Below are 258,014 nucleotides of genomic sequence, written 5' to 3'. Positions count from 1 at the left end.
ACCTATTGTAACCAAAGCTTTCGGTCACATCCTCTGCCTCTTTTAATACGTTGAGTGTATTCACGAAATGATGGTCAGGCGAACACATTAAACTCACTCATTACCGGTGTTCAGTGGGCACCCTATGAGCTTTATTTTGTTAAAATTTCTGTACCTTGGCTCAGAAAAATACCTGATTACTGATGCCAAGAATCTTTTGTAATAGAAATATATGCTCTTTTGAGGAAGGCAGATGTTTTTAAAACAACTTTTTTTGTAATAAGAGTTCTAATTCATAAATTAAAGATATTTTGAATTGTTTTTGTTTTTGTTTTTGAAACAGAGTCTTGCTCTGTCACCCAGGCTGGAGTGCAGTGGTGCGATCTCTGCTCACTGTACCTCCGCCTCCCAGGTTCAACTGATTCTCCTGCCTCAGTCTCTCGAGTAGCTGTGACCACAGGCATGTGCCACCACACCCAGCTAACTTTTGTATTTTTAGTAGAGACGGGGTTTCACCATGTTAACCAGGCTGGTCTTGAATTCCTGACCTCAAGTGATCCGTCCGCCTCAGCCTCCCAAAGTGCTGGGGTTACAGGCGTGAGCCACCGTGCCAGGCCACTGAACACGGAATTTTTTTTAATGGTAGAGAAGGGTATACATTTTGGTAAATTTCATTCCTGTTTTTTGTCTGTGCACAAGTGGGTTTTTTCCCTAGCTGCAGTCATACTGTAACTTGAAGACAGGATTTTTTTTAAGTGAGAATTTCCATATAAAACAATTTGCCATCCTACTTAAAAATATAGCTTTATTGTTGTAATGAATTTTGCCTTATGAAAATAAGCTTTCACATCTCACATATTATTTATTTATTTCAATCCTTCAGTTTTTATTTGAGGGCTTAGATGGGAAGAGATTTCTCCATGTCAAAAATAAAAGTAACCGCAATATTATTATCCAGGTTAACAGGAGAAATTCTATTTGGTCAATCCTAAGGGCCTCATCATGGGGCTGAGTATCCGAATTTCCACTTCTACTTTCATTCCTTCCTTTCTTCATTCAGTTTACAAGTCTTGAATGACTGTAATGTCGAAGGCACCATATTAGAAGTTTTAAGGCACACAAAGTATGAGCTGATCTTGAACCCCAAGGAGCTTAGACTCTATTGGTGGAGATAAGAAAGACACAGAGACGGCCAGGTGTGGTGGCTTATGCCTGTAATCCCAGCACTTTGGGAGGCTGAGGCGGACGGATCACTTGAGGCCAGGAGTTCGAGACCAGCCTGGCCAACCTGGCGAAACTCCGACTCTACTAAAAATACGAAAATTAGCCAGGTGTGATGGTGGACACTTGTAGTCTCAGCTACTTGGGAGACTGAGGCATGAGAATCGCTTGAACCCGGGAGCTGCAGGTTGCAGTGAGCCCAGATCGTGCCACTGCACTCCAGCCTGGGTGACAGAGTGAGACTCCGTCTCATAACATACACACACACACACACACACACACACACAAATACACTCTCACACACACATACACGCATGTACACACACACTCTACAAAGGAAACTGCCCTGAGTTCAAAATGACAGAGGAGTTCCAGGGAGGAGCTCCAGAAAGGCATTGTGATCTGTGATGTGCCACTGGAGGATGAAGAGGATTTTAGAGAAGAGAGATGGAGTGAGAAAGGCATTCCAGGCCAAAGGCACACAGGAGCAAAGTGGGGAAAATGGGGACGGCTAGGACCTCATCTGAAACTGGAACAGGACTGCCTGCAGCAACTCAATTTATAAAGCAAAAACTCACTTTATAAAGCAATTGTTTTCAATAGGGGGAAAAAGCGTCAGAGGCTTGAGAGATTCAGACACGCAATATCAATGCTGTTTTTCCTACACTGCTTTCAAATATTAGAGTTTTATGGTTATGAGTAATTTGTTTTAAAACCTAAACATCACTGATCAAATTGATTTTTATTACTCCTAGCATTTTCACACCACCACCCTCCTTTGGTGTCTTACACATTACTGTCATCCCTATCTGGTATTCTAGCTAATCAGCTCTATTGGGCAACTAATTTTTAAATTAAGTTATGATCAATTGATTAAGTTATAATCAGTACCCCTCATGACATTATAAATCATGTTTTTAATTGATCACATTATATGCCATTTGCTGTAAATTTTCCCTGTAAGAGAAATGCCTGATATAGACAAGTTTTAAATTTAGTTTCCAGAACAAAAAGGGTCTTGTACTATAGAATCATCTCTGTGTTGATAACAGACCAAGCCCTGCTGGGTTCATGAATCCCCCAGATTTGTTGTTCAGCAACAGGACAGTGTGTTCTGAGGATCTTTAACTCTAAAATAAATATAGACATACGATAATCCTTTCCTGGTTCCACACCCTCATGTGCGTCTACTGGCTTCTCCACTTGAAGATCCAGCAGTCACTTTAAATTCAATACATTCACTCCACCTACCTATCCCCAGTTTATTTAATGTTTTACTCATCCTTGTAAATATTACAAAACTGCATTAGTTGTTTAGAACCTCTATTTGAAGGTTGTGTGGCCAAATGGACAGAGCACAGTTCTGAGTTAGAGAACCTGGTTGAAGATTCCTCTGACCCTCTGAGCTTTAGTGCTTTAATTTGACCACAAGCAAGTTATTCTCACTGAGTCTCAATTTCCTCTCATGTAAAATGGGGCTAATAGCAAAGCTTACTTCACAGGCTTGCATTTGAGAATCCAATAGATGTTTGTGAGAGCACATAGAAGCCTTAAAGTGGTAAAAAGCCACTTGCATTGGTAATAATGGTAATATATATGATCCTTCAGAATGTGAGATTCATGATGAGCAAAAGAACTTATGTCAAGATGGCCGGGCGCAGTGGCTCACGCCTGTAATCCCAGCACTTTGGGAGGCCAAGGTGGGTGGATCACAAAGTCAGGAGATCGAGACCATCCTGGCTAACACGGTGAAACCCCATCTCTACTAAAAATACAAAAAATTAGCCAGGCGTGGTGGCGGGCGCCTGTAGTCCCAGCTACTCGAGAGGCTGAGGCAGGAGAATGGCGTGAACCCAGGAGGCAGTGCTTGCAGTGAGCCGAGATGGCGCCTCTGCACTCCAGCCTGGTGACAGAGCGAGACTCCGTCTCAAAAAAAAAAGAACTCATGTGCTGCTAAGCTACCCAAGGAGACATTCATACCCAGGGAGAATTTGTCATAGTCCAGCGTCCAGCCTCATTCTCGTTCATTCTTTTCAGTGCTCTTTGCTTGATTATTCTTAAGGCAGTGAAAACGTTATATTTGACCGAAACTGATTGGGTCACGCCCCTACTTAAAACTTACCAATAGCTTGCATTGCTCCAGAGTCCAAAATCTTCACAGAGTCCAAAGGTTCTGCCACCTTATTTTACCCTAACCATTTCCCCCAGCCACATCTCCTGCAACTCTCCCTCTCACTAGCTTGCTGATCTTTTGCTTTCCCAGTTACCAAATTCCCAAATTAATATCTTTCCTCAAGCCATCCCCTTTCCCGGCCATTCCTTCTGCCCTCTCTTCAAACTCAGCTGAAATGTCACTTCCTCACAGACACTTTCCCTAGCTAGCCAAGGTCCCCATATTTCCTCTCCTGGAGCACTGCAATTCCCCTTCACAAAACTCATCAGACTCTAAATAGTCATTTGTATCATTTTTCTTCCCCACTAGATTTCCTGTCTTCTGTGTGTCACTCAGATGATGCCACCTGAATAGGCGGGGCCATCTACAAAATAAAGCTGACTTTCTAGGCTACCTGAATTACACCACCACCAATTCTTCCCCTATGAAATTAGCTGGAAGTTGAGTATTTCCCAGGGTCCCCTCCCCAGAAGTCCTAGAGAATCTCCATGGTAGCTTACTTTCCTCCACAAATCAGTTCTGCTTTCACACCAGCTGGTGCCTGCTTGGAGAACGAAAACTCAGGAGCACTCTTCAAGGACAGGTTGACTGGCTCTACCAGGCTAGATGTCCTTGACCATAAGCCTGGGAGGATTACAGAGGCCTTCAGCTATATAGCCAGGAGGGTGAGGCAGGAGGGGATAATGAGATCAGCCACACCCTCCACCTAGGATCAGCTCCTGAGCCCCTGCTGTTGAGCCTTAGGTTCCCATCCAGAAGACCCCTTCCTGGTGGTGAGCCACACCCATCTTGCCCTCATCTGCCTGTCTGACCTCAGTCTGGACCATCCCAGGTCATCAAACTTCTTTTTTTTTTGGAAACGGAGTCTCTCTCTGTCGCCCAGGAAGCTCCGCCTGCCAGATTCACGCCATTCTCCTGCCTCAGCCTCCCGAGTAGCTGGGACTACAGGCGCCTGCCACCACACCCAGCTGATTTTTTTGTATTTGTAGTAGATACAGGGCTTCACCTTGTTAGCTAGGATGATCTCGATTTCCTGACCTGGTAATCCACCCGCCTCGGCCTCCCAAAGTGCTGGGATTACAGACGTGATCCACGGCTCCCAGCCCAAACTTCTTTTAATAACTAAATAAAGTATATCAAAGAGTAGTAGTCATGATTGATCCCCCAATCCCTTTTTTTTTTTTAGGACACTTCTGCCCCTTGAATATGATGGAGGAAGAGTAATGGAAGAGTTCTGCCCAGCTTCTGTACCCAAAACCTGGGGTAGAGGTTAATGCTTAATTCTGCTACCAACAACCCCCTGAGCTTGTCTGGCCAAACGTGATCTCATTCTTTCTTTAGATGTGTTAAACCTACCAATTATGCTATAACCAAACTTTGTTAGTTCTTCAGGCTGCACATAATCTGATTCCCTCTCCTTCTTTCCATCTCCATCCCACCCTCCAGCTGGCCAGGCCACCATCACCTCACCTGGTCTGTGCCTCACATTGCTGCATTTTGGTCCCATATGATTCATACACCACACAACAGCCAGAATGATCTTTTAAAAAAGCAAAGATTGTCAGATAAGTCACCTGCTTAAACTCTTCCATGTCTTCTTATTCTCCTTAAAATAAGATCCAGAAGGTACAGTGTGACCCCCAAAGCTCTGCATGATCTGGCCCCTGCTTTCCTTTTCCTTATTCTCTCCCTGCCACAGCCATTCATTCATTCAATGTTTATCTGCTAAGCCTCTGTGCCAGGTGCTGAGGATACAGTGCTAAACAAAACTGGTGGGATGTCTGCCCTTGTGGAACTCACATTTTAGTAGGGGGAGACAATCAATGAACAAGAAAATGGATAAATAGACAAGATATGCTCAGATGGAGATAACTTCTCTAAAGAGGAAAGAAGCCAGCAAGAGATGAGAGAGAGAATACTTGGGGTGGCAAGATGCTGCTTTAGATTGGATGGTCGAGAAAGGTCTCCCTGGGGTGATGATATTGATCTGAGGCTAAGTGACAAGAAAAAATAGTCTTTTGAAAATGGGGGAAAGGAAAAAGTAAATTCAAAGGCCCTGAGGCAGGAAGTGGGGGTTGATTTGAAGGAGGAAAAGGGCAGCAGTGTGAGTGGAATGAGGTTGGTGTCGGAGGAATGAGAGGAGGGAGAAGCAGAGAAGAAGGGAAGGGCCAGATGCCACCAGCTTTGTAAATGATGGTTAGGAATTTGGGGTTTCCTCTGAGTTCTTCTGGTTCCTTGGGCACACCTGTTTTCTCCCGGTCCAAATCCTTCTCATGTGCCTCTCCTTAAGATGTTCTCCCCTGCTTTGTTCTCCTAGCTAACTACTCCTCTTTCTTCAGGGCTCTGGCTGACACGTCCCTTTGTCCTGGAAGATGTCCTTGATAAATGCTCCCATAGTCTGCTTGCATTTCATTTATTCATTGCACAAAGATTTAATGAGTACCTGTCATGTGCCAGGCATTGTTCCAGGCTCTGCAGATAGAATTAAACAGATGTTTATCAAATTAGAAAGGTATGTTTAGGATGATATTATGAGAAATGTGCTTTATGTGAGATACCCTATCCTACCCTGTGGAATTCTTTCTTGGAGAATTCCTTTGGAGAATATCTCAAAGAGATAGCTGTCCTCTGGAGCAGCAGAGGCACAGGTACAATAAGCAGCTATGGGGCTTCGGGCTAAAAGAGATGCATCTTATGAGATGCAGTGAGCCTAGAAAGCAGCAACTTCAAATTGGTCCTCATGCTAATGACAGAGGCTAATGCAGGACCTTGAGGCTTATCACAGGGTCAGCACTGTGCATTCTGAAGTTTATTTAGCGACAGAAGTCAGTTCCCTTAACAGCCCCAGGGAAGACACATGGTTATTAGTGAAGAGTGGTTGTCCCCAAGCCCCTTGGCGACTCAAGTAACAAGTGTCTGGGGGCTGCTACTGTTTCCCAGAGGGTAATTCTGCAACCCAGGGTGTTTCTGGAGTGACTTCTTTCAGAATGTGCTCCTAGGAGTTTAAAGACAAAGACAGTCTTTCATGTATTCATTCAACAAACATTTTGGTTGAGTGTTCATGAGTGTGGCACTCAGCTGGGTTGCTCGAGTGCAGCAGTAAATAACAGACATGATTCCTGCACTCGTAGAGTTTGCATTCCACCAAGGGAGGCAGATGCCTCACAATTAATTATGAAGCTCCAACTCAGCAAGGACAGAATGTTCTGAAGCCATGTCTCCAGGAGACCAGATTAGTCTAGGGAAGGATGGTAAGCAATGATTTTTGACTTTGTTTTGAAAGATGTCTGGAAATTCTAAGAAGGAGATAATGCTGGGTGACAAGAAGCTTCCTTTGCAGAGGGAACATCTGTACTAATTCTCCAGTGGAAGCCGGGCGCAGTGGCTCACGCTTGTAATCCCAGCACTTTGGGAGGCCGAGGCGGGCGGATCACGAGGTCAGGAGATCGAGACCACGGTGAAACCCCATCTCTACTAAAAAAAAAAAAATACAAAAAATTAGCCGGGCGTGGTGGCGGGCGCCTGTAGTCCCAGCTACTCGGAGAGGCTGAGGCAGGAGAATGGCGTGAACCCGGGAGGCGGAGCTTGCAGTGAGCCGAGATTGCGCCACTGCACTCCAGCCTGGGCGACAGAGCGAGACTCCGTCTCAAAAAAAAAAAAAAATAATAATAATAATAATTCTCCAATGGGGAGAGAAATGAGCATGGTTCCCTAAACACTTCTGAGAGAAGGTCAGGGGACCAAAGTGCCTTGTGCAAAGGGGAGCATAGTATGAGATGAAGACATGCCCAAGGTTTCATTTTGGGGTTTTTTTCCCCTAAGGGTAATGGAAGCCACTAGGGATGTTAAGGTAGGGTTGTGAAATGTCCTATCTGTGTTTTAAAAGATCATTCAGACTTCAGTATGTAGAAGGGCTGGGGAGGGAGGCAAGGTGGATGGGGAGAGACTCATTGGGAGATTCCTGCAGTAACCCAGGTGAGAAATGATGGAGACCTGGACCAGGGCAGCAGCATTCGAGATGTTCTCAGTGGAGGATTCTGGAAAAATAGAAGGTGAAATCAACAGGCTGTGGCGATTAATTGCATAGACAGAGTGAGGGAGAAGATGATATCATGAGTTCTAAGGTTCCTGGCTCCATGCTCTGGGTGATGCTTTTCTCTCAAATACGAAGCACTAAAATAGGAGGTTTGGGGAGTGGGGAGTCAGATTATGGGTTGAGTTTAAAATATGTGGTTGATTTTGAGAAGCCCATATCTATTCCTTTTTAAGAGAAAGTCTCTTTCTCTCTGTCACCCAGGCTGGAGGGCAGTGGCGAGATCATGGCTCACTGCAACCTCAAACTTCTGAGCTCAAGGAACCCTCCCATCTCAGCCTCCTGAGTAGCTGAGACAACAAGTGCACACCATCACACTTGGCTAATTTTTTTTTTCTGTAGAGACAGGATCTCACTATGTTGGCCAGACTGGTCTGAAACTCCTGACCTCAAGTGAACCTCCCGCCTCAGCCTCCCGAAGTGCTGGGATTACAGACATGAGCCACAGCACCTGGACTTGCAACTGTTCTTGATTGTGATGGTGGTATATACACAAAGGTACATGTTTGTCAGTACCAGAAGAATTATACACTATTTTTAGTGGATTTTACCTGTATGCAAATTATTGCTTAAGTAAAAGAAAAAGAAAAATTTTAAAAACCCGTGTGGGCCAAGTAAAACATGCCTATGGGCCAGGTCAGCACACAGACATCTAGCTCTATGGCCTCTGGAATAATTGAGAGAATAGGGCTTTTGAAAAGATGGGAGGTGTGGGATCCAAATCACAAGTGGAGAGATTTGCCTCTGATGGAGGAGGGATAAGATCTCTATGGTAATAGAGGAGAGGCAGTAAGTGGGTGAAAGAAGGCAGGAAAGTTTGTGGCAGGAACTTGAGAGATTTCTAATCCGATAACTTCTATTTTACCAGTGAAGCAGAAGACCAGGTCATCTGTTGACTATGGGATGGGAAATGGAAAGTCAAATATTTGAGACTGATGAAATTTTGGTATAGCCACAGAGGAGAATATGAGAATGAATTGGCCAGGAAAAGCTAGACAGTATTTCTAGCCCTGCCAAGATTGGTGATTATGTTTATTTTGTAGGATAGAGTTTGGCTACATGTAAGAGAAAATAAAAACAAACTAAAAGTGGCTTAAATTAGATCAGTTTATTTCTCTTTCACAGAAAGGAATTCTGGAGTTAAGGCTGCCATATGATTACATTAAATCTACTACTTTTTTGTTTCAGCATCTTGGCTCATGGCTTCCATCCTCAAGGTTAGGTCACGGCTCAAGATGGTAACAGGAGCTGCATCAGAAGGCAAAGTGGGGCCCTTCTGCTGAGTTGACTCTATCTTTCTTTTTTCTTTTCTTTTTTTTCTTATTTTTGGAGATGGAGTTTTGCTCTTGTCGCCTGGGCTGGAGTGCAATGGCACGATCTTGGCTAACTGCAACCTCTGCCTCCCGGGTTCAAGCCGTTCTCCTGCCTCAGCCTCCCAAGTAGCTGGGATTACAGGTTCCCGCCACCACACTCAGCTAATTTTTGTGTTTTTAGTAGAGTCAGGGTTTCACCATGTTGGCCAGGCTGGTCTTGAACTCCTGGCCTCAGGTGATCCGCCCACCTCAGCTGGAATTATAGGTGTGAGCCACCACACCCAGCTGAGTTGACTCTATCTTTAACCTTTCCAGCAGCAGCGCTTAACGTTCTTCCTCACTTGCTAGAACTTAGTCACATGACCACATCTGCAGACAAGGGCAGCTGGGAAATGCAGTCTTTTATTCCTGGTAGCAGTGTGTCCAACTAGACCTGAGTCCTATTATTAAAGATATAATATTCAAGTACAGAGCTGGTAATCTCTGCTACAGTGATCTGCCCTGTCCTGTGCTTTTTGGTCTTTAGTGGGGCTCATCTCAAGGTATGACCATGGAGAAACCTGGGAGCTGATTTCCCTAGGGGCTGGGGTTTTCTCAGATGAATGGTATAAAAATGCCAAAGGGCAGGAGTCTAGAACTGTCATGGGAGAGTAAGTGAAATTATGGATCATGGATTCTGAACTGGATCTGGAAAAAGGGAGGACAGGAGGATGCTGGTAGATGGAGAGAAAGAAGCACATCCTGATGCAGTGGAAGAAAAATATCTGTGGAAGAATTTGGGTGAGCAAGCTTGTGCAATTGGAGATCGTGAAGAGGAAGAAGTTAGGCTGTGAGGAGATGAGACAATGACTCCCTGAAGCTCAACTGAAGATCAGGGAGTGACATGAATCCACCAAACTTCTTTGCTGTTTCTCTCTCCCCTCCACTTATTTTCAATTCTATGAGTCTGCATCTGTAGGATTTCAAACTTAGCATGTTTTGGACACACGTGGTGCCCCATCTCACATCCCCTTGGCCCACCTTTTCCTCCACTTATTTCTGTAGCAGCTAAGGTGATTTAACAGCACACCTTCCTGAAGTGTGACCTGATAGCCCTGTGTCTCAACTCCATTAGGACTCTCTGACCTGCTGGGCACTCACATATGTGCAAATCTAGAAGGGGAAGGAAGTTAATACCCCATGGGGCAGTCCTTGACCACGGGGGACCAGGATCTGATAAGTAAATGCTCCCTCTGGCAGCCCTCAGAGTGGATAATTCTGAGGTACATTCTACGTGACTCCTAGCTAGACTGAGCCTTGGGTGCCCATAGCAGTGACCACCTTGGTAACACATTTTTTTTTCTATTGTGCTAACACAGAATGTAAAATTGACCATTTTCACAAGTTTACAGTGTACATGTCAATAGCATCTGGTACTTTCACAGCGTTATACAACTATCACCACTATCTAGTTCAGAACATTTCCATCATCCCAAAAAGAAACCCTATACCCATTCAGCTGTCACTCCCCATTCCTCCCTCTCCCAGCCACTGGGAACCACTAATCTGTTTTCTATATCTATGAATCTGCCTAATCTGGATATTATATATAAACAGAAACATTCAATATGTATCATTTTGTGTCTGGATTCTTTCACTTAGCATAATGTTTTTGAGGTTCATCCATGTTGTATCAATAATCATTCTTTTTTTTTTTTTTTGAGACAGACTCTTGCTCTGTTGCCCAGGCTGGAGTGCAGTGGCCCGATCTCAGCTCACTGCAACCTCTGCCTCCCAGGTTCAAGCAATTTTCCTGCCTCAGCTTCCTGAGCAGCTAGGATTACAGGTGCATACCACCACACCCAGTTAATTTTTGTATTTTTAGTAGAGACAGGGTTTTACCATGTTGGCCAGGCTGGTCTTGAAATCCTGACCTCAGATGATCTGCCTGCCTCAGCCTCCCAAAGTGCTGGTATTACAGGCGTGAGCCACCATGCCTGGCCTACTCCATTCCTTTTTATGGCTGAATAGTATTCCATTGTGGATATAACACATTCGGTTGTTTATCTATTCATCCACTGGTAGACAGTTGGGTTGTTTCCACTTTTGGCTACTGTGACTAGTGCTGCCATGAGTCATAACACATTTTTTATGTTGGCTTTTCCTCCTTCCCAGTCAGTGTGGGAAACAGAATGGTGTGGGAGAATCTGGACGCCATAAGGCCACTGCAGTAGTCCAGGTGGAGGTCTGGAGATCTGGACTAAGGCAGCAGATAGAAGGGGCTAGATTCGAGAGACAGGTAGAGATAGAGCTAGACAGTGTCAGTTTTTATTCAGCCATGAAAAGGAATGGAGTACTAATACACACTACAACATGGGTGAACCTGGAAACATTACACTATGAAATAAATCCACATACAAAAGGGCGTATATTGTATGTTTCTATTTGGTGACAGTGTGAGGGAGGCAAAAGCCTGATGGACAGGGGAGGAAAATAGGGATAACACTGGAATCTTAGCTTAAAGACAGTGTTTTAAATTGTTGCCATTTTAAAAGCCAAAACATTTCCTAATGTTGACAGCTGGTATATTAAGAATTACTATGCTAGTAAAGCCCACATAACCACCTGTGAAGACAGGTGTCTCCAAGTTCCAGAGGCAAAGTCACCCTTAGAGTTTGCAGGGTCTCTGGAAAAAATATTTTTCCGGGGCTCCTGTCTAAATAAAAATTCAAGCCACCCAAAGTCAGCATGTCAGCACCATTCTGGTGCTCAATCTTGCAAGATCCCTCAAGAAGAAATAGCATGTTGCCGAGTGGGAGTTATCTGCTTCCCAGGCTGCCCCTCCTGGAACCTGGTCCCGACCACGGGGCCCAGGGACAACCCCATCAACGTGAGTCCTAGAGTTTCTCAGGGAATCTGATCAACCCCACATGAGGGAACAGGGAAGGGGTGTTGAGAGAGTGCCCTGGAGAGGTGAAAAAGGGATTGAGGCCCATGTGGGACCAAGTCCAGGCTGGACAGCACTGCCAGTCCTCCTGGAGAGGGGTTTAGAAAACTTTGAGGAAGGCACTCCAAAGTGCAGGCCCTCTGAGGTGTGCGCCTTACTTGCCCCGGTCTGAGGATGGTAGTTCCCAGGTGATCTGGGATTAATGTCAACTTCAGAAAGCAGAGTGAGAGGTGGACAGCAACATTTGTTTTGAGTGTGCCCTGCATGCCAAGCACCATGCAAGACACTTGCTTCATGTGACCCTCACAAGCACTTTCTGAGGTAGGTAATATTATCAAACTCATTTTTCAGATAAGAAAACAGTGTCCCAGGGAGATTATGTGACTTCTCTCAGGTCACCCCATGGTGGATCCAGGCTCTAAAAATCCAGCCAGGCATGGTGGCTCACACCTGTAATCCCAGCACTTCAGGAGGCCGAGGCAGGGGGATCACTTGACCCCAGGAATTCAAGACCAGCCTGGGCAACAAAGTAAGATCCCATCTCTACAGAAAATCAAAATATTAGCTGGGCATGGTTGCATATGCCTGTAGTCCCAGCTACTTGGCAGTCTGAGGTAGGAGGATTGCTTGAGCCTGGGAGGTAGAAGTTGCAGTGAGCTGAGATCACACCACTCCACTCCAGCCCGGGTGACAGAGTGAGACCCTCTCTCTAAAAAATAAATAAATAAATAAAAATAAAATAGATTTTCTTTCTATACCCTAGGTGACTGCCATGAAGTGTCTTGCCTTTTCCACTCCTATTAAAAAGGCTTGTATTATTTCTCTGGAAGGAGTGCATCACTCTGACCTCTCTGGTCACTGGACATTCTCTGGCTGAGTGTACTGCACACACAGTCTCCATGTCTAGGCTTTGGCCATGGCCCAAAGCCCTCTCTGATCTCTTGCAAGACAGAAAGCTAGGAAGTGTCCTTCCCTGGTTTACATCTCATGGTTCTGTGGCTTCCAAATTCCTGACATAGGCCCTAGGACTCCACCTGTGCCTGTTGTTTCAGGAAGGTTCAGCTCACATACGTAATGAGCCCGAGCAACTCCCTGAACAAGTTTTAAACCAAAGGAAGAGTAATCAGGATGGGTGATGGAAAGTTTATTCAGAATCTGACAGGACACCAGGTTGAGATTATTCTGCGTCAGTCTGTAGTATTGTTAATGATTATTCTGGCTTGCATTCTCATTGGCTGGAATAGACTTTGGGGAAAAATCATTAAAGTGGGGTGTGGTTGATGAAACCCTGCATCTAGGCAAGGGGCCAGACTGGGATTTAAGGATGGCTACATGGCTAAGCCATTGTTTCAACACTTTCACCAAAAGTTCTGAATGAGAGATGGTTTCAGCTCCTGATAGGTGTTGGCTTGGGGTCAGAGAAGAGCTTCACTGCTTTTACACCTTGGTTTCCTTCTCTTGAGCCTCCATCTTTCCCCCGACCCACCGTTTATGACCCCATAAATAACTACAAATGAATCAGTGAAATAAAGCTCCTGTGAAGGCAGAAAGTCAGGATGCTCATCAGAGGGAGGGGAATGGGAAGCCCCATTTCCTTGTAAACACAACATCCTGAGAGAAAACATCTGGACAGTGTTTAAGAATGAGACGAGGTATCCCAGATTATCCTGTGGTTTCGGCAACACTTCAAGGCTGAGGTAGGTGAGGTGCTGAGTGTAACCATTAAGCAAGTTTCCAAGGTTCAAAATAGCAGCTATTTCCACTCAACCATAAGCCAGAATTCATTCAGTTCCCCTGAAAATGACATGTTCCTGTGGTTTCAAGAAGGGGTAAAGAAGATGCCTCCCATGCCAGGCATGGTGGCATGTGCCTGTAGTCCCAGCTACTCAGGAGGCTGGGTGGGAGGATCCCTTGAGGCCAGGAATTGGAGGCTGCAGTGAGCGATGACTGTGCCACTGCACTCCAGCCTGGGCAACACAGTGAGACCCTGTCTCAAAAAAAAAAAAAAAAGATGCCTCCCAGCAGGGTCTAATATCAGGACAGATGTCATTTCTTCCATGTGGGTGGTTATCCCAAGATCTAAAAGTTAGTGCTCACTCTTAACTTTTGACCTATAGCAAAAGAGATTATGAATATGAAATGAAATGCTAAAGGGAGTCTGGTTTGTAAATCAGTTGGTAGAACAGTAGCAAAGTTTCTAGATGACAGAATGACTTCCAGATTAATTTAATCTCCAGCAGTTAGTCCCCAGACTTCTCTCAAGTCACCCCATGGTGGATTCAGGCTCTAAAATGTGTCTTTATCCAGGCGTGGTGGCTCACACCTGTAATCCCAGTACTTTGGGAGGCTGAGGCAGGAGGATCACTTGACCCCAGGAGTTCAAGACCAGCCTGGGCAACGAAGTGAGATCCCGTCTCTACAGAAAATCAACCCAGTTAGTTTTCAAGTCGAGCTGTGGACCGGGCACCTGCGGCTGATGCCTGTACTATGCCAGCTCCAGGAAATAGCACATATTTCTTCCATAGTTTCACGTTTGGTTGGTTGTTCTGGACAAAAGGACAGATGTCATTTCTTCCATGTGGCTTTGTGTTTAACTGCTGTGACAGAATCCAATGCCTTGATTATTTGATTTCAGTGTGGCATGAAATCATGGGCCTGTAAAAGAAGTAGAGGCAGCAAAGGGTTATGTAAGGCTTCGTTCTCAAAGACAACAGAAATTGGTCTCAGGTTGCTGGGTTGGCAATGTGGAGAAGGGAGTTTTGCCATTTCAGGGGCAGAGTCAACGCTGCCGGTACCACCAGTCTGACCAGCAGCACATTCTCAGAGGTACTTCCTTCAAGTGCCATCTTGACTCATCCAGTTAGGTGGTGGTGGTGGCCGGGTGTGGTGGCTCACCCCTGTAATCCCAGCACTTTGGGAGGCCGAGGCGGGTGGATCACCTGAGGTCAGGAGTTTGAGACCAGCCTGGCCAACATGGTGAAACCCCATCTCTACTAAAAATACAAAAATTAGCTAGGTGTGGTGTCGGGCGCCTATAATCCCAGCTACTCAGGAGGCTGAGGCAGGAGAATCACTTGAACTCAGGAGGTGGAGGTTGCAGTGAGCTGAGATGGCGCCATTGCATTCCAGCCTGCGCGACGAGTGAAACTCCAGCGGAAAAAAAAAAAAAAAAGATGTGGTGGTGGTGTTTCTTGCCAGGAAGATTAGTTTAGTGTGTCCGGATTTGGTCCAAGCCTCCAAGCTGTCTTGACACTAATTACTACAGGATTCTCAACCCTGAGTTTGAATCCTGTCTTGCTTTGTCTGTGTCCAGGAGCAAGTTATATCCCTCCTCTAAGCCTCAGTTTCCTCATCTTCAAAGAGGACATGATCATAGGACTTACACAAAAAATAGCAACAAGTGTTTTTAACTTAACTGTAGGCTAACACATAGCAGGATGCAGAAACCCTGAGCTGCTATGTGTTCTAGCTGAATCCATATAGTTAAATTAACACTGGTGTGAGTCTAGGTGGTCAGCTGAAACCAACAGTGGCCACAGGGATGTCTTACCAAAACTGAAAAAATCTAGGCTAGAAAGTAGGATGCTGGTTAAAGTCATAATGGAGTGGATCTTAGTAGTTAAAATGCTATTTCTATACCATATATCGTTCTACTAAAACGATAAAAACTCACTGTCTATGTGGCTACTTACCCCTATCACTACCCCCAAGATGTCTCAGTGGGAGATGAAGGAAGCAGCAGGGCTGAGAATGGCGTTCCAGAAAGCAGTTGTGTATAATCACAGCTCTGTTCTAAAGGTGCTGGCTGATTCTCTGAGTTTGTGACTAAGGGCACAGGTTTGCATGACTAAAGCTTGTGATTTTTTTTGGATGTCACTGTATTATTGTGCTCTGGTGCTACCCTATCCTTCCCTATCCTTCCCCAGGAAGCCAGTGGTACAGGATTTGTTACATCGAAAGGGCGTGAGAAATGCCTGGCCTTAAGAAGTTAAACACCCATAAGGAGAGACTCTTGTTCACTTAAAGTGTTTATAGAGTGCTGAGTACTAGGAATACAAAGATGAATAAGATACTATTCCTGCTAATAAGGAACTTCAGTCTGAAGTGAGAAGACAGACTGAAACACAGATTAAACAAAATATGATAAATGCAGCATGGATTATATTTATAACGTGCTATGGCAATACAAAAGAAGGGCAACCTATCCCAGCCTGAAAGTGGGGAGGGTTCAAATCAGAAAATGCTTTCCAAAGGGAAACTTTGCTTTTTATTTTTATTTTTGAGACAGGGTCTCACTCTGTTGCCCAGGCTGGAGTGCGGTGGTGCCATCACAGCTCACTGTAGCCTTGACCTCCCGGGTTCAAGGGATCCTCCCAAGTAGCTGGGACTACAGGCAGGCACCACAGTGCTTGGCTAAATTTTTTATTCTTTGTAGAGACAGGGATCTCCCTATGTTGCCCAGGCTGGTCTCAAACTCCTGAGCTCAAGGGAACCTCCCTCCTTGTGCTCCCAAAGTGCTAGAATTATAGGCACAAGCCACAGTTTCCAGGCCTCAAAGCTAAGGTTTGAAAATCAAATAAGAATTGTGTGAACAAGGTTGGGATGGCTTGGAAGTGGGATAGGAGAAACAATATTAAGAGTCCAGACAGGAAGAACATTGTGAGTAAAGGAATGGAGGCATGAAACAGCATCATGTACTTTGGGAACTGGGTATAGTACCAGCAACTAGGATGCCAAGTAAGGGGAGGTGGCATGAGGAGGCGTTTCGGGGATAGGCTTGTGAGATGAGGATTATTCACAATGAGTTAGAGGTGGAGGGCATGCTTAATCTGGTAATCACTTATAGGAAATGTGGGTAATTTCTCTCAGGAGAACAAGCCTTGTTACTCATAAGGCGCCCTACTGGGCAGTGCTCAAGAGAATAGGCACTATTGCACTCCTAATTTAGGTCTGGCACACGTCCACATTCTCTAGATGACCTCCCTCCCCTCTTTTCCCCCCAAAAGTAATGAAATAATGGCTGATGGCATGATGTAAGCAGCATCATAGTGGAAGGTGTAACCTGGGCTTTGGAGTTAGATCTAGGTTTGAATTCTGGTACACTCTACTACATAGCTGAGAACAGTCATTTCATTACAGTGTTGTTATTATTAGAGACAGGGTCTCACTCTGTCACCCAAGCTGGAGAGCAGTGGCATGATCTTGGCTCAACCTGCCAGGCTCAAGTAATCCTCCCACCTCAGTACCCGAGTAGCTGGGACTACAGGCATGCGCCACCATCCCTGGCTAATCTTTGTATATATAGATAGATGGATAATTTTTTTTTTTTTTTTTTTTGGTAGAGACGGAGTTTCACCATATTGGCCAGGCTGATCTCCAACTCCTGAGCTCAAGTGATCTGCCAGCCTTGGCCTCCCAAAGTGCTGGGATTAAGGCGTGTGCCACTGCGCCTGGCCTCATCACAGTGTTCTGCTTTCATCGGCTCCTGAAAGCTGGGGTGTGCTGTAGTAAACTTAGAAACAGGAAATACAGAACAGCCATTTTCTCCTGCTGATCATATTCCCTGCCAGTTTTCTACTACCTGGCCCACTGATCACCTTGCCAGATGCCTTCCCAGCTGTAATAAGCTCTGTTTCCCAGGATTCAGTCATAGCCATAACCAATGCTTTCCCTAGAAATGGCTCTTACAAAGTCTCAGGAAAGCTGAAGTTAGACAACCATCTTTTTTTTTTTTTTTTTCAAGAGACGGGGTCTCACTCTGTCATCCAGGCAGGAGTGCAGTAGCACAATCACAGCTCACTACCGCCTCAGCCTCCAGAGTATCCAAGACTACAAGCACACACCACCGTGCCCACTTATTTTTTTGTAGAGATGGGGATCTGACTTTGTTGCCTGGGCTGGTCTTAAATTCCTGGCTTTAAGTGATCCTTCTGCCTTGGCCTCCCGAAGTGCTGGAATTACAGGCGTGAGCCACCATGCCCAGCCTAGACCACAACCCTTATTCAGCTAGTCTCCCCTCGGGGGGGCCATCAAACAGAGCCAACATTGTCCTCTCCATACACTTAGGTTTGTGTTTGCTACTTGGTTTTTATATTAATCACCTTTCACATCTATTTATATGCAAAGTTAATAGAAATAAAGGATGCAGTTTGTCATCAATGATGGTTCATAATAATCATTTTGGCACTTGTAGAATGAAAACTAACTAAGGTTTCTAGGACTAAGAAGAAATACTAAAGTAATAGACTTAGGTACCACCAAAGCCACTACATTTTTTGAGGTGTATATTTCACAAGGTATGCATGATTTGGATGACAAATTAAGGCTCAAATTTTAAGGATGAATAGCTATTTCATTGATCTCACATGACCCACTAGGCAACAGAGTTCCATTTAAAAGGGATAATTGAGTTTAATGGGATGCTAACTATAAGGGGCTGAGTAGGGTTAAGGGAAACCAAGTCAAGATATCCAGTCAGCAGTGTCCAGTAGAAATTTCTGTAACGATGAAATGTTCTACATCTACATTGTCTAATACAGTAGCCAAAGCCACACGTAGTTATTAAGCACTTAAAATGTCAATGTGACTAAGCCACTGAATTTATTAATTCGTTTAAATAGTCACATGTTGCCAATAGCGACCACATTGGACAGTACAGTTCGGGTCTAGCAAAGAGCCATCACAACTCCTAGGCCTGAAGAGGTGAAGTAAAGGAACAATTACTGAAACCTGGGATGATGCAGGATTAGAACTGTCTTACAGGAAAGGATTACATGGCAGGAGCCATAGCCTTTGACAGAAGAATGCTGCCACTGCCAACTTGCAAACCAACAGGGGAAGAATTGGGAATACCAATTCACTCTTCTTGCCCCCATTCCCCTCTGGTGCCTCTGACTGGTGGAACTCAACCAAACAGTAAAGAGAGCTCCTTGATGCAGTCCATAAAGGTCAGCCTCTTGGAGCACAGAACAGAGAAAGGTGGAGAGTATATCTGGAACAAAACATTATTATACCCCGTGCAAAATGAATTGAGGCATCAAACGTTTGCTTTATTGACACTTATAAATCTAAATAAATATGGAACCAATAGCAAAACATTTAAAAAGTATGTTGTTAAAGGAAGTTCTACAAGTGTTTCCTGTTGTTAAAACTATCTGAGTTTTCTGTTGCAATAAACAGGACAATGTTTTAATCAAACTGTGACTGTGTTCATTTCAGGTTTCCTACATGAAGAATTAGGTCAATACTATGCTCCTTCAACTATATTCAACCAAGGATCTGCTTGAAACTTTTTCTAAGGTATCATCTCAAGTATATTCAACTACGGAACTGCGTGTAACTTTTTCTAAGGTACCATCTCAAATCACAAGGCCTGGGATTGGGAAGTTGTTTTACTTTACTAAAGACCACTGTAACTCAATAAATGAACTTATATTAGAAAATTAGAGGAAGACCACTACTACTCTCGGACTGCATGGCCACTGTCTTCAGCTGTTTTCTGTAGTGATTGTTTCCAGGTATTTTACCTATTTTACCAACCCTTTTCACTTTTTGCACTGAATAGTGCTAAGGGAAAAAAAGGATGGGGAAAGGAGTGGCAGTATCTATAGCTAGAGGGTCGTCCTATTTTGGAAAACTTTATTGTCTACTTTAGTGGGTCCTGAATATTAGTCCAGTCCTTACTGCTCAGCACTTAAGGAAGAAAGGTCTAATGTGACCGTATGGGGGTTGAAGTAGGTACCAAAGGAAAAGCAGTTCCCACCACCTCCAAGAAGCAGGAGCTGCTGCTCTTCAGGAAGGAGGATACTAGTGTGTTTGTGTAACATTAATGGCCATGGCACATATGTTGTGTCAATCAGATACTCAGAGCTCAATCCTGTAGTCAAATTGATCACAGTCACTCCAGGAAATGAGGAGGAATGAATCCAGATCCCTCCAACCAGTAACAGCTTTCCATTGAGCACATGAGCTGTGTGGGAGTACCTTGGGGTAATGGGAGGCTGGATGTCTACTGACTCCCAGAGGAATCCACAAGAGATTGGTCTCAGAAAGAGCACAGAGTCCAATGGCTCCTCAGAAGCCCCGAGACCTCCAGCAATAAGGGCTCCCCCTTGCCAAGTGCAGGCACTGTGAGAATGCCGGGCTTCAGGTACTTCTCCCTCCACTGGGATCCTGACCCAAGCCATTGTCCCTACATGTAGGAAATGCCAGTCACTTAGTACAGGTTCCACCACGCTTCGACCCCCATACACAAACAAATATTCCTGATTCTGACAGGACACTTCTGTTGTTGAATGCCGCCAACAAGACAAAGTGGAATCATCCTCTCGGCCAGCCTTTGTTATTGTCACTTTCAGGTCCTCAGTGTTACTATCCTCACTCTTACAAAAATGAAGCTGGAGAACCCCCAAGGCTGGACTTACTGGGGACAGTCTCCCTCCCAGAACCAGAACCCGACTCTCTGAGAGTCTTGTCATGGTGTGATAAAGGCGTCCATCCCACTGAACTCCAGTCCCACAACTGCCTATTTGGCTGCCTTTCCATTCAGAGTCACAATCTCTTGACAGCAAGTGAAACTGGCTCACTCGGCAGTGCCGCCCCTCCTGCTCTCCAAATCCTCCTGCACTGAGAATAACGTCCGGGCTCAGGAGGACAGAGGCGTGGCCATATCTCTTCAGGTTTGGGACCTGGCCCTCGCTACTGACTACACTGGCAGGGAACACCCCTGAAGGCGAAGCAGGATTTACGCGAGGAAATGCCTCTGAGGATGGAAACACTAGGGTGTGGGAGAGGGTGTCTCCCCTAGAAGCTGCCAGAATGAAATAATGGGCGCACTTCAGATGCCACTCCTCAAATTCGTCAAAGGGTTCAATATTTTCCACCCGCCGGCGCTCTTCTGCGGGGAGAAAGCAGTGATAGAATTCATTCATGTCCACGGCACCGCAGGCAGTCCAGCCAGCTTGAAGGAAGCGGCGCCGCTGCGCCTCCACGTCAGGAAAGCGCTCCAGGCCATGCAGGGGGGAGTTTAGCTGCCGAAAATGTTGCAGCATGAACTGGCCAAAGGCGTCTTGAGGCCTCATCTGCTCATAGACCACGAAAAGGGCATTAGGAAAACGCTGGGCTGCCCAGGCGATGAGGGCCGCGGCACTCTCTGGCTCGAGGTAGGTCAGCACCGCCTCTGCCAGGAGCAGAGTGGGTGAGGCTGCGTCGAGCCCCGCGGCGCCCAGGGCCTCCTCCACTCGCTGGAGCTGCCGCAAGTCCAGGCCCAGGATGCAGTAGTCTGCGCTCTCGAAGCACAGCGCGGACGCGGGCTCCCCCCTCTGGAAAGGCCCGGTTAACGCGCACAGCTCTGGCGTCTCTGCAATCCTTTCTGCTTTGCGCCGCGCCACGTCCGGAAAATCCACCTCCCAGACTGCAGCCCGGGCCAGGCGGCCCGCGGTTTTCAAGCGAAAATAGAGCGAGTCGAAGCCGGCGCCGAGAGACAAGATCTGCGCGCGACGCGCGGCCAGGGGCGCGCCAGTCTGCTCCAAGAACGCGCGCACGCAGTGCCTCACGGCGCGTGCGCGGACGTAGTACCCTCGGTGAATGAGCGGAGCGCGGCGCGCCGCGCCCGGAACTAGCAACGCGGCAAAGGGGTCCTGCACGTACCCGCGCGCGGCCAGGGAACGCTTGCTGAGGGCGCTGCTGTCGTTGGTGCTCTGTACCGCGCCTGCCCGACGCTCGCGGCTCCGGGGGCCCATGGCCAGAAGAGACTCAGGAATAGCAGTCTGTCACGGTTGTGAGCCGCCCCTTGGTTAGCACAGTACACACCTCACGGACCTCGGTAGGGGGAAAAGCCACCCATGCTCCTGGACTTCCCTTTCCGCCGGCGCTTGTGCGTCACTTCCTGGAAGAGCGCATCTCGCCAACCAGAATTGAGGAGGGTGTAGCCAGTGCTAAGTTCGCTTGCGGCTGACCTTTGTTTTGAATGTCCTGAGTTCCGTTTGCCCAGAATAGGGTCCGCTACCTCTGTGACGTGAGTGTTAGGGAAGGCGGGTTGTCACGTTTCTATAAGCCTTCCAGTCAAAAGTGAAAGCTTGCCTAAGTCCTCGTAGTTGAGAAATCTCTAAGAGGTGAGTCTGTGGGGACTGACGACCTGGCTTCCTTGGACCGCCAAGGAAGGGTCTGGTAGGAGCAAAGAAGGGTTGGCACCACGGACCTTCAGTGGGCAAGGATTAGTTAGCTTCCTTGGATGCTGATAGTTGCTGATTTATTTAATGCTCTCACAGTTGCAAAAGAGAACCCCATTTAAAATTTGAAAACAAGTCACTAAGGCCAGAGTGCAAACTGAAGAAACCGATCTTTACAAATAATTTATAGACACCTAACAAGAAAACGTTACCCCACAGATATTAGACTGTTGATTCCCTTGTATTCCCAGCCCTATGTTAGACTGACGGTGAATAAACCACTCAGCCTCTCTTTCTCATCGCACCCCCTTCTACTTGGAGAATTCTGTGGATTTTAAAGTAGTGCTGAATATGTCCCCAGAAAGGGAAGTCACTGAAGAGAGGTGATTGTTCCCTGTGATATGTTCTGAGCTTTGTTTTTAAGGAGTAAATCCAGGTTAGACTTCAGAATAATCATAAAGTTTCTAAATTGGGTGTCTGGGAGTCATCCATGGGAAACCACTTCCAGAGACATTTAGGAAATTTATCATTTGTTCACTGGGATTTGGTGACTGGCTGAAGTAGAAAAGGAAATCAGATAAGTTTATCGTTAATTACAGGTGGTACTGCATAATAGTTAAGAGTGTGAGTTTTGGAGTCCAGCAGATTTGGATACTGGAGTCAAGAAAAAGTTTCATATTTTCCAATGTTTTCTTGTGGAATAAAATGAAATAAGAAAGAAAAGGTTTGGATCAGGATAAAGATTTGGTAATTGAAGGCCGGGCGCGGTGGCTCACGCCTGTAATCCCAGCACTTTGGGAGGCCGAGGCGGGCGGATCATGAGGTCAGGAGTTGGAGACCATCCTGGCTAACACAGTGAAACCCCATCTCTACTAAAAATACAAAAAATTAGCCGGGCGTGGTGGTGTGCACCTGTAGTCCCAGCCCAGTCAGGAGGCTAAGGCAGGAGAATGGCCTGAACCCGGGAGGCGGAGCTTGCAGTGAGCCAAGATCGTGCCACTGCACTCCAGCCTGGGTGACAGAGCGAGACTCCGTCTCAAAAAAAAAAAAAAAAGATTTGGTAATTGAAAAGTGACATTTAGATTTGGTGTTTAAAAGCTCATTAATGGCCTTAGGGAGAGCAGTTTCTGTGGAGCAATGAGGGCAGAATCCATGTTTCAGTGAATAGGAGGTAAGTTAAAGAAAGTATCCAGTCTAAATTATTATACTTTGGAGGAGCTTAACTCAGAAGGAAAAAAGGGTCAGGGCAGTGGCTAAAGAAGAACGTGGGATAAAAGAGTCTTTTGTTTTCAGGTGGAAGCAAATACTGCACATGCGTGTTGGTCCTGTGAGGGAAACCAGCCAGTGGAGAGGGAGAGGTTGAAGGAACAGAAAAACGAGAAGATAACTCACTGATAGAGTAACTTGGAATAGACAGAAATGGGATCCTGGGCATGTATTAGTTGTGGGGATAGGAGAATGAATCCTTTATCTGTGACTCCTGATGGGGTAAAAAAAAAGATTATGGATAATCATAAGCTCAGGTGTGAGGTAGGGCAGAGAGAAAAAGAAGGAATTTACATCTGATGGCTTCTGTTTTCTCTGTAAAGTTGGTGGCAGAGTTGTCAGTTTAGTGTAAGGCATTCAGATCTGATGGAACATTTGAGGAGTTTGAGAATTGCTTCTGAAGGGATTAGAAGAAGGGCTCACCTATGCTTGCTGGGTCATTGGATCCTCACCTCTAAAATGAGATTAAGTACTGCTTTGTGAGGTATCTCAGGGTTGATTGAGGGGCAAATAGAAAAAAAAAAAAAGTTGAAGGTCTTTGAAAAATACATAGCACCATAGAAACAAATTTATTTAATGACAAGTTCCTAAAATGTAGATGTTATGTCAAAAATACGACTTGTTTTGCAAAGACCAGATCAAGAAAAGTAATTCAAGAAGAAAGAGAATGGAGCAAAATTTGTGATTTGGATGCCTTATGTTAGGCTGGGGGAGGGGGGCCGGCGTTTAAATCTCAATTTATTCTTATATAAAATGGGGATAATAATACCTCAGGGGTTGTTGTGAGCATTTAAACAAAATAACTAAGACACCACAGTGCCTGGCTCATGGTAAGTGCATAATAAACAGTAACAAATATTTTTTTATTCTGAGTTCCCTTTTGGGGGAGTAGGTGGGAGCATGAAAAAAGTTCTCTGGGAGACAGGATACTTGCTTCTGGCCCTGCTCTAATATTGATGAAGTATTACTAATGTGGATCTTATCCCAGTGTTTGTTGCCTTCCGTCCCAGACCAAAACCAGTCCAGAAAGGTTAAATTTGACATGGCATGCTATTGTTGGTAGCAGTGTTTTAGGCAAGGAACAACAATTTTTTTTAATGTGTAAAGATTATGATTGCTTAGTTGCTTTTTAATTTCCATAGGTTAACATTGTAGCCAGTGGGTCAGTAAATTTTCTCACAGCTAGTTAAAGGTCAGTCTGGAGGATGGTTTGAGTGGGGCACAAATTAAGGTCAGGATCCTGGAGTAAAATTGAAAATCTGGCCGGACGCAGTGGCTCGCTCCTGTAATCCCAGCTCAGGCTGGTGGATCATTTGAGCCCAGGAGTTTGAGACCAGCCCGGGCAACATGGTGAGACCCCGTCTCTACAAAAAAATTTTTGTATAAAATTAGATGGGCATTGTGGTGCATGCCTGTGGTCTCTGCTACTTAGGAGGCTGAAGTGGGAGGATCACTTGAGTGTGGAAGCTTGAGACTGCAGCAAGCTGTGATCGTGACACTGCACTCCAGCCTGGGCAACAAAGTAAGATCCTGTCCCAAAAGAAAAAAAAAAGGGTATGTTTTTCCATTTTAATTAAATCAGTTATGTTTTTCGGTAGAGATATTAAATGCCATTGATTAAATAGTCCATCTTTTTCATTTTTTACTATTTATTAAGCACTTACTATGGCATTACTTTGAAATGCCACGTTTATCTCATACTAAGTAGGCCTTTCTATGGATTTCTATGGCTGTTTAGTCCTGTACGAACTACTTTCTTTATTGTACATTTTAATATCTTGGTAACTTATTTAACCCCTCTCAGTATCAATTTATTGATTTTCAATACAGTAATATTTCACAAAGTTATTTCAAGGATTAAAGATAATATTATTAAAAGTGCTTGTCACATACCTGGTAGGTTCTGAATACATGGAAACTGTTACTCTTAAACGTCATCCTCATTAATATGTGAGAACCCAGAGAGTCAAGGTGGCTACTTTGAAAATCACTAAATTTCACTTGGAATTTTATCTTCACTTAGAAACCACTTTCAGAAGGGAAGGGAAATTTTGATTGATTTATCACCTACAGTGTGCTAGGCACTGTGCTAAGAGCTAGAGTGGTGGAATAATTCAAAGAACCTGTCCTCAAGGAGCTTACAGTCTGGTGAGAGAGAAAGACAAGTATATCAGTGATTGAGATATCAGTGTGATTAAATGCTGAGTTAAAGGCAGTGACTGGCTCATGTGGGAACATAGATGAGGAGAATTTAAAATACTTTATTAATCATCACTGCTACTTTGCATTTTTAATCCCATTTTTGTAAATAAAGAAACTGAAGCCATGAAGGTAAATGACTAAGGCCACACAGCTTCTAACCTATAGAGCTGGTAAGAGGACAAACCTAGGTCCATCTGACGCCAGCACCTCTGTTCTTCTTTTATGTATTTTAAACAATTCAAAATTTAAAATTTTACTTTTGGCTGGGCATGGTGGCTCATGCCTGTAATCCTAGGACTTTGGGAGGCTGAGGCGGGTGGATCACTTGAGGTCAGGAGTTCGAGACCAGCCTGGCCAACATGGTGAAACCCTGTCTCTATTAAAAATACAAAAATTGGCCAGGTGTGGTGGCGTGTGCCTGTAATCCCAGCTACTTGGGAAGCTAAGGCAGGAGAATCGCTTGAACCCGGGAGATAGAGGCTGCAGTGAGCTGAGACCATGCCAGTGTACTCCAGCCTGGGTGACAGAGGGAGACTCTGTCTCAAAAAAATTATATATATATATATATATATTTTTTTTTTAATCCGATGTGGGCCTTATAAAATTTTGAATTTTTGAAGTGGTTGTATAGAAGGTGCCAATAGTTAAGGAATATACTCTGCTAAATGTCAGGTTTTAGTACACCTCTTATAAGCTTGAGGTCTTTTCCTGTTTCCAGTTTATGTTGTTTACTAATCATTTTCCCACCTTAGACACACTTAAGTTAGTTTTAAAGAAAAAATTAACAAAATCCTGTTTCTTTGCTTTTAACATCTGAAAAATTAACATTTGTTAAAATAGGTGAAGCTGAACCCAGATCTACACATACAGCTAATCTTACCAAAATGTGTGGAAGTAAAGCAATCCGAAGGAAATTCAGTACCATACAATTTACTGACTGAAATACATCATATTGCTCATACCAAGAATAAGAGTGGAGAAGAACCATTTTTTTTTCCTGCTAAAATGATAGAGGCAGAAGAGCAACAGCCTTGCAAGACAGACTTCTATTCTGAATTGCCAAAAGTGGTGAGAATTCAACTACAGAAATCTTGAGTGGTTGCTAATTGTAATGATTTTTATGTTGCTTCTTTTCATCAAAGTAAATTTTGGCTGGGCTCAGTGGCCCATGCCTGAAATTCCGGCACGTTGGGAGGCCAAGGCGGGTGGATTCACCTGAGGTCAGGAGTTTGAGACCAGACTGGCCAACATGGCAAAACCCCATCTCTACTAAAAATACAAAAATTTGCTGGGCTTGGTGGCATGCCTGTAGTCCCAGCTGCTCAGGAGGCTGAGGCAAGAGAATCGCTTGAACCCGGGAGTCAGAGGTTGCAGTGAGCTGAGATCGCACCAATGTACTCCAGCCTGGGTGACAGGGGGAGACTCCATCTCAAAAAAAGAAAAAGTAAATTTTGTAGGCAAAATTTGTAAATTTTGTTATGTAGCTAAATCTGGTAAGCAGTTTACCTATTGCAAACTACCAACAGAAGTACCTGGTAAGATGCTATGAATCTATTGGATATTTGATAAGTTTTACTGGTTGTATCTCTTAGGAACTTCATGCCCACTTGAATGGATCCATTAGTTCTCATACCATGAAGAAATTAATAGCCCAGAAGCCAGATCTTAAAATCCACGATCAGATGACTATGATTGACAAGGGAAAGAAAAGAACTTTAGAAGAGTAAGTATGAGGAGGTTGTGGACATACTCCTTTTTTTCTCTATCAGTATTTTGAGATTGTAAGTAGTATGTAAGAATTCAGATTTTAGTAAACAGAAATAGGGTTGGCATCTGGCGTGGAGCATATATCTTAACATACAACATTTTTTTCCGGCTGTTAGACTGTTGACAGTATTTCTAGTGATTTCTGTTGTTTGTGAAGTTATATTGGGATATTCTTTCTTTTTTCTTTTTTCTTCCTTTTTTTTTTTTTTTTTTTTGAGACAGGATCTCACTTTGTTGCTTAGACTGGAGTGCAGTGGCGTGACCACAGATCACTGCCGCCTCGACCTCTGGGGCTCAAGCAGTCCTATCTTAGCATCCCAAGTAGCTGGGACCACAGGTGCACGCCACCATGATGGGCTAATGTTTTTTGAATTTTTTTAGAGATGGGGGTCTCCCTATGTTGCCCAGGCTGGTCTCAAACTCCTGGGCTCAAGCTATCCACTCGCCTTGGCTTCTTAAAGTTCTGGGATTACAGGCATGAGCCATTATACCCAGCCTGGGATAGTCTTTAGATTTGAAAATATAGGCATATTGAATTTCCCCATGTCAGGGGTGGGTTGGAGAAGGGGTACTATTATTTCCCACTTAAAAATATCAGTAATGTTTTATTTTCAATCATTTGATTATCTTTCTAGATCAATGTAATTTTTGAAACATCTATTCTGTAGTTCTTTGTAAATATAAATATATATTTACTATTAGCCTAAAATTTAATTCATTCAGTTAGTGAGTTTCTTTGATGACTAGAATATGTTAAAACTTTTCATTCACGTTGCAGATGTTTCCAGATGTTTCAAACTATTCATCAGCTTACTAGTAGCCCTGAAGATATACTAATGGTAAGACATGAAGGAATTTTTAGAATGGTTTAAAAATTATGAAGTAATTTCCTTCCATTATTGCACATGGCCTTTCATTTTTGCTCTCATTAAGAGTGATGAAAAATATTTTCTCTATTACGGCAATTCTTTTCAAAATCGATGTAAGTCATTTGCTTAAGAGCTAGTACAGAAAAACTGTGTTTCTTGTAAAAGATATGAGGAAAGAACCATGAAGAGCATCTTCTATAGGATAGAGGACGATATGGAAGAGAAAATTTGGTCCTGTTTTTCATATATAACATACATATATGAAATATTAGGGCTGGGCGTGCTGGTTCACGCCTGTAATCCCAGCACTCTGGGAGGCCGAGATGGGCGGATCACAAGGTCAGGAGATTGAGACCATCCTGGCTAACACCGTGAAACCCCGTCTCTACTAAAAATACAAAAAAAAAATTAGCCGGGTGTGGTGGCGGGCGCCTGTAGTCCCAGCTACTCGGGAGGCTGAGGTAGGAGAATGACGTGAACCCGGGAGGCGGAACTTGCAGTGAGCCGAGATCATGCCACTGCACTCCAGCCTGGGCAACAGAGCGAGACTCCGTCTCAAAAAAAAAAAAAAAAGAAATATTAGACCACAGATGGGGATATCCTTAATAAGGCATTGTCTGTATTACATAGGAGACTTACTGTATGGGTGGACATTATAGAGAAGGAAGAAGTTCAAGAAGAGCTTAGAGATTAAGTGATTAATCCCTAGGGAAATTGTGCTTTCCCTCTGAGGGCACAAAGGATACCACTGTGTTCTCTTATCTGAAGCTCCATGATACTAGAGTCTGACGTGGAAGATTGTCTTCTGTATCATTGATCTGACTAGAATGGCATTTTAAAATGTTCTCTTTCTAAATGGAGAGAAGCAAAATTGTGTCAGTGATCTTAACTAGTAGAAAAAAAATGCAAAGAAAGTACAACCTGTGTTTCTGGAGAGGTAACTTTTGACTGATCGAGCAAAAATTTTCCTCTTTGGTAAAGACTGATCTTCATGATAAGTGGTAAGTAAATTAAGCACCTTTTAGAGGAGAGGTAACTCTAATAGCTTTGTTCAACAAAAGTTGACTGAGTGCCCACAATGTTCCAGGCACTGTGCTAAAGTCTTAGAGAGATTGACACAGTTTCTGCCCCTGAGGAATTTATAATTAGGTTGGAGAGACAGACCCATAAGCAGATACCGCAACATAGTGTGGTAAGCTCTGCATTAGAGACACACATAAGGATTTATAGGGAACCAAAAGGGCATTCTCTAAGCAGCGTCTCAAAAGATACCATTGAACATTGCTAAGAATGTCCACCACAGGGGCCCTGGTCTCACTTTGTTGATGAGTGTTATAGAGCAAAATGATTAAATTTAAACTGACAGTTTAATACTCTGTGGGTATAATAATGACATGCTTGTTGCTACATTCATTTCAAAATCAAAGTTGAAAAGCTTTATTAAAAGAGGTGAGAAATAAAATTCTGTGCATTTGACCTGGTGCTACTAGGTGGTTCAGAGGGTGACTGTGGGGTGCCCCATATGATAAATGAAACGTCTATGAGAGTAAACTAAGAGATTGTAAATGTAGAACTGAGTGTGAGGGAGATCACTTAAAACGCTAGTCAAGGTGACCTGGGTATAATCTCAAAGAGAGGATTGGAGTGTGGCTAAAAAAATGATACTCGTTATTACATGTACCAGACATTATTCTTAAGACTACTTTCAGAAGTAGGTATTTTTATTGTTCCCTTTTTGTAGATGAAAAAATAGGCTTAAAGAGGTTAAGTGTAACTTGCTTAAGATCACACACACAGAGTAAGTGGCAGTACTATCTGGTTGCAGAGCTCATGCTCTTTCCCATTCAAGCTTATGTAGTCTTAGAGCGGTTTGAGTAAGTAGGAACTTAACTAATTGTGATGTACTTTGTCTGGAAAAAGAATTTGAATAGATATTCTCAGTCCAGCGCATAGGAGAGGAAAGCCCAAAGAGGTGTCCTCAGTACCTACCGCGCTACCTGCCGCACATCACAAAGGGCTAAATCTGGCAAACACAGATGTAGACCCCAGGGAAATGTTCTTGGAGTGGGGTTAGGGATGGTTCTGTAGGCTTCACTGTGGCCTAGATAAATCTGTCTCCCTTTGCTCTTGCTCCATACTTGTTAGTTTTTTTTGGTTTTACAGGTACCTAGCCACTCAGAAAGAGGGAGCCTTGGATAGTAGTCACTGAAAAGGACTACTATTTCAAACCCTCACTTCTACCCTATTCCTCATTGTCAAACATCTTTCTGCATTAGTCTCATGTGAGCTGGGGTAGCTGAGTGAGGGTCTTTTCTGTTCTGGGGCAGTGACAAGATCCAGATTCCTCAACCTATTAATACAAAGGCGAGGCCACAATTTCATGGTGTCAGTGACAGCAAGAGGGAGTTCCTGGAGTAGCAGTGCCATGGGGCCAATGCCATTCATGATGGCATGGAGGCTGCAGTATCATGCCCCTTGGAGGAGGCAGCAGTGGTATCTTGCTTGGTCCTGGAGTTTCATGTGATTTAGAATGCAGATGTATTATCTTTGGCTGTGTATTCTCAGAATCTGGGTCTTTAGACCTCTTGATGAAACTGAGCTACCCATTCCACTTATAATAAGTTCATTTTTGTCTTTAGTGGAAAAAGAAAAAAGAAGAGGCCTACAACTTGGATTGCTATGAATTCACCAAGGTAGTGCCATACTGTTAGGCACTGTATGTACAGCCAGCCCCTCTTGCTTTGCCAGGACACTGCACTCGCATGCTTGTGTGTGTGTAGTCAAAGCAGATTAAGATTAGGATACCAACTGTAAGGACTAATTACGGCAGTTTGTCACAGCTTCGCCAACCTAGCCTTTTTTTCTTGTAGATTTTTTAGGATTGAAGGCAGAAAGGTAAAACATTCTTCAGGAAATCCTTCAGAAACTTTTGGATTATTGAGATTTGCACTAAATTGGATACAGTTTTACTCACATTTATCACCTACTTTCTTTGCCCTAAGTACTTCTCAAGAAAATTTAACCCTGCCAGAATTTATTGAAAAATGTAACTTATTCCTAAATAACTTGAATAAAAACCTTAAGCCATGACTTCAAATAGCACATCAGTAATATCTAATCATTGTAGCTGTTTATTTCTGTATGTGCATTTCCTAGCAGTCTACACATGTAGATGGTTCCAGCTGGTTTTAGTTTTGCGCCATTTCTCTATTTCATCAATCTGCTCTTATAAATAGTAGGAAATAAATATTTAAAAAGGGGAAAAGAAACAAAGGGTGTAGCTGATGTGCAGATTGGGATTGAATGTGGGAATGAGGGGTGATGGGAGCGATTGGAAATATTGCGGCCCTGGATAGTCTCCATCAGGGATGTGACAAAGTGGATAATCTCTACCACATGAGAAACTTCCAACTTTACTTGCAAATCAAATTTAATGAATAAAATAAAGCTGTAGCACTTGGCACATTCATTGGGACCCTTACACAAACATTATCAATATTGTGTACATTGTCTTTATTATCAGGTCACAAAAGATGTCATAAAAGAATTTGCAGATGACGGTGTCAAGTACCTGGAACTAAGGAGCACACCCAGAAGAGAAAATGCTACTGGTAGAATTTATACTTCTCAGCAAATGTACTGTCCTTTTCCTATGTGCTTTGATCGCTCACATGTTTGTGAGTGGGAATATAAAGCACTTTTATACTGTTGTGTTGTTCTGTATTTCACTGAACCTTTAGTCAACAGTCCAAGTCCTCTCTCTGATGTACATTAATGATGTTCATTTTGTTTGTTTTAGAGACAGGGTCTTGCTGTCTTGCCCAGGCTGGAGTGCAGTGGTGCAAACATAGCTCACTGTAACCACAAATTCCTGGGCCCAACAATCACCTCAGCCTCCAAAAGTGCTGGGATTACAGGTGTGAGCCACAGTGCCCATCCTGATGTACGTTATTAATGAGTGAGTTATTCTTAAGTAAAAAGTAGTAAAATTCCAGTCAGGCATTATCTGTTTAAGGAAGGAAGCAAAGGCCTGCAACAGTTTCTTTTGTTCTTCCTTTTTTAGTTGTTTTCACTCTGAGAAAAGGATACCTGCTCCTTATGTTTGCATTGTCACAAGCAGAGGCTGATTCTTGCTCCCTGCATCACGGGCACTTGTGAGACAATGCTGTTGAGTGGATGCAGAATCATGTTTTATGGTAGTTACTAAAATGTAGGTTATTCAGTCGCTTCTCAGGGAATAGTTTCTTAGGCCAGGAGCAAGCTGTGATGTGGTAAAACCTCTCTGGATAGAGATGAGATCTGGCTATGGTCTGCAGGAATTATCCTGAGATCCTCCTTCTATAAGGGCAGCATCAGGAGACATTGGGGCCCTCTTAGCACCTTGTTTATGACCCAAAGAGACCTAGGTCATCTTGTTTCCTAATATGTGTAGCTCAGTAATCATTTGGGGGTAAAATTTTTGAAACTATTATTGTAAAGTATAAGTGTTTACATAAGATAAGGAGAAGGCTCTCATCTTGCATTTTTGAACTATAGAATCAGTTCCACGTTGTACTGATGAGAGTAGTGAAAGGGAAGGAGAGAAGAGCTGACTCATAGGGCTCTTTCAATGGAGTTTCAAAAGAAGGATATTAACCTAAATATGCAACAGTAGAAGAATGGTTAAATAAAGGCTAATGGAATATTAGGCAACCATTAAAAATACTGGTGAAGACACTTTAATGACATGGGGAAATACTCAGAATCATGTTAAATGACTGAACTGGGTACGTATATACCTAGTAGTATCTTCTCTATTTAAAAATGTGTATATGGGCAGAGTGCAGTGGCTCATGCCTGTAATTCCAGCGCTTTGGGAGGCTGAGGCAGGAGGATCACTTGACACCAGAAGTTCGAGACCAGCCTCGGCAACATCGTGAGACCCCCCCCCCACCTCTATGGGCTCCAAGGGCTGCAGTGAACCATGATCATGCCACTGCCCTCCAGCCTGAGCAACAGAGAGAGACCTTAAGAAAGGTCTCTTGAAATAATACATAAAAATAAATGTGTGTATATGTACTTAGAAAACAGTAGTTATCTCTGGGTGGTGGGGTTATTTTTATTTATTTATTTTTTTTGAGATGGAGTCTTGCTCTGTCACCCAGACTGGAGTGCAGTGGTGGGATCTTGGCTCAGTGCAACCTCTGCCTCCAAGGTTCAAGTGATTCTCCTGCCTCAGCCTCCCAAGTAGCAGGGATTATAGGCACATGCCACCACACCTGGCTCATTTTCATATTTTTAGTAGAGACAGGATTTCACCATGTTGGCCAGGGTGGTCTTGAACTCCTGACCTCAGGTGATCGGCCTGCCTGGGCCTCCCAAACTGATGGGATTACAGGCATGAGCCACCACACCCTATTTTTATTTTTATTTATAACTTTATGTATTTTACCAGAGACTTTCCACCAAACATAAGCATTTTATAATCTGGGTAAAAGGGTATTTTATTTTACCCAATGTAGCCTAAAGAAAAAGAAAAAAAGGTATTTTACAGGAGGTTGCTCTGGAGAGTGCTCTTGCAGATCCCCCCAGAGAGCAGAGCACTCAGACTTGGAAGAACATGCCTGGTTCCCTGGATGAGAAACACTAAGCCCGAGCAGGATTGAGGGGAAAGGAATCCAAGTTAGGACTTTTTTTCTGGACTAGGAGAGAAAACATCCCTTTAAAAAACAAACAAACAAACAAAAAAAACAGGACGGGTGTAGTGGCTCATACCTGTAATCCCAGCACTTTGGGAGGCCAAGGCGGGCATATCACTTTCAGCCCAGGAGTTTGAGACCAGCTTGGGCAACATAGCAAAACCCCGTCTCTACTAAAAATCCAAAAACTAGCTGGGCATGGTGGTACATTCCTGTAGTCTCAGCTACTCAGGAGGCTGAGGTGGCAGGATGGCTTGAGCTTGAGAGACAAAGGTTGCAGTGAGGCAAGATCATGCCACTGCACTCCAGCCTGGGTGACAGCCAGACCCTGTCTCAAAAAAAACAAAAAAAAAGTCTTTATTTTTTTTTATTTCGTTTCTCTAACACTTCATTTTCCCCCAATTTTATTAAAACATAATTTGTATTTACTGAAACGTACCCATAAGGGCCATGTTTTCACTCATCTTTAACCATGCCCTTGTCATAGCATAAAGTGAAAATGTAATTGTTCATATAGAATTGCTGAAGGTGAGGGATGAAATAGTTGATGATCTCTTTACATGTATTTTCTATGTGTCCTTTCCAGGAATGACTAAAAAGACTTATGTGGAATCTATACTTGAAGGTATAAAACAGTCCAAACAAGAAAACTTAGACATTGATGTTAGGTAAGAAGATTGTACCTTAGTAGTTAACATTTACGAAACCAGAATGTGAATTTTTACTGTTTTGATCATGGGTGTAATGGATTTTTTAAAATTAATCATTCATTGATTTATACAATAGAAAAATAAAATCAAGAACCCTGTTGTTTAAAGTGAGAACACAATTCTGAATTTATTCATCAGGCAATAAAATTCTGAGTATTTTTACATGAGTAAAGTATGGTGTTCCTTTGCCATTAAGCTAAAATGAACTTCTTACTGTGGCCTACAAGGTCCCACATGATCTGGCTGCCTGTTACTTCAGCAGCTCATCTAGACCACTCCTCCTCCCTTACACGTGGGCCTGCTGTCTGTTCCTAAAATAAGCAAAAAAGACTGTCCCCCTTTAGCACCTTTGTTTAGTATTCCCCAGAACACATTTCTACCAGATTCCTGCCCAGCTGGCTGGCTTCTTCTCATTATTCAGATCTCAATTTGGCTGTTACTTCCTCAGAGGGGCCTTCCTTTACCACTCTGTCTAAAGTGCCCCACTAATCCTCTAGTCACCCATCTCTTTCCTGTATGGCATTATTTGTAACAAGATAAGGAATTATCTTGCGTTAGTTTATATATATGCCCACCCACTAGAGTGTAAGTGTAGTGAAGCCAAGGACCTTGTTTTTTGATTCACCACTACATCTTTAGTACTTACCACAAAGTAGGTACATAGTATGGGCTCAGTAAAGCCCTAAATGAAGAAAGAAAAACAGCTAGCTGTATAGTTTCAGGCTATAAGACTCTAAAAATTAAGCTTAACTAATAACCCCAATAAAAAACCAAGCAGAAGACAATAGAATGCAGAGAAGAAGACATACGAAGAGCTGGTAGACGTATAGAAATACAGAGAAAACTACTTAACTCATTAATCATATATTACAATACTGTTTCAGTAGGCTAAAAAAAGATAATAGCCAGTGTTTGTAAGTTACACACTGCTGGTAAGCATATGTAATTAATAAAACCTCTTTAAATCCTGCACTGGTACACAGGTAAGCGGGGAAAAACCTCTCTAAAGAGCAATATATGTCAAGATTTATAAAAAAGTTTTTCCCTCTGACCCAGTAATTCTGTGCTAGAAATGCATCCTAGGAAATAGATTGATTTATGCATAAGATTCCTAATTTTAATGTTTTATAACAAAAATTAGAAAATAGCCTAAAATATCCAGCATTCAGAGGATAATTACATTATGTTATGTTCATATGATTTATACTATTTTCTAACATTATTTTAATGGCATGGGAAGTTGCTAAGTGAAAAAAAAGATATAGCATTTTATATATAGTTGATCTAAATTTCGTAAATAAATAAATGCTGAAGGAATTTATTTTGTCAATAAATAGTAAACTGATAATTGCTTTAAAAAGTTATAGGGGTTCTCTGGGTATTCAAGAAATATTAACAGGCCAAGTACAGTGGCTCATGCCTGTAATCCCAGAACTTTGGGAGGCCAACGCGGGCAGATCATCTGAGGTCAGGAGTTCGAGACCACCCTGGCCAACATGATGAAACTCCGTCTCTACTAAAAATACAAAAATTAGCCAGGTGTGGTGGCAGGCACCTGTAATCTCAGCTACTCGGGAGGCTGAGGCAGAATTGCTTGAACCCGGGAGGCGGAGGTTGCAGTGAGCTGAGATCGTGCCATTTCACTCCAGCCTGGGTGACAAGAACGAAATTCTGTCTCAAAAAATATATATGTATATTAACAGAGATTCTCTGGGTATTCAAGTCTTATAGAATTCCAGCTAATATTTGAAGAATGAACTTTTATCAGATATTTGATACATTTTAGAAAGAGAATATTTCTAATTTTGTAACCCCTAATGAAATAATGGATCTCAGCCTCCTAAGAACACACCACCACCAGTTTACTCTTGCGAAAAAATGGAACCTGATCTGCCTCTAGACTAGATAGGAAATATAAGAAATAGGACAACATGTTAAAGGCCGGGCATGGTGGCTCACGCCTGTAATCCTGGCACTTTGGGAGGCCGAGGCGGGCGGATCATGAGGTCAGGAGATCGAGACCATCTTGGCTAACACGGTGAAACCCCGTCTCTACTAAAAATACAAAAATTTAGCCAGGCGTGGTGGCACACGCCTATAACCCCAGCTACTCAGGAGACTGAGGCAGGAGAATCGCTTGGACCCGGGAGGCAGAGATTGTAGTGAGCCCGAGATTGTGCCACTGCACTCCAGCCTGGGCGACAGAGTGAGATTCCGCCTCAAAAAAAAAAGAAATAGGACAACATGTTAACAACACAGGGATACAATCAACAAAATCCAGACCATGGAAAACTTTGTAGGACAAACAACTTGGTTTCTTCAACAAATAAGTTACAAGAAAAGCAGGGTGGGAGGTGGGAGGAGAAGAAAGAGTGGTTGTAGATTAAGAGAGGCTTAGAAGACACATTGACTTACACAAAGTGTGGACCTTGTTTGGATCCTGAATCAAACAAACTGAAAAAACAAATACAGGAACAAAAAAACCTCGAAAGACAACTGTAAATCTGAACAGTAACTGGATGCTTGATGCTGTTTAGGAATTCATGTCTTAGTAATTCCATGTCTTTGCCATATGGCAAAGTAAAATGTCATGTTGTCTAGATTCAGTCAGGCTATACTTTTCCTAGTGAGATGTATTACACGTAGTCTGCCATCTCTGTCTGGCCATACTCAGAATTGTCTTTTTCATCTGTGTCATATTAATTTTCAACTCTTTCTTATGTTAAAGGTATTTGATAGCAGTTGATAGAAGAGGTGGCCCTTTAGTAGCCAAGGAGACTGTAAAACTTGCTGAGGAGTTCTTCCTTTCTACTGAGGGTACAGTTCTTGGCCTTGACCTCAGTGGAGACCCTACTGTAAGTTATTTTTCCTACATACATTTTAATTCTGAAAGGTAGAATCAGTTAGTGGGATAAGGACTAGCTTCGGGCATCTTGCATTGCATTCTCCAGAGTGTCTAGCAGACACTCCATTCTGTGGATGAAGGCCTGTTCTGCCCTGGATGACCAGAATGCCTAGAGCAGCTCTCATCTAAGGTTCTGTGAAACAATTAAGTTTTAAGTACCCTAAAAAAAAAAAGAGTTGCCTGACTATATGACTATTTTCTCCATTCTTCTAAAGATGGTGCGCAACTAGTCCCAGACTATATACACTATAATGTAATTCATTACATACAATGGATGGATGTCTTAGGGTATTAGGGCTTAACTGTCTCATAGATAGTTGAGAAATGTTGACTTGAGCTTCTTGAATGTCAGATTCAAGCAGAAATCTTGATATTTGGGGCTGGATAATTTGTTTTGGGGCTACCCCATGCATTGTAGGATGTTTAGCAGCATCCTTGGCCTCTGCCCACTAGATGCCAGTAGCACTCTCCCAGATACGACAACCAAAAATGTCTCCAGACATTGCCAAGTGTCCCCTGGGGGACAGAATTGCTCCTGGTTGAAAACCACTGAATAAGAGAGTCCCATGAAATTGATTCTTATGGCTTTGTCCAAACCTGGAGTATTCTGCCCTTCTTTTTATCCACCTGTTTAACAGAAGTGTTTTGAGTAACCATGAGAGTTCCTGAGTCAAGTGAATGAGTTCTCCTTAGCTCTGGATATCTAGGTGTCCTTCCAGGCATAAAATTTGGTGACTACCATATCCAGCTTAGCTGATTGACCTCAGTTTACTGATACTAGGCAATATTCTCGAGGGCAGGGACTGTGTCTTTGCCAGCTTTGTATTCAGCAAAGTGTCTAGCACATTGTAGGTGCTTTATAAACAAGATGTGCAAATGAATTAATCTACTGTTATTTTTTTCTGCCATTATATTGTTTATTGGAATGGAGTACTCAGTTCCGCAGTTTTCCCAGAATTCTCATGCATCCTCATTTTAACTTTTATCTTTAAGGTAGGACAAGCAAAAGACTTCTTGGAGCCTCTTTTAGAAGCTAAGAAAGCAGGTCTGAAGTTAGCATTGCATCTTTCAGAGGTAAATAATATTGTCTTAGGCTAGAAGGGACAGATTGTAATAGAAAATAATAGGGTCATTTGTAAGTGACTAGGAATAAACCGGGATTGGAAAAACATTTTTTAAAAAGGGAAAGTAGAAATATTTTTAAATCTAAATTTAAAAATACATGACTTGCTTTAGTCTTTAATGTTACTGTTTTTATCCTTTTGTGGTTCCTGGGAGTGGCTGTTGACTCAAATGCCAGCTGGGTCATTAAAAGCAGTTTAATGACGTCTTGCTAGAGAAAATGCATGAATTTCCAACATCAGTCTTGTCATTGGCAAGCTGACTCTAAGAAAAGCACCAATTTATCTCACCTGTCCTCACAGTAGAAGGGACCTGATTGTATCACATCCACTGGCAGTAAAGGAAGCAACTCGTCATTTTACAAAGCCCAGCAAAGAGGTCCAGTGCCCCCATCAGCCCCAAGCTCACTGGTAGCATGAACATAGTGACAGATAATTGCTGGGAAGTAGTCACTTTCTTAAGCACATCCTTGTGAGGCAAACCCCTTGTGAGGGACTTTGCTGCAATTTTCCCCATTTTATAAATGGATTTATTTTTTACCTCAGTACTTCTATCTATTTAATTATTTCTTAAATGCAGAAAATAATACTTAGTCTACTTACCTCACAGAGTTATTGTATTAAAGGGGTAATGTATAAAGGTTGAGTAACATCATGATTTAAAGATTAGGGAAAAAAATCAAAACCCCTTGCCAGTACTTGTATCTTTCATGTCTATAAGCAGAAGGTCAGTAATCTAGTGACAGGACTTAAAATCCAGAATCCATGTTTCCACACTCTTAACTCAAAAGACCTTTCATCCACAGGACATCCTATGGCTGACCTAACTGATGTGTGATAGAAACCATTGGTCATTATAAGGGAATAGCATGTGTGACAGTGACCAGTTATCTCTGGCCTTGTGTGCAACATCAGAACTTGTTCTTTACCTTAGTTTCTGTTGCTTTTATTATCCAGTCCATTGGATATGAAACATTTCATTTAAAAATGTTCTGAGCATTTGTGTTTTGGGCTATCTAGGAGATAAAGAGCACAGCCAGACATTTTCATGGTGATTGTGGTATGTACATAGCCAGCCTTGTCAGAATCAAACATGATGAGCACACTATGTGAGGAAAGTAACTGGGCCCTGGAGTCAGACTGAGTTATGTTTCACCCTTATCTCTACCATTCACTAGCTCTATGACCTTGGACAACTTTTTTTTAAAAATGCTTTATATTTTTAACTATAAGAGTTATATATACCTGAAAAAAATCCAAGTGTCAAGAAGGAAAATAATTAAAAATTAAAAACCCAATTTCTATTTGTTTTGCTCCCCAGAGTTAATACTATTAACAGTTTTGCGTTTGTATTTTTTCAGAACTTTTTATAATATATATGAACACATGTCTATAACAGAACACACATACATATAGAGTTGTGAAGTTTTATTTTTTGAAAATTACTTAATTTTTCTCAGCTTTAATTTCTTCATCTTAATACTTTTTAAGATTCTTGTGAGGCCCTAAATAATTTGTGTGAAAAGGCACAAAGTAGGTTCTTAATAAGTGTTTATTATTATTATCATTGAAATGAATCTAGAAGAATATTGAGGAAAGAATGAGAAGATAAAAGGCAAAGAGAGCTAGGAAGGCAGAAGTAGTTCAGTTTTCCTTAGAGGGGCAGGGTACCTAGCTATAGAAAAAAAATACTCTAAGAACCACTGAAAGAGGCCATTGATCCCCTTTCCTCCCCTTTCTTTAGATTCCAAACCAAAAAAAAGAAACACAAATACTCCTGGATCTGCTTCCTGACAGAATCGGGCATGGAACATTTCTCAACTCCGGTGAGGGAGGATCCCTGGATCTGGTGGACTTTGTGAGGCAACATCGGATACCACTGGGTAAGGCTTGGAGTTTCAGGTCTTCCAGATGACTCTCTATCCCTCCCCCAATCCCCAGGTTGCCTGGGGATTATAGAGAAGTACTGTTCTAAAAGTACGAATGTCATCTAGCTATTAAAAGATGGAGTGTGTGCTTTCTGAGCCTTATTTAAAACAGAAAGCTTTAGCTTCCATTAGAATATAAGCTCTATGAGAGCAGGGCCCCTGCTTGTCTTATTCGTTGCTACATTCTCCAATGCTTGGAACTCAGTAAGAATTTTTTAAAGGAATAAAGGGTCATCTAGAATTTTGAAATGACTTTAACAAAATTGACATGTGTTATGAAAATACGTAACATTATTTAAAAATTAAACATGGAAAATCCCAAGTATATTTTCACATGTCTGTTGGTCATTACACACTTGATTGTCTATGTGTTTATGAAGTGCCTACTTTGTTGTCATTGCTGTTGATAGAGCAGTACACAAAACAGGCAAGATTTCTTTCCCAAGAAACTCATCTAGCAGAGAGAAGACAGTAAACAAATATACAAGAAAGTATCAGTGTTCTGTGAAGAAAATTAAACAGGCTGATATAGTAGTGATTGTATAACCACTTTCGATTGGATGGTTAGGAAAGGCCTTTCTAAAGAAGGAAAAAGTGGTTGGCTGCAAACCATTTTACAGAATGATCAATTTGCTATATTTACCAATTTATAAAAATGCTTATGTGAGTATGTTTTAACTGTAGAGTTTTCAGCAATTCATAATGGGCGAGATTTGCTAAGGAAAATTTTAAATATCCACAAAAGTGGAGAGAATGGGAACCACTGGCATAGTGATCTTACTTGGTATGGTGGCCTAGCTCTGCTCCCAACAGAGGGGGCAGTTTGGGTTTGTCATCCATTAAACTGAGTGAGCCTGTGTTGAGGCTGCCTTACTCAAGTGAGCAGATGCCATCAATCAAGTCAGTAAGGTATTTTACTCTGGCTGGGGAGCCTGGTAATATTTCCAGGAAGGAATTTGTTAATAGTAGGAGTCATTCTTTTTTTTTTTTTTTTGGGAGACGGAGTCGCTCTGTCACCCAGGCTGGAGTGCAGTGGCGCGATCTCGGCTCACTGCAAGCTTCGCCTCCCGGGTTCACGCCATTCTCCTGCCCCAGCCTCCTGAGTAGCTGGGACTACAGGCGCCCGCCACCACACCCAGCTAATTTTTTTTTTTGTATTTTTTTAGTAGAGATGGGGTTTCACTGTGTTAGCCAGGATGGTCTCGAGCTCCTGAACTCATTATCCACCTGCCTTGGCCTCCCAAATTGCTGGGATTACAGGTGTGAGCCACCACTCCCACGCCCGGCCAATAGTAGGAGTCATTCTTAAGATGGACTTAACTTACCTAGAAGCAGAAGGAGGTGAATGGATGATTGTCTGGGTGAAAGTGTTTAGGGGTTCTTAGAAGCCATGGCAAAGTCTCTGCCCATTCTTAGCTCTTTATAATGCTCTCACACATGGTGCTACAGTTTTCTTACCTTTGTTTTGGCTTCCACCGTTAGACCAGGAGGGATTGCAGTAGCTTTTCAAAAAACACTTCTGCTCCTATCATTGATAATTCTCTGCTTTTTTCATCATGACATTCCTCTTTCCTCTCTATTTTGGTCAAAGAAGGAGAAGTGCATGGCTGTAAAAGGGATATTAATTCCTTGCCTGGTACCTCTGTTGCCATAAGTTGCAGCACATACTTCCTGTACAACTACACTAATTGAACTACAAATTTTCACACATAAGAAAAGGTCAACTTTGTAAACTAATAAACTACTTTAAATTAGCAAAATTTGGAAATATTTCTCGTATCTACTTGGTGAACATTGAATGAGTTCACTTATTTGCTTTTAATAAGATATTTTTTTTCCCCTTTTCATCTAGAACTCTGTTTGACCTCAAACGTCAAAAGTCAGACAGTTGCATCTTATGACCAGCACCATTTCGGATTCTGGTACAGCATTGCCCATCCTTCTGTGATCTGTGTAAGGTGTTCCGTATGAAGCATTTTGCTCCTTTTTGCTCCCTGAGTTGCATTAAGTCAGACGTTCACTATCTGGCTGACTGCCTTGCATGCCTGAGGATAATGCCCAGGTAGAGGAGTTAGAAGGGACTGGGGCATGGCTGGGTATGGTGGCGCACACCTGTAATCCCAGCTACTCGGGAGACTAAGGCAGGAGAATCACTTGAACCCAGGAGGAGGAGGTTGCAGCGAGCAGAGATCATGCCATTGCGCTCCAGCTTGGGCAACAAGAGTGAAACTCCATCTCAGAAAGAAAAAAAAAAAAGGGACTGGGACATGAGAGGCTACAGAGGGCCAGGGTGACTCTGGTTTGGCTCTCTAGTAAAAGGTACTTCAGAGGACTTAAAAACAAAAACAAACAAAAAAACTGATGCTCTGCACCCATCCCATGAGATTCTGTTTTATTTGATCTGGGGTGAGTCCTGGGCATAGATAGGCTTTAAAAGCTCCTTAGGTAATTTTAGTATACGGCCAGAGTTGAAACACTGCTCTGGCATCTTTTCTTAAAGTATAAATAAATCTGTTTAGTTACAGCTATGCATAGAGAAATTTGTAGGCCCTTGTTTAGACTCTTGAAAGAAGTATAGTAAATAGGAAAATAGAGTCTAAAGAAAAAGATGGTTGTTTTTGAAAAATCCTTCCTTTTTCATTTTGAAACATTCTTGTTTACATTGACAGACTGATGATAAGGGTGTTTTTGCAACACACCTTTCTCAAGAGTACTATCTGGCAGCTGAAACATTTAATTTGACCCAGTCTCAGGTGTGGGATCTGTCTTATGAATCCATCAACTACATCTTTGCTTCTGACAGCACCAGATCTGAACTGAGGAAGAAATGGAATCAACTGAAGCCCAGAGTGTTACATTTTTAAGCTATAATGAGGTGAACTACTTCTGAGTATGTGTTGCAGTCAAGGTCCTGCTATATCCCACTTAGTAAAACAGTCCACCACTCCTTTGAAGCATAGCAGCCAAGTTCCTTGGGCTCTATCACCAGCACCTTACACGTGGCAGGTACTCAGTAAATACGTGTCTTCAACTGACTCACAAGCTCTCAGGTGCTTATTGGGTGGGACTTGACTGTTGTTGCTAATTAAATCCCTATTCCACCAGTGATTATTGTGACTCAGCAGTCCTTCCCTATTAGTGATCATAAAATTTCAGGGAAATCAAAGTTTCTCATCAGGAAATGTTTTGGAATTACTAGTATAAAGTTAGGAAAGTGGGGAAATTAGGTTACTGCCGAGACCTTTAAGCCTTCTAAACAGCTTTATATTTTATTGTACATACTTTAATCAGACTCCCTTCACTTGCTTTAAGTTTTTAAAAGTATTCCCCAGCTGGATGTGGTGGCTCATGCCTATAATCCCAGCACTTTGGGAGGCCAAAGTGGGCAGATTGCTTGATCCTAGGAGTTCAATAGCAGCCTAGGCAACATGGAGAAACCCTGTCTCTACAAAAACAAAAAAGCAAAAAACCAGAAATTAGCCAGGCATGGTGGTACATGCCTGTTGTCCTAGCCACCAGGGAGGCTGAGGTGGGAGGAGACCTGAGTCCAGGGATGTTCGAGGCTGCAGTGAGCTGTGATGCTACAGCACTCCAGCCTGGGCAACAGAGTGAGACCCTGTTTCAAAAAAAAAAAAAAAGTATTCTCCAAGATCCCAAGACCATTGACACCAGAGCACATTGTATACCAGAGATTTATGTGAATGCCTAGGGAAGACCCTAGTGATAGATAAAGCTAGGTGCTGAGATCTGGTTTTGCCTCTTTATGATTGTCCCATCAGTACTAGAAAGAGATTGAAGTCATTGCTCCAATTTTGGAAGAGGAGAGAATAACTGGCTGAGAGGTGAAAAAGACAGAAATAGTTGCAGGTTTCTTTTTTTTTTTTTTTTTTTTTCAACAAAGGCTTTCACTCTGTTCCCCAGGCTGGAGTGCAGTGACGTGATCACAGATCACTGCAGCTTTCGGTTTTAAACAGCTTCTATTACATTTTCTTTGTGGAAGCTGTATTTCCACCTTAGTACTCACTTTCTGCTCGGTCTAAAAGATACCTCTAGTAGTGGCAACACTGTGTTAAGTAGAGTTCATTGGGTCTCTTGTAACCCTACCCCTACATAATGGACCACTGGTGCAGGCTTACATAAACACACATACTGTGGCCACTTCAGCTGAAGACAAGGGACAAACTAAGATAGTTCTGAAAGGTAAAAAAACAAACAACAAAAACAAAATTATTAGATACCAAGTTATGCTTGAATTGCTTTGCTCTTTAGAATGTGTATTTTTCCCTGGCATCAGAAGAAGTTAAGGCTGATGACACCCCTAATTTAAATGACTAAGGGTTTCTGATAGGTTTTCTGTCTTTCTGTGATATCGTATTTATTTGGTCTTTGACCCTGTTTCCTGGCATACTGCTCCTAAAATCCTTAGTGTCTCCAGAGTGATGGCTTTTTGTATCTAATGAGGACTGCTGGCTGGCAGCCCCTAGGGGCTGGTCACTGGAAAGACAAAAGCATGATTAGAGTTGGGACTTTCAGTCCTCCCCCAAACTCTTGGGAGAAGGGCTGAAGGTTAAGTTGATCACCAGTGACCAGTGGTAATCATACCTTCATAATGAAGCCTCCATAAAACTCCAAAAGAACAGATTTCGGAGCACTTCCAGGTAGCTGAACATGTGGAGGTGCTGTACCTGAAGAGGGTGCTGTACCTGAAGAGGGTATAGGAGCTCCCTGTCCCTTCCCACATGCCTTGCTCTATCCATTTTTTCATCTCTATCCTTTGTACTGTCCTTTATAATAAACCAGTGAACCTAAGTGTTTCCCTGAGTTCTGTGAGCTTTACTAGCAAATTAAACTCAAGGAGGGGTCATGGGAACCCTGATTTATAGGGTTGGTCAGAAGCACAGGTAAAACCACCTGGGGTTTGAACTTGGCATTGGAAGTGGGCAGCAGTCTTGTGGGACTGGGCCCTCAATCTGTGGGATCAAATGCCATCTCTAGGGGATAGCATGGGAAATTGGAGGACGCCTAGCTGGTATCTGCTGCAAAATTAATTGCTTGCTTGGTGGTGGGGAAAAAACTCCACACATTTGGTCAGAGAAGTTTTCTGTCTTTATTGTGGTGTGAGAGCAGAGGAAAAAAGTTTGTTTTTTCCACTCAGACTTTGTTTTAAGGAACAGGGGAGAGGGAAGTTCTGTGGTTTTTGAAGTTCTTAGATGCGTGTGTGTAGCTTTGTGTGGCATTATATATAGCATTATATTATTTTCTACCCTTATCTACTCATACAGAAATTGCATAGTAAAAACATCAAAGTTTATTCATAAAATGTGGATCTATTGCACTCACTAAAAATGTTGTAGAACAGATTTTAATGACTGAAAGTGTTCACGATAATATATTCAGTGAAAATATGGTTATAAAGTTTTATAGCCCTATTTTTGTTTAGTGTTTATACAAAAGCTATTGAAGTGTATGATTTTAATTTATTAGCCTTATCATGAAATTCTTTTCACACTATAAAAGTCATGCTAGTCTTAAGTGAGGGTAGGGATGGCATAAGTTTTTTTTTGTTTGAGGTTCTAGAATTTATGTGGATTGGCTGATAGAGCATTTATGAAACACGACAGCTAACGTCAGATTTAATGGTGAAATATTGAATTAAAAAAAAAAAAAACATGTGGGCCAGGCATCATGGCTCACACCTGTAATCCTAGCACTTTGGGAGGCTAAGGCAAGAGGATCCTGGAGTTCGAGACCAGTCTGGGCAACACAGGGAAACCCCATATGCAAAAAAAAATTTCTTTTTAAATTAGACATGGTGGCCCATGCCTGTAGTCCCAGCTATTCAGGAGACTGAAGTGGAAGGATCACTTGAGCCTGGGAGTTCGAGGCTGCAGTGATCTGAGATCGCACCACTGCACTCCAGTCTGGGCAACAGAGTGAGTCCGTCTCAACAAAACAAAACAGACTGGAGAACATAGGGAGACCCCATCGCTACAAAAAAAAACATCCTAGCCAGGCGTGGTGGCACATGCCAGTGTTCCCAGCTACTCAGCAAGCTGAGGTAGGAGGATGGCTTGGGCCCAGGAAGTCAAGGCTGTAGTGAGCCATGATCAGACCACTGCACTCCAGTCTGGGTGACAGAGTGAGACCCTGTTTCCAAAAAAAAAGTGTATATACACACACATTCACATACATAGAGAATGAAAAGCACATGGGCAAAATATAAATAGTTGGTGAATCCAGGTATACAGGAGTTCCTTGTACTCTTGGAACTTTTTCTGTAAGTTTGAAATTATATCAAGATTAAAAGTTAAAAAAAACTCTGTATACAGCATTTGTAGTTCAGAATAGACCCTCTGAAACCTTATTTCCTGGATTCCTTCAGTGATCTAGCATTTTGGAAAATACGCCTGCCCCCTACTATTAATACCAGGTAACCCTGTACATGCATACCATTTGCATCTTCAAAGCCCCATCCCAGACTTACCTGGTCACCATAGCTGCTATTTCCGCTCTCTCTGTTGCTAAGACCATATATAGCTTGTGTCTTATCTGTACATCAAATGAACCCAGAGGTGAAGTGTTATGGGGCTGACCTGGAATGCAGCTTCATTTTGCCTACACTAGTTCCACATCAAGACCACTAAGTTCATTAGAATTTGGCCCAGTCTCTGTAAATGTTGCTTCTGCATTCATTTATTTATTTATTTATTTTAAATTTATTTATTTATGTATTTATTTTGAGACGGAGTCTCGCTTTTTCACCCAGGCTAGAGTGCAGTGGCTCAATCTCGGCTCACTGCAAGCTCTGCCTCCCGGGTTCACGCCATTCTCCTGCCTCAGCCTCTCCGAGTAGCTGGGACTACAGGCGCCCACCACCACGCCCGGCTAATTTTTTGTATTTTTAGTAGAGACGGGGTTTCACCGTGGTCTTGATCTCCTGACCTCGTGATCCGCCCGCCTCGGCCTCCCAAAGTGCTGGGATTACAAGCGTGAGCCACTGCGCCCAGCCTGCTTCTGCATTTATGTTAAACACTCTCAAATGCCAGCTTTGGGCATCCAGAGATATGTGAGGCCTAAGAAATATTCAGGTGCTCGGTGAATCACAGCATGAGTTATTGGAATATAGACCTCACTGTGTAGAATGATGTGTCTTTGGTTTCTGTACTATATTTAAGAAAGATGTCAATGAAATATTTGTATATTAAATTATACTTACATAATTTGAGGAGCTCACTAATTATGGAAGTCTTTAAAATTACTTCCCTGATTTATCTATTGGGATATACAAGTTGAACTGAGTCATCTGGGAATCAATTTTTTTTTTTAATGTTCTTACTTTTATTTTGACCACAGTGAAGTTCTGCTCTCCAGAGCCTTTTTGAGCTGTGAGGTACATTGGACTTCTATTTCTAGTCTTTAACCTGACTTCTAGTTGTTCCAAAGTTTTGTTTCTAAAAGAGTACCATGTTGGGTGTGATAGGAAAGAAATAATTTTAGCTCTTAAAAAATACACACACACACACCTGGTACTTTAAGCACCATGGTTTCAGAGAATTCTACATAACATTTTATATGTCAAAATTTTGAGACATGCATGTCATTTCATAGCTATTTGAGTGTATAGGAGTAAAGTCTTCGTTTTGGATTTTGAATTGAATAATAGGGAAAGAACTGATCTATCTTTACAGTCTTACCTCATCTTCCCTTTCTTACCTGGTCACCGTAAAAATAGTGCTATACAGGCCAGGCGTGGTGGCTCACGCCTGTAATCCCAGCACTTTGGGAGGCCAAGGCAGGTGGATCACGAGGTCAGGAGATCGAGACCATCCTGGCCAACACGGTGAAACCCCGTCTCTACTAAAAATACAAAAAAGTAGCCAGGTGTGGTGGCGGGTGCCTGTAGTCCCAGCTACTCGGGAGGCTGAGGCAGGAGAATGGTGTGAACCCGGGAGGCGGAGCTTGCAGTGAGCTGAGATCGTGCCACTGCACTCCAGCCTGGGCGACAGAGCGAGACTCCATCTCAAAAAAAAAAAAAAGTAGTGTAAAATAGTGCTATACGACATTGACAAGACCCAGAGTCTACACTCAGATTACAATAAATGAGAAATGGCAAAAACATGTTACATTCTATGCATTGGCCATAGAGAACAAACTTAATAAAAGGAAAAATGATAGTATGGGGAAAAAGAAAAGTAATGGCCCTAAGGAAACAACTGATGTGAACAGGATTATCCAGCTTCTGCTAATACACATTTTTTGCTTCCTTTGCTGCACATGCCACCCCATCTCTCTCACAAAGGCTTTACTGATGTTAAAAAGTTGGAGGTGCAGAGATGCTGTTGCTCCCCCAACAGTGGGCTTGGTTTCTTTCTCAGAATGTTTGAAGATATTTTTTGCTGCTTCCATCCTGAGGAGTGGCAGGTTGGGCAGCATGTACTGCACGTTCTTTTCATCTGGAGTTTGGAGGGTTCGTTCTGGGTCTTTTTTTTTTTTTTTTTTTGAGACAGAGTCTTGCTCTGTTGCCCAGGCTAGAGTGCCATGGCATGATCTCGGCTCACTGCAGACTCCGCCTCCTGGGTTCAAGCGATTCACCTGCCTCAGCCTCCCGAGTAGAAGATTACAGGTGCCTGCCACTGCACCTGGCTAATTTTTGTATTTTTTAGTAGAGATGAGGTTTCACCATCTTGGCCAGGCTGGTCTTGAACTCCTGACGTCATGATCCACCCGCCTCGGCCTCCCAAAGTGCTGGGATTACAGGCATAAGCCACTGCACCCAGCTGGTTCTGGGTCTTGTAAAGTAAGACTCAGCTGAGTTGGTCACTGTGGCTCATGCCTGTAATCCCAGCACTTCGGGGGTCTGAGGCAGGAGGATCACTTGAAGCCAGGAGTTCAAGACCAGCCTGGACAACATAGAGACCCCTCATCAATACAAAACTTTAAAAAATTAGCTGAGTGTGGTGGCTCATGCCTGTAGTCCCATCTATTGGGGAGGCTGGGAATCACTTGAGCCCAGGAATTTGAAGCTGCAGTGACCTATGATGGCACCACTGCACTCCAGCCTGGGCAACAGAGTGAGATCCTGTCTCTAAAAAATAAAATAAATAAAAACTTAAAAAATAAGACACTGCATGCCCAGTTATCTTGGGTCCTAATTTATTGTGGATATGGATACAGGTACAATGGAAGGATTTGCATTCTAATTTCCCTTTTACCACAATCTGACTTATTCCTCTTTCTAGAATATAAAGATTCAGATAAGCATACTTCTAGTAAACCCACACAAGGAGCTAAAAAAAAGAAAGATTGGTCTTTTCCTACCCTCCACAACTTGATCGTCATTTGTGTATATATATATATATATACACAGACACACACACATAAACACTTGAAAAAACACCAGGCACTTTATAGACATAATTTTTATTAATATGGTATCCCTGAGAGACAGATTAGGTGTAAACATTATTTTGCTTTACAGAAAGGGAAATGGAAGCAGGTTAACTTACAAGACATCTGGAACCAGAATATCTGTTGATAGCCCAACCAATGCTTTTCCCACGAGACTGTACATAGATATACTAAAGACAATTTTTTTTTTTGACATTACAGCACACTTCCTAAATCATCTCAGATCCTGAGGCACTGCTTCAGACTGGTGTTTCTTGTAGCTTCCTGTCTGCTTAGGCAACATAAGTACCATCTTCCCTTAATTCCTAATAAATATTAGATTTTTTTTGTACTAAGATTCAACAGCAGAATCCTAATTAATCTCTAACACAGCAAGCTATGAATTATAGAATACTGTGTCTTCCTACTGCTCTCCCTGATCTTATTCCAGCCACAGAATTATAATTGAATGTGAAACGGCTACTTATCCCAGTCCTTGGCCATCTGGCCATGTTTATCTTTCTTCTCACCTGCTCATCAAAATATCTTCATCAGATACTACGATTTCTGACCTTTGTCTCCCATAGGAGCTAGTCCCCTAAAACTGCTTATTCTTTCAGTGCCAGTCAGCTGTTTCCTTATCAATAGTTATAGCATAGTACCTGATTTACTACAGATGATGGTTCTACCACCTCATGGTCTGCTCCTAACACCCATGTTTCAGCTAAGGTGATTCTCTGCCTGCTGCACAGCCCATATCATACTATTCCTCAAGTTCTCATGCTACTCCAAGCTTTATCTGGCCTTCCTTACAGTCTATCCTTTGCCCTTTGTTCCATCTACACAAAACACCTTGCTCCCCCATTTTCCCATTCCTCAACCCACACAGCACTCAATTTTGCAACTAGTTATGGAAAGTTCTTCCTATCCTCATAATTTAACCAGTAACCTTCCCTCCTTTGAACACTTCCTGCTTCATGAAGCCTTCCTGAATAAAGAGAAGAAAATACCTCCCAGATTTTTGTTACAGCAAACTAATGCATTGGACCACAACATTTATGCACAGTGTTGCTACCTAGCTTTCTAGATTTCTCTAGAACTGCCGCAACTATGCACGTGCACTGGTTTGTCCATGTCAGTGTCATCTGCTTTAGATTGTAAGGACAAGGAGAGGACCTGTTGACCTTGTGCTATACAGGGCTCATCATACTGTGAGCATATGGGCAGTTAATACTATCGTATTATAAAGATGAGTAATTATATTTGCATTTAAAGAACTGCTTTTAATTGTATTCAGCTGAATGTGTATGTCTAGATTGGCAGCACCACTGGCCAAAGATAATCCATCTTCCCTGCCATTAGGATAAAGGGCCTGTTCACACACAGTAGTCCATTTTCCCAATAAGTGGGAATGTGGCAGTGGCTTCTGCTTATTGCAGGTAAGTGCCCGTGGAGGGCATAACACTATACTAGGTGTGTGGAATATGGACGAGTCCCTATTGGCAGCTTTAACTGCTCTACCTGTCACCACATGCAGCTGCCTTGCTCTGTGGAACTTCTGGACCACAAGGGACAGATGAAATTCAGATGAGACTGGACAGAAAGAAAACCAACCTAAATCCTGTAAGTGTATTATTCTATTCCAACCCTTCTAGGACTCAGAAGAAACTAAGAAATCCAGGGTTCACACTTCAGTATAAGGTTTTCATTGTTTCTGCATAAGAACACCTGTTCTTGACAAGATGATTCATAGGGCAGAACCAAGATGGACATTAAACTCTCCTTCTTTAAGGTAAATGAAGAGGGTGCCTGACAAACATGTCATTTTGAGCACAGGTTTAAGTGAACAGGAAGAGTCATTCATTTTAGCATTAACATTACTGTATAAAGAAGAGCTGGGCCGGGTGCAGTGGCTCATGCCTGAAATCCCAGCACTTTGGGAGACCTAGGCACGTGGATCACGAGGTCAGTTCAAAACCAGCCTGGCCAACATGGTGAAACCCCATCTCTACTAAAAATACAAAAATTAGCTGGGTGTGGTGGCAGGCGGCTATGATCCCAGCTACTCAGGAGGCTGAGGCAGGAGAATTGTTTGAACCCACAAGGCAGAGGTTGCAGTGAGCTGAGATCATGCCACTGCACTCCAGCCTGGGCAACAGAGTGAGACTCCATCTCGAAAAAACCGGCGCAGTGGCTCATGCCTGTAATCCCAGCACTTTGGGAGGCTGAGGCAGGCAGATCACCTGAGGTTGGGAGTTTGAGACCAGCCTGCCCAACATGGAGAAACCCCGTCTCTACTAAAAATACAAAATTAGCCAGGCATGGTGGTGCATGCTTATAATTCCAGCCACTTGGGAGGCTGAGGCAGGAGAATCACTTGAACCCAGGAGGCGGAGGTTGCAGTGAGCTGAGATCGCACCATTGCACTCCAGCCTGGGCAACAAGAGCGAAACTCCGTCTCCAAAAAAAAAAAAAAAAAAAAGAGCTAGACCCACCTAATAGTCAGTCTCATAACTTCTTCTTGAAATGTAATGGGTTTTTCCTGTCAAAATGCAGCTGAATGACAGAATGAGTAAAGAAGGATGCTTATCAAATTCATAGGATCTATTACCATGTCCTCTCTGCTTATATTAAGGGAACACCATAGGCACTGAGAGGGAAAAGATGTTATCCATCAATTCAGATGCAGGCAAGGAGAGGGACTGAAATCTTCCATTCTTTAGACTGCCTTGGGGATTTGACTCTAGATCAGGAAAAACAAGGAACAAACAGTGGCATAAATCCTAAAGTGAATTTCCTAAGCTAACTGGACACAGAATAGGAGATGGATCTCACTATTAGAAGACTTTCTAAACAATACATTTATTGAGCCTCTTTCCTTTATATATCCTCAGGGGCTTACTTAGGAGCTGACTGTGACAGAAGCTTTTCCCGTGCATGGATTTCTCGGTGCTTATTAAGGGCAGAGCTTTTACTGAAGCACTTGCCACAGTCATGACACCCATAGGGTTTCTCTCCTGTGTGGGTTCTATGATGTGCACGTAAGTCAGAACTCTTACTGAAACTCTTTCCACAGTCAGGACACACATGGGGTCTCTCTCCTGTGTGTATCCTCCGATGTGCACTAAAATGAGAACTGTTATTGAAGCTTTTTCCACACTCTTCACATTGATAGGGCTTTTCTCCTGTGTGGGTTCTCTGGTGAATGATAAGGCTTGAGCTCTGATTGAAGCATTTCCCACACTCACCACATTGATAAGGTTTCTCTCCTGTGTGGATTCTCCTATGGGTGATGAAATTTGAACTGTCACGGAAACTTTTTCCACAGTCAAGACATTTATAAGGTTTCTCTCCAGTGTGGATTCTCCGGTGTCTAATGAGTCTTGCACTCCGACTGAAGCTTTTCCCACAATCAGCACATTTATATGGATTTTCCACCTGGTGGGATACCTGATGCGTGAGAAGGGAATTTGGACCAAAGCTTTTGCTGTATTTGAGATATTTACAGGGTCTGTCTCCCAAGCAAGGTCTCTGTTGACTTAAGAATTCACTTAAGCTCTTCTCTGGGAGTGTCAGTTTTCCTCTTTTCTCCCCTGAGGTCTTTGCCCACTGTCTTCCTGATCTACAGTCACTCTCATTGCCTTTACCCTGATGAGGATACCGGGGAATTTTCCTTTCAGATCTTGCAAGTAATGTCCTATGCAGTTGTACTTCCTCAGAAATATCCCGTTTTGAATTATCTTCATTCTCAAATCCAGCTTCAAAACCTGATGTAAAATAGAATTTTAGAAGTTATCTATTTTCTTAATCATATGTGCCACAGGAATGTAAAACTTGGGAAAAACAAGCATAACACCACATGATTAAAGATAAAATTTAGGGAGCCCTAGATCCCAAATAACTACCATTATCTTAGTAAAATCCCAATGTTTTACTTCTCTACTTGTTAACCTATCATGTGCTTCTCATCTATATAGGGTCTGAATAATATATACTTTTAACTCCTCTTGGTCACCTAGGATCTTTGGAAAATCCTCTCAGTACAGCATGGAAAACCACCAGGTTTTAGATAAAATAATTTCCATGTTTCTACAGGAAAGACACTTTCTAATACGTATTTTTGCCACATCTCAGGTCTCTCATAGTATTCTTATTCATGTTCTTCACCAGTAACTAAAAGGTTTAGAAGGACATGCTCAGGAAAACATTTTTTGGAAACTTTTATATCCAGAGGAGCTTCATGAGTCCCCTTCCCCTCACATTCCAATATACATTGGAAGTAAAAACGGGATAGAAAAATATGTAGTATCTTTCAAAGAACCAAAAGGCCTTAAGAACCAAATGCCTGGCTTTTTTGGGCCTAGGCTATGCAAATTTGCATTTATTCAGATATTTCAGGTAAAACTCTGAATCCCATATTCCCTAGACTAAATCTAGGAGTAAAAGCATGTTGAGTATCAGCCCATGTTTTTACCTCCTGAGACAGTATTTCCACCCAGAAGCCTAGTCTTATGAGATATTTCATGAAATATTCACTAGATTAAATAAATCTTAGAAACTTAAATATGTGAATATGTATTGTGAGCCTCCAAGAGGGGTATTTACCATCTTCCCAAACCTAGAAGTTATTTTTTAGTAGAATATATTAATACCCCATGGAATTGATATTCCAGGGAACACCATTAAAGAATGCTGATCTTAAAGACTTATGAAAATGAAAACTATTATTTATTAAATGGCTACTATGTGCCAGGCACTGTGCACAGTACCTCATTTACATCAACCCTATGAGGTAGGTCTTAATATATAAGCAAACTTGGGAGTTAAGTAACTTTTTTTTTCCACTCGTTGCCCAGGCTGGAGTGCAATGGCACTATCTCAGCTCACTGCAATCTCTGCCTCCCAGGTTCAAGCGATTCTCCTGCCCCAGCCTTCCGAGTAGCTGGGATTACAGGCGCACGCTACCACACCTGGCTAATTTTTTGTATTTTTAGTAGAGATGGGGTTTCGCCGTGTTGGTCAGGCTGCTCTCCAACTCCTGACCTCAGGTGATCCACCCGCCTCGGCCTCCCAAAATGCTGGGATTACAGGCATGTGCCACCATGCCCAGCCTTAAGTAACTTTCTCTAAGTCACTTAACTAATAAACAACAGAGCCCAGATTCACATACGTACACATATATGACTCTGAAATCAGAACTGTTCTCACAAGGAGGGAAGCCCTTGTGAAGTATTTTTTTCTTATCTAGCAAAGATTCAAAGGGTCAGTTCTCTCAGGAACCTCAGATTTGTAAAAGTGAACAACAGTTATCAGGTTTTCATAAATGTGAATAAAGCAGACATATAGCTGGTATAGGAGCTGAAACTAGAAGAAAGCATTATATAAAAGAGAATGAACTTTTAAAATCAACTTCATCCTACTGTGGGTACATGACATGCTATTTGAGAAATGTGAGCTTTCAGATTCCCTGCTTAGTAAACTGGTTGGAAACCTAGTGGTTCATGAATAAATCACAGCAGATTTACAATGTGCAGCTATCTCAGATTGATGCTCTAGTGTGGGGAGGCAAGTCACATAAATAATTTATATCCCCTTAGTGACCTGCTTTACTAGACAAGAAATATGGGTGGTCACAAGAATCCATGAAAGCTGGGTGTAGAGGCCAGTTCTCAATCGGATGATATTTTTCCTAAGTCCCATTGTCTTCCCTTTGTTATTTATACCATAATAGTGAAAGAATCTTACCACGGGGGCTTTGGAATAACACTGGAGCACGGGTTATGACAGCCCCTGGGGGTATCTCAGTATCCTCTTCATCATCATCAGAATCTTCCTCTGTGGCCTCGTCTGCCTCTTCGGCTTGCTTCTGAGCTTCAGCCTCACTGGTCCCCTGGATGGGGCAAGAAGCAGTCTCTTCCTGGCCATCATTGGGTGGGGCAGCAACCCGGACACTCACCAAAGCATCCATCTCTTCAAAGAAGGGACAGGTCTCTGGTGCCTGGCCATTCTTAACTTTCCGATAGCTGGTTTGCAGGCTTTTAAACTTGGTCCGACACTGCTCTGGGGTCCTAAGAAAGCCATATTCCCATAACCTCTCAGCCACTGCTCCATACAGCTGGCTGTTGCGGTGACAGTTCCGGAGGGCTTCATAAAACTGGGTCTCACTAAGAATTGCAAGGTAAGTCTTGGTCTCTTCATAGCCCCAGTGTACACCTGCCACCAGAAGAGAAATTTCAGCACCACTTAATCCAGAGCTTTACAGCCTGAATTCCTCAGTCCTATCATCTGCATCATGAGAATTCACCTAAGCTCAGGCTCCTAGATGAAAAAGTAAAAATACTTCATGTTTCCAAAATCCACAAACTCAGTATAGAATGTTTTGCTTCTTTATATCCTTTAGCAATTTCACAGAGACCTTTATTTACAAATTCTGTGTAGCCATATAAAAAAGAAGCTGGCCAGGCACAGTGGCTTATGCCTGTAATCCCTGTGGATCACTTGGGGCCAGGAGTTTGAGACCAGCCTGGACAACATGGTGAAAGCCTGTTTCTACTAAAAACACAGAAAAATTAGCCAGGCGTGGTGGTGTGCACCTATAGTCCCAGCTACTTGGGAGGCTGAGGCATGAGAATCGAGAATCGCTTGAACTGGGGAGGTGGAGGTTGCAGTGAGATGAGATCACACCACTGCACTCCAGCCTGGACAACAAAGCGACTGTCTCAAAAAAAAAAAAGTGAAAGAACAAAGATAATGAAAATAACATTTAGCACATGTGCCATGTTTAATTAACCTACATATATTTGTGTCTGCAACAAAAAAGAGAATGAAGAAAACAAGAAGAAAAAGAGAAATGAAAAAGCAGAAGACACAAAGACCAGAAAGCTAGAACAGAACTAAAATAAGATCATGCATGTCACAAAAAATAGAAGGAAAAGACCACTGCTCACAAAGGAACTGCAACTTTAGCGATGTAGTCCTCCTGTTTTGCCCCATTTTACACTTGAGGAAATGGAAGCTTAGAATGGTTAGATAACTGCTCAAGGTCGCCCAGTTGAGTGGTCATCAGGATTAGAATCTAAGCCTCCTGGGTCATACTTTGGTGCTCTTTCCATAACAGCACAGTTGTACCAATTACATTAATGGTAGTAAATGATACTTTAAAAAGGATTCCATAGGCAAGGATTTTTTTTTTTTTTTTTTGAGACGGAGTCTCACTGTCGCCCAGGTTGGAGTGCAGTGGCGTGATCTCGGCTCACTGCAGGCTCCGCCCCCCGGGGTTCACACCATTCTCCTGCCTCAGCCTCCCGAGTAGCTGGGACTACAGGCGCCCGCCACCTCGCCCGGCTAATTTTTTGTATTTTTAGTAGAGATGGGGTTTCACCGTGTTAGCCAGGATGGTCTCGATCTCCTGACCTTGTGATCCACCCGTCTCGGCCTCCCAAAGTGCTGGGATTACAGGCATGAGCCACCGCGCCCGGCCAAGAATATTTAAATAGAGTGTTAAACAAGCTTTCTCACTGTAGGACTTCTCAATCCTGTTAAAATGCCAATGTATACTATGAATCTCAGAGGACACTTAGATGTTTCCCAGCTCAGTGTGGTGGCTCACACCTGTAGTCCTAACTACTCGGAAGGCTGAGGTGGGAGGACTGCTTGAACTCAGTGAGACCAGCCTGGGCAACACAGCAAGACCCTGTCTCTGTTTCAAATATATTTTAACATTTTTAAAGAAAAAAATCTTTCCCCAACTTTAGACAATTCTTCACTGTACTATTCTAAGTAAAAACGAATATAATAAACTGACTGAGCTTTGGGGAAGTAAAAGATAAAATATATAAAACATCAAGTTCATATGACATACTCAATAAACACTGGTTCTACTTAAAGATAATATTGTGCCACATTTTTCTCATGAGCCTGCAATGATTTTAAAATCAGGGAAAAAAATAGTTTAGTAAAGAAATGGAAGGAATGATACTCCTCAGGACTGTGAATTTTCTGAGTGTATTTCTTTTAAAAATCTAAATGTATTCCCAATTATCTCACTGATTTTCCCATAAAAGAGAATGAAATACACACAAAAAATTGAGAAGCACTTCTTTGTTCCCTAAGTGGCAAAGCTGGCATGTGACATTAAGCCTTCTGACCCCACATCCAGTCTCTTCGTTCCCCAAGTCTAATTCCAAAACTCCATGAAGAAAAGCTTCTTACCACCTGGGCTTCTGAACAGAACAGGTGCAGTTGAGTTGGGGTCCTGGGGGGTCGCCTCTAGATCCATGTCATCACTGTCAGACTCCTGAGCCACAGCCTCTTCTGCTCCCTCCTCATGCTGCCAGCCCCTCTGCCCTGGCTCCTCAGTCTCAGCATCGCTACCTACCAGGCCAGAGTGAGAGGCTGCTGCTTCCAGGCCATTATTGGGCAAGGCAATGACCTGAGCACTCATCAGGGCTTGCATCTCTTCAAAGAAGGGGCAGGTCTCAGGCGGGTGGCCGCTCTTGACTTTCCGATAGCTCTTCTGGAGACCTTTGAACTTGGTCCGACACTGTTCCAGGGTCCGGAGGAAGCCATATTCCCTGAGCCGCTCAGCCACAGCCCCATACACTTGGCTGTTCCTATGACAGTTTCTGAGAGCTTCAAAAAACTCAGTCTGGCTGAGAATTGCGAGGAGCGTTCTGGTCTCTTCATAGCCCCAGTGCACACCTGCCACCTTCTCATCTTCAAAGCTCCAGTGATCCTGTTCCACCCAGCTTCTTCTGTCTTTCTTGGATGGTAACAGATCAGCATGCACTCGTCTGTCTCCTGTGTGGCTGCCACTTGGAAGTTCTTTCTCCTTGGAGCCCAGCAGATCTGGGATCCATGGCTCTCCTTGCTCCAACCTGGAGACCACACCGGATTTAGGAAATGGAAATCCTGCTTGCAGGGAAACAGACAAAAGTTGTCATAGTTTGGACTGATTATCACAAAAATCTTGAAATTCAGTCCTGCCTTTTTCATCCAAGAGGATTATAAACAAGGTGTCTAGGGAAATGTTTTCAGAAAGTTCAGTGGGCTGAAAAAGGTGGGGAAAATACAGGAAACTTCAAAAGATGAGAAATGTTTTATTTTCCAGAGCAGGTGACAAGAGAGGAAAGGATTCTGTTGTGTGTTCAGAGCAGATAATTCTATTCCAAGCTCTCCTATTTGTAGGCAGGTCCTAGTACTGCTGGGAATAATTGTTCTTCACTTGGGGCTACAGAATTAAACTCGGCGTGATTTCAAGGGGGAAGCGAGAGAAGATTGTCTTTACCTTATCCGTTTCCTTCACAGTCAGTCACCAAGTTCTAAAGGTGTTTACCTTAGTAGTCCTTCCTCTCTATTGCTACTGCCACTATCCAAGTCCAGACTACTTACCTTCTCACACGCAGATAACTGCAGCAGTCACTGTTCTACCTAACCGCAGGCTCTTGCTTGCTTCCTCAGTGTACATGCTACCCTGGTGAACCTTAACCTTAGTGCCTACCATACCCATTCCTGTCAGACTCTTCCCTCCAGAACACAGCACACTATTGTTCACCACTCTGTGCCTTTACTTTTAATTCCCTCCTATCCAATTTCAGCCCATCCTTCAAGAGGCTGTATTTGCCAGTGCCCTCAAGAAGCCTTACCGACAGCCCTCCCTCATCTCCCACTCTGACAAACCCATACGGTACTCACACAATTGGGCAAGTCATTGTCTGGCACTGTTTCAGTACAGTTCAGTTCGGCACATACTTAAGAGTTAGCTATAGTGTTCTCAATCATGTTTTTAAGTTCTTTGAGGATAGGCACATTTTCTTATTGCAGAGTACCCTGCAAGGTGTTGAGCACCTTGACAGGTGTTCAAAAACTGATGAACTCTGCAAGTCTGTATGTGAGATTCAGGGATTTCATCTGGGTGACAAAACAGACCATTACCAAACTGGATGAGAAGGCTATTGTCTTGGATGATAAGATCAGAATTCAAAACAACCTCAACAAATTTTAAGTGAAATGGTAACAGAAAAAAGTATACAACATGGAGATCAATAGACTACAAAGAAGAAAAACAAGTTCTACAAAAATCAAGTACAAGAATAATCAACTAGGTATAAAGGCACTGGGGAAAGCTATCAGAGTCCTGGAAGTTACCAGGTGAACAAAAAAACGTAACAGGTTGGGCTATACTGATACAAGACATTGCAAGACTGAAGTAAAATTCTTACTTAGCTTCTAACAGACTTTCAGGAAAATAATAAACATAATTTAGTTCCCCACAATTAACATGATATTTGGAGAACTTAAAGGTTCCAATAGAGAGCAACAAAAACTTAGGTTTAAAGAATGGATCTTCTGGGGAAAAGCTTAAGGTAACAAATACAGTTTAATTTGAAGATGGAAAACAACCAAAAGGAAGATGTGCCTTCAAGTATAGAAAAGAATTTTTATCTAGAAAATAATGACCTACTATCATCATTACTAAGAGGAAATAAAATAATTCCAAGTTCTGATAAAAACTAGGGAGCCATTCCCTTGTGGACTTATCAAGAGGTAATATAAGAATACCAGAGGGCTAAACTACATGTCAATAACCACATATTCTGCAATTTCCACTTACTCCTGAAATCCCTTTCCCACTCACTATTCCCAACCCTACTTCCCAACTTGGAATGGCAGTCTATCTTCCCATATGAATCTACTCCTCACCGCTCCTTTGAAAAGGTTTGAGCTTCTCCTTTGGGTTCATCTGCTCCTGTGGTCTCAGGTCTGGGCTTCTTGCCCTCTCTTTCTTGGGTACACCCCTGGGCTGGGGTTCCACTGACTCCTGCCGAACACTTAATAACTCTTGTGATGATTTCGGGGGTGTCATCTTCTCCAAGCGCACTTTCTGCCCCTTCACAGAGACTGTGACCTAGAAACAACCCCCGTTAATTGTCACTGCAAGATCATAATGAGGGGCATTCCCAGAGGAGATTATTTAATACCCCAAAAGAGATCATCTTTCAGAGCCATGGCCAGGGTTGTAGGGGTGAGGGAGGTTAACGTGAACAAGGGTCTTATTCTATTGCCATTAGCTTAAAGCAGTTGAAACTCCAGAAGGAAATGATCAAAATAGTAAACCCACCTTCACGCTGAAAAAAAAAAAAAAAATCCCCTTTCTTCCCTATTAAGAAACTATAAAACTAGGAAAAACTCATTATGACAGGGTAGGTGAAGGTACACCCAGGAAGCATCTCCAGATAAGCACTATCTGAAAAAGTTACCTATACCAGACCAGAAGTATAAGCCTCACCAAGGGAGACTGTGTCCCTCTTTAAGCCTGTCTATAACTTAATTTAGCCCTCCACCCAATATCACACTTTGGAATTTGAATTCCCCCTCCCTTCTCACCGAAGATCCAGGTCTTCCGGGCTCTCTTTCTAAATCTTCCACGAGAGTCACTGCCTCCTCTCCATTTTCTGGACATTGTTCCTGTACCCAATTCTGGATCTCCCCAGGTAAGACGGTCAGGAACTGCTCTAGCACCAACAGTTCTACAATCTGCTCCTTGGTGCGCACCTCCGGCCTTAGCCACCGACAGCAAAGTTCCCAGAGTTGGCTGAAAGCCTCCCGCGGCCCAGCCACCTCCTGGTAATGGAATCTCCTGAAACGCTGTCGGAAGGTCTCAGAGTTAGTGCCATTCTCTCTCAGAGCGGATTTGGCCATCATTAACAGCTGAAAGCAGCTTCCCTTCGCTTAAGAGTCTGGGTTCCAGGGCTTACATCTATCTTCCCATGTCCTTGGAGAATCCCCTGCAGATGACTCTAAGAGGAGTTTCTTCCTAGGGCAGAGAAAGATGGCACTATCAGAAGGAATACATTCATATGTCTAAAGTCTTGCCAGAGCTGGCCTGCCGTCCCATGTGCTCCGAGTGGCCTTCTGAGGTAGCACAATCTTCAGTAAATAGACTTTGCAAAAGCTGCTTTTCTGGTTGACTTCCAGGGCAGCCCCAGGAAGCAGCAGGGAATAAAAGTACTGTCAGGCCGGGCGCGGTGGTTCACGCCTGTAGTCCCAGCACTTTGAGAGGCTGAGGCGGGCGGATCACGAGGTCAGGAGATCGAGACCATCCTGGCTAACACGGTGAAACCTCGTCTCTACTAAAAATACAAAAAATTAGCCGGGCGTGGTGGCGGGCGCCTGTAGTCCCAGCTACTTGGGAGGCTGAGGCAGGAGAATGGCGTGAACCCGGGAGGCGGAGCTTGCAGTGAGCCGAGATCGCGCCACTGCACTCCAGCCTGGGCGACAGAGCGAGACTCCGTCTCAAAAAAAAAAAAAGAAAAAAAAAAGTACTGTCTGCCCCTCTCCCACCTCCTCCAAATCCGATCCCATTTAACTTCCCTGGCCAATATTGCACAGTGAGTCCGAACCATATAGGAGAGTTCGAGCTCGAGAGGATCTAAAGACAAGTCACCATCCTGCTTGAAGGCAACAAAAAGCCTCTGTCCAGCTGGTCGCGGCTGATCTCCCCCAGTATCTCCGCAGTCCTTCCCGAAGCCTTCTGCGTCCGCCCCGCCCCCTCGGGCTGCACAACTCCCAAAGCCCACCCCAGGCAAAAATCACGTCCAGAATCTCGGGTCTTTGTTTTCCCAGCGTAGTAGTAGCCGCTCAGCAAGGATTAGGGAGCTACCTGTCGGAAAACCTCGCGCAAGGAGAGAAGCTGGTTTTGGCTCCAAAGCGAGGACCGAGTGGGCTTGGGGAGAGTCACATTGCGCTGGAGAGACGGAGTCCGAGGGGCAGTAGTAACGGGCTTCCTGAGGACGGGCTCGGGTGTCGGCCAGAGGCTCCAGGTGCTGCCGGTTCGCGGACGCAGAGCTCTCAGCTCAAGGAGCGGCGGCTGCGGGATTCTGGCCTCTTTTGTCTCCGCTCCCTCCAGCCCGGTAACCTGGAGCCGTCGTGCAGTCCCTCCAGAGGCCTCTGACCCGGCTAAGGCGCCCTGAGGGCGCCCTCCAGTCCACCCCTGGGAGCGTCTCCCTCTCGAGCTGCCCCTCAACCCCCTCGCATTCTTGCCTCCGGGCCAGCCTCACCCACTCGGAGTCCGGGTCCTACCCCGACCCCGGCCCCCACCCCGGCTCTCCAGCCTCCCAAGTAGAGCTCCCAAACCGGAAGTCCGAGCGGGCGGCTCGGGGCACCGAGGGCGCATGCGCGAGGGCAGCGACCGCGACTCAGTCTCCGCGGAGCCCGGGCGGGAGTAGCGGGTGGACCCGGTGGAGCCGCCGAACTTCCGGGACTGCCCCGCGACCCCTTCCCAGCTTCCCGTCCGCTCCGCCGCAGCGATTGCCTCGGTGGGGTGATTCAGCACAAACCGCCCGACCCAGGGGCCGGTGCGCGTGTGGAAGGGGAAGCACTCCCCGCGTGGTCGCCTGGAGGTGCGCTGGAGGAGGGGGTGACATAACCAGGGACTCGAGGTCCGCCGTGGGAATGATTCACGAACTGCTCTTGGCTCTGAGCGGGTACCCTGGGTCCATTTTCACCTGGAACAAGCGGAGTGGCCTGCAGGTACTGTCCGACGCAGAGCGCGGGAACCAGGGAGCGCAGGAGCGGCGACCTGAGCCAGCGCCTAGGGGAGTAGGCTGAGGGACCTAGCGGGCGGGGCTTCCAGGGCTGAGGACGTGTCCCTGGGCAGGTGACTGGAGGGCAGCCCCTTAGGGTCAAGGCTGATGCGACACCTAGAGAGGCCGGGCCTAGGCTAGAAAACGGAGGGCAGACCTCAAAGAGCCCCACCTGTGGCGGGGCGAGGAAAGGGCCTGAGGTCCAGGTGTCTGACAGTTGCTGGGGAATGATATAGAAGTGTGGGAGGCACTTTCTCCTATTTATTTTCACACGTGCATTGTTTGAGTTTTGAAGTACTGGGCCAAATACACAGCTCCCAAACACATGGTAAGCGCTCAGTAAAGTTTGTTGAATGAAATAAATGAAATAGAGAGCGTGTAGTGTTTCCCTCATTACTCCTTTACCAGAAAATTTCTGCACTAGGTAAAGCACTTGGTAGGGGGCCTTTGTGTAACCAGGAATGTATGATGTTCCGTATGCATTATCTTATTTAATCCTCACAACCACCTATATCCATTTTACAGATTAAGCTAGGTTTAGAATAGTTAAATAACTATCAGGGTCACATAGCTAGTAATTAACAGCTTAGTTTTGAAGCCGGGTCTGTCTGGCTTCAGTATTTGAACTACTCTTACCTGCTTCTGCTTCCAGTAATGTTTTCTAATGCTCTCAATAATTTAGTCCACTTAGGTATTGTTTCTACCAGTTAACAAATGAGCAAACCGAAGCTCAGAAAACTTTATGCTAGCCAGTCCTGGTAGTGGCAAGATTGAAATCTAGGTCCGCCTGATCACCAAGACATGCCTATTCTTAGGAGAATTGGCAATATAGACTGTGGAAGAGCAGAAAAAATACATTCGTAGTCTATAAAACCTATAAATCAAACAGTTTCCTTTCGTTATTATTTATGAAATGTGTATTTGGAGTTCAGGAGTTTAGGTGAATTTTTGAAAAAAATAGGTGAAGATTTGTGTGGTGGAGTTTGAATTGCTATCTTTCACCTGTAGGTCTTTGAAGACTAATTCGATGTTTCACTTTTCTCCATAGAACTTAGTACAATGCCAGGCATATAGGACAGTATTCAGGAAGTATGTGGGTGCCTGATGGTCCAAAATAAAAAGAGATAACACAGTACAGGAAAGATAGCTAGGGAGTGGGTGGGGGAGACAGCCACAAGTAATTCATCTTTTCCCTTCCTTTCTTTCTTGTGAAAAATTCTCAATCAGGTATTTCTACCTTTTCATCCTTAAGGTCTCAGCTTTAAAGTCACTTTGTCAGAAAAACTTTCTCTGAGCACATCTTTAAGCATCCTCCCCTGATGCCATTATTCTCCATCAGCTCGTTTGTTTCCCTTATAGGATTTGTCACAATTCATAATGTATTGTTGTTACCTGCCTTTAGCCTTTCTCCCGCATAGATTGTCCCGGGAGCGAAGACCAGTGGTCTTCTTCATTCATCTACCCAGAGCACCTAGCACAGTTTCTGCCACATAGCAGGTGTTTAGGTATTGATGGAAGAAAAAGAAGACAAAGACAGCAAATATTACATACTTTCTGCAGAGCAGTGTCTTTTACATTTGAATAAAGGGAAAAGTTGTCATGAGTGCCAAGTGTTAATGAAAATTATTTTATTATATTGAATATGTATATACATAAGCTAGGTATAAACTCAAGCATAGTGCTCTTAAACAACTATAAAATCAAATATTTTTATAAATTTAAAGTAAACAAAATACCAAATCAATAAGTTCAAATGACCATTATTCTAATGCAGGATTTCTCAGCCTATTCCTATAACTGTGTTATATAGAATGGTATCGGTAACTTCAAGATGTTATTTGCTGTTTCAGAATAATTAGATATTGAACTTTTCGAAAACTCTGCCAACAAGAAACGCTCAAATGCCAATTTTAATAGTAGTATCACTTGATAACTGGTAGAGCTGTCTTGTTAATAATATAAAATTTCTTATGTGTATTGAGCACTGGCTATGGGCTTAACTTATTTAATCCTCACAATTATTTTCTTCAGTTTATAGGTATGAAAACAGGCACAGACAAGTAAAGTAACTTGCCTAAGCTTTCAAGCAAGTAAGAGGCAACTCAGGGACTCAAACCCAGGCAGTCAGGCTCCAGAGACCAGGTTCTTTTTTTTTCTTTTTTTTTTTTTTTTTTTGAGATGGTGTCTCACTCTGTCGCCCAGGCTGGAGTGCAGTGGCGCAATCTCGGCTCACTGCAAGCTCCACCTCCCGGGTTCACGCCATTCTCCTGCCTCAGCCTCCCGAGTAGCTGGGACTACAGGCACCTGCCACCACACCCGGCTAATTTTTTTGTATTTTTTTTTTTAGTAAAGATGGGGTTTCACCATGTTAGCCAGGATGGTCTCGATCTCCTGACCTCGTGATCTGCCCACCTCAGCCTCCCAAAGTGCTGGAATTACAGGCGTGAGCCACCTCACCCGACAAGAGACCAGGTTCTTAAGCACCGTGTTGTGCAACCTCTTAAGTTACTAACTTGAAGATGTGATTAGCATTGTGTCATTAAAATCTACATTAATTGGATTCCTAATCAATTTTCTGTGGACTCGGTAACAAAAATTCTTCTTCGCCTATTTGTTACCACATTTACTGTCATATAAAGATAGCATCCACATATAATCCATATTATATATGCATCCATATAATATGCTAAGTTCCTTTGGAGCAGTAATTGTATCTGATTTTGTTCACTCTTTTATCTCAAAGTATTAGCACAGTACCTGGGATATAGTAATGGAAATGTAAAATGGTACAGCCATTGTGGAAAATGGTATGGCAGTTCTTCAAAAAATTAATAAAGGCCAGGCACAGCGGCTCACACTTGTGATCTCAGCACTTTGGGAGGGTGAGGCTGGAGGACCAGTTAATGCCAGGAGTTCGAGGCTAGCCTGTGCAACAGAGCAAGACTCCATCTCTACAAAAAAAATTTTTTTAATTAGCCGGGCATGGTGACACATGCCTATAGTCCTAGCTACTCTGGAGGCTGAGGTGGGAGAATTGGTTGAACCTAGGGATTCAAGGTTACAGTGAACTATGAACCCACCGCTGTATTCCAGTCTGGGTGACAGAGTGAAACCTTGTCTCTAAAAAAAAAAATTAAATATAAAATTCCCATATAATCTAACAGTTCCACTTCACGGTATATCCCAAAAGAAGTGAAAGCAGGGACCCAACAGATATTTGTACACCCGTGTTCACCAAGCATTATTCACAATAGCTGAGAGGTGGAAGCAAGTGTCAGTGCAGGGACGAATAGGTAATTGAGATGTGGTATATACATACAAGGGAATATTGTTCAGCCTTAAAAAGGAAGGAAATTCTGGCACATGCTGCAACATGGATGAGCTGAAATAAGCCAGTCACAAAAGGACAAATAATGATTCCACTTTTTTTGAGACAGAGTCTTGCTCTGTTGCCCAGGCTGGAGTGCGGTGGCACAATCTCGGCTCGCTGCAACCTCCGCCTCCTGGGTTTAAGCAATTCTCATGCCTCAGCCTCCCAAGTAGCTGGCATTGCAGGCGCCCACCACCACGCCTGGCTAATTTTCATATTTTTAGTAGAGACAGGGTTTCATCATGTTGGCCAGGCTGGTCTTGAACTCCTGACCTCAGGTGACCCACCCGCCTCGGCCTCCCGAAATGCTGGGATTACAGGCGTGAGCGATTGTACCCGACCTGAGTGATTCCACTTATATGAGGTAGCTAGAGTAGTCAAAGTCAGAGGCAGTAGAGTGGTGTCTGGCAGGGGCTGGATACAGAGTTTCATTTGGGGCAAACAAAAAAGTTCTGGAGATGGATGGTGGTGCTGGTTGCACAACAGTGTGAATGTTCTTCATACCACTGAACTGTATACTTAAAAGAGCTAAAATGGTAGATTTTGTTATATGTATTTTACCACAGTATTTTTAAAAAGTTGGTTGAAGGAATGTATTTTTCCACTACTTTTTTCTGCCTGAACTGCTGTGAAACCTTTATATATAGCATATTAGGCTATCATTTGGCTTTCATTTAAATTAAAAATACAAATGTAAATATGGACACTAAATATATATGGCCAATTATAAGGTGCACTTACAGATAATAGCTATGCTTAATTTTAGATTTTTACTGGAATGAAAACAATGAAAAATTTTATAGGGAATTTGTAAATCCTAAGAATATGTCTGAGAAACCCACGGACTCTGCAGACCCCCGTTTGAGCAATATTGCTAAAGAGACTTTGTTTCAAACAGGTCAAAACCCCCATATCCTTATAGACCATCCCTAGGAGATTGCTTAAGAAGCAGGTAATAGGGGCTGCTCCTGGGGTGGTTGACTCATTTTTAATGTACACCATTTTGTATTGTTTAAATTATTTAGCGTGTGTTACCTATTTTAAGAAGCAAATAATTGGGTCAGGGATAGGGAACCCCTTGGAAGTGCTTTGGAAATACATTATTATCCAGAACTTAACACCTTTAAGTGGACATCTTGAGAAAGAAAACGATAAATGTGTAGTATGAAGCGTTTGAAACGCCTGAAAGTTGGGGCAGTGACTGGAGGTGTTTTCTGCAGTGTTCCTCTTCCTGCAGGTATCGCAGGACTTCCCTTTCCTCCACCCCAGTGAGACCAGTGTCCTGAATCGACTCTGCCGGCTCGGCACAGACTATATTCGCTTCACTGAGTTCATTGAACAGTACACGGGCCATGTGCAACAACAGGTGGGTCCTGCTCTCTGTGGGGGTACACCTCTAGAGGGCAGGAGCTATGTCAAGCTTTCAGTGAATTTATCGGTAATTCATGTGAAATAAGTTATGGATTTCTCATCACTAGAAATATTCAAGTGAAGGCAATGCCTCTAATTGATTTGTTTATATAACTTTTTTTTTTTTGAGTTAAAGTTGCATTTATTCACATGCAATGTAAAAATCTTTTTTTTTTTTTTATTATACTTTAGGTTTTAGGGTACATGTGCACAACGTGCAGGTTTGTTACATATGTATCCATGTGCCGTGTTGATTTCCTGCACCCATTAACTCATCATTTAGCATTAGGTATATCTCCTAATGCTGTCCCTCCCCCCTCCCCCAACCCCACAACAGTCCCCGGAGTGTGATGTTCCCCTTCCTGTGTCCATGAGTTCTCGTTGTTCAATTCCCACCTATGAGTGAGAACATGCGGTGTTTGGTTTTTTGTCCTTGCGATAGTTTACTGAGAATGATGTTTTCCAGTTTCATCCATGTCCCTACAAAGGACATGAACTCATCATTTTTTATGGCTGCATAGTATTCCATGGTGTATATGTGCCACATTTTCTTAATCCAGTCTATCGTTGTTGGACATTTGGGTTGGTTCCAACTCTTTGCTATTGTGAATAGTGCTGCAATAAACATACGTGTGCATGTGTCTTTATAGCAGCATGATTTATAGTCCTTTGGGTATATACCCAGTAATGGGATGGGTCAAATGGTATTTCTAGTTCTAGATCCCTGAGGAATCGCCACACTGACTTCCACAATGGTTGAACTAGTTTCCAGTCCCACCAACAGTGTAAAAGTGTTTCTATTTCTCCACATCCTCTCCAGCACCTGTTGTTTCCTGATTTTTTAATGATAGCCATTCGAACTGGTATGAGATGGTATCTCACTGTGGTTTTGATTTGCATTTCTCTGATGGCCAGTGATGATGAGCATTTCTTCATGTGTTTTTTGGCTGCATAAATGTCTTCTTTTGAGAAGTGTCTGTTCATGTCCTTTGCCCACTTTTTGATGGGGTTGTTTGTTTTTTTCTTGTAAATTTGTTTGAGTTCATTGTAGATTCTGGATATTAGCCCTTTGTCAGATGAGTAGGTTGCAAAAATTTTCTCCCATTCTGTAGGTTGCCTGTTCACTCTGATGGTAGTTTCTTTTGCTGTGCAGAAGCTCTTTAGTTTAATTAGATCCCATTTGTCAATTTTGGCTTTTGTTGCCATTGCTTTTGGTGTTTTAGACATGAAGTCCTTGCCCACGCCTATGTCCTGAATGGTATTGCCTAGGTTTTCTTGTAGGATTTTAATGGTTTTAGGTCTAACATTTAAGTCTTTAATCCATCTTGAATTAATTTTTGTATAAGGTGTAAGGAAGGGATCCGGTTTCAGCTTTCTACATATGGCTAGCCAGTTTTCCCAGCACCATTTATTAAATAGGGAATCCTTTCCCCATTTCTTGTTTTTGTCAGGTTTGTCAAAGATCAGATAGTTGTAGATGTGAGGCATCATTTCTGAGGGCTCTGTTCTATTCCATTGATCTATGTCTCTGTTGTGGTACCAGTACCATGCTGTTTTGGTTACTGTAGACTTGTAGTATAGTTTGAAGTCAGGTAGCGTGATGCCTCCAGCTTTGTTCTTTTGGCTTAGGATTGACTTGGCGATGCGGGCTCTTTTTTGGTTCCATATGAACTTTAAAGTAGTTTTTTCCAGTTCTGTGAAGAAAGTCATTGGTAGCTTGATGGGGATGGCATTGAATCTATAAATGACCTTGGGCAGTATGGCCATTTTCACGATATTGATTCTTCCAACCCATGAGCATGGAATGTTCTTCCATTTGTTTGTATCCTCTTTTATTTCATTGAGCAGTGGTTTGTAGTTCTCCTTGAAGAGGTCCTTCACATCCCTTGTAAGTTGGATTCCTAGGTATTTGATTCTCTTTGAAGCAATTGTGAATGGGAGTTCACTCATGCTTTGGCTCTCTGTTTGTCTGTGATTGGTGTACAAGAATGCTTGTGATTTTTGTACATTGATTTTGTATCCTGAGACTTTGCTGAAGTTGCTAATCAGCTGAAGGAGATTTTGGGCTGAGACAATGGGGTTTTCTAGATATACAATCATGTCATCTGCAAACAGGGACAATTTGACTTCCTCTTTTCCTAATTGAATACCCTTTATTTCCTTCTCCTGCCTGATTGCTCTGGCCAGAACTTCCAGCACTATGTTGAATAAGAGTGGTGAGAGAGGGCATCCCTGTCTTGTGCCAGTTTTCAGAGGGAATGCTTCCAGTTTTTGCCCATTCAGTACGATATTGGCTGTGGGTTTGTCGTAGATAGCTCTTATTATTTTCAGATACGTCCCATCAATACCGAATTTATTGAAAGTTTTTAGCATGAAGGGTTGTTGAATTTTGTCAAAGGCCTTTTCTGCATCTATTGAGATAATCATGTGGTTTTTGTCTTTGGTTCTGTTTATATGCTGGATTACATTTATTGATTTGCGTATGTTGAACCAGCCTTCCATCCCAGGGATGAAGCCCACTTGATTATGTTGGATAAGCTTTTTGATGTGCCGCTGGATTCGGTTTGCCAGTATTTTATTGAGGGTTTTTGCATCAATGTTCATCAAGGATATTGGTCTGAAATTCTCTTTTTTGGTTATGTCTCTGCCAGGCTTTGGTATCAGGATGATGCTGGCTTCATAAAATGTGTTAGGGAGGATTCCTTCTTTTTCTATCAATTGGAATAGTTTCAGAAGGAATGGTACCAGTTCCTCCTTGTACCTCTGGTAGAATTCGGCTGTGAATCCATCAGGTCCTGGACTCTTTTTGGTTGGTAAGCTATTGATTATTGCCACAATTTCAGAACCTGTTATTGGTCTATTCAGAGATTCAATTTCTTCCTGGTTTAGTCTTGGGAGGGTGTGTTTGTCAAGGAATTTATCCATTTCTTCTAGATTTTCTAGTTTATTTGCATAGAGGTGTTTGTAGTATTCTCTGATGGTAGATTGTATTTCTGTGGGATCGGTGGTGATATCCCCTTTTTCATTTTTTATTGCATCTATTTGATTCTTCTCTCCTTTCTTCTTTATTAGTCTTGCTAGCGGTCTATCAATTTTGTTGATCTTTTCAAAAAACCAGCTCCTGGATTCATTAATTTTTTGAAGGGTTTTTTGTGTCTCTATTTCCTTCAGTTCTGCTCTGATTTTAGTTATTTCTAGCCTTCTGCTAGCTTTTGAATGTGTTTGCTCTTGCTTTTCTAGTTCTTTTAATTGTGATGTTAGGGTGTCAATTTTGGATCTTTCCTGCTTTCTCTTGTGGGCATTTAGTGCTATAAATTTCCCTCTACACACTGCTTTGAATGTGTCCCAGAGATTCTGGTATGTTGTGTCTTTGTTCTCGTGGGTTTCAAAGAACATCTTTATTTCTGCCTTCATTTCATTATGTACCCAATAGTCATTCAGGAGCAGGTTGTTCAGTTTCCATGTAGTTGAGCGGTTTTGAGTGAGTTTCTTAATCCTGAGTTCTAGTTTGATTGCACTGTGGTCTGAGAGACAGTTTGTTATAATCTCTGTTCTTTTACATTTGCTGAGGAGAGCTTTACTTCCAACTATGTGGTCAATTTTGGAATAGGTGTGGTGTGGTGCTGAAAAAAATGTATATTCTGTTGATTTGGGGTGGAGAGTTCTGTAGATGTCTATTAGGTCCACTTTGTGTAGAGCTGAGTTCAATTCCTGGATATCCTTGTTAACTTTCTGTCTCGTTGATCTGTCTAATGTTGACAGTGGGGTGTTAAAATCTCCCATTATTATTGTGTGGGAGTTTAAGTCCCTTTGTAGGTCACTCAGGACTTGCTTTGTGAATCTGGGTGCTCCTGTGTTGGGTGCATATATATTTAGGATAGTTAGCTCTTCTTGTTGAATTGATCCCTTTACCATTATGTAATGGCCTTCTTTGTCTCTTTTGATCTTTGTTGGTTTAAAGTCTATTTTATCAGAGACTAGGATTGCAACCCCTGCCTTTTTTTGTTTTCCATTTGCTTGATAGATCTTCCTCCATCCCTTTATTTTGAGTCTATGTGTGTCTCTGCACGTGAGATGGGTTTCCTGAATACAGCACACTGATGGGTCCTGACTCCTTATCCAGTTTGCCAGTCTGTGTCTTTTAATTGGAGCATTTAGCCCATTTACATTTAACGTTAATATTGTTATGTGTGAATGTGATCCTGTCATTATAATGTTAGTTGGTTATTTTGCTCGTTAGTTGATGCAGTTTCTTCCTAGCCTCGATGGTCTTTACAATTTGGCATGTTTTTGCAGTGGCTGGTCCCGGTTGTTCCTTTCCATGTTTAGTGCTTCCTTCAGGAGCTCTTTTAGGGCAGGCCTGGTGGTGACAAAATTACTCAGCGTTTGCTTGTCTGTAAAGTATTTTATTTCTCCTTCACTTATGAAGCTTAGTTTGGCTGGATATGAAATTCTGGGTTGAAAATTCTTTTCTTTAAGAATGTTGAATATCGGCCCCCACTCTCTTCTGGCTTGTAGAGTTTCTGCTGAGAGATCAGCTGTTAGTCTGATGGGCTTCCCTTTGTGGGTAACCCGACCTTTCTCTCTGGCTGCCCTTAACATTTTTTCCTTCATTTCAACTTTGGTGAATCTGACAATTATGTGTCTTGGAGTTGCTCTTCTCGAGGAGTATCTTTGTGGCGTTCTCTGTATTTCCTGAATCTGAATGTTGGCCTGCCTTGCTAGATTGGGGAAGTTTTCCTGGATAATATCTTGCAGAGTGTTTTCCAATTTGGTTCCATTCTCCCCGTCATTTTCAGGTACACCAATCAGACGTAGGTTTGGTCTTTTCACATAGTTCCAAATTTCTTGGAGGCTTTGTTCATTTCTTTTTATTCTTTTTTCTCTAAACTTCCCTTCTCGCTTCATTTCATTCATTTCATCTTCCATCACTGATACCCTTTCTTCCAGTTGATCGCATCTGCTACTGAGGCTTCTGCAATCTGCACGTAGTTCTCAAAACTTGACTTTCAGCTCCATCAGCTCCCTTAAGCCCTTCTCTCCATTGGTTATTCTAGTTATCCATTCTTCTAATTTTTTTTCAAAGTTTTTAACTTCTTTGCTATTGTTTTGAATTTCCTCCCGTAGCTCAGAGTAGTTTGATTGTCTGAAGCCTTCTTCTCTCAACTTGTCAAAGTCGTCCTCCATCCAGCTTTGTTCCGTTGCTGGTGAGGAACTGCATTCCTTTGGAGGAGGAGAGGTGCTCTGCTTTTTAGAGTTTCCAGTTTTTCTGCTCTGTTTTTTCCCCATCTTTGTGGTTTTATCTACTTTTGGTCTTTGATGATGATGATGTACAGATGGGTTTTTGGTGTGGATGTCCTTTCTGTTTGTTAGTTTTCCTTTTACCAGACAGGACCCTCAGCTGCAGGTCTGTTGGAGTTTACTAGAGGTCCACTCCAGACCCTGTTTGGCTGGGTGTCAGCAGCGGTGGCTGCAGAACAGCAGATTTTCGTGAGACCACAAATTCAGCTGTCTGATAGTTCCTCTGGAAGTTTTGTCTCAGAGGAGTACCCGGCCGAGTGAGGTGTCAGTCTGTCCCTACTGGGGTGGTGCCTCCCAGTTAGGCTGCTCAGGGGTGAGGGACCCACTTTAGGAGGCAGTCTGTTCCTTCTCAGATCTCCAGCTGCATGCTGGGAGAACCACTACTCTCTTCAAAGCTGTCAGTCAGACAGGGACATTTAAGTCTGCAGAGGTTCCTGCTGACTTTTTGTTTGTCTGTGCCCTGCCCCCAGAGGTGGAGCCTACAGAGGCAGGCAGGCCTCCTTGAGGTGTAGTGGGCTCCGCCCAGTTTGAGCTTCCTGGCTGCTTTGTTTACCTAAGCAAGCCTGGGCAATGGCTGGCGCCCCTCCCCCAGCCTCGCTGCCGCCTTGCAGCTTGATCTCAGACTGCTGTGCTAGCAATCAGCGAGACTCCGTGGGCATAGGACCCTCCGAGCCAGGTGTGGGACACAATCTCCTAGTGTGCCGTTTTCCAGGCCCGTTGGAAAAGCGCAGTATTAGGGTGGGACTGACCCGATATTCCAGGTGCCGTCTGTTACCCGTTTCTTTGACTAGGAAAGGGAACTCCCTGACCCCTTGCGCTTCCCGAGTGAGGCAATGCCTCGCCCTGCTTCGGCTCGCGCACAGTGCGCTTCACCGACTGTCCTGCACCCACTGTTTGGCACTCCCTAGTGAGATGAAACCGGTACCTCAAACAGAAATGCAGAAATCACCCATCTTCTGTGTCGCTCAGGCTGGGAGCTGTAGACCGGAGCTATTCCTATTCGGCCATCTTCTGTTTATATAACTTTTAAAAGAAACAAGCCTGATAATGTCTTTCTCAAGTTTCAGGGCCTGAGCTGAGAAGTTAGCTTCTGTTTGTTTGATTTCAGGATCACCATCCATCTCAGCAGGGCCAAGGTGGGTTACATGGAATCTACCTGAGGGCCTTCTGCACAGGGCTGGATTCTGTTTTGCAGCCTTATCGCCAAGCACTGCTTGATTTGGAACAAGAGGTAAGAAGGAGGAGTTATAGGAAACACCTCTGGGACAGTAGATTAGGGCATGTTCTTGAATCTGAAATGCCCTTTGATAAGATCAGGTAGTTAAGAGTGAACAGTTGCCTGCATGGCTGGAAGGTACAGTGTTCTCTCAGTGGTTGCCCGACCTGTGATCAGAGTGGCTTACAGATCATGGCAAAGACTCTTTAGTGAGTTTCTAAGAGCCCTGGGTTTGTTTCTTTATGGCCTGAATATCAGGATTAATAACCTGATTAAATTATCAGTTCTTGATAGCCTAAAATTAACACTTAAGCACATCATGAGATTCTTTCTCATTTTCATAGATCAAATAGATTTGAGATATTTTGTGTGGAGCTCTAATCACAAAGTTTTTATTGCAGTTCCTGGGTGATCCCCATCTCTCCATATCACATGTCAACTACTCCCTAGACCAGGTATGCTGCTCAAATAACCAAATGCCTTGCACTCTGTTGATAGTGTTAGAATAATCTAATTTATGATACCGTTTTTGAGAACTTTTTTTCTTCTGGATTCAGAGCCTAACGTTTTATATTTTGTGCCTTTTGTATGCTTTACTAGATCAAAACTGTTTAAAGATTTCCAAATATAGTTAAAACTTAATGTCTGATATTAACGCTAATGTTACTGCTCTATATGGACATCAGTATTAACAAGTATGCCAGCCTCAGAAATAGAAACTGCTTCCCGACTGGGCATGGTGGTACACACCTCTAATCCCAGCACTTTGGGAGGCCGAGGCAGTTGGATCACTTGAGGTCAGGGGTTGGAGACCAGCCTGGCCAAAATGGTGAAACCCCGTCTCTACTAAACATACAAAAATTAGTTGATTGTGGTGGCATGCACCTGTAGTCCCAGCTACTCGGGAGGCTAATGCATGAGAATCTCCTGAATCCAGGGGTGGAGGTTGCAGTGAGCTGGGATCCCACCACTATACTCCAGCCTGGGTGACAGAGTGAGACCCTGTCTCAAAAAAAAAAAAAGAAAGAAAAAAGAAAAAAAAGAAACTGCCTCTCTTTGCCATCCTCTTCCTATCTGCAGCGGACCTCCACATCAAATTGCCTTAGGATGCTGGATCTTGACTGTTCTGTGGTATTGCCATTTTATCTTAAGTTGAACTATTTGGAAACAAAAGCATTTCCCGAGCTGATTTTGTTTCCCTTACATTTGATTACATACCCTTCTAATTATTCTCTGCTTTGCAGTTCCAGCTTCTTTTTCCCTCTGTGATGGTTGTAGTAGAACAAATTAAAAGTCAAAAGGTGAGAACTTTCCTTATTCCTTTTGCCTTGCTAAGCACTGAGGGAATATTGCTAATTAATTTTGCTTTACATTCTTTTTCGAAGACCCTAGTTTTTAGTAGTTTTTATTTATTCATTCATTCGTTTAACAATATCTGCTTGGTTGTCATGTTAAGTGTCAGGAATGCAAAAGTATGACTGTCTTTAAACACCTCCTGGTCCAGAAGGTAGAGGAAATGTTAATAGATGTGCCCAAGAATGTTGTTGGGGTAAGAAAAAAAGTGCTGCGGATGTTTGCAGGTGAGAGGAACCTGCAGTAAGGGTTTAGAACTGTTGGGTGTGAAGCAGAAAGTTAATTCTTAGGAAGAAGGTAATAGGTTTATGGTTAGTGTGCTGGCAGTTTTCTGAGAATTTTGAGATCAGTGAGTGAAAGCCAGATGTTTAATGAATATGCCTATTCTTATCACAGGTTTTTATCAGGTGTATTGAGAAGTTAGGAGAATGTCTTTCTGGGCAGAGTTAATAATTCTGAGGAATAAATGCTTTGAGATTTCATATTAGAAGAATCTGCTGTCCTATTGAATTAGTCCACAATTGGACCAAGTTGACAAATGGCTTAAACATCTTTAGCTCAAGTCTTCATTTTTTTAAGCTCTTTGTTTGTGCCTTAGCTTATTAGGGGTGTTCATTTTCATTAATATAACTAGTAAACCAGTTAATCTGCCACATTGCTGCATCATTTTTAACTGTGTAAGTGTAGAAACAAGTGCTCTGCTATGTTCATGCTGTGCCAGCAAAGCCAGTGGTGGGTGTTCATTGGCCCTTCAAAGCTGATTGTCCTCATCAAATAACATCCAGCTTTTACTGTCACTTGCTGTGTACTAGGCACTGTGCTAAGTGCTTTAAATACATTATCACACACGATCCACTGAAGGGCTAAGTTGGTTAAGGGGTGTGCCCAGCGTCACACGGATAGTAGTAAATGGGTTTATATCCCAGCTCTATCTGGCTCCAAAGGGTGTGCTCTTAACCACTAGATTAAACTATCTCCCAAAATAAAAGGAGACCACCTAGGCAAATAGAGTTAACAAGGACAGCATAAGGGAGCCAGGCCTAGCTGCATGTCTCAGTTGGCCTTCAACTTCCGCTGGCTATAGGAAGGAGAGTGGAAAATAGGGGGATTGCAGATGGCTGAATCTTCCTTCCTGCCAGGATGGTGGTAGAGAAACTAGTGTACCAAGGCTCTTCAGAGTTTTTAAAAATCAGGCGGTCAAGATTCTAGGTTTGGGTTGAGAATGGAGATTGATTGCAAACAGACACAAAGGCGCTTTTTGGAGTAGTGGAAATGTTATAAAACTGGATTGTGGTAATGGTTGCCCAGTGATTGAAATTTACTAAAAATTGTTTATTAGTATGCTTAAAATGGGTGAATTTCATTGTAAATTATACCTCAAAGTGGTAAAAATAAAAGTCTGGGGACCGGGCGTGGTGGCTCACGCCTGTAATCCCAGCACTTTGGGAGGCCGAGGCGGACGGACCACGAGGTCACGAGATCGAGACCATCCTGGCTAATATGATGAAACTCCGTCTCTACTAAAAATACAAAAAACATTACCCAGGCATGGTGGTGGGCGCCTGTAGTCGCACTACTCGGGAGGCTGAGGCAGGAGAATGGTGTGAACCCGAGAGGCAGAGCTTGCAGTGAGCCAAGATTGCACCACTGCACTCCAGCCTGGGCAACAGAGCAAGACTCGGTCTCAAAAAAAAGAAAAAAAAAGTCTGAAGAACATAGAGGCAGAGGATTTTTGAAAAAGTATATACCTTAGAAGTAGACTGAATTGGGCCTTAACCTGAAATAAAAAGCTTTCCTTGGCTTTGGTGTTCCAACTCTAAATGATTCTGGTTGCTTTAAGTGCAGTGGTTCTCACACTTTACTGTGCATTAGAATCACCTGGAGGGCTTGTGGAAACACTGAGTGCTGGGCTCTAACCAAGAGTTTGCATGTCTAAGGAGTCTCCAGGTTGTGCTGCTGATGGGAGAGAGGTCCCTCTTTGAGAACCACTATGTGTAAATCTTAGGAGAAAGTTGATCCCCAGTCTCTCCTAGATTGCACCCTCTTGGTTGAATATGGAATAAGAATGTGTCTTGCATGGACTCTTAGAATGGAATCCAGTTTGACAAGGCCATATTTTCCACAGATTCATGGTTGTCAAATCCTGGAAACAGTCTACAAACACAGCTGTGGGGGGTTGCCTCCTGTTCGAAGTGCACTGGAAAAGTAAGTCATGGCTTAACTGGGAATTGGTGGTGGAGGTGGGTGGTCAAATTATTTGACTTCTCACATGTTTTATTTTCAGGTCATTTCAGGTTTCCCTCTTGGGAAGGTTATGACCAGGATAGAAAAAGCTCCATAAGCAGAGGAGCCCATGTAACTTTTATTATGGCTCAGGCCTTGCAAAAAGGGCTATAGAGTGTTGAGTGTCAAAGCCAGGATTTAGGTGCCTGGATGACCTTGAGGCAATCTTTTTAAATGTTTAGATCCTGTTATCCTTGCAGGAATTCCATTACCTGTGCCAGATGTTGCTTGCTATGTCTCAACACGTGTATTTGAGTAGCTGGTATTTTCAAATTGAAGGTCCTTAAAAATGTTTATGCTTTATAATCCCATAATGCCACTCTTAGGATTTTTATCCTAACAAAACTATTTAATAGAAGAAAATAACTATATGCACAAACGTGTTCATTGCAATGTTGTCTACTATATCAGGAAATTAGAAAATTACCCACAGTAGAAGAAAATTTAAATGATGATATATTCACTTGATAGACTATAAAGCCACTAAAAGTGTAGGTACTATGACATATAAAATATTTTATATAAATATGTACTGACAAAAGATACAAAATTGTATTTATCTTGTGATTACAACTATATGAAAACATATGTAGAGTACAATCAAAGACTGCCTGTTTGATCTTTCCATTTATCCATTTTCCTTATTTAAAAAAATTGTGACATTCATTGAAAAATTGTGATAGATGGTCCCTGAGGCCACTCACAACTCTGTTTTGTTCTTTTTTTCTTATTTTAATTTTTTGTAGAGAGAAGGCTTTGCTATGTTGCCCAGGCTGGTCTCGAACTCCTAGGCTCAACCGATCCTCCCATCTTGGCCTCCCAAAGTGTTGGGATTACAGGTGTAATCCCAACAGTGGTACAGTAGTGGCCACTGTACCCGGCCACTCACAACTCTTAATCTCCACTCTAACCGCTGCATGAGTAAACCCTCCAGAACATTCCTTAGGGACTTAATTCTCTATTATACTTTTGTGTATAGAATATAAAATCTTAAATAGATGATACTATATATACATGTTTGTTCTGTGTTTGCAGGGACCAAACTTTACAGACCACATACTCAGAAATGCATAAATGTAAATAGCTTCACATTTGATCTTTTAAAAGAGAGAGTCCATTCAGTTAGCATACTACAAATAACACAGTCAAGTTCTTGTAATGTCTTTTTCTCCCAACCTTTTATTTTGAAAAATTTTAAACCTACAAAAAAGCTGAAAGAAACGTATAATAAAACACTTGTAGGCCAGGCTCGGTGGCTCACGCTTGTAATCCCAGCACTTTGGAAGGCTGAGGCAGAGGGATCGCTTGAGCCCAGGAGTTTGAGACCAGCCTGGGCAGCATAGCGAGACCCTGTCTGTACCAAAAATAAAAAAATTAGCCAGGTGTGGTGCCTGCCTGTAGTCCCAGGTAAGGAAGCTGAGGCAGAAGGATTGCTTTAGCCCAGGAGGTTGATGCTGCAGTGAGCTGAGATCTCGCCACTATAATCCAGCCTGGATGACAGAACGAGACCCTGTCTCAAAACAAAAAACAAAAAACAAAAACCAAACGCTAGTATATCCTTTAGTTGCACCATTTGTTAACATTTGCCACATTCGATTTCTCTTTTTCTCCTTCTATACGTATATGTGAAATGCACAAACTTTTTTTTGCAGAATCATTTGAAAGTAGTCACAGATATCCTAACACTTAACCCCTAAATACTTCAGCTTGTATCACTTTAGAAAAAAGGCATTCTTGGCTGGGCATGGTGGCACACACCTGTATTCCTAGCACTTTGAGAGGCCAAGGTGGGTGGATAGCTTGAGCCTAGGAGACCAGCCCAGGCAACATCGTGAGACCCCGTCTCTACAAATACAAAAAAAGTAGGCATGCTGTGTGCACCTGTGGGCCCAGCTACTTAGGAGGCTGAGGTGGGAGGGTGGCTTGAGTCCAGGAGTTCAAAACTGCAGTGAGCTATGATCGTGCTACTGCACTCCAGCCTGGGCAACAGAGTGAGACCCTGTCTCAAAAAAAAAAAAAAAAAAGAAAAACGAAAAAGAAAAGAAAAGGGGATTCTCTTATAGAATGTCAATTCCATATTACACCCAAGAAAGTTAACATTAATTCAGTAATACTATATCCAGATTTTTCTAGTTGTCCCCCAGCATTCCTTCATAGCTGTTCTTTTTTTGCAATCCAGGATCTGATCAGTGTTCACATACTACATTTTGTTCTCATGTCTTTTTAGTCTCCTTTAATTTAGAACCGTCCCCCTTGCCTTTTGTTCTTGGTATTTTGGATGACGCTGACATTTTAAGAGTCCTGACCAGCTGTCCTGTATAATGTTCCACAATTTGGATTTATTGTTTCCCTATGATTAGATTCGGATTAAACATTTTTGGCAAGAATACTATGTAGGTGATATTATTTCCCATTACATCATATTAGAAGGCACAGAAAGTAAGTTTATCCTATCACGGATGTTATGAAGTTGGATCGCTTGGCTTAGGTGTTTTCATCACATGCTGCTCCATTATAGAGGTACATTTTCCCCTTTTTAATTAATATGCTATCTGGTAGGTGATCCTTTGAGACCATCTGAATATGCTATTCCCCAACAACCATTCTGCATTTTGTTTTAGTTTCTGAATTTTGCTAGATAATAGTTTTTCATGTATACCTGGCACTCACGTATTGAATATTCTCTCCCTATGTGATTCCAACAGAAATAAAACAAATTTAATACTGTGTTAGCCAAAAAGAGACTCCATTAAGTCGATTTTTTAAATTTTTTATTATTTTTATTTTTTATTGCTATAAAACAGTTGTACATATTTAGGACCCATCAGTTTTGAAAATTACATAAAAGAAGAGAAGAAAATATCTTCCCTAAAATAATATATACTGAACATTTTAGATTTCATTGTGTAGGCTGCAAATATGGAAATTCAGTGAGTTAGTTCACCCACATTTAAATTAAAATAGCACAATTATTTTTAACTTAATTGGTTATTTCCCTTATGACTCATCAAATTCTCAGGCCTCTGTTTATCCTGTAACAGTTTAAAGCATGACTTCTGAGCCTCTTACTTTCTACTCTGCCCAGAATCCTGGCCGTTTGTCATGGGGTCATGTATAAACAGCTCTCAGCCTGGATGCTCCATGGACTCCTCTTGGACCAGCATGAAGAATTCTTTATCAAACAGGGTCCATCTTCTGGTAATGTCAGTGCCCAGCCAGAAGAGGACGAGGAGGATCTGGGCATTGGGGGACTGACAGGAAAACAACTGAGAGAACTCCAGGACTTGGTGAGAGCCCGAAAAGCAGCCTAGCACCCTCCTGCCAGGAGTCAGAAAAGCATGCACACAAATGATCTTCTGGTGATCCCCTCTTAGCTCATAGCTGAGCACCTTCCATCAATTCTTTGGATGTAAACATTCGGCTTTATCTTAACTAGTGTGAGACTATAAAATAGAAAATGTGTTTGTGAGATTCTTTTTGTTTCCTCTTTCCCAATATATGCATTTGAGAGATTATAAGTCTTACTTATATAGCTACTCTAATGGAGCAGCTAGCTACATTTTAGATTTAAATACAGTTTGAAGATTTTTTTTTGTTGTTTTTTTTTTTAAGATGGATTCTCACCCATCGCCCAGGCTGGAGTGCGATGACGCAATCTTGGCTCACTGCAGCCACTGCCTCCCAGGTTCAAGCAATTCTCCTGCCTCAGCCTCCCAAGTACCTGGAACCAGGCATGTGCCACCACGCCTGGCTAATTTTCATATTTTTTATTTTCATATTTTTAGTAGAGACAGGGTTTCCTCATGTTGGCCAGCCTGGTCTCAAACGCCTGACCTCAGGTGATCCACCCGCCTCAGCCTCCCAAAGTGTTGGGATTACAGGCATGAGCCACCGCGCCCGGCCAGTTTGGTGTTTTGATTAGACTCCTCAAAGTTCTGCATTGTCCATATTCATCCATTAATCCATCCATCCATCCATTCATTCATTTATCCTGTGGCAATATTTCATTGAATGCCAGTTATGTGCCAGGCATTGTTCTAGGTGCTACAAATAAAAAGTAGTAGTGTCTGTCCCTAAGGAGCTCATAGTTTAGGGGAAGAGATGTAGAAAAGTAAACAGTTACATTACAGTGTACTAACGGCTCTGAAAAGACTAAATATGGGTATTCTTGGAACATGGTCATGGGATAGGGTCTTGGAGTGACTAGAGAAGGCTTTTCAGTGGAAGTGTGTCTAAATTGCAAAGAGTTTGGGAGGAGCTATCAAGAGATATCCAGGCAGAAGGAATGATATGTGTAAAGGTACAGGGGCCATTAAGGACTTGGTTCATTGGGGGAAACAGTAGTAATTCAGTTGAAATAGTCAAGTAAAGGCTGAAGTAAAACGTTATAAGAGATGGTGTGAGGGAGAGGTGGTACTTGAAACTGTTAAGTTGGTACTTGATGAAACTTGAGTTAAGCAGAGGCAGGATCACAAAGGTGCATGTAAACAGTGGAAATGAATTTGTACTTGAACCTGAAAAGAGTTGGGGGCTATTGAATTTTAAGCAAGTGGGTACCACAGTCAGACTTCATGATAAATCACTCTGGATGCTGTGTGGGAAATCATTTTTAAAAAATCAAGATTAGAGGCAGGTCGACCAGTTAAGAGAGTGTTGGGGAGACTTAGGTGAAAATAATAGTCCCCTAAACCAAAGATACTAACATTGAATATGAAAAAAGAGCAAAGAGGTGTGAGAGATGTTTAAAGGGTGGAATCAATAGGCTTAGTGAGTGCTTGGAAATGAGTCAAAAGGGAAGAATCATTGATGATACCCAGGTTTCTGCCTTCAGCAGCTGGGCAAGTAGTGACGATAGGGGTGTATACTGCTTGGTATGCGGGGAAGAAGATGGGTCTAATGGGGGGCATGTTGAGTTTGAGGAACTTGTGGGAAATGTTCAGTGGGTTGAGCCTGGGGCTCATGAGAGCACTCCAGCTTTCTCTAAATCTACATAGGGAATCATCAGCATGGGGCTTGGAGGTTTTTAATCTGGGGCTCTTGGGTGGCTTCAGGAGGTTCATGAAATGTTATATGTCTGTACATTTGTCTGGAAGGTCCATAGCTTTTATGATTGCAGAGAGATCTGTGACCTAAAAATTAAAACTATCTGTTATGCTGATCAGTCACAGAAGACGATGTGATTGTATAAGAAGTGTAGGATGAGAGGAAAAGACAGTCTGGGACAGTGCCCTGAGGAGCACTAACAGAGAAGACATAGAGAGAAGACCTGGAAAACAAAAAAGACCACCTCTTTCATTGTATAAGTAAGGAATCTGATCGACTGTGCAAGTTTTTACTCAGTAGTAAAGGCAGAGTGAGGGCCCAAATCTCAGTATTTAAAAAGCCACTCTTATTTCCACCTGCCACTGTGCTGCCTGAAGATGAAATACGTCTCTCCAAAACGGGTGGTTTGAGAATTGTGCAATACAAGATTTGAAGTCCTTGCGTCTTTACTTTCAATCATGGGTTGGGAGAGTTACTAGGTATTTTCTTGTTTTCCTTTTCTTGCTTCACACTGCATCTCGATGTGTACTCTTTCCTTGACTAGCGCCTGATTGAGGAAGAGAACATGCTGGCACCATCTCTGAAGCAGTTTTCCCTACGAGTGGAGATTTTGCCATCCTACATTCCAGTGAGGGTTGCTGAAAAAATCCTATTTGTTGGAGAATCTGTCCAGATGTTTGAGAATCAAAATGTGAACCTGACTAGAAAAGGTAGAAATCTCCTTGTCCAATGTACCACACCCTCAAAAGCTCTTCTTCCTTAATACTATGCAGCCCCACAGCATGCCTGGTCAGAGCGAGTGGTCGATAATATTCCTATCCTGAGAATGTAGCAGAATCGTGACGTTTGTCTGAGAAGCAGGTGAAGTTGCTGCCCCACCGAGATTAGCCCTCCCCAGAAAACCCTAACTGTCCTGGGTATTCTCCGTCCTCCTTTGATGGTGCCTTCCTATTTTGCAGGATCTATTTTGAAAAACCAGGAAGACACTTTTGCTGCAGAGCTGCACCGTCTCAAGCAGCAGCCACTCTTCAGCTTGGTGGACTTTGAACAGGTGGTGGATCGCATTCGCAGCACTGTGGCTGAGGTTTGTGTTTCATCATATATATATATATATATTTTTTTTTAGGAAAAAAATTGGACTAGTTTCCTAGAAATTGAGTTACTTGGTCGGGCACAGTGGCTCACGCCTGCAGTCTCAACACTTTAGGAGGCCAAGGCAAGTGGATCACCTGAGGTCAGGAGTTCAAGACCAGCCCAGCCAACATGGTGAAACCCCGTCTCTACTAAAAATACAAAAAATTAGCCGGGCGTGGTGGCGGGCGCCTGTAGTCCCAGCTACTTACGAGGCTGAGGCAGGAGAATCGCTTGAACCCGGGACGGGGAGGTTGCAGTTAGCCGAGATCACACCATTGCACTCCAGCCTGGGCGACAGAGGAAGACTCTGTCTCAAAAAAAAAAAAAAAAAGACATTGAGTTACTTGACTTTTGTTTTTTTCTTGATGTGGGAAGAACCGAGCTTGGAAAGAGCTGTTGCAGAGAGTTGAAGGCAGGAAGTAGAAAAGAAAAGCCTCTGTTTTCATTAACAGAGGCAGAACTGCCTTCCCGTTTTCCTGTCTAACTAAAAGACAGGTGGTTTTTAGTTGGTTGGTTAGTTAGTTGAATAAAGGGGAAGTCTTGGTTTAAATTCTGAAAATCAGCATTTTGGATCTGTCTCTATCGTTTGCAATAACTCCTAGGAATCAACTAATTCTGACTAAATTTCGTGTCTTTCTTGTAGTTTAGTATGGCTTATAACTTGTACTTTCATTTCTATACACAATCATCTTATGAGGAAATCAGAACAAATATTATTTTCTCATTCTTATAAATGAAGCAAACATTCAGCAAGCTGACTTGTCTGGCTTGTCTGGTGTGGCACAGTGAGTAGCCATAGTGAGGTCAGTGCCAGGCCTCCGACTCCTGGTGCGCAGTCTTCTTCATTTTGAATTGTGCTGGTGCCACAGACTTAAATTGTGACCAGTAATTTTTCAAAGGAGCATATATGTTCTGTGGCTTGTATTAACATTTGTCTCATGGATATATGATAACACGAAATGAGACATTTAGTCTGCTGTGTTGTTAACTATATTCATGGCTTTCAACATTGGCTAAGCATAGAATCGCATGAGAAAATTTTATTTTTTATTTTTTATTTTTTTATGGAGTCTCGCTCTGTCACCCAGGTTGGAGTGCAATGGCGTGATCTCGGCTCACTGCAACCTCTGCCTCCTGGGTTCAAGCGATTCTCCCGCCTCAGCCTCCCAAGTAGCTGGAATTACAGGCACACATCACCATGCCCAGCTAATTTTTGTATTTTTAGTAGAGATGGGGTTTCACCATGTTAGCCAGGCTGGTCTCAAACTCGTGAGCTCAAGTGATCCTCCCACCTCAGCCTCCCAAAGTCCTGGGATTACAGATGTGAGCCACTGCGCCCGGCCTGCATGAGGAAATTTTAAAACCTGCACTTGCACCAAGTCCTTACTTCCAGAGCTTCCGATTCGTAGGTCAGGAGAGGGTAGGTACCTTTATTTTATTTTATTTTTGAGACAGGGTCTTGCTTTGTCGCCCAGGCTGAAGTGCAGTGGAGCAATTGTGGCTCACTACAACCTCCGCCTCCCGGGTTGAAGCAATTCTCCTGCCTCAGCCTCCTGAGTAGCTGGGACTGCAGGCCTGCACCAGCATGCCTGGCGTACTTTTTTGTATTTTAATAGAGATGGGGGTTTCACCATGTTGGCCAGGCTGGTCTTGAACGTTTGGGCTCAAGTGATCCTCCTGCCTTGGCCTCTCAAAGTGCTAAGATTACAGGTGTGAGCCACCACGCCCGGCAGGTACTTCTATTTAAACAAGCCAGTCCACCCACCAAAGACAGACCTCTACAGGGGTTTTTGAAACAGACAGGACTAAAAAGCAGTGCAGTTCGCTCAGTGTCTGGAACTGCTAAGAGCATCAAATCTCCATTGGTTAGAAGTACAGTAATCTATTATAAATATGGTTTCCCTTTCTAGTCACTGTCTCAAAAACTCCTGGTCATCAGAGGTAGAGCTGTGATATAGACACAGAATGTTCGATCTTAAAATGGCTGTGAAGTATCATTTGATTTGATTCTTTCTGGGCAAGTAAATATCTAAATGACCCATGTTCCTGTCCTTTCAAAATTTTAAGACATTGCCTCACCCCCGTCTGTAGGCCAAGGCAGTTTCTAGTCTAGAGGGGTTGGTATCAGTTCCTTCATTTTTGAAAATTGAATCTAGTTCTGTTGCTTTATCATTTTTATTATAAATCTTTGGAAAGCATAATTAATGGAAGAAAGTAAAATTGTACTCAGTGAATTATAAACAATAGGAAAAATTGTTTTTTCTTGTGAAAGTTTGCTAGAAATTAGATTTCCAATTTGTAAAAACGATAAGCAAACTGAAGCACAGACTCTTTGAAGTTTCTTAGAATTGTAGCTAATAGACTTTGGAAGGCGTTATTGTAGCAATAACAGCCTACAGCAATGAAAAGCTGTGCCCTGAAGGAAAAGGGGGGAGTGTTTTGTAAATATGTGTTGTATTTATCCCTTTTGGGATTCTTTCTCTCCTTTAAAAAATTTTTTCTTTAAAATGTGTATACTATGCGAATCTATTTCTGTAAAGTTCAAAAACAGGCAAAGTGAATCTGGCGCTAGAGGTCAGTACTGTATTTGCCTTTGAGTCAATGGGAGGGGCATGAGTGGGGCTTCTAGGGTGCTGGCAACACTCAGTTCGTTCCATTTCTTGATCTGGGTGCTGGTAATACAGGTGTTCAATTTGTAAAAATCTTCAAGCTGTGAACTTATGACTTGTACTTTTCTGTATGTATTTTAGTACTTCAACAAAAGGTTTTAAAAATTCTGAGGTACTTAATAGTTTTTATTTTAATTATGTCTTTAGTTTTTACTGCTTACATAGAGAAATGGTGGTATTACTTTTTGTAGGTTAATCTTATAACTTGTAACGTGTTGAACTCTTTTTAGTTGTAATAGTCTGATTCTATCAGTTGTTCTAAATAGATGATCATACCATCTGCAAATGAGAGAACTTTCCTTTTATTTTTATTTTTATTTTTTGAGATGGGGTCTTGCTGTGTTGCCCAGGCTGGTCTTGAACTCCTCGGCTCAGGTGATCCTTCTGTGAGCCACCATCCCCAGTCCAGAGTTTTTTATCATAAGTAGATGTTGAATTTTATCAACTGCTCTTTCTGTATCAATTAAGGTTCAGTTTCTTGCTCTGGGTTATTTTTCTCCTTTAGTCTATTTATATGATAAATTTCTGGTTAGATTTTGAGATACTGATTATTCCTGAGATAAACACTACTTGATTGGATGTTTTACATCTGTATTCACTAGTTGTATTAGTCTGTTCTCATGCTGCTAATAAAGACATACCCAAGACTGGGTAATTTATAAAGGAAAGTGGTTTAATGAACTCACAGTTCCACATGGCTGGGGAAGCCTCACAGTCATAGCTGAAGGCGAATGAGGAGCACAGTCAGGTCTTACATGGCAGCAGGCAAGAGAGCTTCTGTAGGGGGACTCCCCTTTATAAAATACTATCAAAATATATAAAATATATAATTTATTATAAAGTAAATCACCCCTTTATAAGAGTGATTTGTTCCCTCTCAGAAGAACAGCATGAGAAAGACCACCCCCATGATTCAATCACCTCCCACCGGGTTCCTCCCACAACACGTGGGAGTTATGGAAGCTACAATTCAAGATGAGGTTTGGGTGGGGACACAGCCAAATCATGTCACTATGAAATAAGACTATACCCTTCTTTTCCTGCATTTTGCTTATGTGGTTTTGGAATAAAGATTCTACAATCCTCATAAAATGGGCTAGTTAGGTTTTGTTCTTTTTCTATTTTTTAGAACAGTTTATATAAGACAGGAATTCTTACTGAAAGTTTGAATTTACCTGAAACGTAATCTAAGCTAGATATTTTTAGGAGGGAAAACTTAACTAGTTCAGTGTATTTAAAACCTATTGACATAAAACAGGTATTTCTTGTATTAATTTTGGTATTTTCTAGGACTTTACCTCTTTCATCTAGATTTAATTTTAAAAATCTGTAGTCATTTATGTTTTATTTATTTAGAATTTCTTTTTATTGTTTAGTCTTATTAGTCTTTTTAAAGAACAAGCTTTTGTTTAATCTTTTTTTTTTTTTTTTTTTTTTTTTTGAGACAGAGTCTCACTGTGGCCCAGGGTGGAGTGTATTGATGCAATCTTAGCTCACTGCAGCCTCCACCTCCCAGGTTCAAGGGATTCTCCCACCTCAGCTCCTGAGTAGCTGGGATTACAGGTGTGCACCACAACGCCCAGCTAATTTTTGTATTTTTAGTACAGATGGGGTTTCACCATGTTGGCCAGGCTGGTCTCGAACTCCTGACCTCAAGTGATCCACCTGCCTCGGCTTCTCAAAGTGCTGGGATTATAGGCGTGAGCCACTGGGCCTAGCTTTTTAATGTAAAAAAAATTTGTAGACAGCGTCTCGCTCTGTCACCCAAGCTGGAGAGCAGTGGTGCAATGATGAGTCACTGCAGCGTGATCTCCAGGCTCAGTCGATTTTCCCATCTCAGCCTCCCAAGTAGCTGGGACTAGAGGTGCATGCCACCGTGCCCAGCTAAATCTTTTTTTTTTTTTTTTTTTTGAGACACAGTCTTACTCTTCTTACTCTGTCGCCCAGGCTAGAGTGCAGTGGTGTAATCCTAGTTCACTGCAGCCTCCAATTCCTGGTCTCAAGCAATCTTCCCTTCTGCCTCAGCCTCCCGGTACAGGGATTATAGGCATGAGCCTCAGCACCTGGCCTTTCATTTTCTTTTTACTTTTTTTTCCCGGAGACAGGGTCTTTTTCTATCTCCTAGGCTGGAGTGCAGTGATGTCATCATAGCTCACCGTAATCTTGAACTCTTAGGGTAAAGCAATCCTCCTGCCTCAGCCTCCTGAGTAGCTAGTACTACAGGTGCAAATCACCATGCCTTGCTAATTTTTAAACTCTTTTGTAGAGACAGTCTCAGTATGTTGCCCAGGCTGGTCTAGAACTCTTGGCTTCAAGCAGTCATCCCATCTCAGCCTCCCAAAGTGCTGGGATTACAGATGTGAGCCACCACACCTCAGCACTGCAGTTTTGACCTGCTTCATTTCTGACCTGGGCCAATTCACCCATCCTTAGGCAACCTGGTTGTCCCCTACTCCCAGGTGGTCACCATATTGATGCCGAATTTATTGTGGACACCTGATTGGTGTAGCACACTACAGCCCAGAATTCCTAGACTCAAGTGAAACTTCTACCCCAGCCTCCCAAGTAACTGGGCCTGTAGGCGTGTGCCACTGCGCCCACCAGGCTTTTTCTTTTTTTAATTTTATTTTTTAAACATATATTTTAGGGTCAGGTGCAGTGGCTAATGCCTGTAATTCCAGCACTTTGGGAGGCCAGGGCAGGTGGATCACTTGATGTCAGAAGTTTGAGACCAGCCTGGCCAACATGGCGAAACCCTGTCTCTACTAAAATAAACTACAAAAATTAGCCAGGTGCAGTGGTGTGTGCCTATAGTCCCAGCTACTCGGGAGGCTGAAGCAGGAGAATTGCTTGAACCTCGGAGGCAGAGGTTGCAGCAAGCTGAGATGGCACCACTGCATTCCAGCCTGGGCAATAGAGTAAGACTCTGTCTCAAAATAAATAGAGAGAGATACACACACACACACACACACACACACACACACACATATATATTTGTCTTTTTGTTTGAATTCTCTGTTTCATTGATATCTGCGTTTTTCTTTATTAGTTTCTTCCTTCATTTTTTTTTTTTTTACTCTTTCCCAGGTTGAAAGCTTGACTCCTCTATTTTTAACCTGTGTTTTCTGAGAAATAGATATAAAACTTTACATATTGTTTTGACTGTGTCTCACAAGTTTTTGGCATGTAGTGTTTTCATTATAGTCTATATAATTCTAATGAATTTTATGATTTTTTAACCAAGGAATTTATTTTAATTTTATTGCATTATAGTTGGAGAACATAGTCTGAATTATATTGTTTCTTTGGAATCTATTGCGGGTTTCTTTATGGACTAATACAGGGTCTGTTTTTGTTTGTTTGTTTGTTTGTTTTGTTTTGTTTTGTTTTTTTTGAGACAGAGTTTTGCTCTGTCACCCAGGCTGGAGTGCAGTGGCGTGATCTCGGCTCACTGCAACCTCTGCCTCCCGGGTTCAAGTGATTCTCCTGCCTCAGCCTCCTGAGTAGGTGGGGTTACAGGCATGTGCCACTATGCCCGGCTAATTTTTGTATTTTTAGTAGAGATGGGGTTTCACCATTTTGCACTGGCTGATCCCGAACTCCTGAGCTCAGGTGATCCGCCCACCTCGGCCTTCCAAAGTGCTGGGATTACAGGCGTGAGCCACCACACCTGGCCTAATATATTCTTTACTTAGATTCTATTTTGTTAGTTACTAAGATCACTATCCAGCTTCCTTTCAAATCATATTTACCTGATACACTCTTACATCCTTTATTTGCAACCTTTCTGTGTGCTTTCATCCTACTCTTCCTACCCTGCCAGTCCCCCAAGCAGCCACTGATCTGATCTACTCCCTATTACTCTAGGTTAGTTTGTACTTTCTAGAGTTGATAAAAATGAAATCATACAGTATGCACTCTTTTGGAGGAGGAGACCAGGCTTCTTTTACTCAGCATAATTATTTTGAGATGAACCCATGTTGCATTTATCAATGGTTTATTCCTTTATATTGCTTACTAGTATTCTATTGTTTATACCAGTGTGTTTATCCGTTCATCCTTGATAGATATTTGGGTGGCTTCCCAATGTCTTTTTTTTTTAAGACGGAGTCTCGCTCTGTCGCCAGGTTGGAGTGCAGTAGCGCAATCTCTGCTCACTGCAACCTCCGTCTCCCGGGTTCAAGCAATTCCCCTGCCTCAGCCTCCGGAGCAGCTGGGATTACAGGCACCCGCCACCACGCCCAGCCAATTTTTTGTATTTTTAGTAGGGATGGGGTTTCACCATGTTGGCCAGGATGGTTTCGATCTTTTTTTTTTTTTAATTTTATTATTATTATACTTCAAGTTTTAGGGTGCATGTGCACAACGTGCAGGTTTGTTACATATGTATACATGTGCCATGTTGGTGTGCTGCACCCATTAACTCGTCATTTAGCATTAGGTATATCTCCTAATGCTGTCCCTCCCCACTCCCCCCACCCCACAACAGTCCCCAGTGTGTGATGTTCCCCTTCCTGTGTCCATGTGTTCTCATTGTTCAGTTCCCACCTATGAGTGAGAACATGCGGTGTTTGGTTTTTTGTCCTTGCGATAGTTTGCTGAGAATTATGGTTTCCAGTTTCATCCATGTCCTACAAAGGACATGAACTCATCATTTTTTATGGCTGCATAGTATTCCATGGTGTATATGTGCCACATTTACGATTAAGAAAATGTGGTTTCAATCTCTTGACCTCGTGCTTTGCCCACCTTGGCCTCCCAAAGTGCTGGGATTCCCCACTGTCTTTTTCATTTGCATGCCTGTAATGACTAATGAGGTTGAATATTTTTTCATGTGCCTCTTTGCCTATTTTGTATTGGGTTTTTGTTTTCTTGTTGTTGAATTTTGAGCATCCTTTATGTATTCTGAATTTAAGTTCTTTAACAGATATGTGACTTACAAATATTTTCTCACAATTTTTTTTTTTTTTTGAGACAGAGTCTCGCCCTGTTGCCCAGGCTGGAGTGCAGTGGTGCAATCTCGGCTCACTGCAAGCTCTGCCTCCTGAGTTCAAGAGATTCTTCTGCCTCTGCCTCCCAAGTAGCTGGGACTACAGGCGCCTGCCACCATGCTCGGCTAATTTTTGTACTTTTAGTAGAGATGGGGTTTCACCGTGTTAGCCAGGATGGTCTCAAACTCCTAACCTCGTGATCCACCCACCTCAGCCTCCTTAAGTGCTGGAATTTACAGGCATGAGCCACTGCGCCTGGCCTATTTTCTCACAATTTATGACTTGTCCCAGAAGTTTTTAATTTTGATGAAATCCAGTTTACCTTTTTTTTTTCTTTTATGGATCATGTTTTTGGTGTTATGTCTAAGAACTCTGCCTAACTCAAGGATACTAAGATTTTCTCTTCTGATTTCTTCCAGAAATTTTATAGTTTTCAGTTTTATACCCAGGTCTATGATTGATATGCTTGGACCTGTGTCCCCGCCAAAATTTCTTGAGTTGTAATCCCCAGGTGTTAGAGGTAGGGTGAGGTGGGGCATGGTGGGAGATGATTGGTTCATGGGGCAGTTTCTCATTAATGGTTTAGCACCATTCCCCTTGGTACTGTCCTCACGATAGTAAGTTCTCGTGAGATCTGGTTGTTTAAATGTGTGCAGCACCTCCCCTTTGCTCTCTCTTGCTCCTACTCCTGTGATGTGAGACGCCTTTGCCTTCTGCCATGATTGTAAGTTTCCTGAGGCCTCCCTAGAAGCCAAGCTGGAGCCACCATGCTTCCTGTACAGCCTGCAGAACTGTGAGCAACTCAACCTCTTTTCTTCATAATTACCCAGTCTAAGGTTTTCTTTACAGCAGTGCGAGAACGGAATAATACATTGATCCTTTCGAGTAAATTTTTCTATGTGGGGCAAGGTATAGTCTTCTTTTAATACATTGCTGGATTTGTATGGAACCATTCTTTGCAGGAGTTCTCACTGTAATGAAATTTGTCCCTGTTTTGTTGGTTGTTTTCATAGCATCTCTGGAAGTTGATGGTAGAAGAATCCGATTTACTGGGTCAGCTGAAGGTAATGGCTTAGCTGTTGTAATTCTTACGGTGATGCTGGTAGGCAGTGACTTGCATTCTCTGACGTTTCCTGAGAGCACTGGTTGCCTACACCCAGACTTCCAGAGTCAACTCATTTGTTCGTATCCAAGTGAGCAAACTATACCTAATGCCACAAATCTACTATAATACAAAGATTTGGGAGTGTACTTTTTTCTGGCATATATATATAATTATGTTGCTATTGAATAAATAATGCCAAATACACACCAGTCATCCTGCTATGTGGAACTAAGTATGCCTCTTTGAAATGCCAAATGCCTATATCTTTTGTAGCTTGGGCTCAAATTGATGAAATTAGAAATTACTGTATACGTGTAATTCCTCAGGACAGTGAGGAGCTCCTGCCTTGCTTTACTGAATTGTAAATTGAAATTCTTTCCTCAGATCGTTAAAGACTTTTACCTTCTGGGACGTGGAGAACTGTTTCAGGCCTTCATTGACACAGCTCAACACATGTTAAAAACACCGCCCACTGCAGTAACTGAGCATGGTAATTGTCAGTGGCCCTGAGAATGATCAACTGATTGACATTGTAGGGTATTTCTTGGCTGCTGCTGACCCTTTTAAGGCCTGCTCCACATAAGAGCAGCCTGATGAGTTACAGAGCAGTGGCTTCCAGAGATGGAAGGCCCTTGCAGGTAGGCTTCATGCTGGGGTCATTGGGAACAGTGTCTTGGCCTATGACCCTTCCTGAAAGAGTTGGTTCAGGCCTTCAAACCAGGTATTTTTTCTCATTGGATTATAGCCATATATACTTTATGGGCCATATTGGGACTTAGTGCTGCTTGTAGTTTTGTAGTAGAATTCTTTAGGTGTGCATGATGGAAACTCACCCGAACTAGCCTAGTTAGGAAAGGGAAATGGATTTGCTATTGTATCTAAAACCCCACTGGGACAACTTGGATTCATTCTCTCTCTCTCTCTCTCTCTCTCATTCACTCATTCACCATATCTTGTCTGTGTCTCTTGTGAACGCTTTGATGACCTTCTGGAAACATGATCACCAGCAGCTCCCAGGAATATGCCTCACGGTGTCCTCTACGGAAGGAACTGAACCCAGTCCCTCTTGTTGCAAGTTAGAGAATTCTAGGGAATTATCTAGGTTTTGATTGGCCCAGCCCACATCACATCCCTATCCCTGTATCAGTCAAAGAGGTCAGACACTAGGCTATGCCTAGTTCAGTGAAGAGTCTACCCCTTGACCAACTGATGTCCATTCCCATTCATACTGCATGAGTAGAGTTGGGTAAGGATCCAAAAAAAGAAACTGTGAGAAAGAAAATAACATACACACAGGCTGATCATTTTTCTAACTCAGTAAAACCATAGATGTCCACTGTACTTGTATAAATATAAGTACTTGTGGTTGCAAATATCAGAAAATCCAATTCAAACTCAAGCAAAGCAAAAGGAAAGAAATAATGTATTGATTCTCATAACTGAAAAGCTCAGACGTATGATGGTTTTCAGCTAAGTTTGATCCAGTGACGGGTGTGGCACCTTTAGGACTTGGTCTCTTTCTGTCTTTTACCTCTTTCTTTTCAGACAGGCCTGCTCTGTATGGTAGCAAGATAGTCTCTAGCCAAGTTTACATCCTACTAAGCCCCTGTTTATCTTGAAAAAAGAGCTGGACTCCTTTAGAGTCTGAATAGAGCCTCTGGATTGGCCTGGCTTGGTCATGTTAATATCCCTAAACAATATAGCATAACAAAGTAGGGTATTACATTCCATTTGATCATGCCTACATCACCCAGCTACCCCAGAATCGGGTGTTGTCTAGCACTGACCCACTGGAAATATGTGAACTGTACTGAATAGGGATGATTCTCCAAGGAAAATCAGGAGGCAGTTTGTCAGCAAGAAGAGAAGGATGGATGGATGTTAGACAAATGCAACAGATGTCCACTGTGTCCTGCTGTTAGCATTGGGCATGTTGGGGGAGAAGCGGAAAGCTGGAGGAGTCTGGGTTTGTTTTGTAGCCAAGCATCCTTGTCAGCCTGCATGTTCTTTCTTGCAGATGTGAATGTGGCCTTTCAACAGTCAGCACACAAGGTATTGCTAGATGATGACAACCTTCTCCCTCTGTTGCACTTGACAATTGAGTATCACGGAAAGGAGCACAAAGGTTTGCCATTCCTCCCTGCCACCTTAGAGTTCCTACTGGTCATCATCCATTTTCCCATCTCTGCTTCCATCCCCCGCCATAGAAACCATATAATTTTGGATCTTAGAAATCAGCTAGTACAATACTGTAATTCTATAGAGAAGAAAAGGAAAGTCCAGAAGTCCAGAGAGGCTAAGTGAGATGACCAGGCCATGTTTTGGGGGAGTTGGGTTTTTTTTTTTTTTTTTTGTCATGCTGCTGGAATGGTCCCTGTTTATTTGTTTCCAGCCCCCAGATTTTAAGGCTGAGGAAAGAATCTCTAGAAGACCTCCCAAGAGAACCTCACATAGAAGTTTCCTTGTCCCCTTCTTTTTGTCCCCTGAAAGCTTCTGACATCGCAGACTCCAGTGAGCTCTGTTTCTTTTCTTTTGGAGACAGAGTCTCGCTCTGTTGCCCAGGCTGGAGTGCAGTGGCACAATCTTGGCGCACTACAACCTCCGCCTTCCAGGTTCAAACAATTCTCATGCCTCAGCCCCCGTGAGTAGCTGGGACTACAAGTGCGTGCCAACACGCCCAGCTAATTTATGTATTTTTAGTAGAGACGGGGTTTCACTGTATTGCCCAGGCTGGTCTTGAACTCCTGTGAGCTCTAGTTTCATTAATGATATTCACTTGTTGAGTCTCTGGTTCTAGATTAACCAAGTTGTTATCTTCTCTTTTTTTCTTTTCTTTTCTTTATCACAGCAGATGCTACTCAGGCAAGAGAAGGGCCTTCTCGGGAAACTTCTCCCCGGGAAGCCCCTGCATCTGGCTGGGCAGCCCTAGGTCTTTCCTACAAAGTACAGTGGCCACTACATATTCTCTTCACCCCAGCCGTCCTGGAAAAGTGAGTATTTCTGAGTTTCTTACAGGTAAATATGACCCACCTTACTTGTAAGGGAAGAAACTAGCAGGAACAGAATTAGTGGGAGAGCAAGGTGTGGTGGCACACGCCTGTAATCCCAGCTAGTCCAGAGCCTGAGGCAGGAGGATCCCTTAAGCCCAGGATTTCAAATCCATCCTGGGCAACATAGTGAGACCCTCATCTCGTATAAAAAAAAGAAAAAAAAAATTAATGAGGGCAAGAGAGCCACCCAACTAGTTTTTAACAATCTGTAAATCAAAAGTTTTAAACACTTATGCCTTCAGGGGCTAGACTGATCACATTAATAAGTGAAGCCACAGATATGAGACACGGAGTTGGAATCAATGGGAGAGCATATCTACTTCAAACCATCGTTTTTTTAAATTGCCAAATAATAAACAGTTTGTAGGCTGCCAGTTGGTGAGCTCTGGAAAATAAGGTCTCAGGCACCATGTCGAGACAATGGCCCTTGATTCCATCACACCTGACAAGGTCTCTCCCTCACTTTTGTAATATTTTTTGTTGATTTACTTGGGAAAGTCCTCCAGCCTGCATATTTGCTATGGATGTTAGCCACTGGGGAGAAGACTGCCTCCTTACCCCCAGGGAGAGACAACAGGGGCAGCCAAGCTTAGGGGTGGAATAAAAGAGCTGACCAAGCTGGAGTCTCCTTCTGTCAGGTCAGCTTTGTTCTTTATCATGAGAGCTTGCCAAGTGCTGTTGCTTGGCTTGGTCAGGACCTAATGTCCCCAAACCAGAGATCTACAGAAAAGAGGTAAGAGAAGCAAATGTGGCTGCTGGTGGCTTTTGAAATCTATCCTCACGCCATATCTAGGAACTTCCCAAACCCAATTACTGGTCAGAGAACTGGCCCCTGGCCTGGATGGAGGATTGAAGCTGTCATACTCTGTGAAGCCAGAGGAATGAAGAAAAGGGAAACAAAAAGGCCATCTCTTCTTCCAGCCACCACTCTTAATCCTTCCTGTTCTTCTTCCTAGCCCTCTCTACTTTTCTGAGGTAGAGAAGCTTAGGGTAGAATAGACTGGGCATAAACTAGAAAAGATGAGACTGGTTCAGGGAGAAGATTCTATGGCAAATTCAGAGCCCACGGCCCAGCTAAGCAAGTGGCATGGACCCTGTACAAAGAGCTTCCAAAGATCCTTAGCTCCCAGAATCCTATAGGCCCACAGTCCACTTACCTCCTAACTTGATATGCTCTCAACACCCTTGAAGAAATCAAGTTTAGAAGTATTTTTGCATTTTCATTATAAAAATTTCTAAATATAAACAAAAGTATAGACCATAACAAAATCCTGTGTCCTCATTATTCACCTTCAGTAACCATCAACATTATACTACTTTTATCTGTCCCTCCCCCACTTCTTTGCTAGAGCTGTATAAAGCAAATCACAGTCATTTCATTCTGCCAATAAACAATTGAAAAAGGCATATTTCAACAGAACTACAATGCCATTATCACATCCAGTAAAATTAACAGTAGTCCCTTATAATCCCTTATAATATCCAGTCTACACTGAGATTTCTCCAGTTCTCTAAAAGTTATCTTTATGTTTGGGTTTGTTCAAATCAGTTTCCAAACAGGTCTATCATTTCATTATGTTTGTTCCTTTAGAAGTAGATAATTTTAAAAACCAAACAGAATGGGACTGTCTTCTGCAAGCCTGCCTACAGACAGGTAAATCCTGTTCTACCAAGAATCAGCTGTTCTTCCCATGTGTCTTTTCAGTATGGAGTCTCAGCATTAAGCAGTTAGCACCTGAACTTGCAAGGAGGCAGGAGCAGGAGTCTATCTCAGAGGGAAGCTATTTTACTTTCTTTCAGCTCTCAGGGACAGAGAATCAGATTCATCATAATCCTTGATTCATAACACACTATTTTTTTTGAGACAGGGTCTTGCTCTGTTGCCCAGGCAGCACACTGCAGCCTTGACCCCTGGGTTCAAGCAATCTTCTGCCTCAACCTCCCAAGTAACTGGGACTATAGGTGGGCACCACCACACCTGGCTGATTTTTTTAATTTTTAGTAGAGATGGCATCTCACTATGTTGCTCAGGCTGGTCTTGAACCCCTGGGCTTAAGTAATTCTCCTGCCTTGGCCTCCCAAAGTGCCGGGATTACAGGCATGAGCCAACACACTTGGCCTGCTTTAAGAATTATAAAAACGGCTATATGTAATCTTTTGTGATTTACCTTTTTCATTCAAAAACCGTATTTTTGAATATGAGAAGCAACACGAGTCAACCATTCAAAAAGGCATATTTCAACAGAACTATAATGCCATTATCACAGCCAGTAAAATTAACAGTAGTCCCTTATAATCTAGTATCCAGTCCACATTGAAATTTCCCAAGTTATCTAAAAAATGCAGAGATGGGGTCTCATCTTGTTGTATAGCTGGAGTTCATTCATTTGACTGCTATATAATATTCCATTGTATAAATAAATTATAATTTATTTGTCTACATCTCTAGTCACTCTTTCCTGACTGCCTGTTTGTGAGAGGAGTGGGTGGCACAAAATCCTAGAGTCTGTCATGTGGGGGAAGTGCAGGGGATGAAATTTTTGTCTTGAATACCCTGTTGTTTCTGTCCTAGGTACAATGTTGTTTTCAAGTACTTACTGAGCGTGCGCCGGGTGCAAGCTGAGCTGCAGCACTGCTGGGCCCTACAAATGCAGCGCAAGCACCTCAAGTCCAACCAGACAGATGCGATCAAGTGGCGCCTAAGAAATCACATGGCATTTTTGGTGGATAATCTTCAGTACTATCTCCAGGTCTGTGCTGAGAGATGAGTAGAAGGAAGGGGTACGGAAAAACGTCTAGGAGGTTGGCAGGGAGTATTGAATAGGGACTACAAGTCTGTATTTGATAAAATGGTAGGGTTTGGAAAATTCAAGAGTTATATCACCAACCGTGTTTCTTAAAATAAAGCATTTTATTTTATTTTATTATTTTTTAGAGACAGGTTCTGTCTCTGTTTCCCAGGCTGGAATGCAGTGGTGCAGTCATAGCTCACTGAAGCCTCAAACTCCTGGACTCAAGTGATCCCCCTGCCTAAGCCTCTCAAGTAGCTGTGACTACAGATACATGCCACCACGCCCAGCTGTTTTTTTTAATTTTTTGTAGAGATGGAGTCTCACTTTGTTGCCCAGGCTGGTCTCAAACTCCTGGCTTCAGCCAGGTGTGGTGGCTCACATCTGTAATCTCAGCACTTTGGGAGGCTGAGGTGGCGGATCACTTGAGGTCAGGAGTTCGAGACCAGCCTGGCCAGCATGGTGAAACACCATCTCTACTAAAAATACAAAAAAATTAGCCGAGCATGGTGGCGCCTGCCTGTGGTCCCAGCTACCTGGGAGGCTGAGGCAGGAGAATCGCTTGAACCTGGGAGGTAGAGGTTGCAGTGAGCCAAGATCATGCCATTGCACTCCAGCCTGGGCAACAGAGTGAGACTCTGTCTCAAAAAAAAAAAAAACCCAAAAACTCCAGGATTCAAGTGATCCTTCTACCTTTGCCTCCCAAAGTGCTGGGATTATAGGCATGAACCGCCACCACACCAGCCTCTTAAAGGCATTTTAAAGGATCCTCATCAGCAATCTATTATTTATTGTTGACTTGCCCCTTATTTTTATTGTTTGCTCTAACTTCTGGAATCCCATAGGTGACCAAGTCAGTCAGTAGAGGGAATGTGGCATGAGTGGATTAGGATGGGGCAGGGGAAGCCGGGCGCAGTGGCTCACGCCTGTAATCCCAGCACTTTGGGAGGCTGAGCCAAACAGATTGCCTGAGGTCAGGAGTTTGAGACCAACCTGGCCAACATGGTGAAACCCCCTCTCTACTAAAAATACAAAAATTAGCCACGCGTGGTAGTGGGCACCTGTAATCCTAGCTAGTCAGGAGGCTGAGGCAGGAGAACTGCTTGAACCCTGGGATGTGGAGGTTGCAGTGAGCCAGGATTGCACCACTGTACTCCAGCCTGGGCGGCAGAGCAAGACTCCATCTCAAAAAAAAAAGAAAAAGAGAAAAGGATGGGGCAGAGGAGAGTGGTCAGCCAGGATATTGGAGGGAGGGGGTTCAGAATTATGCAAATAACTTCTTACAAGGCTGGGCAATATAAGGGTGTCTTTGGTCAGCCTTAATGTGACTTGGTTAGAAGGAAGATGAGTGGGGGCAAAGCATTTTCATTTCAATCTGTCAGGCATCTTAATGTCTTCGAGTGCTTAGAATATGCAAGGTGCTAAAATTTTTGTGTAATGTCTATCAGGTAGATGTGTTGGAGTCTCAGTTCTCCCAGCTGCTTCATCAAATCAATTCTACCCGAGACTTTGAAAGCATCCGATTGGCTCATGACCACTTCCTGAGCAATTTGCTGGCGCAATCCTTTATCCTACTGAAACCTGTAAGTAAGGCTCATTGGTTTCCTCACACTGCTTCTAGCACTGACCATTCCCTTAGGCACTTTGAGTTGACAGGATACGAAACCATCATTAAGCAATTATTCAAGTCCATTTTAAAACATTCTTTAAGAATGTATAAAGCGGCGGGGCATGGTGGCTCATGCCTGTAATCCGAGCACTTTGGGAGGCCGAGGTGGGTGGATCACAAGGTCAGGAGTTCAAGACCAGCCTGGTCAACATGGTGAAACCCTGTCTCTACTAAAAATACAGAAAAAAAAAAAGAAAAATAGCCAGGTGTGGTGGCTCATAGGCTGAGGCAGGAGAATTGCTTGGACCCGGGAGGCAGAGGTTTCAGTGAGCCAAGATCATTCCATTGCACTCCAGCCTGGGCAACAGAGCAAGATTCTGTCTTGGGGGAGCGGATAAAAAAAAAAAGAATGTGTAAAGCAAAACTAAAAAGGCATGTTAAATGGGACCTATGATGTCTTTGAATTTCTGAAATACAAGGTGTGGTGAGCAGCTACAGATGAAAGAATTATGTGCTTAAACCCTCAGGAGTTAAAGAAACTCAAAATCCTTGCTGACAATACAGAAAAACCAATGAAAAGCATATAGAGTTCACCTTCTTAGAAATCTTTTGGACCAGGATGGATCAGTCATTTGAAAGTTCTTTTCATAGACAACTAGAGTAGTGTTTCTCTCTCGATGTATGTGTGTGTTTCTGTAAGTACATATATGTCTCCTTCGTGGCAGTTATTCTTAACTTTGGCTGCACATTGGAATCATCGGAACTCTTTAAAAAAATCTAGGTGACAGAGCACTTAAATTAGAATCCCTGTAATAGTGGGACTCAGATACTAATTTTTTTTAAAGCTCACAAGCTAGTTCCAATTCCAGGATAAAGAACAGGAAGATTGAAATGATCTCTGGTAGTTTCTAATGGAACAGTTATGCCTCCTCTCTGACATGAGCTGGTGGTTATTCCTCAGTGTGCTACAGCACAGCTGTTACAGACTTTTTAAAAATGTTCTGGTGTTTAGGGCTATTTCTGCTGTACCAGGAAGAGTAAGATATATATTAATAGATGCCACTCCAGAGGGCTGGTTGAAAACAACCAAGAACTACTGTGATGGGTAGATGCTGTCCTTATGTGGCATAGATGTATCCATAGGGAAAAGCAGAATATCAGAGCAGGTCATCATCATTAAATATTTATTGAGTGCTTACTGTATGCAAGGCACTGGGGATACAAAGAGGTATAATTCATGGCTCTGCCCTTAAGGAGCTCACAATCTAGTTGGAAAAACAAGACATATATATATATACACATACAAAAATCAGTAACAACACAGAGGCCTGAACAATTGCCAAGTGGACAACAGTACAGATAATAAAGAAGCAAGAAACAAGGGTTCACTAAAGGCTACAGTGGGGAAGGGAGTGCTTCACTGAGAGAGTGGGACTTGAACTGGTATTAAAAACAAGAGCATCCCGGGCAAAGGGAACAACACTCACAGCTCAGAGGCAGGAACACACTCTGCGGGTCTAAGAAATGAAGAGTTAAATGTGGCTAGATTGGAAGTTTGGTACAGGGTTAAGAGAGTAATACTCGCTTAGCCAGGAAAGGATGCATTTGTTTTACACATTTTGTATGTCTGAGGGGCTGGCAGGCCTTGCAAGTGGCAGTGTCTATCCTCTCAGATTTGGGAGGTCAGCTATTAATTAGATCAGCTATTAATTAGACTGTTCTCCCAAAACTTTAATTTCATGGACGTACCTTCCTCCTTTTCCTAATGCTAACTCTGTTTCTCGGGTAGGTGTTTCACTGCCTGAATGAAATCCTAGATCTCTGTCACAGTTTTTGTTCACTGGTCAGTCAGAACCTAGGCCCACTGGATGAGCGTGGAGCCACCCAGCTGAGCATTCTCGTGAAGGTACGTCTGCCTGGAAGTATGCCAAAAGGACAGAGGTGGTTTTGCCAATGGAGAATTCATGATCTTTCCTCTGAGTCAGTAAAGCATTTCCTCAATACACACATACAGAAATAAGATACAAAGATAAAAATGTTGGTATCAGTTGATTTTGAAGCAGGTAATTACTGTGCCATCTCACAGTGCTCAAAAATAGTTCAGTCCTGAATAGTTTATTCAGCCCATCAAATAAGCATTGGCTTTGTTGTAACTTCCTCACATCCTACCCCTCCTTACTTCCTTGAACTAACCCCCATCTCACTGAGATAATTATCTGCTTGTAATCAAAATGGGTTCTCCCCAACCCCAGTACTTGACAAAATACATTAACTGGAAACCAGCTACTAAATTCCTACTGATGAAAGAGTACTTAGGAAGTCATGCATGTATGGATTTGGTACAAGTCATTTTAGGAACTAATAGAAATAGGAATGTGGGAAGGCCAGGTGGTTCTGTAGAATTTTGAACAAGGCTTTTCCAAGAAACTCCTCCCTCCGCCCCCATCCTCCATATGGAGAGCTGGTGAGCTGAAGTGGAATGACAGCTGAGTCCTTCTCTCTGCAGGGCTTTAGCCGCCAATCTTCACTCCTGTTCAAGATTCTCTCCAGTGTTCGGAATCATCAGATCAACTCAGATTTGGCTCAACTACTGTTACGACTAGATTATAACAAATACTATACCCAGGCTGGTGGAACTCTGGGCAGGTAGGAGCAACCCTTGGGTAACTCGGTAGACTTTTTTAGGTGGCTTTTTAATGAGCTGTAGAATTCTAGAGCTGGAAGAAGACTTTAGCCATCATATAGTCCAAATACCCTCATTTTATAAGTAAGGCTTAGAGATAGAGGTGTGACCATCTTTAATAATTTTAATGAAGGTTATTTTCTAGTAGAAGTCATCATCATCATAAAATACTAAAAAACCTGACAGTGAGATAGGTGTTAAGTCCTTTGCTAGGTTATGTATTGCTATGCTGGGAGGCAGTGTGCCTTCCATTTCCAATTCTGATATGAACTAGCTGTGCAGCCGTGGGCACCCCGCCTTGCTGGTCCCTAGCGTCCGCATCCATGAAAAGAGGAGACCACCCCTTCTAACTCTAAACTTTAAAAAAAACTGATACTGAGATTCAGTAGTAACTGGCTTCCCAGAGGTCTGTCATTCCCATTCAGAAAATCACTTTATTTTCCTTTCTATCTCTAAAATGTCTGCAAGCAGATTTTTTTCTAAGCTATCAGAGCAGAAGAGTCAAAAGAAACTCTTCAGTTTTAAGATGACATTATTTAGATCACAGGTTGTCCTGATTCATATTTCTTTGAAGGTAGTCTTGGGAAAGCATGATACTTAATAAGGCTCTTTTTCTCTTTTGTAGTTTCGGGATGTGAAAAGTTCTGGCTTATAAACTGAAATAACAGCCACGTTCCCAAAGTTGTAACAGAAGAGTCAAAACATCCCATTCTAGCCACACACAAATAGATATCTGCGGATTAGTGATAGGACTCTACCTTTTCTCCTAGAAGCAGTTACTGAACATCCAGGAGTACAACTCCTTCCCATCATTCCCATGTGGAAGGGTCTGTCCCATCAAGGAGAACATGTGGCATCTCTGATCCTTTACATTGAGAACATTTGTTGGATGTGTTCATTTATTCAGTAGTCATTTATTGAGCACCTACTGCGTGCCTTGGTACTGTTCAAGCTGTGGGAGATACAGCAGTAAACAAACAATATAGAGCAGAAAGTTAAATATTTTATGGTTCTTATGTGAAAAAGGAATTATGTTTATAAATAGGCTAACTGCTGGATGTTACCACCAAGTAAGAAAGCAACAGGTAGACAGGCTTTCTCCCTATACCAAGTAATTTATACCCACACAGATTGGGCAATTCTAGCTAATGAAAATATACTTAAAGTATTTCTTAGGCCGGGCATGGTGGCTCACGCCTGTAATCCCAGCACTTTGGGAGGCCTAGGCGGGCAGATCACCTGAAGTCAGGGGTTTGAGACCAGCCCGACCAACATGATGAAACCCCGACTCTACTAAAAATACAAAAATTAGCCCGGTGTGGTGGCATGTGCCTGTAATCCCAGCTACGCAGGAGGCTGAAACAGGAGAACTGCTTGAACCTGGGAAGCAGACGTTGCGGTGAGATGAGATCATGCCATTGCATTCCAGCCTGGGCAACAAGAGCGAAATTCCGTCTCAAAAAAAAAAAAAAAAAAAAGTATTATTCTCCAAGAAAAAGGTCCTTAAGAAAAAATTGAGATCAAGTTGTTAGATTTTTAAATACTGAAGACAGCAGACCCAATTACCCATCTTACACAAACCATAGGGGTTGAAGTTATCTTAATACGGCCCAGCCATCACTGGTAATCAATATTCATATCAGTGTGAGTAAAAATAAATATTAATTGAACAACACCCTCCAAACTGAAAAAGAATGCAGTGTTCTGGCATCAGTTTATAGTCACCGAATCTGGTCTTTATCACTACATCTTCTACACACTGGGAAGCTCTGGAAACGTTATTCCCTGCTATTACCAACTAAAGATCACCCTTTCCACTGCTGTCTCTAGAGCAGGAGCTGGCAAACTATGGCCTGCTGTCTGTTTTTGTAAATACAGTTTTACTGAAACCCAGTCATGCCCATTTGTTTACTCATTGTCTATGGTTGCTTTCATGCCCTCACAGCAAAGGTGAGTAGTTGTGATGGATCAAATGGCCTATAACGCCTGAAATATTTACTCTTTGGCCCTTTACAGAAAAAAAAACTTAACCCCTGCTTTAGAGAATGAGAAGCTGTGAACAGGGATCAGTGATGCCAGAGGAAGGGAAGGAACTGCTTCCAGCCATTGTGACAATAATAATAATATTGGGTCTTTGACTAGAATGTGTAACATTTCCGGGTGTTCTCACTTGTGCTTCTCATGTTTATCATCTTATGGAAGGTCATTCCATTAAGCTTATGGTCACTGTCCCTTCATGGCAGTTGGTCCTTTCGTTCTCCCTTTAGCTCTACGAGTGGGGGAATACCCACAGGTCAGCTGTGATCTCAGCTCTAGAGAGAGAGAGCATCAGGTCTTTTTTAACTGACAGGAAACAGCTGTGCCCAATTCCACTCAACTTTTGGCACAACTGTTAATCTGGGCCTTCACCTACTTTAAATTGAGTTTCTGCAAATATAGCATTTTAGACACCCTGGAATAACCTTTTGGGAATGATGCCACTTAACTTTTCAATTTCCTTGGCTAGCTGTCCTCCGAAAGTGAATAAGCCTGTTGAAAGACTCGAGAAAGTGCTATGTTTGTCTTGTCATTTGTTCTGAGATTAAGCTCAAAGAAACAGATGAAGAAATCCCAGTTACTACAACCAAAGAGATTCAACATTTATTTTATCATAAAAGTTCAGCAAATAAAACTATATACAAGATCCATGCAAGGAATCCAGTTACACACAAGACACATTTAAAACCTGGTTAAAACACAATCTCCACAGTAGCAGGGAATAAAACCAGTAAGACCAAGTATCTTTAGTGAGAAACATAATCGTGTTTATATTTTGGATGCTGCTTGAATCCAATTCTCTCCCCAACAATGAGGCACTGGATCACCCACTCTTGTGACACCACAGGCAGCTGCAATGCTTCAGCACACTTCAGCACTGAGGCTGGGCACGAGGGGTCCGTCACCACCACATCAAATACCCCTAAAGCAATATCTGCAAGGAGGAAGGGAAAGTGAAGAAGGAAAGGACACTCAATGTAGCCCTCCATTACAAAGAGAGATTTGATTCTAACCAATACATCCCACTCTGCACAAACCAAAGCCCTATTATGTCAAACACACTGCTACTGATCATGACCAAAAGCAGAGTTATAATCACTATGTGCTGACCTTGTAGAAATATTTAACAAAAATACGTCCAGTGCTTCACTTATGTTGACTCACCTCTTGAAGGTGGCACTTTTCTTCTCTAAGAAACATGGATACGGTCAACCTATTAGGCCTGAACCTTGGCCCACAAGGCCTAAAACCTACAGGTCTAAGGAGATCCCTGGAACAAAGACACACGCTCTTTCAGGTACCTTTGTTATGGGCACTTGAATGGTGCTGCTTCACAGAGGCTGCCCCACCAGTCATGAGGATCTCAGACCAGAGCTCCAGGAAGTTCTGCTGTTGGTCTGATACCAAGAGTACCTTCAGATTCTGGAAAGGATTTTCACGGGGTTGCCTATGAAGGAGACAGGAAAGGACCTTAGCATGACAAGTAATATCCAACAAACTGCCTTTCTGCAAAGGGACTCATGTACATCTGAATGCTTTCAAAAATAAGTGCCCCATCAGGCATAGTGTCTCAAGCCTGTAATCCCAGCACTTTGGAAGGCTGTGATGCTTGGATCTCTTGGGCCTGGGAGTTCAAGACCAGCCTGGGCAATATGGTGAGACCCCATCTCTACAAAAAAATAACAAATTAGCTTGGTATGGTGGCGAGTGCCTGTAGTCCCAGCAGCTTGGGAGGCTGAGGTAGGAGGATCACTTTGGCTTGGGAGGTTGAGGCTGCAGTAAGTTGTCATTGTGCCACTGTACTCCAGCCTAGGTGACAGAGCAAGACTTCATCTCAAAAAACTAAGCCCTATATTAGGGTCCCCCTTCTCTTCCTTCTTTCTATGAATGACCTGTATTCCTTGCAATCCTGGCTTTCAGATTTCCATGTTTGTTCTGGGGCTGAGAATAATCCAAATCATGCTCCTGAGCCTATGTATTTTTAATGCTTGCTTAAAACTTACTTAGTTCTCTAACTTTATGGGTTGAGAATATTGACCCTATATACAAATCTTCACACATTTGCAAAAGGTTCCTAGCCAATGTAACCTATGGAAATAAACTAGATAAACTCCTGAAGTCATTTCAAACCCACTCAAATTTATCCTACAGACATTCCAATTTCTAGAAAGCTTTACTCTCTCACCTAGATTCTCTTCCCTCCAAAGCTTGCTGTCTTCCTGTCTATACAATTCTGGATGGGCTTCAAATACTTACCAGTCCAGAATTCTTTGCTCCTCAAGGCTGTACCCAGCTGGCAACAGATAATTACGGTAGTTCTGGAGCTGGTTGGCATGGCAACTATCATGGACCCAGACATGAGACACACAAGGAATCCCACTGGCAAGGCACAGGAAGTACTTCCGGGTTCGACAATGCTGATCCGCAATTAGAAGACACTGGTAAGCTGTGTTACACTGGAAGAAAAGAAGCAGAGCCAATGGGTTTGGTGACTTCTGTGGAAAGCTCCTAAGCAGCAGCCATAATGAGCCATAAAGAGCAGATCTGAAGACTCCCAACTACCACCCAAAATGTGATTTAGTCTATCCTTCTGCCCAAGGCCACTCTTCTCACTGGAAGGCCCAAATGATTTCCATAGATGTTCTCTCTGCCTCACCTGCGGCGTACTGAGGACCTAAATCCTCAATGGACAACCAAGACCTATGAACTCAACCTTTCAGGCTAAAAATCAGCAACCCTAATAGGGGTTTCTACTACTAAACATAAATATCAATCTTCTTTTGTCCCAGCAACAGAATCATAGCCATTAACTAACCCAAGGTCCTACCTTCTCTTCCCTATACACAATAAAAATTCTATTTCATACAAAAACATTTTGGCAGTTTCTCAGTTCCTGAAATCTCTGGCTACTTTATCCAGGTTCCCCAACCCCTCCCAGGCCTCTTCTCACACAGCAAGTTGGCTCTTATCATTGCCACTATATTAGGTTACACAAAGAAACTTCTCACCTGGGCTTCATTGAAATCTTCAAGGATATAGCCAGCTCCTGCTCGAAGCTGGGATTCTGTATACTGCTTGTTGAAAGGAGGAATTTCTAAAAATTCTGTATTAAAAAAAAAAAAACCCAAGATAATTACTGAGTGGTTTTCTTATTTGCTACCTTATGCCTCCTTCTTACTGCCCCTTTTTCCACTCCCCAGCTATCCACAGCAGTGTGTCCCCAAAGACAGGCCAAGGGCTTCCCCACGGGTCAGAAAGAGATCTGTCTCAAGGTCTTTAAAATGCTGCCAAAAGAAGGGACAAGAGTAGGAGGGAATGGGAAGATGAGGACTGGAGGTAGGTCCTAGACCTAAAAACATCTAAGGTTCCTGCACTGGACTGTTGATAGGGATGGGAACACAATCATTTCCCACAGTGACATATTCCAACTTGAATAACCCTTACCATCAGGAAGTTCCCTTTGTGTCTATCCTAAATCTCTCCTGTTGAACACTAAACCCCATTTCCTCTAGTTCTACCTTCTGTGGAGATGAATAGCTGATGAACACTTTATAATTTATATATGAAGGGTTTATAATAAACTCTTCATATTCCCACTGCATCAGCCTTTTTATTTACCCCCTTGTACACTAAAACTTTAATAAACCAGAATGCTCAATGAAATATGGTTTTAAAATTTTAACTGATTAAAGTGAAGGTTAGAAAATCCTGTTTCAACCTTTTTATTGAAAACTATCTACCTTTGATGATCTTGAAGTACCTCAGGACACTGAACACCAATGACTGCTCTATAGTCTTGAGGGTGAAGTAGAAGATATGAGAGATGAGGCTGAAGCTGTAATGACCCTAGGCAATTAGAAATTGCTTCTTTTGACCAAATATCTAATTTGAGCTTGTTTTCTTGTCATCTGCTCCTCTCATATATAAATAACACATTAAAAAAAAAAAAGAAAAGAAAAGCAAGACATTAGAGATTTTAGTTAATTAGGAGTTTTGGGAAATTAAGTTCTAATTAACTGAAATTTTTATCACAAATTTTAAAACCCAACCCAATCCAATGCATAAGGTTCAATGCCAGTACCACTCCCCTTCCCCTTCACACCCAGTAGTAAAACTTAGAGCGGATCCCTTGTGACGGCTCCCTCGTCAGTGCCCTCACTGCCTGCTGGAGTAGCTCAGGCAGTGCTGAGGCCCCAGGTCAGGGGTCTCCATCTCCACTTAGTTTTGACTAGCCAGCCTGTTCACTTTTATTGCTCTTTTCTTGATTCAGCATTCTCCACATTCTTCTCAAATTGAAATCCCAAAACAGAAACTCTAAATGGTTACAAGAAACTCAGAATACAGCAGGGCTATTTCTCAGCTTTGTCACAGCACCCTTTTGCTATCTCAATATAGCATGTCACAATCTTCAGCACCAAGATTCTACTGCTGAGTCACTGCCGACACCCCTTACAATCCTGTATTTTTCTTAAGATTTCTACTTTATGTCTGCTTAATCCAGGACTGGTCTATTTAGATTTTAATCCCTAATTATATTTCCTTAATTTGTCTAATGAAGTATTACCCTATCTAGGCAGTGTGTTTCTCTAATTTTTCTCAAATAGTCTGGGTTCCAATTTCTTCATTTTTGAGGTATGAGTGCCCTGCCCAGCCAGATGCTAAAATGAATAGATTGTTAATCCTGCCAACTAAATCAAGTATGAAGGTACTAAATAAACCCAACTCCAGGGTCAATCCCTGTGTCTGAAGGATCTCTGATGGTGTGCCACCCAACAAGATTAGGTACCAAACTTATTAATAAATATATCTCATAAGATGGATTTAAATATTTTACGGAGCTCCTGTTATAAGCTGGTGTCTAAGAATTCCCATTTATCTGTAACATCTACCAAACTGTTTCTTAAAAACTATAATTCTGCAGAGGATTGTTTTAGTATTAGATGTCTTCCGCCTTCTTGAGATTGAGAAACCCCCAAGCATTCTCATACACTGAAAACATCAAGGATTCTGGTACTGTTGGGCTGTGTCCAAGGATGAAGGCACCAACATAAAGACACATTCACCGTAACCACACTTTCTATCAGAAACCTGGAGATCCCTTCAAAAACACTGTCCAAATGCCTCATTTTATTTTTATCAGTAAAGCTTATTACATCTCACACAGGCACACGGATTTTAATGAAACTGGACAGCCTGCATCTCATACCAGTCAGCTTTCTTGACTATGCTGAACCAAGCAACAAACAAAACATTTATAGAGCTGCCTTGTGAAGTCCTGGTTTTGAGTCCAGCAATATTGTAAAAGGGGGAAAAAAAAACCCATGACCACGACCACTCTTTTAATGCCATGACACACCTCTATGCAGAATCCTCAAAAGACTCCCAATTTTCCTGTCCAGGAAACTCTTCAAATACCTTATTCCCACTGTGCCTATCTGATTGTTTGACAAGCTAAGTGTTGCAAACACTTAACCTTGAAATCCCACCACACCACATCTACTCACTCCCACAGCCCAACTCTCCCAAACCAAAGCCTGTCCCTGATCATCCCTTCCATGTCCTTGTACATGTCTACACATGGCTGCAGTCAGTGAGATATAGTTTTGGTTAATTAGGAAAGAGTCATCCACACACCTGAAATGCCAACCCTCACAGATGTCCAGTGGTGCAAATTATGACAACCATGTTGCCTAATTCAATTCCCTCTTGCAAGACAACATTAGTCAGAACTCTAACTTGTATAACATCATTCCATCTGGACCTTTAGCCTTTACAGACACATTTAGATACTGCTGTCAGTCACTTATTTATAGTGTATACATTTATATCTGCTCATTCCCTCTCCTAGATCACACATTTTTCAGACTGCTCCCCACTGCAGCCTTCATTCAAAAACTAACAGACAACACAGAAATAAATGCAATGTACAGATTTAATTTAAGGTTAAAGAGAGGTACAAGAGTTGAAAAGACCTAGAAGCTGTTTCTTTGCAATCACCCTGAGGAACCAGGCACCCCACAGTCCCAGTCTTAGACCTCAGGAGAATGAACCTTACCCTCCACGTGGGTTTGCTCTAGCAGATGCCCACAGAACACAAATGGGGAAGATGGCAGGGCATTCAGACCTGATTGACTTGGATGGTTGCAGTAGGCTAAAATGACAGAGCTCTAGTCCCAGGTTTGTCATTATTGTGGACAAAAAAAAAAAAAAACAATTATTTAACCTTTAACCTCTCTAAACTTGTTGCCTCATCCATAAAACAGATAAGATCTATCTCCCATCTGCCTCACAGGATTGTTTTCAGGAACCACTCACTGAGAGGAATTTTATGAAAACAGTCTAGAAACTGTTAAAAAGCAGGAGTAATTTCTATGACCAAGATCCCAGTTGCTATTTGCCTTGCCTCCTCTACATACAACAGGGGGACCACCAGCTCATAAGTGACTGGAAAAGAAAGAAATGCCTATGTGTCAGAGCTCCCGGGGCTTCCTAAGGCCTTACCCTCCTCTTCCTCACTGCTTCCTGCTGGACCATCTGGCAGTTTGGAGCGGCTGGCCAACTTGTCACTGGATGTGGCCATGGTAAGCAGGAATGCATAGCCCAGAAACAAGGTCTTGTTGAGAGGCAAAGGCCCTCTCTGCTCTTCCAGGGCAGAGGGTTCACCGGTATTGTCTCCACTCTCACAGGGGCTCACAAACTCTCCTGCCCCCACTGCACCTGGGAAGGACAGGGGCACAGTTACTAGAGGGATACACACCATTGCCTCAGCAAAAGCCTTAATACCAAAAGGCCCCAGCACCAAGCATGACCTGATGGGCAGGCACTGTCCTGATGAACTTATCTGAGCCAGAAACCAAAGACCATTCCAATGGCCAACCATTCTAAATGGCCAACAGCCTAGGATAAAATTTACAACAAAGAGAAATTTACATATTTAAATTTTACACAGTCATGATAATGTATACAGTGTTTTCATAAATGAAAATTAACCAAGTATTGTTTTCATATAGCCACACCAAATACTTCTGAGGTCATCTGAAGAAAGAGGTGGTTCTAATACAAAGAAATAGTAGGTGAGAGTGAAAACTGTTTGGAAATCTTCAGCCCACTTTCTGTGTCCCGTGCTCTGATTTCCCCCAGGGTATGAGATATTTTGAAGCAGTCTTTAGAAAAAAAAAAACAAAAAAAAAACCCAACACTTTTTTATTATCAAGAAATGCCCCTTGTAGATAGATCCTCCCACCCCATCACTGACCTTCACCAGAATGGTGCAGAGAATACTTGGTAATAAAGTGTTTTTACACATAGATGGTGCCACATCAAAATAGCCTGCCTCAACTGAATTAGTTTTCAACACCTGGGTAAGTAAGTGAACCAGCCAGCCAGAACACCCATGCCAAGAGTGCCCCAACAAGTCCTTGAGAAAAAAAAACAGATACCTGACCTGGAGAAGCTGAATCGTAGGTTCATTAGGAGGCTAAGATGACAGACAGGTCATGCATGCCTCTCTAAAATAAAACCAGGAGCAAGAAAACAGTCTCAGAGGCAATATGATGTTATATGAACAAGGCTGGAATTAGAAGTGAAGACCACCAAAGTTTGAATCCTGGCTTACTTTGTCATCTTGGGAAACTTAGCCAACTTTTCTGTGCCTCAAAGTCTTCAACTGGAAAACTCATTCTAGCACCTATACTTCTTAGGGATTATATGTGAGGTGTTATGTGTGAAGTACTGAGCGCTATGCCTCATACAGTGAATATTCAATAAAGATTAACTATTGTTTTTAAATACCCTGAAACACAGCAGCGGTTGGGTAGATAAGGAGATGACACAATTCAAATACATAGGAAACAAAAGGAGCTCTGGTGCCAGGACAATGTAACAATCAATGGAGTTTCATCAGTTTGCTAGCCTGAGAAAGTTCCAAAAGGGAATAGACTGATTTTACCTCTGTAATCTCCTGAACCCATAGCAGCTGGGCCTGGGTCACAGTAGGGACTCAATGAACAACAGATGGAATGAACTCCTTTCTTAATTATTGAATGCTAGGGACTGGAAAGGGGTTGTTTCGGGGATAATGGGGAGAGGGAAGAGCACATTGAAATATGATCTTTTTTTTTTTTTTTGATGGAGTCTCACTCTGTCACCCAGGATGGAGTGCCGTGGCGTGATCTCTGCTCACTGCAACCTCCGCCTCCCAGGTTCAAGTGATTCTACTGCCTCAGCCTCCCGAGAAGCTGGGACTACAGGTATGTGCCACCACTCATAGCTAATTTTTTTGCATTTTTAGTAGAGATGGGGTTTTGCCAGGTTGGCCAGGCTGGTCTTGAACTCCTGACCTCAAGTGATGCCTCAACCTCGACCTCCCAAAGTGCTGGGACTACAGGCGTGAGCCACCACGCCCAGCCATGTTTCAACAGGAAGTCTGAGAAAGCTAGAGGGCCCAAGCACAAAAGAGAGGGGAGCAGAATTTCCAGGAAGAAGATGGTGCAGGCAAAGAGAAATTACACCTATTTTGAATCTGCTTACATTTCAATACTTCTCCTTTCCCTCCTAGAACCCACACAGTAGTCAAAGAATGGTGTGATCAAGTCCTGGCCTTTTTTTTTTTTTTTTTTTTTTTTTCTGGAGACCAAGTTTCACTCTTGTTGCCCAGGCTGGAGTGCAATGGTGCAATTTCAGCTCACTGCAACCTCCATCTTCCTGGGTTCAAGCGATTCTCCCACTTCAGCCTCCCCAGTAGCTGGGATTACAGGCACCTGCCATCACACTCGCCTAATTCTGGCCTTGCTATCTACCCGCACTAGAGTCTGTAGGGGATGGGGGAGGAGGGATACAGTGAGCTGTCCCTGAATATCACCTGTGGGCTTGGGCAGGACCCCGACTTTATAACAGGACAGAAGGGCCACTGCCACATATTAAGCTCCATTTTTCCAGCAGCTGACCCTGCATTCTGCCATGTTCTGAAGGAAGAATGAGGCAAAAAGCACTTACCAGGTTTGACGGTGGCAGACTTGCGACCTCGCTTGGCAGGGGACCGTTCCTCTTCAGAAGTGATAAGTTTTCTTTTGCCTGAGAGAACTCCCATGGAGGCACGAGGACTTTCTGTGATCTTTCGGGTAGGGGTTGTGCTGCTGCTACTGGAGGCAGTAGGGGTGGCTGGGGAGCTGACGTTACTGCGCCGTTTCCGCTTCCCTTCCACCAAATTGTCTACGGCAGGATAAGCCAAACAGGTTGGTCAAATTCTACGGTATGAGGCCCTGAACTCCAAGAAGCTGGGCAGACCCTGATTCAGCTACCACAGTGTTCCTTCCCCCACTTTCCATGAGGCCAAGAAGCTTCTTTTTAAGGTCATATTTTTTTATCTAGTCTGCCATGACTGAAATGTGTTTAGTTCCCTATAGAACTGAGGAGGCCAGAAAAACCCTAAGGACTTTCTGTTTGTTACTAAGAAGGAAACAGGTAAGGCAGTAGCTCTACAAAATGACAGCTCATCACCATCTGAAAAGCCACACATGAGAATAATAAAAGTTAGGGAAACGTTACTGACAGGTCCAGAATCTCCTCCGCCCACTGTAAGCAGAACAAGAGCCCAAAAGCAGCTGTTCAGGAAGCAAGTCTTACCTAAGCTGATATCTGCTGCCTTTGTGAGAGGTGTTACTGCCTCATAGGGGCCAAGCCCATACTGCTCTCTCAGTCTGTTTCCTTGCTCCAAGGACAGGATGACAGCCATTCGCTTATACCACTTTCTTTGGCCTTCTTTTTCAATGCTGTAGTACAGTTCCCCAGACTCCTTCCTATGTCCTTTCACCACTCCTGGGGGGCAGAAAGCATAAAAGAAGCTTGCTGTTGTCTTAGGCTCCTTAGCACCCTCTCACAAGGGCTCTGCAAAGCAGGCCTGAGTTAGGGAATTTAGAGATCCAACAGTGGACTGAAGTTAGGACTTAACAAAATTCCAGTTGTCAATCCCAAACAGTAACACTTAGGATATATGTAGCTACTACACTGGGATTAGGACAAGGAAAGTTTCTTGACAGAAGGCAGCCTTTAGTTATAAAGTAAAGCTTCCCAAAGACAGCCATTATGGATTGCTGGTGGTTCAAATGATTTCCATGAAGTGAAATGGCATGTGGTTTCCTAACAATTCCATTATAACTTCTAAACCTTTCCTCCCTGGTTCCCTGGGAGGCTGAGTAGTAAGTCTTGAGTTAAGCTGCAGGTGAAAAATGACATCATTCTAAGAGAGACAGCATGTGTGTGTTTTCTGTGTGTGTAACAAAATTAGAGAGCAAAGAAAGGAAAAAACAGATCCTGCCTCTCCTACCTAATCTTCCTATTATCTACTTTCCTGCTCTGATTCAAAACCTGATAAGGCCTTTATGTTAGAAGGAACAAAATGTGGGATGTAAAAGGAAACTAAGCTAGAATTCAGGAGACCCGAGCCTAGGACTAATTCTGCTGCCACCAAGCTGTGTGATCTTGGGCAGGACCCATTACTAAGCCTGTGAAAAAGAACACTTCTTCCTCTCAATGAATAAACAATTTACAACACACACACATACTATAGCTATAGATATACACACACACACACACACACACACCCCCACACACACATATACAATACAAAAACAAGGCATTACTATGAATATTTTTTCATTCCTATAAACAGAAGGGGCCAATTTCTTCTCACCCATTAGCCTACGCTTGAATGAAGAGCTAAAAGAAACTCAGAGCCTACCCCACCCAAGGAAAATAATACAGAGAAAGCAAGCCTTGGTTCTCTATCGATTCTGTGGAATCACTCCCTTTTCCCTTACTTGTTCATCTCCTAGCTTAAGTATCTATCCCCAAACTAAGTCACAAAGACCCCCTCAAAAACACAAAGAAGCCCAAGGCCAACAATATACTTCACACTAATGAAGAGCTACTAGAACTAGAAGTAGTCTAGTGTTGACATGAGCAAACAGCCTCAAGAAATGGGACACAGAATCCCCACACCTTGATGCCACAGTTCACTCTTGTTACAGAACTCTGTCTTTAAAAGGCCAAATATGAACCCCTAAGAGTAGCTTTACACCTGAAAGAAGAACGAATGCATTTGATACATACAAACTATGAGTCACAATAAAAGACCCCAATCCATGTGCTACTCCCAACTGATCCCATATATAGCTAACAATGTTATCCAGAACTAGAAGGTGAAGTGGCCCATTTAATAATGAACAAAGGGCAAACAACAATTACTCAGAGGATTCCAAATACAAGAGAAGCCTGGATGGACTCCAATAGAAAGCCATTTTTCCAGCCGGGAGCAGTGGCTCACTACTGTAATCCCAGCACTTTGGGAGGCTGAGGTGGGTGGATTGCTTGAGGTCAGGAATTCAACACCAGCCTGACCAAGATGGTAAAACCCTGTCTCTACTAAAAATACAAAGATTAACCAGGTGTTGTGGCAGGGACCTGTAATCCCAGCTACTTGGGAGGCTGAGGCAGGAGAATCACTTGAACCCCAGAGGCGGAGGTTGCAGTGAGCCGAGATCGTGCCACTGCACTCCAGCCTGGGCAACAGAGCAAGGCTCTGTTTAAAAAAAAAAAAAAAAATCCATTTTTTGGCTGGGCATGGTGGCTCACATCTGTAATCCCAGCACTTTGGGAGGCTGAGACAGGCAGATAAGTTGAGGTTGGGAGTTCGAGACCAGCCTGGCCAAAGTGGCGAAACCCCATCTCTACGAAAAACACACAAAAAAATTAGCCAGGTGTGGTGGTACATGCCTGTAATCCCAGCTACTCGGGAGGCTGAGGCACAAGAATCACTTGAACCCGGGAGGCAGAGGTTGCAGTGAGCTGAGATCACGCCACTGCACTCCAGCCTAGGAGGCAGAGTGAAACTGTGTCTCAAAAAAAAAAAAAAAAAAAAGAAAGCCATTTTTCCCCATTATATCCCAATCTATGTTCAAAAAGTCCTCAGAAAGATGTTTTTAAATGACAAACTCAACACAAATAGGTATCTTCAAATTATTTCCATAGAAAGAAGACAATATATTCAAAGAACTAGCACATGAAATAACAACAAGCATAACCACAAGCATAAACCTCTCACTATCACCAATATTACCTACTTCAAAAATAAAAAGGCACTGTTCTTCAAACCAGAGAATAAGTGGTAGATGTGCAGTCATACAGACACAGCACTAAAAACTTCTCCCTAAGCAAAAATATCTCAATATCACCTACTGGGTTCCAATCAAAGCAAGTAGTTAAGCTGTAAAAAAGAAGAGAGTATGGAAAGGGAAAAACACTAACTTTAAAGTGGAGAAGGCCGCCAGGCCTTCTCTTGCAGTGGCTCACGCCTGCAAACCCAGCATTTTGGGAGGCCAACGCAGGTAGATCACCTGAGCTCAGGAGTTTGAGACCAGCCTGGCCAATATGGCGAAACGCCATCTCCACTAAAAATGCAAAAATTAGCCAGGTGTGGTGGGGCACACCTGTAATCCTAGCTACTCGGGAGACTGAGGCAGGAGAATCACTTGTACCCGGAAGCTAGCGGTTGCAGTGAGCCTAGATTGTGCCACTGCACTCTAGCCTGGGAAACAGAGTGAGTGAGACTGTCTCAAAAAAAAGTGAAGAAATCTGGCAAATATAACCTTAACCAGTGATGAAGATTAACATCCTGCATCAATGAGGTCATGTGGATACATCGCAAACCTTCCCAGGTCCTTATATGGTAACATGAGAAGGGCATTTCACCTCTGTGGCATATTTTTTTTAAGAGACAGGGTCTCACTGTTTCCCAGGCTGGAGTGCAGTGTCATTATCATAGCTCACTGCGGACTCAAACTCCTGAGCTTAAGCAATCTGCCTGCCTCTCCTCCTGAGTAGCTACAACAACAAGCATGTGCCCCCATGCCCAGCTAATTTATGTTCCTTCTTATTTTTTATTTTTTTTTTTTTGAGAGACAGGGTCTCACTATGTTTCAGGCTGGTCTCAAACTCCTGACCTCAAGTGATCCCCCTACTTTGGCCTCCCAAAGTGCTAGAATTACAGGCATGAGCTACCACACCCAGCCATCTATGTGGCATTATTTTTAAAATATCCCATAACTCTAGTCTAATGAGAAAATATTAGACAAATCCAAATTGAGGGACATTCTACAAAATACCTGACCAGGACTCCCCAAAACTGTCAAGGTCATGAAAAACAAAAGACTGAGAAATTGCCACAAATCAGAGCAGAACGAAGGGTATGTGATGACTAAATGCAATGTTGGATGCTGGAAGAGAAAAAGGACATGATGGAAAAGCTAGTGAAATCCAAATAAAGTCTAAAGTTTTGTGAATAGTAATACACCAAGGTTGGATTTTTAATTTTGACAAACGTCCCATGCTAACACCAGATGTCAACAATAGGGAAAGCTGGATGAGGGGTATACAGGAACTCTCTGTACTAGCAGTACTCTGTACTTCACAAATTTTCTGTAAATCATCTAAAATATTCCAAAATAAGTTTATTCAAAAACAAATGAACAAACAGAAAAGTCAGTGGCAAGAGTAACCAATTTTGTAGGAATGAAATTTCTGACTTTAGGGACACCGGAAAAGGACCAAGTAATGTCTTGGTAATTACTAACATAACAGAGTATTATTGCCCCAAGGCACAAAAAAATCTCTACAAACTCTGCTTCTTTCATTACCTGCACTGAAATACTCATCCTCCGAGAGGGCCGTCACTTCAGTGTCCAGCGGGATGGGGTCACATAACAGAATGTCTTTGCCCAACACATCACATTCGTACCCATCATCAAAGAGCAATTTATACTTCCCAGCTCCGACATCTCGTGTGATTTTCCCAGAGTAAAAGTAGCCATTGGATGACCACTTGGCTACAACACGGAGCCCTACAAAGCTATTTCCTGGAGAGGAGGCATCTAAGCCATCAGAAGGGCCAGCAGCAGCCTGGAAAGGAATTTCTGGAGAGTCGCTACGACGCAAAGCACCAGCACCCACATCTGTTCGTCTGGTGGAGTCTGGCACTCGGGGCACGACACGGCTGAAGGATTTATCATCTGGTGACAAGTTAGGTGAAATGTCCTCTATGCCCAAGGGGCCAGGCACAGATGTTTCTCTAAAGAGAGATAAGGGATAGGAGAAGCCGGTGAGAACAAGAACACAGAAGTATGTATCTACCAATTTTTCCACTCCTTTGTCCATGGGTCTCCTCAGCCCATTCTTTGAAAACCCCATCACAGGCATGAGCCTGGTCTCTCTGTGGCCTCACTCTGATCCCTGCCCACTCCCCAGTCAGTATGGGCCCCTCTTCTCCCTCCTGACACCCCACAAACTCTCTACTCCCCTCTCTTCCATTCCCTTGTTTTCTGAACAAGTAATAGACTAAGCATATCTTACACTACCCAGGTACCTGGTTCCAGTGGTCCGAGAAGGTGGGCGGCCCCTTCGCCCGCGCCCACGAGGCGTGACTGGAGCCTTCCCTCCCTGTCTGATGCCAAGGCCTGCATCACCATCCTCCTCACATACTGGCGTCCCTGTCTGACTGACCCCTTTTCTAGGACTAGAGAATGAAGACAAGTTAGTCTGATAGCACCTGCTACTGAATCTTTTCTTCACAAAGTCTCCCCTTGGCCCTCAGACTACATGACAGGCCTACATGTGCTGAGCCTTTGGGGAGCAGGAAGCTGGTTCACACACCCACCACCAAAATCTCATCCAGGGAGTGGGGAGTGTAGGATAATAAGTAAAGGACATTCTCCTTCATGTAAGTCTATTCCCTCTGACAAAGCTTCCTACCGCTGCTGCAAAAACAGCACACCCCATTTCTGCTATGCCTTCTCCTCTACTTTACGGTCTGGACACCTGCAAAGAATAACAAAAAGCTAGGGGATGCATTAAGTTGGGGCTACTATCCCAAACTTCCTGTACTCCCAACTAAATCACATAAAGGCTGTGGTAGAAGCATGTGCCCACCAGATGATAAATTCCCGAAAGTCCCTTCCCCTGTTACCCACATTTTCTCAGGGGCTGCTTTGCCATTGAAATCTACCTGCCACAGGGCTCCACCCTACTTCCCATGCAAACCCAAAACAGGAAGAGGCCAAATAGTGAGGAGGGGAAGTTTATTTATCTTTAATGGAGGATGGGGGATTTCCCATTACTCCCCTTTTCCTGTGATATTAAAATGTCAGCAACCCTGCCCCTGCTGTGGCTCTCTCTCTCTGGAGACCCTGTCTGCACCTCAGTTTTCCTGGGCCTCCTCGGGAGCTGGGTAAGGCAAAATCTGCGGGTTCTGTCCCGCTGGTTTTCCCTTTAAGTGGTCCGGCTCCTTTCCCTGAGCTTCCACTGCTGTGCATAGCTGAGAGGCTTGTCCCACTTGATGTGCGGTGTAAGCTGGATGCCTTGGAGGAGAAGGAGCTGATATCCCCCAGGTCACCTGAGGAGCCCCCAGTCTGTGAAGGGGAAACTTCAGTTTCACACTCCTGACACTCTACAATTGGCTCTTCAGTCTCCTGCAAGGAAAAAATAGATACAGAAGATAAAAGATGCCATAATAACACAATGCTAATATGATGGTTGGAAAATCCTACAGATGGCACAAAATTATAATTCAAAAAGGTGAGAATCAGGAGACTTTCTGGAATAATGGGAATGTTCTGTATCTGTTTTGAGTAGTGGTTACATAAAATTTTCAAAAGCCACTGAACTGAACATTTAGGATCTGTTCTTTTTTTTTTTTTCTCCCCCTGGTGATTCTGAGAAGAATTGTTCATTCTAATGGGACTATATTGTATCTCAATAAAATATAAAATAAAGATGGTACTATATTGGTAAGAAAGAGTTTATCTTTTTATTGGATAAGTTCACAACCTCTGGCTACCAGCAAAGATTCTAACCCAGAAGACAGCAGTAAATTCTTATCTGAGAGAAGACAGGGAAGGAGGTAGGCAGGTGAGAGGAGAAAATGAGTGGTCAGGAGCCCTTCTAGGTACTTCATTAACAGTGAAAAGCATTACATGTTTTGACATTAGTTATTTTACATTACCTTTCAATAACTGATCAAGGCAATAGAAAAGTATATGCAAAAATAGGCTAAAAGGGGTCAGGTGTGGTGGCTCACGCCTGTAATCCCAGCACTTTGGGAGACCAAGGCAGAAGGATTGCTTGAGTCCAGGAGTTTGAGACCACCCCAGGCAACATAGTGAGAACAGGTCTCCATATGAAAATAAAACTATTAGCCAGGTGTGGGAGTGCACACCTGTAGTCCCAGCTACTTGGGAGGCTGAGGTGGGAGGATCACCTGAGCTTGGAAGTCAAGGCTGCAGTGAGCCGGGATCATGCCACTGCACTCCAGCCTAGGCAATAGCGTGAGACCCTGTCAAAAAAAAAAAAAAAAAAAAAAAAGGCTAAAATAGTATTACCATCTGGAAAAATGAAGGACAAAAAAGTTATAAGTATCTATAGACTACAAGAAAGTCAAACTGGCTTTATCTCGGAAGCCTACTTTGATAAATTGGTAGTAGTTGCCTGGTGCTCAGTTTTAAGAAGCCTTCCGGAGGCTAAATCCCAGACTTAGTGGGGAAAGATTCTAAGACCAGTCAGCAACGTTCACTATGGGCACAGCATAGAGAAATTATAGCATGAGTATAACACATCTGCCTTCCTAGTCTAGAATGTTCACACAATATTATATTAATTGCCAGAGAGGATATGGAGATATATAAGACAGATCCTTCCCTCATAGAGTTTAGAATTCCTTTTGGGAGGCCAGGCATGGTGGCTCACGCCTGTAATCCCAGCACTTTGGGAGGCAGAGGCAGGTGGATCACTTGAGGTCAGGAGTTCAAGACCAGTCTGGCCATCATGGTGAAACCCCATCTCTACTAAAACAATACAAAAAAAATAGCCGGGCATGGTGGCCAGGTACTCAAAAAGCTGAGGCAAGAGAATCACTTGTGAACCTGGGAGATGGAGCTTGCAGTGAGCTAAGATTGTGCCACTGCACTCCAGCCTGGACAACAGAGTAAGACTCCACCTCAAAAAAAAAAAAAAAAAAAAAAAAAAAAGAGAATACCCATGTGGAGACAGTATATAATGACACACATACATATACATTTAGATAATACTATAAAATGATTAAATAATTATCTCTGATCCCTCCCTTCTTGAAAATCTCTCCTCCTTTAAAATCCATAAAAGTAATTTCCACTTTCTTTCAGTCTACCTTTTTGGCTACTTCTATTTATGCTTCTTTGGGTTCCTCTTTCTCTGTGTGTTCCTTTAAAATCGGTATTTCCCAGGACTCTGTTTTTATTCCTTTTCTCACTCTCACATGCTTTCCCTGGTCAGTCTCACCACACTCATCCTTACCTATCTACCAAGAATACAATGATGACTCAGCTTATACAAATTTCTACTAGTCTTTCCCTTGGATTTACCACAAACACTTGAAATTCAACAGATCCAAAACAATCTGTGATCTTCCCTCCATTTCTCTGCCTTCAATGAATGAATCCTAGATATCCCCAGTGCATCTCACATCTCCTACAGCTCTTTCTAGCAGAGACTGGTTTCTTTCAGCCGAACCTCCATTCAAGAATTTTGAGATGAGATACCTCCTTGCTCCCCATTGCCATTTACAGACCATTTCTATTTCCCTACCTCCTCTCCTTCAAAACCACTATTTGCCATTTTCTTAAAACTATCTTCACCCCTTCCCTAGTTGTTATCCACTAACATTCTCCAAATCACCCTCTCTCATGCATGAAGACCTAAGCTTCACAGCCTCTCTACCTTCCCCATTCCTACTTCTCTCATCATTCTCGGTGGCCTATTTTAACCTGATACACTTCTGTTTCCACATCTGCAAAATGAGAATAATAGCTGGATCTATCACAGAATAGTTGTAAGAATTAAATAATTCACTGAAGTGCTTAGAATAATGCCTGGCACATAGTATGTGCTCAATAAACGCCAGTCACTCTCATTATTTAAGTATGGTGGTACTTCCCAAACTATCTTCCATAGGGAAAAAACAGGTATTACTTTAAAAAATGCTAATGGTCAAATAAGTTTGGGAAGTGCTGGGTTAAACAGAATAAAATAGGTATCCTTACTAGAGGACTTCTTAGAACTTTTAATATGGTAATATGTGAATTTTCATGTTAGTGGGGATAGGGATTAATGGCATGCTATGGTTTGAACGTCTGCCCCTCCAAAACACATGTTGAAATTTATTTATTTATTTATTTATTTATTTATTTATTTATTTATTTATTTTTTATGAGACGGAGTCTTGCTCTGTTGCCCAGGCTGGAGTGCAGTGGCGCGATCTCGGCTCACTGAAAGCTCCGCCTCCCGGGTTCACACCATTCTCCTGTCTCAGCCTCTTCGGGTAGCTGGGACTACAGGCGCCCACCACCACGCCCGGCTGATTTTTTTGTATTTTTAGTAGAGACGGGGTTTCACTGTGGTCTCGATCTCCTGACCTCGTGATCCACCCGCCTCAGCCTCCCAAAGTGCTGGGATTACAAGCGTGAGCCACCGCGCCCGGCACATGTTGAAATTTAATACCCAATGTAACAGTATCAAGAAGTAAAACCTTTAAGAGGTGACTGAGTCATAAGGGCTCTGCCCTCATGAATGGATTAGTCTATTCATGGATTAACGGAATTACAAGCTAACGGATTAATGAGTTATCACAGGATTAGGTTAGTTATCACAAGAGTGGGTCTGTTATAAAAACTAATTTGGTTATCTTTTGTATGGCCCCTGGCAATGTGATACCCTGTGTTGCCTCGGGACTCTTCAGAGTCCCCTCCAGCAAGAAGGCCCTCACCAGATGTAGCCTCTTGACCTTGGACTTCCCAGCCTCCTAGACTAAGAAATAAATTTCTTTTATTTATAAATTATCCAGTCTTAGGTGTTTAAATATAGCAACAGAAAACAGACTAAGACAGCGTTTCTTGTTTCTCAAACTTATTTATGACCATGGAACCTTTCCCCTCCATCAAACTGTCTAAGAGGCCTGCTGTTTCCAGAGATATACTTTAGAAAGCACCATATAAAATACTAAATGGGCCTAGCAGCACAGTAGCTCATGCCTGTAATCCCATTGCCTTGGGAGGCCAAGGCAGGAAGATTGCTTGAGAACAGAGTTCAAGACCAGTCTGGGCAACACAGTGAAACCCCATCTCTACAAAAGATACAAAAATTAGCAGTTGTGGTGGTGTGTGCCTATGGTCCCAGCTACTCAGGATGCCGAGGTGGGAGGCTCCCTTGAGCCATGAGGTCAAGGCAGCAGTGAGCCGTGATCGTACCACTGCACTCCAGCCTGGGCAAAAGAGCGAGACCCTGTCTCCAAACATAAAAATAAAAAATATATTTTAAGAAATGAAGTAATGTGTTTAACACTTAATGTAGCGTACTAGGCACAGAGTTTAATATGGACTATGACAGTTACAAAAATTTTCATGAAGGCAAACTGCTTTTCATAATTTCTCCAAAATAGTAGTAACATGAAAAAAGTTCCACAAACAAAAATCTTTTTAAAACATTTTTAATTGGGAGGCTGAGGCAGGCAGATCACGAGGTCAGGAGGTCGAGACCATCCTGGCTAACACGGTGAAACCCTGTCTCTACTGAAAATACAAAAAATTAGCCAGGCACGGTGGCGGGCGCCTGTAGTCCCAGCTACTCGGGAGGCTGAGGCAGGAGAATGGTGTGAACCCAGGAGGCAGAGCTTGCAGTGAGCCGAGGTAGTGCCACTGCACTCTGGCCTGGGCCAAAGAGCGAGACTCTGTCTCAAAAAAAAAAAAACATTTTTAAAATGAAGATAAAGCAGTATTTTAAAAGAATTATTTCTGGTATTTGGTATACACAAAGAATAAAAAACAGGCCGGGCGCGGTGGCTCACGCCTGTAATCTCAGCACTTTGGGAGGCCAAGGCAGATCACTTGAGATCAGGAGTTCGAGACCAGCCTGGCCAACATGGTGAAATCCCATCTCTACTACAAATACAAAAATTAGCTGGGCATGGTGGCACACACCTATAATCCTAGCTACTTAGGAGGCTGAGGCAGGAGAATCACTTGAACCCAGGAGACAGAGGTTCCAGAAAGCCAAGATCGGGCCACTGCACTCCAACCTGGGCAACAGAGTGAGACTCTGTGTCAAAAAGGAATAAAAAACAATTTCTCAATGAGTGCCTGTAAAACCAATGAAATCTGAATAATCTCTGGATAGTAAAACAAACAACAATTCCTCAAACATCAAATGTTATCTGACATGAGGTCCACAATAGCCCACTGAACAACAGCAATAATATGTTCTATTTAATAAAACTATATACTAGAGTTTAACTCTCCCTGAGTACAACCTCCTACATGGCCAGCAGATAGAATTAAAGGAAAGTATCTGGGTAAAGGAAGAAAATAGTTGTGCCTTGCCAGGTGCGGTGGCTCATGCCTCCGATCCCAGCACTTTGGGAGGCCGAGGCGGATACAGCACAAGGTCAGGAGTTCAAGACCAGCCTGGCCAAGACGGTGAAACCCCATCTCTACTAAAAATACAAAAAAAAAAAAAAATTAGCCAGGCGCAGTGGCGGGTGCCTGTAATCCCAGCGACTTGGGAGGCTAAGCCAGGAAAATCGCTTGAACCCGGGAGGCGGAGGTTGCAGTGAGCTGAGATCGCGCCACTGCATTCTAGCCTGAGCAACAGAGCAAGACTCCATCTCAAAAAAAAAAAAAAAGAAAAAAAAAAAGAAAATAGCTGTGCCTCTTACCAACCAATAAAATGGTTCCCAGATCTTAACATATACCAACAAAGGTCCCAGATCTTTAATTCTAGAAAATCTGTCTAATCTCTCTCATTATTAGATGTAAACAAAGTCAGCATATTATGCCATTCAAGATAACAAATAGTCACTAAATGCCAATACTGAGTTGACATTTGTAATGAGTCTATAATGAATCCCACTAAAAAATAAACATGCATTTCTTACCAACAGGTCTATGACCACACACAGATAGTGACAAAGAAAGAACAGAATGAGTAGACATGAAAATACGTGAGAAAACACAGGTAGTTTGAAACAGAGTGTTCTAAACTTCATTTGAGTTTCTAAGGATTTAAAATAATACATACAATCTTTATACATGACAGAGATTTATCAATCTGTTCTTTACAGAAAAGGAAAGCATGATGTGACTCATTAAATAACTAACCAATAGTCAAACAGCAAACCTACGGTTGGTGAAAGCTTTAGAAAGCAGGAAGTCTAATTTCTAACCCTGTTCTTCTATCTCTGGTAATAAAAAGATGAAGAAAAACAAAGTGTTGCACAGGAAAGGGGGATGGGGTAGAGAGTCAAGAGAATTTTTCTATAGAAAGAAATGTGGGGTCAAGGACAATGGCTCATGCCTGTAATCCCAGCACTTTGGGAGGCCAAAGCAGAAGGATCACTTAAGCCTAGGAGTTCAAGATCAGCCTGGGCAACACAATGGGACCTTGTCCCTCCAAAAAGTAAACAAAATTAGCCAGGCTTGGTGGTTCATGCCTGTAGAACCAACTACAAGGGAGGCTGAGGCAGGAGGATCACTTGAGCCTAGGAGGCAGAGGCTGCAGTGAAACAAAATCACGCCACTGCATTCCAGCCTAGGTAACAAAGTAAGACCCTGTCTCAAAAAAAAAAAAGAAATTTGCCACACAGACTCAGAGTATGTATTACCTCAGTTACTTTTCTTTCTACTTCTGTTCCATCCACATAATACACATCTGTAATGACACGAGTGACAAGTGTGCGTACTTCCCGGATTGTTCTCATGTGACGATGTAAGACATGGCCATGTGGAGGCTGAGGCATATCAAACTCTTCCTCTCCCTGTGACAGAAGATATAGAACATAAGCACAGGTCTCACTACAAGCTGTCAAAATCACAAATCTTACCCTTCATGATGAGAACTGTTTTTATCCACCTATAGATAAGACCAGGGATGGATCAGTTGTATAGCCAGAGGCTAAGAGAAGTTTGTATGAGCATGACCTAATAAAATGACCTATTCTTGTCTAAATCAAAATCATTACATCTAGTACTTATATTTATGGATATTTAGGTGAACCTTTGACCCCTAAAAGTTCATTATTTTTAAACCGTATTTCTTCTAATTCTGATGCTATCTTGCAAATTAGTAAACAAGTTTACATTTGCAATAGCTCTTTAGATAAAAGGAAGGCACTCTTTAGTCCTTTATATAAAACCAGAATGATGTATCTGTTAATCTCAGTTTATCTGTTTTTCCTGTACTAAAGTGAAAACCACAGTTTATTACCTAAAACAATATACACTGATCTCTCCTAGAATTAAATATAAAGTATTTCATCTATTCCAAAGAACAGATTATGACTAAAGAGTTGAGCTAGTGTCCAGAAATGGAAAAATTAGCAAATTAACATTATATCTAGTTCTACTACAAGAATAATGTAGGGCTAAATAAGACCCTACTTTTTATGATAACTATTAAATAATATTGCTTAGGGGGATTGAGCTTCTTTCATTCAAAAAACATTAAGCAAATATTTATCGAATAACTTAAGGATGCCAGGTACTATACTAGACAAATAACTGCTGGAAAATTCAGGACAGGTAAAATTCATTCAACACTTCTGAAAAAATTCAAATGCACTATTTCTTATTTACAAAAATACAACAAACTAATAACAACTACTGCTATTCAAAAGAATAACTGAGTTAACTAATATAGCATCCAGCTTCATTATTTCTTGTTCATAATTTTCTATTTACAGACAGCCCGAGTTCATACTTTAGTCAGATCTGGATAATTTTTAAAAGATAACTTCTTAGCAAATTAGATCTTAAAGCCCTATTTACCACCTCTAATCATTAGTTAGTTTGAGACTTTCGGCCTTTATTACCTAGGACCTGCCTGTGGCTAATAAAAGTACTAGAATTTCAGTCCTGTATTTCTGAAAAAATAACATGTTTTCTAATAACAACTATATCACATTTTTTCACATCTTTATCCTCCCTCCTACACCCCACTGGTTCCGTAATTCTAAAGAGAAAATGCACACTTTTGTCTCTCACCTTTATTTCCCCTATGGTAGGCTGATTTTACTTTCAGCATTCAGTATCAAAGTTGCCAAGTCTTTAAAAAGAATTACATATACAAATGCAATAATGGTAATTCTGCATTTTTTTCCTGACATGTGGTAGTAATTTACCAAAAGCTTTCAGTAATTTATCCGAATAATCCCACTCCAATTCCAACTTGGAAAATGGCAGAGGTGAAATATTTACTAAAATGGAGATATGTAAATTATGTGAATAGTTATAAATAATATCAAAGGCATGAAATGCTACTCATCCAATTATTTAAAATACTTCTACATACTTCTACACAGACACAACTCTGTCTAATGAATGGTTAAAGCACAGGTCTGTCCTACCTCAATCATCAGGGTACCCATGCATGAGAACTATGACAGCCTGAACTTCCTGCCTGCACACACAATCAGACTATTCCCCACTAAAGAGAAAGTCAGTCTAAAAGGTTTCAGTGCTTTACATATTCCTGAAATGCAGCCAAGAAGCTTCCCTGTATTCTTCCAATTACTACAGCCATATGAATGATCACTTCAAGACAGACACTTAAGCGTGTCTGAGAGAATAAGGAGAAAAGGTAAAGAGGGCAGATAAAAAGAAAACTATGCTTACTCTCTTCAAATACTCTTCTGAAAAGAGGTGTCTGTAAAATAAATAAATTGATGATCTTACCACCATTAAGGGAAGGAAACAAAATGAAAATAAAACCACACTTTCCCTTCCACCTGGTTCCATGTCCTTTCTGACATATAAATGAAAATTTCAGGAGTGTCAAAGTAGGCTGCCTATGCTTTTCCACTAGCACTAGCCTATGTCCTATCTACACTGAAGGGGATTTTTAAAAAGCACTGACACCTGGAAAACTTACATACAGCCTTTCTCATTTGCTAACCTCTCTTCAAAAGATGGCACACCAATTTCAATTTCTGTTATTCTATACACCATCTATATACTTTTAGTATGGTAAAATCTGCATAACATAAAATATACCATTGTCTTGAACACAATGCTCATATCCCATATGTGCCATAGGTGTTCAATAAATAAGAACTGTATTTTATTTTTACAAAACAAACAACTTGGACAATCAGAATGAGAGGTACATCAATAATGAAGATTTCCTAAGCAGATCCCAAATGAAGATAATCTACCACAGCAACTGAAAAAGGCAATTTGACCACTACAATATCTCCTTTATCTGAGGGAGATATGGGCCAAGACCCCCAGTGGATGCCTGAAACTGCAGATAATATCAAACCCTATACACTATGTTTCTTCCTATACATACAGACCAATAATGTTTATAAATCAGGCACAGAAAGAGATTAATAACTAATAATAAGATAAACTATAACAATTCACAATTTCATGGATAGATTTGTTCTTAACATAGATTTTAGTAACTTCAGCATATGATTTTTTTTCTTTCCTTATTAAGACCTTTTACCTTTTCACTTAGAGGAAGCACTTTATGACTTACTTCTCTGGCATATTCAGATTGTCGGCATCACTACTCTCAAACTTTGGGGTGAGAGTAAAACAAGGGTTACTTGAATGCAAGCACTGCAATAACATGATAGTTGATCTGATAACCAAGACGGCTACTAAGTCATTAACAGACAGGGAGCATATATAGCATATGGATATGCTAGAAAAAGGGAGGATTCATATCCTAGCCAGGACTAAGAGGGACAGCACTTGATTTTATCACATTACTCAGAACAGCACACAATTTAAACCTTAGTATTTCTACAATTTTCCATTTAATATTTTTGGACTACAGCTGACTATGGGCAACTAAAACCACCAAGAAAAAGAAACCACTGGTAGGCAGAGACTACTGTTTACTAGTAACTTCCAAATTTTCTCTGCCATGCATCCCACTCTGCCACTCAATGAAATGTTGTGAACTCCTATTTATTTGTTAACACATACATTTCTACCACTTCTTTTTATCTACTCAATTTTTTTTTTAAGAGACAAGGTCTCACTATGTTGCCAAGTCTTGTCTCAAACTCCTGGGCTCAAGTAATCCTCCCACCTGGGCCTCCAAAAGTGCTGGGATTTCAGGCATGTGCCACCAGGCACAGCCACCTACTTAATTTTTACTAGTACCGACACTTCCCTACTCTATTCCCTGGAACCTGATACTCCTCCAGCCTCACTTTCATCAGCTCCAGTCCTTTTCCTCACATTAGCTTCTAGTCTAGCCTCTCTTCTGCAGTTCCTGGTCACCTGGGGACTTTTCCCCATCTCTCTCTCTATTCCTGCTACCGTTCTTTCTGTTTCATATACTGAAATACACTATTCTTCGTGCTGCTTCTTTCCCCCTTAGCTTCTACTCTCTGAATTCCTGAGAACCATGATGAAATAGACTTAAGGGAGAGAAAATTAGATCTGATGGTTAGAAGGGAAGATAAAAAATTATGGAGAAGGAAAAGAGTGAATGTAGAAGAGTATTACAGGACCCAGGCTGAATCTCTGGCTTTCTTCTCCAGTAAAGACCTACCTAAAAAACTGTAGCAATACTACATTTTCCCTAAAAGACTATCTAATGGCTATACCTACCCACAATTTCACTACCATATCTGTATCTTAGAAAAGTTGTTTTTGTCTTTTAACCACTGTTCTGTACAAAACTGTCAAGAATTGTCATTAGGTAGACATGCCACAATTTAAATTCTCTGAGAATCCTGAAAGTAAAAAACAAGGCCTCTGATGCACCCTTGTATGTTCTCTCACCTGGCTATGGAGCGACTCTGTATCATCCCCAGGGGCACTGACTGGTTTCTCACCACTCCCCCTCTCAGTCTGAACTGTGGCATCTTGCTTTCCAAAGTTCTGGTCCACTGTACTGGTCCCCTGCTCACACACATTCTTTATAGTCTGGGTTGCTGCTGAAACAGTTTCTGGGACCCTCAAGGAACACTCCATGGTTTGGATTCCTATGTTATTTTGGCTGGGCCTTTCAATCAAGGCCTTACTAGGATTTTCCTGATTAGTATTCCGTCCTTCTTTCTGGTCTTCTAGCACATCTGTCACCATTGCCTCTCCTTGAGGACTGGATGGCCCTTGTATGACCATCTTCTGGGAAGCAGGAGAAACAGGGTCCTTGACAGGACTAACGGGCTTCATAGGCTGTTGACTCTGCCTGATTGTATGGTCACCCGCCAATCTTTCTTTCTCCTCTTCTCCTTGAGAACTTGGAAAGTGGAGCAAGTTCCCCCTGAAAATGCAACATATAAAGAAGCCATGTCAATTAGGCAAGTGTATGTGTGAACATGTGTGTGTATGCATGCATGTGTGTGTGTAGTGGCAAGGGAGGAGCCATATTTTGACAATTTGAGAAATGTAAGGAAGGGAGAAAGTCAGGTAGCCAAGCATTATCACCTTGGGAGGCCTCTCATTATAATTTCACTCCTGTAAAAAAAATAATGGTAGATAGAACAATTCCACCATGATGATAAAAGAGTCATAAAATTTCTTCCCATCACTAGCTATGAACTCTGAAACTTGATGCAGGAAAATTAAGTAAACAAAAAGATGTAAACCCATTACTGAAGTCATAGACAATGAAGGGCAACTTAGGGATCTATTTTGAAAAAAGATCAATTAAGTCAAGATGTCTCATCTGGCCTTATGAATGGTTCTAACATTCCTTAACTGATTCCTAGCATTCTAGATACTGCTTATCCCCACCTGAACAATATTTTTAGGAAAGAAAATCTGACTTATAAAGGATAAAGCTGTAGGTAGATTCTAGTTTTGTCAGCTATACTGATATATCTACAACTAAACATTTCAGAATGAATTGGTTTCTCAAAGACAGTTCTCAAGATATAGCCCTTTTCATAAGTCATCCCATTTGGGTATCAGTGATTTGTTCCTTTATTCCACAAGCATTTGCTGAATGTCTCCTACAAACCACATACCACGATTTCCGAAGTGACTAGGAGCTTTCTTAAATATCCCTAACAATTCTCCAGAATAAAAACGTCCAGGCTAACTCCAAGTCAACAGAAATTTCACAATCATGTCTTATCAGTCTTTATATTTAAAACACCTAACTCACAGCTTAATATAAAACAGATGCTTAATACATGTACTTTGAACAGAAGACTGAATGTTCTCTGAATCAATTAATTGCAAAATCTACCCAGATTAAATCAACATAGTGCAGTTTTAGGCTCCATTACATGTATAATAGCCAGAATAAAGATAAAAGGAATCCATTCTGAACTGACCATGCTAAGACCACATCTGGAATATCTGTTTCAGTTCTGGGCATGACAGTTTACAAGGCATAAACTGCAGATAAACCCAGAAGGTAACATGAAGGACGATAAGGGGCCTAGAAACTATGTCATATGTTGATTTAAGTATGTGGCCAGAAAAAGATAGAGTTAGGGCTGTCTCCTATTTGACAGAAGCTCTTATCCTTAGGATCTCAGCTTTCCTAGGTAGGTAGAGTAAAGGAAGCAGGAAGTGCTCTTCAGGGATTGCTCTGCTCTAGATCTTAAAGGAAAAGGAAAAAAGAAGTTTCTGAGGTTTCTATATTGTTTAGCTCAGCCTACCAGAACAGGAGCTCAAAGAGGGATGTGGAATAGAGATCTAGCCAAGAAGAGCTTAGTATACATTTGGTTGTTACAGTTTGTGTCCTATCTCTCAGGAACCTCAACTGAATGAGAATATATGGTCCAATGAAGAAGTAGTAAGAATAAGACCACCAGGAGACACCTACCATGAGTAGCACTTACCTCTTACGAGGTTTATAAATGTTCATATATGTAAAATATTGAGCATAGCAGATGCTCAATCAATATTAGATGCATAAGACAATGCAATTAAAGAGACTCAGTTCACCTTTAATATCAACTAAATATTCATATTTAAATCTTTAAGATATATAACATACCAATGGCTGAGCAAGAAGGAAAGGATTCAAAAGCCAGAAGAGCCAGGACTCGATTTTAGGAATTCAATTATTGTTGTTTCCTATCCTAAACAAGCTTATAAATTTTATCTCATGCTACAGACTAAATGTCTATGTCCCCTTCAACCCCAAGACTCATATATTAAATCCTAACCCCCAAGGTGATGGTATTAAGAGGCAGAGCTCTCATGAATAGGATTAGTGCCCTTATAAAAGAGACCTCAGAGAGCTCTCTTGCCCCCAACTGCCATGTGAGAACAGCTGTCTACAAACCAGGAAGCAGGCCCTCACCAGACACCAAATCTACCAGTGCTTTGATCTAGAACTTCTCAGCCTCCAGAAATGAGAGAAATAAATTCCTTTGTTTATAAGCTATCTAGCCTATGGCAGTTTGTTGTAGCAGCCCAAAGAGACTAAGACACCTCAGAAGCTGTTTATTCAGGTTAGAATACCTGAATGGAATTTTACTTCTACAGCAATCCAATAAATTATAAGAAGTGCCATACCTCTCTCCCTCTCCATTTGTTCCAGTTATGCAATTCTACTTTGGTCATTATATGCCAGACTTAGAAACTGATGCTAAGAAAGTAAATTTTAGGCTGGGCACAGTGGCTCACGCCAGTAATCCCAGCACTTTGGGAAGCCAAGACGGGTGGATCACCTGAGGTGAGGAGTTCGAGACCTGCCTGGCCAACATGGCAAAACCCCGTCTCTACTGAAAATACAAAAAAATTAGCCGTGTGTGGTGGCATACACCTGTAGTCCCAGCTACTTGGGAGGCTGAGGCAAGAGAATCCCTTGAATCCGGGAGGTGGAGGTTGCAGTGAGCCAAGATCGCCCTACTGCACTTCCAGCCTGGGTGACAGACCAAGACTCCATCTCAAAAAAAAAAAAAAAAAAAATTCAAATTGAAATAGGGAAGAATACATCTCCATATTTAACAAATATCTAACTATTCTATTCTGAGTGTAGCTCTGTTTATGAGGCATCTGGAATCAAATCCAGCTAGATTCCTAGGTTTTTGCTCCACCAAGGTTAAACAATATAACCAACATCTTGGCACCTCTATTTTAAAACGCTTTAATAAAAAAGCAAGGCAATACAATGACATCAATAAATTTAGTAATAGCTGGGTCATTACTACACCACTTTTAAAATCACATGATTTCAGGATCATGATTCCCAAGAATATCAACAAGCTCACACTTATTCAGAATGCCCATTTAAAGCACTGACTTATTTATTTTAAATATTTCTTTCAATAATGAACATAGAAATTTAGAAATTATGCTACCTATTACTTTTTTTTTTTTTTTTTTTTTTTAATGGATAAGACATAACTCTCACTCTCTCGCCCAGGCTGTAGTGCAGTTGCACCATCTTGGCTCACTGCAACCTCCACCTCCAGGGTTCAAGTGATTCTCATGCCTTAGCCTCCGGAGTAGCTGAGACTACAAGCATGGACCACCCTGCCTGGCTAATTTTTGTATTTTTAGTAGAGACAGGGTTTTACCATGTTGGCCAGGCTGGTCACTAACTCCTGGCCTCAAGTGGTCACCCCTCCTCAGCCTCCCAAAGTGCTGGGATTACAGGTGTGAGCCACCCCATCCAGCCTTTTTTTTTTTTTTTAGACAGAGTCTGGCTTTGTTGCCCAGGCTGGAGTGCAGTGGCACAATCTCGGCTCACTATAACCTCCACCTCCTAGGCTCAAGCCATTCTCCCACCTCAGCATCCCAAGTAGCTGGGACTACAGGGATGCACCACCACACCTGGCTAATTTTGTACTTTTTGTAGAGATGAAGTTTCACCATGATGCCCAGGCTGGTCTCCAACTCCGGAGCTCAGGCCATCCACCCACCTTGGTCTACCAAAGTGCCACCGCGCCTGGCTAAATCATGCTACTTATATCACTATTAGTGATTACCTACTGACAAAACATTATCACATTGTCTAATTACAAAATCACTGAATTTTAGAGGTGAAAGATACTCACTTCATAATGAAAATACAGGTCCTTTTCCACTGCCATTACTTATTTCTCTACACTAAATATAAGTATCATATATTCCATACAAGATACTTTTTTAAATTTTTTTTTAAAGACACGGTCTCCCTCTGTTCCCCAGGCTAAAGTGCAGTGGCGAGACCACAGCTCCCTGCAGCCTCGAGCTCCCAGGTTCAACCGATCATCCCACTTCAGTCTTCCAAGTAGCTGGGACCACAAGTGCATGCCACCACATCCGGCTTTTTTTTTTTTTTTCTTGGTAGAAACAGGGTCTCACTATGTCACCCAGGCTCATCTCAAACTCCTGGCCTCAAGTAATCCTCATGCTTTGGCCTCCAAGTGCTGGGATTACAGGCGTGAGCCACCGTGGCCGGCTGCCTCCTTAATTATTTAAATAGAGATAAAGGCCTGTAACTCAAAACTTTTTTCTTGCCTCAGAACTGTTCTAAGAGATTATGGAGTAAAGAAATTATGGGGCTAAGCACAGTTGCTCATATCTGTAATTCTAGCAAGTTGGGAAGACGAGGCAGGAGGATCACTTGAGCCCAGGAGTTTGAGACCAGCCTGGGCAACATAGTGAGACCCTGTCTCTACAAAAAGTTAGAAAAAAAAAAAAAATTAGCCAGACGCAGCAGCACATGCCTGTAGTCCTAGCCACTCAGGGTGTTGAGGCAGGAGGGTTGCTTGAGCCTAGGAATTTGGGGCTACCGTAAGCTACTACTGCACCACTGCACCTCAGCCTGGGTGACAGAGTGAGACCCTGTCTCTAAAAAGAAAAAGAAATTACAGAAAAATTAATTCCATTAAGTTGAAAAACTTTAAATTTGGGATGTTAAACATTTCATATTTTGCTCTGTGGGAAACTAAGGAGAAATAAAAAGTCTGTTAAAAGTAAACATGATTTCCAAAATAAGAAAAACGAATCTGAGAAATGAGGAATTACGTAAATTATTTTCATAGGCAAGGCATGGTGGCTCACACTTGTATTCCTAACACTTCTGGATGCCTAGGTGGGAGGACTGCTTGATCCCAGGAGTTTGAAACCAGACTGCGCAACATAGTGAGAAGCCATCTCTACAAAGAACAGAAAAATTAGCCTGTATGGTGGCACATGCTTGTGGTTCTAGCTATTTGGGAGGCTGAAGACCAGGAGGTAAAGGCTTCAGTGAGCCATGTTCACGCCACTTCACCCCAGCCTGGGTGACAGAGTGAGACCCTATCTCAAAATAAATTAATAAATACATTTATGAAGTCAGTCATTTCAAATTGATACAACTGGTAGATAAAGACAAAAATGTGTATCTGTAAAATATTTAACAAAATTTCTCATGACAGCTCATGAATCCATCCAGAATACATTATAGTCCCTCAAGGTATAAAAAAAAAGGTAAGCTCAAGCTCACAAAATAGTAGCAGTACATCTTAGTCTGTTTTCTGCTGCTATAACAGAATTCCCACCAGACTGGGAAATTTATAAAGAAAAGAGATTTACAGGATTTGGCTCATGGTTCTGAATGCTGAAATGTCCAAGGACATGGCACTAGCATCTAGACGGCCAGCTGGTGAGAGCCTTCTAGCTGCATTGTAACACGGTGGAAGGCATCACATGGTGAGCGTGCATTCAAGAAGGTGGAAAGGGGGCCAAACTACCCCTTCAGCCTTTTATAATCAACCCATGCTCACTGTAACAGCCTTAATGCATACATATGGGCAGTGCCCCCATGACCTAATTACCTCTTTTTTGTGTATGTGTGGCCAACTTCTGTAGCTTTATACCAATACCACTAATTACCTCTCAACACTGTTGCACTGGGGGTTAAGTTTCCAACACATGCCACATTCAAACCATAGCACAGTACATATTAGGATTTGGGCACCAAACATTTTGTGAACCAATGGAGCCCAAAAGATTCTATAAAAATAATGCTTACCTGATGGGTACAGTGGGGGGATCCTCACTTCGAGCCTCATTCTCTTGCCTGGCTTCACAGATACAGCTAAACACAGACATGGTCTTCTGGGGACTAAGACAATATATTAAAGCAATATATTGTTAACTTTGAAAAGAAAAGTACTTTTGGAGATTATCCTTTTATGCGCAGAGGAAATAAAATGCTTTCTCTGCATATCAAACTCCAAACCACCTTACACCAAAATGCAAATTCTCCATACTTGTTTTGAATTAGCATAATTTAAAATTCTCAAGGTTCACTGGAAATAAAGTGGACAGAGGACTGTATTAAATACCATAAAGATGCAATCAGCAAAATCCAGAATGTAGAAAACCATACAACAATCTGTACCTTCAACAAATAATTTGCAAGCAAGAGGCAAAAAAAAAAAAAAAAAAAAAAGACTGGAGGGGTACTCTGTATTTTAAGACTTAAAGAGACATAACCAAATGCAATACGTGGACCTTATTTAGATCTTGAGTCAAACTGTAAAGCACCACTTATGAGACAATCAGAGAAATCTGAACATTGAATATTTTATGATATTAAGGAACCATTGTCAATTTTTTAAAGTATGATAATAGTAATATGGTTAAGTTTAAAAAAAGAATCCTTATCTTTTGGAGACAGCACTGAAGTATTTCAGATAAAATTATATAATGCTGAAATTATCTTCAAAATCATTCAGTAGGGAGGGGGGTGCTGGAAATATAAATGAATCAAGACTGGCCATAAGAAATTTTTGGAACTGGGTGATGAATACATGGCAGTCCATTATACTACTCTCTCTATTTTCGTATATGCTTGAAACCTTCTATAGTAAAATGATTAAGAAATAAGGTGACAGCAAGTAATTAGAACACAGTACAGTTACAAACAACACTTAAAAGCTTCACGTAGGCTGGACACGGTGGCTTATACCTGTAATCCTACCACTTTGGGAGGCTGAGCCAGGCGGATCACTTGAGCTTCAGGAGTTAGAGACTAGCCTGGGCAACATGACGAAACCCCATCTCTACTAAAAATACAAAAATTAGCCCCTGGTGGCAGGTGCCTGTAGTCCCAGCTCCTTCTGGGGTTGAGGCAGGAGGATCACTTGAGCCTGGGAGGTCAAGGCTGCAGTGAACTGTGATCGCACCACTGCACTGCAGCCTGGTTGACAAAGTGAGACCCTGTCTCAAACAAACAAACAAACAAACAAACAAAAAATCTCCACCTAAATGCAGATGAACCAAGGACCACTTCCAGTATTGTGACAGAGCTTACTTTAGATGATTTGTTAGAGTGAACCCAACAGCAAACAAGTCAAATTTTTTTTAATTTAGATTCTTACATAGAAAATTTTCTTCACAACAGTATCAAAAATTTCATCTCATTCTATGATCCACCATTCCAACTCTCTGCTCAAAGTTTTTCCTTATTTTCTCCTCTCTACTTTCTACCCTGAGTTCTAGAAGCTTCAACAACATACTCTGTTCCCTTTGAATATGCACATGTACAGACTAATAACAACTTATTCCTGCCCAAAAATTCTGTTAAAGCCAAATGGACCAGATACACACTCCACGTTCTTCAACTTCTAAGACTACCTATCATTAAGGGATCTTCAAATGAAAAAGGACTCTAACGTACTTATCTTTCAGATTAAATACACAATAGCCCAGAGAGGAACTAATCTCTCTAAGACATAGTTAAGAACAGATCAAAAGACTTTGAAAAAGGTCAGAAACTCACAAGTGAGGTCACATTTAGTCCACAGGCCTCTTTTGTTTGATATTTTTAAAAATCCAGATTTCTTGGCCGGGTGCGGTGGCTCACGCTTGTAATCCCGGCACTTTGGGAGGCCGAGGCGGGCGGATCATGAGGTCAAGAGATCGAGACCACGGTGAAACCCCGTCTCTACTAAAAATACAAAAAAAAATTAGCCGGGCGTGGTGGCGGGCGCCTGTAGTCCCAGCTACTGGGAGAGGCTGAGGCAGGAGAATGGCGTGAACCCGGGAGGCGGAGCTTGCAGTGAGCCGAGATTGCGCCACTGCACTCCAGCCTGGGTGACAGAGCGAGACTCCGTCTCAAAAAAAAAAAAAAAAAATCCAGATTTCTTTTTAAAAACAAAGATGTGGCAACAATAAGTTTGCAGTCTCGCATGACAACTACTGGCTGGAGTTGAGTGGGGCACACCCTTTCACATGGACCATACATTCAGTTTGCCATTGTCCTCAACACTCTGTCTTGTACCTAGCCACTTTAGTTATTTACAGTACCCGCCTAGCCTCTAATTTAAGAATTCTTGGTGGGGCATGGTGGCCCACATCTGTAATCCTAGCACTTTGGGAAGTAAAGGCAGGCGGATCACTTGAGCCCAAGAGTTCAACGCCAGCCTGGGCAACATAGTAAGATCCTCATCTCTACAAAAAATACAAAAATTAGTCAGATGAGGTGGTACATGCCTGTAGCCCCAGCTACTCAGGTGGCTGAGGCAGGAAGATCACTGGAGGTCAGGATGTTGAGGTCGCAGTGAGCCATGATCACACCACTGCACTCCAGCCTGGGCAACACAGCAAGATTCTGCTCAAAAAATAAAAAAGAAAATAAAAAAAGAATTCTTGCCTATATTTCACCAACTGCTATTAGTGTTTTCATGCTGGATGACTCATGCTTGAAACAATTGTACTCTCACAGCCACCAGATGGCAAAGCTTACCAACCAAAACCTCAGTATGGGGTCATACTCGTCCTCAAAGCATTACAACATTCATGACAAAGCAAAAATAACAGCTCAACATAGTAGTTAATTTGGCAGGCAGAAGAGAAAATGACCTGAGGCTGCAGCTGAGTATGCCATTGCAGAAGGAACAAGGTCTGTAGCTATCTCTTGTTAATCCTTCTTTGTCTCATCAATTGGATCAACAATCCTGAGATTGTGGAGACTCTTGTATCAGCAACAGAAAAAAGGGGGGAGAGGAACTCTCACATGAACAAAAGAAAAGACATTTCAATTATCTTAGTTCTAGGTGTAGAAAAAAGCTTCACTGCACTTAAAAAAGTATTAATTAAGAAGTCTATGATCCATTCAGAACATTGCTAAATCCTTTATGAAAGAGTCTCATTTTAACTTTTTTCCTTTGTTGATAAACCATCTACCCTCATTACCAGTAGCTTCGTATTAAACTCTAAATAGCATCCAGCTTTGGTTACCTGGCAACAGACTCAGCAACAGCAGTAGATCCATTTTTTCTTTCATCAGTTGCAGGCTCTGAATAAAAACAAAACCAAGGAGAGAAAGGAAAGAGAAACAGAATTTAGTTAGTATTACACCTAAAACCTTCACTCTGCTCTACTAGTATTTGCAACAGGTAACAAAAAGAAATAAAAATAAGTAAAATTAATAAGTATAAACATACAAACATTTCTTGTAATTTTATTTATTTATTTATTTATTTATTTATTTATTTATTTATTTATTTTGAGAGAGTCTCACTCTATCGCCCAAGCTGGAGTGCAGCGCCGTGATCTCAGCTCACTGCAACCTCCGCCTCTCGGGTTCAAGCAATTCTGGTGCCTCAGCCTCCGAGTAGCTGGGACTACAGGCATGCGCCACCACATCCAGCTAATTTTTTGTATTTTTTGGCAAAGACAGGGTGTTGCCATGTTTCCCAAGCTGGTCTCAAACTCCTGAAATCAAGTGATCTGCCAGATTTCTTGTTTTTTGTTTGTTTATTTTGAGACGGAGTCTTGCTCTATCACCCAGGCTGCAGTGCAGGCCAGATTTTTTTAATTTTTTTTTTTTTTTTTTGAGACAGAGTCTCACTCTGTCGCCCAGGCTGGAGTGCAGTGGCGCAATCTCGGCTCACTGCAAGCTCTGCCTCCCAGGTTCACGCCATTCTGCCTCAGCCTCCCTAGCAGCTGAAACTACAGGCGCCCGCCACCACGCCCAGCTAATTTTTTTGTATTTTTAGTAGAGACGGGGTTTCACCGTGTTAGCCAGGATGGTCTCAATCTCCTGACCTCATGATCCGCCTGCCTCGGTCTCCCAAAGTGCTGGGATTACAGGCAAGAGCCACTGCGCCTGGCTGGCTATTTCTTGTAATTTTAATGTACAAGTTTTTCTCACTTCCACCAATCAATTTTCTTTCAAACTTCCTATAAAAGACTAATAAGATTGGCAAGAAATACAATACAATGAATAATTCTTTTTTTTTTTTTTTTTTTTGGGAGACAGAGTCTTACTCCATTGCCCAGGCTAGAGTGCAGTGGCATAATCTCGACTTGCTGCAACCTGTTTCTCCTGGGTTCAAGCGATTCTCATGCCTCACCCTCCCGAGTAGCTGGGATTACAGGTGTGCACCACCACACCCAGCTAATTTTTGTATTTTTAGTAGAGATGGGGTTTCACCACATTGGCCAGGCTGGTCTCAAACTTCCAATCTCAGGTGATTCACCCGCCTCAGGTTCCCAACGTGCTGGGATTACACATACGAGCTACGACACCTAGCCCTTAGCAGTAATATTGTTTTTTGTTTTTTGTTTTTTTTTGAGACAGAGTCTCACTCTGTCGCTCAGGCTGGAGTGCAGTGGCATGATCTCAGCTCACTGCAACCTCTGCCTCTCAGGTTCAAGAGATTCTGCTGCCTTAGCCTCCCGAGTAGCTGGGATTACAGGTGCCTGCCACCATGCCTGGCTAATTTTTATATTTTTAGTAGAGATGGGGTTTCACCATCTTGGCCAGGCTGGTCTCGAACTCCTGACCTCAGGTGATCCACCCGCCTCAGCCTCCCAAAGTGCTGGGATTACAGGCATGAGCCACCACACCCAGCCAGCAGTAACATTCTTAAATGAAAATTAAACTTCTGAATCCCAATTCATCTCTGCCCATATAAAAAGTTTAAAAAGTATGTAATAATACAAAATTAAAAACCAAAAAATTTTTTTAATTTATATCATATTAAAAACAAATTAGAGGCCGGGCGCGGTGGCTCAAGCCTGTAATCCCAGCACTTTGGGAGGCCGAGGCGGGCGGATCACGAGGTCAGGTGATCGAGACCATCCTGGGTAACATGGTGAAACCCCGTCTCTACTAAAAATACAAAAAATTAGCCGGGCGTGTTGGCGGGCGCCTGTAGTCCCAGCTACTCGGGAGGCTGAGGCAGGAGAATGGCGTGAACCCGGGAGGCGGAGCTTGCAGTGAGCCGAGATCGTGCCACTGCACTCTAGTCTGGGGGACAGAGAAAGACTCAAAAAAAAAAAAAAAAAAAAAAAAAAAAAAAAAAAAAACAAATTAGAAATGAAAGAACTTAATAAAATACGTAGAAAATATTTTAGGTTGATGAACTAATTTTAAATAGTTTTCAGAGCACCCACAAATAGAAGGTACCCAAGTTCTTCCCAACGTGCTTTAGGACAGACACCAAAAATAAAGGGTGGCCAGGCATGGTGGCTCACGCATGTAATCCCAATACTTTGAGAGGCCAAGGCAGGAGGATCGCTTGAGCCCAGGAGTTCAACACCAGCCTGGCTAACATGGCGAAACCCCATCTCTATAATAAATACAAAAATTAACCAGGCATGGGTGGTGGCGTGCCTGTAGTCCCAGCTACTCAGGGGGCTAAGATGGGAGGATCGCTTGAGCCTGGGAGATGGAGGCTGCAGTGAGCCGAGATCACCTCACTGCACTCCAGCCTGGGTGACAGAGAGAAGCCTTGTCTCAAAAAAAAAAAAGAAAACAAAAAGGACATATTCAAGAACATGCAGCAACAAATTAAAGGTCATACTGAAAAAAATCCCATATTCTCACAACAATGTCACTAATTTCAAGGGATTAAAATTTGTTCATTTACAATTTATACCAGCCTTAGAGAAAACAACCCTTAAATGTTTTTTAGTTATTTCTAAAATATTCATCACCCAACATAATCTAAACAGTCCATCAGGGAGGCAGCTGAAATTCAGTTAGAGCCCTGGCTCTGAAATAGAAACCTGGCTCACACCCTGGCTGTTGCACTTAATAGTCCAACCTAGGAGTAAACTACTTTGTCATTTTGAGTCTCAGTTTCCTCCTCTGTAAGATAAAAACACAACAAGCCTCAAAAGTTTGTTGTGAGAATGAAATGATGTAAGTAACACTGAATACAGTCCTTGATACTATGCTTCTGGTATTAGGAAAGGTAGTAAAATTTACTGATATAATCATCCTTAACACTTAGCTAGTTGTAATTTCAGATCCAAAGGTAAAGTAAGATTTGAGGCTATCATATACTCTCTCTCGACAAACGCTTTTTAAAATTTTTATTTTTTTGAGATGAGATCTCACTATGTTGCCCAGGCTGGTCTTGTACTCCTGGGTTTAAGCACACCTCCCACCTCAGCCTCTGGCATTGCTGGGATTATAGGAGTGCACCAACCACCATGCCTGGCAATAAGCCCTTATTTATTGCAGAGAAGATGACAGTAAGGATGGAACCATGTAATACTTTAACTCGGCCTACTGAGTTGCTAAGATTCAAATCAGTTAAATACCACAGCATTAAAGATTTGGAACCAGACTTCCTGGATTTGTGTCCAGGCTACTCCATTTACTAGCTATGTCTAGGGAAGGTGCTCAACCTTCCTGTGCCTCGGTTTCCTCATCTGTAAAAGGAGGATAATAATAGGATCTAGTTCATAGGCTTGTTATGAGACTTAATGAGCTATACATGTGAAGTGCCTGGCATACAGTAAGAGCTAAAAATGTATTAGCTAAAATTACTTTTCTCTGGTCTCAGGGAAGAAGAAGTCCTGCTTATCTAACCTATTCTGTGTAGTCTTCAATAGCTTCCCCTCCCAACTCCTTCAGGGCCTTAATTCATCAACCGTTTCCCCCAATTCCCTCGTCTTTAACCTATGCCTCCCTCTTTTGGATCCTTCCTTAACCTTATGCTGGAGGTTGCAAATTTTTTTGTGTGAAAAATCAGACCTTGGTGATGACCTTGAGCAGTAGGATATAAATAACTCCCACAAGCTTAGCGTTCCAATAGTGGAACACTAGGCATAAATGGGTTAAAATCTATAAACTTGCTCAGGCCTCTCCCAGCCTAAAAATAACAAATCCTCTCTTAACCCTGCATTTCCCTCTAACTCACCATATTTTCTCTTCTTCTCTCACATAAACTTCTCAAAAGTAGAGAGTACATTTGCAGCCTCATTTCCTCTTCCTCATCCTTCCTCAATTACTTTCAGTATAGCTCCCACCCCAACTGCTGCACTGAAATGGCTCTTGCTAGAGTCACCAAATGGATCCTAATTGCCAAAGTCAAAGTATATTTCCAGACACATCTTACTAAACTTGCTCCAGTGCCTGACAATTATCTTCTTGTAACTCTCCTCCCCATAGGCTTCCATGGCTTCATATACCCTCCTAGTTCTCCTTCTCTCTGAACGTTCCTTTATAATCTCCTTTATGAGATTTCTTCCTCTTCTAATCCCCCTTACACAGCTTTTACAAATTACCTGGAATGAAAAAATTACAAGCTTCAGAGTTAGGTCTGACTCAAATTCCACCTCTACCTAGCACCAATTATTGTGACCTTAGACATGTAACTTAAAAACCTCTCTTACTCTGTTTCCTCATCAATAAAATGAAAATGCAGATACCTACTTGGGAGTACTATTATGGAAATGAGATGATACAGTATATGTGAAGAGTCATTCTCTCTTTTTTTCCTCTCCCTTACTTCCATATTCACCTGGCACCATGAGTCTGCCTATTCACCCCTCAAATTCATCCCTCATCTCCAGCTCCACTACCAATGACCTCACTTTCTGGTTAAAGACTGGGTAGAATTTACCAGGCAGGAGAACAGAATATGGGAAATGCAAGGAAAAGGAACCATCATGCACAAAGGCACAAGGTTTTGAGACTCAGCTGATGCTTTTTTTAAAGGCAAATCTGATCATATTACTCCCTTGCCTAAAATTCTTCGGCTTCTCAGCATGATGTAAAAAGCCTTTCAGCATCTGGTCCCTACTTTGCATCCCTCCCTTGTATCCTCTCTTTATTCTAGCCCTACCAAACAACTTCTAATTCATGTGAGAAAGAATCAACATTAATCTGCAATGTGAATCCACAGTCCTAAAGTTTTCTACCCTATTCTGAAGTCTTTCTGAATAGGGAAACCAATTACATAGGAACAGACTTAATAGAAACAAGCTATAACATGGAGATTATAAAACAGAGTATCTTTAGTAACATGACAGGCTGGCCAAAAGCAAAGAATTAAATCTATGAGTGTAAGACTTTACAAATACATTTATAAATATAGAAGTATCAATTATTATAACTAGATTATAATCAATACTCCCCAGATGATCTGCAGCTACTAATTACCCAAGATTAACATAAAACTTACTTTCCAGGTTGAACTGCAAAGACTCTTCACTCGCCTCAGTCTCAGGACTAACCAGTTTCATTCTTAGACATAATTTATCATCCATGTCTGGGGCAGCCCCAGAATCCCCTTTTTCACTCCCAAGTATGGGATCATGGGTCTCCACCATGCTTTCAGACATGACGTCACTGGTTGCTATGGTGCTTTCTGGATAGTTGCTGATACCTGAAAGAAGTGAGGCAAGGAGGAAGAAAAAAAGAACACTAAAATACAAACACAAAAAACAGCAATTCAAGGTCATCAATTTGCCTGTCTGGCTCCACAGCTCTGCAGGACTGAAGGAGGTTCCTAGGATAGATCCCTGTCATAAGTATCAACAACTACGAACTAGTATTGACACCTGGTCTTAAGAGGAGCAACAGGATTCAGTTCCACTTCTGCATCTGGACAAAGGATGCTGCATGAGCCCTCAGCCAACCCACATCTGCCAGCATCAGGCATAGGTAGCAGGAGACTCCAGACGGCATGATTGTTACCTCCCAGCACTGACTAGAGAAAACAAATAGGTTAATGTTGAAGACTACTGGCTGCTTCAGGGAAGGAGGATCTAAGTTTTCTTGCCCTGTCAAGCAGCAGACTGATTAATTAGCCAAGGTATTGAATAAATAGTACTTCTACCCTACTTCCTGTTCCAAGCAGATTCTACTGCCTTGCAAGTAATAAGATAAAATTCTTTTAAGTATTCTCTTTCTTTCTTACTTCCCTCCACCCTTTCTTTCCTTCCCCTCTTTACCCCTCATCTCCTAGTAGTAAAATCACAGAACCAGACTTCATAACCCTATTCTCCCTAAAACAAAAATCAACCTTACTAGCCAGACCCAACTCCTCAGATCTAAAATATCACTTGTGTAGATAATGATATCTCAGAAATTCTGCCTTAAATATCATTACTTTTTATTCACTCACCAATAGGAGTACTGTGTCTCTTGGGCTCCAATTTTAGGTGCCCAATAAGAGGTGGGGTTGCACCAGTCAATGGTGGGATGGTATCACCTTCTTTAGGCAAAGTGAAATGAAATGGGGTTTCTGAAAAAAAGAAAAAAGAAAAGAAAAAAGAAAAAATGATTTAAAAAAAAACAGAAGTATAAAATAAGCAAAAATAATGAAAACTGCAAGAAATATTTCAATTACTCTTTTCCTTTGCTCCCAAATTCTGTCTCATTCCCACCACCCTCACCAGGCCTCCTGACCAACTCCCTTCTATTGTCTCTGCTCTCTTCACAGCCAACAACTATAGTACTGCCACAAAGTAGACAACTAGAGGACAGGCAAATAGAGAAAGCCCAAAGTCTGCAAGACCTGAGGAACCTGGAGTCAAATGGAACACAAACATTTGATCTCCAAGACAGTAGATCAGGGGATATTTAGCAATACAAATTTGGACAGTTTCAAATCAGAACAACATAATTTTGTGCAATGCTAACCTAAGGAGTTTGTTTATAAGCCTTAATAGTCTGTAGGATTCTCCAAAGCAAAGTCTGAAGTTAATGCTTATAATGTACAATCTAATCAAAGAGATGACAGAGGATCTCACGGGTTAAAGGACTTCAAGATACTGACTGGTTCTGGCGTAGAAATCCAAGGGTTTCATGGTTCAGCAGTACTGACCAGCATTCACTCTAGGCCTAAATGTAATGTTCATACCTAAATCTCTGCACAACAGCAAATCCCTCATATATAAGCATCACCAGTGTACATATTTTAGTTATTAAATAATTATAAATAGAAAATATTTGTCAAGACATAAAGCTACTTTCTACCTAGGTCTCAGTTCCAAATTTTTGCTAATCAGAACTAGAAAACTGTCAAAAAATCACATTTTCTAAGTATCTAATTTATCTCTTTTAATACAATGATACATTTGGGAGAAAATAAGAATTGCGCCAGACTTCCCTCTTAAAACTAATATATGAAAATTTCTTCTTACTTTCCTCGGATGGCTCAAAATAACTATAATTTCTTTCATCTTTTTCCACTCCTATCTTTAATAGCAAGCACCGTGATCATTTTTTCCTTTAAAACAAAACAAAACAAAAATCTTTTTTTTTTTTTTTGAGACGGAGTCTGGCTCTGTTGCCCAGGCTAGACTGCAGTGGCGCGATCTCGGCTCACTGCCAGCTCCGCCTCCCGGGTTCATGCCATTCTCCTGCCTCAGCCTCCCAAGTAGCTGGGACTACAGGCGCCCTCCACCACGCCCGGCTAATTTTTTGTATTTTTAGTAGAGACGGGGTTTCAAAAGAAAATGAATTAGTAATCTGAGGAGATTGGCCGGGTGCGGTGGCTCACGCCTGTAATCCCAGCACTTTGGGAGGCCGAGGCGGGCGGATCATCTGAGGTCGGGAGTTCGAGAACAGCCTGACCAACATGGAGAAACACCGTCTCTACTAAAAATACAAAAAATTAGCCGGGCATGGTGGCACATGCCTATAATCCCATCTACTAGGGAGGCTGAGGCAGGAGAATCGCTTGAACCTGGGAGGTGGAGGTTGCGGTGAGCTGAGATCGTGCCATTGCACTCCAGCCTGGGCAACAAGAGTGAAACTCCTTCTCAATAAAAAAAAAAAAAAAAAAAAAAGTAATCTGAGGAGATAAAAAGAGAAAAAGAAATGGTCTTTAGAAATAAAGGATTAAAGTACATATGCTCAGCAAAGAAACTGTAAAGAGGGGCCAGGCACCATGGCTCATGCCTCTAATCCCAACACTTTGGGAGGCCAAGGCAGATGGATCACTTGAGGTCAGAAGTTCGAGACCAGCCTGGCCAAAATAATGAAACCCCGTCTCCACTAAAAACACAAAAATTAGCTGGGTGTAGTGGCAGGTGCCTGTAATCCCAGCTACTCAGGAGGCTGAGGCAGGAGAATCGCTTGAACCTGGGAGGCAGAGGTTGCAGTAAGCCAAGATGGTGCCACTGCACTACAGCCTGGATGACAGAGTGAGACCCTGCCTCAAAAAAACAAAACAAAACAAAACAAAAACAAACCTGTAAACAGTATGGATGAAGAATCTCAACATTACATCTAACTGACAAAGACATCCACCATAGTTACAGAAAAGAGAAATGGGTCAGGTAGATAAGCATTCATTCTGTGGTAGCCCCTTATAAAGCAAGTTGTTCTAATAAAGAACTTAGAAGAGATATAGAAACTTAAAAAACACCTTGCAAAGCCTCATACATTCCAGACTTCTGAAAATGTGCACGAAATCTTTAAGCAGACCTTTCTATGTGACATATTATGCAAATACAATATGCAAGCATTAATCGCTGAAAATATATCCCTGTAACAAGGTTTCCTTTGCACAGTATTACATAAAACTTATGAAAAGTAATTTTAGCACCATTTATCTAACTGCATTACTATAACCTAATGGAAAATTAAGACTTTTACAGGCCCTAGGGACAGCACTGCCACTACTCTCCTCAGGTCTCCAATGCCTCATTCCTGGATTATTACCATAGCCTATCAATCATTTCCTCTGCCTAAAGTCTCCCACTCTCCCTAACCCCCATTCTTTCTGCACGCTTTCTGCAGCCTTCCTAGAAAACATGGCTTTGTTAGCTCCTGGTCAAAAAACTTCAAGGTTTTCACTAGAAGACAAATTCCTAACTCTATAGCCAGCATTCAACTAACCAGTAGCAGCCTGTATCTCCAGTTTTTCTTTAATTATTCAAGTTCATAAAGCTTCTATTCAATGTCCTCCAAACGTTTCCCATTTCTATGCTTTTGTTCCCTCATCTGGAAAACACCATGCATCTACTCAAATTATTGCCAAATCCTTAAAAATACATTTGCTGGCATATTTTATCCTTTTAAACTTATGGAATTTTCCACATATTCCATTATTTCTCTAACATTTAGCACTCCTACATTCTTTAAATTATCAAATCCCTTCTTGTTTTTCCAGATAATCATGGGCTATCATGTTGTAGGTCAGCATACCAAACAATGACGAAGGATATGAATGAGGAAACAAAAGGAAACTCAATACTAATTTTGAAACCACCTGAGTGGGAGTATGTCCTTTAAGGACTTTAGAGAATAACTCCAAAGCAATATTTAAAACTCTAAATGTTAAGAAGGTCTCTCCTAACTTTCTGTTATAGTTTTAAACCCATTTTTCTTCTTTGTTCTTAAAAGAACTGGTTACTCCTAAGAATTTATTAAAAGCCATCTAGTTAAAAACGTAAGAATTTATATATCAGGTGATATCATGCATGAACAGTCTACCCCAAAAGCCTGCCTCTGACATTAATAGCCAATGAAGATGGCATTCTATCAAGTAAGCAAATAAAGGTTATAGCTACAGCCTAAAACACATCTAGCTCCCCTGATCATTATTAACTATTACAGACTATTACTTATGGATTTAAAGACTTACTGAACTCCTTACAGTTTTTCACATCATCAACCCACCAAATATTTGCTCTGTGTTGAACAAGATTGGGCTTCCAAGTACCATCTTGCTTTTTTACAGGTTTAACAGGAGCTCTCCATAGACAGATACTTGAAGAGGTCTCCAAACTGTTAACAGGGATAAGTTATCTATAAATGGAGACATCTAAAGTAATTCTCTCTCTCCCTCTCTGTACTCACTCTCTCTTTTCCTTCCAACTCCCTCTCTCTCCACACCCTCCCCACTCACAATCTCTACTTTGTATTGTTTCAATGTTTTTCAAAATTAAGCATGCATTATTTATTTATTTATTTATTTATTTATTTATTTATTTATTTGAGATAGGGTCTCGCTCTGTCGCGCAGGCTAAAGTGCAGTGGTGCAATCTCAGCTTACTGCAACCTCCGCCTCCCGGGTTGAAGTGATTCTCAAGCCTCAGCCTCCTCAGTAACTGGAATTACGCGTGCACGCCACCATGCCTGGCCAAGCATGTATCTTTTTTTAAAATCAATAAATCTATTAACAACAAAAAAGTGCTCTTCTAACTTTAGTAGATGAACAAATGCAAAACTCACCCAATTCGTACCTTTCATTCTGTCTTTTCAGACTGAAGAACCATTACTTTTTAGATTACTATCATTTAAATTTGGCCAGGCCCAGTGGCTCATACCTGTAATCCCAGCACTTTGGGAGGCCAAGGCAGGTGGATTACTTGAGGCCAGGAGTTCGAGACCAGCCTGGCCAACATGGCAAAACCCTGTCTCTACTAAAAATACAAAAATTAGCCAGGCATGGTGGCATGTGCCTGTAATTCCAGCTACTCAGGAGGCTGAGGCACAAGAATCACTTGAATCTGGGAGGCGGGGGTTACAGTGAGCCGAGATCATGTTACTGCACTCCAGCCTGGGCGACAGAGCAAGACTCTGTTCCAAAAAAATAAAAATAAAGTGAGTCTCTCAACATTTAGCAACTAAACAACTATATTTTTAAGTACAAAATAATATTTTTCTGTTCTTTTTGCAATGCTCTTCTGAATAATTTATTTTATATAATTCTCTAAGTTAAAAACTATTATTCTCAGCTGAGCACGGTGGCTCATACCTGTAATCCTGGCACTCTGGGAGGCCAAGGTGGATGGATTGCCTGAATCCAAGAGTTCGAGATCAGCCTGGGCAACATGGCAAAACCCTGTCTCTACAAAAAATTAGCCAAGCATGCTGGTACACGCCTGTAGTCCCAGCTTCTCGGTGGGGGGCTGAAGTGGGAGGATCACCTGAGCCCGGGAGGTCAAGGCTGCAGTGAGCATTGATGGTGCCACTGCACTCCAGCCTGGGTGACAGAGTAAGACCCTGGCTCAAAAACAAACAAAAAAAAGACAAAAAGCTATTATTCTCCCTCCATGTTCTAATTTGTAGTTAAAATTATTTTTATTTAACTTCTCCTCATAAATACTATTTTCCAACCACTGTCTTCATTGCTTTTTGTTGTTTGCCCAAAAACTAAAATCATGAAATAAACATAAAATCACTAGCATTTTCAATAATCTGGATATTAATATTAATAAAATAATAAGTTTTACTATGGCAAAAAAAGCTGACTCTGCCAATTAACAATGTAAACAAGAATTCATGAAGAATACTATTAAAATAATAGAGTATCTCAATGTTTTAGAAGCTTCTTTTGCATTTAATTTAAAAGTACTCCAAAATAACTATATTAAAACAATCAATGAGACCTGATATTTTGTTGGCACAGGTCATTAGCAGTATTTAAACATAATACAATTAGAAAAATACTCTACTACAGAATTTTAGGTTATTCACACTGTTCTTCACTACAGCTCTTCAGAATCAAATAAACTGTATTAAGCAGTTTTACAGGAAGAAAAAGCACAGCTGGGATCAGGAGACCTAGGTTCTAGTCCCACCTCTATCATTAACTAGCCAAAAGACGTTAAGAAGAAGAGACTAAATCCAATAACCCCTCACTTCCTTTTTAGCTCTAACATTTCTTATTCTTAAGATAAAAAAAAGTGCTAAATATAAAAGCTAATAAATAGGGACTTTTTTTTTTTTTTTTTTGAGGCAGAGTCTCGCTCTGTCACCGAGGCTGGAGTGCAGTGATACAATCTCAGCTTCTCGTGCCTCAGCCTCCAGAGTAGCTGGGACTACAGGCACCCGTCATCATTCCAGGCTTATTTTTGTATTTTTAATAGAGATGAGGTTTCATCATGTTGGCAAGGCTGGTCTCGAACTCCTGATCTCAGGTGACCCGCCCGCCTTGGCTTCTCAAAGTACTGGGATTACAGGCGTGAGCCACCACACCCGGCCAAGAGGGACAATTTAAAAACTAAAAAAAAAGTACTATTAATAATCACACCTAGACAATGGGTATAAAATGGGACAGTTCTAGGCTGGGCGCAGCGGCTCACGCCTGTAATCCCAGCACTTTGGAGGCCGAGGTGGGCAGATCACGAGGTCAGGAGATCGAAACCATCCTGGCCAACATGGTGAAACCCCGTCTCTACTAAAAATACAAAAATTAGCTGGGCGTGGTGGCATGCACCTGTAGTCCCAGCTACTCGGGAGGCTGAGGCAGGAGAATCGCCTGAACCCAGGAGGCAGAGGTTGCAGTGAGCCGAGATTGCACCACTGCACTCCAGCCCAGCAACAGAGCAAGACTCCGTTTCAAAAAAAAAGGGACTGTTCTACGCAAACCAAAAACTATGGTCACTCATACTATCATATATAAACTTGCCAAATACTGTTTTTTCATTTCATCCTAGAAAGTTGTTTTCTTAAGTTTGTGTCTTGTTCTTACTTTGTTTTTGGAGCTTCATTTTACATTATAATAACTCTTTTTTTTTGAGACAGAATTTCGCTCGTTGCCCAGGCTGTAGTGCAAAGGCACAATCTCAGCTCATCGCAACCTCCACCTCCCGGGTTCAAGTGATTCTCCTGTCTCAGCCTCCCAAGTAGCTGGGATTATAGGCGCCTGCCAGCACTCCTGGCTAATTTAGTGTTTTTGGTAAAGACAGGGTTTCTCCATGTTGGTCAGGCTAGTCTCAAACTTCCGACCTCAGGCGATCTGCCGACCTCGGCCTCCAAAAGTGCTGGGATTACAGGCGGGAGACACCACGCCTGGCCTACATTATACTAACTCTAAGGATTCAGAAAGATTGAATTATTTTCAGCTAATGTCATACTCTACAAATTATTTTATTTTTGGGAAACAGAGTCTCACTCTGTCGCCCAGGCTGCAGTGCAGTGGCGTGATCTCGGCTCACTGCAACCTCTGCCTCTCAGGTTCAAGCAATTCTCGTGCCTCAGCCTCCCAAGTAGCTGGAACTACCAGTACACACGACACCACATCTGGCTAATTTTTTGTATTTTAGTAGAGATGGGTTTCACCATGTTAGCCAGGCTGGTCTCAAATTCCTGAGCTCAGGCAATCTGCCCACCTTGGCCTCCCAAAGTGTTAGGATTACAGGCGTGGGCCACTGCACCCAGCCTGTACAAATACTTTAGAAAGTAATCTATGTTTTCATGCTGACTTTCGTAAAATAAAGAACAAGAAATAATACATTTTCCAGTTTCAGGTTTAAGAGATATGTATTTCTTGAACCAAGTTTAGAAACTTTACTTAATGCCCATAAAAAGGAAATAACTAATTAATAGGATACTCATCAACAGTTCTGAATGTGATTTTACCACACAGAGTTAATCAAAAAAGATCCTTCTACTTCAAGGCAACTGTCAAAATCTATACACACAGAGCAAGGATACAATCTAAGTTGGAAAAAAACAGATTGGTACAATTTCTAAATATTTTTTACCAACTAGTCCTGAGTTATAAAGCTGATAAATCTCAAATATCTTTAATTGCACAAATAATTATAGCTATTAAAAAAATGCAATCCAGGCTGGGCGTGGTGACTCATCCCTGTAATCCCAGCACTTTGGAAGGCCAAGGCAGGTGGATCACTTGAGTCAGGAGTTCGAGACTAGCCTGGCTAACATGGTGAAACCCCATCTCTACTAAAAATACACAAAAATTAGCCAGATAGTGGCATGAGCCTATAGTCCCAGCTACTTGGGAGGCTGAGGCACGAGAAATCACCTGAACCCGGGAGGTGGAGGTTGCAGGGAGCTGAGACCGCACCACTGTACTCTAGCCTGGGCAACAGAGCGGGACTCTGTCTCAAAAAAAAAAAAAAAAAAAGGCAATCCAAAAAATTTAACTTCCCAATTATTATTGGTTTTTCATAAACATAAACCAAAGATAGTGTTCACTCCTGACATAAGCATGCAGTTCTCATCAACTTTCCATTCCAAATTATAATTTAGGTGAGACAGAATAATCTACAATCACACTCACCACTAGAACTTTCACAGAAGCTTTGTGAGGCATGGGCAGAGGGCTTCCCCAGCTTCTGGGCCTCTGCATCTGAGCTTAGCTGCTTTGCATTAGCCATTTTTGAGTCTTCCGTTAATGAATTATTTGTTTTCTCCTGAGTTTGGGGCTGCTGCAACTCCTGGTCAAGTCTTAAAGGATCATCTGCTCTCATTAAAGGTAAGGAAGGCTGTGAAGAGTCTTCCTCTACAGGTTCTGTTTCTGCAGTCCCTGATTTCAGATCTCCTTCATATTCTACACTCTTTTCTTCCTTGGTGTCTAATCTATTCTCAGCACATGGTTCTATTTCTGGAGCAACATCCTCCCATGACTGGGAATCTGAGCACTTCTCCACTCCCTCTAAAGGTTCACAAGAAACATCAACTCTGGGAGATGGCTCTTTCACATCTACAATGACAACACTGGAGTCCTCTGAAGTAGCTTCTTCCCAAGCTTCTTGATCCTTATGTTCCAATTCTTGGTCAAGTATTGCCAACTTTTGAGGGGAATCAATACTAATCACACTGGTTTCAACTTCCATAGCTTCTGAGCATTCTTTTTTTGGGATTTCCTTTTGAAGACACAACCCTTGGGACTGAGTTTCAGTCAGAGAAAGGTGCAATGGGACACTCTCCATATTTTCTTCTTTGAGTTCCTCTCCTTGACTTTCACAAGGTGTCTCAGGGATTTCTTCCACCTCAGACCCTGAAGACCCCTCCTCTGGATGGTGTTCTTTAATTTCCATAGCCTCCTCCTGATCTAACACACTAGAAAGTGCCTCAGATCGAGTAGCTGGTGAAGGAACTGCCTGACTCCCCGAATCACAAGTGAGATCAATACAAACATCTTCTGCTACCGTTTCTTCTCTGCCCTTGCAAACAGTGGCTAAAATACTAATGTCATCCCTGGTGTCTGTATCATCTCCCTTTGTTTTGTCATCATTCTGACTCAGTTGTACTTCACCATCCTGTGCTGGATTCATCAGGATACTATCATTTTCGGCAGGAACAAATTTAGAATTGAGAACTGGAGACATGGGTTCTGTATCCTCAATCTGTGTATTTTCTCCATCTTCATCAATTCTGTGAGAACTCAAGCTCTCCATCTTTGGGGACTGACTATATTCACTTGTAGAAAGCATCAACTTGCAAGAATCCCCTGTCAAAGATAGCCCAAGATCCTCAGGGGAATTCTTTGGTTCAATCTCTGAAGTTTTAGAACACTCAACTGTCAAAGATGAACTATGCAAATCTCCATCTTTCTTCCCATCATTTGATTGTTCTTCCAGACTTGGGGAAGGAATAAAAATGTCCTAAGGAAGAATAAAAAGAGACAAATCGTAATTTATACATGATCATATACCTTTTATATCAAATCCTTGGATTCATATAAAATTTCTAAAATCAAATTTCTAAATTTTTAAATTCATATAAAATTTCTAAATCAAATTTAAGAATTAAAGAACTCTGGTATAGCCAGGAGCAGTGGCACATGCTCCAGCCCATTTCAGTTCTCACAAAGTGGGGATACGTACTCATTTTACTTCACAATTTCAAAATGTGCTAGCATTCAACCCAGTGAAACCCTGTCTCTACTAAAAATACAAAAAATCAGCCAGGCATGGTGGCGGGCACCTGTAATCCCAGCTACTTGGGAGGCTGAGGCAGGAGAATCACTTGAATCCGGGAGGCGGAGGTTGCAGTAAGCCGAGATGGCACCACTGCACTCCAGCCTGGGTGACAGAGTGAGACTCCATCTCAAAAAAAAAAAAAGCTAGCATTCATAAAGCAGGTATTAAAATCCAGTGGCCAGGTGCAGTAGCTCATGCCTATTATCCCAGCATTTTGGGAGGCTGAGGCAGGTATATCACCTGAGGTCAGGAGTTCGAGACCAGCCTGGCCAACAGGACAAAACCCTGTCTCTACCAAAAATACAAGAATTAGCCGGGTGGGGTGGTGCGTGGCTGTAATCCCAGCTACTCAAGAAACTGAAGCAGAAGAATGGCTTGAACCGGGGAGGCAGAGGTTGCAGTGAGCCAAGATTGTGTCATTGCACTCCAGTCTGGATGACAGAGTAAGACTCCATCTCAAAAAATAGTAACAATAATAATAATAAATAAAATGAAATCCAAAGCTTACAATATCAATAGTCAACAGAGAAATACAAATTAAAATCACAATGAAATGCCACTACACGCGACAAAAGCAACTAACACAGGCCGGGCGCAGTGGCTCACACCTGTAATCCCAGCAATTTGGAAGGCCAAGGCGGGCGGATCACCTGATGTCAGGAGTTCGAGACCAACCTGGCCAACATGGTGAAACCCCATCTCTACTAAAAATACAAAAATTAGCCGGGCGTGGTGGCGTGCACCTGTAGTCCCAGCTACTTGCAAGGCTGAGGCAGGAGAATCACTTGAACCCAGGAGGCAGAGGTTGCAGTGAGCTGAGATCGTGACATTGCACTCCAGCCTGGGCGACAAGCAAGACTGTATCTCAAAAAAAAAAAAAAAAAAAGCAAACTAATGTTAAAAGAGCTCACGAAACAGCCAGGCATCATGGCTCAGCCAGGCGTGGTGGCTCACGCCTGTAATCCCAGCACTTTGGGAGGCTGACGTGGGAAAACTGCTTGAGCCCAGGAGTTCAAGACCAGCCTGGGCAACATGGCTAGACCCCATGTCTACAGAAACTTTAAAAATTAGCCAGGCATGATATTGTGTCCCTACAGTCCCAGCTACTCAGGAGGCTGAGGCAGCAGGATCACTTGAGCCACAGGAGTTTAAGGCTGCAGTAAGCTATGATTGTACCACTCACTGTACAGTAGCCTGGGTGACAAAGACTCTGTCCCAAAAAAAGAGAAAAAAAAAAGGCTCACAAAATCCAGGATTAGTAACGATGTCGAACAACTGCAACTCTCATACATTGCTGCTGGGAATGCAAAATGTTACACCCACTTTGGAAAAACAGTATGGCAGTATCTTATAAAGTTAAACATTCATTACTATATAACCTAGGCATTCTCTTTGCAGGCATTTACCTAAGAAAAATAAAAATATGTGCCCACAGAAAGATGTGCATCCAAATGATCACAGAATTATTATTCATAAGATGTGCATGCTGGCCAGGCGCAGTGGCTCACATTTGTATTCTCAGCACTTTGGGAGGCCTAGACAGGCAGATCTCTCGAGGCCAGGAGTTCGAGGCCAGCCTGGCCAACATGGTGAAATCCCACACCTACTAAAAATACAAAAATTAGCTGGGCATGGTGGTGCACACCTGTGATCCCAGCTACCCAGAGGCTGAGGCACAAGAATCGCTTGAACCCTGGAGGCAGAGGTTGCAGTGAGGCAAAATCATGCCACTGCACTCCAGCCTCAGCGACAGAGCGAGATACTGTCTCCAAAAAGAAGATGTGCGAATGATCATAGGATTATTATTCATAAATTCATGGGAAATTATTCTTATATTCACTCATATAATGGTCAAATATTAATTATAATTGAATAGATTATTCGAAATAACCAAAAACTAGAACCAAATGTCCTATCAATTGGTGAATGAACAAACTGTAGATACACATACTATGGAACACTATCCAACAATATAAATGGAATAAAATATGAATATGTATAATACAAGCAAATCTCAAAAATATGCTAAGTAAAAGAGCTCAAAAATAAAAGACCATACACACTTCCTGATTCCAATTACATGAAATTCTTTTTTTTTTTTTTTTTTTTAAGACAAGGCTTCACTCTGTCGCCTAGGCTCTGGAGTGCAGTGGTGAGATAATAGCTCACCGCAGCCTCAATTTCCTGGGCTCAAGCAATCTCCCACCTCAGCCTCCCAAGTAGCTGGGAATACAGGTGGGCACCACAACACCCAGGCAATTTTTAAAATGTCTTTTAGAAATGGGATCTTGCTATATTGCCCAGACTTGAAACTACTGAAATACCAAAACTATACTGACAGAAAGCTGATGTGTGATTGCCTAGGGCGGGAGAAGGGAGTATACTGGGCAGCAGGCAGATCAACCACAAAAGGTTATAAGGAAACTTTTTAGGGTGAGGGAACTGCTCTCTACTTTGATGGTGGTGATGGTTACACAGCTGTATACATTTGCCAAAATCCATCAAAACACACACATAAAATGACAATTTTATTTTATGTAACCAATACTTCAATATTTTTAAAAAGAGAAATTAATACAAAACGTAGCTGTTTTTATAAAATATTTTACATTTAGTGTGTTATTTTGCCTAATGTAAATAATGTAAAACTCCCAACATAGATGGTTAGGCATTCATTTCCTATGTTTTGTTTTGTTTTTGAGACAAGGTCTTGCTCTGCCACCCAGGCTGGAGTGCAGTGGCTTAATCACAGCTCACTGCAGTCTTAATGTCTCGGACTCAACTGATCCTCCCACCTCAGTCTCCCGAGTAGCTGGAACTACAGGTGCACACCACCAGAGCCAGGTAACTTTTGTATTTTTTGTAGAGAGGGTCTCATTTTGCTGCCCAGGCTTGTTTCAAAATCCTGGGCTTGAGCAATCTACCCACCTTAGCCTCCCAAACTGCTAGGATTACAGGCATGAGCCACCAAGCCCAGGCTTTTTTTCCTATGATTTTTAAGGGAATGAGGAATCAAATGGGTAGTCAAGCATTCTGTATATTCCATAACTTCTGGTATTTCAATGTCTGGTATTATTGTTTATCCTATTAGATTGTAACAATGATCATAAGTTTGAACCTGTTCATATACTCTCAGACATGACTGAGTATAAACTGGTTCAAGCCAGGTGCAGTGGCTCTAACTTACAATCCCAACACTTTGGAAGGCCGAGGCAGAAGGATTACTTGAGCCCAGGAGTTTGAGATAAGCCTGCGCAACAAAGTGAGACACTGTCTCTACCAAAAAAAAAAATTAGCTGAGTGTGGTGGCACACATCTGTGGTCACAGCTACTTGGGAGCCTGGATGGTTAAGGCTGCAGTAAGCAGTGATTGTGCCACTGCACACCAGCCTGTACAACAGAGTAAGACCCTGTCTCAAAAGGAAAAAAAAAAATGGTTCAACATTTCTAAATGGCAATTTAGCAAAACACAACAGCCCTGAAATTCTACATTCCATAATCCAATAATTCCATTTCTGGGAAATTAATCAATGAAAGCACACTAACATTTAGCTACAAAATGGTTCACTGCTATATTACTATTTAGAATAGGAAACGATATGAAATACCTTAAATGGTTACAAATAGGAATTTTATTTTATTTATTTATTTATTTTTGAGACAGGGTCTTGTTCTGTTGCCCAGGCTGGAGTGCAGTAGTGCGATCATGGCTCACTGCAGTCTTGACCTCCTAGGCTCAAGTGATTCTCTTACCTCAGCCTCCCGAGTAGCTGGGAATACAGGCACACACCACCACACCTAATTTTTTTGTATTTTTTGTAGAGACGAGATTTTGCCATGTTGCCCAGGCTGATCCTGAACTCCTAGGTTCAAGCAATCTGCCCGCCTCGAACTTCCAGAGTGCTGGGATTACTACGGGCATGAGCTACCTCGTCCGGCCAAGATAATAATTTTTAAATTGTGATCTATCACATGATGGAATGTTTTGTGGTCTACATAAAAGTATACAGTAGAAGAATACTAAAACATCAAAAAACATTTGGGCTATAGAAAGAAGTTTCTATTTTAGTAAAAAATTATGCGGATATACATTATAGTCTTTTCTTTTTTTTTTTTTTTTTTTTGTTGAGACAGAGTCTTGTTCTGTCACCCGGGCAGTGGCACCATCTCCGCTCACTGCAACCTCTACCTCCCAGGTTTGTGATTTTCCTGCCTCAGCCTCCAGAGTAACTGGGATTACAGGCGCCGCCACCACGCCCGGCTAATTTTTGTACTTTTTAGTAGAGATGGGGTTTCACCATGTTGGCCAGGCTGGTCTCAAACTCCTGACCTCAAGTGATTGGTCTGCCTTGGCCTCCCAAAGTGCTGGGATTACAAGCGTGAGCCACAGAACCTGGCCATTCTACTATTTTTACACATTTTATAATATATAATCTTCATGTAATTTTAGTTAATAAACATAGATCAAAAAAAGCTAAGAGGGCCAGGTGTGATGGCTTACACCTGTAATCCCAGCACTTTCAGAGGCTGAGGCAGGTGGATCACCTGAGGTCAGGAGTTCGAAACCAGCCTGACCAACAAGGTGAAACCCCATCTCTACTAAAAACACAAAAATTTGCCAGGTGCGTGGAGAGCAAGACTTCATCTCAAAAAAAAAAAAAAAAAAGCTACGAGTTGTTATTTCTGAGGTAGAATAACTAATGATCTTATCTTCTCTTTTTTCTTTTTTTTCAAGATGGGGTCTTGCTTTGTCACCCAGGCCAGAGGGCAGTGGCACAATCATAGCTCACTGCAGCTTCAAACACCTGAACTCAAGCAATCCTCCCCGCTAATACTCCTCCCCCGCACCAGGAGCTGGGACTACAGGCACACGTCACCACATCCAGCTAATTTTTTTTTTCTTTTGGTGGGTAGAGACAGGGGCCTCACTATGTTGCCCAAGCCGCTATCACACTCCTAGCTCAAGCTATCCTCCCACCTTGGCCTCCCAAAGCACTGGTATTACAGGTGTAAGCCACCAAGCATTACCACATCTTCTGCAAGATATATGTATTTTTTCCCTTGTTGCAAAAAATAAGTCATTTTACAAAGGCTCATAGATAAAACATCACTAATGTAAAGCTATAAATACCTTTTTTAAAATGAAACTCACAATATAAAATTAACCCATTTTAAACTAAACAATTCAGGCCAGGCGTGGTGGCTCACGCCTGTAATTCCAGCACTTTGGGAGGCCAAAGCAGGCAGATCACTGAAGGTCAGAAGTTTGAGAACAGCCTGGCCAACATGGTGAAACCCCAACTCTACTAAAAATACAAGCATTAGCTAGGCATGGTAGCGTGCACTTTTTGTCCCAGCTACCTGGGGTGCTGAGGCAGGAGAATCACTTGAACTCGGAAGGCGGAGGTTGCAGTGAGCTGAGACCGTGCCACTGCACTCCAGCCTGGGCGACAGAGCGAGACTCCATCTCAAAAAATAAAAAAAAAAATAAATAAATAAATAAATAAAATAAAATAATTCAGTGGCATCTGGTGCATTTACAATGTTATGCCACCACCACCACTATTCTAGTTTGAAAACATTTAATTGTCTAATTTGTCCTCACCAAAATTAATACATATATCAAGAATGAGAAAATGTTAACTATCAAACTGTGTTCTACTAATCCTCTCCCCATCCCTCCTATCTTGGTTAAGGGTCAAAGAGGCTATGCGATTGACAAGTTTATTAGGAAAGAAAGAAAAAAATAGACAAAATCACCTTTATCCTAATTTTATCTTGAATAGTAATAATCTCTTTACACATATTTAAATCTTACAACATCAAAATTAGGTTGACTTGGACTCCAGTAACCAAGGTACAAAAGAAATAACAGATGAGCAAGGGTTACCCATTAAGAATAACATGTACAAGTTTGACATATAATGAAAAAAGTAGGGAACTTAATAAAAATGGAGAACTGAATATACACATATTCAGAGTTTTCTGAAATCTCAATAAGTAATGGTAAAGGGATTTTTCTTAAGCACAAAATTTCACGGAAAAGAGAACTGCAAAAAAAATCTGGAAAAGGTAACCTATTTAGCAGAAGAGTGAAAGCTGAATTCCTAAGCCAGCAGTGGAGAAAGCCAATAAACCACCAGAGTTACACCACAGTTCCAACTCCCATAATCTCACCCTGCCCCTCCTCTGCCCTGGAGAGAGTAAAACAGAGTGTCCCAGGACTGGCAGACAAGAGGCACCGTTATCAGGAAGTACAACACTGAAAATACGGAGATTAAATGAAAATCTACATATTGAATGAAACCTGTACCTGCCTCCCAACCCCCCTTCCCACCCAAAGCCCTCTTCCATTAATAGACCTCTAGCACAACGGCAGACAGGCCAACACCCTGCAAATAGGAGATCAGACATTTTCCTAAGGGATCTGACCAGGCCAAGATAAATCAAGATACTGACATTATGGGACTCCCAATAAAATGTCCCAGCAGATCACATTACAGCAAATCCCAAAAACAGTAAGACCCAACCACCAACTCAGAACTACTAATCATCTGTCTGATATTTCACTCCTGAACATCACCAAATAATCAAAGATTACCAGACATCTGAGGAAAGCCTCTAATTTGAAAGAGATCAAAACAAACAAAACTAAAGTCCATCTGGAAGAAATAGTGACTATTCCAGACAGAAGAATACTGTCATTAATACTGTTAATACTGTTAGAGATAAGATAGTATATCAATAAAACAAGAGAAATGGTATTAAAAAATATTCTGAAAAAAAATTTAGAAATTAAAAACCCAAGAGTAGAAATTAATAACTAAGAGAAGAATTAAAAGATGGTTGAACCAGGCAATTGCACCTGTAGGTATACATAAGAGAAATAAAATCATGTTCACACACAAACTTGTCCATAAATGTACATAGCAGCATTATTCACAATAGCCAAAAGGGGAAACAACCCAAATGTCCATCAACTGCTGAATCGATGACTGTGGTATATCCACACAATGGTATTATTCAGCAATAAAAAGGAATGAAGGCCAGGCGTGGTGGCTCATGCCTGTAATCCCAGCACTTTGGGAGGCCGAAACAGGTGGATCACCTGAGGTCAGGAGTTCAAGACCAGCCTGACCAACATGGAGAAACCCCGTCTCTACTAAAAATACAAAATTTGCCAGGCATGGTGGTGCATGCCTGTAATCCCAGCTACTCAGGAGGCTACGGCAGGAGAATCGCTTGAACCTGGGAGGCAAAGGTTGCAGTGAGCCAAGATGACGCCATTGCACTCCAGCATGGGCAACAAGTGCGAAACTCCATCTCAAAAAGAAAAATAAATAAATAAATAAAAATAAAAAGGAATGGAATTATTTTTTCTTTTGTATTTTTTATAGACAAGGATAGATCAATAGAAAAAAAGGAATGAAAATCTGATACATGCTACAACATAGGTGAATCCTGAAAACATTATGCTAAATTAAAGAAGCCATTCACAAAGGCTATATATTTTATAATTCCATTTATATGAAATGCCCAGAATAGGCAAATCTATAGAGACAGAAAGTAGACTGGTGGTCTCTAAGGGCCGAGGGTAGAAGAAATGTTGAGTGAGTGCTAAAGGGCATGGGTTCTGGGCAGGTGATGAAACTATTCTGAAATTAGATCATGATGATGGTTGCACAACTCTATGAATATACTCAAAACCACGGGATTGTGCACTTTAAATGGGTAAACTGAATGGTATGTGAATAACATCTCAATATAGCCACTGTTTTTTTAATGATTGAAGAAATCACCCAGAAAGTTGAACTAAAAGAGACAGAGATGTTCAAAAGTAGGAGACAAGATAAAATTAGAAGACTATTCTAGGAGTTTCAACATCCAAACAGTAGATAGTCCATTAAAAAAAGAAGAAGAACAGAGAAAACAAAGGGGAAGAAATTAAAGAAATAAATTTCTTTGAACTGAAGGACCTGAGTTTCTAAATTGAGAGGGCCTACCAAGTACCCAATACAATGAATGAAAATAGACCTATCCCAAAGGTCTGGAAATTTCAGAACACTGGGAACAAAGAGAAAATCCTACAGGATTCCAGTAAAGAAAAACCAGATCACCTATTAAAAGTCAAGATCAGACTGCCTTCACACTGTTTTGTTTTTTGTTGTTGTTGTTGTTGTTTTGTTTTGTTTTTTTTGGTAGAGACAGGGTCTGGCCATGTTGCCCAGGCTGGTCTCAAACTCCTGGCTTCAAGTGATCCTCCCACCTTAGCCTCCCAAAGTGCTAAGATTACAGGCATGAGCCACCATGGCTGACCTGGCCCTCACACTTAACAGCAGCACTGGAAGTTGGAAGACAAAAGAGCAATGCCTTCAAAATCTTTAAAGGAAATTATTTCCAATCTAGAATTCTATACTCCTGCAAACTACAAATCAAGTGTGATAGCAGAATAAAGGTTACTAAACAATGTCCCCCACCAAAATGAGGGAGTAAACCAAGCAAGAAGATATGAAACCCAAGAGGTATCCAACACAGACAGGTAAGGAGAATCTCCACGGATGACAGTGAACGGAGGTAACAGTTATGCACCAGCCATAGAGGGCAACAGTACAGATTAGAAATCAAGAGGGTCCGAAAAAGGTTTCTCCAAAAAGATGAAACAGAAAGTCTAAGGCTCCTCAACATCCTGAAAGGAGTTTCTGACAATTGGTGGAGAATCTAGGGTTGATTTAACGACAGTCAAAGAAAACTAAACAAATGAAAAAAGACAATTACAATTCCAGAGAAAACAAATTACAGAAACATGAAAAAATATTCATAATATGTCATAGGCTTTGCTGTGAATTGTTTACAGTTATAATGTAAACTCAGTAATAATCTAAACAAAATTATGATGTAACTATACTTGGAAAACGGCTAAAATTTTTTTATGAAAATAGGCTGGGCACGGTAGCTCACATCTGTAATCCCAGCATTTTGGGAGGCCAAGGCAGGAGGTCTGCTTGAGCCCAGGAGTTCAAGACCAGCCTGGGCAACATAGTGAGGTCCCACCTCTACAAAAAAATTTTTAATTAGCCAGGTGTGATAGTGCATGCCAATAGTCCTAGCTACTCAGAAGGCTGAGGTGGGAGGATGGCCTGAGTACAGAAGTTCGAGGTTACAGTGAGCTATGATTGCTCCACTGCACTCCAGCCTGAGCAACAGGTCAATGACCCTGTGCCTAAGAAAAAGAAAATATAATCATGCTATGTAGAATTATGGAGGTAAATACCAAAAGAAAAAGCATAAAGAACGAAAAGTGGTTATCTTTGGGTAGGAAGAGAGAGAGGCCTTGTTTTAACTATTTGACTTATTTTTGGGGTTTTACAAATGCTTATTAAGTAAAATCAAATCTTTAACTTAAAAGCTATGTTGTAAAGGTATTCTTTTTTTTTTTCTTTTTGAGACAAGGTCTCACTCTGTTGCTCAAGCTGAGTGCTGTGGCATGATCATGGCTCACTGCAGCCTCAACTTCCCGGATTCAAGCAATTCTCCAGGCAATTCTCCTGCCTCAGCCTCCTGAGCAGCTGGGACTACAGGCACGCACCACTACTCCCGGCTATTTTTGACCATTTGTAGAGATGGGGTCTCACTATGTTGCCCAGGCTGTTCTCAAACTCCTGGGCTCACGTGATCCTCCCACCTCGGCCTCCCAAAGTGCTGGGATTATAGGTGTGGGCCACCGCACCCGGCCTACTAAAGGTATTCTTGAGAGACTTTTTAGGAGGCATGGACTGCACTGGCTAAGGCATCTGATAAAATATGAGTTCAAAGAAACCTGATTAGAGTCATCTTAGGTTCCAAGAATCTCTGAACTATGTTCAGAATCACTCATTTGTCTCAAATTTTCATTGCTGATTTTTTAGCTAATTCTGAAGGTCTTTGGTAAATGTTGAAAACAGAGCAATTCCTTCAACAGTGCCTTGTTTTTCAAAACGTCCGTTCTCCCTTTGTGGTCAGGCATTATCTCCACCCCCAAAAACCAGTAGGAATACCTTTCCAAAGACCACAAAAGTCTCGTTTGGTCACTGATAAACATCTGTAACCATTTTCTTTAAATCAGTGTTGGAAAAATCTTCTCAGTGCTCTGTGTCAGTGCTTATAGCTCATTCTTAAACTTTTTTTTTTTAAGACAGGGTCTCACTGTTGCCCAGGCTGCAGTGCAGTGGCGCGATCTCAGCTCACTGTAACCTCTGCCTCCTGGGTTCAAGTGATTCTCCTGCCTCAGCCTTCCAAATAGCTGGGACTACAGGTGCGTGCCATCATGCCCGGCTAATTTTTGTATTTTTTGGTAGAGACTGGGTTTCACTGTGCTGGCCATGCTGGTCTTGAACTCCTGGTCTCAAGTGAATCGCCTGCCTCGGCCTCCCAAAGTGCTGGGATTACAGGCATGAGCCACCACGCCTGGCCAGATTTATAACTTTTTTTTTTTTGAGACAGGGTCTTGCTATTTTGCCCAAGCTGTTCTCAACTCCTAGGTTCAAATGCTCCTCCCACCTCAATCTCCTGAGCAGCTGAGATTACAGGCATGCCCCACCATGCCCAGCTATGTTCACATATAACTTAGAAAAATAAAAGCTAAAGAAGGCCAGGCGCGTGGCCCACACCTGTAATCTCAACACACTGGGAGGCTGAGACAGGAGGATTGCTTGAGCCCAAGAGTTTAAGAACAGCCCTGGCAACATAGTGATACCCCGTCTCTATAAGAAAAATTAAGAAATTAGTTGGGCATGGTGCCACGTGCCTGTAGTTCCAGCTACTTGGGAGGCTGAGGTGGGAGGATCACTTGAGACTGGAAAGTCAAGGCTGCAGTGAGCCATGGTCGCACCACTGCACTCCAGCCTGGGCAACAGACCAAGATCCTGTCTCAAAAAAAAAAAAAAAAAAGCTAAAGAAAATGATGTATGCTTTGAACATCCATTTCACCTCTAGGTAACCTTGTTTTAACTCTTTCACTGCCAGCAACAGCTACTCTTATACGCAGTATTTACCAAGTGCAAGGCACTAGTCTAGGCATTTTATATATATTAACTCAACCTTTCATAAACATCCTATGAAGTAGACAGTATCAATATCCCCACCATTTGACTGATGAGCAAACTAAGATTCAATTTCAATTGGTCACAAAGGTAGTAATCACAGAGCCAGGAGCGAGTCCAGGAAGTTCTGACTCTAGAGTCCTCATTTTTAATAACGTCACCAAATTCTAATGAACTGCATAAAATGAAATCCTTTAACAAGTTTTAAAACTCCAGAAAACAAATCAATTTCTTTCTTCCTACTGTCCCCTCCTCACTAAATTTACAGTTCATTACTATTCATTTTCAAATTTTACTTTTAAATACAAACTCTTGTTTTAACACCTGCAAACTGAAAGGGGTAAAATAAGTTCTCCCAATAAAACTACAATAATTCCCCCACTTAAGGTCTTATAAGAATAGGTATTTAGATTGAATATATAATACAGTCACTTAGATTTAAGGATTTTCAACTCACTATGAAACCTGAATTTCATTTCTTTAAATATTTAAATTTAAAATTATACAAATTAATAGTTTTCCCTTGCTTTTACAAGAAAATACACATTGGAGGCCGGGCGCGGTGGCTCACGCTTGTAATCCCAGCACTTTGGGAGGCCGAGGCGGGCGGATCACGAGGTCAGGAGATCGAGACCACGGTGAAACCCCGTCTCTACCAAAAATACAAAAAATTAGCCGGGCGTGGTGGCGGGCGCCTGTAGTCCCAGCTACTCACAGAGGCTGAGGCAGGAGAATGGCGTGAACCCGGGAGGTGGAGGTTGCAGTGAGCCGAGATCGCGCCACTGCACTCCAGCCTGGGCGACAGAGCAAGACTCCGTCTCAAAAAAAAAAAAAAAAAAAAAGAAAATACACATTGGAAAACTAAAAACCATCTTGATACCCTAAGTATAGGAACGATCCTGTACTGGGATCACATCTACTTAGAGAAATAATACACGAGTTTTGAAAGGATAAGTGAAAACAATATAACACTGAGAATTATTATGACACAATGTTAACTGGAAAAAGAAAATTAAAGTTGTGCTATATAAACACCTTTTTTTAAAAAACATAAGCATGTGGGGGCACATATCGTCAGGACCTTCTGAGGCTGTGTCATGGGCAAAAAAATTTATTAAAAAAAACCATAAGCATGTGGAAAGACAAAAATTACAGTAACAGTTGTGTTAAGGTAGAATAATGACTTATGTCCCTTTGCAATTTTGCAGTAACATTTTCAGAAAGTTTAAAGACATTGTAAAAAGTTTAAACATAAAAAAATCAAGATGTTAGGTGACTTCGGAACTGTTCTAAAACTGCTTTGTGATGACAGCTTCACAACTCTGTAAATTGACTAAAATATCACAAAATTGTACATTTAAAACGTGTGAATTTTATGGTATGTAAATTATACGCCAATAATGCTGCTTTAAAAAAATATGTTAGGAGAAACAACTCTTTTTACAATACTCACATGAGAAAACTGAGGCTGGGATGGGATAGGAAGTGACCCAGGAGTGAAGACTGGTGTGCTCTGAGATATTGGTGTTGAGGCTTGTGGTGACACAGTGGACTCAGGCGGGAGAGGGGGGTTTTCTAACTCCACTGGTTCATCACTTTGAAGTTTCTTCTGAAAAGGCTCTCCTCCTCCTTCAGATAACATTGACATGTCCATTGGCTTATCTGGTTTAAAACAGGAAAAACAAATTGAGAAATAACACTCATCAATATTACTCATGTTCCAAAACCACTAATAACAATTACATTACAGACATTTTCACTCTAAAAAAATAGTGATATAATTTTTCAGAAAAGCTGACGCAATAATAGTAGATTGGGTCCTAACAATCTACCAATACTTCCTTTGGTTGGTGGAGCAGTCCGAGCTCCTATTTTTAGGTATAGATCAAAACTGGATGTATCTGGGGCTACCCACCCATTCATAAGAAATGTTAAATTAACTTGGCTCCTTTCCTGATTTTATAGCACAGTTTTTCACATTTCCTGTAGAAAAGCCCAAACTACTGGTACCTAATTTAACCATCATATATTCTACCGCAGGCCTTGAAAGACAGTGAACTTGTCACCACTTTAGGTAAATACAGTATCTATAATTCATATTTATGAACTCATATTTGCATTAACAATTGCTAAATGCAGAGAGATGGATGCCTGTACAAATACAGATGAAGAAAAAAAAATCTATCAATGCCAATCAGCACTGATTTATCAAAGAACTAAGAAAGAGAAGACACTAATGCTGACACAAATTAGGAGGGAACACACACACACAAAACACAAATACTGCTTTCCCATAGTATACTACCCCCCTGTAGGCTATCAGGACCTTGCTTAGAGTCAGCCTAGCTAGCTAAGTATTTGATTCATCATTTTTATCCCCTATCTTACAACTTGACCCCAACCAGGCTTCCTCTAGACCACTCACAAACTACTAACAACATTTACCTTTTCCCCGTAATTCACATTCATGCTACCAGCTACCCAAACTGCAACCTCAATACCCAGCCTTGCTGCTTAGCTTAGTCTCAACCTTACCAGTCTACACCTAATTTGGGATCCAGTGCTACAGGCCTTTAATATACTACCATAGCTGTGCTAAGTATTTTTGTTGCACCTTTTGAACTTTCTTGCCATGACAAAGCACATTAAAAACCTACTGTTATAGGCACTACATATAAAAAAGTCTTTAGGTTAATAATCTAAGAGAAAAGCAAAAAAACAAATAAATACAAAAAGCACACATAGTTTCACAAACACTGATGTACATATTAAGCAAATGCATTAAATCTAAAATATAACTGACAAGGAAAAATACACTGTTACATAAAAAAAGAAAACTGAGTCATATACACAACATGATGCCAATTATGTAAAAATACTTTATGCATTGAAAACTGAAATATATCCAAATATACTAGTTGTAACTGTATCTGGAGTGTAGTATCACAGGTAATTTTTATTTTCATTAATTTCCTATACACTTAACAAACTTTCTACAATGAATATTGACTGTTTACAATCAGGGAGAAAGCATTTTTTTTTTTTGAGACAGGGTCTCGCTCTGTTGTCCAGGCTGGGATACAGTGGTGCCACCTTGGCTCACTGCAACCTCCGCCTCCCAAGTTCAAGTGATTCTCCTGCCTCAGTCTCCTGAGTAGCTGGGATTACAGGCATCTGTCACCACACCCAGCTAATTTTTTATATTTTTAGTACAGACAGGGTTTCACCATGGTGGCCAGGCTGGTCTTGAACTCCTGACCTCAGGTGATCTGCCCACCTTGGCCTCCCAAAGTATTGGGATTACAGGCGTGAGCCACCATGCCCAGCCTGAGAAAGTATATTTAATATAATTATTTTTATATTTTTTCGATGTTCACACTACAGATAAAAGAGAAAAGAAACTGTTCTAAGAATTAACCAAACTTAACTTGTATTACCTGGGATTTTGTAGAATTAATTCACCTAATCATGTTATGCTTAGATTGATATTAGTCCATTTGGATACCTACAACTGATTTTAAGAGAAACAGCCAGAGACAAACTTTGTAGCAGAAGAAAGCCTAAGATCAAATTCTATTACTGATAAATTACATTTGAAAAACTGTTAAATGTCTATGTTTTACATTACTGAAGAGCAGAGAAAGGATATAATAGGAGGCATATACATGACAGATAAGGGCACAGGCTCTGGAGGCAGCTGCCTGAGTTCAAACTCTGCTTCTACATCTCATTAGTTGCAAAATCTCTCTATGCCATTTCCTCATCTGTAAAATGGGGATAAAAATAACACCTCCTTCTTAGGATGTTTGTGAGGATTCAATGAGAAAAACCACAGAAATGCCCTTAGAACAATGCCTTGCCTATACTAAGTGCTCAATAAATAAAACTATTATACCATTACTTGTATATGAAAGAGTGAAAAGATGAAAATCATAGAATTTATTAGAAAAAGCTTTGTAGAAATCGTAGGAATTTGGAAACATCTTGAATGGATAGGAGACTAGGTCAGAGCAAAAGAAGCTTAAATAATGAGATAAATTAGGTAAGTGAAAAGGAAAGCTTTCTTGTGAATAAAGTAATATAAAATCTCTAAGTCGTCAAAGGAGTAAATGAATGAAGTTAAAATTTTTACCACCTCTTAACCACTCTTATGCTAAAACTATTTTAATAATAGCCAAAATAACCTATAAGGACCACAAGAAACAATTGCTGGCTCCTTCCCACCAGAAATGTGTTCACATGTTGCTAGAAACAACTAGGCCATTATTAATAAGTTCAGTTCTTTCCCATACTAATTCATTTAAGTTCAACTTTAAAAACAAAAATTTTTCCTTCAGAGCCTTTTTAAAAATTGAGCCAACAATACAGAAATCTCAATAGAATTAGTGCTAGAAAAGCAAAGAATGGGGGATGGGGTTAGACCAAAAAAAAAAAAAAAAAGGAAGGAAGGAAAAGCAAAGAACTGAGGACAGCACTTTACAGTAGGTCACATCCCTAAAGGTTAGACAAACATGAGTCCTACTGAATTGTGTAGGTCACAAGCATTCTAAAGTACAAAGAAGCAGTACATTTTGCAAGGCAGAAGAAGTGTTGCTCCTCTTCTAATCTGAGATCAACAGACACATCAAGAGAGCTCACCTTTTCTCCCTTCTTGCTCTGTGGGACTGCTAGGAACGATAAAAGGAGTAGATCGGAAAGCATCAGGAGAAGGAGCAACAAGATCTGAGGAATTCCTTTATATAAAGAGAGAATCACAGGTTATTTTACCACAGCCACAGTTTTGCATTTCTGTATTTTTTTTTACTTTTTAACAGGAAAAAATATCTAAGGCATTCAGATACTTATCAGCACTTCTCCCAAACAGCAACCTGAGGCTGGTGGAAGAACCAAAAATACTTCAATAACTACTTCCCACACCAGACATTTCTGTTGTAAAATAAGAACTTTTTCAAAAAGAGAGTAAGGGCAAAGTGAATGATCAGACACAAGGACATCATGATTTAAAAGCAAAATGGGCAGTGCTAGGAAATAAATTCATTTGCAGATTTGAGACATAAAAAAAACTATTCCATTTTTTTGCCTAATAATAGTCAGACCAGGAACATTTTCATCAGAAAACTTAAACAAAAAAAACCAACAAGCGAACCTCTTTGCCCTAACATAGAGATAAAGAAATCCAACTACTGTCAACTTAACAACCTATTCTCCACCCTCTGCTATTAAATGAGAAGAATTGCAAGTAAAACAGAGGAGCAGAATGCTTGTTTCGGATGTGTAACATTTTCTAAATAACTGCGCCTTTTCTTTCTTAGTGAAACCTTCGGGCTACTATTACAAAATTTTCAAATGGGAAGACAGATTTATCTGCCTTCAACAGTTCTTCATCCCCAAAGCTCTAATGCATAGGTTCTACCATTTGGTTTCAAAAAGAATTCTAGACTAGCAGGCAAGTTTAGCCTCTTTCAGCCTTAGTCTAAGACTCCCAGGCACATACTGCCTTGGCATAAGCTATTTTAAGCTTACTTACGTGGAAAGACTCTCCTGAACAAGGGACCTCTGACCAGAGAGCTGCAGGAGATGCAGAGTGGTGGCAGGGGTGGAAGCCAAAGAACACCCACCTTCCTCCCTTGAAGGAGTAGAGCAACCGTCAGAAGATACTGAAAAAAAGGAATTCCAGTTGCACTTACTTCTCAGATTGACACTACTGAGCTGCCAAAAGCCATTCAGTACTGCAAAGAGTAATATCCATATTTCCAACATATTTCCATATTTCCAAAAGGGCAGAAATTCCAAAAGGGCAGAAATTGTTTTCTAATTATAGTACAACGAACGGACTACCACAATAGCACAAATCTTGAGTGAACATTAACCAACCCCGCAATGGGCTTCTTGAATAAAGAGCTGATGAAGAGTTCCTTAGTCCTTTCTGTTATGATCTAAGCTTGGAGATTAAAAGCCAGAATCCTGGATGGGCCCAGTGGCTCACACCTGTAATCCCAGCACTTTGGGAGGCTGAGGCGGGCAGATCACCTGAGGTCAGGAGTTCAAGACTAGCTGGACCAACATGGTGAAACCTCATCTCTACTAAAAATACAAAAATTAGCTTAGCGTGATGGTGTACGCCTGTAATCCCAGCTACTTGGGAGGCTAAGGCAGGAGAATCACTTGAACCTGGTAGGCAGAGGTTGCAGTGAGCTGAGATCACGCCACTGCACTCCAGCCTGGGCAACAGAGGGAGACTCCATCTCAAAAAATAAATAAATAAATAAATAAATAAAATAAAAGCCAGAATCCTTATACTTCTGCTTAGCTGCTCTTCTTTCTTGTGATGCTTCTATTAAAAAACAGCAAATGAACCTTTTATTCCAACATCTACCTTAAGTGAAGTCAAGCTCATGCCATGATACAGATGGGAGAAGTCAAAAAAATGCACATGACACCTGATGTTATAAATGCAGCAGTTTTCAAGATTTGGGCCTGCTCAAAGGACATACAAAAGACTAATGCAATAGTAAAAGGATTTATGAGCAGCCATTACTGTTTTATACTATGAAGAGTCTCTTGTTGGTCCCTTCCCCTTAGCAATAGATGAAGTATCAACTATATTAATCCCAGTGTAAAGGAATTTCTTAAATAAAACCTTATAACTTTAGTAAGAGACCAACAAAGGTTCCTCAGTGACCCTCTGAATGTCTTGCACAGCAACCTGTATCACAGCATAGCAAAGGAATATAACCTTCTTCCCTTCCCTCCTTACAACCAACATAATATGTTTCGCTGGTAATTAACTCAAGCTTTCTAGCTCTCTGAGGCTATGGAATGAAAGACTGGTGGAGGTTAAAGAGGTGTGAAACAAATTATATCCTTTTAAGTTTCATGTCCTTTCTGCTAGATTTTAAATTCCTATCTGTGTCAGATTAACTAATAAACAGATTAAGTTAGTAAACTGCTACCCAGATGAATATGAAAAACCTAAGCTTAATATCATATTGAAGATTTGAAGACATAGTAGCCATGTAACAGAAAATGGCGGCCAGGTGCGGTGGCTCACGCCTGTAATCCCAGCACTTTAGGAGGCCAAGGCGGGCGGATCACAAGGTCAGGAGAGCGAGACCATCATGGCTAACACAGTGAAACCCCATCTCTACTAAAAATACAAAAAATTAGCCAAGCATGATGGCGTGTGCCTGTAGTCCCAGCTACTAGGGAGGCTAAGGCAGGAGAATGGCATGATCCCAGGAGGCGGAGCTTGCAGTGAGCCGAGATTGCACCACTGCACTCCAGCCTGGGCAACAGAGTGAGACTCCATCTCAAAAAAAAAAAAAAAAAAGAAAAAAAAGAAAATGGCTAGTATCTATAATACTAAATTTACGGTATTAGCTATTCTTCACTATCTCATTCCCAAAAGAGAGAAAATTATGTCAAAATATTAAATGGAAATTATTCCCAAAAAGCCCTTCTCACTAATTACTAGAAACACATTTTCCTTCCATATCACAAACAAGTCTGCAAACCTATAAAATGCTTTGTAACTTAACCAGTAGCCTCAGAACTAAAATAAAAGTTTAGATCTTTGGAGAAGAGCTGTAATGACAAATCACTCTTGGTACCTGTTTTATTGCTCTGGTCAAACAAGTCTTCCTGAGTTGACAAAATCTCAGGCTCTGGTGACTTCTGAATCTGCAGTCCACTTTCCATAAGTTCTTGTGCAGATAACTGTTCTTTTGCTTCCATAGCAGCAAGAGACGCTTTGGGGCTAAAAGGCATGTCCTCTGACCTAGGAAATTCATATCACCAGGAGAAAAAGTTCCTAAGTTCAAATGCTTTTAACTAAAAAGCTTTTCCTGTTTTGTGTGTTTTTCTTTAACAATTTCAAAAATTCCAGTGGCTCTAATTTACATAATTATCTATTAAAAGGGAAATAAACTACTCTTTATAGTGATAAAAGTCCTCAGCCCATTTTAAAACCTGTCTCACTCTCTCACACAGCCAATACCTGTCTTCAACTCTGCTCAATACTGTGCTTCATGCTTTCTAAGATTTCTGATGAGTGACTTGGGGAATTTTTGTTACATATAATGTTATCTAGACCTGTATAAAGAATTCTGATCCAGACCCCAATGATGCCAGTAAGGAGAACAGTCCAAACTATGACATTCCATGGAAAGTATTTGATGTGAATTATCCTCTGTACTAGTGACACACACATCTTCTGCTGACCTTTTCCATTTGATGTACCCAAACCCCAAACCAATTCTCCTTCAGACAAATACTAACACGTGTAAGACATTCATCCCTGGCCCCTTTCCAGAGGCTTATGAGGTTCACCTGTTCTACCACTCCCCAGGGTAAACAGAACAGCATAACTAGGTGGAAGGCAGCATCTAAAAGAAAAGCCTAAAAAGTCACTGTTATGCTGAGTGTTTTACATTAGAAAGACAATTTCTCTTGATATTCAACTTTGCTTAGGACACTCCCTCCCCACTCTTTCCATTGAAGGAAATAACAAAACAATACTGAATGTTTATTTATCCCCTATCCCAAACTGGAAGCATCCCAGTTTTCTTCTGCCATATTCAAACTTCACCTGCGGGCCAGAGATAACGAAGCTTTGGTTATAAAAATCACTAGAGATGAAGCAGAGGCACATTCCCCAATTCCTACCAAGTTAAGAGCCTAAAGAACCTGAGAAAATCCCTACATCTATCGATACCATAAAATACCAGATGCAGGATACCTGAGAACCCAAAGCAATCTGGGTGCTCCTCAAGTATAGAAACAGTAGGCTTTCAAATATAATATTCATGTTACTCTTCATAACACCAGAGAGGCTAAGAAGACCTCCCACAGACAAGCAGTGTCTCTGTAGACAAAGATCACAAAGGAGGAGTGGCAACCAAAGATTACAGAGTCATGCTTATAGTTAGAGCAGCCTTAAAACATCATTGTAGGCTAGGCAGAGTGGCTCACGCCTATAATCCCAGCACTTTGGGAAGCTGAGGCAGGAGGATTACTTGAGCCCAGGAGTTCGAGACCAGCTTGAGCAACATAGCGAGACTCCATTTCTACAACAAAAAATTTTTTTTAATCAACAAAAAAAGGTCTTTGTAGAATGCCTAAAGATTAAGATTAGTAGTCAAGTATGGCCCAAGTACTTGGGAGGCTGGAGCAGAGAATCAATCACATGAGCCCAGGGCAACATAGTGAGACTTTGTTTCAAACAGACAGACAAAAAATGATTCTTGGGACTTCATAAATAATGTTTCTTTTTTATTATTATTATTATTATACTTTAGGTTTTAGGGTACATGTGCACAATGTGCAGGTTTGTTACATATGTATCCATGTGCCATGTTGTTTTGCTGCACCCATTAACCTGTCATTTAGCATTAGGTATATCTCCTAATGCTGTCCCTCCCCCCTCCCCCCACCCCACAACAGTCCCTGGTGTGTGATGTTCCCCTTCCTGTGTCCAGGAGTTCTCATTGTTCAATTCCCACCTATCAGTGAGAACATGCGGTGTTTGGTATTTTGTCCTTGCGATAGTTTACTGAGAATGATGTTTTCCAGTTTCATCCATGTCCCTACAAAGGACATGAACTCATCATTTTTTATGGCTGCATAGTATTCCATGGTGTATATGTGCCACATTTTCTTAATCCAGTCTGTCTGTTGTTTGGGACATTTGGGTGGTTCCAACTCTTTGCTATTCTGAATAGTGCCGCAATAAACATACGTGTTGCATGTGTCTTTATAGCAGCAGATTTTATAGTCCTTTGGGTATGTACCCAGTAATGGGATGGCTCGGTAAACATGGTGTTTCTAGTTCTAGATCCCTGAGGAACTGCCACACTGATTTCCACAATGGTTGAACTAGTTTACAGTCCCACCAACAGTGTAAAAGTGTTTCTATTTCTCCACATCCTCTCCAGCACCTGTTGTTTCCTGATTTTTAATGATAGCCATTCGAACTGGTATGAGATGGTATCTCACTGTGGTTTTGATTTGCATTTCTCTGATGGCCAGTGATGATGAGCATTTCTTCATGTGTTTTTTGGCTGCATAAATGTCTTCTTTTGAGAAGTGTCTGTTCATGTCCTTTGCCCACTTTTTGATGGGGTTGTTTGTTTTTTTCTTGTAAATTTGTTTGAGTTCATTGTAGATTCTGGATATTAGCCCTTTGTCAGATGAGTAGGTTGCAAAAATTTTCTCCCATTCTGTAGGTTGCCTGTTCACTCTGATGGTAGTTTCTTTTGCTGTGCAGAAGCTCTTTAGTTTAATTAGATCCCATTTGTGAATTTTGGCTTCTGTTGCCATTGCTTTTGGTGTTTTAGACATGAAGTCCTTGCCCACGCCTATGTCCTGAATGGTATTGCCTAGGTTTTCTTGTAGGATTTTAATGGTTTTAGGTCTAACATGTAAGTCTTTAATCCATCTTGAATTAATTTTTGTATAAGGTGTAAGGAAGGGATCTGGTTTCAGCTTTCTACATATGGCTAGCCAGTTTTCCCAGCACCATGTATATTAAATAGGGAATCCTTTCCCCATTTCTTGTTTTTGTCAGGTTTGTCAAAGATCAGATAGTTGTAGATATACGGCATCATTTCTGAGGGCTCTGTTCTGTTCCATTGATCTATGTCTCTGTTGTGGTACCAGTACCATGCTGTTTTGGTTACTGTAGACTTGTAGTATAGTTTGAAGTCAGGTAGTGTGATGTCTCCAGCTTTGTTCTTTTGGCTTAGGATTGACTTGGCGATGCGGGCTCTTTTTTGGTTCCATATGAACTTTAAAGTAGTTTTTTCCAATTCTGTGAAGAAAGTCATTGGTAGCTTGATGGGGATGGCATTGAATCTATAAATGACCTTGGGCAGTATGGCCATTGTCACGATGTTGATTCTTCCAACCCATGAGCGTGGAATGTTCTTCCATTTCTTTGTATCCTCTTTTATTTCATTGAGCAGTGGTTTGTAGTTCTCCTTGAAGAGGTCCTTCACATCCCTTGTAAGTTGGATTCCTAAGTATTTTCTCCTCTTTGAAGCAATTGTGAATGGGAGTTAACTCATGATTTGGCTCTCTGTTTGTCTGTGATTGGTGTACAAGAATGCTGGTGATTTTTGTACATTGATTTTGTATCCTGAGACTTTGCTGAACTTGCTAATCAGCTTAAGGAAATTTTGGGCTGAGACAATGGGGTTTTCTAGATATACAATCATGTCATCTGCAAACAGGGACAATTTGACTTCCTCTTTTCCTAATTGAATACCCTTTATTTCCTTCTCCTGCTTGATTGCCCTGGCCAGAACTTCCAGCACTATGTTGAATAGGAGTGGAGAGACAGGGTATCCTTGTCTTGTGCCAGTTTTCAAAGGGAATGCTTCCAGTTTTTGCCCATTCAGTATGATATTGGCTGTGGGTTTGTCATAGATAGCTCTTATTATTTTGAGATATGTCCCATCAATACCTAATTTACTGAGAGTTTTTAGCATGAAGGGTTGCTGAATTTTGTCAAAGGCCTTTTCTGCCATCTATTGAGATAATCATGTGGCTTTTGTCTTTGGTTCTGTTTATATGCTGGATTACATTTATTGATTTGCGTATGTTGAACCAGCCTTGCATCCCAGGGATGAAGCCCACTTGATCATGGTGTATAAGCTTTTTGATGTGCTGCTGGATTCGGTTTGCCAGTATTTTATTGAGGATTTTTGCATCAATGTTCATCAAGGATATTGGTCTGAAATTCTCTTTTTTGGTTATGTCTCTGCCAGGCTTTGGTATCAGGACGATGCTGGCCTCATAAAATGTGTTAGAGAGGATTCTCTGTTTTTCTATCGATTGGAATAGTTTCAGAAGGAATGGTACCAGTTCCTCCTTGTACCTCTGGTAGAATTCGGCTGTGAATCCATCAGGTCCTGGACTCTTTTTGGTTGGTAAGCTATTGATTATTGCCACAATTTCAGAGCCTGTTATTGGTCTATTCAGAGATTCAACTTCTTCCTGGTTTAGTCTTGGGAGGGTGTATTTGTCGAGGAATTTATCCATTTCTTCTAGATTTTCTAGTTTATTTGCATAGAGGTGTTTGTAGTATTCTCTGATGGTAGATTGTATTTCTGTGGGATCGGTGGTGATATCCCCTTTTTCATTTTTTATTGCATCTATTTGATTCTTCTCTTTTTTCTTCTTTATTAGTCTTGCTAGCGGTCTATCAATTTTGTTGATCTTTTCAAAAAACCAGCTCCTGGATTCATTAATTTTTTGAAGGGTTTTTTGTGTCTCTATTTCCTTCAGTTCTGCTCTGATTTTAGTTATTTCTAGCCTTCTGCTAGCTTTTGAATGTGTTTGCTCTTGCTTTTCTAGTTCTTTTAATTGTGATGTTAGGGTGTCAATTTTGGATCTTTCCTGCTTTCTCTTGTGGGCATTTAGTGCTATAAATTTCCCTCTACATACTGCTTTGAATGTGTCCCAGAGATTCTGGTATGTTGTGTCTTTGTTCTCTTTGGTTTCAAAGAACATCTTTATTTCTGCCTTCATTTCATTATGTACCCAGTAGTAATTCAGGAGCAGGTTGTTCGGTTTCCATGTAGTTGAGCGGTTTTGAGTGAGTTTCTTAATCCTGAGTTCTAGTTTGATTGCACTGTGGTCTGAGAGACAGTTTGTTATAATTTCTGTTCTTTTACATTTGCTGAGGAGAGCTTTACTTCCAACTATGTGGTCAATTTTGGAATAGGTGTGGTGTGGTGCTGAAAAAAAATCTATATTCTGTTGATTAGGGGTGGAGAGTTCTGTAGATGTCTATTAGGTCCACTTTGTGCAGAGCTGAGTTCAATTCCTGGATATCCTTGTTAACTTTCTGTCTCACTGATCTGTCTAATGTTGACAGTGGGGTATTAAAATCTCCCATTATTATTGTGTGGGAGTTTAAGTCCCTTTGTAGGTCACTCAGGACTTGCTTCATGAATCTGGGTGCTCCTGTGTTGGGTGCATATATATTTAGGATAGTTAGCTCTTCTTGTTGAATTGATCCCTTTACCATTATGTAATGGCCTTCTTTGTCTCTTTTGATCTTTGTTGGTTTAAAGTCTATTTTATCAGAGACTAGGATTGCAACCCCTACCTTTTTTTGTTTTCCATTTGCTTGATAGATCTTCCTCCATCCCTTTATTTTGAGTCTATGTGTGTCTCTGCACGTGAGATGGGTTTCCTGAATACAGCACACTGATGGGTCTTGACTCCTTATCCAGTTTGCCAGTCTGTGTCTTTTAATTGGAGCATTTAGCCCATTTACATTTAAAGTTAATATTGTTATGTGTGAATTTGATCCTGTCATTATGATGTTAGTTGGCTATTTTGCTCGTTCGTTGATGCAGTTTCTTCCTAGTTTCGATGGTCTTTATGATTTGGCATGTTTTTGCAGGGGCTGGTACCGGTTGTTCCTTTCCATGTTTAGTGCTTCCTTCAGGAGCTCTTTTAGGGCAGGCCTGGTGGTGACAAAATCACTCAGCATTTGCTTGTCTGTAAAGTATTTTATTTCTCCTTCACTTATGAAGCTTAGTTTGGCTGGATATGAAATTCTGGATTGAGGCCGGGCGCGGTGGCTCACGCTTGTAATCCCAGCACTTTGGGAGGCCGAGGCGGGCAAATCACGAGGTCAGGAGATCGAGACCACGGTGAAACCCCGTCTCTACTAAAAAATATAAAAAATTAGCCGGGCGTGGTGGCGGGCGCCTGTAGTCCCAGCTACTCGGAGAGGCTGAGGCAGGAGAATGGCGTGAACCCGGGAGGCGGAGCTTGCAGTGAGCCGAGATTGCTCCACTGAACTCCAGCCTGGGCGACAGAGCGAGACTGTCTCAAAAAAAAAAAAAAAAAAGAAATTCTGGATTGAAAATTCTTTTCTTGAAGAATGTTGAATATTGGCCCCCACTCTCTTCTGGCTTGTAGAGTTTCTGCCAAGAGATCAGCTGTTAGTCTGATGGGCTTCCCTTTGTGCGTAACCCGACCTTTCTCTCTGGCTGCCTTAACATTTTTTCCTTCATTTCAACTTTGGTGAATCTGACAATTATGTGTCTTGGAGTTACTCTTCTCGAGGAGTATCTTTGTGGCGTTCTCTGTATTTCCTGAATCTGAATGTTGGCCTGCCTTGCTAGATTGGGGAAGTTCTCCCGGATAATATCTTGCAGAGTGTTTTCCAACTTGGTTCCATTCTCCCCGTCATTTTCAGGTACACCAATCAGACGTAGGTTTGGTCTTTTCACATAGTCCCAAATTTCTTGGAGGCTTTGTTCATTTCTTTTTATTCTTTTTTCTCTAAACTTCCCTTCTCACTTCATTTCATTCATTTCATCTTCCATCACTGATACCCTTTCTTCCAGTTGATCGCATCGGCTACCGAGGCTTCTGCAATCTGCACGTAGTTCTCGATACTTGGCTTTCAGCTCCATCAGCTCCTTTAAGCCCTTCTCTCCATTGGTTATTCTAGTTATCCATTCGTCTAATTTTTTTTTCAAAGTTTTTAACTTCTTTGCTATTGTTTTGAATTTCCTCCCGTAGCTCGGAGTACTTTGATCGTCTGAAGCCTTCTTCTCTCAACTCGTCAAAGTCATCCTCCATCCAGCTTTGTTCCGTTGCTGGTGAGGAACTGCGTTCCTTTGGAGGAGGAGAGGTGCTCTGTTTTTTAGAGTTTCCAGTTTTTCTGCTCTGTTTTTTCCCCATCTTTGTGGTTTTATCTACTTTTGGTCTTTGATGATGGTGATGTACAGATGGGTTTTTGGTGTGGATGTCCTTTCTGTTTGTTAGTTTTCCTTCTACCAGACAGGATCCTCAGCTGCAGGTCTGTTGGAGTTTTCCAGAGATCCATTCCAGACCCTGTTTGGCTGGGTGTCAGCAGCGGTGGCTGCAGAACAGCGGATTTTCGTGAGACCACAAATTCAGCTGTCTGATAGTTCCTCTGGAAGTTTTGTCTCAGAGGAGTACCCGGCCGAGTGAGGTGTCAGTCTGTCCCTACTGGGGGGGTGCCTCCCAGTTAGGCTGCTCGGGGGTGAGGGACCCACTTTAGGAGGCAGTCTGTCTGTTCTCAGATCTCCAGCTGCGTGCTGGGAGAACCACTACTCTCGTCAAAGCTGTCAGTCAGACAGGGACATTTAAGTCTGCAGAGGTTCCTGCTGAATTTTTGTTTGTCTGTGCCCTGCCCCCAGAGGTGGAGCCTACAGAGGCAGGCAGGCCTCCTTGAGCTGTGGTGGGCTCCACCCAGTTCGAGCTTCCTGGCTGCTTTACCTAAGCAAGCCTGGGCAATGGCGGGCGCCCCTCCCCCAGCCTGGCTGCCGCCTTGCAGCTTGATCTCAGACTGCTGTGCTAGCAATCAGCGAGACTCCGTGGGCATAGGACCCTCCGAGCCAGGTGCGGGACACAATCTCCTGGTGTGCCGTTTTCCAGGCCCGTTGGAAAAGCGCCGTATTAGGGTGAGACTGACCCGATTTTCCAGGTGCCATCTGTTACCCCTTTCTTTGACTAGGAAAGGGAACTCCCTGACCCCTTGCGCTTCCCGAGTGAGGCAATGCCTCAACCTGCTTCAGCTCACGCACAGTGCACTGCACCGACTGTCCTGCACCCACTGTTTGGCACTCCCTAGTGAGATGAACCCGGTACCTCAAACGGAAATGCAGAAATCACCCATCTTCTGTGTCGCTCAGGCTAGGAGCTGTAGACCGGAGCTGTTCCTATTCGGCCATCTTGGCTCCACCCCAATAATCAATGTTTCTAATGGACCACAAGTATGCCCAGTACAAGGGGAAAATAATTTAAAAATCAACGATTTCTAAAAATGTTTTCATCTGGTAAAATGAAATTAGTATAACCCTAAAGCAAAACCCGTAAATCCTTTTTAGAAAGTTCGGCTTACCTTGCAGGTGGTGGATTTTGCTCTTTCACAACATGTACATCCTTACTGGGCTGTGCTGTCACAGGGATGTCCTTGCTGGACTGTTCTGCTATGGGGGTATCTTCATTGGACTGTTCTTCGTGCTTAATTCCTGAGAGTTTTATAAAATGACAGGAAGGAGATAATTTTTCAAAATACTAGATAAAGTCCCAGATGTTTCTTAAAAAGCAAAGATTTTAACAAAAGTCCAATTTACAAATATATACAGGCATCAGTCTATAAAGGAAAGTCACCAATAACTTAAAGAAAACCTCGGCCCACAAACCAACAATTGACAAGTATTTACCAGAAAACTCTTCAACCTTACTAAATTACTTAGATTATATTAATCTGGATAGCTACAAAACTTATCAAGGAAAAAATAACTACCTCTAGTATGGGAGAAAACACAATAACTCCAAATGCCAGAAAACATGTTTCATACCAGTATTAGCATCCACATCAGATAGCCTGGTATAACCAGAGTTGGTGGTTACTGATTGTAGCTGCTCTTTGTCCACTTCATATGGCACAGTATTTTCCTCAACATCCTGGCTCTGGGAGAGTTCCAGAACCCCAAAGCCCAACTGTGACGAGGCAGTATCTAGGAACAAAATGCCAAGAAATTAGGTATCATCCCACAACATTATGCAATGTACAAGCTGCTGTCCTCAGCAAAGGACGGTCCCATTAAGTCCTTCACATCAAAGTCCTGTGCACCCCCCAAATTTTTCAAAAATAAAAAATAAATGTGGCCGAGCATGGTGGCTCACACCTGTAATCCTGGCATTTGGGAGGCCAAGGTGGGTGAATCACTTGAGGTCAGGGGGTCAAGACCAGCCTGGCCAACATGGTGAAACCCCATCTCTACTAAAAATACAAAAATTAGCCAGGTGTGGTGGCGCACACCTGTAATTGTGGCTACTTGGGAGGCTGAAGCACAAGAATGGCTTGAACCCAGGAGGTGGAGCTTTCAGTGAGCCAAGATCACGCCACTGCACTGTAACCTGGGCGACACAGCAAGACTCCGTCTCAAAAAAATAAAAAAAAAATAAAAAAGTAATAAGTGCATTAAAGACGAAGCGGGAAAATGTGTAATAAAGTAACAATACTTCATACTATAAAATCTTATAAGTAGACTACGTCTGCTTTCTAAAGGTACATCATAAACTACACCCACAGTCACAGCAATTCAGATTGTACTTCCACTCCACAAAGTACACATTCCAAAAGTATTTGAAAAACAAATGAATACAACAGGAAGAAAACTCAATATGCAGAAAGGGGGCTAACCAATGAACTACAAATTCCTGAACACCAAATCAGGTGGAACATTTTAAATTACTAGCAAATTTATTAATGACTCTCAATTTAATTATGAGAAATCTGCAACCTAATAAAGAGAAGAAATTTAGACATCTGCACAATCATGTCAAAGGAAGTTAGAACAGTCTATTATTCTGAAAAAGGCACAAGGCTACCTTCAGCACCAAGGTAATGTGTAGTATTGCCCGAAGTATCTTCTTCCTTCTCTTTCTCCTTCTGTTCCAACTCTTCTCCCTTCTCTTCCTCCACAGCAGGAGCAGATTCCACTGACATTCCCAGAACGCTACACAGCAGAAGGATATAATCATGTGTTCCCAGATAGTTTGGGACATTTTAATCAAAGCACTCTGACCCCCGACACATACCAACCATCTCTTAGCCAAACTTGAAAAAGTAAAATACCTCACCTTTATAGTGCTTCTTTCTACAAAAAGCACCTCAAAGATTAACAATTCAACATCCTATACAGAATTAAGTAAAGAAAAAATAAGGCACCAACATACTCGAATTTTATATTTTTGAGAAGAGGTAGAAAAATCTTGCATTCAGAAGAATTACTGACAAGTGACAAGAGAAGATATGCATTGCATGAGCAGAGAAAGGGCTCAAAAAACTTTTTAAAAGTTCACAGAAGTATTTTAGTAAAAAACTTAAAATACATATATAGAACCACAGAGTCCAAACAAAATTCAGGTAAAGAGCTTATATATGTATATAAATACATACACACACACACACTTTTTATTTTTTACTTATTTTTTTTTAAGACACAGAGTCTGGGCCGGGCACGGTGGCTCACACCTGTAATCCCAGCACTTTGGGAGGCAGAGGCAGGCAGATCATGAGGTCAAGAGATCGAGACCATGCTGGCTAACATGGTGAAGCCCCGTCTCTACTAAAAATACAAAAATTAGCTGGGTGTGGTGGCACGCACCTGTAGTCCCATCTACTCAGGAGGCTGAGGCAGGAAAATTGCTTGAACCCAGGAGGCGGAGGTTGCAGTGAGTCGAGATTGCACCACTGCACTCCAGCCTGGTGACAGAGCGACACTCTGTCTCAAAAAAATAAAAAAAAGAGAGACAGAGTCTGACTCCCAGGCTAAAGTGCAGTGGCACGATCACAGCTTACTGCAGCCTTGAACTACTGGGCACAAGCAAACTCTATATATTTTTAAAATAAGTTAACACCGACCAGGCACGGTGGCTCACGCCTGTAATCCCAACGCTTTGAGAGGCCAAGGAGGGAGGATCACGAGATCAGGAGATCAAGACCATCCTGGCTAACATGGTGAAACCCCGTCTCTACTAAAAAATACAAAAAAATTAGCTGGGCGTGGTGGCAGGCGCCTGTAGTCCCAGCTACTCGGGAGGCTGAGGCAGGAGAATGGCGTGAACCCGGGAGGCAGAGCTTGCAGTGAGCCCAGATCGCGCCACTGCACTCCAGCCTGGGCGACAGAGCAAAACTCCACCTCAAAAAAAAAAAAACAAAAAAACAAAAAAACAAAAAAAACAACGAAACAACCTATAAGTTCAGCATTAAGGAAATGATTACATAATTTCATAATCTATTAATAAAATATTATATCACCATTAAAAATGTTTGAAACAAGGCCAGGCGCAGTGGCTTATCCCTGTAATCCCAGCACTTCGGGAGGCTGAAGTGGGTGGATCATTTAAGGTTAGGAGTTCAAAACCAGCATGGCCAACATGGTGCAACCCCGTCTCTACTAAAAATACGAAAATTAGGCTGGGCACGGTGGCTCACACCTGTAATCCCAGCACTTTGGGAGGCCAAAGCAGGCGGATCACGAGGTCAGAAGATCAAGACCATCCTGGCTAACAAGGTGAAACCCTGTCTCTACTAAAAATACAAAAAATTAGCCAGGCGTGGTGGCACGCACCTGTAGTCCCAGCTACTGGGGAGGCTGAGGCACGAGAATCGCTTGAACCCGGGAATCGGAGGTTGCAGTGAGCCAAGATCACGCTACTGCACTCCAGCCTGGGAGACAGGGCGAGACTCTGTCTCGAAAAAAAAAAAAAAAAAAATTAACCAGTGTGGTGGCATGTGCCTGTAGTCCCAGCCACTTGGGAGGCTGAAGCAGGAGAATCGCTCGAACACAGGAGGTGGAGGTTGCAGTAAGCCGAGACTGCCCTACTGCACTCCAGCCTGGGCAACAGAAAAAGAGTCTGTCTCCAAAAAAAGAAAAGCGTGAAACAAACAAATACAAAATGTGAACCTGAATTGGATCTTAGATCCAATCAACCAACCAATCAATAAAACAAGATAAAAGACATCTTTGAGACAACTGGGAAAATCTGAACTGTAATGGAATTATTACTTTCTTAAGTGTGATAATGGTACTATGATTATATAGAATAATGTACTTATTCTTAGGGGATGAATGCTGAAGTATTTAAGGGGACATCATATGAAGGAGAAATCTGATGTCTGCAACATAGTTTTAAACAACTCATCCCCCCAAAAAAGTACAACACACACACACACACACACACACACACACACAGAACAACTGTATATTCTTTCATTTCTTCTGTGGGCTTAAACTTTTAAAATAAACTTGGGGAATATGTTAAGTTTTAATTGTCATGGGAAAAATTTTGATGTTTTTAAGCAAAACATCAGCAAACATACACTTTTACTTTCCACATGATGTTAACCATATAAATCAAATGAACAAAAAAAGAGAGAAAAGATGCCAAAATGTTTACAGCAATTAGCCTCCAGGTGGCAGGATTACAGATGACATCTTTGCTTCCTTGCAACTTTCTACACAATTAGTATTTCATAAAAAGAGCGTTAAGCATAACTTTAATAAACATAAAAGAGGTGAAAATATAAATTTGCAAAGTTGGGAACCGTGACCTAAGCAAGTGAAAGAAGACTAAGTAAAGATTTTTACAAAAACAAAATAGAACATTATATAACTGGAAGGACCAGATAAATGACCCTGGGAAACAGAGGGAAAGAAAGTTCAAGAGCAAATATTGCAAAAGGTAGAAAAGAAGCAATGAAGGACGACAGCACAAAACAACACACTTTGAGCTCTTCTTAGTTTCTTTTGGTGTTTTTACCTCATATCCCTGATCTCTAAATGATGGTAGGCTCCGTGAGACCTTGGACCTGTTTTCTAGCTACATTCACCCACTTAATGACCTCATCCAGACTCATGGTTTAGAATACTATCTATCTGCTTATGAGTCTGCAATTTAAATCTCTGGCCTAGACTTTTCCCTCTGAGCTCCAGGCCTCCTTGTCCAATTACCTCTTCAACACATCCAACTGGTTGTTGAAAAGATAGCACAATGTTTCATATGTTTAAAACTGAACTTCCCCTCCTGCAGTCTTCTCTGTCTTAACTGTCATTCTATTACTCCAGTTGCTGAAATCAAAAACTTGGAATCTGCCAGGCACGGTGGCATACACCTGTAGTCCCAGATACTTGAAGCAAAACAAACCTGGAATAATTATTACTTCCTTCTTGTCTCTCACACTCCACATCTGATCTATCTTTGAATCCCCTTTTCAAATACTCAGAATCTCACCATTCTTCATCTGCTTCAATGACAGTCCAGCCACTATCACATTTTGCTAAATTATGTCAACAGCTTCCTGGTTGGTCTTCCTGCCTCTAGCCTTGTCCTGCTTTCAGTCTATTCTCAATCAAGCAGCCAGAGTGACTCTGCTAAAAATCTAAATCAGATCATGTCATTCCCCTGCTCAAAACCCTTAAATGTCTTCCTATCTCATTAAAAATAAGAGCCAAATTCCTCACAATGCCTTACATAATCTGGTTCCCTTCTGACTTCTCTGACCTCTTCTCTCACTTCTCTTAGTCACTCCACTACAGCCACACTAACCTCCTTGCTATTTCTGAAATATTCCAGGGACACTCATGCCTCAGGGTCTTTGCACTTGCCATTCTCCATGCATGGCTTGCACTTATCCCAGATAACAGCAAATACACTAACTTTTTTTTTTTTTTTTAAGATATGGTCTCACTGTCACCCAAGCTAGAGTGCAGTGAAACAATCATGGCTCACTGCAGTCTCAACCTCCCAGGCTCAAGCGATCCTCCCACCTCAGCCTCCCATGTAGCTGGGATCACAGGCGCACACTACCATGCCTGGCTTACTGTGTATTTTTTGTAGAGACAGGGTCTCACTATGTTGTCCAGGCTGCTCTCAAACTCCTGGGCTCAAGAGATCCTCCTGCCTTGGCCTCACTTAGATTTTTAATCAAATGTCCTATCAATGAAGCACTCCCTAGACACCCTATATAAACTTGTAACTTCTTTGTTGCTTCCTCTCCCCTTCCCTGCTATATTTATCTCTTCAGCCCTTATCAGCATCTAACGTACTACATATTTTACTTATCATATATTGCTATACCCTACACAAGAATGTAAGCTACATTAAGGTCTAGGATTTTTATTTCTTCTGATCACTTTGTAACCCCAAAATCCAAGAACATCTTGCACACAGAAAATACTCAATAGAAGGTACTTTGGCCGGGCGCAGTGGCGCATGCCTGTAACCCCAGCACTTTGGGAGGCCGAGGCAGGCGGATCACGAGGTTAGGAGATCGAGACCATCCTGGCTAACATGGTGAAACCCCATCTCCACTAAAAATACAAAAAATTAGCCGGGCTTGGTGGTGGGTGCCTGTAGTCCCAGCTACTCGGGAGGCTGAGGCAGGAGAATGGCGTGAACCCAGGAGGCGGAGCTTGCAGTGAGCTGAGATCGTGCCACTGCACTCCAGCCTGGGCAACTGAGCGAGACTCTGTCTCAAAAAAAAAAAAAAAAAGTACTTTGGGAGGCTGAGATGGTCAGATCACTTGAGGTCAGGAGTTCAAGACCAGCCTGGCCAACATGGTGAAACCCCATCTCTACTAAAAATACAAAAATTAGCCAGGCATGGTGGCACTTGCCTGTAATCCCAGCTACTCAGGAGACTGAGGGACAAGGATCGCTTGAACCCAGGAGGTGGAGGTTGCAGTGAGCCAAGAAGGTGCCACTGCACTCCAGCCTGGGCAACAAAGCAAGACTCCGTCTCAAAAAGTAAAAAAGAAAATACTCAATAAACATTTGTAGAATGATTAGACGAATCAGAAAAAGCATGAAATAATTCAGATTACAGACAAAAAACAGTACTGAAAAACTTTTCTCCACTGTCTAAAGTTGATGGAAAGAGAAAACAAAGGTTTAAATATATTATTTAGAGGTGTAAACGGAGCCAGAAGAATTAAAATAATTATCATCAAAAATTGAGAGGGTGAAAACAAACAAAAAAAATTGGGAAGGCCGCTGCGGTGGCTCACGCCTGTAATCCCAGCGCTTTGGGAGGCTGAGGGGGGTGGATCACCTGAGGTCGGGAGTTCAAGACCAGCCTGACGAACATGGAGAAACCCCATCTCTACTAAAAATACAAAATTAGCTGGGCATGGTGGCGCATGCCTGTAATCCCAGCTACTTGGGAGGCTGAGGCAGGAGAATCGCTTGAACCCGGGAGGCGGAGGTTGCCGTGAGCCAAGATCATGCCATTGTACTCCTGCCTGGGCAACAAGAGAGAAACTCGGTCTCAAAACAAAATAAACAAACAAACAAAAATTGGGAGGGTGTTGCTGAGTTATCCCATCTTTCATTATCAGAACTCAATTGTATTACTTTACATATAAAACACATTTATAGTTTTACAATAGTATTAGAGGTAGGAAGATAACCTCCCAAAGAAGTAAAACCATTAACAGTTAAAGAGAGTTGCCTTTGTGAAAAGGGAGGAAGGGTGAGGAAGGACTCTCTGCTTTTCATTATAAGCCCTTTTTACTATATTTATTTATTTATTTTTGAGGCAGGGTCTCACTCTGCCACCCAGGCTAGAGTGCAGTGGTGCAATCACAGCTCACTGCAACCTCTGCTTCCTAGGCTTAAGCGATCCTCCCACCTCAGCCTCCTGAGTAGCTGGAACCACAGATGTGTGCCACCATGCCCAGCTAATTTTTTTGTATTTTTGGTAAAGACAGGGTTTCACCATAATGCCCAGGCTGGTCTCAAACTCCTGAGCGCAAGTGATCCACCTGCCTTGGCCTCCCAAAGTGCTGAAATTACAGGCCTGAGCCACTGCACCTGGCCTATAAGCCCTTTTTAAACTAAATGAGTTATATTATTCTGTTAAGAATATTTAACAGCTCTCACCAAAATTAAAAATTGCTCCGTGAAAAACCCTATGAAGAGAAAGAAAGGATAGAGTGGGAGAAAATATTTGCAAAACATATATTCTACAAAAGACTAGTATCTAGAATATATAAAGAACTCTCAAAACACAATAGTAAAAAGACAATCCAATTAGAAAATGGGCAAAAGATATGAACAGACATTTCCCTGAAGAAAATGACAGGCAGCAAGTAAGCACATGAAAAGATCTTCACCATCATTAGCCATTAGGGAAATGCAAATTGAAACAACAATGAGGTATCACTACAGACTTGTAATGGCTAAAATAAAAAATAATGAAAACACCAAATGCCAGTGAGGACGAAAAAAAATTAGATCACTCATACATTGCTGGTGGGACTATAAAACAGTACGGCCACTCTAGAAAAGTTTGGCAGTTTCTTAAAAAAACAAACATGCAACTACCATGACCCAGCAATTGCAAATCTGGGCATTTATCCTAGAGAAATGAAGACTTATGTTCACAGAAAAACCTGTACATATGGCTGGGCGCAGTGACTCACGCCTATAATCCCAGCACTTCAGGAGGCTGAGGCAGGCAGATCACCTGAGGTCAGGAGTTCAAGACCAGTCTGGTCAACATGGTGAAATCCCGCCTCTACTAAAAATATAAAAATTACCCAGGCGTGATGGTGCACGGCTGTAGTCCCAGCTACTTGGGATGCTGAGGCTGAAGAATCACTTAAACCCTGGAGTGCAGGTTGCAGTGAGCTGAGATTGCATTCCAGCCTGGGTGACAGGGCAAGACTCCATCTCGAAAAGAAAAACCTGTTCATAAATGTTTATAACAGCTTCTTCATAGTAGTCAAAAACAAGAAAAAAAAACGCAGATGTCCTTCAACAGATGAATGGTTAAACAAACTGTGGTACATCCACAGCATGGAAGACTACTCAGCAATAAAAATGAACTATTGATACATGCAAAAACATGGATGGAGCTCCAGAAGTTATGCTGACTGAAAACGCCAATCCCAAGGATGGGCATGGTGGCTCATGCCTGTAACCCCTGCATTCTGGGAGGATGAGACAGGAGGATCGCTTGAGCCCAGGCATTGGAGACCAGCCTGGGCAATACAGCAGAACCCCATCTCTACAAAAAGTTAAAAAATTAGTTGGGTGTGGTGGCATGTGCCTGTCGTCTCAGCTACTTGCGAGGCTGAGATGGGAGGATTGCTTGAGCCCAGGAGGTGGAGGCTGCACTAACCATAACCTTGCCACTGCACTCCAGCCTGAGCAAGAGAGGCCCTGTCTCAAAAAAAAAAAAGCCAATCACTAAAGGTTACAGACTGTATGATCCCATTTTATATATTTTGAAATGACATTTTACACATGAAGAATGGATTAATGGCTGCCAGGGGTTTGGGTGCAAAAGACAGAGGTAGGTGTGGCTATAAAAGGGCAACAATAAGCATCCTTGTGGTGTTAGAACTGTATCTTGACTGTTGTGGTGCAGACACAAACCTACGCAGGTGATAAAACTATGTAAAACTTAATACACACATGCACACACACACACACATAAAAAGAAGTAAAACAGGAAATGTGAATAAATTTGGTGGATTTGGCCAGGCAAGGTGGCTCACACCTGTAATCCCAGCACTTTGGGAGACTGAGACAAGTGGATCACTTAAGGTCAAGAGTTTAAGACCAGCCTGGCCAACATGGGGAAACCCCATCTCTACTAAAAATACAAACATTAGCCGGCACTGGTGGTGGGCACCTGTAATCCCAGCTACTCAGGAGGCTGAGGCAAGAGAATCACTTGAACCCGGGAGGCAGAGGTTGCAGTGAGCCAAGATCACACCACCGCACTCCAGCCTAGGGAACAAGAGTGGGACCCCGTCTCAAAAAAAAAAAAAAAAAAAGTGTTTTGAAGAGATTTCATTGTTTTGGAATCAACTCCAAATTATTTCCAGCTTCATGGCCTATGCACACACAGTTCATTCTGTCTGGACAGCTCCCCCTTGCATACTGCACATAGAAATGTGCAGCCCTTCAACTATGCCCTCCCAAGCCCTTCAACTATGCCTAACAAATTCATATTTATTGTTTAGATTATATTCCACCAAGAGGTGTTCCCTTATCCTTCAGATTACGTTATATATATTTTTTCTCCTCTTTGCAATGATCACAGTTGTAATGGAATAGCTATTGATGTAATGACTCATTTAACATCTGTCTCTCCTATTAAATTATAAGCTCCACAATGGCAAAAGCCCCTTTAAAGCACATGCCACAGTGCCTGCACATTTATTTAACGTGAAAAGAAGTAGCATGAAACTTCTCAAATAGCAATGCTTCATTCACAATGAGGGACGTGCATACTTCCTGTCCCCACTGGCTCAAACCAGGATGCTGAGCCACAAAAACATAGATAAGCCTGGCACGTGTTCCTAAAGAGGTACCATAAACTTAAATGCCCACAGAAATCAAAGCAAGATAACATAGATGAGTGAAGCAGCTGGGTGTAAGAACAAAAGCACAAGCACTATGATAAATGACAAAAGAACACCTGGCCTCAGTGTCCAACTACAATAGTGAATTGTAGTGACTATGGCAAATCACAGCACTAATGCTCCATCTAAGCAGAGGTTGACTGCTACTCATAACTCCAGCCAACTGTTGCCAATAGAAACAAGAAATGGCAGAAGCTGGAAATCTAAGTTTTATGAGAAATTTCCCCATTCTAAAATTCTGTCAATTAATTCAAATATATTAACATTTTACCACCTATGTAGGCCAAATAAAACACTTCTGCAGGCCACAATGAGCCCATCAGTTTGCAGGTTGTTCTAAAGCATTTATTTTTCTTGATTTGTGAGAAAAAAACAATTACGTATAAACAAACACAGAGTGTAAAATAAAACACACCTCCAAAAAAGCTTTTCTTTTTCAGACAGGGTCTCACTCTATCAACCAGGCTGGAGTGCAGTGGCACAATCATGGCTCACTGCAGCCTCAATCTTCCAGGCTCAAGTGATCCTTCTATCTCAGCCTCCTGAATAGCTGGAGCTACAGGCACGGACCACCATGCCCTGCTATTTTTTTTTTTTTTTTTTTTTTTATTTTGACTGTCGCTCAGGCTGGAGGGCAGTGGCATGATCTTGGTTCACTGCAACCTCTGCTTCCCAGGTTCAAGTGATTCTCCTGCATCAGCCTCCTGAGTGGCTGCTATTACAGGTACCCGCCACCACACCTGGCTAATTTTTGTATTTTTAATAGATACCGGGTTTCACCATGTTGTCCAGACTGGTATCAAACTCCTGACCTCAGGTATCTGCCCAACTCAGCCTCCCGAAGTGCTGGGATTACAGGTGTGAGCTACCACACCCAGTCCTTTTTTTTTTTTTTGTAGAGACAGGGTCTTACTAGGTTGCCCAGGCTGATCTCAAACTCCTGGGCTCAAGTGATCTTCTTGCCTGAGCCTCCTAAAGTGCTGGGATTACAGGCATGAGCCACTGCGCCCAGCCAAAAACCATTTCTTTTTAAGAAAAAACAATAGTCTTTAACCATCTCAAGCTAACATTCTGCTCTCTAACCACCTCCCCTTTCTACCACCCCAAAACTCCTGAAGTTCTCTACATTCTCCTTGGACCTTAGAAGTATTGGGGCAGAAGACTGAGAAGCACTGACTAGTTAGAAAGAAAGAGGAGGCATTAGAGTCATTAGGACCAGGTTCAAAGCCAGCTCTGTCACTTACTAGCAATGTACTCTAAAGCAAGTTATCTAATTTCTTTGTCCATCAATTTTCCCCTCTATACAATAGAAGTAATGTAATGTCTTCACTGTACAGCTGCTTTAAGAATAGGATTAAATAACATTATGCTATATGCCAAACGTCCAATACAGGACCTAACACAGAGGATGAATTCAAAAAATGGATATTATAAACATATGCATAAGACATGGTAAAAATTGAATCTTGTTTAGGGTATGAATTAAACATTCTAGATCTAAAACTGGTGGGGTACTTTGGTTGATAGGTGGAAAACATGCCTAATAGTTCTGATAATACTCCTAAATTTTTTTTTTTCTGAGACGGAGTCTCGCTTTGTCACTTAGGCTAGAGTACAGTGGTACAATCTCAGCTCACTGCAACCTCCACCTCCCAGGTTCAAGCAATTCTCCTGCCTCAGCCTCCCGAATAGCTGGGATTACAGGCACACACCACCAGGCCCAGCTAATTTTTGTGTTTTTAGTAGAGATGGGGTTTCACCATGTTGGCCAGGCTGGTCTCAAACTCCTGACCTCAAGTGATCCATCCACCTTGGCCTCTCAAAGTGCTGGGATTACAGGCATGAGCCACCATGCCTGGCCCCTAAATACTTTTTAATAATTTTTTTTCTACTAGGAGGAATGCTTATTTTGTTTCACATGCACAAGACAGATCATGATTTGAATAATGTAGGTATAAAAATTATTACCTTCACAAAAACAGTTTCCAGCTATCAGTACTATTACAATATTATCTAATACAACCCTCAAGTCCCATGTCCTAATCCACAAGAAAGAGATTAATCCTTTTATCCTTGGGATGAGGCAACAGGTACAGATAAAAGAACAAATCCAATAATACATTTAAATAAACCCCTTCAAACACTGTATACCTGCTTGTCCTGTTTGGCTGAGGTAACTGCTCAATGACCTGACTGATGGAACCACATGTGTCCAAGTTAGAAGAATCCACAGGGTCTGAAAAAAATAACTGGATATTAGCACAAAAGACATTTACCACCAAACTTTAATACAAAATCAGGAATACAGACAGTACCAATCTAATCAGTGACACTAGCACATCAGCTTTTGAGTGACTACTATGCAGATACCACAGTAGGCTTCCTTACATACATTCGACACAACCACATAAAGTTTAAATCCACCCACCTCCAACAAGAGCACCCAAAAAATGCAAAGGGGACCGATAGCTTTAAACACCGCACCTGCAACCTTGTTTTCTTTCAAATTGAACCCACTATTACTGTCTCCTCGTTCTTCTCCAGCTGTTTGTTCAGGATTGGACACAACATCCTAGAAAATACACGTGCAAAATATCCCCATTATATGTGAAATAGTTCAAAATGAAACCTACTATTTGTGAACAATTTTTCCAATCAACTTTACTGAGAAGATAATGATCTTCTAAATACTTATGTTTACTGGTTGTTTTCGGTTTAAAAAACAAAATCTGCTCAATCCTTTTCAAACAAGGTATCACTCACCAACACAGGATTTTCTTTGTGCGTCTGGAGATTAGGAAGGTGTCGAGTTAGCATACTGAAGTGAGAACCAGAATCATCTTCTAGAACCTGGCTTTCAGGCTGAGAATCTTCAATTATCAGGCAAGGAGTATCTTGCTGAGAGAAATCTGAATCCAACTGACTTCCAGTAGGGTCCATCTGCTCCCCTGGAATGGAATAACAAAAGATCAGTTCCGTGTAACCTACTAGCCTTGCTCACGCAGTCTAAACCTAAATAATGGGGCGGAAGTACAAGAGCTGGGAAACGGGACCAGTTCAGGACTCCTCCAATTAGAATATTATATTTATAATTGCTGCAAGCACTTTCCTATCATGCCTACCAAGTCCCCATTCCTCGTTATTTACAATAAGCCTGCCTATCCCTCCCTCTCTCTTTTTCATCACCTTCTCGTAGACACCCTTTCCCCTCCTTCCTAACCTCTTCTCTCCCCGCCCCTTTTTCCATCCCCCCCTACGTCCTTCTGGCGCCTCTACCGCCCCCCAAAAGAATGTTTTCTAAAATCTGTTCGCCAGAGGCCCCACAGCCTTTCAGCTTTCCTCACGACCACCAAGCCTTCTCAGCTACCGTTTCCCCACCCCCTCCTTAGGGCCCTCCAACCCCTTCCCCGTCACCGCCGCCATGCTTGCCACCCCGCCCCCTCCGGTCAGCCATCCCTTCAGACCCGAAATCCAGGCCTTCAGAGCCCACTGCACTCCCATTTCTCTCCAAACAGTACCAGGCATCCCGGCGGGAGGTCCCTCGCGCCCGAGCTAGAAGTCTCTGCACGCTCCCCAAGTCCCTCCAGATCGATCCCTAGGTCGCCGCTGTCGCCACCGCCGCCACCGGCCGCGAACTCCCCCTTTCCCGTCGCGTCACACAATATCGGATCGTCCATTCGCTGCCGCCGCCCGCCACTCAAGAAATTCCGTGGATAATAGGTAGCTGCGGCAGAGTGCCCCGCCCCACGTAAGAAAAAGGAACACGGCGGCGCGTTTCCATGGCAGCATGGACGTTGCAGGCCCTCCCCTTTAGTAGAGCCGGAGAATGACGGTATCCTTGAACCGAAGGGACCTTGAGAGGGCGTGAAATACCTTCCCGTGCTTCCAGGACGATTGCATTTACCACTACTCAGTCATTTCAGAACCTCTACCTGCTTTTTCTTGTTCATGCCCCTTAATCCCCGTCCCTCACCCTCTTTCCTGGAAAAGGAGAGTGTTTCCCAGCTTTCTCATAACAGGGCAAAGAAGAAGCGGCATGAGGATGGCTAGTACTTCAGAGCTGGTGAACCGAAGAGAAGAAACTCTTTCTTCTTTGACACAGGGTTAACCTGTGTCAATCAGGATCCCTTTTGTGGGCCTCTACCCTGAATCCAAGGGCCTGACATTACATCTCTGCCAGGGCGTTTTTAGTATTTGTTTGTTTTTACATTGTATAAGGGCTCCAGTAAGCCATATTTCTTCCCATTGCCCTTTTCAGCCTAGGACGTATTTCAAGCTTCACACTTGTTTATCGTTGCCTTATCTTTTATGGGATTGCCTACAAAGACTACAGCCCCAGACATATTTTGCACCTCCAATTGAGAGAATTGAGCACTGTCATTCTCAAACTCCATGGTAAAGACAACAGCTGCTACCCCTTCTAACTAGATGACCTCAAAGATACCTCCAAACCCAGAAATTCTATTATCCTAATTATGGTGCCAGGGTCTTAAAGAGGGTGTGGCAGTTGTGACGAGTCTTAATGAACTAAGCCCCACGAGGCATATGTGTTTGTTTTGTTTGTTGTTGTTGTTGAGGGGTGGGGGTATGTTATTTAAGTGGCAGTTGGATCCAGGATAGAATTCTAGCCAGAGCAGCTGTCAATAGGGAAAGCACCTAGCACAGTGCCAAACATATACATAATAGGCATTCAATAGGAGGCAGTTTTCTCTTTCTACCCCAGGTTCAGATTTATTTCGGCACAGCCCAACCATGATTCTCCATTTCTGTAAATGCCCAATTCAGCACTTGATACAGGCAAAGCTGAAGTGGAGCTTCCTACCAATCTTCTCACTGCTGCTATAAATTACAGTGATCATATTTTCCAAACCAAAATCAAGGCATGTTGTCTGAATACATGTTACTTATGGGAACAAAAGGACTGACTCCTTGAAACTGTCCTGAAAAATCTAGAATCGATTACTGCTATAACTGGAATATAATTATGGTCCCCAGAATGTTTTATTAGTGGAGCTAAAATGAAATGGACCACACAGAGACGCATCTCACTTCTTAATCTTAAAATCATTTATAATTGACTCTTTTCATACTCCACTCCTAAAGCTGCAGAACACCAGTGACTAAACAAATCTAATACTTAAAGACCAGGTTAGATCAATACTAACTACACTAGGCGACAAAGTGAGTTCATCTGCTCTATTTGAGAGGGCACAACCAACCAGGTCCTGTTATGAGTAAATCATGACCTTGAGTCCCATAAAAATCCCCCAAAAGTCACCATTTTTTTGCTTTTCTTCTCCAGCCTGCTTCTGCTTCCTCCCCAAGTGAGACACAAATAAACAGATATGTTTGATTACTTGACAAGTGTGTTCGTCAAAACATAAAATGGCTGGGCACAGTGGCTTATACCTGTAATCCCAGCACTTTGGGAGGCAGAGGCAGGTGGATTACTTGAGTGCAGGAATTTGAGACCAGCCTGGGCAACATGGCAAAACCCCATCTCTACAAAATATACGAAAAAAAATTAGCTGGGTGTGGTGGCATGTGCCTGTAGTCCCAGCTACTCAGGAGGCTGAGGTGAGAGCATCTCCTGAACTAGGAGGCAGAGGTTGCAATGAGCCAAGATTGCAACACTGCACTCCAGCCTGGGCAAGAGAGTGAGACCCTGTCTGAAACAAACAACAATAAAAACCTAAAAACCACCAGGTGCAGTGGCTCACACCTGCAATCCCAGCACTTTGGGAGGACGAGGCAGGCGGATCATGAGGTCAGGAGATCCAGACCATCCTGGCTAACATGGTGAAACCCCGCCTCTACCAAAAATACAAAAAATCAGCTAGTGTCCAGTATAGGGGTGAGCGGAGGCATGGAACCGGGGGACCATTGCAGTCACCTGGGATAGATAACCCAGTCTCGAAAAAAAAAAAAGCCTAAAAACCTCAACCTGACTAAAGATAGATAAATAAATGAGGGAGCCATTTGCATTACTAAACAAGAGTCTTAAAAAAAACTGTTAAGAAAAACTATTAATTCCTTGTTAGGCAGTGTGGCAATTAAATTAATCATTAAATTATCCAGAAAAACAGAAACTACAGGCAGAATGGTTGCAGCTAGATGAGCCAAAGGCCTTTATTTACTCCTAGACTGCAAAGGACCAACAGCACATCTACCGGTCTACAGGTAACATCTTTTCCTAAACCACCTTAGACAGAGAAATCTAACTTACCTCTAAAGCCCTCCCAGAGAAGAAGACTCATCAGATCTTAGGTTAACTTGCTTTAAAGTTTAACAAACCTCATTTTCAGAAATTTTTCTTCTAATCCTAATCTTCTAATCTTCTAACCTAAATCCTTTATTATAGAATTTAAAGCCATTTCCTCTCATGTTGTCTTTAACTGCTATCTTTAAAACCTAGATAGATGTCATTAAGTTGGGATCATCTCATTTGGTCCTATAATTATATAATTTCAAACCATCAAACAACAAATCTAAATGCTATATGACTTAGTTTGTGAGTATTTTTCTGAAGCCTCCTCAAAGACTTCTCTAAGCAAAAGAACCCTAGCCAGCTTATTCTTCCCTCACAGGTATTCCACCAACCTTTAAAGTTGCTTCACGATCTTATGGAAACTCATAGTTTTGGAGCTCAGTGGCAGAGTACTCTACTGAGGAGACTTGACAAGTGCCAAATTTAATGATAGGAAAACAATCATATATTCCTTTTTTTTTTTTTTTTTGAGATGGAGTTTCGCTCTTTTTGCCCAGGCTGGAGTGCAATGGTGCGATCTCCGCTCACGGCAACCCCCGCCTCCTGGGTTCAAGTGATTCTCCTGCCTCAGCCTCCTGAGTAGCTGGGATTACAGGCATGTGCCACACACCTGGCTAATTTTGTATTTTTAGTAGAGACAGGGTTTCTCCATGTTGGTCAAGCAGGTCTCGAACTCCCGGCCTCAGGTGATCCACCCACCTCAGCCTCCCAAAGTGCTGGGATTACAGGCATGAGCCACCGCACCGGGCCTCTCCCCTCTTTGTATAGAAGTAATCAAATCTTCACATCCAAGTATCATCTCCTGTCCACTCTACTTCTCTACATTTGCAGTCTGGCTTCAACCTCCATAAATCTAATGCCTAGCACAATGCCAGACACAAAGTAGTTACTCTAAACATGTTAGTGACTGATTCTAAAATTTTCTTGTCAAATTACCTCATTATCAGCCAGGCACGGTAGCTCAAGTAATCCCAGTACTTTGGGAGGCCAAGGCAGGCTGATTGCTTGAGATCAGGAGTTCAAGACTAGCCTGGCCAGCATGGTGAAACCCCATCTCTATTAAAAGTACAATGGTGGTGCACACCTGTATTCCCAGCTACTCAGGAGGCTGAAGTGGAAGAATCACTTGAACCTGGGAGGCAGAGGTTGCAGTGAGCCGAGATCGTGCCACTGCACTCCAGCCTGGGCTACAGAGTGAGACTCTGTCTCAAAAAACAACAACAAACTACCTCATTATCTTTGACGTCTGTAGTGTCTCATGCTGTTGCCATTCCCTCCTCAAAATTCTCATCCTGTGACTTGATAAATCCTGGCTCTCCTCTACCATCTCAGCTTTCTTTCCAATTCCTAACTTCCTGGAAGCCAGTACTGTAGAATAAAAATCGAGAGTGTTATGAACATGCTCAACACAGATGAACCTTGAAAACATTATGCTAAGTGAAATAAGCCAGACACAAAAGAACAAATACTGTGTGATTCCACTTATATGAGGTACCTAGAGTAGGCAAATTCAGAAAGAGAGAAAGTAGAATGGTGGCTGCCAGGAGCTAGAAGGAGGGAGGAAAGGGAATTTATTGTTTAATGATTTACAGAGCTTCAGTTTGGGAAGATGAAAAAGTTCTGGAGATGGATGGTGGTGATGGTTGCACAACAATGTAAATGTACTTAATGCCACTGAATCATACACTTAAAAATGGTTATAATGGTACATTTATGTTATGTGTATTTTACTACAGTAACAAAAGTTTTTCAATGAGACTAAACTTTAAAGATGCGTACTTAGATCATAAAAAATTTTAATAACAGGATTGCAATAAAAGAATGTATGGTTAATTTTATAGGGAACAGTGGGGTTGTAATTCATTAAGAGGCATGTGAGGTGCTTGGAAATATTCTATTTTTTATTACCAGAGGTATTACACAGGTATATTATTTATAATTCATAAATTTGTACATTTATATTTTATTTTTTTCACTTTATGTGTGCTATGTTTCACAATAAAGATGATTCAAAATAAATATCATTAATGCTAAAACTCATAATATGGTGAAAGAGGGTATATACATGATCTCAAAGTATCTCCCTAAAATGTACTGAATTATTACAAAGAGAAAAGTAGTAAATTTGCAGTGAAGAAACCTGGTATTCACCAACTCAACCGAGTGACCTCAGTTAATATACCAGTAAGGGAACAAAAAGCCATCTGTGTCACTTGATATGATGCACTGAGGATATATCACACTTTAATTGTATCCTTGCTAAAAATGTATAACATGAATCTGATCATGAGAAAAAATCAGATAAACCCATATTAACGGGTGCTTTACAGATAAACAGCCCATATTCTCCAAAGAGAAAGAGAGAGAGAAAGAAGTGCTGCCAAGGTCAAGAATGACAATGAATGAAAGTCTCAAGAAATGTTCTAGATTTGAGAAGACTACAAAGACAAAACCATTAAATGTAACAGATGATCCAGAACTGAATCCTGGACAAGAACTTGGTTTCCCTTCTGCTATAAATAATTCTAATAGGAGCACTGTTGATATCTAAATAAGGTCTGTAGATTAGTAATGAATCAATGTGATTTTCCTGATCTTGATAATTATACTCTGGTTATTAAATAAAAAATAAAGAAAGAGAATGGTACCAAATTATCCAAGATTGGAGCTGGGCAGTTTGGTACTAAGCAAAACTAAAGAAAAGTTAACCTGCACCTAACATAGGAACAGCATGAGGACAAGAGAAGGAATATACTTAGAGACTATGGAAACTGCCAGAAATCAGACCCAGGATGGTAGAAGGTGAGAAAAGTTCATTTTGCAAATTGAAAAAAAAAACAAAAAAAAAAAAAAACAGTTACTCCTAAACTCTTATGTTTCAATGGGAAGAAGGGAGTTTTTATGTTCTGGGGCTGAGAAATTTAAAAAGAATATAAGAGAAGACTTCAGTGGACAAGGACACCACTATGTCCTCGTGGCTGAGCTGTGAAAGAGTTACTCATATTCTGAGGTGGTGTGTGTACATAAAGTAATGTCTACGTACAAAGAAGGGAACAACAGACTCTGGGGCCTACTTAAGGGTGGTGACGGGGAGGAGGGTGAGAATCAAAAACTATCTATCAGTTACTATGCTTGTTACCTGGGTGGCAAATAATCTGTACACCAAACCTCGTGATAATGCAACTTACCTATTTAACAAACCTGCACATGTACCCCTGAACCTAAAATAAAATTTAAAAAATAATAATAAATAATAAAGTAAAAGTAACACAGCACGAACACAGTGCCTACTCTTGCATCCTACTTCCTGTGTCATTATTACCCTTTCCCATTCTACTCTGAGCATATCCCTTCTGTAGTGTCTTGAGTAGAGCTAGGTCTCAAAGGCTGATCTGGGCTGTACAGAGCTAGTGTGCTAACTAGTGGCAAGAATAACAGTAATGTATCTTGGCTCTACTCACATATAAGCACATCACACAGAGTCTCAAGAACCCAAAGTCAGAGCAAGTCAGAAAACCCGTAAAACTGACCAAAAATTTCTTCACAAACTCACGTTCATTTATTAATTTCAATTCACTTAAATGCAAGGTACCATTTTGGCTCCATGGTGGTGGTGGAGAGAGAGCAGTGTATAAGGATGAGTAATATCTAGTTTCTAGCTTCAAAGAATTTACAATCTAGGAAGGAGATAAGATGTAGAAATAATGATAGTACAAGATACAATAAAAGTTCTGTAGGAATTGTGAGACAGAAATCGAAAGAATTTTAGTCACGTGGCTATAATGAATACTTCTTGAGCACTTACTATGTTCTAAGTTCTATTTACTCTCACTCCTTTCTTGATTTTATCCAGTCACATTGCTACAAATACAATCTATATGCCAATGACTCCTATCTGTATCTTTGACCCACACCTCTCTCTCAAATTACAAATTTATATATCTAACTGCCTATTCAATATCTTCATTTTGATGTCCAATTGACATCTCAAATTCAACATGCTTAAAATTGAACTCATCTCTTCTACCAAGCCTACTCCACCTGCAGCCTTCCCCATCTCAGTTGATGGCAACTTCACCCTTCTGGTTGCTCATAACAAAAAGCTTGAAGATATTCTCTTTTTATTAACAGAAAAATTTTTAAAAGCTATGTACTTATATAATCCACCTTCAACAATTATCAACAAATGCTCAATCTTCTTTTGTTGAAATTTTTCTTTTTTTTCAAACAAATGCTCAATCTTATTTCATCTATATCACACACTTCCCCCAAACTGATTTCTAAACAAATCCCAGACATCATATAATTTTATCCAAAATACTTCTGTGTCTAAAATATAGAGAATATTTTAGGCCAGGCTTAGTGGCTCACACTTATAATCCCAGCACTTTGGGAGGCTGAGGTGGGTGGACCACCTGAGGTCAGGAGTTTAAGACCAGCCTGGCCAACATGGTGAAACCCCGTCTCTATTAAAAATACAAAAATTAGCTGGGCATGGTGGCGAGCACCTGTAGTCCCAGCTACTTGGGAGGCTGAGGCAGGAGAATCACTTGAACCTGGGAGGCGGAGGTTGCAGTGAGCTGAAATTGCGCCACTGCACTCCAGCCTGGGTGACAGAGTGAGACTCTGTCTCAAAGAAATAAAATAAAGAGAATATTTTAAACATAGGAACACCGTCAACACACCCAAAGAAAATGAACAGGCCAGGCATGGTGGCTGACATCCCAGAACTTTGGGAGGCCAACGCAGGAGGATCACTTGAGCTCAGGAGGTGAAGTCTGCAGTGAGCAGTGATCATGCCACTGCACACCAGCCTGGGTGACAGTGAGAGTCTGTCTAAAAAACATATATATATAAATTGCTGTATTTTAAAATCACTTAAAACAATACTACCAATTCAATAGTTAGGCTTGTTTCTTTCATTTTGTTTTTTATTTTTAGTGACTGATTTTTTTATTGAGGTAAAATTTAAATACAGTGAAATCTATAGCTCTTAATTGTGTAAATTTTTATTTTTAAGAGACAGGGTCTTGCTCTGTGGCCCAGGCTAGAGTGCAATGGCTTCATCATAGCTCACCACAGCCTTGAACTCCTGGGCTCAGCTCCTGGGCTCAAGCGATCTTCCCAGCTCAGTCTCCTCGGGGCTGGGACTACAGGTATGCACCACCACACCTGGCTAATTTTTCTTTCTTTTGTAGAGATGGGGTTTCACTATGTTGCTCAGGCGGGTCTTGAACTCCTGGGCTCAAGCAGTCCTCCCACCTCGACCTCCCAAAATGCTGAGAACACAGGCATGGGCCACCGTGCTTGGCCAGTAATTTGATGAGCTTTGACAAATGTATACAGCCATGAAACCTACATATCAATCAATATATAGAACATTGTCATCACTCTAGAGAGTTATTCATGGTCCCTTCCAGTCAATCCCCATTCCACAAGGCAGTCATATTGTAACTTCTATGACCATAGATTAATTTTACCTGTAATACTGTTTTATATAAATGGAATCACACAGTACATGGTCTTTTGTATCCAGCTTCTTTTGCTCAACATTTTGCATGTTGCTGCATGCATCAGTACTTCATTCTTTTTCATTGCTCATCAACATTCAATTGTATGCACTACAACTTGTTTTATTAATTCTCCTATTACTGCATATTTGGGTTTAGACTATTATAAATAAAGTTGCTATGAACATTTATAAACAATTCATTTTGTGAACATTTGTTTTCATTTATCTTGGGTAGATAACTAGAAGTGGAACTGCTGGGTCATAAGATGTGCGCTCCTTTCACTTTATAAGAAACTGCCAAAAACAGTTTTTGAAAATGACTATAGGCCACCTGCAGTGGCTCATGCCTGTAATCCCAACATTTTGGGAGGCTGAGGTGAGAGGCTCACTTGAGCCAGAAGTTCAAGACCAGCCTGGGCAATACAAGGAGGGCTTATCTCTACAAAAAAAAGTTTTAAAAATTAGTCAAGTGGCCGGGCGCAGTGGCTCACGCCTGTAATCCTAGCACTTTGGGAGGCCGAGGCTGGCGGATCATGAGGTCAGGAGATCGAGACCATCCTGGCTAACACGGTGAAACCCCGTTTCTACTAAAAGTACAAAAAAAATGAGCCAGGCGTGGTGGCGGGCGCCTGTAGTCCCAGCTATTCGGGAGGCTGAGGCAGGAGAATGGCCTGAACCCGGGAGGCAGAGCTTGCAGTGAGCCAAGATTGCGCCACTGTACTCCAGCCTGGGCTACAGAGCAAGACTCCATCTCAGGGGAAAAAAAAAAAAGATTAGTCAAGCATGGTGGCACCAGCCTGTAGTACCAGCTACTAGGGAGGCTGAGGTGGGAAGATCAATTGAGCCCAGGAGTTCAAGGTTACAGTGAGCTATGATCGCACCACTTGCATTCCAGCCTGGGCAACAGAGCAAGACTATGTCTCTAAAAAAAATTAAAAATAAATAAATAAAATGATTCTATAATTTTATACTTCCACTAACAACATATTAGTTTCGGGTGCTCCACATTCTCACTAACATTTGGTTTGTCAGTGTGAAGTGATATCTCATGTTTTGTTTTGTTTTTTCTTATTTTTTTTTTGAGACAGAGTCTCACTCTGTCACCCAAGGCTGAAGTGCAGTGGCACCATCTCGGCTCACTGCAAGCTCCGCCTCCCGGGTGCACACCATTCTCCTGCCTCAGCCTCCTGAGTAGATGGGACTACAGGTGCCTGCCACCACGACCTATTTTTTTTTTGTATTTTTTAGTAGAGATGGGGTTTCACCATGTTAGCCAGAATGGTCTCGATCTCCTGTCCTCGTGATCTGCCCACCTTGGCCTGCTAAAGTGTTGGGATTACCCGCGTGAGCCACCGTGCCCTGCCATTTGTTTTTTTTCTTGAGGCAGAGTCTCACTTTGTCACCTCAGCTGGAGTGTGATGGCACGATCTCAGCTCACTGCAACCTCTGTCTCCTGGGTTCAAGCGATTCTCTCAAGTAGCTGGGATTACAGGCGCACACCACCACCCCCAGCTAATTTTTGTATTTTTAGTAGAGACAGGGTTTTGCCATGTTGGCCAGGCTGGTCTTGAACTCCTGGCCTCAAGCGATCCACCCGCCTTGGCCTCCAAAAGTGCTGGGATTACATGCGTGAGCCACCTTGCCCGGCCTATCTTGTGTTTTTTAGTCAACTTTATATATCATTTATGTACAATTAAAATTGGGCCCATTTTAAGTGTAGAGTTTGATGAGTTCAATAAATGGGTGTGTGTGTGTGTGTGCGCGCATGTGCGGGTGTGTGTAGCTATGACCCCAATCAAACATAGAACACATCAATCACCCAAAAAGTTCCCTGTGCCCTTTGCAATCAATTCCCAGCCCTGGGCAATCATTTATTTGCTTTCTGTCACTGTAGATTAGTTTTGCCCATTCTAGAATTTCAGATAAACTTATTCATGCAGTATGTACTGTGTCAACCATGAAAATGTACCACTGGGCCGGGCACAGTGGCTCATACCTGTAATCCCAACACTTCAGGAGCCCGAGGCAGGTGGATTACCTGAGGTCAGGATTTCAAGACCAGCCTGGCCAACATGGCAAAACTCTGTTTCTACTAAAAATACAAAAAATTAGCCAGGCGTGGTGGCTGGCGCCTGTAATTCCAGCTACTCGGGAGGCTGAGGCAGGAGAATTGCTTGAACCCAGGAGGCGGAGGTTGCAGTAAGCAGAGATCACACCAATGCACTCCAGCCTGGGCAACAGAGCAAGACTCCATCTCAAAAAAAAAAGATTCTTCCTTTCCAATCCTCCTTCCTTCCCTCTCTCCTTCCACAGATGTCAGGCTTACATCTTAGTCTGAAGTCTCACCCTGCCTTCTCCTGATTCTTCTTTGCAGTGTTTTAAAATATAGTCAGCCTTCCCTATACGTGGATTCTGCATCTGTGGATTCAACCAACCATGAATTGAAAATATTCAGAAAAAAAGGGTGGTTGCATCTGTACTGAACATTCAGACTTTTTTTTCTTGTAATTATTTGCCAAACAATATACCTATTTACATAGCATTTACATTGTATTAGTTATTATAGGTAATCAAGAGACAATTTAATGCATACGGGAGGGCCAGGAATGGTGGCTAAAGCCTGTAATCCCATAGCTTTGGGAGACCAAGATGGGAGGATTGCTTGAGGCTAGGGGTTTGAGACCAGCCTGTGCAAAATAGCAAGACGGGGGTCTACATCTTCTAAAAATCAATCAATAAATTAAAACAAAAATTTTTTGAGACAGAGTCTTGCTCTGTTGCCCAAGCTGGAGTGCACTGGCACGATCACAGCTCACTGCAACCTCAAGTGATCCTTTTGCCTCAAGTGATCCTCCTGCTTTAGCCTCCCAAAGTGCTGGGATTATAAGTGTGACCCACCGTGCCTGACCATAAATATTATTGAATGAATGAATGAATTCCAGGCATTGTGCTAAGCATATTTAAAAGGCTGTTCCACTTAATTCTCAAAATAATCCCTATAAGGTGGGGTGCTATTATTTTAATTTTACAGACGAGGAAACTGAAGCACAGAGAAGATAAGCAAGTTGCCAAAGTTCACATAGTTGGTAAGTAAGAAAGTCAGTTTTGCAGAAGCAGTTGGGTTTGAGTTCGGTCATATCCCTTAAATCCTTTGTGGAATGAGATGACTCTTTATTCCACAAATAAGGTAAAGGTAAATAAATAAATCCTTAGATAAGAATTAAGGAAAACAGAGTATTAAAGGAAAAGTAAACAGCCTAAACAAAAACTACAAGAATGAGAAAAAGGCAAGTGGTTCAGACTGACTGAATAAAAAGGTTAATACAGGATATTTGCGGCCAGGCACGGTGTCTCACTCCTGTAATCCCAGTACTTTGGGAGGCCGAGGCGGAGAGATCACTGAGGTCAGGAGTTCAAGACCAGCCTGGCCAAATGGTGAAACCCTGTCTCTACCAAAAATACAAAAAATTAGCCGAGTATGTTGGTGCACACCTGCAATCCCAGCTACTCGGGAAGGTGAGGCAAAAGAATTGCTTGAACCTGGCAGGCGGAGGTTGCAGTGAGCCGAGATCGTGCCACTGCACTCCAATCTGGGTGACAGCGTGAGACTGCGTTTCAAAAAATAAATAAAATTTTAAAAATAAAAATAAAATAAAAACAGGATATTTGCAGGAGGTAATGTTGGAAAGGGAAGTTAGGGCATATTATGAAGGATCTTCAAGAAGGAACTGATGAGAAGAAAGAGACAATTTGTGATTTTGTGATATTGTAAAGGGAAAAATATTTCTTCAACCCAAGCATTCCTTGAAAGAAAATAACTCCATTCTATGAATACTTTGGGGAAAAAAAAGATGCAAAATATAATTCACACACAGGTATGGCCTGAAAACTAAGTTATATAGTTAGGTTTGAATCCCCTTTACCACCATCATCTCTACCACCACAAAGAAAATCCTTAGAGATCCCTGCAGTAAGAGGTAGCTTTGCTCAGATTAAAAGAAAAGATGGCATCAGCCAAACACTACCTTCCATCTCACAGGCTAAGGAATGGATAAGGGAAGATGGTGTTGATAAATTATTTTTTTCACTTTTGGGAATCACTTTCTTAAATAAAAGAATGTGGGAAGTGAGGGAAGAAAAAGGGGAAATTTCTTCATTGTCCTTTGCAATGCTCTGCAGGGGGAAGGTAAACCCAGTCTCATTGCTCTGCCCATTTACTTAATGTGAACAAATAATAATTAGAAAAATATTTATTGTGGGCCTCCTCTGTGGCCCAGACATAGTAATAAATGCAGACTTCTTCCCCATCTCAACCTTTTTAGATATTATTTCACTCAGTGCCTTTTTAAAGGTTATTTTACTCCACGCCTTTGCAGACAAACCAGCTGTTCAGGCTGAGGTGACCCTATGGCTGCTGGTATGCATTATGATCATAGCATTTCCCCCAAAAGCCAAGGATAAGCCTCTGACACAGCATTTCTGTAATCCAACACGCCTCGCTCTGTGTAAGAATGCTTTACAGGCAGAACTGAGTGCAGGGAGGGAATCTGAGCTGTATGCAGCTCCCTTTGGATATTTTGGTGGATAAAACCATGCAATCCAGCAGAGCAGGGCTGGAGTTCTGCCAAATGAGCTCAGACCCCCAGAAAAACTAATGACATTCATCAGGCTAGAAGAGAAGGCCCAGCATCTTTTCTTTATGAATTGCCAGAGCTGCCTTAAATCTTTTTTTTTTTTTTCCACAAACAAAGATGGTTTAATAGATTTCAGCATGTTTCCACTTGACAATGTTATATAAAAATAGAATCTTTATTAAAATAGCAAGGCATAACAATCACTGCTACTCAGGAAACACTGTGTTTATTCTTTTTAATAATCAAAATCAATGACTTTGGGCAAGACCTGTGAACTCTCAGAGCCTGTTTCTCTCCTGCCTCAGCCTCCCAAGTAGCTGGGACTGCGGGCGCCCGCCACCACACCTGGCTAATTTTTGTATTTTTAGTGGAGATGGGGTTTCTCCGTATTGGCCAGGATGTTCTCAATCTCCTGACCTCGTGATCTGCCCGCTTCGGCCTCCCAAAGTGCTGGGATTACAGGCGTGAGCCACCGCACCCGGCCAAGAATAAAATACTCTTAAGTTGATCTAATGAAGTGTTTCCTTACCATTGTGATTATTATTACTATTATTTGCTATATTTTAATATTGTTGTTTACCGAATATTCTCCTTTAAACAGACTCGCTTTTTAAAGTTTGTTTTTAAAAGGAGCTGCCTTAAATCTTATGGAGACTTTAAGCATTGAAAGAATTATGATGTTCTTCTCTCCTATGAACACCTAATTCAAGATGAGTGTAACTGACTGCAAGTAAAGCTCTGATTTTTCATGAAGACAACTTTAATACTTTATTTTAAATGCCAAATATGAAATTATTTCCAGAAAAACTTAGAGATGCCCTTCCCACTTTGTTAAGAGTGTGCTTAATTTACCTATTGGATAATTTATCACCATACATTATGAAGGCCTGGGGGTTGAGAATTCCCTAACTGGTTTAAATTTAGCCAATACTTTTCAAACCATTTGAGATTTATACTATCTTTTGCCTTGTGCCCACTCCAGTGCATAACCAAGGAAAGAGCCTATAATAGTGCCTTCCTCTTGCAGCTCTTCTAACCTCCTCTTTCAGTGGTGGATCCTTAGACACCTTCGACAATTCAAGGGTCCTTCATCACAAACAGTTCAAAAGAATTGGTGTGCCACTCTATCTGCCACTTTTGCTTGACAAGACTGTGGAAGAAGCTATAGAATTAGAGTGCTCCCAAAAGATCATACTTGGTCATTCCAGGGGGTCAATAGTTAAATGAAACAAAACAGGAGGCTCCATAGCCATCAAACACTACTACCTGTGTCTGACAATCATGCATATCACAGGTCCCTAATAATCCCCTTGAGGCAGGAGAATAGTGTCTGGAGACACGAAGCCTTCACTTCAGCCTCTGATTGGTGGGAGCCAACTCTTCATTTGCATAGGGTGTAACTTCACTTCAGCCTCTGATTGGTCACCGGCCAAGCCACCACTTCAGCCTCCAATAGGTCGCAGGCCAAGTCTTCATTTACATAGAATGTAATTAATAAGAAACCTCTAAAGGGTACTTAAACCCAAGAAGATTTGTGCAACTGGGGCTCTTGAGCCACTTACTCGAGCCCACTCCCACTCTGTGGAATGTACTTTCACTTCAATAAATCTATGCTTTCATCTTCCATTGGTTTGTTTGTGCATTTTGTCCAATTCTTTTTTTTTTTTTTTGAGACAGAGTCTCATTCTGTCACCCAGGCTGGAGTACAGTGGCATGATCTCCACTCACTGCAACCTCCAATTCCTGGGTTCAAGCAATTCTCCTGCCTCAGCCTCCTGAGGAGCTGGGATTACAGGTGCCCACCAACACGCCCAGATAATTTTTGTATTTTTAGTAGAGATAGGGTTTCACCATGTTGGCCAGGCTGGTCTCGAATTCCTGACCTCAGGTGATCCACCCACCTCAGCCTCCCAAAGTGTTGGGATTACAGGCGTGAGCCACTGCACCAGGCTAGTCCAGTTCTTCATTCAATATGCCAAGAACCTGGACAACTCGTAGTCAAGACCCTCCACTGGAAACACCCTTGGAAGGGCCTTTGAATTGCATCGTTTTACTACCAGGTTTCTGCCACAGCACACTTCCTAAATTCAAAATAGATTTTTAAATACTTTATAATTCATAATATATATTTAATTTTTTATTTAGCTTTCTATGTCTTATACATATGTATCAGAGCATTTTCTGTCTTTGCTTACAAAATTCTGGGACACAGATGCTAATGCTCCACTGTTTTTTTTCTTTTTTTCTGTCTGAGATAAGAGGCTTGCTCTGTTGCCCAGGCTAGAGTGCATTGGCAAGATCTCGGCTCACTGCCTCCTGGGCTCAATTGATCCTCCCATCTCAGCCTCCTGAGTAGCTGGGACTACAGGCACGCACCACCACACCCGGCTAATTTTTGTATTTTTTGTAAAGATGGGGTTCCATTATGTACCCCAGGCTGGTCTTGAACTTCTGGGCTCAAGCGATCCACCTACCTCAGTCTCCCAAACAGCTGGGATTACAGATGTGAGCCATCACTCCTGGCCACAGTTTTCTTTATAGAGCACTTTGGACAGTGCTATGCGCAATTTAACACTTAAAAATATTTTCTGGGCTGGGCACGGTGGCCCATGCCTGTAATTTCAGCACTTTGGGAGGCCGAGGTGGGTGGATCACGAGGTCAGGAGTTCGAGACCAGCCTGGCCAACATGGTGAAACCCCATCTCTACTAAAACTACAAAAATTAGCTGGGCGTGGTGGCACACGCCTGTAGTCCCAGCTACTCAGGAGGCTAAGGCAGAAGAATCGCTCGAACCCGGGAGGCAGAGGTTGCAGTGAACCGAGATCGTGCCACTGCACTCCAACCTGGGCAAGACAGCAAGACTCCATCTCAAAAAAAAAAAAATTTCTGGGCTGGGCACAGTGGCTCACACTTGTAATCCCAGTCCTTTGGGAGGCCAAGGCAAGAGGATTGCTTGAGGCCAGGAGTTTGGGACCAACCTGTGCAACACACAAAGACCCTGTCTCTACAAATAGTCCTAGCTACTCCAGAGGCTGAGGTGCAAGGATCACTTGAGCCCAGGAGTTTGAGGTTACAGTGAGCTACAATCATGTCACTGTATACCAGCCTTGCTGACACAGCAAGACTCTGTCTCTAAATATATATATATATTTTGACAATATAATCATACTGGAATCATCACCCAGTGGAATAGCTGGAATACTGTTAACTGAGGAAAGAGGAGGATAATTAATAGACACCTATAGCCAATCTTTCTGTGACATTGTCAGCCTTTCGCAATAAGCCTGCAAAATACTCATCCAGCACACATAAGCAATTTTGGTACTATCATAATCTACATTTGCACTGTAATTAATAAAACCCAATTTTAGCAGGGCCTGAGATCACAAGGCTGAGTTTCTGCCCCTACCATCTAATCAGTGTGTGATCCTTCCCTAGACCATTCAGATCTATTGTCTAGTCTCTCTGTGAGACTTGATGAAAGCAGAATCTTTGGTTAACTACTGCTGACCTTTATACTGAGACCCTGTGCTAGTTAGAGGCCTCATCTCTACAGTTGCTATGGAAACTGTCCCTTTCTCCTCACAACCTATTCTGGCTCTCTGCCTCCACATGGTACTCTTTTACTGATTGCAGAAGAGGCCTGTAAATCTCCCCAAGCTCTTTTCCAGATTCAGATCCACAAACAGTGGGGAGGGGGGGCAGAGGTACAGCGAAACACCGTCTCATGTGTCATAGTCATGAGACTAGAGGGTGAGGCATTCCCACCATCTAACATTCTGCCAGTACCCTTATTTTCCCCTTTCTGTGCAAAAAGGATTTTCAGGGCCATGTCCAAATTGGTTGCAGAGTGGACTGGCTGTTTTCCTGTAACACGTGCTCCATGGTAGGGACCAGGATTGCTGTAAAGTTTTTGTTTCGTTTCGTTTTGTTTTGAAACAGAGTCTCACTCTTGTCACCCAGGCTGGAGTGCAGTGGTGCAATCCTGGCTTACTACAACCTTCGCCTCCGGGGTTCAAGTGGTTCTCCTGCCTCAGCCTCCCGAGTAGCTGGGATTATAGGCGCCCAACACCACGCCCAGCTAATTTTTGTATTTTTAATACAGGCGGGGTTACCCCATGTTGGCCAGGCTGGTCTTGAATTCCTCACCTCAAGTGAACCGCCCACTTTGGCCTCCCAAACTTCTGGGATTACAGGCGTGGGCCACTGCGCCCGGCCGCTGTGAAGTATTTAACATGCAGACACTGCCCAATCAGAATGTGGCTCACAGGCAGCCTTGCTGAATCTGGTACTGTGTTCCTTTCTTTCCTGTACTATCTCCAAAGCGAAGGCAAATGGGACAAAAAAAAAAAAAAACAAGAAACAAAACAAAACAAAAAAACAAGTGCTGCTGGAGCCCTGGGGTGAAAGATAGGCGGTCCCATACATACATGTACAGAATGATTTGGTATCCTGGGTAAAAGACGACTCTGGAGTGTGGAGTAGGTGGAGACACACTGAGGAATGGGGGAGGCTAGACTAACAGCACTTTTTTACAAAGATGTTCCAGTCAGTCATAAAACAGTGCAAGGCCTCCTCAGTCACTTCCCAAACTCTGGTTTTGATCTTAGAACTGTCAACCCCTTCTTTGGTGCAAACACCGCCCCTTCTGTTTTAAGAACTCCCGGGGGGGAGGGGGGAAGTAATACAACAGTCTCCTCAGGGAGACCCATCTCACTGTCACATCACTTGAAGATGGGAAGGTCTTTCCTAGGTTTTACTCAAATCCCCCTTGCTGCAGTCTGAGCTCATTGCACTCGAGTCCTGCACTCAGCAGAGATGGAGACTAGCCAGCCAACTGCTATCTTCAGAATAACAACTCACCAGGGACTCAAGGCCGGAAGGTCATTCTGTCCCCTCCAATACTGCGCAGCCTTCCAGAGCACTCCCAGGGCCTGGGGCAAGGACAGGGAAACCGAGGATGGAGACCTCGGGCGGGACCCAGGCAGGCGGTGACAAAAAACAAAAAAAAACGCCAAACAACGATAATACAGACACACAGACACAGATGGAGGCAACGATACAAACTCTGAGGCAGAGAGGGACAAGATGGCTCCCCTCAGTTCGGGCGAGGCTGCGGAATTGCCAGACAGTACTTATCAGGGATACATCTTAACTAGAAGCTTCTTCCGGCGCCGAGGCAACCGCCTCACCCCTCCAATGGGTCCCCCAGAGACGCCACCCCCGCTCAAGTCTAAGTGGAAGCTCCCGCTGGTACTGGGGAGGGCGTGGTGGGAGGGAGGGTGCGGCCACCACCCTCTGGCCTGGCGAGACCGCAGAGCACGAGCTTCCAGCTCCGGCCCGCCCCTGCGGCGCCTGTGCCCCGCCCCCTGACAGGCAGCAGCCAATGAGCGGCACCTGCCCCCGGCCTTTAAGAGCCGCGCGCACTCTCCCTGCAGCGGACGCCGCCGGCGTAACACTCCGCGGGTGTTTCCATGGAGACCGAGGCCGAGCCTGCGCGGCCTCACGGCGTTGCCATGGAGACAACTTCGGGGCTGGGGCTCCGAAGTCCCGGCGCACCGCTGGCTCAGAACCCCGCGGAGCCGCTGTGCGAGGCCAGAGCCGCGGTGGCGGCTGCACGCTGGGACCTGCAGAAACACTCTTTGCTAATTGTGATCGGCGATGTCGGTACAGAGAGTCAGCTGAGGGCCGTGCGGGCCCACCTTGAACAAGGTGAGCCACTGTTCTGGCTGTGCTTCAGGCATCTCTACCCTGTGCTTCTCCGCCTTCTGCATTCAACTCCCAATGCATACGTCTGCATCTCCATCCCTAGTGTGCACTTCCTGAGATCTGCGCCCTTGTCACCTGCATCTTCCATGCCATGTGTCCGTATCCTATTGCTCTACTAACATCTCGCTTTCCCATCCTTCTGCACACTCCGTGGCGTTCCGCAGTTTCCGTGAGGCAGCGGAGCTCTATGCAGCCCCTGGGGCCCCTCTGGTCACACCCTCCACCGCAATGTTTTGGACTAGGTGTCCTGAAAGTCCTCACCATCCCCTGGAGAATCCACTTCCCTATCTTGCTGTATCTTCTTTATGGTCCCTGAACCAGCACGGGGAGCTTTCTGAACGCCCCGTACAAATCTCAAATCTCTGAATGCCAGCAGCCAACCACGAAGTGACCTTCGTGGCTACCAGCTCCTAAGTCCTCACCTCCTTCCCCAGTGCTGTGCCTGTGGCTGTGGTGCAGTGCTGCGGAGCCACCTGCGGGTGGAAGCAAGCTGTGGGGGGCTGGAGACAAGGAAGGGAGCATAGAAGGCGAACCTAGAATCCTACTTAGCTGTAAATATGGGGAAGGTAGCCCTCAGTATCTGGGAATAGGCCCTTAGGTGTCACTTCCACCACAACTGGGGAACTTTACAAGAAAATTCCTACCTATAAACTCATTAATGACCGAATTTAGTCTAAACTCTGTCCTTCTCCCTCTGGCTCAGGCAAAGACTAGAAAAGGTGTAAACTGGGAGAAAGATACCACTACTAGCCACCTTTCTTTGAGACATCACTGAGGCTAATCATGGCAACTATCCATACACCCTCCCTCTCCTTACCTGTTCTGTGAACTTGAAAGTGTTCCTGCAGTCTCACCACCCTACAACCTACAACCTTATCCAGAACCTTCTTTGTTTTTCTCCCACAGGGATTCTCTCCTGGAACATTGATCTGTCATCCTTTGACTTGAACCAACAGTTGAGACTCTTCATTACCCGGCATCTAGCTCACTTCTCCTCAGAGGTCAAAGGTTAGGACTAATGTTTTATTTCAGTCCTTTGGGTAAGAGCTGGTCACAGAAGAGCAGAGGTCCAGTCTCCCTGGGAGAAGTGGCCTTGCGGGAGGTTTGAGTGGAGAAGAAGGGAGGAACTTTATAGAGGAGGAAAATCATGGAATTCCATAGCTGTCCCCACATACCAAATATACTTTGCAGACATGGTTTGATAGTGGAGGGAGACTGGAGAACATAACTTCTCCTTGAGAAGAGGGTTGTTTGTGGATAGCTGTTGATATGCACTAAAGAAATGAGGGACTCCTCTTAGTGATCAATCAGCTGTCATGCAAAAATTCACTCTCTTCATTTGTGTTCCCCTTTCTGCATACCCCGGGTCTCCCTGCTTCCCTTTACAGACACCCCAGAATCCCCCATTCATCTTCCTTGACCCTTGTTTAGCATTTTTATTTAGGCTGCACAGGTTTCAGGGTTTCTGGTTCCTGCTTTGGCTTAGCCAACAGATCTCCAGGGCAGAGCAGAATCTTGGTACTTACATGATGATGGGCACCATCAAATCCAGAGTGGAAGGAGGGGCTCCTGAATATACTGCTACAAGATCAAGTTGTACTCTGAGATTTAGCCCAGATCAAAGCTCACATAATGCAGTTTCCCATTCTGCTGGGTGGGAGGAATGGGTGGGTTAGAGATTTGAGAAAATAAGATGTTAGGAACTACCATTCCATGACAGATGTCTGTGAGGTGACTACGGAAAGCTCTACATGCTATTATAAAAGAACTAAGGCCGAGCGCAGTGCTCACACCTGTAATCCTGACACTTTGGGAGGCTGAGGCGGGGGGATCACTTGAGGTCGGGAGTTCAAGGCCAGCCTGACCAAAGGAGAAACCCCGCCTCTACTAAAAAATACAAAATTAGCTGGGCGTGGTGGTGCATGCCTGTAATCCCAGCTACTCAGGAGGCTGAGGCAGGAGAATCGCTTAAACCCGGGAGGCAGAGGTTGCAGTGAGCCAAGATCGTGCCATTGCATTCCAGCCTGGGCAACAAGAGTGAAACTCCATCTCAGAAAAAAAAAAAAAAAAAAAAGGAGCTAGGCATCTAGTCATGTTATTGGAAAATGTTGACACACCAATCCATGCAGCTTAATGGAATATAAAATCCATCCAGGTCAACAGCCACTGCAACTGAATGATTGAATTCATATCTTATACAGATAATTCTCAATTACTCAGTATAGTAGTCATCTTTCCTTAATTATCTCTCCTCCTTTTCCACTGCTCCTAACTGCCAAATCTTTGATCACTTCCTGATCACTGATACTTATAGATGCTGCTAGGAAGTTGGAGAAAATAAGGCTAATATTACTAAAACTCCATTAGCCTAGGAATATATACAGCAATTTTATATTAATATATGTGAGGCTGACATCTTCCTGATGTGACTGGCTTCCTGTAAAGCAGGCTACTCACTCTTTTGAGAATGCTTCTGTTTAGAATTACTCATGTCATGGCTTCCTCCATTTATCCCTGATGATGAAAATCAGCAGTTTTACCACTTAGTACTTCTAGGAGCTTCGGTGCAAGGCCAGATACAGGCATGACAGAGGATGAAATTAATGACTGAACAGAAGTTTGGGGATTATCTGCTGATGTTAATAATTCACACTGAATGCTCTAACCTTGTCCTTTTGGCTACAGAGACTTGAGAGTAGGCTGCTTTCTGGAATAATGTAAGAAATGAAAAGAATGTAAACCAAAGTACTTAGCCATTCTTCAGATTAAGATGCAGGGATACTTGGGAAGACACTTACAAGGAGATACATAGTTATTCTCAGGCACTTCTTAGAAACGAGCACTGATATATAAACACCTACTAGGCCCTTTCCATCAAAGAGTTTGGCTGTGGTGTCCTCAAGGAGCTTAAGGCCATGTACCCTAGATCAGAGCTTACTTTGGCATACTGCATATTTTTAGGTTTGGACATTTTTATCATGGTCTGTCTATGTCACAGGAGAATAGTAGAGAATTTCCTGGAAAAACCCACACAGCTCAAGACAGCCACAGCCCCACCCCTGCTGGCTCCTCTTTCAGCTGTCCCCACAAACAACAGTCAGCCCAGAGCAGCTGCAGACACTGCCCCTCCCTCCAGCCTTCTGTTAGTAAGGATGCAAAGGGGACCAGACAGCTGGGATGAGCTCAAGGGTATATGCTAGTGCCTTATGGCTTGACTACCCCACAGGCTGGGCCACCATTCCTATCACCTTTCCTCAAGCCCTGGGCCAAAATGCTCTGAGAAAGCAGACAAAAATGTATCCTACAGTGACAAGAAGAGTGCAATTATTCCTAGGCACTGCCCCCTCCACATTGACATACCCACACACAGAAAAGAAGGGACCCTCTGATAAAGAGTCAGTGGCCCAGCTCCTTCTAGTGGTCAAGTCTGGTAAAAGCTTTCAAAGGTGATTTTTGCACCAGGTAGTCTCTCCAGTGGTGACTTTCTAACCCCTACAAAAAATCTGGATCTTCCGAGCATTCTAATACAAATTCAGAAACAATTAGGACAGTGGAAAACTGAGTTTCAATAACTCTCTGATTCTTTTACTATTGGATACCTACAGGAAATAGAAGGGGGCTCATAATTCATAACTAATATTCTAAGACTCTAAAAAACACAGAGCCGGGCATGGTGGCTTATGCCTGTAATCCCAGCACTTTGGGAGGCCGAGGTGGGTGGATCACTTGAGGTTAGGAGTTTGAGACCAGCCTGGCCAACATGGTGAAACCCTCTTCTACTAAAAATACAAAAATTAGCCAAGGGTGGTGGTGCACACCTGTAATCCCAGCTACTCGGGAGGCAGGAGAATTGCTTGAACCCAGGAGACAGAGGTTGCAGTGAACCGAGATCATGACATTGCACTCCAGCCTGGGCGACAGAGCTAGTCTCCGTCTCAATAAATAAATAAATAAAAATACAGGCTGAGGGACCAGTCTGGAGGCCTTCGGTCTGACTCTCCATTTCCACTGATGGACTTAGGAAGTGATAGCTCTATTACTTCTACCAATACAACAGTTATCCTGAATTAATACAGCAGCTCATTAACCCCTGGAACCGGGGTCTGCATTGCTGTCTGAAATGGGAAAGCAAGGACATGAATAGGACTTCAAATCTCATACTGCAGGCATCTTTAGTTCTGGGTTTACCTGGGAGCTAAGAGTACGCCAGAGTTGATCTGGTCTGAGATCCTGATTTATGATTTCCTTGATCACCTAAATGACCTCTCAGAAATCTTCCACAAAAGGGAGAAAGACTTCCAGTGGCATTTGTACATTGCAGATTTGGAAGTCTAGGAATGAAGAAGCATTTTTTTCATCTTTTATACAATTCAAACCTCACAGCATTATCGGAGGATGGTACTAATATTATACTCATTTCATAGTTTATGAAGCAGGCTCTGAGAGAGGTTAAGTCTCTTGTTTAGCAGCATGATTAGTAAAATGGTGGATCAAGTCTCAAATCCAGGGTTTCATATCTTACTTTGTATCTCAGCTCAAGCCTCTCTTTCTTCTTTGGCATCTCACCATTTCATTGCAGCAGAGCCTAGGAATACAGCAGGTGGAGAGTTGGTTGTGGTGGGTAGCTGTTCAGAGAGTGAAGGCTGAAGGAAAACTCCACTGTGAGTTGGCACCATGCCCAGGGTGTGGCCCTTGGGGGTGGCAGCTGAGAATATGGGTGGGCTCTGTATTGGTCTGGGAAATGTTATTTTGTTCGTAAGCTAAATGTCTACTCAAGTTTCCCTCCTAACACACTCCAGAAAGCCCTAGAAAGCAGGGAGGAGATAGAAGTCTTGAGGTGGGAGGAAATAAGAACGATGAAGTTGCAGAAGAGGGGTATTTCCCTTTTGTGATGCTCAGAACTCAGCCTGGTTTTCCCTGTGTATCTCTGCAGATGGCCGCTTCTACCCAAACGGGGTTGTTGCCATTGTTGCGGATTTGCATCCCCGGATCTGAGCAAGGATTGCTCCCCTTTTGTCCCCTCAACCCCCAAGAGTACTAGTGACTCAGCTTCTCCTCTCCTCTGGCTGCAATTAAGGGGGGATGGGGGATGCTGAGAGCACAGACTATTTTGGCTTCTCTGACCTTCAAAAGTAGCTCTTGGCAGCCTGGGGCAAGGGTGGGGCTAGTGTTGGGGTGTGAGTGGGTGGCTGTGATTGTGAGGAAGGCCTTAGGAGCTGGCCAGACTGGGGAGGGTGGATGGGAAGAGGGCAGGGAAGGACTATGTAAGAGCATGAGCATCCTCGGGTTGGAAGGAAGTGCTACCACTCTCCAGATCCTTCCTTTGAGTCCTAGAGCACTTTACTAAATCTGAGATGGAGGTAGAGACTAAGGGAAACAGGATCAACATTAGAAAGATCCAAATAATATAATATAGAACAGCAAAGAGACAAGGAGAGAGCAGGAACCCAACCACCCTACAAAGTCATTATAGGGTTTTTTAAATCTAAAGAGTACTTCTATTACATTTAATAATTGGCCTACAACCTTGCTTTGGCCGGAGGCCCTGGTGATCCTTCTCGGTCCTTGTTAACTCCTTCACCGTAAGGCAGAAAGCTCCCTGTCCCTTCAGGGACTTGTCTCTTCATATCCAATGACTCAAGAATCCCAAGAATCAGTGCCTGTGTGGTTGCTGTGTTATGCTGCATTCCCACGGAACTTCATGTAGCTCTCAGGGTCCCTGTGCCCCACCCCAACAGGCTAGGGACCATGTGTCCACTCTGGAATTTCAAACTACCCTCTAACCCTAAAATAAGACTTATTTCTGCCCTCCTTGGTTTCTGTAGTGCTGAGGTTCAGAAGAAGGCAGCACATCTCCCCATCCCCAACCTTTCTCTTAAGCAGTTCCCCACCTCTACCCCATGCTTTTGGGCCCCCAGCCTTTGTCTCCTGTTCCTTCAGGGACTGAAGGTCACTCCCTGGATCCATCTGAGGAGAGAGGCAGCAGATGGTTTCTAAGAGAAGGGGGAGAGCCCACGCAGCCCATGCCTCCTATAGCCTCGCTCTGTGCCCTAGCATGGGGCTTTGGTCTTTTGGCTGATGCTAAAAGAGTATTTCCTACCTAAGCAGGGTTGGGAGAGAAAGGTCCTATGGGCCATAGGACATTGCAGAGGCTCCTTGAGCTGCTAGACAATCCCTCAGCCCTACAGAGCCAAGCAAAAGCACTAGAGCTCAGATGTCGTGAAGGCAAAGAAACAGTTAAGTCTCCAGTGCTTCGTCACGGACCAGCCCCTCTTCCCCGCCCTGGCGCCGCCCTCCTCATCAAGCATCCCCCTCCCCCCGCCCCCCGCCCGCCCCACTCCCACCCCAAGTGCTGCAGACTCTTCCCTGAAGCTGCCGGCTGAGGCCGGAGCTGCCGCCTCCATGAGAGGCTTCCTCCTACACCCCAGGGTAAGAACCGAACCAAAGGGCTTGGCATATGGGGGTACACTGTGATAGGGAGGTGGGATGGGGGTCATGGAAAGGGTGCTGGTACCTACTCTGGTGCGTCTAGAACTAGCCCAGTGGCAGTAGGCAGGCTGGGGAAATGGAGAGAGAAGATGAATGTTACTGGCTGTGAGCCCAGCCTGGACCCAGAACCAGAGGCCACCAGGGGCTGTGATAGTCCACCTCTCCAGCTGGGCGGGGGTGGGAGACATCAGCCTGGGACAGCAGCAGAGGATGGTGCCACTGGCTCTGCCTGGCAGCCTAGGGTGCTGGAGGAGTTTGGGGGCTATGTTTCTGGTCAGAGGCAGAAGAATCTGAGAGAAGGGGGGATGTTATGGGAATGTGCCTAATGGGAGGGCCCCTGGGTGTCAGCTGCTGGATTGCTCAGCTGCTCCTATGCTGGGGGTGAGCAGGGCAGTGAGTTTTTGCCAAGTAAGGGAAGGTGGGGGACACTATGGAAAAGAAGGGAAGAAAGGGTCACTAAGACTTGGCACGCGCCTCCTTACAGACCAGCTGGTTTGCAATAGGCTCCCCCTACCCTATTCCCTGTGGCTAGCTTTAGAATGGGACTCTAAACCCCTCTTTCTGGCCCTGCTGAGGCCACTCGAGATGGAGAACTCCCTCCCCAGCGGCTGCCCTGCATTTCCAGTCATGTCAACCCCACAGGTTCCCAGTCTCAGCCCTACCCCCACCTCATCTCTGCTTCTCTTCCCAAGATGGGGGCTCTTGAACAGAGGAGCCAGTTTCTTCTCTCTCTCTGCATCCCCCCATCCCCACCCCCCATGCAGAAGCAGCCAAGAAAATGACTTGTCATGCTGGGTGGGGGGTGGGGGCGGAGCTGGAGCCAGAGCTCAGCGCGCACACTCACACACTGCGGCAAACTGCAGCTGCCCAAATGGCCCCCCTCCCCTTCTGCCTCACTGCGGAGACACCTGCCCTCCTGCCTGCTCAGCCTCCGCACCGCAGCCCACCCCCCCACTCCAGCACTGGCTGAGCACTGTGTGTCCCTGCCTCACAAGATGGTCCTCTCTAAAGAAAAAGGAAAAAACGAGTCAGTTCCCTTCAGTGAGAGAGCCAGGGGAGCAGAAGAAACGGCTTTCTCTCAGGCCTGAAAAAGAGAGGCACAGGATATAAACCATGTAATTTCAAGTCAGAACCACTCCCAGGGATAGGGTGAGGAACAGGACCTTATGCCAGGACAGGAACTGGGATCATAGAAGTCTTGTGGTGATAAATGGGGACCCTGAGGAATGGTTGGGGGCAGGGAGGGGTAGATAGAAAGCAAATCAGTGTGTGCTATAGATATTTGTCTTTCTGACCCTCCTACCTCAAATTTGTGACCTTATTTGTGTGGAGGGAGCTCTTGTCTTTCTAAATCTGAACTACTTAAGGCTGGCAGCTTCCCGCACCTTGATATCCCTCACCTGCCCCAAGCCCTGCCCTTGCCTACATCTGAGGTGGCTCTTGTCCTCTGAATTTATCTCAAATGTTCCCTCAATTCTCAAGTGAATAGAAGGGAACCCTTGAATTCCCCTTCGGCCCAACCCACCCTATATTGGGGTTTGGTCTTCTGACACCATCGTTCATTTCCCCCACAGCTGCATCCACAGCCCTGTGCTGCCAGATCTGCCTAATCCTGGCACCATGGCTCTGCCTCTTAACAAAGGCCCTGTCCCCAGGCTTCTCTTGTCCAAGCACTTGAAAGAAGAGAGAGCTGGGTCACAGAAGAGGGTCTAAGGGACAAATTATGAACCCTCCCACCAGTATCCTCCAGACAGCCCACTGCCATCTGTTGGATGCTCTGTGAGGTTAATGCCACTATGTACTGCAATTGGAAAGGGGATTGGGAGAGGAAGGGTGGGTGCAGGGGATGGCAGCATTCTTCTTCAGCATCTTCTGTCTGATTTGCCACTTTCTTTCTTTGCTGAATTGTTTGGTGTTTCATGTGAGGCTGGAGAAGGGAAATAGGGGATTTGGGGATGCCTTATCTTTCTCCATGGCCTGGGGAACACCTTGAATCTCTCCTTCCTTATTAATGTGTTTCTTGTTCAAGAACCTTTCACTCCCCGTGTCCGTGGTAGAGGCCCCTAGGAGAGGGGCAAAGATGAGAGAAGAAACTGTTCACAAGGAATAGGTTGTGGGGTAGTGAATCTGGCCTCTCTGAAACTCTGGGACATGAAGATCAGGTAGGAGAGGGTGCTGTGAAAACTTCCGAGCGGGAACAATATTGCACGTGTATTAGTGCAGGCTTGGCCTCTGAGGAACCAGAGGACAGAACAGGAAATTATAGTCCTATGTCCATTCTTCAAATCATAAAACCCCAAAAGTTCAGATAGCACAGGCTTCTCCAGGTCTTCTGGAACAGGAATTCTGGCCTTGGATGGCAAGAAGGGTGGGGAGTCTGTACCACACAGAAGTTCCTATTTCCTTATTTCTAGACACTCTGTGGGCAGGAAAGTCCAGGGCAGAAGCAAGCCAGGAAGGAGAAAGGGAAATGAGGATCATCATCCCGGGGCGCTCTCTCCAGCTGAGCCCCCCATCCCCAGGCAGCACCAGGAGCTTAGTTCTCGAGAAGGACAAAAGCTTCTTGTCAATAGGGCAGTCTGAGGCCATAGTTCCAGGCAGAGGGGTGGGGGCACAGGCAGCAGAGGGTGTGGTAGATGAAGGGAAGGAGAGGACAGCCAGTGTGGGAGAGAGGAGGTGGAAACCCTCTAAGGGAAGGGCTGGATGAGCCAGTTCCTAGACCTTACTCAGCAGTATCCAAGGTGGCAGGGCCTAAGGATACATTCTCTTTTCTCTAAGCCCCATTTCCTGATAGCACAGTCTTTCCTCTCCTGCACCATAATTTCTATACCTATTCTCAATATAAATTCCTACATCTCTCCCTCAGGCCAGAGGACCCTTTGCCACCAGAGTGAGATCCTAGAGACCATCATCCTGGTAAATCCCAGTGCAGACAGCATCAGCTCTGAGGTAAGGCCAGGGCCTGTGCCTTGCCAAGCAGGCCTGGTGCAAGTGCTATACCCACCCTTGCCAGTACTACCACTATTAGGCCAAGAATTCCTCTCTCTGCCATCTAAGCTGACTTATTGTCCCCAGCTCACTCTGGAGGTGTTATGAGGGACACAAGTTGGAAGCATGTTCTTGAGGTACTGAGGGGCCATTCATTGCCTTTCCCTGGATTTCCTGTATCTGTGACCACTCCCCTTCTTCCATTCCAGGTTCACCATCTTCTTAGCAGCTCATCAGCTCATAAACTACTAATCTTGAGTGGGCAAAGTTTAGAGCCTGGGGGAGACCTCATCCTACAGAGTGGCACCTACTCGTATGAAAACTTTGCCCAGGTCCTTCACAACCCCGAGGTAAGTTCCATGCCAGAGTGTCTGGGAGAAAGGGTAGCACTAGAGCTGTGGGAGGGATCTAAGGGAAAGTCTCATATTGCTTGACCATGGGGGGCCCTGGCAGAAAGGTAAGAGTTCACCTTGGAGAGAGGTGAAGATTAGGGTACTGAATCTAAGTCAGACCAAAACAATTCTAGTGACCTGATCAGGTTTCTATCTCCTCTTCTTCTAGATTTCCCAATTGCTCAGCAATAGAGACCCTGGGATCCAGGCCTTCCTTACCGTGTCCTGCATAGGGGAAGGTGATTGGAGCCACCTGGGATTATCCAGTTCCCAAGAGACCCTGCACCTCCGGCTAAACCCTGAGCCCACACTGCCCACCATGGACGGTGTGGCTGAGTTCTCCGAGTATGTCTCTGAGACTGTGGACGTGCCATCCCCATTTGACCTACTAGAGCCCCCAACCTCAGGGGGCTTCCTCAAGCTCTCCAAGCCTTGTTGCTACATCTTCCCAGGTGGTCGTGGGGACTCTGCCCTCTTTGCTGTCAATGGTTTCAACATCCTGGTGGATGGTGGCTCTGATCGCAAGTCCTGCTTTTGGAAGCTGGTACGGCATCTGGACCGCATTGACTCGGTGCTACTCACACACATTGGGGCAGACAACCTGCCAGGCATCAATGGACTACTGCAGCGCAAAGTGGCAGAGCTAGAGGAGGAGCAGTCCCAGGGCTCTAGCAGTTACAGCGACTGGGTGAAGAACCTTATCTCTCCTGAGCTTGGAGTTGTCTTTTTCAACGTGCCTGAGAAGCTGCGGCTTCCTGATGCCTCCCGGAAAGCCAAGCGCAGCATTGAGGAGGCCTGCCTCACTCTGCAGCACTTAAACCGCCTGGGTATCCAGGCTGAGCCTCTATATCGTGTGGTCAGCAATACCATTGAGCCACTGACCCTCTTCCACAAAATGGGTGTGGGCCGGCTGGACATGTATGTCCTCAACCCTGTCAAGGATAGCAAGGAGATGCAGTTCCTCATGCAAAAGTGGGCAGGCAATAGTAAAGCCAAGACAGGCATCGTGCTGCCCAGTGGGAAGGAGGCTGAGATCTCTGTGCCCTACCTTACCTCTATCACTGCTCTGGTGGTCTGGCTACCAGCCAATCCCACTGAGAAGATTGTGCGTGTGCTTTTTCCAGGAAATGCTCCCCAAAACAAGATCTTGGAGGGCCTGGAAAAGCTTCGGCATCTGGACTTCCTGCGTTACCCTGTGGCCACACAGAAGGACCTGGCTTCTGGGGCTGTGCCTACCAACCTCAAGCCCAGCAAAATCAAACAGCGGGCTGATAGCAAGGAGAGCCTCAAAGCCACTACCAAGACGGCCGTGAGCAAGTTGGCCAAACGGGAGGAGGTGGTGGAAGAGGGAGCCAAGGAGGCACGCTCAGAGCTGGCCAAGGAGTTAGCCAAGACAGAGAAGAAGGCAAAAGAGTCATCTGAGAAGCCTCCAGAGAAGCCTGCCAAGCCTGAGAGGGTGAAGACAGAGTCAAGTGAGGCACTGAAGGCAGAGAAGAGAAAGCTGATCAAAGATAAGGTAGGGAAAAAGCACCTTAAAGAAAAGATATCAAAGCTGGAGGAAAAAAAAGACAAGGAGAAAAAAGAGATCAAAAAGGAGAGGAAAGAGCTCAAGAAGGATGAAGGAAGGAAGGAGGAGAAGAAGGATGCTAAGAAGGAGGAGAAGAGGAAAGATACCAAACCTGAGGTCAAGAAGATTTCCAAGCCAGACCTAAAGCCCTTTACTCCTGAGGTACGTAAGACCCTCTATAAAGCCAAGGCCCCTGGAAGAGTCAAAATAGACAGGAGCCGTGCTGTCCGTGGGGAGAAGGAGCTGTCTTCTGAGCCCCAGACACCCCCAGCCCAGAAGGGAGCTGTACCACTCCCAACCGTCAGTGGGCACAGGGAGCTGGTCCTGTCCTCACCAGAGGACCTCACACAGGACTTCGAGGAGATGAAGCGTGAGGAGAGGGCTTTGCTGGCTGAACAAAGGGATGTGGGACTAGGAGATAAGCCATTCCCTCTAGACACTGCAGAGGAGGGACCCCCAAGTACAGCTATCCAGGGAACACCACCCTCTGTTCCAGGTCTGGGACAAGAAGAACATGTGATGAAGGAGAAAGAGGTTGTCCCAGAGGTCCCTGAGGAACAGGGCAGCAAGGACAGAGGCCTAGACTCTGGGGCTGAAACAGAGGAAGAGAAAGATACCTGGGAGGAAAAGAAGCAGAGGGAAGCAGAGAGGCTCCCAGACAGAACAGAAGCCAGAGAGGAAAGTGAACCTGAAGTAAAGGAGGATGTGATAGAAAAGGCTGAGTTAGAAGAAATGGAGGAGGTACACCCTTCAGATGAGGAGGAAGAGGACGCGACAAAAGCTGAGGGTTTTTACCAAAAACGTACGCAGGAAGCCTTGAAGGTAACTCCAAGGAGCCGGGAGGCTTTTGGGGGTCGGGAATTGGGACTCCAGGGCAAGGCCCCTGAGAAGGAGACCTCGTCATTCCTAAGCAGCCTGACCACACCTGCAGGAGCCACTGAGCATGTCTCTTATATCCAGGATGAGACAATCCCTGGCTACTCAGAGACTGAGCAGACCATCTCAGATGAGGAGATCCATGATGAGCCGGAGGAGCGCCCAGCTCCACCCAGATTTCATACAAGTACGTATGACCTGCCCGGGCCTGAAGGTGCTGGCCCATTCGAAGCCAGCCAACCTGCCGATAGTGCTGATCCTGCTACCTCTGGCAAAGTCTATGGAACGCCAGAGCCTGAACTCACCTACCCCACTAACATAGTGGCTGCCCCTTTGGCTGAAGAGGAACATGTGTCCTCGGCCACTTCAATCACTGAGTGTGACAAACTTTCTTCTTTTGCCACATCAGTGGCTGAGGACCAGTCTGTGGCCTCACTTACAGCTCCTCAGACAGAGGAGACAGGCAAGAGCTCCCTGCTGCTTGACACAGTCACAAGCATCCCTTCCTCCCGTACTGAAGCTACACAGGGCTTGGACTATGTGCCATCGGCTGGTACCATCTCACCCACCTCCTCACTGGAAGAAGACAAGGGCTTCAAATCACCACCCTGTGAGGACTTCTCTGTGACTGGGGAGTCAGAGAAGAGAGGAGAGATCATAGGGAAAGGCTTGTCTGGAGAGAGAGCTGTGGAAGAGGAAGAGGAGACAGCAGACGTAGAGATGTCTGAGAAACTTTGCAGTCAATATGGAACTCCAGTGTTTAGTGCCCCTGGGCATGCCCTACATCCAGGAGAACCAGCCCTTGGAGAAGCAGAGGAGCGGTGCCTTAGCCCAGATGACAGCACAGTGAAGATGGCTTCTCCTCCACCATCTGGCCCACCCAGTGCCACCCACACACCCTTTCATCAGTCCCCAGTGGAAGAAAAGTCTGAGCCCCAAGACTTTCAGGAGGCAGACTCCTGGGGAGACACGAAGCGCACACCAGGTGTGGGCAGAGAAGATGCTGCTGAGGAGACAGTCAAGCCAGGGCCTGAAGAGGGCACACTAGAGAAGGAAGAGAAGGTTCCTCCTCCCAGGAGCCCCCAGGCCCAGGAAGCACCTGTCAGCATTGATGAGGGACTTACAGGCTGTACCATTCAACTGTTGCCAGAGCAGGATAAAGCAATAGTCTTTGAGACTATGGAGGCAGGAGAGCCCACAGGCCCAATTCTGGGAGCAGAAGCCCTTCCCGGAGGTTTGAGGACTTTACCCCAAGAACCTGGCAAACCTCAGAAAGATGAGGTGCTCAGATATTCTGACCGAAGCCTCTCTCCTGAAGATGCAGAATCCCTCTCTGTCCTCAGCATGGCCTCCCCAGACACTGCCAACCAAAAGCCTACCCCCAAGTCTCCCTGTGGCCTGACAGAGCAGTACCTAAACAAAGACCATTGGCCAGAGGTATCTCCAGAAGACACCCAGTCACTTTCTCTGTCAGAAGAGAGTCCCAGCAAGGAGACCTCCCTGGATGTTTCTTCTAAGCAGCTCTCTCCAGAAAGCCTTGGCACCCTCCAGTTTGGGGAACTAAACCTTGGGAAGGAAGAAATGGGGCATCTGATGCAGGCCAAGGACACCTCTCACCACGCAGCTCCCATGTCTGTTCCAGAGCCCCATGCAGCCACAGCGTCACCTCCCACAGATGGGACGACTCGATACTCTGCACAGATAGACATCACAGATGAGAGCCTTGACAGGAAATCACCTGCCAGCTCATTCTCTCACTCTACACCTTCAGGAAATGGGAAGTACTTACCTGGGGCGATCATAAGCCCTAGTGAACACATTCTGACACCTGATAGCTCCTTCTCCAAGAGTCCTGAGTCTTTGCCAGGCCCTGCCTTGGAGGACATTGCCATAGAGTGGGAAGATAAAGTTCCAGGGTTGAAAGACAGAACCTCAGAACAGAAGAAGGAACCTGAGCCAAAGGATGAAGGTTTACAGCAGAAAGACAAAACTCTGGAGCACAAGGAGGTGGTAAAGCCGAAGGATACAGCCACCTATCAGAAAGTTGAGGCTCTGGATGTAAAGAGTGAGGCTGTGAAACAGCAGGATAAGGCTTTAGAACAAAAGAGCAGAGACTTAGAGCAAAAAGACACAGCCCTAGAACAGAAGGACAAGGCCCTGGAACCAAAAGACAAAGACTTAGAAGAAAAAGACAAGGCCCTGGAACAGAAGGATAAGATCCCAGAAGAGAAAGACAAAGCCTTAGAACAAAAGGATACAGCCCTGGAACAGAAGGACAAGGCCCTGGAACCAAAAGATAAAGACGTAGAACAAAAGGACAGGGTCCTGGAACAGAAGGATAAGATCCTAGAAGAGAAAGACAAAGCCTTAGATCAAAAAGTCAGAAGTGTTGAACATAAGGCTCCGGAGGACACCGTCGTTGAAATGAAGGGCAGAGACCTAGAACAGACAGACAAAGCCCCTGAACAGAAACACCAGGCCCAGGAACAAAAGGATAAAGTCTCAGAAAAGAAGGATCAGGCCTTAGAACAAAAATACTGGGCTTTGGGACAGAAGGATGAAGCCCTGGAACAAAACATTCAGGCTCTGGAAGAGAACGACCAGACTCAGGAGCAGGAGAGCCTAGTGCAGGAGGATAAAACTAGGAAACCAAAGATGCTAGAGGAAAAATCCCCAGAAAAGGTCAAGGCTGTGGAAGAGAAGTTAGAAGCTCTTCTGGAGAAGACCAAAGCTCTGGGCCTGGAAGAGAGCCTAGTGCAGGAGGGCAAGGCCAGACAGCAGGAAGAGAAGTACTGGAGGGGGCAGGATGTGGTCCAGGAGTGGCAAGAAACATCTCCTACCAGAGAGGAGCCAGCTGGAGAACAGAAAGAGCTTGCCCCAGCGTGGGAGGACACATCTCCTGAGCAGGACAATAGGTATTGGAGGGGCAGAGAGGATATGGCCTTGGAACAGGACACATACTGGAGGGAGCTAAGCTGTGAGCGGAAGGTCTGGTTCCCTCACGAGCTAGATGGCCAGGGGGCCCGCCCACGCTACACTGAGGAACGGGAAAGCACTTTCCTAGATGAGGGCCCAGATGATGAGCAAGAAGTGCCCCCGCGGGAAAACACAACCCGGAGCCCCTGGGCCTCAGACTTCAAGGATTTCCAGGAATCCTCACCACAGAAGGGGCTGGAGGTGGAGCGCTGGCTTGCTGAATCACCAGTTGGGTTGCCACCAGAGGAAGAGGACAAACTGACCCGCTCTCCCTTTGAGATCATCTCCCCTCCGGCTTCCCCACCTGAGATGGTGGGACAAAGGGTTCCTTCAGCTCCAGGACAAGCAAGTCCTATCCCAGACCCTAAGCTCATGCCACCCATGAAGAATGAACCCAGTACGCCCTCATGGCTGGCTGACATCCCACCTTGGGTGCCCAAGGACAGACCCCTCCCCCCTGCACCCCTCTCCCCAGCTCCTGGTCCCCCCACACCTGCCCCAGAGCACCATACTCCTGCACCCTTCTCTTGGGGCACAGCCGAGTATGACAGTGTGGTGGCTGCAGTGCAGGAGGGAGCAGCTGAGTTGGAAGGTGGGCCATACTCCCCACTGGGGAAGGACTACCGCAAGGCTGAAGGGGAAAGGGAAGAAGAAGGTAGGGCTGAGGCTCCTGACAAAAGCTCACACAGCTCAAAGGTACCAGAAGCCAGCAAAAGCCATGCCACCATGGAGCCTGAGCAGACTGAGCCGGAGCAGAGAGAGCCCACGCCCTATCCTGATGAGAGAAGCTTTCAGTATGCAGACATCTATGAGCAGATGATGCTTACTGGGCTTGGCCCTGCATGCCCCACTAGAGAGCCTCCACTTGGAGCAGCTGGGGATTGGCCCCCATGCCTCTCAACCAAGGAGGAGGCTGCCGGCCGAAACACATCTGCAGAGAAGGAGCTTTCATCTCCTGTCTCACCCAAGAGCCTCCAATCTGACACTCCAACCTTCAGCTATGCAGCCCTGACAGGACCCACTGTACCCGCAAGGCCAGAGCCAGGGCCAAGTGTGGAGCCCAGCCTCACCCCACCTGCAGTTCCCCCTCGTGCTCCTATCCTGAGCAAAGGCCCAAGCCCCCCTCTTAATGGTAACATCCTGAGTTGCAGCCCAGATAGGAGGTCCCCATCCCCCAAGGAATCAGGCCGGAGTCACTGGGATGACAGCACTAGTGACTCAGAACTGGAGAAGGGGGCTCGGGAACAGCCAGAAAAAGAGGCCCAATCCCCAAGTCCTCCTCACCCCATTCCTATGGGGTCCCCCACATTATGGCCAGAAACTGAGGCACATATTAACCCTCCCTTGGACTCACACCTGGGGCCTGCCCGACCCAGTCTGGACTTCCCTGCTTCAGCATTTGGCTTCTCCTCATTGCAGCCAGCTCCCCCACAGCTGCCCTCTCCAGCTGAACCCCGCTCGGCACCCTGTGGCTCCCTTGCCTTCTCTGGGGATCGAGCTCTGGCTCTGGCTCCAGGACCCCCCACCAGAACCCGGCATGATGAATACCTGGAAGTGACCAAGGCCCCCAGCCTGGATTCCTCATTGCCCCAGCTCCCATCACCTAGCTCTCCTGGGGCCCCTCTCCTCTCCAATCTGCCACGACCTGCCTCACCAGCGCTGTCTGATGGCTCCTCCTCTGAGGCTACCACACCTGTGATTTCAAGTGTGGCTGAGCGCTTCTCTCCAGGCCTTGAGGCTGCAGAACAGGAGTCTGGAGAGCTGGACCCAGGAATGGAACCAGCTGCTCACAGCCTCTGGGACCTCACTCCTCTGAGCCCAGGACCCCCAGCTTCACTGGACTTGGCCCTAGCTCCGTCTCCAAGCCTGCCTAGAGACATGGGTGATGGCACCCTGCCGTGCCACCTGGAGTGCTCAGAGGCAGCCACGGAGAAGCCAAGCCCCTTCCAGGGTCCCTCTGAGGATTGTGCAGCCAATGGCCCAACTGAAACCAGCCCTAACCCCCCAGGCCCTGCCCCAGCCAAGGCTGAAAATGAAGAGGCTGTGGCTTGTCCTGACTGGGAACGTGGGGCCTGGCCTGAAGGAGCTGAGAGGAGCTCCCAGCCTGACACATTGCTCTCCCCTGAGCAGCCACTGTGTCCTGCAGGGGGCTCCGGGGGCCCACCCAGCAGTGCCTCTCCTGAGGTCGAGGCTGGGCCCCAGGGATGTGCCACTGAGCCTCGGCCCCATCGTGGGGAGCTCTCCCCATCCTTCCTGAACCCACCTCTGCCCCCATCCACAGATGATAGCGACCTCTCAACTGAGGAAGTTCGGCTAGTAGGAAGAGGGGGGCGGCGCCGGGCAGGGGGGCCAGGGACCACTGGGGGCCCGTGCCCTGTGACTGATGAGACACCCCCCACATCAGCCAGTGACTCAGGCTCCTCACAGTCAGATTCTGATGTCCCGCCAGAAACTGAGGAGTGTCCGTCCATCACAGCTGAGGCAGCCCTTGACTCAGATGAAGATGGAGACTTCCTGCCTGTGGACAAAGCTGGGAGTGTCAGTGGTACTCACCACCCCAGGCCTGGCCACGACCCACCCCCTCTCCCACAGCCAGACCCCCGCCCATCCCCTCCCCGCCCTGATGTGTGCATGGCTGACCCCGAGGGGCTCAGCTCAGAGTCTGGGAGAGTAGAGAGGCTACGGGAGAAGGAGAAGGTTCAGGGGCGAGTAGGGCGCAGGGCCCCAGGCAAGGCCAAGCCAGCGTCCCCTGCACGGCGTCTGGATCTTCGGGGAAAACGCTCACCCACCCCTGGTAAAGGGCCTGCAGATCGAGCATCCCGGGCCCCACCTCGACCACGCAGCACTACAAGCCAGGTCACCCCAGCGGAGGAAAAGGATGGACACAGCCCCATGTCCAAAGGCCCAGTCAATGGACTCAAGGCAGGACCGAGTAAGTATATTATGAAACTTGGCAGAGTGTGGGTTAGGGCTGGGTGTGGGCTGGTCAGACTCCAGGAGTGGGAAAGAGGGGGAGGTTGCCAAAAGGGTTCTACTTTTCCTCTACAATGAATCCTGGCTTGTCTCTACAGTGGCCTTGAGTTCCAAGGGCAGCTCTGGTGCCCCTGTATATGTGGATCTCGCCTACATCCCGAATCATTGCAGTGGCAAGACTGCTGACCTTGACTTCTTCCGTCGAGTGCGTGCATCCTACTATGTGGTCAGTGGGAATGACCCTGCCAATGGCGAGCCAAGCCGGGCTGTGCTGGATGCCCTGCTGGAGGGCAAGGCCCAGTGGGGGGAGAATCTTCAGGTGAGTAGCAAAGGACACCAAGGAAGTAGTCTGGTCAAAGCTCACTCAGCGGCAATAGTGGAACACAGTCTCTATTAAAGGATGGGCCTTTTCTAAGGGCAGCAGAGCTGCTTCTGAGACCATGAGGTGCCCTTTCCCCCTCACCTACCTTCCCTTCACGTTCTCACATCAGACATATCTTATCTCCCTTCTAGGTGACTCTGATCCCTACTCATGACACGGAGGTGACTCGTGAGTGGTACCAACAAACTCATGAGCAGCAGCAGCAACTGAATGTCCTGGTCCTGGCTAGCAGCAGCACTGTGGTCATGCAGGATGAGTCCTTCCCTGCCTGCAAGATTGAGTTCTGAAAGAACCGCCCTCCCTTCCCCAAGGATCCACGCCCCCAGCTCCTTTAGAGAATGGCTACTGCTGAGTCCTTTGGGGTTGAGGGAGATGGGAGCTAGGGGGAGGGGAGGGAGAAGTCTTGTTGTGGGGACTTGGGCTGGGCTAAATGGGAGGGGTTGTCCCTCCCCATTATCCATTCCTGAGAGGGGTCTCAAACCAAAGTTAACAGGGAGAGGATGGGGGAGGGGACAAATTAGAATAGGATAGCATCTGATGCCTGAGAACCCTCTCCTAGCACTGTCAATTCCGGCATTGAATGGGGACTGAGGATGGGTCTCAGAGAGCAACCTCCTCCCTCGTAGAGGGAGATTATATCCCCAACTCCAGGGACCTCTTTATCTCAATCTATTTATTTGGCATCCCAGGAAGGATTTCCAATAGTAATTTATGTGACCTGGGGGCAGGATACTGTCAGTGAGGTGCCCAGAGCTGCACCCTTTCCTCCATTTCCCATCCCCCATCTCCTCAACCACCAGGGTCTGAGTTCTAGCAGGGGCCTGGGGGTATCCCACTGCTACACTGTTCTACTGCTTCCCTCAGTATCTGAATGTCTCAATTTAAAACTTGAAGCTCTTTAGACCAATAGACTGGTGAGAGGAGAAAGGAGCTTATCCCCCAGACCCTGCTTTATACCATTCACATCCCAGGGCTGTGTCCAGACAGCACAAAAGGGCAAGGAGAGCCCAAGCCCCAATGCCAGAATTCTTCCAAACTCCCTGACTCTTTGAAGTTTTTACTCACCCCATTTCAATTATCCTGATCCCTTCTCATCCCCTGCTTGGCTTCTCTGCATGTGGTCACCTGCTGTGGCCTGGTGTGTAATGGGTTAAAAATAAGCCACTGCCTGACATCCCAACATTTGACACCCCAGCGATGTGTGACTCCCCCAACATTCCACTATGCCATCCTGCAGCTGAAATGGGAACACTGGCTGCCTCTCCAAACCCGCTCTTGGACAGAGGATCTGGGAGGTGGAGGCCAGGCCAGAGGACTTGGGGAAAATGAGACGGAGGAAGGAAAAAGGGAGAAGCTGAGCCATAGCTTAACTCCTACAGAGTGAAATGAAAACGGGCTGAAAATACCACCCCAGGAGAGGACCTCGCCCCAAGCAAGCCAGTGAGCAGCCCTGCCAGACTACTGCCAGACTGAGAAACCCAGAAGCTGGTAGTCATGTGGGCTTGCCTTCTCTGCCAAATGATTGGGAAACCAAAATGAGCCCACCGTGTGTTCTTCCTAGCTCCACCCTCCCCTTGCTGCTGTGCTCTGCTCCTCCCCACACTTCCCTGCTATAGTTCCCAGCTGCTGTAACGGAGCCATCTCCAACTCTAACAATAAACCAAGTTCATTGCAGATGGTGTAGTGCTGCTTAGGCTTTTTCTGACTCCATACATGCTTAGTTACTGGGCCCTGGCTTCTACCTCTCTGCTTCAACCAGTATTGAATTTATCTTGGAAGACTCCATTGCTTTTGATTACTGGAAACACTTGTGCCTGAGCATGGAGAATAGGGGCCTAGGGTGGATACATACGTCTGGTCTGGGGGAGGGAAGAGGGGCAGGGGGCCTCCTGGGGAGGGGATATGCATTCTGTGGGGTCAAGAGTTGAGGACCAAATAACCAGGATCACATACCCTGGACAGCCTCTTGGGCTAAAGAGGTAAGAAGCTGAAGGACCCTAAGAGATCCAGAGCCTAATGAGGTTGGAAACAACTCTCCTTGCGCAGTCAGGATTTCCATGGAGTAAAACGGTCGACTTTTCTCCTCCATGGAAACCCTTTATAGTCCTAAGTATGTCAGAAGTGGCCAGGTTATGAATGTGTATATTTGGGGAGGGGCATATTCTAGCCCTCCCACTGTTCTGGGCTCTCTCATGGTAAAGATGACAAGGGAGCAGAGAAAGGGCATAGCCCCTTTATATAAACTCCTCCTGACACTCCATCAGAGTGAAAAATTAACAGGATGATTCCAAGAACTTGGTGAGAAGGCATGTACCCTCTGGTGCTTCACAGGGAGGAAACCTCTTTCCAGTCCCCCATCCAACACTATACTTACTCAATAAAGACCTTTTGGGGACCAGGCGTGGTGGCTCATGCCTGTAATCCCAGCACTTTGGGAGGCCAAGGTGGGCAGATCGCCTGAGGTCAGGAGCTCGAGACCAGCCTGGCCAACATGGCGAAACCCTGTCTCTACTAAAAATACAAAAAAATTAGCTGGGTGTGCTGACGGGCATCTGTAATCCCAGCTACTCAGGAGGCTGAGGCAGGAGAATCCCTTGAACCCAGGAGGTGGCAGTTGCAGTGAGCTGAGATTGCGCCACTGCACTGTAGCCTGGTGACAGAGCGAGACTCTGTCTCTAAATAAATAAATAAATACCTTTTGAGATAGTGGGTTAACTGCTATAGGCACCTTGGGATGCCTGATCTCTACTTTTTTTTTTTTTTTTTTTTTTTTGGAGACAGAGTCTCACTCTGTCACCAGGCTGGAGTGCAGTGGCGCGATCTTGGCTTGCTGTAACCTCCACCTCCTGGATTCAAGCAATTCTCCTGCTTCAGCCTCCCGAGTAGCTGGGAGTACAGGCATGTGTCACTATGCCCAACTAATTTTTATATTTTTAGTAGAGACGGGGTTTCACCATGTTGGCCACGATAGTCTCAATCTCTTGACCTCATGATCCACCCACCTCGGCCTCCCAAAGTGCTAGGATTACAGACGTGAGCCACCGCGCCCAGCTGATCTCTATATTTTTATAGTCTGTTTTTGGATGCCTGATCTCTGTATTTTTACAGCCCATTCCTGCTCAACTATAATGGCTTTTGACTGATTCAGATTAATCAGTTACAGACACAATTGACTCACAGTCATATTCCCTTTTTTTTTTTTTTTTTTTTTGAGACAGAGTCTTGCTTTCTTGCCCAGGCTGGAGTGCAGTGGCGTGATTTTGGCTCGCTGCAACCTCCGCCTCCAGGGTTCAAGTGATTCTCCTGCCTCAGCCTCCCGAATAGCTGGGATTACAGGTGTCCACCACCATGCCTGGCTAACTTTTGTGTTTTTAGTAAAGGTTTCACCATGTTGGCCAGGTTGGTCTCCAACTCCTGACCTCAAATGATCTGCCCGCCTTGGCCTCCCAAAGTGCTAGGATTACAGGTGTAAGCCACCGTGCCCAGCCCATATTCATTCTTGAATTCACAAGGACATCACCATCATCCATCACCACCATTCTCATTAGTTTATATTTATTGAGCACTCATAATGTTCCGGCCCCCGACTCCAATGACTGCATTACCCCTCCTACCCACTCCCATTCCCATCCTTGGATCTTTGGAAAAAGCTTCATAATCATATCTGGCCCTCAGACACAATGATACAAGGATAAATTTCTTGGGGACCCTGGAGTGTTTGGTCTTTGGCCAGTCTGTCCCTGGTACAACTACAGAAATATATATATATATATATATATATACACACATATATGTATGTGTATATATATATTTATATTTATTTATTAAACCTTTGCTTGTATCTGTACAATATTGATCTCTGCTGATTGCTTAAAATAGAACCTGATTATCTCTACTACTACAGCATCTCCTAAGCCAAACAGCCCCACCACAGAGGGAGGCCCACTTTCACAGACTGGCTAAGAATCCTCTAGAGCATTTTAAGTAGTTGCTCTGAATTTTGCACAGCAGTCTAATACCTACTTTTCCCTAGAGCTATTGCCCAGAGGAACAGGACTGAGGCAGAAGGGGCACTTGGGGATGATATGGAAGGATCTATAAGGCAAGTCTAAAGATTTAGTGGCCACGTCAGATGTTTGGGGAGGGGAATCTATTTTCCAGACATTTCAGATAGCCATCCCAGGCTCACCTGAGGAGTGCTGGCAAAGACAAGAGTCCCCTGAATGCACATATGGTCTAAGCGTACCTTGAGAAGTCGTGAATATTTCCCCAGCAAAGTGAAGACCCTAGAGTCCCCTCTTTTGCATTTGCTGTCCCCAGATGGTGTCTTCAGCGTGAAGCGGCATTTCCTTTAACAATCTGTGATTTCCTAGGATGCTCAGAGAAGGGTGGGTAATGACAGACCAACCCACCCCAAGGAAATCCTATTCAAGTCTAATGGCTAGGTGAGGAGCCAATGGCTTCTTTGAACCTAAAACTGGCTCCTCCTCAAGCACAGCTCTGGCACAGGTATGCTTCATACCAAGAGAACTACTTCCCCAGACACCGCTGGTGAGAGCTGGCCAGTGAGTTAGCCAACAGAAAAGGTTGCTGGCTCAAATGGCTGGTATAGTGTGATACCACTAATGAGAAAATTAATCACATGTTGCTGGTGGAAGGGGTGAGTGCTGGTCATGGGCTAGAGACTGGCTCTGAGGGTTTTGATCACCAGATGGATGCTGGGCTTGAGGAATACCCTCTCCAGGCAGCTGATCGATCACTTCAGGGACCACCCAGGACTTCTAATTTATCTCCTCAGGGACCTCCTGGGCTTGCAGATCAATCTCCTCAGGGAACTCTTGGGATGGTTTATCAATCTCAGGGATGCCCTGAGATAACAGATTGATCGCAGAAGGCTCCTGGGCCAGCCTGCCAACCTCCACAGAGAACTCCTGGTATGGCTGGATGACCTCCTCAGGGATCTCTTCAGCTGGGCTGCCAACTTCTACAAGGGTTTCCTGGACCAAGCCACCAACCCCTACATGGAACTTATGGACCAGCTTGCCAACCTCCACAGAGACCCCCTGGCATGGCTGGCTGACCTCCTCGGAGTTCTCCAGACATAGCTGGCAAACTTCCTCAGAGACTTTCTGGCACAGTTGGCTGGACTTCTGGCACGGCTGGCTGATGTGAGGGACCTCCTGGCATGTGTGGTTACCATTGTCATGGTTCTCCTGGCATTGCTGGCTGATGTCAGGGACCTCCTGACATGGCTGGCTGAGGGCCTCAGAAATGTCCTGGCATAGCTGGCTGATGTCAGGGACCTCCTGGCATGGCTGGCTGATGTCAGGGACCTCCTGACATGGCTGGCTGACCTCCTCAGCCACCTCCTCGTATGGCTGGCTGGTTTCCACAGGTGGCACCTGTGGGGACTGATTTGGTTCAAAAAGCTCTTGCTCCCCTTCTATGGAGAGCTCTTGTGCTCCACTCCCAGGGGTCTCCTGGAGCAGCCCAAGGCCTTGATGTTCTTCAGCCACTTGTGAATTTAGGGAGGGTTGATCACTGAAGCCAAATTGGGAGTTACCATCTACTGTAGTAGGGGAAGAAGGACCAGCACTGGACACAGTGCTAGAAGGGCCACTGCTGTCTGTAAAGCAAAGTCAAGAGATCAAGTCAGAGAAGCTGGAAGAGTAGGCTCTACCCTGTGCAGATAGTTCAAATGCTAGAACGGTTGGCCTACGCTACTTATGTCTTGAGGGAAGAGTGTCTGAATTCTTCCTAAGTTAAGCAGAGACTCGTAAGTTTGCTTACCTCAGAAACTGTCACCCTGGCCTAATATATACTTTGAGAGTAACAATAAGGTACATCTAAGACTTCAAGAGAGAGTGCTAAGACCCACTTCATCTGGTTCTTTCACAAATACACTCCCATCCCAATTCCAAGTTCCCAAGTCCTCTCATTCCTACTTTGGAAGCATATGAATACTTTAGCCCAGTGGTTCATAATCAAAATCATGAAAACCATTTTTTTAAATACTAATTTCCAGTTTTCAACTCCAGAGATTCTAATTCTATAGGTTTAGTGTAAAGGTGTAGCTTGGAGGAGGGAGGAGGAAGAAGGCAATATAATTTTGTTGGAACACTCCCAATTGAATCTGATGTACACCTTCTGTTAAGAATCATTCTTTAAAGCAATCAATGTATTTCTGGGGCAGAGGTAATCATTATTTATAGCCCAAATGATAAGTTGGAAGAAGAATGTAGAAAAACCATGTAAATCAGAACAATAGGAAAGAAAATGGTTTACCTGGCTGGGTGCGGTGGCTCACGCCTGTAATCCTAGCACTTTGGGAGGCCGAGGCAGGCAGATCACTTGAGGTCAGGAGCTCTAAACCAGCCTGGCCAACATGGCGAAACCTTGTCTCTACTAAAAATATAAAAATTAGCCAGGCGTAGTGGCAGCTGTCTGTAATCCCAGCTACTCAGGAGGCTGAGGCAGGAGAATCACTTGAACCCCAGAGGTGGAGGTTGCAGTGAGCCGAAATCATGCCACTGTACTCCAGCCTGGGCAACAAAGCAAGACTCTATCTCAGAAAAAAAAAAGAAAGAAAATGGTTTACCCAAAAATGGAAGATGGCCATGGAATTTCTACACGGCAGTTCTTAACCTTTCTAGGGGTCAGTGGCCCCTTTGAGGTACTAAGTCATAGATATCTTCCAGGAAAAATGTATATAAGAATATTCACACTAATCTTTACATGTGATTCCTGAAGCTCATAGACTCTAGCCTGAAACCACATCTATGGATCCAGAGTTAAGACACTTGTAAGTCCTGGGACATACAATGTTACAAGATTGTGCACATTATATACACAGAAAACATTAAAAAACTGATTTCCTACATCCTGACAGTAGTGTAATAAAGACCTCAGAGTCTTCAATTACACTGTGGGATGATTCCTACTCCATCCTCTACTGCTTCATTGACCTCTAGTAAGGGACTAACCTACTTTTCCCTTGGTAAATATCATTTTTGTTGATATTATTATAATGATATATTAAAGCACTATAGTATCAATAATGACAGATTCTGGGAAAAGGGAACATCAGAACATATTGCCATTGAAGAAAACCTTGAAAAGTTGGTAAACCTGAGCCTACAAAGGCTCAATCCGTCATTAAGTTGAAGGTATGCTAGTTCTCTCTCTTCTGTAAAGAATCAAAGGAGGGGCCGGGCGCGGTGGCTCACACCTGTAATCCCAGCACTTTGGGAGGCTGAGGTGGGCAGATCACAAGGTCAGGAGTTCGAGACCAGCCTGACCAACATAGTGAAACTCCTTCTCTACTAAAAATACAAAAAAAAATTAGCTGGGCGTGGTGGTGCATGCCTGTAATCCCAGCTACTCAGGAGGCTGAGGCAGGAGAATCACTTGAACCCAGGCGGTGGAGGTTGCAGTGAGCCGAGATCGCACCATTGCACTCCAGCCTGGATGACAGAGCAAGACTCCATCTAAAAAAAAAAAAAAAAAAAAAAAAGTGGCTCATGCCTGTAATCCCAACACTTTGGGAGGCCGAGGTGGGTGGATCACTTGAGATCAGGAGTTCGAAACCAGACTGGCCAACATGGCAAAACCCCGTCTCTACTAAAAATACAAAAACTAGCCAGGTGTGGTGGCATGTGCCTGTAATCCCAGTTACTAGGGAGGCTGAGGCAGGAGAATCGCTTGAGCCCAGGATGTGGAGGTTGCAGTGAGCCAAGATCGCGCCACTGTATTCCAGCCTGGGCGACGGAGCAAGACTCCATCTCAAAAAAAAAAAAAAAAAAAAAAAAAATAGAGAAGATCATGGTTTTGAACCAGCAAGGCTTTGAGAGATATGGACCCTATTTCTGACGCAGACATACAGACCCTAAAGAAGATGTTTACCAGTGAGGCTACACACCTGATACTGAGTCAAAAATCTGATACTAGATGGAAAAAAAGAAAAAGAAAAGATGTAAGCTGAGCTTTACCCAAGTAAAGAAGTAGCCTTAATATCCTGCTAGTGGTCTGATTCAGGCAAATCAAACAGGTCAAACAGAAACAGAAGAGGGAGAAGGGTAAGATTTCCAGGGGCACAGAAATCATAAACACTCCAGGAAACAGGTAAAAAGGGCAATGGCCCTACAAAGAGTGTAGGATAATCTGAAATTCAGGGGAGGAATTCTTGGTGTCAGAGAGGAAAGTTTCTTCCTCAAACAGGATGCCAGAAAAAGGGTAAAATGCTACAACTGTTAAATCCAATGCTGAATGAAGTAAAAATCTTTACTTCGGTCCTATCCAAATAAAATAATGAAAGGCATATTTGATTTCAGTTATTCCCCGGAGGCAGGATGATACTTCACCAGTGCCTCTGGCCCATATCCCCACCTCCAATTACCACCGGTAGCTCCTCCTCTCTATAGTCACTCTAACAACTCTGTGTGGCTCCACTGCTCACACTGTTACCAAAAATAACTAGTGATAGATTAGAGATAATAAACAAGATGGGAAAAAGCAGCACCTCAACTTAAACTAAAAACTGAAAACAGACAACAGAGAGAAGAGTCATGTAGAAATAAGTAGCAGATTCTAGTCTCTCCTGCTCCCAGCTTTTTTCGTTTGTTTGTTTTTTGTTTCTGAGGCGGAGTCTCACTCTGTCGCCCAGGCTGGAGTGCAGTGGCGCCATCTCGGCTCACTGCAAGCTCTGCCTCCCGGGTTCATGCCACTCTCCTGCCTCAGCCTTCCGAGTAGCTGGGACTACAGGCGCCCGCCACCACACCAAGCTAATTTTTTGTATTTTTAGTAGAAACGGGGTTTCACCGTGTTAGCCAGGAAGGTCTCGATCTCCTGACCTCGTGATCTGCCCGCCTCGGCCTCCCAAAGTGCGGGGATTACAGGCGTGAGCCATCACGCCCGGCCTCCTGCTCCCAGCTTTTCTAAATATCTAGGTTGTCTGCTAGTCATATTTACCGGAGAAACCTGTAGAGATCAAATAGGGATCAAAGGAGAATGAAGCCTCCATTCTCTCTTCCCCAAAGAGCCCTTTGAGGAAGAACTTCTCTCCAAATCAAAAATTATTCCTCTGAGGCAGGCGGGTCACCTGAGGTTGGGAGTTTGAGACCAGCCTGACCAATATGGAGAAACCCCGTCTCTACTAAAAATACAAAATTTAGCTGGGCGTGGTGGTGCATGCCTGTAATCCCAGCTACTTGGGAGGCTGAGGCAGGAGAATCGCTTGAACTTGGGAGGCAGAGGTTGCAGTGAGCCAAGATCGTGCCTGGGCAACAAGGGCGAAACTCTATCCCTCAAAAAAAAAAAAAATTATTCCTAATACTGCAGAAAAGCTTCTCTCCGATGAAATAGAAGGAACATGGAGAACAGAGGTAAAGAGGTAAAGAGAGAGAATAAACAGATTCTTCTTTCATCTTAGAAATGGCAGATGAGACTGCTTCCCAGAATGGATATTCCTAGTCTTTCAACCCTCACCTTCTTTGACCTCATGCAACAGGCCCCTCATTCACCAATCACTCCAGTCTTCGTGACTTTTGTCTAGGCAGTTCCAAAAGGATTACTTACACCAAGGGGGCTTCTCAGAGCGCTGCTGGAGTTGCAGGGGAGGTGAATGAAGAGTACGTGGTGGAGAAAATGGGTTATCTGAGGCCTGGCTGCTGTGCATGGAATCAAAGAGGGCTGGAAAGGAGGTAGGGTGAAGGGAGAGGGAAGAAAAAAAGACATATGAGGAAGAATCCAGGAGCCACAGGTTCTCAACATAAGTCAAAGCCAACTTACCCTTCCTTGGCTGAGAAGTAGCATTTCCTGGGGACCCTTCAACCAAACCATTTTCAATTTTTTAAACTTTGTATTATGAACATTTTCAAACATATATTTTTAAAAAGTAGTTGAAAGACTGGTGCAGTCAATGCCCATATACCCGTCTCCTAGATTTAACACATTGACATTTTTGCCATACTTGTTTCATCTATTTCTGCATGCTAAAGTGTTTTAAAATAAATGACAGACATTATGAAACATGTCACCTCTAAATACTTCAAAATGCATCTCTAAAATATAAGAAATGGCTGGGTGCAGTGGCTCATGCCTGTAATCCTAACACTTTAGGAGGTCGAGGCAGGTGGATCACTTGAGGCCAGGAGTTCAAGACCAGCCTGGCCAACACAGCAAAACCCTATCTCTACTAAAAATACAAAAATGAGCCAGCATGGTGGCACATGCCTGTAATCCCAGCTATTCGGAAGGCTGAGGCTTGAGAATTGCTTGAACTTGGGAGGCAGAGGTTGCAGTGAGCTGAGATCGCACCACTGCACTCCAGCCTGGGAAACAGAGTGAAGCTCTGTCTCAATAATAATAATAAAATATAAGAAATTTTTCCAGCTGGGTGTGGTGGCTCATGCTTGTAAACCAGCACGTTGGGAAGCCAAGGTGGGTGGATCACTTGAGGCCAGGAGTTCAAGACAAGCCTGGTCAACATGGAGAAATCCCGTCTCTACTAAAAATATAAAAATTAAGGCCGGGCACAGTGGCTCACGCCTGTAATCCCAGCACTTTAGGAGGCCGAGGCAGGCAGATCACGAGGTCAGGAGTTCAAGACCAGCCTGACCAACATGGTGAAACCCCATCTCTACTAAAAATACAAAAATTAGCCGGGTGTGGTGGCACATGCCTGTAATCCCAGCTATTGAGGAGGCTGAGGCAGGAGAATTGCTTGAACCTGGGAAGCAGAGGTTGCAGTGAGCCGAGATCGCATCATTGTGCTCCAGCCTGGGCGACAGAGCAAGACTCTGTCTCAAAAAAAAAAAAAAAATTAGCTGGGTGTGGTAGTACGTGACTGTAATCCCAGCTATTTGGGAGGCTGAGGCATGAGAATCACTTGAACCCAGGAGGCAGAGGTTGCACAGTGAGCAGAGATTGTGCCACTGCACTCTACCACGGGTGACAGAGAGAGACTCTATCTCAAAAAAAAAAAAAAAAAAAAAAGAAGAGAAAAGATATAAAGAAATTTTTCCAACATAGCCAAACACCATTAACAAGCTAAACAAAATTAAAAATTATTGCCTAGTATCATTCAATACCCAGTCCATATTCAAATTTTTCCAATTATTCCCCTAAATGTCTTTTATAAAAGCATCCAAACATGAACCATGCACTGCATCTTGTTATGTCTTTGAAGTGTCTTTTAATCTAGAATAGTGCAGCCTCTCCTTTTTTCATAGTAACTTTTTTGAGACAGAGTCTCGCTGTCACCCAGGCTGGAGTGCAGTGGTGTGATCACAGCTCACTGCAGTCTTGACCTCCTGGCTCAAGCGATCATCACACCTCAGCCCCCTGAGTAGCTGGGACTACAGACACATATCACCACTCTTGGCTAATTTTTTGTATTTTAGTAGAGATGGGCTTTTACCATGCTGCCTAGGCTGATCTTGAACTCCTGGGCTCAAGCAATCTGCCCACCTCAGCCTTCCAAAGTGTTAGGATTACACGCATGAGCTACCATCCCCAGCCCATAGTAACTTTTTGAAAAGAAGGTCAGGCACGGTGGCTCATGCCTGTAATCCCAGCACTTTGGGAGGCCAAGGCGGGTAGATCACCTGAGACCAGGAATTCAAGACCAGCCTGGCCAATATGGAGAAACCCCATTTCTACAAAAAATACAAAAATTAGCCAGGCACGGTGGTGGGCGCCTGTAATCTCAGCTACTCAGGAGGCTGAAGCAGGAGAATCACTTGAACCTTGAACCCGGGAGGCAGAGGTTGCAGTGAGCCAAGATCATGCCACTGCACTCCAGCCTGGGCAACAAAGCAAGACTCCATCCCCCAAAAAAAAGAGAAAAAGAGAAAAGGGAAAGGAACAGGCCAGTTGTCTTTGCAGAAGGTCATGTCCCACATTCTGGACTTGTCTGATGGTTTCCACACAGAATCATTTAACTAATTTCACTATCCCTTGTATTTCCTATTAACTGGAAATTGATCTAACTTAGCTGATTTATGTTAAATAATTTTGCTAAGAATACTTTAAGAGGTGATCCCATGTATTGTATATTGCATCATACTGGAGGCATATTGTCTCATTGTCCCATTATAAGTAAGGCTAAGTTTACTAACTAGGTTAATGTGGCACGAACAAGATCTCATTGTGAAGCTTTCCCCTTCTGATTAGGGGTGATCCTTTGGGGAATGTCTAGTTCTCCACCATCAACTGGCATATTTTCTGTAAAGAAGAGCTTTCCTTCTGCAAATGGGACTATTTGATTATACTGAACTACAGTTCTCACTGAAAAGGCAGAATGTTTATTTCCCTTTAATTGGTTTTCAGAGTAGAGAGTTAGTGAAAAATATTCTCCAATAGTGGTGGATGAGTATTAATTTGTTTTATTTACTTAATTTTGGTGGTGGGGGGACAGAGTCTTGCTCTGTCACCCATGCTAGAGTGCAGTGGTACGATCACAGCTCACTGAAGCCTCAAACTCCCAGGTTCAAGCAATCCTCCAACCTCAGCTTCCTGAGTAGCTGGGACTACAGGCACATAGCACAATGCCTAGCTCATTTCTGCATTTTTGTAGAGATGGGGTTTCACCATGTTGCCCGGGCTGGTCTCGAACTCCTGAACTCAAGTGATTCCCCTGCCTCGGCCTTCCAAAGTGCTGGGATTACAGGTGCATGAGCTACCTCGCCCAACACCCAGCTCTTGTTTTCATTCATTATGAGCTTGTGGATTTTTATTATATATATTCTGTGTGTGTGTGTGTGTGTGTGTGTGTGTGTGTGTGTGTGTGTTTTAGAGACAAGGTCTTACTCTGTCAGTAGCTGGAATGCAGTGATGCTAGCATAGTTCACTGCAGCCTCAAACTCCTGGGCTCAAGCAATCCTCCAACATCAGCCCACTGAGCAACTAGGACTATAGGTGTGTGCCACCATGCCTGGCTAATTTTTTAATTTTCTTAGAGATAAGATCTAGCCATGTTGCTCAGGCTGGTCTAAACCCCTAGGCTCAAGCGATACTCCCACTTCAGCCTCCTGAGTAGCTACATTCAGTGTACTTCAATCAACTACATAATTATCCTTTTTAATGCTCAAATTGTCCCAATTTTGGTCACTGGGAGCCTCTTTCGGCTTGACTGCTTCCTTGCTTTCCTTTACAACATGCTGCAAGATCATCCTGGGCTTTCTTTGCCCTCAACCATGCATTCTAAAAAAAATTGGTTCTTGGTGGGGGTAAAAAAATCTTAGCTATTCCAATGGTTTATGGTCCACCAAATGGTCACAATACATAAACAGATATATGATATATCTGTGGTGTTAAAATTTCATGTGGTAGGAGGTAATTAGGGAAAAAAATTCTAAAAAAAACTCCTGGTTGGGTGAGGGGAGGGGGGAGGGATAGCATTAGGAGATATACCTAATGTTAAACGATGAGTTAATGGGTGCAGCACACCAACATGGCACATGTATACATATGTAACAAACCTGCATGTTGTGCACATGTACCCTAGAACTTAAAGTATAATAATAAAATAAATAAATAAATAAATAAATAAATAAATAAATAAATAAATATTAAAAAAAAACTCCTGGGATGGAGGGTAATTTCTAAAAAGCTTTAAAAAAACCCTGCTCTAGACCAAAAATCAAGTTATTTCCCCATGGAATCCTGGTTACTTTTAGTGGATAATGGTACATAGAGACCAAAATCTAGTTGCTAAAGGAGCTCATGCTACATTTCCCAATGCATAGTACTAGAAAAAGCACTTAAAAACCAGAATTCAATTGATATTTCCAATCCATATTTATCATTACAGTATTTTAAAAGTCTTTTGAATTTATACTTCTATCTAATTTATCTTACTTTGAAAATACTGGTTCCTAATAACAGGAACATAATTCCTTATTTGCTACTCTATAATGCATATATATTCACACACTATATACATAGTATCAATATCACTGTAGTATCAATATCACTATTAACAATTAAACTACTGAATAAGGATTACAATTATAGTTCCTTTTGTCCCACTAAAGAACTGATAAAGTATTCTAAAGTTATTTGAAAAATTATTTTACCTGTGTGGTTATGTTACTATTTTGATATACAGTTAGGGTCATTTCTTTCTTTTTTTGCAATTTTAGGTTTTGTTTCTTTTCTTTTTCAACTTTATATTTTGAAAAACATTTACAGGCTCACAAGTCAAAGCTATACAAAAAGGCACACTCAAAGAAACTGCGTTTCCTTCATGCCCTTCAGCCCCATTCCGTATTGTTAACTCTGAGGTAATAAATTTTGTTTCTGGTTTATACTTCTAGCAAGTATTTTTTGTAAATACAGATGTATTTTTTCTTTATTTCCCCTCTCTACTTACAATATAGGTAACATACTATTAACACTATTCTACATCGTTTTTTTCACTTAATAATATATCCTGGTGATTATTTCATATTAGATCATATAGAGCTTCCTCATTAGTTTTAACAGATGCATAGTATTGAACTGAGTGGACATACCACAGCTTTTTCAACCACTCTTGCACTAAAGAATTTCTGAGTCATTTCCAATATTTTGCCACTTTAAATAATGTCACAGTGAATAACTGTATATAAATGTTATTTCAGGCTGGGAGCAGTGGCTTACATCTATAATCCCAGCACTTTGGGAGGCTTAGGTGGGAGAGTCATTGAGGACAGGAGTTCAAGACCAGCCTGGGCAATAAAGTGAGACTCTGTCTCTACAAAAAATTTTAAAAATTAGCTGGGCATGGTGGCACATGCCTGTAGTCCCAGCTCTTTGGGAGGCTGAGGCAGGAGGATCACTTGAACACAGGATTCCAGGCTTCAGTGATCATGCCACTGTTCTCCAGGCATGATCATGCCACAGTACTCCAGCCTAGGTGACAGAGCAAGACCCTGTCTCTAAAAAAATACATAAATAAGTAAATGTTATTTCAACTTTGCATAGAAATGGCTTCAGAATAGATTCTTAAAAGTGGATTATTGGGGCCGGATGTGGTGGCTCACGCCTGTAATTCCAGCACTTTGGGAGGCAGAGGCGGGCAGATCACGAGGTCAGGAGATCGAGATCATCCTGGCTAACACAGTGAAATCCTGTCCCTACTAAAAATACAAATAATTAGCCAGGTGTAGTGATGGGCGCCTGTAGTCCCAGCTACTCAGGAGGCTGAGGCAGGAGAATGATGTGAACCCGGGAGGCAGAGCTTGCAGTGAGCCGAGATGGCGCTACTGCACTCCAGCCTGGGCGACAGAGCTAGACTCCGTCTCACAAAAAAAAAAAAAAAGTGGATTATTGGATCAGAGGTTAACTATAATTCTGTGAGATACTACAAAATTTACCTCCATAGAGATTGTACCATTTTGTACCCCCACCAACAATGTACAGGATTTCTAGTTTCACCAGACTTGCCAAGAGAGTGTATTGTCAAACTTTTGGATTTTTTCCAATCTAACGGGAGAAATAATATCTCAGTGTAGTTTTAATTTTCATATCTCTTATAGAAGGTTAAGCATAATTTCATATGTACAATGGCTATCTGCATTTCTTTCTCTGTACACTTCTTTTTTTTTTTTTTTTTTTAGTGATGGGGTTGTTCAGGTTGGAGTGTAGTAGCACAATCATAGCTCACTCCATCCTCAAACTCCTGGGCTTCAGTGATCCTTCTGTCTCGGCCTCCCAAAGTGCTGCTATTATAGGCATGAGTCACTGCACCTGGCCTAATTTATCAACCTTTTTTTTGCTTCACAAGTTTGACTTTGAGTCAGAATTAGGCTTTCCTTACTTTCAGATGATAAAGGAATTTACCACTAACACCCTGCTTACTTTTAGTACTTGCATGGTTTAATTTTTTTTATTGAGGTGAAATCCACATAACATAAAAGTTAGCCATCTTAAAGTGTATAATTCTGTGGCATTTCGTACACCCACAGTGTTGTGCAACCACCACCTCTATCTAGTTCCAAAACATTTTTGTCACCCCAGAAGAAACCCCATATCCATTAAGAAGTCAATCCCGGCTGCTCAGCCTATGGACTAGCCATTCTTTTATTCCTTCACTTTCTTAATAAACTTGCTTTCACTTTATGGGAAAAAAAAAAAAAAAGAAGTCAATCCCCATTCCATCCTACTCCCAAACCCTGGAAACCACCAATCTGCTTTCCGTCTCTATGGATTTACTTATTCTGGATATTTCATATAAATAAAATCATACGATATGTGACTTTTTGTGTTTGGTTTCTTTCATTTGGCATAATGTTTTTAAGGTTCATCCACATTTTAATATGTATCGGTACTTCATTCCTTTTTATAGCTCAGTAATATTCCATTGTATGTACATACTATATTTTATCTATTCATTGACATTTCAGTTGTTTCTACCTTTTGACTTTTTGAGAAAGGGTCTTGCTCTGTCATCAAGGCTGAAGTGCAATGGTGTGATCATAGCTCACTGTAACCTTGAATTCCTGGGTTCAAGTGATCCTCCTGCCTCAGCCTCCAGAGTAGCTAAGACTACAGGTGCCCACCACCATGACTGGCTAATTTTTTTATTTCGTATTTTGTAGAGATATGTTGTCCAGGCTGGTCTTGAACTCCTGGTCTTAAGCAATCCTCCTGCCTTGGCCTAACAAAGAGCTGGGATTACAGGTGTGAGCCATCACCCTCAGCTTTGATTATTGTGAATAGTGTTGCCATGAACATCTGTGTGTATTTGTTTGAGTATCTGTTTTCAATCTTTTTTTTTTTGAGACAGGGTCTCATTCTGACACCCAGGCTGGAGTGCAGTGGCATGAACTTGGCTTATTACAGTCTCAACCTCTGCGGCTCAGGTGATTCTTCCACCTCAGTCTCCTGAGTAGCTGGGACTACAGGTGTGTACCACCATGCCCAGGTAATTTTCTGTATTTTTTTGTGGAGACAAGGTTTCACCATGTTGCACAGGCTGGTCTTGAACTCCTGGGCTCAAGTGATCCACCCATCTTGGCCTCCTAAAGAGCTGGGATTACAGGCATGAGCCACTGTGCCCAGCCTATGTTTAATTTTTTGAGGAACAAACTGTTTCCCACAGTAGCTGTACTATTTTATACTTCCATTAGCACTGTATGAGAGTTCCAGTTTGTCCACATCCTAACACTTTTTCTTTCTTTTTTTTTTTTAATGGCTATCCGGTGGGTGTGAAGTGGTATCTCACTGTGGTTTTGATTTGTATATCCCTAAACTAATGAGAGTTAGCATCTTTTCATGTGCTTCTTAGCTATTCACAGGTCTTCTTTGGAGAATGTCAATTCAAGTCCTTTGCTCCTTTTTAAACTATGTTGTCTTTTTCTTGTTATCATCTGTACTCATTAGATATATCATTTGTAAATATTTTCTCCCTTTCTGTAGTTGTTATTTTACTTTTTGATAATATCCTTTGATGCACAAATATTTTTAGTTTTGGTGAAGTCTAATTATTTTTTCTTTTGTTGCTTATACTTTTGTTCTACAAATCCATTGCCAAATTTAAGGTCATTAAGATTTACTGTATGACTTCTTTAAAGAGATTTATAATTTTAACTCTTATACTTAGGTCATTGATCCATTTTGAGTTAATATTTTCATATGGCATGAGGTAGGGGTGAATGAGTTCTTTTTCAGTGTGAATACCTAGTGGTTTCAGCACCACTTATTGAAGAGACTATTCTTTCTCCATTGAATAGTTTTGACATCCTTGTTGAAAATCAACTGGCCATAGATGTTTAATTCTGGACTCTTGATTCTATTCTAGTGGTCTATATGTTTATACTTATGGCAATACCACACTGTTTTGATTACTATAGCTTTGCAATACATTTGGAAACTAGGAAGTTTGAGTCCTCCAGTTTTCTTTTGCTTTTTCAAGATTCTTTTGGCTGTTCAGGCCCTCTTACAGTTCCCTATGAATTAGAGGGGTCAGCTTTTCCATTTCTGAAGAAAAGCCATTAAAATTCTGATAGGGATTGCATTAAATCCATAGATCACTTTGGGGAATACTGCCATCTTAACAATATCATGTCTTCAACATGAACATGAAATGCCTTTCCATTTATATAGGTCCTCTTTAATTTTTTCTTTTTTGAGACAGGGTCTCACTTTGTCACCTAGGCTAGAGTGCTGGTAGCTGGGCTACAGGCACGCATCACCACACCCATCTAATTTTTTTTTTCAAGATGGAGTCTTGCTCTGTCACCCAGGCTGGAGTGCACTGGCGTGATCTCAGCTCACTGCAACCTCTGCCTCCTGGGTTCAGGCAATTCTCCTGCCTCAGCCTCCCAAGTAGCTGGGACTACAGGCACCCGCCACTGTGCCTGGCTATTTTATTATTATTATTATTATTATTATTTTTTTAGTAGAGACAGGGTTTCATCATGTTGGCCAGGCTGGTCTCAAACTCCTGACCTTATGATCTGCCTGCTTCAGCCTCCCAAAGTGTTGGGATTACAGGTGTGAGCCACCACACCCAGCCTTTTTTTTTTTTTTTTTCTTTTAATTTTTTGTAGAGACAGGGTTTCTCCATGCTGATCAGGCTGGTCTTGAACTCGTGAGCTTTAGCAATCTGCCTGCCTCGGCCTCCCAAAGTGTTGCGATTACAGGTGTGAGCCACTGCACCCTATGTTGTTGCTTTTTTTTTTTAAAGCAAGACAGGGTTTCACTCTGTTGCCCAGGCTGGAGTGCAGTGGTGCAATCATGGCTCACTGCAGTCTTGACCTTCCAGGTTCAGCTGATCCTCCTGCCTCAGCCTCCCAAGTAGCTAGGAATAAGAGGCGCATGTGACCACACCCAGCTAAGTTATCTTAAAAATTATTTGTAGACCCTGGGTGTGGTGGTGGCTCACGCCTGTAATCCCAACACTTTGGGATGCCAAGGTGGGTGGATCACCTGAGGTCAGGAGTTTGAGAGCAGTGTGGCCAACATGGTGAAACCCCGTGTCTACTAAAATTAGAAAAAAATTAGCTGGGCATGGCCGGGCGCGGTGGCTCACGCTTGTAATCTCAGCACTTTGGGAGGCCGAGGCGGGCGGATCACGAGGTCAGGAGATCGAGACCACGGTGAAACCCCGTCTCTACTAAAAATACAAAAAATTAGCCGGGCGTGGTGGCGGGCACCTGTAGTCCCAGCTACTCGGAGAGGCTGAGGCAGGAGAATGGCGTGAACCTGAGAGGCAGAGCTTGCAGTGAGCCGAGATCGCGCCACTGCACTCCAGCCTGGGCGACAGAGCGAGACTCCGTCTCAAAAAAAAAAAAAAAAATATATATATATATATATATATATAATTTGTAGAGACAGGGCCCTATGTTGCCTAGGCTGGTCTTGAACTTCTTGGCTCAAGCAATCCTTCTGCCTCAGCCCCCCAAAGTGCTGGAATTACAGGCATGAACCACTGCACCTGGCCTTCCTTAATTTCTTTCAGCAATGTTTTGTAGTTTTTGGTGTACAAATCTTTCAACTTCTTGGTTAAATTTGTTCCCAGGCATTTTATTCTTTTGAATGCTATGGAAAATATAATTGTCTTTATTATTTCCTTTTTCAGTTGTTCATTGCTGGTGTATATAAACACAATTGGGCCAGACACCATGGCTCATGCCTGTAATCTCAGCACTTTGGGAGGCCGAGGTGGCAGGATCACTTGAAGCCAGGAGTTCAAGAACAGCCTAGGCAATATGGCAATACCACATCTCTACAAAAAATTAGGCAGGCGTGGTGGCACATGCCTATAGTCCCAGCCTCCACTTGGGAGGCGCTGGAGGTGGGAGGATTGCTTGAGCCCAGGAGGCAAAGGTTTCAGTGAGCTATGATCGTACCGCTGCACTCCAGCCTGGGTAACAGAATAACAACCTATCTCCGCAAAAAATATTTTATAGAGGCAGTCTTGCTATGTTGACCACACTGGTCTCGAACTCCTGGCCTCAAGTAGTGATCCTCCTGCCTTGGCACTCTCAATGCCAGGATACAGGTACAAACCACTGAGCTCAGCCCCTGGAGTACGTGAGTTGATCTTTCTTTTTCTTTCTTTCATTTTTTTTTTTTAAAAAAGAGTGTTGCTTTATCAGCCAGGCTAAAAGCACAGTGGCTCACGCTCATAAGTCACTGCAACCTTGACCTCCTGTGCTCAAGCCATCCTCCTCCCCCAGCCTCCCAATTACTTTGGGACTACAGGTATGCACCAACATGCCCGGCTGATTTTTTAATTTTTGGTAGGTATCTCCCTATGTTGTCAGGCTTGTCTCAAACTCCAGGGATCATAAGTGATCCTGCCACCTCAGCTCCCAAAATGCTGGGAACACAGGCGTGAGCCACCAGGAATTCGAGACCAGCCTGGGCAACATGGCAAAACCCCATCTCTACAAAAAATACAAAAATTAGCTGGATGTGGTAGTATATGCCTATAGTCCCAGCTACTTGGGAGGCTGAGGTGGAAGGATTGCTCCAGCACAGGAGGTCAAGCAGTGAGCCATGATGGCACAACTGCACTCAAGCCTGGGTGACAGAATAAGACCCTATCTCCGCAAAAAATTATTTTATAGAGACGAGGTCTTGCTATGTTGACCACACTGGTCTCGAACTCCTGGCCTCAAGTAGTGATCCTCCTGCCTTAGCCTCTCAAAGTGCCAGGATTACAGGTACAAACCACTGAGCTCAGCCCACGAGATTTTTGTGAGTTGATCTTTCTTTTTTCTTTCTTTCATTTTTTTTTTTTTTTTCTGAGACAGAGTGTTGCTCTATCACCCAGGCTAAAGTACAGTGATGCGATCACCAGTCACTGCAACCTTGACCTCCTATGCTCAAGCCATCCTCCTCCCTCAGCCTCCCAATTAGCTGGGACTACAGGTATGCACCAACATGCCCGGCTAATTTTTTAATTTTTTTTTTTGTAGAGAGAGTATCTCCCTATGTTGTCCAGGCTTGTCTCAAACTCCAGGGCTCAAGTGATCCTGCCACCTCAGCTCCCAAAATGCTGGGAACACAGGCGTGAGCCACTGTGCCCAGTCTGAGTTCATCCTGTAACCTGCAACTCTGCTAAATTTGTTCGTTAGCTTTAATAGCCGCTTTTTTATTGTTGTTTTCTTTTGAGACTTCTTTGTGATTTTATATTTGGGACCATGTCTTCTGTGAACAGAGATACTTTTATTTCTTGTTTTCCAATTTGGATGTTTTTTTTTCCTTGCCTAAAACTCCTGGTACGATGTTGAATAGCAGTGGTTGAAGCCGGCATCCTTGTCTTGTTCCAAATCTTAGAGGGAAAGCCTTCAGTGTCACACTACTGAGTATGATGTGTACTTTGGCTTTCATAAATGCCCTTTATCATGTTCATTAAGTTCCCTTCTATTCCTAGTTTGCTGAGTGTTTTTATCATGAAAGGGTGTTGGATTTTGTCAAATGTTTTTCTGTGTCAACTTAGATGATTGTGTTTTTTTTCTCTCTTTCTAATAATGTAGTATATTACAATGACCAGTTTTCTTGTATTGAATCACTCTTGCATTCCTGAGATAAATCTCACTAGCCCTGGTGTATAATTCTTTTATTGTGCTGTCGGATTTGGTTTGCTAGCATTTTGTTTGGGACTTTTGCCTCTATAATTAAGGGACATTAGTTTCTTCTCCTATGGTGTCATCTGAAATGTGTTATCTGACCTCAAGAAAATGTTTCCTTCTCTCCAATTTTTTTGGAAGACCGTGAGTAGACTGAGTTACTTCTTTAAATATGTGGTGGACTTCACCAGTGAAGCCATCTGGTTTTAGACTTTTTGTTTTTTGGAGGTTTTTGTTACTAATCTTTTTTGGCTGGGCGCAGTGGCTCACACCTGTAATCCCAGCACTTTGGGAGGCCAAGGCGGGTGAATCCTTGAGGCCAGGAGTTCAAGACTAGCCTGGCCAACATGGCGAAACCCCATCTCTACTAAAAATATAAAAATTAGCTGGGTGTGGTGGCCAGTGCCTGTAATCCCAGCTACTTGGGAGGCTGAGGCAGGAGAATCGTTTGAATGTAGGAGGCAGAGATTGCAGTGAGCTGAGATGATGCCACTGCACTCCAGCCTAGGGAACAGAGCAAGACTCTGTCACACACACACAAAAAAAACCTCACAATAATAATATTAATAATTTAATTTTTTCCTTGTTATAGGTATGTTTAGACTTTCTACTTCTTGATTCAGTTTTTGTAGTTTTGCGTGTTTCTAGGAATTCATCCATTTCAACTAGGTTATCTAATTTGTTGGCATACAATTGTTCATAGTACTCTCTTATAATCCTTTTTATGTCTTTAAAATCAGTAGCAACATCCCCACTTTTATCCCTGATTTTACTTATTTGAGTCTTCTCTCCTTCTCAGTGTAGCTAAAGGTTTGACAATTTTGTTGATCTTTTCAAAGAACCAAGTTTTAGTTTCATTGATTCTTCTATTGTTTTTCTTTTCTTTTGCTTTATCTCCACTCTAATCTTTATTTCCTTCCTTTTTTTTTCTTTTCTTTTTTTTTTTTTTTGAGACAGAGTCTCTCTCTGTTGCCCAGGCTGCAGTGCGATGACGCGATATCGGCTCACTGCAACCTCCGCCTCCCAGGTTCAAGTGATTCTCCTGCCTCAGCCTCCTGAGTAGCTGGGACTACAGGCTCGTGCCACCACGCCAGGCTAATTTTTTTTTTTTTTTTTTTGAGACGGAGTCCTGCTCTGTCGCCCAGGCTGGAGTGCAGCGGCGCAGTCTCGGCTCACTGCAAGCTCCGCCTCCCGGGTTCACGCCATTCTCCTGCCTCAGCCTCTCCGAGTAGCTGGGACTACAGGCGCCCGCCACCACGCCCGGCTAATTTTTTGTATTTTTAGTAGAGACGGGGTTTCATTGTGGTCTTGATCTCCTGACCTCGTGATCCGCCCGCCTCGGCCTCCCAAAGTGCTGGGATTACAGGCGTGAGCCACCGCGCCCGGCCTTTTTTTTTTGTATCTTTAGTAAAGACGGAGTTTCACCATGTTGGCCAGGCTGGTCTTGAACCCCAGACTTCATGATCCGCCCGTCTCGACCTCCCAAAGTGCTGGGATTACAGGCGTGAGCCACCACGCCTGGCTCCTTTTGCTTTTTGAGTTTAGTTTACTCTTCTTTTTCTAGTGCCATAAGGTATAAATTAGATTATTGATTTCAGATTTTTTTTTTTTTTTTGAGACAGGCTGGAATGCAATGGTGCAATCTCAGCTCACTGCAACCTCTCCCTTCCAGGCATAAGCTCTCCTCCCACCTCAGCCTCCCAAGCACCTGGGATTACAGGTTTGCACCACCACACTTGGCTAATTTTAAAGTTTTTCTGTAGAGATGAAGTCTCACTATATTGCCCAGACTGGTCTTGAACTCTTGGGCTCAAGCGATGCTCCCACTTTGGCCTCCCAAAGTGTTGGGATTACAAATGTGAGCCACTACACCTGGACTTTTTTTTTTTAATTTAAATATTTATAGCTATAAAGTTCTCTCTGAGCACTAATTTTGCTGCATCCCACACCATCTGGCATGTTTTCATTTTCATTCATCTCAAAGTATAATCTAATTTCCCTTGTGATTTCTTCTTTGACTCATTAGTCATTTAAGAGTATGTTGTTGGCTGGGCGCAGTGGCTCATGCCTGTAATCCTAGCACTTTGGGAGACCAAGGCCAGCAGATCTCTTGAGCCCAGCCTGGGCAACATGGTGAAACTCTGTCTCTACAAAAAAAAAAAAAAAAAAAAGCAAAAATTAGCTGGGTGTGGTGGTGTGTGCCTGTAGTAGCTGGAGGTCGAGGTTGCACTGAGCCATGATCATACCACTGCACTCCAGCCTGGGTGACAGGGAGAGACCCTGTCTCAAAAAAAAAAAAAAAAAAAACTATGTTGTTTCACTCACAAAAATTAAAAATAAAAAAGGAGGCCAGGCGTGGTGGCTCACACCTATAATCCTAGAACTTTGGGAGGCCAAGGCAGGTGGATCACCAGAGGT

At 43.1% G+C, this 258,014-nt stretch overlaps 7 protein-coding genes across 24 annotated transcripts; 3 read left to right on the top strand and 4 right to left on the bottom strand.

Moving 5' to 3' along the window:
• Positions 1–18,128: 18,128 nt before the first annotated feature.
• On the bottom strand, positions 18,129–21,445 carry LCMT2 (leucine carboxyl methyltransferase 2). Its single transcript, XM_032175256.2, has one exon. The coding sequence runs from the start codon at positions 21,443–21,445 to the stop codon at positions 19,385–19,387; it is 2,061 nt and encodes a 686-aa protein (XP_032031147.1). The 3' UTR covers positions 18,129–19,384.
• Positions 21,359–43,355, top strand: ADAL (adenosine deaminase like). Of its 7 annotated transcripts, none has more exons than XM_058427878.1 (12): positions 21,452–21,528; positions 24,573–24,694; positions 26,183–26,410; positions 26,935–27,065; positions 27,888–27,948; positions 31,502–31,589; positions 34,243–34,324; positions 37,095–37,221; positions 38,265–38,345; positions 40,137–40,275; positions 42,173–42,273; positions 42,990–43,355. In XM_058427878.1, the coding sequence occupies exons 3-12, from the start codon at positions 26,348–26,350 to the stop codon at positions 43,182–43,184; spliced, it is 1,068 nt and encodes a 355-aa protein (XP_058283861.1). In that variant the 5' UTR covers positions 21,452–21,528; positions 24,573–24,694; positions 26,183–26,347; the 3' UTR covers positions 43,185–43,355. The 7 variants fall into 7 exon arrangements, with proteins under 7 accessions (XP_058283862.1, XP_058283861.1, XP_058283864.1 ...); XM_058427881.1 differs by lacking the exon at positions 21,452–21,528 and adding an exon at positions 21,613–21,817 and having other exon boundaries at positions 43,124–43,355; XM_058427880.1 differs by lacking the exon at positions 21,452–21,528 and adding an exon at positions 21,613–21,817 and having other exon boundaries at positions 43,068–43,355.
• A 6,260-nt stretch (positions 43,356–49,615) lies between these two features.
• ZSCAN29 (zinc finger and SCAN domain containing 29) lies at positions 49,616–62,848 on the bottom strand. 2 transcript variants are annotated; one of them, XM_032175251.2, is made up of 6 exons: positions 62,369–62,848; positions 61,093–61,522; positions 60,409–60,613; positions 57,919–58,617; positions 55,453–55,920; positions 49,616–53,474 (listed from the first exon to the last, which is right to left on the bottom strand). In XM_032175251.2, exons 2-6 carry the CDS (start codon positions 61,408–61,410, stop codon positions 52,606–52,608), a joined length of 2,559 nt encoding a protein of 852 aa, XP_032031142.1. In that variant the 5' UTR covers positions 61,411–61,522; positions 62,369–62,848; the 3' UTR covers positions 49,616–52,605. The 2 variants fall into 2 exon arrangements, with proteins under 2 accessions (XP_032031142.1, XP_032031141.1); XM_032175250.2 differs by having other exon boundaries at positions 61,093–62,811.
• A 47-nt stretch (positions 62,849–62,895) lies between these two features.
• Positions 62,896–111,828, top strand: TUBGCP4 (tubulin gamma complex component 4). 5 transcript variants are annotated; one of them, XM_032175246.2, is made up of 18 exons: positions 62,896–63,237; positions 67,898–68,026; positions 74,480–74,602; positions 74,989–75,042; positions 75,832–75,888; positions 78,066–78,145; positions 81,309–81,510; positions 83,811–83,976; positions 84,226–84,350; positions 93,074–93,124; positions 93,550–93,655; positions 95,183–95,290; positions 96,017–96,155; positions 98,788–98,965; positions 100,453–100,587; positions 102,403–102,519; positions 103,120–103,259; positions 111,755–111,828. In XM_032175246.2, exons 1-18 carry the CDS (start codon positions 63,160–63,162, stop codon positions 111,771–111,773), a joined length of 2,007 nt encoding a protein of 668 aa, XP_032031137.1. In that variant the 5' UTR covers positions 62,896–63,159; the 3' UTR covers positions 111,774–111,828. The 5 variants fall into 5 exon arrangements, with proteins under 5 accessions (XP_032031137.1, XP_032031136.1, XP_032031139.1 ...); XM_032175245.2 differs by having other exon boundaries at positions 96,014–96,155; XM_032175248.2 differs by lacking the exon at positions 111,755–111,828 and adding an exon at positions 103,922–104,175 and having other exon boundaries at positions 62,897–63,237.
• On the bottom strand, positions 101,776–214,502 carry TP53BP1 (tumor protein p53 binding protein 1). Of its 7 annotated transcripts, none has more exons than XM_032175242.2 (28): positions 196,725–196,845; positions 195,970–196,154; positions 195,691–195,778; positions 195,358–195,442; positions 184,655–184,782; positions 183,619–183,777; positions 183,156–183,285; positions 174,874–175,040; positions 172,791–172,920; positions 171,902–171,996; positions 168,717–168,925; positions 154,541–155,867; positions 146,678–146,797; positions 145,733–145,936; positions 140,547–140,604; positions 137,332–137,424; positions 131,205–131,688; positions 127,067–127,219; positions 120,580–120,851; positions 119,750–119,899; positions 119,025–119,455; positions 114,958–115,149; positions 114,328–114,543; positions 111,835–112,050; positions 108,342–108,436; positions 107,590–107,789; positions 106,635–106,780; positions 101,776–106,267 (listed from the first exon to the last, which is right to left on the bottom strand). In XM_032175242.2, exons 1-28 carry the CDS (start codon positions 196,729–196,731, stop codon positions 106,080–106,082), a joined length of 5,928 nt encoding a protein of 1,975 aa, XP_032031133.1. In that variant the 5' UTR covers positions 196,732–196,845; the 3' UTR covers positions 101,776–106,079. The 7 variants fall into 7 exon arrangements, 5 of the variants coding, with proteins under 5 accessions (XP_032031133.1, XP_032031134.1, XP_058283857.1 ...); XM_032175243.2 differs by lacking the exon at positions 196,725–196,845 and adding an exon at positions 214,485–214,502 and having other exon boundaries at positions 105,915–106,267; XM_058427874.1 differs by lacking the exon at positions 196,725–196,845 and adding an exon at positions 197,180–197,351 and having other exon boundaries at positions 105,915–106,267.
• Positions 214,503–215,060: 558 nt separating this feature from the next.
• On the top strand, positions 215,061–235,707 carry MAP1A (microtubule associated protein 1A). Its single transcript, XM_032175240.2, has 7 exons — positions 215,061–215,333; positions 216,297–216,398; positions 224,746–224,828; positions 225,077–225,217; positions 225,429–233,610; positions 233,750–233,970; positions 234,165–235,707. Exons 1-7 carry the CDS (start codon positions 215,096–215,098, stop codon positions 234,318–234,320), a joined length of 9,123 nt encoding a protein of 3,040 aa, XP_032031131.1. The 5' UTR covers positions 215,061–215,095; the 3' UTR covers positions 234,321–235,707.
• Positions 235,708–237,275: 1,568 nt separating this feature from the next.
• Positions 237,276–244,157, bottom strand: LOC116481591 (inositol hexakisphosphate and diphosphoinositol-pentakisphosphate kinase 1-like). Its single transcript, XM_032174293.2, has 2 exons — positions 243,607–244,157; positions 237,276–239,659 (listed from the first exon to the last, which is right to left on the bottom strand). Exons 1-2 carry the CDS (start codon positions 243,704–243,706, stop codon positions 238,815–238,817), a joined length of 945 nt encoding a protein of 314 aa, XP_032030184.1. The 5' UTR covers positions 243,707–244,157; the 3' UTR covers positions 237,276–238,814.
• Between the last annotated feature and the right edge of the window lie 13,857 nt (positions 244,158–258,014).

Source organism: Hylobates moloch, unplaced genomic scaffold (assembly GCF_009828535.3).
Source record: "Hylobates moloch isolate HMO894 unplaced genomic scaffold, HMol_V3 SCAFFOLD_14, whole genome shotgun sequence".
NCBI lineage: Eukaryota > Metazoa > Chordata > Mammalia > Primates > Hylobatidae > Hylobates > Hylobates moloch.
Note: the sequence above shows the minus strand (reverse complement) of the source record. Positions and strands in the feature narration are given on the sequence as shown.

What these genes read in the sequence shown, in the direction of transcription:
- ADAL (XM_058427879.1), top strand. Translation starts at nt 26,348, where the DNA reads ATGATAGAGGCAGAAGAGCAACAGCCTTGCAAGACAGACTTCTATTCT. An exon ending in AAGAAAAGAACTTTAGAAGA is followed by an intron (nt 27,066 to 27,887) that starts GTAAGTATGAGG and finishes TTCACGTTGCAG; the next exon opens with ATGTTTCCAGATGTTTCAAA. An exon ending in GCCCTGAAGATATACTAATG is followed by an intron (nt 27,949 to 31,501) that starts GTAAGACATGAA and finishes CTTTATTATCAG; the next exon opens with GTCACAAAAGATGTCATAAA.
- ZSCAN29 (XM_032175251.2), bottom strand. Translation starts at nt 61,410, where the DNA reads ATGATGGCCAAATCCGCTCTGAGAGAGAATGGCACTAACTCTGAGACC. An exon ending in TCTGTTCAGAAGCCCAGGTG is followed by an intron (nt 55,921 to 57,918) that starts GTAAGAAGCTTT and finishes TTCTGGTGGCAG; the next exon opens with GTGTACACTGGGGCTATGAA. An exon ending in GTTATTCCAAAGCCCCCGTG is followed by an intron (nt 53,475 to 55,452) that starts GTAAGATTCTTT and finishes ATTTTACATCAG; the next exon opens with GTTTTGAAGCTGGATTTGAG.
- TP53BP1 (XM_032175242.2), bottom strand. An exon ending in GAAAGAAAACAAGGTTGCAG is followed by an intron (nt 195,443 to 195,690) that starts GTGCGGTGTTTA and finishes TATTTTTTTCAG; the next exon opens with ACCCTGTGGATTCTTCTAAC. An exon ending in GTTGCTGAGTCTGTTGCCAG is followed by an intron (nt 137,425 to 140,546) that starts GTAACCAAAGCT and finishes ATATTGTCTTAG; the next exon opens with TCCCCAGAAGACCATGTCTG.
- TUBGCP4 (XM_032175245.2), top strand. Translation starts at nt 63,160, where the DNA reads ATGATTCACGAACTGCTCTTGGCTCTGAGCGGGTACCCTGGGTCCATT. An exon ending in TGCTTGATTTGGAACAAGAG is followed by an intron (nt 74,603 to 74,988) that starts GTAAGAAGGAGG and finishes TTTTTATTGCAG; the next exon opens with TTCCTGGGTGATCCCCATCT. An exon ending in AGCTGAGCATTCTCGTGAAG is followed by an intron (nt 102,520 to 103,119) that starts GTACGTCTGCCT and finishes TTCTCTCTGCAG; the next exon opens with GGCTTTAGCCGCCAATCTTC.
- LOC116481591 (XM_032174293.2), bottom strand. Translation starts at nt 243,706, where the DNA reads ATGCACAGCAGCCAGGCCTCAGATAACCCATTTTCTCCACCACGTACT. An exon ending in CTCTGAGAAGCCCCCTTGGT is followed by an intron (nt 239,660 to 243,606) that starts GTAAGTAATCCT and finishes TTTGCTTTACAG; the next exon opens with ACAGCAGTGGCCCTTCTAGC.
- LCMT2 (XM_032175256.2), bottom strand. Translation starts at nt 21,445, where the DNA reads ATGGGCCCCCGGAGCCGCGAGCGTCGGGCAGGCGCGGTACAGAGCACC.
- MAP1A (XM_032175240.2), top strand. Translation starts at nt 215,096, where the DNA reads ATGGAGACCGAGGCCGAGCCTGCGCGGCCTCACGGCGTTGCCATGGAG. An exon ending in GCGGGCCCACCTTGAACAAG is followed by an intron (nt 215,334 to 216,296) that starts GTGAGCCACTGT and finishes TTTCTCCCACAG; the next exon opens with GGATTCTCTCCTGGAACATT. An exon ending in AGTGGGGGGAGAATCTTCAG is followed by an intron (nt 233,971 to 234,164) that starts GTGAGTAGCAAA and finishes TCTCCCTTCTAG; the next exon opens with GTGACTCTGATCCCTACTCA.